Source organism: Phasianus colchicus, chromosome 22 (genome assembly GCF_987193195.1).
Source record: "Phasianus colchicus chromosome 22, bPhaCol1.hap1.1, whole genome shotgun sequence".
Lineage (NCBI taxonomy): Eukaryota > Metazoa > Chordata > Aves > Galliformes > Phasianidae > Phasianus > Phasianus colchicus.
Genome location: NC_143457.1, coordinates 1615018 through 1883683, shown reverse-complemented (window position 1 = coordinate 1883683; position 268666 = coordinate 1615018). Strand labels below are relative to the sequence as shown.

General features: G+C 46.6%; 8 protein-coding genes across 31 annotated transcripts; 1 reads left to right on the top strand and 7 right to left on the bottom strand.

Moving 5' to 3' along the window:
* Positions 1-42636: 42636 nt before the first annotated feature.
* DISP3 (dispatched RND transporter family member 3) lies at positions 42637-157543 on the bottom strand. Of its 15 annotated transcripts, none has more exons than XM_090122840.1 (30): positions 157448-157543; positions 156037-156089; positions 144467-144581; positions 139299-139421; positions 137262-138266; positions 134791-134928; positions 134378-134487; positions 134206-134276; positions 133619-133764; positions 129053-129169; positions 60341-61277; positions 59248-59467; positions 57824-57960; positions 57575-57709; positions 57194-57354; positions 56848-56987; positions 55992-56137; positions 54412-54573; positions 53855-54016; positions 53223-53345; positions 52480-52616; positions 51638-51819; positions 51055-51185; positions 50772-50947; positions 49836-49962; positions 49096-49241; positions 48604-48763; positions 48197-48310; positions 47055-47221; positions 42637-46360 (listed from the first exon to the last, which is right to left on the bottom strand). In XM_090122840.1, exons 10-30 carry the CDS (start codon positions 129089-129091, stop codon positions 45998-46000), a joined length of 4065 nt encoding a protein of 1354 aa, XP_089978966.1. In that variant the 5' UTR covers positions 129092-129169; positions 133619-133764; positions 134206-134276; positions 134378-134487; positions 134791-134928; positions 137262-138266; positions 139299-139421; positions 144467-144581; positions 156037-156089; positions 157448-157543; the 3' UTR covers positions 42637-45997. The 15 variants fall into 15 exon arrangements, with proteins under 15 accessions (XP_089978966.1, XP_089978967.1, XP_089978968.1 ...); XM_090122841.1 differs by having other exon boundaries at positions 137262-137343; XM_090122842.1 differs by having other exon boundaries at positions 157498-157515.
* LOC116242552 (guanylin-like) lies at positions 157291-163244 on the top strand. 2 transcript variants are annotated; one of them, XM_090122859.1, is made up of 4 exons: positions 157291-157570; positions 158429-158508; positions 161255-161444; positions 162190-163244. In XM_090122859.1, the coding sequence occupies exons 2-4, from the start codon at positions 158434-158436 to the stop codon at positions 162255-162257; spliced, it is 333 nt and encodes a 110-aa protein (XP_089978985.1). In that variant the 5' UTR covers positions 157291-157570; positions 158429-158433; the 3' UTR covers positions 162258-163244. The 2 variants fall into 2 exon arrangements, with proteins under 2 accessions (XP_089978985.1, XP_031469218.1); XM_031613358.2 differs by lacking the exon at positions 157291-157570 and having other exon boundaries at positions 157577-158508.
* Positions 163245-191869: 28625 nt separating this feature from the next.
* On the bottom strand, positions 191870-203097 carry LACTBL1 (lactamase beta like 1). The gene is made up of 6 exons (XM_031613269.2): positions 202863-203097; positions 200534-200643; positions 198882-199039; positions 197311-197558; positions 195457-195562; positions 191870-193157 (listed from the first exon to the last, which is right to left on the bottom strand). The coding sequence occupies exons 1-6, from the start codon at positions 202966-202968 to the stop codon at positions 192179-192181; spliced, it is 1707 nt and encodes a 568-aa protein (XP_031469129.2). The 5' UTR covers positions 202969-203097; the 3' UTR covers positions 191870-192178.
* Positions 203098-210811: 7714 nt separating this feature from the next.
* On the bottom strand, positions 210812-216121 carry LOC149915250 (uncharacterized). Of its 3 annotated transcripts, none has more exons than XM_090123044.1 (8): positions 214147-216121; positions 213898-213983; positions 213300-213358; positions 212831-212930; positions 212598-212706; positions 212019-212209; positions 211682-211807; positions 210812-211223 (listed from the first exon to the last, which is right to left on the bottom strand). In XM_090123044.1, the coding sequence occupies exons 2-8, from the start codon at positions 213927-213929 to the stop codon at positions 211169-211171; spliced, it is 672 nt and encodes a 223-aa protein (XP_089979170.1). In that variant the 5' UTR covers positions 213930-213983; positions 214147-216121; the 3' UTR covers positions 210812-211168. The 3 variants fall into 3 exon arrangements, with proteins under 3 accessions (XP_089979170.1, XP_089979171.1, XP_089979169.1); XM_090123045.1 differs by having other exon boundaries at positions 214251-216121; XM_090123043.1 differs by lacking the exon at positions 214147-216121 and having other exon boundaries at positions 212831-213358; positions 213898-213935.
* A 1389-nt stretch (positions 216122-217510) lies between these two features.
* On the bottom strand, positions 217511-221054 carry LOC149915249 (uncharacterized). Of its 3 annotated transcripts, none has more exons than XM_090122974.1 (8): positions 220981-221054; positions 220628-220713; positions 220030-220088; positions 219561-219660; positions 219328-219436; positions 218749-218939; positions 218412-218537; positions 217511-217953 (listed from the first exon to the last, which is right to left on the bottom strand). In XM_090122974.1, exons 2-8 carry the CDS (start codon positions 220657-220659, stop codon positions 217899-217901), a joined length of 672 nt encoding a protein of 223 aa, XP_089979100.1. In that variant the 5' UTR covers positions 220660-220713; positions 220981-221054; the 3' UTR covers positions 217511-217898. The 3 variants fall into 3 exon arrangements, with proteins under 3 accessions (XP_089979100.1, XP_089979099.1, XP_089979098.1); XM_090122973.1 differs by lacking the exon at positions 220981-221054 and adding an exon at positions 220877-220951; XM_090122972.1 differs by lacking the exon at positions 220981-221054 and having other exon boundaries at positions 217512-217953; positions 219561-220088; positions 220628-220665.
* A 6103-nt stretch (positions 221055-227157) lies between these two features.
* LOC149915248 (uncharacterized) lies at positions 227158-232047 on the bottom strand. 3 transcript variants are annotated; one of them, XM_090122976.1, is made up of 8 exons: positions 230276-232047; positions 229923-230008; positions 229325-229383; positions 228856-228955; positions 228623-228731; positions 228044-228234; positions 227707-227832; positions 227158-227248 (listed from the first exon to the last, which is right to left on the bottom strand). In XM_090122976.1, the coding sequence occupies exons 2-8, from the start codon at positions 229952-229954 to the stop codon at positions 227194-227196; spliced, it is 672 nt and encodes a 223-aa protein (XP_089979102.1). In that variant the 5' UTR covers positions 229955-230008; positions 230276-232047; the 3' UTR covers positions 227158-227193. The 3 variants fall into 3 exon arrangements, with proteins under 3 accessions (XP_089979102.1, XP_089979103.1, XP_089979101.1); XM_090122977.1 differs by lacking the exon at positions 230276-232047 and adding an exon at positions 230172-230189; XM_090122975.1 differs by lacking the exon at positions 230276-232047 and having other exon boundaries at positions 228856-229383; positions 229923-229960.
* Positions 232048-234415: 2368 nt separating this feature from the next.
* On the bottom strand, positions 234416-240648 carry LOC149915247 (uncharacterized). Its single transcript, XM_090123041.1, has 8 exons — positions 239471-240648; positions 239222-239307; positions 238624-238682; positions 238155-238254; positions 237922-238030; positions 237343-237533; positions 237006-237131; positions 234416-236546 (listed from the first exon to the last, which is right to left on the bottom strand). The coding sequence occupies exons 2-8, from the start codon at positions 239251-239253 to the stop codon at positions 236492-236494; spliced, it is 672 nt and encodes a 223-aa protein (XP_089979167.1). The 5' UTR covers positions 239254-239307; positions 239471-240648; the 3' UTR covers positions 234416-236491.
* Positions 240649-241458: 810 nt separating this feature from the next.
* Positions 241459-252239, bottom strand: LOC149915246 (uncharacterized). Of its 3 annotated transcripts, none has more exons than XM_090123025.1 (8): positions 248768-252239; positions 248415-248500; positions 247824-247882; positions 247229-247328; positions 246985-247093; positions 246641-246831; positions 246304-246429; positions 241459-245845 (listed from the first exon to the last, which is right to left on the bottom strand). In XM_090123025.1, the coding sequence occupies exons 2-8, from the start codon at positions 248444-248446 to the stop codon at positions 245791-245793; spliced, it is 672 nt and encodes a 223-aa protein (XP_089979151.1). In that variant the 5' UTR covers positions 248447-248500; positions 248768-252239; the 3' UTR covers positions 241459-245790. The 3 variants fall into 3 exon arrangements, with proteins under 3 accessions (XP_089979151.1, XP_089979150.1, XP_089979149.1); XM_090123024.1 differs by having other exon boundaries at positions 248664-252238; XM_090123023.1 differs by lacking the exons at positions 247824-247882; positions 248415-248500; positions 248768-252239 and having other exon boundaries at positions 247229-247782.
* Positions 252240-268666: the final 16427 nt, after the last annotated feature.

The window sequence follows — 268666 nt, the reverse complement described above, 5'->3', positions numbered from 1 at the left end:
TGGGCATGGTGTTGATGGCTGGACTTAGTGAACTTGGAGGTCTATTCCAGTTCTATGATTCTATGAGCAGAGACTGGCAGGGGGTTGGAACTGGATGGTCTTTGAGGTCCCTTCCAACTCAAGCCATTCTTTGATCACAAAAACAGTTGGCAGTGAAAAGCAAATCCTAGTTCAAGTTGGGACAGGATGGGTAGGAGCAGAAACCCACACCAGCACTCCTGTAAAGGGGAAATGGCAGTGTTCAACTTGGAGCTCAGCTCACCACCACCCATCCCCACCAGTCCATGGCAACAAGGAGGAGTTCCCCCCCATCCTGCCAGGGAGGGAACTCATAACAACAAGAGATAAAAGCCATGGGGTGAATCTGTGGATGATTTACTCGGAGAAGATACTTCTTATTTTCATAGCAAGTTAAAAAAAAAATAATAAAATAAAATTAAACTCTGTCAAAGCCTGCAGCAATGGCACTGACAGACAAAAATGACTTACAGAAAAAAATGCACAGGGAAAGCGATTTTCTTTGCCTGCATTGCCAGGGGAATTAAATCTTGTTTTTTTTCCCCGTCACCACCAAGTGGAATAATCCAATATATTAAAGCTAATGTGCTCCTTGTATTTATTGCTGTGTATTTGACCTAACAGAGTTTTATTTCTACATTAAGAATAAAACCATTCTGGAAGGCAAGCTGCAAAGCTCTAGATCAATTACTACCTTCTCCAACAGCTGAAAAATGAGTTATTTCTTGTAAAAGGAAAAAAGTAGAAAATAATAATAAAAATAAAAAACCTCCTCTCCCTTGTGCAATGAGTTCTGCACTGCAGATCTGGTGGAGTTAGGTAATATTGAGTTTGGTTTCTAAGTAACATTAAAAAAAAAATAAATAAATCCATGAAGCAGCAGCAAGGCTACGGTGTGTGCTCCATCCTGTGCAGTGCAGAGCCGCAGACAGCCCTCAGTGAAGGCTCTGCAGCACGCACAGCTCCAGCCCAGTGCTTGCCCTAGGGGACCGTGTCCAATTCAAGCATGTCCAGCAGTAACAGGATGTGTAATAACTGTACAAAGCAGCTCTTGTTGGTAAACAAACAAAACCGCAGGCACAAAGCCAAGAAACTGCGCTGAAGTGTGAGAACAGCAGGTGGAAGCTGACAGTGGGAGGGGGAATACCATGCATCCAAAACCACAGCAATAAATAGGAAAGCACTCCTCCTAGCACGCGGGCTTTGCACAAAGCTCTCATTTACACCAGGCCCAGGGTGCTGTCTTGCCTGGAAGGACCTCAGAACAGTAAAATCATAGAGCCATATAGGTTGGAAAAGACCTCTAAGATCATCCAGTCCAACCCAACCCAACCCAACCCACTGTGGCCACTGCCCACCTCCCTCAGTGCCACATCTCCACACTGAACACCTCCAGGGACCCTGACCCCATCACTCCCTGTGCAGCTGTGCCAGCACATCACTGCTCTGAGAAGAAATCTTCCTTAACATCCAACCTGCACCTCTCCTGGCACAACTTGAGGCCATTCCCTCTCATCCTATCACTCAAACAGAAGTAACTTTGAATTCTTATATATGCAGGTGTTTGAGTTACATTTAACTTCAACCTTCAGCTCAAGTGCAATCACTAAATCTGAACAAACAGTTTTTTAACAGCTCCTTGGAAGGTTTTTCTGTTTGTTTGTTTTGCTTGCTTCTGGCTTTTTTTTTTTTGAAGCCTCAAATAACTGCTTCCAACATTCCGCCCTAACTCTCACTTGGGAATTTTTTAAATTATTGATCAGGACAAGAGCTCTCCCTTCATGCATACTCCATCTAATCCTTTCATTTACTGTGCTTTTTGCCTGCATGCAAAATGAATGACATTTCATTTCCAAGCTCCATCAGCATCAAGTCTACTTCCCTCGGTAACAGCACCCCATCAGCGTCAGATGGAAACCCACACAAGGGGGTAGTTACACCCAGCAGCCTGAAAAAGTCAGTAAGAAACACAGGGGATCTGGAGGGTGTAGTGCTGAATATTTAGCACCCCTAAACCAAGAGTTGTTGCCTGGCTGCAACAATCTGCCCTCGGTCTTCTCCCTTACCTTACCTTACCTTACACTCATCAGCAATGCTACCACCTTCTTCTGCACATACATGAGCAGCAGCTGCCTTCAGAGACCTTTTGAACTGCCTGAATAATTTAATCACACCTATTTTCCTCTCTCTCACACTGCAGACTGGCCAGACAGCTGACCTGCGTCTCCAGAGATCATTACAGCTAACTAAAATGCAGAAGTGCTGCTGTTTTCCTAATGACTTGCATACTATGACCCCAGCCAAGTTTTTCTAGGCTGCTTGCAAATCCTTTTCGTTACTTTCTTATTTCGTAAACCTAATGAGCTCGGATAGGACAAGGTGGGAATAGCAGAAGTGGGAGCAATTCCTGTCTGGATGAACAATTTCTTTGGACTGTGACTTCAACTGTATGCAGAATCACTACAGATGGAAAAGACCTCTAAGATCATCAAGTCCAACTGCCAACCCATGACCACTGTGCCACTCATAGAACCATAGAATCGTTAAGGTTGGAAAAGACCTCTAAGATCATGATGTCCAACTACCAGTCTGTGGCCACCATGCCAACTCACAGAACCATTAAGGTTGGAAAAGACCTCTAAGATCAAGTCCAGCCATCAACCCATGACCAACATGCTCACCTGCAGAGTCATTAAGGTTGGAGAAGACCTCTAAGATCACTAAGTCCAACCACTGACCCATCCCTACCATTCCCACTCAACCACTTCTTGCTTCATTTAATTCACTTAATTCCTCTGGCTTTTCAAACATCTTCAGCAGGCTTTCCTGGCATCTAGAGTCCTGCTGAGCTGCATGCCTTACAAAAAGGCAGGCGAGTCTTGGTCATCCAGAGCAAACAAAAGCAGACATGGGAAAACAGCCAGAGCACACCAGTAGAATCCCATACAAAGACCCACAGTGCTCTCTCTGCCCACTGTGTCCCTCTGGCTCTTACCTTCAGTTCTGCTCATCACTCCCAGAGCCCAACAGGTTCCCACAGAAACTTGTCTTCATCAACATGCACAGCAGCAGTTGCCTGGCTCATCCGCAGGTAGCAAGGAGTCTGATGCTAGCCTCAGATATCACACAGCCTAATTAACTACTTGACACTATCACAGTCCCTCCTAGAAACAGACCCAGAGACATTACCCTACATGTATCTGGAAATCACTAGATAAGGGTGAATATGCCTCTGGAAAGCAGTGAGTGCCCCATGAATGCAATACCTAAAGCTTGTAATGTATGCATTTGTACAAGGGGCTAGGGCTGAGGGGAAAAAAAAAAACAAACAAAAAACAACGAGAAGAGAACCCAGCATGCCTCCTGGCATATACAGGCATGCATGTGAATCAGAGAATCGTTAAGGTTGGAAAAGACCACTAAGATCACCTAGTCCAACTGTCAAACCAAGAATGCCATCATCTGTGAGGCTGTATGTAGAGATATGTTACTGACCTGCTCACCCCAGGACAAACAGGACGTGCCGGCACAGACTAACTTCCATCACAGACACCAAGATGGAAAGGCAAAAAATGTGACCCATACTCTGGTGAACAAGGAATGACATCACTGCACAGCACAGATCCACAGCCTTGACCAGGGAAATTCAATGATATTAACACCACTATCCTTAGTGTTAGAGGACCGGCAACCTCAAGAGACCCAGTCCCAGGCCGTCAATCTGAGCTCCAGTTCTTCTGTTGGACTCCCTCCCAGTTTCTTTACACTGCCTTTCTTAGGAATTAATTCCAACAGCTTCATTATAAAGAATAAATAGCAAAAGCACATAGCAAAGGACTCCTCAAAAATCCAAGGGGAGAAACTTCTGCTCCTTATGAGATCCCAGGAGAAAAAGGTGTAACGCTTCTGGAGAAATCATTGAATAATGAACTGGAAATGCCTTCCCCAGCACTAGGGCATATGAGTTCAATGAATAATCCACAGCTGCTAAGGTGAAAAAAATCAACAGAAATGCTCTCCTGTCTCCTGGGCTCTCTTTCCAGGACCAGCACAGCTGAGCTCAGAGGTTCTCTCCTAGGAAAGAAAACTCCAGAGTATCCCAAACCCCTCTGTGCTCCTGGGTTTGGTGTTGCTTTGCACAGCCTCCCTGCATGACTCTTGAACACAATACTTTATTTTCAAGGTCTCATATGCCCACTTACAGACCTTGAGACAGCTCTACTGCCTGATCATGTCTAGATGAAGCACTGGTGGAATAAATCTGAAGAGATGCTAGATGAAGGAGAGCAGCAAGGGAATGAGGGCAGATGGCTGGCTGCTGACATTCCCCACCACGTGCCATCTCCTCTCTCCAGCTCAGCCAGCCAGGTCATTTCAGTGAGCTCCCACCCCATCAGATGGGCCCTGAAAGGACACCAGAGATGCAGTTTCTATTTGGCTGAGTCACATCACTCTGGGGTTCATTTCTAATGAACAGCAAAGCACCGTCCTCTACAGCCCCTTTCATTCCCACAGCTCAGAATACTTTAAGCTTCCAAACGAGCATAAATGAGGTAATTAAACAGCAGTGTTCCTCTGAGGTAAGAAAAGGGTATTAAGAGATTCCCTCAGTCCCCACTGAAATGCATCTTCTTCTAGATGGGATTAGAAAATGAGATAAAGCAGAAATACAAATGCTGTTTGCTTCTGAGGCCTTCTCTAAGATTTGACCCAGCCAGATCAATGCTCTGGACACAGAACAGTTCACCATTCTCTGCTTTTTCCTAGAATGACTGCAGGCAAACGCAGCTCATCCTTAAGCACAAAGCAGAGCACCGAAACCCAGAGCAGCCAGCAGGCAACTGGGATCTCCTGCAGAACCCCCGTAAGGTCAGACCAGCCCCTGTGCGCAGGAGAGCATCAGGCTCTCAACACAAATGATTGACCACGCAAAGCAGCTTCCATAAGGGAGGGGGGAAATAAACTCTTCCCTGATCCCCCCTCCAGAGCTCAGCTTATCCCTCAAGCATGAGATTCAATTACCCTTATCATTATTGTAGCTTGCCTCGCTAGAAATGTTATTAGCAGTGATGAAATTATCCAGCCCTGTTTTACACTGGAGAGAAACAGAAGAGACTCCTCCCGCCAGCTGCTGGGAAGCAGACACCCTCCTTGGCAGAAGAATAAATGGCTCCAAGTCCCACAGCAGCTCCCAAAAAGGAATGCCCAGGGCAGCACCTTCATTTACACAATGTTTTGCAGCATCACTCACTGGTTGAGGACCAGTTACCATAAGCACTCGCGTGGGCTGAGCTGTCCTAAGCTACACCCTCAAGTGAGCTACAACTCTATGACAGCACAGCAGCCAATGCCAGCTATTGGCACAGCAATTCCCAGCCCTGTGTCCTTTCTGTGCTATCACCCAAGCAGGATTTTCCCAAATGGTACTACTTGAGATAAGTTTCCTTGGTCAGAATCACAAATGATCCTTGGTGGAAGGGACAGATGTAGGCTTGAAGGTGAATGCAGCTGTGCGTGGGCAGATCTGTCAGGCACTTGAGGGGCATCCCAGGCACAAGTCTATGCTGAGGGATTTGAACATCCTATCTCCTCAGTTTCTGGCTTCCCTTTGCACACACAGCATCCTCTGGGGCTTCCCCTTCTCCAGCCAGCTCCAATCCCGTCTCATCTCCTCCTCCCTTTGGAGCAAGATTTGAATTCATCACCATTTTTAAGAAAGCACTTAAAGAACAGAGCAGAACTGATAGCTAAATTAAACCTGCTGAGAGCGCCTGTTTAATTGAAAATGCCATCTGTAATTTAAATGTCAGAGCTGGGATGGTTATTAAAACCCTCCTTGATTACTGCGCCTCATTTCACAGTTTCAAAACAGACAAGAAAAAGCTGCAAATGGGCCATGTAACCCAGCACCACCAAGCAATTAATAAACCTCCTCCTTGCCTCCACACCAGCCTCCCAGCCACACAGCACTGGGCCAGGCCAGCAGGTCCTGCTTCTCCTGGAGACATTACCAGTAAAGCCATAACAAGCAGCCAGAGCATCTCCTCCAGGCCCATCTGCAGCTGTGTGCCCCCCACCTTTACCAGGGTGAATGGGAGAGGAGGTGGCTGGTGGAGCAGAAGGAAAAGGAACAAAAATATATTCATGTAAGTGTCAGAGGGGGAGGATGAGGGGAAAAAAATAAAATAAAGAAAGACCCCTATCCTCCTGATCCCAGTCAGGTTCCTAACAACTTCAATGCAGGAGGGAAGAGAACAAATCAGCGTCTGCTGAAGAAGCAGCACCAGAGGCAGGTTTGAATTAAACAAGACCATCCATCATTCTAAGACCACAGTTAATAAACCACGGGCCTCAGCAAATTACAGCAAGAGCACGCAGGGCACCACAAGTGTGTGCTGCAAATCATCTCCCCTTCTCTGGGGGCAGGGCAGCAGGCAGCATCCTGCTGCTGACCCCTCACAGCAGAGTTGGCTTTGGGAATGCTCAGATCCACAAACATGTTTGTACCACCCTTGGGTACAAGAGCATCCCCGCCTCACTGCCTATCCATGCAGGGGCTGCCCCAGAGCCAGCAGGGCATCAGTCTGCCAAACAAACCCCACTTTTCAGTATTATGGGCACTGTGTGCAGTGGAGAAGACTATTAAATTAATCAGGGCTGCAGTGGAGACACTGGGAGCACAACCAATTAGCCATTAATGGCTGCTGTGAGATTTGGATGCTTTAATGAGTACCTGGCAACAGCACATTGCCAGCTGCCTCTGTCCATTGCCTCTACTTGCTCACTTTCCATTAGATTTAGCCTTCATGGCAGAGTGGAGGTGGTGGATGGGGGGAAATCCATCACTCCTCCAATATGAGGAGCAGAAAGAGCACAGGGAGGAGGCAACAGCAGAGAGCTGTGCCCAATTGGAATTCCTGACACAGCCCACCACATCCCAGCATGGCAGCAGAGGTCAGCAGTGCATGAAAGCAGGTGATGATGTTCTGCATGCAATCTTCCCCAACCCAAATCTTGACCTTCCTCGTTGTTTTTTAATTCTATTCCTTAGCACCGCAATGCAAAGAACATAAGAAATAATTAGAAAATTAGACAATGCATCAAGAGATGAACTGAGGCAAGGGGTAATTAATACTGCCCCACAGCTAACTCTATCAAGTTTACTGTAATTAGATGCTAAGGCACTTTGCTTTACTTTTAAAAAAATGAAAAAAACGGGGAGCTAATGGCTTCATACTACTGAAAGCAAGCCCACATTAAAAAAAAAAGTGGTAATTAAAACCATAACAAGCTTCAACAATTAATGAAACATTTCAACAACATCTTCAGGCTGTAATGTTAGAAATGACAAATTCTAAAGATAAACTTAACAGAGTGCTATAAAAGGAGAGAAAGATCAGTGGAGAAGGATCTTCTGGCACTCACTGCCAGGAGCTGCTCTTGTCCACCATGATGTGCCCATCACTGGTGACGAAGTCCAACCTCTTTGCAGCCTCTCCAGCAACACAAGGGATCCTCCAGGATGGTCAGCACACCAGAGCAGACAGACACAGCTTCCCAAAAAAGCCACGTCTGAACTGTTCCACACTGGCAGAGCCCCAGATTTAGCATCCCAAAAACACAGTCCTGCAATTGCTTACAACACAAATGCTCAGGGTTTACAAAGACACTCAGAAGTCATTTATCTGCATCACAGCTCAGCGTGGGAATCCTTGAGAGCCCCAGTAAGAACTGCAGACACGACCAACCTTGCTCAGAACAGAGACATGTGCTTTACTATTCAGGACACGAAGGGCTGCCATGAAGAGGAGGTACATCCCCCAGTGCTTATTCTGCCTAGCTCACTTAGTTGTACACAGATTTGATGAAAGTAGGGTTCACATGAGCACAGTCTGATCTACAGAGGGGCAAAGTTAGGCTGAGAGTACCTTGCACTTCCTGCTCCAGCATCTCCAGGTTTATTGCAAATGGCACCAAAGCAGAGAGGTAGCTCAGAGGACAAAGGCACAGCGTTCACCTGCACTAACTGGGCTGAGGAAGCAATATGGAGGTGGTGGAGTCACCATTCCCGAGGTGGTACTGAAGGATGTGGTTTAGTGGGCACAGTGGGGATGGGATGACTTGGTGATCTGAGTGGTCTTTTCCAAGCTTAATGATTCTACTCCTGCTGCCTTCTGGAGAACACCAGAGTCAAAATGAGGGAAGCAACTTCAGTAATTAATGCATCTGCAGAAGCATAGGCATAGGAGAAAATTTGTTTTTCCATTTTAATATGGATACCTGGACATGTTGCTTTACAAAATATATTCTGCTCTGGGTAGAAAAGCCCATTCCTTTGGAACAGGCAGATTCTGGAGAGTTGTAGCCATTGAATCCTGGGTTTGCTTCCACATCAGCCATTCCATGCAACATTAAATTAGGATACTAAAACACCAGCATAAATGTCTCCTTCCTAAGAAGTTAAGTAATGGCACACAATGAAAACAGAATGGATTCTATTAATTAGGGAAACATCTGAATTTCTATTCTGACCTTAACTTGGCTCAGAGATGAAGAGCTCTCTTACAGCTGTAACACTGAATACTTCCCCCCCTGCCCCACACACAGTAATCTGGAGAAACTGTATTCTTCTCTCCAGCAGAAGGAGGGTTTTAGAGGCAAGTTTGATTTTGAGCATGATTTTGAGTGGCCTGGCATCAATCCAATTAAGCACTTACAGCCCTGATTAACTGTAATCAAAAGGTATGTCCCAGAGACATACTCTAGAGCTATTTTAAGATACATCATTCATGTCTGCCAGTAGGATAAAGGTGAAACACTAGGAAATGCTACCTTCCAGGATCTGCAGTGTGAAAGCACAAAGACAAACCAGAATGGATTGACTGCAACCAGCTCAGCCCCTTCAAAAAGCCTTTACTCCATATTCTGTAGTGAAACTAGATGTGCAAAAGTGGTTAAACCTTACCAGAGCAGAAAAGAGACCAGATTACAGAAATTTCAGATTCAGTCAAACAATTCCTTCCTTCAGTAACTGAACTTTTTGGTTTTGTGTTTAGAAGATGCACTCTCCAGGGTTTGATCTGTATGCCAGAAGGGTATCAGTACGCTTTTGATAAAGAAGAAACATCCAGTAAATGATCTGTGCATTGCATATAGTTAAATCACATTTATTACTACTTTTGAGAAAAACCAACCTACTTGAGGAACAGCCCTCTAATCATCCTAAAGCGCACCCTGAGGATGTTTTCATTCTGCACCTGAGCATGTATTTACATGATGAATTCATGGCACCTCACTGAGTGAAGGATGGTGCATTTTTAAGAACACTTATAAATATGTATTCACCTGATAGACTGGAAGAACTAATCTAGGTTTGAAAAGGTTCACAATTATGAACTTATAATCTCTTCCTTAATTGTCCCTAAGGGGTGGGGTAGGGATAATAAAAAAAAAAAAAGCAAGCATCTAGAGCTATAGAAGGTCTGTACATGTATCAGAGATGCTTCTGCTTCTGACAGAGCAGCTCAGTGGGAACACCAGGTTTTAAAACAATGAAGAAAAAGTAATGCTGGAAACAGGTTGGGCAAGGAGGCGCTCTTGCATGGACACAAACAAAACAAGGTTTTAAGCCTCTTCCCTCCCTGTCTCTCCCCAGCATCTCTGAGCAATGGCACCTTTGCTTAGAAAAGAGCCTAACAAAACCGCAGCCCAGCTCTTCCGAGGAGCAAACCACATAATTAGCACAGCATTTCTATAACACTAGGTCTTCTTTCTCTAATTTGCTTTAATTAGAGATTTTGCTGCCGGCAGGGATAGCAGATTGACAGTCCTAGAGTAAGAAAAAAATTAAAGTCAATCACACAAAGCACTGCAGGCTTCTCCCCATATCCAAAGGTGGAGGGGAGATTTGAGCTTACTATTAGCTCTGCATCTCCAAGGGGATTTCCAGTTCTAGCTTTAAGACTTTCCTGTACTCACAGGACTCCAGGAACTTGGCCCTTTAAAGAAAACATGAATTATTCAATAATTTGGAGAGTTCAACACTGAGAAGATAAGAGACCTCACTGTTGGTAGAAGGCCCTATGATGCCCACAGCCAAACACGTAACAGTCAGCAACTTCCAGGATCACTTAATGCTCTTCAAAGGGTTGACAAACTCCTCTGCTACTTGAGCATCCCTCACAGTTCCCCCTGCCCGGAAGTTCTCACACTAGTGGCATGTTGCAGCAGAAGGCCTCGTTATAAGCAGCTCTATGTTTGTTTCAAACCACAGAATTGTTGAGGTTGGAAAAGGCCATTCAGATCATCCAGTTCAACTCCAACCCATCCCCACCATGCCCAATAACCATCTCCACAGTTCTTGGACACCCCCAGGGATGGTGATCCCACCACCTTCAAGGGCAACCTGTGCCAGTGCTTCACTGCTCTTTCTGAGGAGTTTTCCCTAATATCAAAGCTGAACCTTTCCTGGCTCAGCTGAAAACCAGTGCCTCTCATCACATCATTTAGTTCACCTTCAAGAGTTGTCTACCCAAGGCTAAAGTCAACCTAACCCTACTAACAACTATTATCCTCATTACAACAGAAGTTTGGTTCTTCTACAGTTCCACTAGCTAGTGGGGATCATTGTCACTCAGCTCTGGGAGGCACAGACTCCTGCTTCATCCCAAGCCTCTCTGGAAGCTCTCCAAACACAGACAAAGCAGGTGAGTGCAGGCAGAAAGCTGCAGAGTTTTATGGCATGACCCTGAAAAAGGGACTCACACTTTCACATCAGGAGCTGTCACACCGTTTCCTCTCCCATTCTCCTTTTTGGAGTACATCTATCTTTTCCTTCTGAAATGCAGCAGTCAGGATGTGGGGAACACCCTGGTTCTGCTGCATCTGGTATCTCCTGGCATGCTCCACAATAGCTGCTGCAGTGAGACCACTGCCCTGCACCAGAGAGCTGAGCCCTTAGGACCAAGAACTTTGAAATATCTCCAGAAATTACATTACCTTTCCTTTTGATTTGTGCTTTATGTTTGTTTACTTCCATCAAGCTCAGATTTTCATCCCTTCCAAATTTCCCTGAGATGCTCAAGTTTCTAATTAACCGGAAAGGCTTTTTATTCCTTACAACTCTCCAGTTATGAATAATGATACTAGCTCATAAATGAAAATTGTCTTTCTATTTAAATTTTGTAATTTTGGGAGGGTAAATTGGGGGGGAGAGAAGGGGGGAAGCAAGCATGAAGCAGTGGCCCTTGGGTCATTTGCAACTTATTAATTTCAAGCAGAGCTCTTAGCTCGCTTATTAACATTGAGTACACTACAGTAAAATTTAATGGCTAGGATATTAATTACCTTACAGGCTTTCATATCTAGACAATGGTTTATTTTTGTGTTATGAAGCAGTAGTAGCAAGGGTATCATTCACCAATCTCAGAAGATCCTACGTCACTCAGCCCTGGTCCCTCCCTGCTAGACAGGATTTGCTCTGAGCCTTCATTCTGGCACTGTACCATGGCACAGGTCTGTGCCCATCCCAGGACACAAGCTGTGCACTAGCAGGGAGCTCCAGGACACACAGCCACTGCTGTGCCTTCCACTCCCATCACGCAGCCCCAGAGGGGCACGAGGTGCTTGTACAAGTACACACTGACAGCCACAGGAGCAGCTGCAGAGCAATTTTAAATGCCAGCGTACTTTGGGTGTTATATACTCCCATCAATTTTAACATAATTCATAAGACACATAAACGGGCCTTTCACCCACACTTACAGGAGCCACCTGTCTCTGTCCCACATGCCATTGACTCATTAAGCTCAAATCACATGGCTGTCTATGCAAACTGCAGGTCAGTCAATTGACTAAATGGGAACGAATAAAACACGACAGCACTTAACAGGCGCTGCTCAGTGCTCTGCAGTAATTGCAAGGCTATGATGTTCTTGTCCTGGTGTTTTTTTCTCGAGGAAGGACTTCATCTGTTTTGGGATTCAACACAAGAACAACAGCAATTTGCATGTGTGTTAGAGCAATCTGACCCCTTGCAAAGCACTCTGCTATAAAATCCAGCTCCCTCCTACACAGTCATTAAAAGTCCCAATAAAAAAACAAAAGTAGAACTATCCCACAGATCTCAGCGGATCAAACCAGACTATTAGATCATTTATACATTGGGAAAAAAAAAAAAAAGAGTACAACACTCTGTACAAACAATTACCATCATCAGTACAGAGGTCCAAAGGTGCTCACAAATCTGAATGCAGTTGCCCCTCAACTCACTGAAAGCCACGGCCATTTGCTTGGCAATCTACTGAGTATTTCCACCTGCCATATTTATTTGCTAAAGGAGGCCATTCCAAAACCTTAGGTGCGACACAGCCGAGCGCCACCAGGAAGGAAGCACCATGTGGAAACTGCAAAACGAGTTGTTCCAAACAGCAGCTACAGGTTTGTGCTGGCACAAGCCAGAAATTATATTTCTCTCCCCCAACCCCAACCCTCTCCTTTACTTTCTTGAATTTTTAAATCCTGCAAATTTCCCTCCCTTTTCAAATAAAAAAATTCTCTTATGTGCTCAGCTCTTCAAAGAAGGTAAACGATCCAGTACTTTCTCTCGCCTTTGTACCTTCTAAAGATGCATCTACTGAATATGGAGGAGCGTTCCTTTTATATCCCCAGCTCAAAAGGATTAAAACAATGATCTGGGCATTGGAGTCTGGGTTGTAACTAGGGCAGAAACCCAAAAGCATTCATACCGATCCTACAATAGATCTGCTCTCTCCCTGGTCTGGTAGTTGGCGACCCTGCACATAGCAGGGGGCTGAATCATTGTAGTCCTTTTCAACCCAGGCCATTCTATGATTCTATGACTCAGATCCCCTTCAGCCCTTGTGTGTGTGTGCTCATCCCACCACTAATTCATTCAGAGTGTGTGTGCCAGGGTGGGAAACTACAACCAAGGTAGTTGGGTAGATATTTCTTCCTCTCCACCACTATGGCATTTCAGCTAAGTTAAAGTCTCAGAGGTGGGGGAGAAACAGAGGGGATTTGGGTAAAAATTGAAGTGATTTTGATAAAAAACAAAACAGAACGTATTTTGTTTGTTATCAGTTCCAAAGAAATCAAAGTTTCTCAACCCACCTTAGTCTGGCATCTCTGCCTGTAGCCAGGTCCCCATAAACTAATTGCCACATTTTGCCCTGGGTGACACAGGGGAGCAGGTCCCATGGCTTTGCACTTGGCCTTGCCTTTGTCCACCAGCTTTTCAGCGCAGGAAGGTGGGACAGTTTTGTGGCCAAGGGAAAGCCACAGGAATGCAGAATATCACAGCAGCGCCCTTCGCTCTCCTCCCACAGTCAGCTGGGAATTGAGGTGACAATTATCTCAGCTTAATGAGAGGTCATTAATTCCTCTAGGCAGAGATTCCCTGAAGAACGACAAGGCCAGGGTCAGAGTACTTCTTGCAGTGAAAACAATCAAAGCAAGACCATGTGGCTGAGCCATCCCCAGCTCTAATGGCTGTTCAGAGGGCATTTCAGGAGCTCCTCGTTTTGCGACAGCTGGAATTATGGGCAGTTCTGCTAAAAGGGCCTTTTTATGCTGCACGTAGATGCTCTAATCTGTTTTAATGGGTTTTCCAGCAAAGCCTTTGACACATTCTCATTACAGTAACGCTTTAATGCAGAAACATTCATACGATTAGAATAAAGTCTTCAAAAATCTCCTCTTTATGGAGATTTTTATTTTATTACAACACTGGTTTTCAACATGCACAGCAGTACCTGCATTAAAAAGCTGCTTTGTACAGACCAAATCGGGCCAATTTCAGCCTTTAACAACAAAAAAAACCCCAACAAATTCCAAGTTACAGGGTCAGCACTACAGCTGGTATAAACCACCCTCCTCCACAATCCAGGCCGAGTCAGGGAAGGAGGTTCTGCACCCAAACAGTGCCAGCTTAGGATATTATCCAGTTTCTAGGGTGAAAAGAACTATACAGCCTATATATCAGTGAGCAGTTAATTCACAGTCTCAGGAAACTGGATTAGAGGGAGAATGGAGTGCAGAGAGGACAGCTCCCTCTGCCTGCACGCTGCCCACCAGTCAGCCCAAGAGGGACTGCGTTTCACGGGGTGAGACAAGAGTTAGAACTGCATGGGTCAGCCCACAACACCTCTGTGCCTTGATCTGAGGAAGGCCACATGGCATCACCCCGTCTTCATTCAGGCCCTCTGAGCTAGGAGTCAGTGATCACATCCTTAGCTGTGAAGAAACCCCGCAGCTGAGTCCCACTCCTCACCATTAGGCTAAAAACAAAGGTCTTGCTGTGAAACTGAGCAACACACAGAGAGATATAATTACTTTTCTGGTTCTATTACTCTTCCTTCACCTATGAAATAGACTCAGCGAGCAGCAACAAGCAGCTCCTCATTTAGAGACCAGGAAGATACTTTCATCTCATTGCCATGGCAAGCTAAAAATAACCCAAAGGAATAAAGTACCTTAACTAAATGCTGAAGTTCTGAAGTTCCTTTTAAAATGCACAAACAAAAAACCAACACAAGGGCAGCTGCACACCAGGACAATCCTTGTGATAAATTAACCCATCCCTTCATCTGTCCCCATTTCCAACACACTGATTTACGGAATCAAACTCTATAACCCAGAGTTAGGTTATAAAGCAGGTATGTTTTTATTCAGCATTTGGCACCAAGCTGGGTGCAAGGGGGACAGCTCCTCCAAACTTGCACACCGTAAGACAAAAGCTTGGTACAGATATAGGCCGAACTAATACATAATCAGTGTTTTTCCCAGAATTCATATCCATATTCATTACATTTCCGAGAACCCATCAGCATACGGTCCCTCCCTCTTGCACATGTGCTGTGGGTAGTGGGGGTCTCCTTCTGGTGGTCGTGGGATGAAGGCTCATTGTCTTCAACCAAAGTAATCCAATCCCAACCTGTTCTTTGTGTGATGTTTTCTTCAAGTTTACAATATAGTTTCAAGACATTCTTTTCTTATTTGGCTTCACATTCTACTTACCAACATTTCTATATAATAGTTAACTCTTATCTACTGCACATCCTGCTCGTCTTAGCTTCATTTACAGCCAGCCCATGTTTACCCTTCATCCCCTATCTCAACACCACAAACCACAGAATCCTAGAATGGCCTAGGTTGAAAAGGACCACAATGCTCATCTGGTTCCAACCCCCTGCTATGTGCAGGTCACCAACCAGCAGCCCAGGCTGCCCAGAGCCACATCCAGCCTGGCCTTGAATGCCTGCAGGGATGGGGCATCCACAACTTCCTTGGGCAACCTGTTCCTGTGCCTCACCACCCTCAAACCACGCTCCTGCAAACCTTGTCTTTGCAGCACTACCTTTTATTTAGCCCCTCTCTCTAGACTCAAGCCCTCAGCAGCACCCTGCCCCTCCAGCTCTTTAGACAGCTGATCTGTCACAGCACTGAATGCCAAACAAGCAGTCTGTCCCAGTGTTAGCAGCACAGTCCCCAGAGTGTCTCAGAAGCCCAGCAAAGGTGACCTGGGAGCATTTCCTACTCCTTGTAGGAGGAATAGAAAGACAAGAGGTTGCTCAGCAAGCGTGGCTCATCCTGCAGAGCTGGATCCCGCTTCAGACAGCAGAGGCTCATTAGGGGATGTAAACAGGCTGTCTCAGAGGGGAAGATTTGTTCTTAATGGGAAAAGCAAGGCAAGCCCTTGCCTCCTCATCTCACACGGATGCCGATGTGAATGTACTTACATTGGCCTGAAATAACATTTCAGCTGGAGATAGCTGCCAGCAGAGGGGGTCATGCATTTTCTCTTTGCCCTGCTGAGAAGCAAGAGCTTTGAGGCAAGGCAGAGAGGCAGCACCCCACATTGCCTGCTTTGGGGCCAGGAGCAGCAGGCAGCATCTCTGCTCCACTGGAGCAAGACGTTGTTACTTTGGAAACAAGGACCAGCTCTCTGCCCAGATGATGTATAGAAGACAGCACACACATCTGAGGTGCTGCATCTTTGCAGGAGTGGCTCAACACTTCATGTCCAGCTCTGATGTGCAAGGGGTGGGAACTGTTGTTTCCTGAGCACCCTTGTAGCTCTAGGGCTAAAGTCTCAAGGCTTCCAACTACTTTGGTAGCTTTGTAGGAGACCCACCAGCACAACACTGAAGCTATTGACCCAGGTTCTGCATCCGCACCTGAAAGGCATCTCCACCAATAAAGGACAAGTCAGAGACCCCAGGCTCCCGCAGTAGGGCAGAGCAGCCAGATCTGCAGGGTCTGCACAGCTTCTCAGCACAAAGCAGTTGTTGGTGTGTTAATTAGCTGCCACCAAGTGTTATTAAACATCAGCATGACAGTGCGATGTCATCAGAGCCAGCAGGAAGATGCTGCTCTGGAGTTTCACTCTTCCCCATTATGGCACAGCTCCCCAGTCCCGCAGTCACAAACAGCAGTGCTGGTGGGGGGATTCCCATCCCAAACAGTAGCTGGGCCGAGGGCACCTCGGGAGCAAGTCAAACAGGGTTCCCCAGGTTAATGGAAAATCTGTCACTTGAAATGTCACCTAGTGATGCTGCAATGATTAAATCCCAGTCTGGAGTCCCCAGCTCATTTCTTATTGACTGAATCAAGTGGCTTATATTGACAGGGCTTCTGTAGAATACACGAAGGCAAGGAAAAATCAATTCATTATTAGACTAGCCAGGCCATGGAGGTAAGTTTGAAAGGTTCACTGATAAAAGCCAAAGAATCTGGTGTTCTTCCAGCCATAACCCAACCCTCCCCTTCTTCCACTTGGAACACTTCCCCTCAGGGTTCTGATGAAGGATACTGTCTGACAGGCACGGGAAGGAGAGGAGATGCATTCACAGTCCAGCTCCATCCCTGCTGTCCCCATCATGTGCCACTCCTGGTAGTCAGTGCCCACTTGGGCAGAAGGGACCAGCTAACCCATGGCCCAGTTGTCCAATGCTCCAAGTCCCTGCATCCTCTTTGCAGACCTCATGGGAATCCTTGGCCTTGCCATTGTCATTTCCACGCTACCCCCCCATTCCTAGCAGTGGGATCATCCAGAATTAAATGGACATTTTTGCAGGTCTAACTGGCCAGGCATTTCTTACACAAAACAGAAAGCAAACCTAAACCTATCGAGGATAAAAAGGCACAGCAAGGTCTCCTTCAGACAGGCCACAGAAAATACTGAGGCAAAAAGCTATACAACAATGCATAATACCAGACTGCAGCATTCCCTCTCTCCCTCCCACCTCCTTTTTCTATTTTTTGTAATTTTAAAGAAACTAGTTTTATCCAACATTATTGTGATAGAAAAAAAGAAAATCAATTCCTTTGCACCAAATTACCTCTGTTTAAATAGATTTATTTTACTCCAATTGCTAGAGAAATGTATCTTCTATTGGCAGTAAAGCAAAGCTCTTTGCTTCTTTTAAAAGGAAGTAAAGCTTTTCACAATGTGTTACCAGCAGGGAGGATGTTGGGGGGCTCTATTTTCTACTTAGTGTTCTTGGTAATGTGACTGCTTACGTAGCTTCAGAAGAAGCATGTATTTTTACAGCTAAGAGACACATGGAGCTTTGCTACATCAAACAGCTGCTCCCACCAGCACACGGCCTGCTGAATCAAGCACAGGTTGCTCCTGGCTTTCCCAATCTGGAAACAGTGAGGTTTGGGGAAAAATCAGCCTAAAGCAATTGCTCGCCTGCAGCACTGTGAGTGATTTTGAGCCCTGTGTTCCTTGGCTGTCAGAGGGCCACCAGCTGTGTCTGTGACCACACTCACCTTACAGAGGCAGAGCAAGGAGCTTAAACCTCTGATTCATTCAGCTCTCCATCCCGACTACTCACAGCCACAGGAGGTTGCAGGAGATGCTGCTTGGCAGGGACACTGCCACACAACCCCCAGTCTGAAGGATTATTATTGGATCTCTGCACCATTAACGGCTTGTTAATGGGTGAAAGGAGCATTTGCAGGAATAACCTCTATTTGTCATCTCTTGCTCAGCTGAAAGCAGAGCCAGGAGCTCTCAGAAGGGCTCCACAGCAGTTCTTCCAGCGGGATCCAACCAGGCAGTACATTAATTCCTGCTGGTGGTCTGAAAACCCTTATCATGGCACTGCAGAGGTGCATGAGAGAGCCTGCTCAGTCCAGCATGCATCCCATTGTGGCCACCCTGCTCAAGGAGAGGTGCTGCTTAAGTGGCACAGCACCCCTCCATAGCATAAGGAGAGCAGCAGAAAGGGAAGCGGAAGAGGCAGTGATCTTTGAGAATGGAGGACAAAGCCAGAATGTAAGTAGGCTCATCCCTGGAGCCTACAAGATGCATGCAGATGGATCCACATCCTCCAAGCAGGATGTATAGCACTGTTTTCCCCCCAATTACTCTTCAACTAAACGCTGACAGAGGAATCAGAGAGAATAATTAAGAAAAATGCTGGGACACAAATTCAGTTACAGCCAAGTTAAGGGTATTTAAATACGCAGAAATAAACATGCCTGACAGCCAGTTGGAAAGTTGTGCTCTATTCCTCCCTGCACTGAAGAACAGCAGAAACCAGCATATTCCATCCACCAACATGGGAAGTTTCAAAGAGAGAGCAGGAGCTCATCCCAGACCCAAAGGCACTGCAGGGGCTCCCAGGCTGTTTGCTCATTTTTAAGCTGCTCGTACCACAGCAATTTCTAAAGACTTTGCTTCAATCCATGCTCCTCTCTGCACACAATGCCTTGATGTCAGTAAATCTGATGGCAGACTGACCAGTGCAGTCAGTCACTCTGTGTCCCCAGGTCTACGCTCACACTCTGAGCTGCTAACAGCACCCAGGATTACAGAGCAGGGCTACATCTGGCCAGGACTAACTTTTGCAGAGATGGTGAGGCAGAGTCAAGAGAGCTTTATGTAGTCCTGCAAAGCTGTGACTTCCAGACATGCCCTGGATCACCCAGGTTGAGGAGAGTGGGAAGATACAATGCCCAGAAATGGCATTTCATGGGGAAAACAAAACAAAACAAGCAAACAAACTAGATCTACCCCTCTGCATCTGCCAGAGAGCTTCACTGGAAGCAGCAGGCAATAACTCAGCCTAGCAAACAGCAGCAATCTCATCCTGCTGATCTCAGACTGGGCAAAACAGAAAATCAATGAGGTGCTTTGGATTTGTGCCAACATCAGAGAAAGCATCACAAAGACAAACCCAGTGGATTTTTACTCTTGGCTGAGAACTGAGAGGATGCTTAGCTTATTTTCCACCAAGAAATGAGCCTGAAGATTGAAATCCCTCTTTGTATCCTCCAGATTCTTCCTCTTGCTCCTTCTAGCGCCTGCTGATGTCTTTTGCCTTTTGTGAATTTCCTTAACAAGCCTTCTCTCCAGCACAGAAGAGCTGATCTTCAACTGGATAATAACAGGGCAACGAGCAGGGCCCGTGGGTCCCAGCAGCTCACAGGGTAACACAGATAGCACAGAGAGCTCAATTGGCAGATAAAGAACTAATCCAGACAGAAAATTGGTTTTCCGTAATATGTTGTTCTGCAAAAGGAAGGAGAAAGATTGGATGAGGCAGGGGCAGGATGGGGCTCAGATGGCACGGCAGCTATCCAGCAGCCAGACAAGCGTGCAAGCATGACAACCTGTTTGCAAGGAACTCATCTGTGAGCACATGGACCCACAGGAGACAGCAAGGCCTAATCCAGGCAAGGGAGAACCACAGGAGCCTGGGAGCTTGTGAGCTGCAGCAGGTTTGTTTTCTCCAGCATCAGGAGAAGAAAGAAACAAAAAATAAAAGCCGAGAGCAAAGAAAAGTGAAGTAGAGCTGGAAATAATAGGCAATCTAAGGACAGTTCGTCACCAGGGACTATTTCATCCTAACCTGTAAAACAGAAGGCTGATTTATATGCTGAAACAGTTTATTCTCCAACATTTGTGTTTTACAGCCTGTGCTCCCAGAACTATCTGCACATCCACACCCATGCCCACACACCACAAGGGATGTTGCAGACCTCCGAACTGCAGTGATGTATTTCAGCAGCAAGTTGCACAGGGTAATTTGTCCTTTGACATTAACCTGAAAGGTGAGGGAGTGAGGAAAGAAAAAGTATATCTTTGTCACATTTGAATCGGCAAGAGCAGCTGTGGGATTACACCGTCTGGTTTCCTTCCCTCCCTGAATGCTGGGTCAGGTCCCTTGGTCCTGCAAGCAAACAGTTGAACCACAGCCCTGACGATTAACATGCGAGACAGAGGAGAACCAGGGCTCATTTTCAACTTGTCAGGGCCCGCAAAATAAATTACAGAATAAAATCCCAGAATGACAGAATAATGAGCAATTCATTTGAAATGTAAAATAAATAGGTAAATCTCCAGTGAGCTGGCAGAATAAATGGGATTGAGCTGACATTTGGTGATTAAATTAAACAGTAATGACCTCATGAATAATGGGCTACAGGATTGAATCTGGAGGGCAATATTTTCTTAAGTGGGGGGCAGAGCGCTGTGGGATAACATACCCAAGTAAGAGGCAAGCTTGACTTCCTATATTACATTCAACTCTGCAGAAGCTCCCCACACCTTGAGGCCACCATCCCTCCAAATATCTTAGACAGCAGGAGGGACTCCAGGCAGCCAAGAGGCAACCAAAGGGGATTCCTCCTCCTAGCAGGCAGCCACGGCATTAGTGTGGGGCATGAGCAGGAGCACACATCCTTTGGAACTGGGGAAATCATTAGGGTGTGCAGCAGAGCATCGTTCCTAGCAAAGCCACCTCTGATGCTCAGATGCACTCCCACATTCTGCTCCACACCTCTATGTCCCACCCATCCAGGCACTCAGCCTTCTCTCCTCTCCTATGCCACTCCACACCAAATTCAGGGCCAGGTTTTCTGATTTTCCCTGCCCACAGCTGCTGGTATTATGTTGGTATTATTAAAGGATTATGTTATCGGTGCTTCTAGGGTAATGACAACTGCTGTTTCTTGACCTGCAGTTCTGAGCTGGTTCTCTTACTTATCAGCCACAGACAGAGCTGTCACTGACCCCTGCTGTTAATACCAGCTAAATCTACTGGTGTCCCAAGATGCCTTCCCCTTCTCTAACAAGCACAATCCCTAAAGATATGGGGTCCATCTCTCATTTCTCAGCCAGAACTGTGCTCGTTGGCAGCCCATTGATGCAGTTGATGCAGGCAGTGAGTTTGTTTTAACTCAGTCATTGAGCAAATGAAAAATGACATTTTCATCTTGGCTCAAGTCCAGGAAATTCTGTTTTGTATTAAACAGAACAAAGGAAAACAAGCAAAGATTCTGTTTCAAAACACACTTCAGCATTTCAGAACAGCACAAATACCAAAACTTTAGATATTTTATCTCCCTGTCTCGCTGTGCCACTCCCATCCATCCATCTGCTCTCAATCAAAACTTCATTTTGCAGTTCCACTGGAAAAGATCATCTCCAAACCCTAGTGCCTTAAGTAACAACTAATACCCCATATGCAGCACTTGGCCACAACAAAGCCATAGTGCCCTTCCCAAGCACACCTCCACACCGCTCACAGCAGCAGAGAGGTGAATACACATAAGGCAGCAGGAAACTGCAGACCCAGGGCCGTTTTTGCCATCCCAGGTTGATAAAGGGGAACAATTAACTCATCAAAACAACATCCACTGTAGTAAATATTGCCAAAGCAATGTTTCATTTGAAGTCTGCAGCACAAAACATAGATGAGCTGATTAGGAACTGTTCCATTTGCTAAATGCAGAACTAGCTCACTGGCCTAATAACTTTTCCCCCCTGCAAATCAAAGCTAAGCAGAAGTGTTGCCACAGGCCAATAGATTGAGAGCTGGGAAATAAATCTCAAGATCTACAGAGATATAAAACCTAATAATTCTATTAAGATCAAGTTAAGACAATTAAATACTGGTGAGACATCAAAAAGCTAAGTAGCCTGGAGAAGTTGATTTTATAAATGAACCAATTCGTTTAAGTCTGTGCCTCAATAAATTGCAGTTCCTTCCTGCTATGCATCTCCTCTTGCTGAGTTGGATAGTCCCATGCCATGCTAAGGGTGACACCTGGAAGTGGGGCTCCTCTCGCTTTCTCTTCACCTCGTATCAGCAAGGAGAGAGCTGCACTGGTGGCCAGGAAGGTTTGTAAAGGCACAGGTAATTCAGCATTTTGGGTTCTCCTTGAGAATCATGAGGAATTTAAGCATCAAAATGCTTTGCTGGTCCGTATTACCATTCTCCACACATCTCTCCTCTTGACCTTAGCCTCTCTGTGCCTCGAAGCGCCTATCTCTAAATTGAGGAAGTGTATTACCCCACAAGGATGTGATGAAAAAAGGCAGATAATGAAGACTCATAAGGGCTCTGGTACTTCAACACAGAAGATGTTACACAGACACAAAGAACATCAGCAGAAATAGTAAGTTTGATTGGAGCAAGGTACTACCCTGAAGGTACAGATGCCCCACTTGCCCTTAACACCAGCAGGAGTCCAATCAGCTGCTGGGTAACAACATGCAGGAGAGAGAAGTGAGCCTTGTCTTGCTTGGTTGATACTACTGGAGCAGCTGCACCAGCCCAAACGTGTAGCCCATCACTGCTGGTGCAAGAGGCTCCAAGCTCACTTCCTCCTGCTTCCCAAAAGCCTTCAAAGTAAGCAAGGAAGCTGCATTAGCTATAGCAAAGGGCATTCTTTTCTCCTAACACACTAGGACCAGAGCTATCCCTAGCAGAATAAAGTAACGTACATGAACAGCACCAGTCAAATAAGCTGAAAGGGATTTAACTACACAGCTCCCTACAAAGTGAAATCCCTGCAACAATTCATTGTAAAGCTGGAACAGCCATGCAGCTGATCCGCACGCATCTCCTGCTCACTCAGAGTAATGCTACACTCTTAGCCTTGCTGTCTCCAAGCAAAACCCCCACCCCAGTGCGATGGAAAAGAGTCGCAGGGCTAAATCCTTGTGCATCATCTCCCGATTCTTCTGCTAGGAGCCCTAATCTCTCACTCTCCTTCACTCTCCTGCTCTGTGCCTGACCAGCTGCATCCTCCTTCTCTCTGTCCTTCCAGGTCTGTAGGCTTATCAGGACAGCCTCAGAGATTAAGAGCCCTGACAGGGAACATCCTTCATCACAAAGACAGAAAACCATCCAGCCAGCAGAATGAAACAGATGAAAAGTAAAGCTCAGGAAATATCTGGGCTCAGCTCTGTACCTCTCTGAAAGGCACTTCCAGGAGTGAGTCTGGGCTTTCCCTGGGCATCTTTCCCTGAGGCCCCACTATCTTCCACCAGGGAAAAGACCCTACAAGTCATGGCCTGTGGGTGAGCAGTTAAAGAGCCCCATAGACTTCCAGAGCTTACTGGGGTTGCAGGTCCCACCAGAGGCAGAGGTTTGAAGACATCCATGGCAAAATCCTTGCAATCCCAAAGGTTAGGAGCAGGCGGTGCTTTCGAAGACCCTTCTGACAAAACGTCAGCAAATCCTGCATTGCTAGCAGCCTCAACAACAGATAATAATAGCCCTAATAAAATAAAGTAGTAATACACCTGAAAAAACATCTAGTAGAGGGAAAAAAAAAAAAGGAAATTTAATTGGAAACATTGTCTGCAATTTAAATGTCAAAGGAGAAACTGTTTCTGAACTTCCTGCTGCTCACTGTCATAAACCAGCAGTTTCTGTGGGTGATGAGGAAAATGTCACCGAGATGCTTTGTGTTCCAGCTCCCTGTCCCTGCCCACGGGTCCCTGTTCTGCAGACAGTCCCTGCTCTGCTGGTTCCATTCAAGTTTGCTTTCCCACGTACTCAGCCAAAAGCTTTCTCTGCAGGGTGACCAGAGTGCTGTCAAGGTTGAAAGCAGGCTGGGGGCTCCCAGCTCATGGTTTGCAGTGCTCCAACTTTGTCCCTGAGCAGAGGCCTTGCTCCTATCACACTGATGGGCTCCTCCACTCCAAACATGGTTTCACCCACAGTTCTTCCTCTGCGGATGTGTCCTGGGTACAGGAGCAGAGCTGTGCACTTCAAGTTGCATCCAATGCCACAACACAGAATCACAGAATCACTTTTAGAAGGGACCCTAAAGCCATCTGGCCCAACAGTGAACACCCACAGCTCCGTAAGTGCTCAGAGCCCCCTCCAGCCTGACTTTGAGCGCCTGCACCACCTCTCTGGGCAATCTGGGCCCCCCTTTAGCTACTGAAAGGTTGCTACACTTTCTAAAATCTGCAAAAACCAAAGTAGACAGGAAGATGTGTGAGCATGGAGAGAGCCATGCAGACAGAGCCAGCCCTACAGTGACACAAACAACAGATCCTCACCACCCACCCTCCAGCCATCCCTTTCTGCAGGGAGCAGTGTTCTGCTCATAGGAACACACTGCAGCCAGCAAAGTTCACAACTGGGGCAGCCCCACTTGTATCTGCATTCTGCTCTTTGGTAAAAGCCCCTCAAAGAAATATCACACCTGGAGTGGTTTTTGTGTGCTACCAGTTGTTCAAGCATACATCCAACTTCATTTGTTTACAGAGATCCAAACAGAGGCAATATTTCTTTCTTTCTTTTTTTTTTTTTTTTTTTGCATTGATAACTTAAGCTAAACCTCTTATTTCTTGGGCTCCTTTGTGTAAATAAAATAAGACTTGCTACATTAATACAGAAAATGTACTCAGATTTGTGATCACAAAGCAGCCAACCTATTCCCCCATCCTCCCCCCCCACACTGTAACACTCCCACGCACCAACCACAAAAAACCAGTGTCTTAATAAGGGCCTTTTGTTCCCGCAGATAAACTTCACAAAGGGTTTATACACTGGGATTCAGACAGCAGCCAAACCATGTGCCTGAATGTATTAATTAGAAAGTAACACAAGATGGAGATGAAAGCAGGTAGAAAGGTTGGCTGCAAGATGACCAAGGTCACAGCAGTGCATTTGTTCTTAAAGTTTTGACTCACATTCACGCCTGTCGATGAAGGAAACAGGAGTGAATTATGCATCAACCATAACTTTTCAACTCCTCTGCTGAATAATCACATATTTTTTCAAGTTAAAAAATGTGCTCAGATCGCATCAGTTTGGAACACTTCCAACCGAATCCAGTGAAGATAAATGTTTTGATTAAACTGGAGGCTTCAGTGATGATTTCAAGAGTAGCAGGGATGCATTTTGTAGATTCAGTTCTAGAAAACCTGAATTTCAAGGAAAAAATATTTTTTCTCCTCCATTTGACATAAAAATCTCTTAAGTACATGTATTGGTGTTTCCTATGAAATCCAGGTTCTCACTTCTGACCTACTTGAGCTTGAACACCTTGCTGGCTTTTCTCATACTCACCCACACACTGCCTGCAAAGCCCTCTGCTCTGCTTGAAAACTGCCAGGAAGACTAAATAGGTTATGGTCCAGAGGTTTCAGCTACAGGATACAGCAGTGGAAGTCTGAGGGGCTCACTACAGCAGCAAGGGGGACCACACACAAACATAACTGAGTGTCCTCAAAATAACACTCACCACTCAGCATGCGCTCCCATTCAGAACTAAAATAAAAATGATAGTCATAGAACTGAGCTCCAGCTTCCTGCCATGCACTGGTGGCCACCCATCAACTCAGGCTGCCCAGGGCCCCATCCAGCATGGCTTTGGGCATGTCCAAGGATGGGGCATCCACAGCTTTCGGGCAGCTCCTTGAAAACAGATCTGGGATGGAATGGACGATGATTTTTCCCCCTTCAGAATATTCTGATGGATTGCCAAGAGCCAGCTTGAGAATCCCAGCTCCCCCCTGCCTCTCCATACACTGAATTTCCCAAGTAATATGCTTAAGCCTGAAGTCTACAGCAGATTGAAGCCCTTGCCTAGTTCTTCCCATAACAGAGCAACACTTGGCTTAGTGGCAGAGACGAGGTTTGCTGGCTCAGCTCAGCAGACAGGAGGTCAGGCCCCAGGTCTTTCAGCAGTGGGGTTGCCTGCCATGTCCACATCAGAGTCAGCCCCTTTTGTGCCCTGAGATTGTTCTCACTCCGTTTTTGTGCAGGAACAGACTCCAATAACAGCACTACACCTCCTGTGAAGACCTTTCCTCTCCCTCTCCCAGAAAGGTCACTGGTAGCTGCCAGCTGAGAGCATACGCTGCACAAAGCTCCACACCAGCAAAGGGAGAGGTTGCATTATTTACATGAAAGCGTGGCTTGACTTTACATTTGAAGTATTCCCGTTAGAAAGGCTACAGAGCTTTTCCCCTTTAAAGAACAGCTGTGACAACAGGAGTCACTACAGCCAGGCACAGAACCCCAGCTGACACCCAGCCAAATAAAGCAGGCTGCATGCTTCAAGGTCTGATTCCCATCAGCCTCCATTTCGGATGGTGTCAATCCTCAGAACAACTGCCCAGCACCAATCTCTACAGCAATACACAAGATTTGCCAATCTTGGCATTTGCACCAAAGCTCCTTGCAGCATCTAAGTCCTTTGCAGAAGCTGGACTTGGCCAGGAGGCAGTGCTTTCAGTAGATCTCCCACAGTGCACTGAAGGCAAAAGCCACAGGAACTGTACTGTCATTAACTGCTTCCCTTCAGCATTACTAGGAAGAGCTGAGAGCATTTTCATTATGCGCAGTGCTTGCAAAGCTCAAAGCAATATTACTACCTATAATTCAAGTGTCCCACTCAGCCAGCAAGGGCACTGCTTTATGTGCTAACCAATGGAAGCATGTTTTCAGAGGTGTCTCTTACCTCACTAGACAAGGACCTTTTGAAACTGTTATTTGCTGAATGCTCAATTAGCTCACCATTCCCTTCCAAAGCCTCACCAGATAGTCCTGAAGCAAAGCAAAGCCCAATCCAAACAGTATATCAAGATCTACCATAAACAACCTTCCTAGCTATTATCATGCAGGTTTACATTCTGCACATTCAGCAGAAACTGTGCTAGCTATGAAGGTTACAATTATTAAAATGCACATACATTGCCTGTTTAGTGTCCTGAAAGCTACAGCCTCAACAATTTGCAGGCAGCCAGATTCTCATCTCTGCTACTCCAGCCCCACACTGGAGTAATGAATAGCAGACCCTGGGCAGAAAGAAGCAGCTATTTTATTTATAAAACCTCCCACACTGCTTCCCCCTGCAAATCTCATATCCTGCCAAGTGAAAACCTGAACACTGAAACCAGAATTAGAATACAATAAATCATTGTAAGAAAAGAAAAAAAAGCCGAAAACTTCATCTGACAACATTTCCACAGATCAAGACAATTGAGTACGGAGGATCCAATTAGGAATGAAGCGAGAAAGGCTCAGAAGAATGATGGCACCACAGAAGCAAAGTGCTGTTTTAAAGGACTGTCTTTGTAAGCAGAGCTCAACACTGGGAGAAATGGAGCAGCAGTATCTGAAGGTGCAGTTGCCATCATGAGAAGTGATGGGCTTTGGGAGATCACGGGGCTAGAAGAGAGGAGCTCAAAACTAACTGAGGCCCAGCAGTGAGAGCCTGACACCCCCTAAGCAAACCGGTGCTCCTCCACCGATTGCCCTGAGTGCAGGATGAGGTGGCTCTGGGCTGAGACTCATTCCTGGGTGTTCCATTAATCCTGAGGATGGCTTTGAGGCAGGTGAAGGGCAGAAGCCTTCTTAAGGAACAGCATCCTTGCAAATTAACAGAGTAGCCTGCCCAGCGTCTCACTTTCCCTGCACAATGTCGTTTACATCTTTCCCCTGCCTCAGCTGGTCACATCCACTTTGACTGTAATTCTTCAAAACCTATTGCATCCCTCCTCTTTGCAAGGGCAGAGGGCGGCACAGGGGAACGGTCATCTCAGCCAGGCCAGAGGGGTTCCCAGAACAAGCAATAACACTGTAATCACAAGGCATGCCACTTTAGTGGCAACTGAAATCCTACAGTAAAACAGTAACCACAAAACTCAGTCACAGATCCTGGCATCCATCAAAAGAGGGGTGGCCAACAGGGACAGGGAGGCGATTGTCCCCCTCTACTCTGCTCTTGTGAGGCCCCATCTGCAGCACTGCATCCAGGTCTGGAGCAGAGAGCTGTTGGAGAGGGTCCAGAGGAGAGCCACAAAGATGATCAGGGGGCTGCAGCACCTCCCCTACGAAGACAGGCTGAGGGAGCTGGGCTTGTTCAGCCTGGAGAAAAGAAGGCTGTGGGGTGAGCTCATTGCAGCCTTCCAGTACCTAAACGGAGCCTGCAAACAGGAAGGGAATCAACTCTTTGAAAGGGTAGATAACAGCAGGACAAGTGGAAATGGTTTTAAGTTGAAGGAAGGGAGATTTAGGTTGGATGTCAGGGGGAAATTCTTTATAGAGAGAGTGGTGAGGTGCTGGAACAGCTGCCCAGAGAGATTGTGGATGCCCTGTCCATCCCTAGAGATGGCCAGGTTGGATGGGGCCCTGGGCAGCCTGGTCTGGTATTAAATGTGGAGGTTGGCGGCCCTGTATGTGGCTGGGGGGCTGGAGCTTCATGGTCCTTGAGGTCCCTTCCAACCTGGGTCATTCTGTGATCCCACTCATTCAGAACCACACTGGGGGAATGCAAGTACCCTTGAGAAGTTTGTGACCCAGCTTGCATTCGCATTGCCCTGGAAGGCTATTCCTCACCCAAGATGAATAGTTCTTTGCTCAGCAAGGCATTGGAGTGTTTACAGATTAATTTTCTTTTTTCCCATTAAAGTACATCTACTCCTTAAAACAACAATTAGCCTCACTGTGAATTTATGAGTGTAATTTGCAGTGCTGTTAAAGCATGGGCAGTGGTGGCTTTCATGCATCAGTAATTGTTTGCTGTGCTCTGAAGGACCCCAAACAAAACACACTGCTGACCTTTAGGGGGCTGATGAAAAAGGAGCGTTGTCCTTCACTGAAGAAAGCTTCCTCCACCTTCACAGGGGTGGTACTGGCACTATTATCACCTGCAATGATGCAGTGATCCCAAAACCACATGATTTCATCTCCATCACAGCAGTGAGAAGGACTGTGTTGCAGGTTTCCGTGACCCCATTACTCTGCTTGGGTTACATTGATGAGAACCACGTGAGGGAAGGAGGAGAGGTAGGCACTAAACATTTCAGAGGAGCAATAATAATTAAAAGACTTCACATCATTTAGAAATGGAGGAAAAAATATTAGGAGTGACATCTCAAGCAACTTCCTTAAGTAAAAGTCACCAGAGTCTGCTAAGAAATCATTAGCCTAGAAACTTAGATGTGTCCAAGGGGAGCACAGGTATTAAAAGAGATGAGCCTTGATGGAGTTAATGGTGTTTTCTTACAGCTGAGATCTCTAATGAAAGTGAACTCATTTACATACCCAGTCATTCCGTGCCAGCCAGCAGCCTCCTGCAAGAGGTAAAAGGGCAGAAGCACCTTTCCATTTTAACCCCTCCTGGCCATCACAGCAGTGAGCATCTGCCCACAACCCAGCGTGGCGCAGGCAAGTTGCCATCAGCTCAGGGTGAGCTCTGTGATACCAGCAACGCAGCTGCAGTGCTGGAAGATGAAAAGATGTGGTTTTAACATCATCCAGAGGTTGTGAAACCAAGAGGCCAAGGAAAGGAAGAAAGGCTTTCTAGTTCATAGCTGCTAGGTATTTACCTTAATGTTAAATGACAATTGCTTGCAAAACAATATTGCAGAAACTCCCAGGAGACATTAATCAGAGGTTGTATCTCCCACTCTCTGCTCTTGCTAAATATGGAGAGTGACAGATACTTGCAGATAGCACTGTGGGGCTGAGCCTTTCATTCACAGGCTGCTATCAGCCAAAGCATTAAGCTGCCACTTAGGCTCCTGAAGTGAGAGCCTTCAGCAGCTTCGTGGGTTTAGACCTGAAGCCTTTCTGTGGGTTTCTGAAGATGGTAACCAATGGTCCGACCACCAGCAATCTCAGAAATCTGTTACCAAATAAAACCCTTCTGAAAGTCAGTGTTCCCAGGTTTGTCCCCAAAGTTCCCAACCTCTCCATCTGCAGGGAGAAAACAGCCTGACTCCATTTCAGCTGCCAGAGAAATAATAGAACAGCAATAATCCTATTTTTCTTTAAGTGCTCAGACAGTGAGGAGACATGGGGAACAGCAGCACCACAGGACCTGAAGCCTTCTTTCACGACCTCCTCCCGCCTCCTGCCTGCCAGCAGGTTGCATCCAGAGAAACAGATGGTCCCTTCAGGTCACGGCTCCTCCAGACTCAGAGCGTGCAGCCCCAGCCAAAAAAGCAGAAATAAATAGCCTGCAATTTAATGGGACAAAGGAATTTCATACAGAGATGCTGAGCTGCCACCTGGCCACGGAAAACACATGCATCAGGAAAAGCCAAGTCGTGCAGCACCTCCATTGACAGCCAGCACCAACAACATGCCTTTCTGCAGGGAGGGCTGGGGGTCCCTCCGTGCTGTGCAGGCACTGCCATTACTCCTTGCTCACAGCCATCTCCTCCAGCAGCAGCACTAAGCACAGGCCCTACAGGCCTGAATCCCACCTTCCCTCCCCACACAATGCTCACAGTGGATGCATCAGAAAGATCATGTTGTCATGATGCTGAAGACCTCACCCCACAGGTCTTCCCATCCTTCTCCTCTCTTGCCACCCTCGCCCTACTTTGGGTCCCTACCTCAAGCTGCTGCTCCGCACCTCCACTGTCACCATCGCTGCTTTCCCTTTCAGTCCCCACCTCTTCATTCCACTTCTCCCCTCAGACTTCTCATAATTGACTCACTGTAAGACGAGCTGCTCTATTTGCTTTTCTGCAACACTATATACAAAATAAACTGTATTCTACCAACACTGTGCTATAAATCCTTATCTCCCTCATTGTACGCATCTTATGGCATCATTTTTAAATGGTAGAAGCATGTCTACAGATATATGTGCATCTTTAAGGTCTAATTTACATAAAAAACAAGTGCAGAGTGCTTCTTATGCCCCAGGGCACAGCAGATACAAGAACACCTAATGAATTAAAAATGTTTGGATAAAACTTATATAAACTCTTACATATGCTAATAAGATGAAAGGCTATAATTACCAGCTGAATTGTGTACTGACACAAGTAGCTCTGTGCAGTAAGTGATAGAATTTCAGTGTCCTTGAAGCCAAAATAACATATTGTGAGAAAGCACCTTCCCATAAATCTCTCTCTAAAGCCTTTTCAACACCTCTGGAGCACAGGAGATGCGAGGGATGCAGTAACAACTTCTCAGTATGAATTTCATCTTTAGAGGGATTGCCCCCTATTTAAGGGCACCTTTCTGCTTCTTATAGAAGGTAATTATAAACCTTATCTCACATGATATGGATCATCAGCTGGTATTCATGGCAGAGGTACATCTAAATGAGGTGTATATGTGCACAGAGGGGGACGTTCTCACCAAGTTTCAATACACTGATCTTTTCATCCAACATAAATTTTTAATGCAGGAGGAATTTAATTTTGTAATACAAAGCTTGGAAGCAATAGAGTTTGTGTAAACAGCCAGCCACAGAGACACTGCACTCCACAAATATGTACTGCCAACAAAATCCATTTCCACAGCCATTTAATTCATGAGTTACTGTCCGTCGTGCTCAAAATGTAATCCTCCACAGCACTCAGCCTCCCCATGCGTGGCAGTGAGTAACAGTGCCCATAGCACTGCTCAGAATGTTGCCAATTTAGACCACAGTCATCGTGCAGAGCTGTCGCGCATCACACTGTGGAACACACCCGTGTGAAGCAGGGCTCACAGAAGGCAGCACTACATCAACAGGAGAGAAGTGCCCTTCCTCGCTGTGCTAACATTTCATCTCATGACCTTGTGCAGGCATCTTTCCCTGCTTCAGCCACAGGGTTGGGACAATAAGTCTTCATCTCCCAGAGGAGGAATTCATTAGTATTTTTTATGCCTCCAGTATTAAGGTGATTATCTGAGCTTCTTGTGTCTCATCAATTTATTAATGCTGGCATAGGCCTATAGAAATCACAGAATGGTTGAAGTTAGCAGGGACCCTAAAGGCCATCAGGTCCAGCCCCTGCACGGAGCAGGGACACCCACAGCTCCATCAGTGCTCAGAGCCCCATTCCCCGACCTTGGGTGTCTGCACCACCTCTCTGGGCAGTCTGTGCAGTGCCTCAGCACCCATTATAAAAAGTTTCTTCCTCCTATCCAGTCTGAATCTCCCCTCATTTAGTTTTTAAAACCATTTCTCCTTGCCCTATCACAACAGCTCCTGCTAAAGAGTCTGTTCCCTTCTGTCTTACAGCCCCCCTTCATACACCGAAAGGCTGCTAAACACGCCACTAGAGCTGCTCCTAGAGTGACAAGGAAGGAGCCTGTAGCTTCTGGCAACTAATGGTCAAACAAGATGAGATATAAATGGCTTACCTCCCACTAGGACACCAACTGTAGCTTCCTGTGTTGATAGGACAAGAGGAAATGGTTTTAAACTAGAAGAGGGAAGATCTAGATTAGATGTTAGGAAGAAATGTTATACTCAAAGGATGGTGAGGCACTGGTACTGCTGCCAGAGAAGTCTGTAGGTGCCCCATCCCTGGAGGCATTCATAGCCAGGTTGAATGGGCCCTGGGATCTGGTGGGAGGTAACCAGCCCAGGGGAGCAGGTTGGAAATAGACGGTCTTTAAGGTCCCCTCCAATCAAAAGCCATTCTATGGTATACTTGAGCCAGTCAGCCTATCCCCCAAAGCATGTACAACATTTGCAGACAGATCAAAATGGAAAAAAAAAAAACAAGGGGAAAACCACACAAGGCTGGAAGCTAACACTGGAGAAGTGACAACACTTGAGCTGGTCTCTGTTTTGGGTAGGCCTCAGACTCAACAGCACAGAAGCTATGTAATCATCACCCTATTTTTAATCAATTTGGGCACACGTTGTTCCCTCACAGCTATAATTAGAACTCAGCTGCATAATTATTCCCATCCTATAAACAAGGTTATTCAACAATACCATATCAATTGGCTACCTCAGTGCACCAGCTGGAGTTAATATGTACCAAAAAAAGTTATTATACAAGAAATGTGCGAAGTCTGCAGTCTTTCCCAGAATCCTTTCCCACCCCCTCTTTGCCACAGTGATGGAGAAAGTCAGCACTTTTTTGCAGATCAATACTGCATTTGAATGTGACCACCACTCCAATTATTGCCTCAATTACTAAGGCAGTGGTTTTCTTCCACACCTACCCCTCTACTGAAAAGCCACTACGAATGCTGCCCATGGTAACACTACCTGCAGGAAATCATTAACCCACTAATTTGAAATCAATTTAAAGTCCATTTGCCTAATGACACGAGCACAGTAAATTATCTATAAATTGTTAATTTATGAGAAAGTGACATCAGAATTTTTGTTTTATTAATTGGCTTTTCCAGATGCAAGTTATTTCTAAAGCTTTATAATCCACATCCCTTGGTGAGAAAACATTAAAACCTGCTTAATACAATGCTTCTTATGCCAAGAAAGAGTAAAATGAGTAAACTCACTCCTGTGAACAACACTTCAGCATGAGGGTTTACACATACATCCCAGTAATTAGAGAAGGAAAAGTCACGGTAAGAGGGGAAAAAAGGGCCCTCTGAGTGCTTGTTCACGTTCTTGAACAAAATTGGTTCCAAGTCCATTTGCATTTTTCTGAGGTGAAATTCCTCAGAGCGCAGCAACAAACATCAGTTCGGGTCACCTCCCCATCTTCCCTGTTCCTCCTTGGCGAGGACTCTGGCAGGCACAGACTCATCCCCTCAGCAGATATTTGAGTGACAGACTCGCTGGCCAAAGCATCAGCAGGAAACGACTGTCAGTGTCTCTGTCTGGGGAGAACACTATGATTTCTTTGCTGATGTGGAGTTATTAGAGGCCAGCTTTTCCTCTCAACTCCAGTACTGCTAGTGTGGGTATGCACAAATCAGATTGCCATCTAGGTCCACAGAAGCTGTATCTAGTCAGCTAATTCCTAATTTGGTTTCCAGTTTACTTGGATCTGTAGCCTTGACCTCTCATGCAGTGCTCCAGGTCTTGAATTTCCCTCCTACACCATGGAAACTGCTAGCACACCCCTCTGCAGCCACCCCCAGAAACCAAGATCATGCTACTTCACCTCACAGTAACCAGGCAACATAACGTGATTTTCCAATATTGATATCTATCAACAAAAATACAAGTATGAAGAGCTCATGGCTTGCTTGCCCATGGAGCAAATACACCAGGGATAACCAAAGCCTGCTCTTGCAGAGCCACTGGGCACTGATCTATTGCAGGTGGGGTTCCCAGCACCAGTATGCACCTGCAGTGAGCAGTCAGGAAAGTGTCCAAGCGCACCATGATCTTGACAGAAAGAAAAGAAGAGCGCAGTGATTTTGGCTGTTTGATATTTAGCAAATCTTTCAACATTCAACTCTCCAACTGCTGGTACAATTTGAAGTGAAAAAGATGCTACACAAATGAAGGACCAAGACCTCAGCCTATCCAGCCCAGGAGACAAGCAGGCAGCGGGGACAGGCACTGCTTAGCAATGCTTCAGAGCCCAAATCCCCACTCAGTGACAAAGGAAAAACCACAAGCTACCTTCCAGATCACAGCACAGGGTCTGACTGCTTTTTGCCCCCAAACCAACCACAGTGCTGCTTGTTTTATCTTGACACATACATGAGGCATGCAGTAAGCTCTGCTCCCTCTTTTTCCAATTTTTAATAGGACTTGCCCCCAAAGTACCAAAATGACAGGAAGATTCTCAGACATGCTTGTGCACTGCAGGCAAATACACAAGTAACAGCTCCTCCACGCATTGACCAACAATCCCTGCACGTGAGCAGCAAACGGCACACACAGAAAGCTCCATTTTCACCAAAATAGAAGACTGCAATCTTCAACCCCTCAGTCCATTAATGCTCTATTTAAGGCTGCCTTTGAATCTGTCTGGATTACAAACCCACTTTCTCCCAGCAAACTACTCTCCCAGACAGCCCTCCCCTCTTCACTGCTAAATAGACACTAAATATAAATATATACCGGGGAGAACTTGACAGGGAAAAGCAGGGATTATTTTTTTTTTAAAGCTTTCTCCCTCCTTCATCCAGTCCACAAACACATTGGCACAAAACCAGAGCTGCTTCGTTGTTTGCTTTCATGGCTCCCAAGTGGGAACTCATCCCTGAACTGCCATTCACTGGTGCAGCTGCTGCAGCAGGGGTGCAGTGCTAGGAATACCCTTCGCAGTGACACAGCCTCCTCCAGCAGTGCCCTGGCAGGTCAGGTGATGAATGCAATCGTGTTGAAAAGAATGATTGCCAGCTGAACACTGGCCATATTCCCTGATCCCCTAGTGAAACCAATCCAGTCGGAAGAATTCCTGCCTGCTGATATGCTAATATTTTAAATAAGCTTTAATTGGCTTCCAGACACAACCAGTGTCACTCACATACTCCATGCCAGTCTCCATTGCTGTCAGGCCCATTGTGCTTCATCTCATACCCTGCACCTCTGCTTATAGAGCCCCAGAAGAGGAAGCAAGCAGCTCCAACTGATCTGTTTTGCTTGCCCCATTTGTGGCCTGAATATATTTATTTACACTGTTGGGAAATCACAGCACCACCTGTTCCAATCATTTCACAGCTTTTTTTAAAAAAAGAAAACACAGTTGGGGTGGAGGAGAGCAGAAAATCCAGCAGTCCTCGTGCTTGGAAACAGCATGAAGGGAAGGGCATGTGGGTGAAAGTGTGCGTAGGAGACCTGTGAGTCATACGCACAGTTTCCAGGCAGCTAATACTCCTCTGCAGCTCCTGTAGAGCTCAGTCCAAGAGCCCATCAGTATCTCTGCAATGAGTCCAAGTTGTAGATAACCCACCTGCACAGTCCTGAGCTTTGCTGCTGTAGGTACTTAGAAGCAGAGGAGGGCAGGCAATCAGAATAGCTCAGCATTAAAACAGCATTTGTTCAATTTTGCACTGGCATTAAGTGAGCATTTAACCTGTTCCAGCTCCCTGCCCAGAGAAGCTATGGCTTACAGCCTTCCACACAAGTCACTTGAAGCAGCAGAATCACACGCACGGCCTTCAGGAGGACCCTGTCACCCTACATAACCATAATTACCTCCTGTAGCAACTGGACAGATCAATACGGGAAAAGGTGTTTCACCACAGATGAAACAAAGGAAGGATTGACACAATGGAAAGGTGCTGTAAGGGAAGAAGATTGCTTACCCATATCAGAAGATCCCAGGTTTGCAGAGAAAAGCTCCACCAAGGTGGGATCTCCAGAAAGAGATCCTTCCCCAGTGGCAGTCAGCCCTTAAATGAGGTCTAAGAGAGGTGCAGCCAGGCTCCACTCCTTCCGGTCACACAGCTGAATTGCCTTCACCTGTGCTGCCAGGTCTGACCCAGTCCTTTCCCCAGGTACTCAGTCAGTGGTTCAGGCTGTGACTCAGCAGTTCCCATACACCTCCACAGCTCTCTGGAGGACACGGAGGCATTTCCACCCTCAGTCCAGCAGCAATGCAGCCCTACTTCAGGCTGGATCAAAATGACACAGTTTGACTCATATGCCCGGTAATCAGACAGCATAACCACGAACAAGACCTCTGTATTATTCCCAGGGAAGTGGCCAACTATCCTCAGCTCTTGCTACACACCATGTTTTTGACAAGCACATCCTTCTCTCTCCTGGAATTTCACTCCTTGACCCCCAAATCCCTCCCAGCTAATCCACTGCGGAGAGAAGGCAGCAAAACCAGCAACCTACTGCAAAGGCTCTTGCAACTGAGGCACCAGGGAACCTCAAAGCTGTCTCTAACAAAACACAATGCAAAGCCTTGCCTAGATCCCTGGGAACATCTTAGGTTTTATGTTTATTTTTCAGTGCGATCATCAAGCAAGACAGCAAAGAGCCTCGTCACCATCCATCACGAACTTCATTGTTTAGTAACAAGATGTATTACCCCCTTGCAGCAAAATAACACTCCAGCCAAAGCTCCCATTTGTTATGATCTAGCTGACTGGGACAGCTGTTTGTGTCAATGCTGTAAACACTCCATTTGGGGCAGAGACAGCAAGTTTTAAGTGCTAATAAATGGGACTGCAGGCCACTGAGCATGCACAAGGTTAGTGGCTAGTCACCAGCAGCCCTCTCTGGCTGGGTCCCTTGAGCAGCCCCAGCCCACTGCTGCACGCCCAGCTCCGGGCACCGATCCCATTGCAATGGCCCTACCAGCTCAGCTGCAGCTCCATCATGCATTTCCCCACAACCCAACAGCCCCACTGCCAGGGCACGGCAATCGACCACAGAGTGCCAGAAAGCCAGCAGCTGCGTGGGCAGGAAGCATTTGGTACCGAGCCAGCTGCTCTCAGCCCAACAGGAATGAGGTCAGTGCTGAAGGAGGAACTTAAGTGTCTCCGTGCATCTGGAAGGAGCTGTATCTGCTTTTCTGCAGTCACCTTTATCAGAAACAGCCTCAGATGATCAGACAGCAGAGAGAAAGCTTTCCAGACAGCACTGGCAGACTTTTCCAGGAACTTACGATGGTAACCTTGGGTAGAACAGAATGAAATGCTTAGCTAGGTCTTTGATCTTGTGCCTGCCATGCTTTCCAGAGTTGGAGGCATGCTCCTATCTTTAGTTTATTACCCACTGCACAATCAGCTTTAAAGCTCCAAAAAAGCAAAGGCCATTGAAGCTGGTAGTTGGTAACAACATACCGGGGGGCCAGAGATGACCTATCACCACGCCAGATTCCCAAGCACACATCGGGGCAGCTCAGAGCATGCTTTCTCTTGCCATGCAAGCTCAACTGCAGCCAGCCTAACCTATACCCCAAAGAGCCAGCAGCCTTCCAGAATCCCCAGACAGAGGCAGGCTGCCTGCTCACATGGTGCCCTCGCTCTGGCTGCATGACATCTGGTACAGCAAAGACAGTGTCTTTGCAGAGCAGCTTTAGGTGATGCAGAGTACATTGTGGCAGCAGCCATCAGGGGATTTCACTGAGGTCACAGCCTCGACACGTTAGACACAGATGTCACTTCCATTTCTGAGGCAGAAAAAAAAAAAAGCTTAAAGATGTACAGACAAAGCACTGGCAAGATACCATAATTTATCATCACTGTCATCGGAAGCACTCACAATAGCCTGAGTATACCCTTCAACTCCTCTGTAACAACTCCTTTGAGAGGTACATGAATGCTAGAAGCAGGGACAGGCCTCCTGTACATTTACACCTCTGACTCTGAGGAACTAAATCCTTCAGGAAGGCTGCAAGGATTAAAAAAAAAAAGAAATAAAAATCACCAGCCCTCCAATCTCTGCAGCCAGCCTGACAAACTGTCCTCAGGAGCACCCATAGAGCATACAGAGGGAGCACTGTGGTCCATCAGTAGTATCAGAGCTAGCTTAATAACACCTACAGAAGAGAAAAAGCCACTGCTATTTTCACACTGCTTGATCAGACCTCTATTTCAACTGCAGCAGCACAGTGTCACCCCATCCTAGGACCTAAAGGTAGAAGTAGGTAAAGGCACAAAACATGATAAAAGCACCACCATATCATTACCTTCTCCTGTACAGCCTTGCAGCTTAGTAAGGACTTTATCTGGCCAGGAACTTTTCACTCTGCAAATCAAGAGCTGGAAATAAAAACCCACAGGCAGCAGATCCTTCGGCAGACTCAGGCTGCATCACGTTCAGGAGATTACCACAAACCCAGGTGACACTCAGGGAGATGAACCACAGCTTCTCACCCTCTCATGACAAGGCTGTATTGACCATCAAACAAACTCCTTGAAGCAAAGCAGAGCAGCAGTGAACTCACTATACTCCTGTACACCAACAAGGGGCACTCAAAGAATTTCATCAATCCCATAGCATGGAACATTTTGTACAAGATGTGCTTAATGCAGACAACAAACTTGGGTCCAGGCTCAGGCATTATCTTGTACACTGCTTTATCACTTACCTGGATTTTTCTTCATTTTCCTTTATTGGTCTGCAAATAGCTCAAGGGAAGCCCAGGCCATGTCACACTGGGAAAGGCTCCCAGGACTCAGCCAATAGGCTGGGAGTAGGTTCACAAGGAAGGACCCATATCCTCACTGCCTCTTCACATCCACCGTGGCACAGTCCCAGGAAAATCAGTGGGATATAAGCCACCAGCTAGAAATGCTTAAAAGTCCTAAAGCAAGACATAGAACATTCCCTTGCAGTCCCCCTGTACTTCTCACTCAGCACTAAGAGATTCAGTTGAAAGGGTCATTTCAAGTTTAAGAAAGAACACTTTCACACAGCTGCTTTGAAAGCTCACCTCTTCTGCACTTCCCAGGGTCAGGCAAATAGCCCCTTGCCACCTTGTTGGGGTGTGGAGGAAACTTATTAATCACCTACCAGCCATCACGTGCAGTGCTCTGGCAAAGCCGCAGAGCTCTTTGGTGGTTATCAGCACCCACACCTGTAGCTAACAGGAATCTAACACTGAACACGAGCTAACAAGTGTTAAAATTGAGCAGTGAGAGCTGCCTTTCTGCAAAAAAGAACTGAGCCATGATGCTCAGCACCAGTTTTCAGCTCACCCCTGCTGCGATGGGATGCTCTCACATCTACTTCTACTCTGGGTGCTTTGAGGCTGCCAGACAGGTGTAGAAGAGGATTTGACTCAGCTCCCTGCCCATGTGCTATAGGGCCATTACAGGCACCACAACCTTCACAACCACTATATCCCCTCTTGGCTACTGAAAATCACAGATGTGGTGGTACCCGTACCTCCTCCCAGGCCTTCTTTACCACTTAGCAGCCCTTATTGTTACTTCATGACCACATCTTTCAGAATCAGAGCCTTTCACATAGAAGGCAGAGGCCATTTCCAATGTCTGCCCAAACCATTTGTAGTTTAACCCATGCCATTGTGAGCAGCTGTTCATGGTGCAGTTTCCATCCACATCCAGCGCACACACCTCCACCTCGCAGAGGGGCTTCTGTGCTTCAGATTTGGGTTTGAAACCCAAACCTTTGGCAGCCTTCTCCAACCCAACCCTAAGATTTTGCTTTTCTCCTCCCAAAAAGCCTACAGAGGGGCTGCCAAGCCCTCTGGCCTTTCATTTCCTTGCTGCATGCAGTGCTATGAGGCGTGCTTTCATGCTGAGCTCTTGGGGCAACGTTTGCTCTGACTTGAGGGGAAAAAAATATACATAAGAAACAGGGTGGGCCAGCTCTTAGAAACACAATATACAGCACACCTGCTGCTCCGGGTTCGCTTCACCTCCTGCAACAAACGGGAGCCTGGCACTGCCTCACCTCACGCTCAGGACTTGAGGGGAAGCAGATCAAAACTGAATACACAGAGGAGCACCGCGGGCCGCAGCTCTGCTGACGCCACAGAGACGCTCTTGTGACAAAACGCTGGGGAAGGGCCGAGCGTCGCCAGCCGCGTCAGGCGGGAGCGGAGCCGCCTCAGTCCCGCCCCGCCTCCCCTCAGCGCTGCGCCCGCGCTTTTCCCGCCCTCTGAGGGGAGTAACGGCCGCCCCTCAGTAGCACGTCTCTAAGCGCTACAGCACGACCAGGGACGGTGAGCTCACCACCTTCCTGAGCAGCCTGCTCTGCTGCACCACCATTCTTTCTGAGAACGAATTGTTCCTACTGTCCTGAACCTGAACCTCCTCCCTAGTGCAACTTGGAGCCATTAGCTCTGGACCTATCGCTGGGAGTGGAGACCGACTGCACTTCACCACATCTTTTCCGGAGTTTTAGTGTTGAGGTCTCTCCTGAGCCTCCTCCAGACTGACCATCCCCATAGGACTGTGCTCTAGACCCCTCACAGTCCATGCCAGGCACTGGGGAACTGCAGTGCTACAGGAGCTGCTGAATCCCATTCTCCCGGGGGAACAGCTCCATGTGCTGGCATGGATTAGAGGAGAAAAAGAGCCCCAGAAAACATGGATGAAGCCCTCACCTGAGCCAGTTCTCCTCCAGCCCTGTGTGGAGCTGGAGCATTGGCTTGCCTGACCTGTAACATGGTGCGGAGTGAGGGAGCCAAACGAGCCAGTGTCAAAATCTTTTATTTACAACAGTCTCCAAAAATCAAGGAACATTGAAAATAGTGAGAGTAGGAGACGACTTACAAAAAGTAACACGCATACGTTACATTGCGAATTGTGCTACATCACTCTGAGAACCGATGCAGGTCTGCAGGCACGTGGCGAAGCGGCAGCACCTCGAGGTGCTCGTGCCCCCTCTCCCCCCATCATCCCTCTTCTTTGCTCTCTTCCCTGCAAACCTTCCTGCCTGCTGCTCTGCCTCCAGTCCTCCTATCACCCCCCCCTGCTGTCCCCAAGGAGGAGCGGGGGGAGGACACATCCCACACCTCCATTCTGATGAACGGATGCTGTGAGAGTTTCCAACTCCAGGACCTGGGTGTGAAGCTGAGGAAGAGGAGTTAGCAAAGGGCTTTGAAACAGGATAACCTGTGAGCTGTGACTTGCATGCTATCCGGGGTGAGGAGTGATTTTGGTAATTACTAAGAGACTTGCCCTGCATAGCTGCAAATCAATCAACGCAGTTTTCCTGCTGGACAGTGTGCACACATTCATGTGTATTTTGCATTTAAACAGGCCTTTTATAATTTTCCAAGAGGGCAAGCCACTCTGGTAAGAAAATTCAGTGCAGCACAAGCCAAAATGAGGTGCTGTGACATAAAAGCAACATCCCAGTCTGTTCCAGTGGAGACAAAATCAGGAGTCTCAGGAGACCCCTGCAGCCAGATTGCCAAAACAGTGTCCGAACAGCTCTGTAAGCATGCCATCTATCCATCTCCTTGGGGATAATTTCCAGGCTGGCTTTGCTTGGGACAGAGATCACAGCCCAGCGCAGTCACTGATCCCTTTCCAGTATCTGCAGCCTTTGAAACTGCCAAGATTGGTGGCCAACCCTGATGTCCCCATTGCCTGTACAGGTCCTGCATGAACCCAGCACCTCAAGAGCCACTGCAACAAAAGCAAAGAAATAGAGTGAGGAGACCTGGATCTATTTCTTCCTCTGACACTGATCTTTGCAAAGCACATCAGCTCTGTTCCTCTTTGCTCCAAAGCTGTTTTGAGTCCTACTCTCACCAGTGTCTGTGGGGAACCTTGAACTCAAGCAGCAGCAATTCTAAAGGCAAGGAGCAGCAGCTCTGTACATATCTCTGCTTTAGCGAACTGGGATCAATGCCCTTCTGTGACTGCTGAGGGCTTCTTGTCAGGACAGGATCAGCTCTGTTTTATAGGAAACTACACAGTTTCCATCCTGAAACATTAACTTCTCAGAAGGTATCCTTCAAAACAGAATTTACAAAAAAAAAAAAAAAAAAAAAAAAGGAGTGGGCAGATAACAAATATTTCATTGCAGTGTGCTGTAACTGAGAACCTGTCTATGTTTCTTTTTAATTGCAGCAATAAGATTGTTTTGAAATGGAAAAACAGTGCGTTCTCTTCCAAGTAAAGCCAGGATGAAATATTTCCATGACAATGGGCTGCTGTGTTCAACTATTTAAAAACACTGAAACTGGCAGCTTTATATGAAGAATTTTAGCACCTTGGCTTCCTCTGCCTGAGAAATTCTCTCTGAGAAAGTCTCCAGCATGCCTTAGTTGAGCATCTGAAAGCATCTTAGGCAAAGGAGGTACCACTGAGAAGGCGGAACCTTGCACAGCAAGGCGACAAGGCCCAAGAGATGCTCTGGGCAACAGAGGAGTCATCAGAGAAAGAAGATGGGTAGAGATGTGGGAGGAATTAATTTAGGGCAAGCATCTGCTCCTGGAACGGCACTAGACAGGTGAGCCTTTGCTTTTTATTGCTACAAGCATCTGCCTCAGAGCACGGATTCCCAGCAGGGCTGTCAGCCCCACCTTCATGCTTGCTCAGATAAACCCATCCATTTTCTTACCCCTATAATTTTATGAATATTTTCTAATGCCAGGGAGATGGATGTATGCATCTGCCACTGATTTACTGTCTCCACCGAGACAGTGTTGCAAGTATGCTGGGGAAGGCTGGGCTCCACTTTGTGTCTCCTTCACTCTGCAACGGTCTATGGGATATTCTGTGATTCTAGATCTAAAACCCAAGTGTTGTGACCATCAAATTTTCAGCTTATCAATGTCCAGTGAGTCCTTGCACTGGAAAGCATAATCTGGGATCATCTCCTGGCTCTTCTACTACAACTTGGAGTGAGTTCCAAATCCTAACTCTGCCTTAGCTTCCTGCTGGAGGGACACCATCTCCTCAGTATGCCTTTGCAAGTCATCAGCTTAATCATATACTTAACTCAGTCTTCTCTTTTCCTTCCTGAATCACTCCAGCCATTCCTTTGCTAGTGTGTTCCCAGAGCCACCTTGGGCAAACAAGGACAAGGTGATGCTCCTGTTCATATCAGCCTGCCCTACTGCTCTAACTAGCCAGGGAGGATGAGGAGGATTGGCAGTTTGTCCTTCCCCCTTCCTGCTCCAGAAAATGGGACAGAACCTTTTGGCTGCTAAGAATGCTGTTATTTTTGTCTAAGATCAGACACTGCTAAATCAGAACCCAGAGGCACAAAAGGTTTTCCACTACTTTGAAAATAATCTTTGCTTTCTGAGAATGGCTGAGGGACTGGTCCCAGCATGGTGTGCCCAGCATCACTCTGGAAGTGAGGGGCTTATATTAGCCTCTTTATAGTGAGTAAAACTGTGGGATACCTGGGGCATGAATGCACTTTAAGTTTTGCAGGATTAAAGCAGATCTCTGCCTTGCCTTAAAGATCTTTCAGTGCTTCTCCGTGCTCACAGGAGGGACATGCTGAAAGGCTTAACTCAGCACCTTCCTCTCTTGTCTGGTGACCTGGAAATAACCATCAGCTTTAATCACTCCAAGAAAGGTTGAAGCAATAGGTGAGTATGGGTCAAGCTGCCAGTCAGAGCATCCTTGGCAGTAGCACCAGGGCTCCCACACTCTGCCCCCACAACCCCCATGTAGATCGCTGTATGTCATCAGCACGCTGCCCTCTGTGCTTGCTGCCATTTACAAGTGCTCAGGGCACCACTAGTAATTAAATCTGGAGATCAGACATCAGGGAAAGAAGGGCTTGCAGATCAGCGTGGCTGAGCCTTGCACAGCAGCTCTCAAAGAAGCACAGGTTTAAGAAAGTTAAAAATCCTTCCCAGAACCATTTATTCATCAGGGTTCATCCTATAGGAGCTGGGCAGAGCAGAGACAGGGGTCAAGGAACAGTTAATCCTGCAGAAAAGGGTAACTCAGCTGTGCCATGGGATGGTGAGGAAGAAACCGGGTTCGGTTTGCTCATCCTTTCACCACCCTCATGGACTGCTCTAGATTTCTCCTGGCATCAACAAAGCCCAAGGAGACCCCTGTCCTCAAACCCTTCTTTCCAGCTGATGCCTTGGGGAACCTAGTTTAGGAACAAATGTTTGATCCTGTTTCAAAGGAACAACACGGTGTGAAGATGTAAGAGACTGGCAGGGATGAAACCAGGGATATAGTGAACCAAGCAGCAGCAGCTGCTGGTCTGTCTCAGCAGCACAGTCCCCAGAACGTGGCTGGCACCAGGGACCAGCTTCCTGGCATTTCCATTTTAAAAAGGGGGTCAATCCAGACAGAGAATGCAAAGCCACCGGGGACATGGTATCTGCAAACAAATGAGGAGTCGGGCTGCTTTCCAGCCACCTCTTTCTGTTGGCATCCCTGTAAATAATGTTTAATGCATCTCCCAGTGGGCCTGACCCCTCCCCTTCTGCCAAGGACCAGATGTGCTGCATATCAATGCACACACTTAGTTATTTCAATTTTAAGAATATGATGGAATCAGTGATGCTTAAAATGTACTTGTTAATGGCACCAGTTTGCAATTTCATTTTACTTTAATATAAACCATCTGCTTTGAGCAGGCAGCAGCCTCAGGCTGAAGCTCTGCTGCCTTCATGTCTGCACAGCAGGGTCTCTGAGCTGCCACAGAGAATGCCCCACTGTTTATCCATGCATGCTGCCAGCTATGGGCTCTACCTTGCTACAGGGGTTAGCTTATCCTCAGGCTAAGTGCTGGATGCCAGGTCCTGGAGCAAAAGTCTTTGTACAGAGCTGAAGGCCTTCACTTCTCTCTCTGCCATGAAGAGCAGAGGTAGATTGGTGAAGTCACAAACAGAGCAGGAGCTGGGACTGGACACCACTGCTACCTTGGCAAGAAGGAGAGGAGGAGAGGGCCCTGTAGGCACCAATAGTGTTCTGATGACTGTTCAGAGACACAAGGGATCCCAGTGAGAGATCCAGCATCCTTTATGAAAGAAAGAGCCACATGTCCTGCCATTCCCCGCTAACAATGAAAGCAGGTCCCAGCAGGTGGTGCTGCCCCAAAATCTCTCTTCTTAATCTCACAACCACTCCAGTAAGAGCTAGCTGGGAAATGCATCCTGTGCAATGAGTTTGCTGCTGAGCACAGGGCATAGCAGAGCAATGCTATTCCCCAGGCCTGTCCAGCTCACTGCAGTTTGCAAGGCTCAGGAGTTGACGCACAGCCCTGGTATGGGGACATGACATCACCTCTAGAGCCATCGTCACAATGCTGACCCTGGCCATAGCAAGGACAGAAAGGAAGCAGTTTGAAAGGGATCAGACGGCCTACCTGATTTCTTTACCTATGTGGTTCCAGAAAGATCTGTTCATTTAAAAAAAGAAAAGCAGAAAGAAAATTGAGAGAAGGGCACCTTCTCCCCTCCTACTCATGGGCTGAGGAATTCCCTGGGCAGCCCTCACTGTCCGTCATCCATCCATCACTTCTGAAATAAATACAAGTTTAGAGCAAAACCCATTAGAAAATAAAGTGCATCTGGAGTTGAAAAACTTCTGGAAAAAACGGGATTTTTTTTCCTCTTTTTTTTTCTTACAAAAAATATCCTTTAAAAAAAAAAAAAGAAAGAAAAAAAGAAAAGGGAGCAAGAGGACAGATCGTGTGGCTCTTGGTGTAGGGTCTACAGGGCTGTCCCATTAGGGAGAGGGATCTTAAATCCACCCTTTAGCAGGGCAAGGCAGATGCATAGACCCAGCAAGCCGGCGAGAAGCACTCCTGCCACAGCCTTGAGGCAGGAAGTCCTGCTCCGGGTGAAGGTGCCAGGCCCCATGATGCTCAGCAGGGCTGTGCTCACAGTCAGCGTGTATAGAATGGAAACTCCCGTGTTGAGAGCCACAATCTTCCCAAACTTGGCGAAAGGGGCAATGATGCAGAAGAAGAGCGGGACAGTGGCAATCACGGTGGTGACAGCACTCGAGACAATTGCTACGCCCACATGACGGATAGCTTCAATCGTCCTCCACTGGCGGCAGGCTGTGGGGTCCTGGCAGAAGGGACAGCAGTGTTACGGGGAGCAGGGACAAGCACACAGGGCTACAGAAATGCTTTACACTCTGAGAGGGTGGATTAGCTCACAGAGTCCTGGTCTGGGACACAGGCACTGTGTGAGTGTACTTCTCGCTGTTTATGCAATCTCTGAGCACACCAGGCAAATAGCCATGTGGTTAAAATCCAGCAGAGACTAAGTGCTGGATTTTGCACCTCCACCAGTGCCTTCTTTCAGCCACATCAGGCGGGTGTATTGCAAACAGACACTATACCAGGGAACATAGGTCCCCAAGCTTTTGTGGTGCCCATCCTCCCGAAGAGGGAAAGATGTTAGCAAGGCCAGAGGGGACAAGTCGCAAGCCAGTGTGATTTTCAGAAGTTACAGGATGAGTTTAAGGCTACTGTAGGGCAGGACTGTCCTTACTGTGGCGTGAAAAAACATTGCTTTGGACACAGATGTGTCCAGTGGCCATTGAGAGAGGAACAAGAATGTGAGTTGGATGCTCAGCTGGGTTTAATGACTCCAGGTACACCAGCTCATATCAGCTGGAAAAGTTACCCAGGCATGTTGTGAGGATGGCAGGAGGCACTCCCTTTTGCCCAGCACACCTTACGTTCTGCATCACAGCTGGGTGGTACAAAAGGCACAAGGGGAGTGTGCGCAAAGCTTTAGGAGGAAAAGAGCTCACCTCTGCATGGTGCAGCGGCAGGTTTTCCCCTGCCAGCAGGTAGCCCTCCACCAAGTGCACGCAGTAATCGACAGAAGAGCCAACGAGGATGGACAGAGAAATGGCTTCCACAGCACCCATTTCCCAGCCAGACCAGTACATGATGGTCACCACCAGGCAGACCACCCCTGCATGAAGAAGCTCATGTTAGGCAAGTTTAGAGGACTCAGGGAGTGCTGCCCAGCCTTACAGGTTAGTCACAGGCGATTTTGAGATCATGCCCCTGAGCTCTGCATGCCAGCCAAGCTGAGTGCTTTATGTCCTTCCTCCTGCCCACAAAGGTGAATGCTTCCCTCACCTTCCAGCCATCAATGCTGGAATGTATCCCCAGTCCTGCTGGGGACAGCAAAGCACCTCACTGAAATATCAGGCAAAATGACAGGCTGATGCCAACCAGACTAATGAATCCAACACAAGCAAGCGTGCATATGTGCACTAGATGGAAGAGGGCCCTATGTTTTGCTTGCTGGAGTTTACTCACAGCCTGAGCACATGCACAAGGTTTTCTTAAAGGCATGAGTGCTGTTTGTTTGTGAGTCATGTGTGGGAGAGTAAGTGGTTTTAAAATGATAGATTTGATTTTGAAACCGGGAAGTTTAGCAACACACTTAGTCCATAATATCGTCAAATCACCAGCCAGGGAGAGGGAGCTATTTAGAAATTTGCTTCAAATACTAACAAAAACACTCAAATATTCAGCTTTTAAAATCTCCCACTGCTTGGAAACAGCAGCCATGGTGCTGATCCTTGGGAAGCAGTGCAATTGCTATTCAGAGCATGTGGGACTTAATCACATTATTATACATAACAGGCAGGGATGGCATTTGTGTAGCTAAACCCCTTATTTAAACAAATAGAAGGGATTGTGTAGATAAAGCACACTGGGAATTAGATACACAAATCTGTTTCCCCAGTGAGGTTCCTGTGCAGTTGTTGAGAGTTTCTCCCGTTCACCTGAGTATAGCAGGACTGAGTCCAGGAAACCAAAAAGATTTACACAGAGTAATAACAACTCAGTTCGAATCATCAGAGACTAAGCAGTGCCACAATCCGCCAATCTCAGAGAAAGGGAAGGCCTGGCACACCAAGGTCAGCAATTTTACCTAAAATGCTGAGCAGCACTGGCAGCAGAAGGAGGATGTGAGTGGTGAACACTGCCACTGCAGCCACACAAATAACCAGCGAAAGGATGAGACCATACAGAGCACTCTGCACTCCTGGAAGAGAAACAGCCAGTTAATTGGAGCCTGGGATGGTGACAACTGGGGTGAGGAGGCACTGCATCCCTGGACTCCCCACCAGCAAAGCAAATTTCCTCGCTTTCTCTATTTCCCTGAACTCTATCTAGGGATTTTGACAGTATGTGCTGCTTGGAGTGGAAGATCTTAGGACTGGGCACAGTCCTAAAGGGACTGAAGATATAACACGGCATAAAATGGAGCAAAGGGTGTTGTGAAGGTACATCAGAGCTCTTGGGTTCCTCAGGGAGAGAAACAGGGCAGTCACTTGCCTATAATCTCCATGAAGATCTGCTTCCAGTGCTCACAGGTCTGGAAACCATGACGGAGAGCAGAACCCTCTGGGAAGAGCTGGAGTTGTTGCTGCAGGAATGTCTCCCATTTCAGATAATCAGCGTACGTCTGGAAGGAAGATTTCCCTTTGTAGGTTGTCTGTAAGAAGATGAACATGTTACACTTGTGTCCTGCTCTCTGATGCAGTGCATGCAAGGTAAAGGTAGAACAAGCAGCTGGAGTTGCAGGCAGAACTTAAAGGGACACAAAGCCACCATCTCTTTGCCTGAACACATGGTAAGAGGAAAGGGTGGCATAAGCAGCTATTTCTTAGCAACATGTGAGTGCAGGCATCTGTCTGCAACCAGGCACAAACACTAGCAACCACTAATTTATGGCTGCAAATGAAAGTAGCTAGTGCAGAAAGAACAGAGCTAAGCCTCTAGAAGTCACAAGAAGATGATGTCCCAAGGATAGATGGTGATGCTCACTGATTCAAATGCCATGGAGATCCACTGCACCTTCCCATCCTTCACTCCCACTGCCCCATGAGAGAGCTGTCCAGGCAGCAGGTTCGGCTCAGGGATGTTCTTGCACTCAGGGTGCAACATCTGCAGAAAGGAGGAGATGCTATAACCTGGAGAGAAAGAAAGAGCAAGGAGTGGAGGACAGGACAGGGAAAGGGAGCACATGGGAACAAAGGGGAAGAAAATAAGGAAGCTGCAGGCTGCATTTGTCAGCAGCTGCTTCCTCTTGCAACTCTGACTTGTAAAAGCACTAGAGATCTCAGGATCAAAATTCTCAGCTTGAGAGGGCACAGTCAGTGCTGTCAGCACTGAACAGGACATGATCGCAACTCAAGCAGCACTGTTGCTAACAGAGATGCAGAACAGACATCTGCTGCTGCTGTCCTACTTGCTGGGTATTTCTCATCCTTGAAGAAATTGGCACAACAAATGGAAGCATAGGGTGAGTGGCTCGTGGAGGTGGGAGCTGTGACGTGGGCCAAGTGGAGACAAAGCTGTGCTGCAGCCAGCTCAAAGAGCTGACTGCTGAGAAACACCTCTCCTCTCTGCACTGCCTGCATTTATCACCGACTGGTATGTTTGCTTTCTTGCCTCGCTTCATCAAGCTGGGACCTGAAAGTTTAGAAGTCCTTAGGAGCTATGATCCTCAGACTGGAAGGTGAGAAGCAGTGTCCACACAGGGTCTCCCCAAGGACGCTACGTACCCGAGGGCAGGCACTGAGCCCCTCCTGGCTTCACAAGCTCGGTGTTGCTGGCGATGGCTTTGCAGAGGCGGCACAGATTGCCAATCTCTTTGAAGAGGTCGAAGCTGTCATCGTAGATAACGCTGCCCTTTCACAAGGAGACACAACAACAAGAGCACCACACATGAGACATGCACACAGCAACTGGCACAAGAACGCAGAACTTGGGCACAGAGCTTGCAATCTGCTTATTCAGACCATAGGTTCTACAGTAAATAAACCTCACATCTTTGCCTCACCAGACAACCCAGGAAGAAACTACATTAAAAAATTATATATATATATATCAGACAGTGTGACAGAAGTACTGATGGCTACCAGGCCATGCCCATAACCACTGTGGTCTAAGTAAGGAGACTGCACAATTCCAGCTTTCTGTTCACTCTTGTCTGCGGTGCTGTTCCCTCCAGAGAAAAGAAGGACAGGTTCTGCAGACAGCCAACAAATCAGAAAGCTGAAATGCATCTGCAACTGCCACAGCTAAGCATAATTCTGCTGGGGAAAGGCTGTGAATATTTCAAAGTACCTGACCTGGGGGATAAACTGGTCCTGAAAACGTCACTTTTAGGAAACTTTCTCTAGAGTGCTTTGTATTTTTTCCATTTTTTCCAGTTCTCAGGCAAGCCAGATTTAGACTCAAAATTAGATGGTTAGGTACTGCACTCAGAAAGGGAATTTCTGAAAAGTCTGAAGCGATTTCAGGAAAGGGCTTCTTCATCCCCATTATTTGGGAATGTTCTATACAGAGCGTGCTTCTGGCTCATCACAGTGCTGCCACATCCACCTGTCCAGACTGCTGGACTGTGCTACCTGGGCTGCAGGGAATAACTAAATACCATCCAGGAAGACCTTTCCTTCACTCATCAGTCCCAGGCTGGCTGTTCAGCATTCGTGTACCATGTCTCCAATGACGTGGTTGTCTGAGTGCTTGGTACGATTCACCCCTCGGATGCCAAAGACGACGAACACCATGGCTCCTGTGTCCACGAGTGGTCGCACTGCTGGCTTCCCACAGCCCGTGTTCATGCAAGGATTAAACCCAGAAGTCGCCGAGAGCCTTGCTTTTGGTGCTGCTATCAAATGCAGAAGAAAGGAAGGTTACACCTGAAGGCAAAAACCCAGCTGACTCTCAAGCATCGCCAGCAATAAGGCATGGCTGAACAAGTCCTCACCAGCTCACCTTTCTCACTGGGAACATAAAGGATGCCTTTGGTGGGTCCATCTGGGCTGGAGCTGAGAAGACAACCAGGAGGTGCCACACACACTCGGCCATGGTAAGGAGGCTTGTGTGATTGGGCAAAATACAGCTTCCTGTGCAGGAAAGAGAGTTTGTTATCGGTAGGGCACAGGTAGATGGATGATGTCTCCACAGCACTACATGGAAACAGACATTCTCAAAGACAGATGGAAGGGGAAAGCTGCACAGCTCCAGACTCGGATCCCTAGTCATTGTGTTCTGTGTGCTGCCTTGTTCAGCCCAAGGCTTCAGCTGGGTAAGGGCAGCACAAAAATCAGCAATTTCTTTTTGACACATGAGACCCACAGTGACAATCCTGCATCTGGCAAGCACCTATGACCAATATTAGTGGTGTTGCGGGTCTGCAAAATAACCTGGCAAAGTGGGGCATATATGCAGCAAAGAGGCCTAAGGCCAGGGATGTTCAGCTGAGAGCAGGACTGGCACTGGACACGAGGCATCGTGTTTCAACCATGCAGATGCATGGTGCTTGCTGCCTGGCCATGAGTGGGCTTTGGAGGATTACCGTGTTCGCTGCTGCTCCTTGGCGGCCACGTAGAAACTGAAGTCGAACTTCCAGCCTCTCTTGCTATCACAGGACAAGGTAGTCATCATCCACTTCCTGGGGCTCGTCTGCTTAAGCAGCCCTACTGTGGACACACAAGCTGTCAGCTTCCTGGTGAAGTTACCGAAAGGCACTCTATACACCTAAGCAATGGATTAATGAAAACAGACACTTAACTCCACAAGGTTGCAGCCTGTCATATGTTAGCATCACACACTCCCCTCCTCCCAGGGCACTGGCACAACCATACAGAATGAGCACCGTAGGAACAAACCCAGCCAGTCCCCAGCCTGCCTCCTTCCCAGGGTGTGTGTGATGGAACCCCTCTGTCACCCCAATTCTTTGTGCCCAAGCTGGATGGTGGCTGCTCTATTCAGGATGAGGGAGAAATGAAAGAGAATTCTGCTGTGGGTGTCCGTGTCCAACACATGCACAAGCAGTGTTGCCTGCTCACCAGCTGTCTGTGCACGGACAGAAGGAGGCAGTGGGTAATAGAGGGAATGCAGCTGTCTCAGTTACAGTTTCTACTAAACTGAGCTCAGCTGATGATGCCAGGACTCATCTGATCTCCACAGACACCCACATTTCTGCTCTCATGGCTGACAATCACATTGCAACTGCAACAGACAAATACTGGGGCAGTGCAAGTCATCCCCTCTAGCAGTGCCCTCTGTGCTAGCTCCCTTACTGCAATCCCCTTCACTCTGAGCTACCCAGGGCCCCGTGGAGTGACAGGAGGCTCTTGTGCTCACCTGAGTGTTGCACTCTTGATAGAGGGGTCCACCATCCCTGGACTGACTCACCTGGAATGAAGGCACCTCTCCATCTCCCGGTGACACCATCTGCCAGGGGGCAGGGATACTGGCATTGAGAGAGAATCTGTAGATGGCTGGCCTTCCTTTGCTTCTGGACTTGGAGATATACACAGTCCCCTGCAGATCTGCAGAAAACAGAGGGAGGGCATGAGGGCTTGTGGTACTGCTCATTCAGCAAATCTTACAGACGTGTGGCAGCAGTGGAAGAGGTTTTCTTCTGGTCCGTTGTCTCCTCTGGGGCAGCAGGCACAGCCTCTGCCTCCTAGCAGCACAGCACACCTTTCAAAGGCTTTCACAAATATATCCTGAGCTGCAGTAATTCCTGATGGCTTATTGATTCATGTCAACTCAGGACCTGGCCCAATAACTCTTTTATCCTCAAAATCCCCTGCAAAGCAAGCTGAATTTACTCCCTTCATGGCCTGCCAACAAGGATGTGACACAGGACAGGGATGCAAAAGGTCTGAGCTCCCAGCCCTGTGCTCATACTAGGCAGACCACAGGGATTTGTCACTAGGCTGTTCTGCTACCTGGATTGTAGGACCTGGTACTGAAGAACAGTAGGTACTGAGGGGAAGGGGCATGGTAATGATGCCCTATACATCCAGCACCAAGCCAGGGCTCAGCAGAGATGTGTCAGAAGAAAATTATTCCATATCAGTTATTCAGAGGTTGTATAATTTTTTTCTTTTTTTAAAAACAAATGTGGCCAAAAAATCTGTCCTGCTTACCTTGCTGCCCTGTATCAGTTATGCTCCCTTTGCTTCCCCAGGGTGATCCAGAGCCTCTCTTCTTTTTCTCCAAGGATGTTCGGAAGTTGTTCTGCAAACTGTGGGGCTTTTCCTGAAACAAACCTGTCCCACAAGGTTACTCAGGGAGGAAACAGTGAATGACACAGCAAGATACCTACCATGGTAGGCATGGTGACAACAGGTTGATGGTTGGACTAGATTATCTTAGTAGTCTTTTCCAACCTTAATGATTCTATGATCACTGTGCATGCTACTCAGTCGAATAGGTAACACATCAGATACTTTACTACTGAATATCAAATCCCAAGTAGGGAAAACAGAGCCACAGACCTCAGACTGGTCACTGGCACAGTCCCTTATGAGTAAAAGTAGTTGCTTTTGCTAGACTTCAACGCTATTTGCTCTAGCAGAAAAACTCAGGCAGATCTAGGCTAAAGCAGCTTTTCAGTATACTCAACTCCTACAGGCAACATCACCATCCTACTCAGAGTATGCACCTCCCTTCAACAGGATCCATTCAGTATCCAATGAGCCATGAAAAACATAGCTCTCTCTTTCGTGTTCCAGCTCCCCTAGCCTAGGGTCTGCAGCTTGAAGATCAGCACTCTCACCTGAGCAGGTAATGCAGGAGATGCCTTCAGCACTCAAGTTGTATTTCAGGTCTAGTAGCACCTGGATGTTGGTGTCTGGCCGGAACAGAACTGGAGCACGGCTAGCTGGGCGGAGGCGGCTGGCAAAGAATATGGACAGGAGCAAAACAAGGAGAAAGAGCCCTGCAAAGAAAAGCCCAGATAAGTGCATGGGAGACCCTGCACAAATCTTCCTCTGATGATGTCGATAGCAGGGACATGGAGGAAGGAGGAGAAAGGAACAGCACTGCTGACATCAGCAGCTGAGATTTCTTGTATTGAGCCCTGTGCTTGGATAACCCCATAGGGATTTGCCATTTCAGATCTGAGTGAAAGGAGAGGGATGGAGAAGTCTCCAAGTTCCTCATGCAGTTCCCTTAGGGAAAGTTCTGGCAATACTCATCAACCGTGTTAGAAACTATCCATTATGCCTTCTTTCTCAATCTCTTGTCACTAATAATCACAACTTAGATACTGCCTGTGATGCTGTCAAGCCCTCCAAAACCCAGGAGGATGGAATAACTTCCTTTCCTCCTTACCCACAATCACCCATCTGCTCTTCACTGCAGACCACAGCACCCAGTGCTCCAGAAGCTCCTGGAGATGAGCTATCAGATGACCTCGGTTGCTCTTCTCCACAGGCAGCTGCAGATTTTCTGGCATCACAGATACCAAGGGAACATCCCCCATTTCCAGAGAGCCTAGAAAGAGAGAGAAATTAAAGGCATGTGTCAGTGCCATGAGTGTTTCTCATCGCTTCCTGCTCACTTTCACAAAATCTCCTTCTGTGATGTGCTGTATGACCCAGTGCTAAGGTGAAGGGATGAGACACAGGCAGAGACTCGCCCAGGACGTCATTGGAAACATCTTTGGCAAGTCATTGCCACGTGACAGCTACACTACTAAATCCATAGCTCATTTCAAAGCCACACTTCAGGCTGTTCTTCCTCTGTCAGATCCCACTAACACTATGCATATGGCCACAGGGATACTGTGAGCTTCTTGGGCCAAGCAGAGTTTGTCTCTGTGTTCTACTGCATATGTCTTGGAGCTGATTACAAACAGCTCACCTCTCCCTGACTGCAGAGCCAAGCTCCTGCACGATCCCTCCACTCCAGCTCAGGGATGCCTGAGGAACTGCCCCTTCCCTGCAGGTGGGAAACACTCATTTGCTGTAAGGGGATCAAGGACTGCCTGCTGTGCTGCACAGCTGACACACAAAGCATACCTGGTCACCATCCAGAATGAGCTGCTTTGTTACTTCATGAGTAACCTGATGCCCAGGGGCCCTCGGAGAGAAGCATTCTGCTGTTTGTTCAGAAGGGAAGGAGTGATTTCCACACATTACCACTGCATGTGTCCCTGGCATACTAAGGAGACAGCTCTTGCAATGTATAGCCAGAGCACAGTTGTCTGCAGATCTACAGGGAGAGGGTCTGTTCACTGCCATAGAACTGATGGGATCCAGTTCCAGCTTGCTGCTGGGTGTGAAAGTTACTCACTGCCCACACCACTTCCATCACGGGTTTTAAAAGGAAGAGATCCTAACAAGTTTTAAGAGAGCATGATCCTATAAGCACCTTTATCTTCAATCAGAGCTAGAAGGAACATCTCCTGCTAACAAGTGATATGGCATTTCTAGGCCCTTTTTTTCAGATTGCCTGTGTTGTCCAGGCAAGTCATTGCCCTTTCCTTGCCATAGGGAGAAGGTGCCCTGAGGAGGTGATGCCTGAGAATAGCATTCTTCGCCTGCTTCTCAATGCAATGCTCTGGGCAGTAGGGAAGAGAGGAAAATATCCTTTACTTGAAGGTGAGCTGTCCTGGTGCTAGAGATTAGCTGTTTCATGGCTATATCCATTTGGCAATTAGTGATTCCAGACAGAAAATACAATTCAAGTTAGACCCAAGAGGTTTAGCAAAGCAGTGAGCAAGCCATGCGTCCAGAACTGCTGCAGATCTCAAGGTAGCTTGCAGTCACAAGAGAATGCAGACCCCTACAGCCTTCTGTGACAGCACTACTCCTGCTTAAAAGTAAGGAAACTGAGGAACAACCCAGAAAAGCTCCAGGACAAAACGGTCAGCACGATCACCCTGATGGCACTACGCAACAGGCACATACCAGGTTCCTCCTCCACGCTGAGCAGTGGGATGTCATCATCGAGGTAGGGCAGTGTCTCTTGGCCTGCTCTGGAGGTGCCCTCTGAGGCAACAAAGAGATCCTCAGCCAGGTGCAAAGCACTCTTCTTGGTGCACTTCTCACTGCAGCTGGGTTGGGAAAGGGAAGGACACAAAGGCATGAGCTTTGAGTCAGGTACCCTGCAAAACAGTTACCACTAGTCTCCTTTAGCAAGAAGGAAAACAGCAGCAGCCTGCTCCAATTACTTGAAAAGGCAACAAGAGGCAGTGCTGTGTTCTATTTCCATTGCTAAGTGCTGAGAGGTCAGGGGCTGAGCTGCTATGGCAAAGCAGCAGTCTGGGCTGAATAAACAGAGCTGAGCCACACACGCTGGGCACTGAGTGACGGAAATTTCAGCAGTTCATCTCCCTGCTAATGAATTAAATCAGGCCAGGTCATCTGCACTGCTAAAGAGCAAGGGAAGGGAAACGTGCTGACTTCCAAACAGGAATCTACAAGCACTGCTTGTGCTTGCAGGCAAGAGCAACTCTGGTCTGCCTGCCGTGCTGGACTTGTGCGTCCACAGCTCAGGGATGAGGCTCTGCTCTGAGGACAAAGATGTCTCCCGTACTCCATGAGATTAAACAAAGAGAAATGACTGATGATGCTGAGTCTGCCCCTGAAGTGGCATGTGCTTTTTTTGCTCTCCTCTTTAAGGGTTGAATTTCTTTTATGTTAGAGACTATCAGTGAATGGGGAAGTCAAGGAGGATGAGAATGACAGGTTTGGGTAAGGATTTGCATGCTGTCTTGATCATGTGCTCCATGACAACTTCTCACTCACAAAACTCAGGGCTCACCTGGTTTGGCAGGAGCTCTCTAGTGGGGATACATAAAGAGTCCATATTCCAAGAGCAGCTGGCATGGTGAAGAGCACAGCCACCCAGCAGCAGGACACAATCAACGACATGAAAAGTCCAAAGTCATGCACAGCTGGGATCTACATGAAGACAAAAGAGAATTGGGATCAGGGAGGGAGATGCAGAGAGACAAAAAGATATCTGGAGGAACCTGAAAATAGCTCATGCTGATCTTAGTCATAGTCAGCAAACTTGGTACGAAGCTGAGTCAGAGCCTGACAGCTTCCCTCTCTTTTAGGGCCTGTGACAGGAATAGAACGCCCCCAGTCCCACAACTGCAGCATACCTGAGAGAAGATGTTGGCAGCATAAGCTGCAGCCGTGGTCAGGGAAGTGAAGAAGGTGGCCTTCCCTGCTGTCTGGATAGTGTGGATCATGCGCAGCCGCAGGTCTTTGAGGTGGGTGGCTTGGCGGTAGGTGTTGATGAACACAAAGACATCATCAACCCCTAGGGAAAAGAAAGGAGGGAGAGTTTGGTACTTTGCTCACGCTATAGGGACATGTGATGAGATTCTCATTTCCCCTGAGCTTCTGATCCCCCACTTACAGATAATAGAGGCAACAAGCTTGAAAATGTGATCTACATTTGTCTCCAACACCTTCCTCTCTCCTGCATGCGGGAGTTATGGCAAGGCAGCACAGGTAGATCTGAACAAGAACGTGCTTACCAATCCCCACAATGACAAAGGCAGCCACACCATTGAGTATGCCCAAGTACTGGATCCCAAAAACGACGTGGTACAGGAACAGAGCCACCAGACAGCTCAGTCCAATACTGGCGATGCCAAAGAATGACAGGAACACTGCAGGAGAAAAGCAAGATGGAAAAAACACCAGTGAAGGCCACCCCCAGGGAGAACAGTCACCTCCCACCTGCTGCTGGGGCACTGACGGGGCACACTGGGCTCTGAGCCTACCTGAGCAGGAGGTAAGGATGTAAACCAGGACAGCTATGCAGCTACTGCTGATAAAGGCCAGCAACATGTCATTGTTGAATGTCCTCCTCACTTCATAGTCAAACAAATCCGTCCCTCCATACAGCACCTGGACTTTGCTAGGGTGGGAAGGTAGAAAGAAAGAAGATTAGGCAGAGTTGAGTGCAAAGGGAGCAGAGTGAGGGGATTTAACAAAGCACATCATCTCCCACCGGGCCCAAAGGATGTCACTGCTCCCATGACCTCTATGAATTGCTCAGAGCAGCGAGAGCAGGTTGGACTAGATTGCTTCTGGAGGTGAAATTCACACAAGAAAAAGCAAGTCCAATATTTTAGAATTCTTCCAGTGTATGGTGGGTCTGTGGCACTAATAGACTTCCCGCTGTCAGCAAACAGCTTCTGAAGCTTCCAAAGCTGATTCCATCTAGAATCCTAATCATTGCTTTTTATGTTAAGCACAAAGGTAATAACCAGCGGATGCAGGCAGAGTTAGAGCTCATCATGATTTAGCAGCCTCTGCTTCTGGAAGCAGATTCTGAGCGGAAGTAATCCAAGACAATTTAAACAGGAGTACCACAGCACTGCATCATAGGAGACAACTGGGAATCCGAGCTTCGGAACTAAGCCTCAGCCCCAATTCCATTTTGGCTTCTACTGGCTGCAGCCCACAGTGCCAGCCCATTGCTGAGAACACTGCGGATGCTTTCAGGGCTAACAAGAGCTGGCTGCATTCCACTCTGCTTTTGAAGATCAGTGTCCCTTCATTCTGGGAACTATTGAGATTCAGAGCAGTAGAGAGCTGGAGACTGAGAAGTTGCAGTGCCTTCCCCCAGCTCTCCGGATAGTGGTCTACCCTTTTTCTTTGACCTCTGTTTTACTCTTTCTCTTCCACAAGCACAGAGCAAAGTTCTCTTCAACAAGAGACCTGCAGACAAGGTGGTGAAATATGTCTGCATTTCCTGAAACAGATTTTGCCCACAGGTTGATGCCTTGACTAAGGGCTGTTTCACTCCCTGCATCAGGCTAGATGAGGCCAAATTTAGAGCAGGAACACAGAGCAGAAGCTCTGCTGGAGTCGGTGGAATTGAATTTGTGAGATGGAAGCAAACAGACCTCACATCAGACAGAGGCTGAGCAGAAAGGCAGAAACTAGATTCAATCTTTGCCTTGCTGTCACCATCTCTGATGTCCCTGACATGCTGCTGCAGTAGGAAGTGGCACTGAAGGAAAGTGTGTAAATGGTTTTCTGCTCCCCACTTCCACTCACAGCACAGTACCAGAGCCCAACTTTGAAGATATTTTTACTCCTTCCTCCAACCACCCCTTTAGTGCCATAGCAAGCATTCTCTTCTTCAGCCTCTGTCCTTCCCTGCCCTTGCCTCCTCCCTGCCTGCACACACCCTCACCTCGTGGACTGCTTGGCCAGCATGGCCACGTAGGTGACGACAAAGTTCTGGAACTTGTGGCGCTGCTCCTCCCAGCGATCCTCCACTGAGTAGTAGTTGGGCAGTGGTGCCCCAAAGAGGATCTCGCTCCGTAGCAGGGAGCTCTTCTTGTTCTCAGCAGACAAACCCTCATCTACATACCAGTAGAACTCGGGGTGGGTCATGGCCAGCTCCAAGGACCCTGCAGGAGAAAAGCACGACTCACGTTAGGTCCTGCTGAGCTTTGCAAGGCACAGGGGCTAACAAAGGAGAGCTGGGACTGTAGTCACTGACTATGGTAATACAATTAACAGCACATGAAAGAAAAGATCAGGGAGTTAAGACATAAGGAGCAAACTCCATTTCTTTAAGCATATCATGAAGGCCAGAACAAGCCAGTTCTGCCTCCAGAACCCAAGTTCCCTTGAGCTCATGCCAGAAAAACTCAGAACCAGGCTCTTTCCTGTTTTGGTAACAGAACTATTACTCACGCTGGAGCAGATGGAGCTCAGCCTTTGCCTGCTCCCAGCATGGCTCCTGGAAAGTTACCAGCTACATCCTGTGCTGGGGAGACAGATGGATGCTCCATCCCACAGCCGCATCACACCCACGGCCTTCTTATGATTCACCTCCTCACCACCTCTGCTCTGCTGGAGGGGCATCCTGCAGGGCATGGATTTGGGAGGTGGAGGTAGGGCCTTCCTCCTCTTCTCCTTACAGGCAGCTGGTGACTCACAAGCTGCCTTTCATGCTGCAAAGCAGCCCACAGACCTCTTTCTTCTGTTCTGCAGTGCAGGGAAGCTCATCCCTATTGTCTGTCCAAAGCCTGATATGCTTCCAATTTTTCTCTTTCACGTGAGAGAAGGACTGGAAGGCAACTGTACAATGCATGATTCCCCTTCACTTGGCCTTGTTGCTTGCTTACTGGGGTCTGTGTGGCATGGTTTAGTGGGCCTGGTGTGGGTGGGTTGATGGTTGTACTGGCTGATCTTAGTGGTCTTTTTCAACCTTTATGATTTCATGACTCTACGTATGCCCTGACCTCACCAGCCCTGGCCCAGAGCACCCAGCTCACCTTGGATATCAGCAAGGTCTTGTCCCATACCATCGTAGTAAATCTTCCCTCCTCTCTCCGTGGGAAAGAAGTAAGTCATGAGGGAGCTGGGAGGGGAACAGTAGGAATAGGAGCCCAAGGGCAGGTCCTTCAGGACCTCGTGGGGCTTCCAGCAGAACTCCCGGAAGCGAGGGTGATCCATGATCTTACGTTCAACCTCATGGATGGTAACCAGGCGCTCTGTGGTGAAGATGTTATTCTCAGAGTCCCCCCGGGCCAGAAAGATGAGCTCAATGCGCCAATGCGCGTGCGTCTGCGTGTTGGCACTGATGTAAGTGTTGGAGTAGTCCCAGCGTGGGGCTCCCCTCGTGACACGGGATGTCTCATTTCCTGGGTGTGGGTGGGCAGGGGGCTCAAGGGAGCGAGTCCTGCCCTGCGGGGCGCTGCGCTTGGCCCGCGTGCTGACCTGCAGGTGGGAAGCGTTGAGGTGCAGCTGTTGGAGCTGCTCAAAGATGAGCCTCTGCAGGGTTTCGGAGGTGAAGTCAGCCAGGTCACGGCGGTTCCTCCCCCACGACCCAAACTGGGACTTGAGGGCCAAGGCGAGCGCGTCAAAGCGCTGCGAGGACTCGTGGTTACGGATCTCAAAGGCGTTGTAGGAGATATCAATGTCCAGTGCTGGGTAGTGGAGGAACATGATAACAGCAAGCACAGCAGGGATGGTGCAGCCCAGGAAAAGGATGAAGCCAGCGCAGTATGGGTTGGTAAATATCCAGCCTACGATATTCCAGAAGCCACTGACTGGCAGCGTGACACGCAGAGGCCTGACCCTGCAGGAGCTTTTGCCACACAACAGAGCACCCTCCCGCCTCTTCCTTGAGCTGAAGGCAACCTCTTCGTCCTCCTCATCCAGCCAGGCGTCCTGCAACAAGGGGTCATCTTCTGTGTCCATGTCCAGCGCCTGCAAGGAGGGGAGAGAAGTGGTCAGCAGTGCTCCTGCAATGGGGTCACCAGGCCCAGCTGTGGGTGCAGAGGATCACCAAAGGGTCTCAGCAACAGAGCTGGGGCTCTCCCAACCCTGCACCCTCGACAATAACACACGAGTCCTTTTGGATCATGCAGATTCATCATAACCATTAAAAGAGCAGCTGCTCACAGAGCACCCCATGGCTCATTTAACAGAGGAACCGGAGCAGGAGAGGAGTTCAAACAACAGTCACAGGGCCCTGTGGGGCTCTGTATGGCTCCAGGGACACCAGCACAGCAATGCCAGGGGCTTCACAGTGTGTTAATTAATTAAAGAACCTGGTTCATTAATTAATTAAAGAACCTGGTTCTCATGCTCAGGAACAGCTCAAGCTACTAGATGAAAACACAAGAGACTCTATCCTCTTCTCATTAAAACAGACAATAGATTTTCCCCCAGGTATTCATAGCTGCATTTCCCACAAAGCATGCACTGTACACACATAGAAAGCTCACGCTCACGCATTTGCAGACTGATCCCACAGAGCTGTCTGTGACCCTACAGGAGCCCCATTCAGCAGAGCAGGAAGGGAAAGGCTAAATGACCCTGGGCTCAGGCAAGGATCTCCAAGAGAAACCTCCTCAGCCCTGCTACTGTTTATAGCTGTTGCTAATGAAGTGGTACAGAACATCTAGATTGCAAAAGCAGACACAGCCCCCAGGGAGCGAGCAAGAAACTCCTTCCCGGATCAGCTCACACTTGGACAGGATAGAAAAGGACTCAAACTGGAAAGTGCTTTCTTTGCTGAACTCTCAGTCTTCCCTCATGCCTTTCATTGCTCTAGAAAGGTTAGAAGGAAGCTGGCTGGTTCCGGGTTCCATTATAAAATCATACAATCATTAAGACTGGAAAAGAGCTCTAAGATCACCAAGTCTGACCCCAACCCACCCCCACCACATCCCTCAGTGCCATATCTCCATGTTCCCATATCTCCAGGGAGCAGCGGTGGTCCCCAAGAACAACACCCAGCACAGTGCCATGCCTTCCTGCGAAGCCTCACACCCCTCTCCCTGCATGAACACATTCAATTCGTTGCTCCACTCTGAGCGCTGCGAGCAATTTACACACAGGCCAGAAGCAATTTAAGAGCTTTACTCCTAGCCAGTGTTTCTATTAAACAGGATTTCTATCTTCAGGCAGATGAATTGCCAGCTCCCCTTAACTCCGGGTCCTCAGAAAAAACAAGGCAACAGAAATCGTCCCTGGCAGAAGAGGGATGTGCAAAGAAGCAAGAGTCACAGCAATCCCTGACTCAGGGCAGCCTGGAGGAAGCCTATGGCTTTGCAGAATGGCTGCAGGATTTATTCTGCTCTGGATAGCACCTGCAGGACAGCACTGCCAGCCCATGGAGAACCTTCGAGCTCAGTATCCATGCTCCTGCCCGCACTGAGGGAAGCACCAATGTCTACCAGTGGCTTTAATCTGCAGCTGGAATCGCCTCACAACACAGTGACTTCCACTGCACCCAGCTGCCCTTCCTCTTACAACCCTGGGCTCCCCGTCAAGGGAAGGGAGTCACTGCCAGACCTGATTAAGCATATTTAGTCTCTTTTTAGAAAGAAAGAGAGGTAAAGGGCCATAATAATTTCCCATTTATTGAGCTAGGGAGGAGAAGGAGGGAGAAGATTGTTATCCTGAAACAGAAGAGCCTGCATGTGACAAGAAAGAGAAGCAAGAGAGACTGAGGTAGTAATGAGCCACCAGAAGCAGTATCATGCCATCGTTTTTTTTTAACCAAATTCTAAATTTTCAATTAAAGGGAGAGGATCAGACCTCAGGTGTCTCTTCTGGCTCTCCCCACTCACTCTCAAGGCAGCTGCAAAATCCCACTTCAACCGGTAGTCACCCCCAACATACGAAGGCCACAGCATGCTATCCCTATCTAAAATCTTTGTACAAATTCTGATGCAAACCCCAGTGCATCAGATGCTGGAAAAGCCCCAGGATTGTCTGCACTCACATCAGATCTGAGTCAGGGCTGTAGAGGGCTCATGCCGTGCTCCTGGCAGAAGAAGGCTGTGCTACCCTGAAGGGGACAGCCTCACTCCGTGTGCATCTGTGTGCATCCTGCCCTGGTTCCAGCACAGCTCTGAACTCCCTTCAAAAGAGTTTACCGCATGATTTGGCTGCAAAGCCAGACACAGCCCACTTAGCATTGCCCCTGGGACTCGTCTGGTTCTACCGCCTTCGTCAGATCCTGCCTGGGTCAGGATGAAAGCTTCTGCAACCCAACACACAGCAAATGGAATCGGCAGGGGAGATAAACCCTGAAATCGGCCAGAAGGAGTGAAATGCATTTTCTCTGCTCGAATTTTACTTGGGGCTGGCCTCATTTCCCTCCCCCACCTCCCATACTACCCAGGGATGGCCAACGCTGAAGCACGGCCCAATTACTTTTTCACGTTCAGGATTTGTGCACCTAATCCTGCAGCTCCAACCAAAGCTCTGATTTACTTTTGGGCTGGAAGGAAAAGAGGCTAAGAATGCTCCCAGAAGCTCTTTCTTCAGGGAAGAGGCCCTGACAGCCTCTTGGGGTAGACACTGAGATTTGCTGCACTTCCCCCTGCCCATTCCTAAGCAAAGGGTCTCATGACTGCTCCAAAAGCAGGCAGGACTCTGCAGAACAAGCAGCAAAACCTCCTGTAAATGTTAAATGGAGACCTCCCACTGCCCCTCTGTGGCATGTTCAGCTTCCCAAGTCCATGCCATTGAAGGCAGATGGGGCAGAATCCCACAAAGCTGTGTAAGGGACAGCTCCATTGTAACCTGGGGTACTCCACTAGTGTACGGCCAAGTCTGATGTAGCTCCATTTACTACAGCCCTCTGGGCCCAACCCATCAGCCAACTGCTCATCCTTCACATTGCATTTTTGTTTGGCTGTATGCTGGACATTTTGTCCAGACGATATTATGAGAAACAGTATTGGAAAGCTTTACTGAAATCCAAAATGATAACATGACTGCCGTTCACATTGAGCCCTCTGGGTTGGGACTGACAGGCAGTGTCAGCATGCAGCACAGATGCCACAAAGCCTGATCTGAAGATGTGGCCCAGAAAAGCCATTGCAGAAAAGAGACATGTGGCCATGAAGAAACTCACACCTTCCACTGGCACACCCACAGCTTTATAGAAGGGGCCAGCAATGCCAGGATCCAGCTGATAACTTGCTCTGCCTCTTCATAGCCATGGCAGCACTGTGGACCAGAAAGAAAATAATGAAGGCCTCCTTGTCAGAGCTATTTTTTTCAGTAGCAATGGGCTCTGCTGCCCAAAGGAGCACAGAGGCCACCTCACACCAGATCTGAGCTCCACCCTCAGCCTGAACACCAGACATCAGCACTGCACAGCCCTGGGGATGACTGTCATGGATGAACCAAGGATGAGAGGGATGTGGTTAGCAGGCAGCACTGGTTGCAGGTGGACGGCTGGACTGGATGATCTTAGAGGTCTTTTCCAACATTGATGACTCTATGATCCTAACACCTCCATTTCTGCACTCCCTGTTCAGCAATTTAACCAAGGCATCCCTCATGCCTTGCTGCAACCTCCCAGTCTGACTGGAGTAATGAATGAAGCTTTAAAACACTGCAGGGCTACAGAGCGCAGGGTTGAAATAACGACATCTCCTGCAAGCCTGGCACACAGCAAGACAGAAGGGACAAACCCAAACCTGGGAGGGATAATATTAGCAAGAGTTTGGCCCTGTCTGCAGATGGGGGAATCCAGCTCAAACTCCATCAGCCCTGAGGGTGTTGTCACTCGCTTGCACCCCAACCAGGCAAACCACCCATGATAATTCTTTCTTTCTGATGAATTCCAGGATAGAAGAAAGTCATTGACAAGCCAGGGAGAGGCAGTGACAGATGAGCAAGCTAATTACATCCGACCTGACTAATTAATGCCAACTTTCAGATTAAAAAATCCTCACCAGTGTTCCATTTCAATTACTCAGTTGTTCCTTCTTAGAGGAAAAAAGAAGCCCTGTGCATCAGCGAGAAAGAGAGAAAAAAGGAAAGAAAGCACAAGGCTAGAAGGGGAGGGAAGACAATTTCTGTAATATGGGAGATTCCTATCGACAAAATAATTAAACTTCACATTTGTTTCTCCCTTGGGCAAAGCTTTCACAGCACAGCCAGCAGCTCTGTGATCCTATTTGTATTCCTGAAAACTCACAGAGTTCCTACCAAAGGCAGCTTTCGGCCCCTTTATGAGCTATGTAAAGTTCCTCTAAGAGGGAGAGAAATGGGCTTTGTGCTTGCAAAATCATCCTAAGAGCATCCAGCTGCTGGAAAAAAGCCGCATCTCTAATGATGTGCATTCGATAGCAGGGATGGACAAAGAGCCTCCCAGGCCCTGTCATGCTGAAGGATGCAGTACTGAGCTCTAGCCACGCAAAGTGGCTGCAGGGCATCATTAATGTATATCCACTCCAAAGCAGTGCTCTGCAGCAACGCTGAGACTCAGGACCCAGAGTTTTCCACTGTGCTTATGTCAACAAGACTGCTGGGGAAGTACTGGTTACACAAACAACAAAGAAGGGCTGTCTCGGGTCCCTGCTCTCCCTTTATCAACACAGCTGTGACCGAGTGCTGCAATGCCCTCTGCCAACACACACAAGTCTCACTGCCTTTCATGAGCGCAAAAAATGAGGCAGCAGGAGGTAAGAGGTGCAACTTCTGGCCCCCTAATTGGAGGTCTGACTTATAGAGGTGCTGCATTCCCAGAAAAGCAAAGCAGGCTCAGGACATCTCACACTGGGCTCCTGACCCTGAATCTCCTGGAACTCTCCTGCAAACAGCAGCTTAATTCAGCCCGAGGACACAGCTCAGAGCTTGTCTCAGTGTGATACAAGCCTGGAGATGCACACGATATTAAAAGATATTGGTTCAACTGCTGGCTGGACTGCCTCCTCCATTATTAACCAAACAGATCTTTTCCAGCTGCACAGCACAATGCAGTGACAAGGTTTTTATCTCTTTTCTTTCTGGGCCCTTTGCGTTTTCCCTTCCCTCCTTTAGAAGATGCACAAAACCACTGCCTGACCCCAGCACTTTGCAGATCAGAACGACATCAGGACCCAACAGTGCTGTTGGGATTGCAGTAATTCCCCGTAATGGTGGGGAAGAAAAAATAAGTTCAACAACATGATTTTATATATCTACATATAGCTCTATTCTCTGCAATTTCAAGTGCCCATAGGAGACAAGACAATAGATGGGGCTGTATGGAGGGTGGAGGACTGGCAGAGCCCCCCAGCTTTGTGCAGGAAATCAGCACTAACTCACACAGTGCCCCTTTCTGGCTGCTGACTATCTGTCCCCTCTCAGAGGCTCTCACTGTGGCTCAGAAAAGCACTTGGCAGAGGAAGGAAGCAGTGGGTTCCATTGACCTGTGCCACCAAGCTCTCCTGACAGCACCTGCCTGCTGCTCCAGGTGCCTGGCAATCACTGATTAGGCCTACTCATAATTACAAGCCAAAAACAGTGAGGAAAGATTAGCTGCAAAGTCAAGCACTCACCAGTCAGGAAATGCCAAAATCAGGGCTGACACAGCATCCTTAATCTGCTCCCCTTCTGCAAATGCTTTGCAGTGCAGTTTTTCTTCCAAGCCCAGCACCCAAACACGGGGGCTCTGACCTCTGCCAGTGCATGCAATGGATGATGCTTCCCCAGCCCAGCAGCCATTCGCTGCCTTGTTCTCTCCTCATTGTGCAGCGTGAGGTCTCATGCCTCATTTCCTGCACGCTGCTCCAGCCTGGTAGCTCAGAGGCACAATTATTAATTTCCTCATGAGCTTTTTCAGCGCTGCCTCTCCCGACAGTAGCTGAAGGCTGAACACACAGAGCTGAACCCAATCGTCTCTGAGGAGGGGAGTGGTGCAGCACCCATCTGGCAGGTGCAGGTGCTCAGGAGATCAGAAGGATAAAACAAAAAAAAGAAGAGACGTTTGTATGTTTGAAACAACAAGATACCCAATTTCTTAGAGAGCGCAGAACGGCACAGATGTGCAACAAACTGCAAACTCCACACTTTGTTCTGCAAGCATAATTTGAGTGGAAGCATCGAGCGTAACCGTGCAACATAACCTCAGTGCTGGATAAAGACATCCAACCTCTGCAACGAGCCCATTTCATGAAGCTGTGTTAACCTGCCCTGCCAGCCTGCACTTGGGACACCCTGGGAATGCCCAGCAGTGACAGAGATGGCACAGACATCAGCTCCCCAGCTCCTTCTACCTCCAGAACAGCCACATAAGCAAAGGATGGGCTGGAGAAAGGGAATGCAATGTCAGCATATGGATTAAAAGGAGAGGGATTGGTTGAAGAGGTGTGATCCACACAGCAGCATGCAGCAGAAGCAACATCTTTGTTGCTTTCTGAGATTGTAGGAATCATTACAGTCAGAAAACACTTCTCAGACCCCCAAATCCAACCCCAGCCTACCCCCACCATACCCACCGACCACATCCCTCAGTGACATTTCCAAAGAACTCCAAAAAAGGACACACACAGCTCCCCAAAATGCTCGCTCCAAAGCACTGCCACGCTGGCACTATTTCAAGAAAGAGGTCACTGGGGTTTGCTTGCATTTGTTGCCCCAGAGGTAAACCAACACAAGACCTTGACTAACACACGCAAAGAAAATTCATTTCCTGAGAAAATAATTTGCTCGTGCCTATTGCAACTAACGACTGCGGGTGCTGGCAGACAGCTCCTTGCTTACAACCTCAAGAAACACACCTTGCAGCCCTGTGTTGTGTTTACCACCCGAGCTCCTTGCCTGTGTTAACAATACGGCCCTGCTGCCACCAGGCACGTGGCACACACAGGCACCGAGCAAGCTGAGACCAATGCAATTCAGCAGTGACTTCCCTACCTGGAGCAGAAATGACTTAGATGCTGTCAGAGCCCCAGCCACCTGCTGCTGCTGAGTGAAGGGCTGCTTTTTGGCCAGCTGTGTACCTTTGGGTGTCCTGACACAGACTTCAAAGCACCCTGGATCGGGTTGAGAAGCAGCCCATGTTCAGCACCTCGTTAAAGGTGTATGGATTCCCACGCTCCTGTGTCTAACACTGAACACCTGTGCTGGTAACAAAGCCTCTACAGATCATTAAATACAGATGGCTGCCACAAGCAGAGCCTTGTGTGCTTGTCAGGGAGCATCACTCAGTCTTTGGCACTGAGGAACATGGATAGTGAGCATGGTGGGGATGGGTTGGTGGCTGGACTGGATGATCTTAGTGGTCTTTTCCAACCTTAATGCTTCCATGATTCCTAGGCCCCAGAGAGCATCTACAAGGTCCCAATCCTCTGGAATAAACTGCCACCTCCAAAGCCTGCATGCTGCTCTTCTCAAGCTTCCCACACTGCTGTCCTGCTGCCAGCCCCTGTCAAGCACTCATTATTCCAGCCCATGCTCAGGCTCCCCAGCTTACATCACCGTGGACACTGGCACTGCTCTGTGCTCAGCTGCACGGCCCCCAGCTCCAACCCTACCCCCTGCAGCTGCTCCCTGCAGCAGGAGGAAGCACAAAGACAAGGGCTGGCTGTGTGCTCCGCTCCATCTGCAGCCCCCAGCAATAGTGTGCTCACTGTGCTCCTGGACTAACCCCAGTGCTCCCTCCTAAATGCCCCTCTCCAGAACCTCCCATAAGCTCCCATAAGCTGCTAGTCCATTCCTGAGGAGGAGGAGGGCAGTTTCCTTCTCACTGTGTGTGCTGAGTGGACCTGGTTGTGTGAACAGCAGAACAAAAGGTAACTTGGAAATGCAAACCTATGGCATGTTGGTCTCTTCTCTTGGGTAACACTGATAGGACAAGAGGTGATGGCCTTAAGTTCAAGTTGGCTATTAGGAACTCTTTCTTCTCAGAGGAAGTGGTGACACACTGGCACAGCTGCCCAGGGAGGTGGTGGGGTCACTGTCCCTGGAGGTGCTAAAGAACCATGAAGACGTGGCACTGAGGGATGTGGTCAGTGGGCATGGTGGGTTGGGTTGTGACCTCAGTGGTCTCTTCCAGATTTAATGATTCTGCACTGCCAGTCCTTCTTGCCAACCACAGAACAGCCAATTCACTTCCACTTCTTTCACTCCAACATAAATAGCACAATTAAGGTTAAAAGAAGATATTGCAAGGAATGTTCCCCTCCATGCTCTGGTCTTCTAGAAAAAGGTTCAGGCTGAAGGTCCCACTGCACATGTGCACCACCCAGATGGGTTGTAACGCCTCACAATGATGGATCTCAAGGTCTTGTGTTTTCAGTCCCATAATTATTGACCTCAAGAACTTCCAGAATCACACCAGGGAGGCTGTAAGGACTACCATCTGTGGTGGGAACACAGCACCCATGGCTTTTCAGTCACATTTGGTTCTTCAGCACAGCCTTCCACATACCAGCAAGAAAGAAGGATGAGCAATCGTAGAATCACAGATTGGCTGGGGTTGGAAGGAACCTTAAAGATCACCCGATTCCAACCCTGTGGGCTGGCTGCCCCCCAACAGCTCAGACTGCCCAAGGTCCTCCAGGGCAGCCCATGGGCACCTCCAGGGATGGGGCACCCACAGTTCTCTGAGCAGCACTGCCAGGGCCTCATTGCTTTCTGAGTGAAGGAATAAAGACATTCCATTGCCATACAAATACCATTGCAGCTCTGTGCACTGAGTTGAGCTGAGACACAGCCCCTTACTGCTGCCAACGTGTGGGGCTGGGTTTTTGGTGACACTTCATCCTGACAAGCTGGGTGGAAGTAACTGCAGCAAACCCTGCTCTACAGTCACCCATGGAAATGTCAGTCCTGCATAGGAGGGGCTCACCAAGTTGCTGTAGGGGGCTCTCAGCAGCCCAGAGGTTGGATCTGAGCAGGCATACATCTTTCTTACTCCCTCTTCTTCTTTCTCCCTGAAGCATGTGCAGTTTGCTGCTCTCCTCCCATGGAAACCCACTGCTTCTGGAATTAGATTAATTAGTACCACTTTTGCATCTTCTCAGGATCATTGGAATCTGGAAGTGGAAATGTAAAACCCACAGACTGGAAAGGCTTTGAGTGCTGCAGCTGCTGGCTCCTGGGCAGGACCTGGGTGAACACAAGGTTTTCAGAACAGTGGGAAAACTTCCTGAGGGGAGATGAGAGGGGATGCCTCTGTGCCTGAGCAGCACAGCAGCAGATCCCCTGCCGGTACAAGGGCTTAAAGCTTGCTGCCAGCTGCAGCATCCATGCAGAAACTCACATTAAATGCTACCACAGCTCAGTGAGCACAGTCCTGCAGACTGTTAGCAGAGGAAGGGGCCAGCTCTCGGAATAAGCAAACAGGCTTTAATGACACATTAATCTCAGGGAGAATCCAGGATGCTTCCTAACGCAGGCAGGAGCCACAACAAAGAGCCGTTAGTCCCTGAGCAATGGAGGGAAACACTGCTGCCAGCAAAGCCATGCCTACAGGATGCAGATGGAGGCCACTGCCACAGACCTGAGAGCAGCACTGCCCCTTCTCCCTTCCAGCTCAGACCCACAGAAATGTCATTATTTCTAGCACAGTTCAGCAAGAGGCAGACCCAATCCACACCCCTATTCCCTCCCTGCCATCAGGAGCTGAGGGGATACCAGCCATGTGAGCTGCAGGAGCTCAGGACTCTGTAAGGAAACCATGCAGCCCAAAGGCTACCAGGAAATTGCCACCCAGCAAATGATTTGGGTGTTTCAGGTGATGGCTCCCCATTCCTGAGTGCATCCCACACCTCTCATCCACAAGCTGAGATGTTACTTGTGCTAATTGCAGGACCAACTCCTGCAGTTCCAGCACTGAAACAAAAACACAGGGGGGATTTATGGCTTGACAACAGATTTTTCTAGCTTTCCTGCTGCAAGTCACACCACCTGCTTCTGAAGGGCTTGTATACTGTGAGCTGAAACCCAGCCTTCCACCCCTTTGTGATACGCCTTGTCCCAAAGCCTTCTGGCACCCACAAGCAACCACAGCCTGCTCTTGTGATCTTCAGGGACTCAGCTCTGCTGCCCCATGCTGGAGTGGAACTGCATGTGGCCCTTTGGAAAGCAGACCCAGTTGGCTGAGGAAGGGAGCAAACTCACTGCAGCCGTTTCCCAGATGAGTCAGAGGGATGGAAACGCAGAGCAGAGCTGGTGTAGGCAGGTGGTGCACACACAGAATGGTTTGGCCTCATGTGTGCAAGATTTGGATCCAGAAGGAATGATCTCCCCTACAGTGCATCGTTATATGAGAGAAGAGAGAATGCAAGAAATAGCAAGAGGTCTGTAAAGGAAATGTCATCACAGTCTTAATCTGTCTCTGCCACTTGCAGAGCAGCTCCTTGTTACTGGAATCTAAATAAGGTCAATATCACATCCACAGAAATGTGTGCTACGAACCCTGCATCACTGCTGGGTAACCCCCCCAACCAGTTGGTTCTGTGCTGCAGACTTACAGGAATGAAGCTTATTTTCAATTTAAGCAGTGCCACAGGGGATGAAACATTCACTTGCAGATGGATCTTGCTCCTCGTTGTCACAGGACGGTGTTTTACAGCTCCCTGTGATGTTGCTGCGTTTCCACCCATGCTCTGTGCACAATTATCAGCCACACAGTAGAGTTCAAGGCACTGAGAAGTGCTCAGTGGGTCCCTGCAAAGCCACAGTTTGCAATGCTTGGGCCTTCAGTTTGGAACCTGTAAGTGCTGGCTGCGTGCACCGGAACGAGCAGCTCCCTGCACGCCCCGAGAAGCAGCCCAAGCTTTCCAGCAAAAGAGATTTAGCTTTCAAAACAAGCTGTTGTCTGTATTGTCCAGACTCACCACCCTCCGTTTAAATGGAGCCCACTGTTTTATTGAGTCACTTTCACGCTCTCGTGGGCCTGTCTGCCTCTCCATTTCAACTCAGCCATAAAAATTGGCCAGGCTTGGTGCCTGAGCTGTTGGTTGGAGTGCAGACGGGAGGGTGCAGGGCAAGGTGGAGGGGAAATGTGGGGACAGTGTTTGCCCAATTTGATTTACAAGCAGGAAGCAGGGCTGTGCTGGGCTTATGGTGCAACTTTGGGCCATATTCCATCTGAGTTTACAGCCCCGTCTTCTGCAGGAATTCATTTGCCTTGTTAAAAAGGGGAACAAAAAGACAAACGATTCAATTCAAGGAATCAAGCATGCTGCATGTTCAGCAGTACCCAAGCAGCAGAGAGGATTAGGATTTCTTTAAATTTTTTTTTTTATTATTTATAAATGGTTTCCACAGACCTTAATACAGCACTCAGAAGCAATTCATTCCCGGCTCCTGGGTACAAAACAGAGCCAAGAAACAAGTCGACATATAGCACATCCCCCGAGGAGCAAAGAGCGCCTTGCATTTGTGCATCATACCAGCTTTCATCAGAGACTGCATAAACCCTTTGCAAACACCTATCAGATCCAATCTCCTCATTCCTCTGGGGAAATAGGGCAGATTAGATGCAAGTTTACCAACGAATTAAGCAAGGCTGCACCGTCGAGCTCCAGTTCTGCTGGAATTGAGCCATAAGTTTTGCTGACTCGAACAGAAGCTAAATACAGACCAGGCAAGTCACAACCAATGTTGCTGAATGGCTCCTTGTTTAACTGCCACTGGGGGAGCAGCAGTGGTGCCCACAGCTCCAGCAAGCACTCACAGACCAGTGCCCAGAAATGAAGCGTCCAAAACTCAGAGCCATTTTCACTGCTGTGACCTTCCAGATCTGCTCAAAATCATTTCTGGCTGAGTGAAAACAGGACCCAATTCCTCCCAGACCACTGCTAGAACAACCAGATTCCCCAGTGCCTCCCACATTCTGTATTATCATGCATAAAGGGCTTCACACCCAGCAGAGGTCAGTTATGCTGACACACAAACTTCCTTCTCTGCTACTGGGTCCAACCCCAACCCACCCCACAATGCCCGCTGACTACATCCCTCAGTACCTCATCTCTATGGGATCTCCAGGGGTCAGTGACTCCCCCACCTCCCTGGGCAGCTGTGCCAGTGCCCAACCACAGGGCAGGATGCCACTGGTCCTCCTGGCTACCTGGGCATACTGCTGGCTCATGTTCAGCTGCCTGTCAGCAATCACCACCCCCAGATCCTTTTCTTCCATGCATCTTTCCAGCTCACCCACATGGTCATCCCAGCAGGCAGATCCCGGGATCACACGCAGACAGGGGGAGTGAGATCACAGCCACTGAAGCACTAACATCCCCAGCCTGAAGTCCAGGCACGAAGTAAATGATGCTCACCTCTTATTCTCCCATATATAGAAGCCAATAGTCAAGATCAGCGGCAGATAAAAAACCAGACGACTGCCAGTATGTCTTTCACCCCCCACAAACACATTGGCCTCTCCCCCTCCTCTGCTATTTATGTAACAAGAACTGCCTTCTATTCAGGAGGAGCCGTTCTCTATTAACAGAGCTTGGCAAAGATGGGGAATTAACTGTGCCAGCTTGCAGCCTGCTGCCTTGAGGCAGATGGCAGGGAAAGCATCCCAGCCTTGTTCCCCAAACTGCTTCTCCCAGCAAGCAGAGAGAACTCAAAACAGGAAAAAAGGGTCAGGTGCTGAAGGCTGCAGCCATCTGGGCAGGCAGTCCAACCCCCCCGCGGAGGCAGCTTGCAGCAGCCATGGCAGAGCAGGGACAAAGAGACCCAAAGAGAAGCGTGAAGATCCAGCTGTAGCAAAACCCAAGTTCTTGGAAAAGGACAGCATCACAGAACCACAGAATGGCTGGAAGTTGGGAGGGACCCTAAAGGCCATCAGGTCCAAGCCCTGCACGGAGCAGGGACACCCACAGCTCCATCAGTGCTCAGAGCCCCATTCCCTGACCTTGGGTGTCTGCACCACCTCTCTGGGCAGTCTGTGCAGTGCCTCACCACTCATTATAAAAAACTTCTTCCTTCAATCCAGTCTAAACCTCCCCTCGTTTAGTTTGAAACCATTTCTCCTTGTCCTGTTCCATTTCTCCGTGCCCTATCACCCCAGCCCTACCCAACATCTATTACGTCTTTGCAACATGCCTTGCCAAACTTTTTTTCAGTACCTATGTTTTTAATGCTCCAATGATGAATCTTTCCTGTTTTTCAATACTATAGAAGCACAACTCAGAGGCAGCACTGAGATCTCAGAAAACATCTGTCCTGGGGCTGCAGAGGACAGCTATGGCATCGTGATGGGCAGCAGCATCCCAAGTGATGTCCTGCTGGGTGCTGAACCAGGCTGGGGTTGGACTGGTTAAAGCCAGCTAACCACAAACTGAGATGTATTATGGGCTGGGGTCAGCAGGGAGCTGACTTCACCTACAGCTGGATGAAGCTCTTAACTCTTACGCCGTCCCTGAATTATTCATTAAGGGCCAGACACGGCAATCCATACTCACACTGCGCTTCATCTGTCCTTTAAATTGACTTACATTAGTCTGAGTCACAGGCACCACAGCACTCCTTAACAGCCTCCCTGAATGCAGTGCAGCTATTCATGAGATCAGGTGCTCTGCAAGGAATGAGGCAGGATCCAGCCCTTAGAAAAGACATCAGTAAGGCCACAACTCAGAGAGAATTCACCCTGCTAGAGCTGCATCAAGATGAATGAACTTGAGTAAATCTGTGCGAAATCCATCACTTAAAGAGATGGCCTGTTCTGTGGCATCACAGGGGAGACGTGAGGGAGAGCTGAAAACTCATCTTTCATCGTTGGGCTTCATCACGAGGTCTGGAAGCTGAATCCCCTGCCCCTGGCCATGCACTCACAGAGATGCACACATCTCAGGGCTGTGCTGCCCTGCAGACAGAGCGGTGAGCGAAGGGAGGCACAGGGCACATCCAGGTCTCTGTGACAATGCAAGGAATGAGCAGGCTGCTTGTCACCAAGGGGTAACAGCACTGCGGTGCCGTGCCAGCCCTGGGACACCCACTGCCCCAAGCCCCAGCCCACCCTGCTGCTCTCACCCCAGCCAACAGAAGGTAAACTTGCACCACTGAGCCTATGGAGAATCACGAAGGTTGGAAAAGCCCTCTAACATCATCCAGCCCAACCCCAGCCCACCTCAGCGTGCTCAATGCCCACCTCCCTCAGTGCCACATCTCCACACTGAACACCTCCATGGACGGTGACCCCACACCTCCTGGAAATGCAGCGGCACAGAGAAATAAGCCGCCTCTCCACGCAGTGCCATGGAGAGAGACAACGGGGCCTGATTTTTTCGAATGAATTAATCCGTTCAGCCCTCGTTTATGTCAGTGCTGGGTAAGATTAGAGGATTAAACCAACTGTATGCTAAATACTCTGTGCTAAAGAGAGCTGTGCCGGGATTTGGTATGCAGAGATGGCGGTGACATCGCCCAGAGCCCGTGCAGCAGGACCTGCTCAAACTTCAGAATTCACAATCACAGCTTATCCAGATTTTCCATACGCCGTCGAGGTACGAACTCCGATCCCTCTCCAGCTTCAGTCAAGCTTACTCACTAAGCACTTGAACCCAACAGGCAAACCCTGCACAAGCAGCACTTATCCCAGAGCGCCGGCATCACGAGAGGTGCTCAGACCTGCTGTGCTTTGTGGGGACACAGAGTGGCCATCGTACCCTCCTGCAGTGCCACGCCAGATCTCACTGCACTCCACACAGTTCCACACACACACATCTCAGCTGCCCCTGACCAGCAGCACGTTCAAACACTTCTTGTTGACAGTGCAGAAATGACAGACACGGAACTCTCAAAGTTGTCTTGGAGCAGAAGCACTTTTTCTTTTGGCCTGACAAAGGTGTCTGTGATGTTTAATTCATTAACGTGTAACAGCCACAAGACCTTGGGAGGAGCAGCATGGGAACAGTATTTAGAGAAATGCTGGCACCTAGCAAAGGTTTGCTCCCCAAACATTTGAAAACTACGAGACTTCACCAGCGTGAAATCCCTCACTTCCATCTCCTGCTTATCATTAAGCTTGGAAAAGACCACTGGGATCCCCAAGGCCAACCCCACATTGCCCCCACTGACCACATCCCTCAGTGCCACATCTCCATGCTCCCTGAGCACCTTGAAGGATGGTGACCTCCCACCTTTCTGGGCTGCCTGTGCCAATGCATCACTGCCCCTTTGGAGAAGAAACCTTTCCTACTTCCCAAGCTGATGGCACAGGGCAGCCAGGTGCTGTCACTCCAGCTCTCTGTGATGGTGCCTCACTCCAACGTTGCACGGAGGCAGCTGGCACAACAAGGGCATCTGTCAGCATAGCTGACAACACCATAATGCTGCCAGAGAGCTAAATGGAGAGGCAGGGACTTTCAGCTTTTTAACCCAAGGATGAATTTGGCCCTGTACGTTACAAACACTGAGTCATAATCTTCCCCACAGCGGGTGGTTGGAACAAGGCTGCTTCCCAAAGGCCAGCCTGGTTCTCACACACTGCACTGTGCTGCACATTGCTCCGGGCTGCCTGTCCTTTAGATTCCCCCACGTGTATTGAGGTGAAGTGGCTGCAAATACAACGGCTGCTTTCTCCTTGAGAATCCCTCTGCTGTGACATGGGTACCCTCCCTTCCCAGCAGAGTGCTTCCCATGAGAACACAGCAGGTGCTCACAGGGGCAGCGGGAAGAAAAGGGGGATGGATGTTTTATTATATTACGCATTTCTATTCCACCTTTGTTGTCTCTTTCAGTAGCTCACGTCTGTTTTATTCCAGGCTCGGGGCCCCATCAAACTCTCAGGCTCCAAAGGGGTAAAGAAACTGACCGGATGACGCCAACCTCTGAAGATGCACCCAATGTGATAAAAGAAGTGCAGCTATTGAAACGTCTCCCTTCAATACGGTTATTGTGTTGCTAGGTTTCCATCCAGACACACAGCTGAAAAGAGCAATCAAAGGAAGCTGATGCTGCGGATAATATCTTTATCAACACTTCACAAGGTGGCTGGGCAGGGAGAAGGGTCCCCTGAGCAAAGTTCTACTGGTGAGGATAGAGAACTCATTTCAAGAGCTCACCCACGTTTTCCTTTGAAATTGTTTAAGAAAACAAAAACAACAACAATGATAAAAACAAAAAACAAAAAACCCAGAGCTTTTCTGGCAGCAGCTCCGTGTGTGCACGTGTGGCTGTGTGGCACCACGGCTGTTTATTCTGCCATTGGAATCGCAGCAGCCCTCCCTCCCCAAGCCACAGCTCCTCATCCCACCTACCCAGAGTCTCTCCTCACACCACCACGAGGGCACTCAGCCCATTTGAGGAACCTGCCCGCACATCACATGAAACCCAACAGGGGATGCGATCCCCACAGCTGCACGAGCTGCTAAGCAGCACACTGCTGTGTCTGTGCACAGGAGCACGAGCAGCTCGGGATGCTGAGGATGTGCCCGAGGGGCCGCAGCCCCCACCTCATCCTCCTCCCATCTCTGAGCATTTCGGCAGCACCCACAGCCCAGCAGCTCCCACCCTTTCCAAGCACTCAAAGCACTTTCCCATATCTCAGTGCTCTGCCCCGCAGTCCTGCTCATTTCGGGGATGTGGTGAGCGATGAGGGTCAGCAAGGGCTGCCCATCAGATCACCAGACACACAACACCATGGCTGGGTTTTCTCCAGGTTCCCTGTTTTCTTTCTCTTCTTTATGCTGGGTGACTTTGGAGTGCTGGAACAAAAAGGGCCCCAGAGCAGGCTGTACATCGGGACAGTCCCTGAGCAATGCGGGGCTCCTACAAAACGACCCGGGCTTTCCAGGTAGGAAAAGCCCAATCAGTACAAAATAGAAAGGCCACCCTGCACCAGGGTGCACCACACATCTTCTGGACATTGGACAACAGCTGTTGGGGAAGGTGGGGTAAAAGAGGACCCACCGACACCCCCGAGCTCACAGGGACACAGGGACGGGGCAGCTCAGTGCTGGCATCCAACTTTTCCCCCCCCCATAGAGAAGCACGGCGCTGCGGGCGCAGCTCAATGGGCGCATTGTGGAAACAGCCTCCGGGGAAACGCTCTCTTTTGTGCATATTCATCAACTCCCGTGCTCGCAGGGAGAAAGAGTTGGCCGAACACACACAGCCGAGGGATTTAATTGGAAACAAAGAAAGAAAAGGAGGAGGGGGGAGAGGAGGGTTGGAGGGGGCTAGGGGAAAAAAAAAGTGAACTGAGGAAGAGGAGGAAAAGGGAAGAGGAGGAAAAGGGGCTGCGAGAAGCACCGCCCGCCCCGCGGCCTGGGGAGCACAGCGGACCCCCGAGGACCCCCCCGCAGAGCCGCGCCGCGCTCCCCCCGCCCCGCACTCACCTCCGCAGCCGCGGAGCCGCTCTCCCCTGCAGCGCTCCCTCCCGCAGCCCGCACCCCGCCGCCGTCTCTCCTCCGTTCCTCTCCTTTCCTCTCCTCTCCGCTCCTCCGGGCTCCGAACGCGGCCCTCCGGGGGGAGGTGGGGCGGTTGGCCGTCAGCCCCCGGCGCTGCGCTGCGGTACCGCGCGGAGCTGCGCGGAGCTCACCGAGCGCTGCCGCCCCTCCGGGCTGCGGGCGGCGCTGCGGCCGCGCTATAAAGCCTGCCCCGTGCGCGGCCCCCCCACCCCCATCACCCCCCGCAACCGGCGCCGAGGAGGGCGAACCCCGACGGAGCGATGCCCGGAGGGTGAGGTGATGTCGGGAGGAGGGAACGCGGTGCGATGCGGCCGTAGGGGCAGCACCCCGAAGTGTCGAGAAGTTGTGCGGGCAGCGCTGCGGGTCCCGTTCCGCCTCCCGAGGTGTGCGATGTACCGCGGCTCCCCGGTACCCTACCGGAGAGATAAACGCGTTCCCAGGCTGAGCTGTGGGCAACAAGCCCGGTATTCGATAGGATTCGATGGGAATCTGCACAGCCGGAGGAGACTGACTGCAGACCTCTGCCTTGGCTTTCGGGAGCGCAGTCATAGAACCACAGAATGGTTGGAAGGGACCCTAAAGGCCATCAGGTCCAGCCCCTGCACTGAGCTGGGAGACCCACAGCTCCATCAGTGCTCAGAGCCCCATTCCCTGACCTTGGGTGTCTGCACCACCTCTCTGTGCAGGCTGTGCAGTGCCTCACCTCCCTTCTTCCTTACATCCAACCTGAGTCTCCCCTCTGTTAGCAGGAATCCGTTTCCCTGTCCCATCACCACACACCCTGCTGCAGTCTGTCCCTTTTTCTTACAGCCCTTCAGACACACAGGCCGCTCTCCGCTCTCCCTGCAGCCTTCTCTGCTCCGTGCTGCACAGCCCCAGCTCTCACCCTGTCCTCACGTTCCATCCATCAGAGCAGTTCTGTGGCCCTTCTCTGGATGCCCTCCAACAGGTCCACGTCTCTCCTGTACTGAGGAGTCCTTGATAAAGACATCCCCGACTACAGGGGCTTTGCTCTGTGCTGACAGGAGGTCTCTAATGACTGCTGCAGACCCCGCTCTTGCATTTTTTTATTGGTTTTGGAGAGAGGGGGAGAAGAGCTGAGTCTCAGTTCCCCCATCCTTGCCCTGTTCCAGAGTGGCCATAGACAGCGTGGGTACCATTATGTGGGCAAATTGCTCAACAGCTGCCTGATGGGAACGGCTCCGAATCAGGCTGTATTACAGAGCTGACCTGAGGGTGTTCAGCCCAATATTTGTGCTTATTTGACTGTGCTGAGGATATCTGCCACCCCACTTTTTAGGCAGATTTGTCCATTAAATAACAAACAGGGTACAGCACAGTACAAAGTGTCCATCACTGAGTGTCTGCTGGTGTCATCGTGTTCCTTCTGATGCATCACCCAATGTGAACAGGAAGCCAGGCAGACAAAGCCAGACCATCATCTTCCTTGTAGGCTCCAAGGAATACAAATTTAATGAGGCTCCTGGAGTAAAATTGCATTCCACCAGCTTAGTGCATTTCTGCCAGTGATGGAGGTTTCTGCAGAGGAGGTGATGCTGATGGGTTAGCAGTTTTGTTGCAAACTGCCAGCGTACAGTAAGGGGAAAAATCACTTTTCTAACTCTGGCAGCGATATGAGGGACAGGAATCAATCAATCACACAGCAGAGCCAACAAAGAGCAGGGAGGGAGCAGCCTGGTCACACAGACAGTCACACAGCCCCTGCTCCCCTCATAGAAACATAGAACCACTAAGGTTGGAAAAGACCTCTAAGATCATCCAGCCCAACCCCAACCATCCCCACCATGCTCACTGACCACACCTCCATGGATCCTGACCACCTCCAGGGATGGGGATGGGGACTCCACCACCTCCCTGTGCCAATGCATTACCTAAGAGTGCAGCTCTGCATGCCTGCCTTCACACTTCCTTCTCCTCCCCTCAGTGCTCAGAGCATCGGTCCCCAGCCACGACCATTTCCTTGTTGATGTGCTCAGCAAAACAACTCGTGTTGCTAATATGAATAAATAGTTCATTACCAGCTTACATCAGCCACGCTGAGTGTTTTACTCAGACACACGTAAGAACTGCACATGAGCAGCAGTATCTGCACACAAACACAAACTGTACCAAACTGTAGGTACGCTTCTCGCTCATTTCTCACCCATTGGGGTTGGGAAATGGAAAGCAAACATCTTCCCCTGTATTTGCACTTTCTGACCTTCTCATTCCTTCAGTGCTGCCTTCCACACCAACATCAGCCACCGTCACCATCCCATGTGCTTATATTTATGACCCCTCTTTGAAATTCTGACTGCTCATCTATGCAGAATAAAACTACCTAGGCAATCTTTCCAGCTCAGGTACTCATTACTAAAGCATTAAATAATGCCAGGCAGGCTCTCTCAGGCCTTATAAATTTTATCTGGGGGCTTTCAGCTTCCACAAGGTCTATCAGTGCCTGATTGCATGAAGGCTCTCCACTTTGGGCCTGAGTGCAACCATACAGTGTGCAGGACTGGGCAGTAACTCAGCTCCAAACCCCTATTAGAGGAACAACCACGTGCACCAGTACAGGTGAAGGGCTAAGCTGCTGGAAAGGAGCTCTGCAGAAAAGGACCTGCGTGTCCTGGTGGCCAACAGGGTGACCACAAGCCAGCAGTGTGCCTTGGTGCCCAAGAGGCCAATGGGACCCTGGGGTGCACGGCACAGAGCATGGCCTGCAGAACGAGGGAGGTTCTCCTCCCCTCTGCTCTGCACTGGGGAGGCCACATCTGGAACACTGAGCCCAGTGCTGGGCTGCTCAGATCAAGGCAGGCAGGGAGCTGCTGGGGAGAGCCCAGGAGGGCTACAGAGAGATCGGGGCCTGGAGCATCTCCTGTGTGAGGAAAGGCTGAGAGCCCTGGGGCTGTTCAGTGTGGGGGGAAGAAGGCTGAGAGGGATCTGAGCAACACTTAGAAATGTCTGCAGGGTGGGAGGCAAGCGGATGGGGCCAGGCTCCTTCCTGTCCTATTTGAATTTGTGTTACTTGTTTCCTGGTGCCTTCCTGCCAGAGAGCTGGGACCCTTCTTCCCCACCTTTCCTAACCCACACATCCTGCTGGACGGACCATTAGGGGAAGTGCATTTCCTGTCCATGCACAGAACTAACAGAGCCACACCACGTGTTTACAAACCTCAGCTCCGAACCCAACAACAAAACAACTCCTGGCTGCTCCTGGGCAGGACCTGCATCGAGCTGCCAGCCGAATATTTCGTACACGAGCGCTCAAAAATTATGTTCAATATCTCCCAGATGCAGAAACAATCCCTTCCCCTCTGAGCACAGCGGTGAGGGCACACAGCCAGCCAGCCCCCTCTGTTATTGGACAACGCTTCCTGTATATTTCACGAGAGCCAGATGGCACCATCTGAACAGCAGTGAGCCCGGAGCCTGCAGCCACAGCAGCCAAAGGGAAGCGTGCCCTGGTCATGCACAGCACTGCTGGGGCTGGGGGCTCAGCTGCAGGATGGAAGTTGCTCTGTTTAATGGAGTTTAAGGCTTGCAGGCTGCATTGGTACCCCACAGCTTGCACCCGAACCAAGCGAGCATCCTCACCCCAACGTCTCTGCACTCCATGCACAGAGTGTGGGAGCCCAAAGTGCTGTGCCTCCTGTGCTCGCCTTCTGCCAGAGCTTCGAAGCCCCAGGAAGCCAGGAATATTCACAACACAAACATTAGCAATAAGCACTGCACAATTTGGACAAAAATATATTGTAGGCAGATGAGAATAAGAGAGAGAATCTTTACTCTTGAGCTCTGGGAACTACTGAATAGCATTTTCCTGTGCTGGAAGTGGTGGTTTGAAAATGCAAATCAGCCTTGGGTTTTTGAGAGACATTGAGAAAAAAGACCCATGCAGCAAAGCTTTATTGTCTTGTAATGAATGCAGGATTTGCAGAGCTGCTTCGTGCCCATGAATGCACAGTGGGTGCAGGCCAGGGGCTGGAGAAGACCCAAAGCCTGTCCCCAGCTAGCTCTGCCACTGACTGTGACCTGCCCTGAAGATGACATCCTTTCTTTCAGCTCAGAGCCCTCATCAGAGGATGCAGGAAGGGAAAGGGATGAGGCCAAATCTATGCTCCTGGTGCTGTTACACATTACAGGTTATTCCGAGGTAGGAGCCAGCAGAATAAATGTAGCAGGTGTCTCCCTCCAGGGACCAATGAACTGAGATTGTGCTGCCCTGTTCTAAATGGTGTTTCTCTGGTGGATGCTGTTCAAAATTAGGTATTGCTATTGCTATTCCTATTGCTGTTTCTATTGCTATTCCTATTGCTCTTTCTATTCCTATTACTATTTCTGTTCCCATTCCTATTCCTATTTCTATTCCTATTCCCATTCCTAATCCTATTCCCATTCCTAATCCTATTCCTAATCCCATTCCTAATCCTATTCCCATTTTCTATTCCTATTTCAGCCCATCCTTGGCATTTAGGTCACTCTTATTTTGCTATAGAGCTGATTTCCTCCTTGAGCCCCAGAATATGTAGAATCCCTCCTCAACTGCTCAACTTTTCTTCTTCACCTTTGGAGCATCAAAAGAAGATGACAAAATCAAAGTAAACCATTCACACACTGAATTGAGGGTGCACACCCACGATCACTTTGGAAACACCACGAGATGCTACAATCTCTTCAGCTACTGGAGAACCAAGGGAGCTTACAGAAGTGGGTGAAGCAAAAATTTCCATAAAAGAGAAAGGATTCCCAGGGAAGAAACAAATAAAGGCAAAGTGCTCGAAAAATTCCTAGAGAACAAAAACATTCCCAGGAAGGCTGCAGGTCAGAAATGATTCTTGGAAAGCAAAAGCTTTCTCTCCTGGTGTAAATCACCATGGGCAGTATGTGGGAAATGTTCCAGCAAACGAACCCAGCACACATTCTGGTCTAATGATTAATGCAGGAGAAGATGTCACTCCAATTCCGCACATTGGAATCAGGTATTTTTCCTGTTAATGTTAATGTCACTCCTCAGGAATAAAAAAATTAAGTGCTGGGGGAAATACAAGCCAACTTCATAGGTGCTATAAATCAACGCCATTCAGTCCCAGGAGTTGGACTCAATGATCCTCACGGGTCCCTTCCAACTCAGGATATTCTGTGACAAAGGAAGATATGCGCCCTCTGGGAGGTGCGGCTGCAGCAACACCTCTGGTGATTGCATTTGGTGCCATGCCCCTATTTACAAACACAAACAGCCAAAACGCAGCGATAGGGAAAAGCTGAACCGTAGATAAACCCAGACGGGTGGATTGAACAGAAACAGACAGCGTGGAAAACAAGAAGATGGAGAGAGAGATTTAGGACTGAACTTAATACTTCTGTGATTTATTTGCATTTAGCTCAGGCGACGTGTGTGGCTTGGGTTTTACTTGTTTGTTTTGCTTCCCAGACTGCCTTTGGTACTGGCAGAGAATTATTTTATTGACGTTTCAGTCCATGGGAGGTTTTGGAAATTTATTGTCCCTGGGGAAAAACGAGGAGAGTTTCATTCAATCCTGTCAAAGTTTTGCAAATCCTGAAACTCTAAAGACAAAGAAGACGTGAAGTCGCCTGGATCTCCTCCCTAGAGCAAAACCCAGCTTTGCCTCCTCACAGCCAGAAGACCAAAAGCTACCAGCATCCTCTGACTGTGCTTTGCATGAGGACATTCTGCAAATTATGGCAATGCTGCCCATCCAGCCTTCCTGCAACAGATGGCAAAGCAGTGAGAACGGCCACAGCCGGTGGGTGGTGTGGATGTGTTTACTTTAATAAAGCCCAGAGATTAAAGGTCCACCAGTGCCCATCAGCAGTCTGTTACATTCATTCATTTATAATTATTTCCCATTTTTCCCTGCAGTTACATTTTAGAAATGTTGTTACTTGGATCCCTAAAACCATCCAATGTAACTGATGTGATTGCCTCAAAAGAGGGTATCCAGGATCTCTCCCACTGCCCCCTTTGCAATCCAAGCCCTGGCATCAATCCGTGGGACACTCAGCCCCTTTCAGCCCTCAGAGGCAAAACTGTCAGGAGCAAAGCAGCTGAGGGTATCAAAAATGGTAGAACAGAAGAGGACAGATGGAGGATAGCACTGGTACCCATAATCTCTGCTGAAGGTTTTGTGCAAGACGGATAGAAACGTTGCAGGGTGAGAACTTTCTTATGTCTAGCATGAAACTCAAGGGAAAAAATTGGGAAGGAAAAGAAGAAAATTGGAGTAGGAGCAAGCAGGGAGAAGCAAGAGGCTGAGGGATGGAGCTCTCCATCACCATGACTCCAAAACTGGGTGACAGACAGAGTGTCACTGCCTGCTGCTGTGGCTGTGTTTTACGACCACTCTTTGCTGCTGTTTGAGCCAAGAGTGCTGCCAACCCACCTCTGACCTCTGCTTCTGAGCCTGGCTCCCCAAATACTCCCTATTTCCAAGCAGCTTCTGCAGAGATTCTCACTCTCTGCTTCCGTAATGAGTTGCACAGCACGATACGGAATTAGCAGAATCTAAGTTATTAATTGTCTACAACAATTAGCCAGGACACCTGGGCCTTGAGGCACCTTGGTTACGTGTGGGAGCCAATTACAGCCTCATACATATTCATGCCACTTCATCCACAAACAGTGCGAGCTGCTTCCCCAACTCTTCGCTTCTCCTTTCCTCCAACGCACATCCAGCCCACCCTGAGCCATGAAGGAACAACAGCTTCCTTTTCTTTCACGTTTCACTGAAATCAAATATTTGCTGTGGATGTAATTGATGCAATTGAAATGAAGAACTAGCACATTTGACAAGCAAGATCAGAAGCGGCCCTGGCCAAGCCTTACAAGAGGAGATGGGGAGATGCTGCTGGACTTTGCTTGCTGCACTCACCTGCTGTCGATGTACCACAGTATATAGAATCATAAGGGTTGGAAAAATCCACTAAGATCACCCAGTCCAAACATCAACCCATCCCCACCATGCCTAGCAACTGTGTCATAGAATCATAAAATGATTGAAGTTGAAGAAGACCTCTAAGATCATCAAGTCCAACCATCATCCCAGCACCACCATGCCCACTATCATGCCTTACATCATCCAACTGAGTCTGATGAGAGATGTGTCTCACATTCAACCATCTTAACTATATCCAAGACCACAGCTTCCAAAATATCAGCCCCCATGGTGTAGGTCAGCATATTGCCACTGAATGTCATGGTGTTACACCAGTTTGTACTCACTGAGGAACTCAAAAGCAAATGCTTTGTGAGACATTGGGGTCCTTATCCAATGAATTATAGAATGGTTGGAGTTGGAAGGGACCCTAAAGGACATCAGGTCCAAGCCCTGCACTGAGCAGGGACACCCACAGCTCCATCAGTGCTCAGAGCCCCATTTCCTGACCTTGGGTGTCTGCACGGATGGGGCACCACCACCTTTCTGAGCAACCTGTTCCAATGGTTTCTGTCTTTTTGAGTTTCTTCATAATTCATCTGTGATTTTATGTTTCATGAAGGGGAAGCTCTAGAAACATCACCTTCAACACCTCTGCAGCACCAGGTAAGTCACAATGCCTGCATGTGTCTGGTTCTTCACTGCTACTCAGAATTTGCTCTGAGGTTACATCTATAAATATCCATCTGCTTTCCTCCTAGGGCCATACCTTCTAGGACCATACCACTGATGTGGTATTCTTGGGCATACAGTCTGCTTTTTGGGTGTTACTGCGTGGAGTCAGGAGTTGGACTTGATGATCCTTATGGATCCCTTCCAACTTGGGATATTCAGTGATTCCATGCCTTCCCCAGCGTGGTGTCAGAGCCCAGCCAAGCAGGGCCACGTGGCCCCTGAGAGCCCACTGATCCATCAGAGTGCTCCTTTAATATCTCTTTTGCAGTAGCTATCCAGGAGCTAAAATATTAAATCTACAACCTGCTCTCTGGATTTATCGTTTTGAAGGCTGTTATGACTTTTGTGGGTTTTAGAGTGCAAAATAACGTTAGGAACACGTTATTTATCTGACACACTGGAGTGACTTCTCCTCAGCCACCACTGTCTGCTGGAGAAATAAATCCCTGCTCTGTGTTTAGGAAACAAAGCTATTTCTGTCAAACAGAAGCCCAGCTGAAGCTTTTGAAAGAATCTGATTTTAATATTGCTAATGTTTGCTTTTTATTTTTGTGCACCCAAACAGCTTTCTGAAGGGGTCTGATTGATTTTGTTCTTCCAATCAGTTTTAATCATATTCTTCATGAGCTGGGATGAGGCTGGCCACAATTTTCAGGAGTGACTTATGAGTTAGGCTGCTTTGCTTCCATTATGGACAGCACCTCAGTAAAAATCAATAGCAAATTAAACCACTGTCGGCAGCGGCCAGTGAAAGAGTGACTGTGGGCTGGGAGAGGGATGGAGTTTGTATATTTCAAAATTAAAGAGAAATTGAAAAAAAAAAAGCAGTGGCCATGTTGCGAAGGTACTGGTTTGGTTTATACAGAATGCACTTCAGCATCCTGCATCACACTTAGCTTGTGACTGGGACACAGCATTGGCAACTTCTGGGAAGTGAGCACCAATGTAGTACACTGCACTGCCTGGCTCTCCCCCATTACTCCTGCTTTATGCCACCTGACACCAACCCAAAGGATATTAAGGTTGGAAAGACCACTGAGATCACCAATTCCAACCCCAACCCATCCCCACCATGCCCACTAACCGTGTTCCACAGCACATCATCTCCATGGTTCTTGAACACCACCACTGGAGGTGACTCCACCACCCCCAGGCTGCTCGTCCTACAGATTTTAGGTTTGTCCAGGTGCTCTTTAACGCCTGCTTTGTTTCCCTACAAACCCCTATTGGACAACAGAGTGATTCAAACAGCCCACAGCAATGCCTGTCAATCTGAGTATCTCAAATTATGGGCTAGGTTTATACAGAGCTCCCTGTACAATGTGATCTGTGGCTGGTAAAGGCATGCATTTTAACTCCCAACAACTCAATTTAACCTCTCAGCTCTCTGCTGCTGTCTTTCTTCCCCCTTGTCTGCTTCCTAGTTTGTAATTTTCCCCTTCCTATTGCGGGGATTCTGCCTGCTAGGAAAACTTCACAGAAGGGAAAATAAACAGATCAGTATATTCGATGTTATGCTTTCTGTTTAGAAGTTTGTTTCTCTTTCTTCCTCCATTGCATCAATATTAACATTTTGATTCATAAGCAAAATAAATAAAGACTATAAATACACTTTTTCTTCTTTTTAAATCATAAAGCTCAAAGTTAGGGTTCCCACAGCAACTGTAACTCAACCTTTATGTGCACATACATTAAAAGCAAGGAAATTACCACCCAAGGCAGCAATTGAATATGCGTGAGGGGATTACATTACTGACAGCAGAAGGACTGCGAAAGGTTGAAATCCCAGTGATGTGAAACATTTCAGCTCTTCCGTGACAAGATGTCAAAAAAAAAAGAAAAAGAAAAGATATCAGAGATCTTGATCTCCATCGACATAAATGGGATTCAATTCGCAGCAAGCAGAACTGTTTGAGAGAGGTGATGTTACCTTGATTTGTGAATTCCACTGGACTCAAAGATGCTAAGGCACTCCAGAGCCAAGGATGGTGCCAATGAGCCTGCAGTGACAGAGACACTGTATGGAGCTGATGGGTGACCCAGAGCCACGTGTGGTCGGAGGGTCTGACAAAAAGGCACCAGAACAGAGCATGAGCCCACAGAGCTGGGAGGCTCCTTGGGGGAGCTACTGCACTCACACACAACATCCAGCATCCTTCTGTCCATTCCAAGCCTATATAGAATCAGAATGGTTGGGTTGGAAAGGGTCTTACAGATCATCCAGTTTCAAGCCCTGCTGTGGGTTGGTGCCCATCAGTTCGGGTTGCCCAGGGCCCATGCACAGCCTGGGCACCTCAGGGATGGGGCACCCACAGCTCTGGGCAGTGCCAGGGCTTCACTGCTCTTTGAGTGAAGAATTTCCTCCTAATATCTAACCAGAGTCCCGGGGGCACAGATGAAAGATTGGCAGCCTCTATGGACAGGAGATCTCAGCCTCTCCAGCTCTCTTGTGCCCTGCCTGCCACAGCAGCCAGTCACTAAAGGGAAGTGTTTTAAGCACAAACTGCATCCTAGGGGACTCTGGCTAAGTTATTCTAATTATTTGTACAATAAGATGAAAGAGGGATGTGTTCCCACTTCAAAAAGGCTTTAGCCTGTGCTGATGCTCCTTTGTGAGGCCTGAGAGCTGAGAACTAATTAGTCCTAAATAATACTCCCAACAAAGGCACAGCAAGGAAGCAGAAAAGACACACACATGCCAAAACAAACAACCTCCTTTCAAATGGAAGATCAAACAGGCACCACCACTTCAGAAGGCTACAGATGCCCCAAGCAACTGGTTGGTATTTACCTTAAACAGAAACAAACATAAAAAGGGCTGCAGGGCCGTATCTCCCGAATCCTCCCCGAGCCTTTCCCATAGGGAAGGGGTTTCCCTTACATTCAGCACAGATGCTCTCATCACCATTTGCTGTCATTATCCATTGGATGTATTTTTAACAGGCTTCACAGCCAGCTCTTTTAAATAAACATGAAGGCAGTGGCTTAGCAGAATACAGCTGGAGCTTGCAGAGCATGCCATTTGATGCGTCGCGTGATGCAGGAGATGGTGTGTGATCTTACAATTAAAGGATGTATCACAGCCTGGCCCAGAAGGATTAATATAACTTCTGCTTTCATGTTTTCTGGCTGTGCAGGGCAGTGCTGGGTGCTTCGTTCACTCCTGCGCAGCTCTTCCTACCACCAGTGCTGCAAAGAAGACTCTTCCACTGCCCTCTCCCAACTCTTCAGAAGGGAAGGAGTTACCAATAACCCACTGCATGGTTTTATCAGCCAGTCAGAGGTAGTGCCAATCAAAGAAATGCCTGAGAGGACACACAACCACACCGCTTTCACCAAAGTGACTTCACACTGAGAGGTTCCTGCAAACAGACCTCAGTTCTCTGCTTGCATGCCTTGTTTTGTATGAATGCTGTGCAGTTTGATGTTTCTCTCTGAAGTCTGTATAATTGTCCTTTTCCAGGGGCACAGTCCGGGATTAGACATCTCATCACTCTGTTATGATCTGGTAATCCCACAGCTGGACTCAGCTAAATGAGTATGCATCCAATGTAAGTCATTACTGACCTCATCTTCAGCTCACAAAAGTGTCGACAGCCTGCAAAGACATCCTAAAGCTTCATCTAAGGCACCAAGAAGCCTAAACTCAACCCCTAGTCCCACTGATTTCATTCTGCCATGAGGAGCTCACCAGGAAAGACAGAAGCTGTGCCACACCTGGGTTGTTTTGGCTGCTGGAACCCCTTAGCAGTCCTGGACCAGCACCCAGCTCCACTTCTCTCCTCATTTTATATTTTGCCTTTCCTTTCTTCCCCTTTCTTCCCCCTCCCCCTCTCCTCTCTTCTCCTCTCTTCTCCTCTCTTCTTCTCACACCTGTGATTCATTAATCATGGCACAATCTGCTGCTTACACCTGGACAGTTTTGTAAGAGAGAAGATTCAGATGCTCAGAATAGCGTGTTAATAGCATCCAGGTCTTTGCTTACCCTTTTCAGAGCTGCCTGGGACAGCATACATTCAGGGAAATGGTTTGCTGTGTGTTTCTAACTCAGAAGCAGAAGTGAGGTGCTCGGTGGAGGCAGGCTCACAGGGCAAGCATATGGAGGCAGCAGACCTGGCTCCTGCATCCAGCAGCAAAAGCTAACACAGGACATCAGAGGGTCTCTGGGCTGTTGGCACCTGAAGATGCAAACAGGCACAGAATCATAGAATCACAGAATATCCTGAGTTGGAAGGGATCACTGAGTCCAACCCTTGGCTCTGCACAGCACCACCCAAAATCCAAACCGTGCATCTGAGAGCAGTGTCCCAAAGCTCCCTAAGCTCTGGCAGCTCGGGGCCGTGCCCACTGCTCTGGGGAACCTGTTCCATGGCCACAGCACTTCCAGCCAGCACCTCATCCCTGGGAACAGCAAGGTAAATGCAAGTTGCTAAATCCCCCACAGTCCTGCTTCGTCCTTGCCATTCCCCTGCTGTAAAGCAAAGCCCCCAAGGCTGAATGCCACCGTGGCACGAATTATGTTTATCATAACAAGAAACAAAGGAGGAAGAGAACAAAAGGAAAAGGAAAGAGGAGAGAAGACAAGGAAGGAAAATACAAACAGAAGAGTGAAAAGGGAGGGATATAGATAGACCCATTAATTTCCCTCTGTTTGCTCTGGGATTTAAACAACAAGCTGCTATGTCTCTGGTTTATCTTAGTTCTTCAGCTGTGAAACGTGCTGTGCTCCAGCGTCTTCTGAGCTTTAGAGATTTGCCAGGGAGCTGGGAATGAAGCAAGAGGCTCAGCAAACAGAGATAGCAGAGGCGGCTTCATACATCACACTCAGAGGAAATTCATTCCTTTCAGCGCTGCCCATGGGTGAAATTACATTATATTCTGTTTGGATAATTGGATGTCATATACCACCCGACTTCTTATAGGTTGGCATTTCCATCCCTGCAGAGGCTGTTAGCAGCATCCCAGGACAGAGGAGACAAGGGAAAGGTCCCATGAAGGGTGGAGAACACAGCAGAGGCACAGAGATGTTGGCACTGGTCTTCCAATCACAGCCATGGAGAACAGCCTCCAAGAGGAAAGGGAGGACTGACGTACTGGAGGATTCTGCTAGCACAAACACAAAGCTTTTCCTTCTTTTTTGTTAAATTTGGGTATGCAAAGCTCTTTTAATAGAAATTCAAGCCTGAATATGGGGACAGGTCGTGTTGTGGCTCCCTGTTAATCCCATAGAAATACAGCGCTTTTTCTTTTCTTTCTGTCCCTGAACATCACAGGGGAATGTGGAGTCTCCCAGCCATGCATCTCCACGTTTCACATCCACCACTCACCCTCATTTTGTTCGAAATGCCCTCAATTTCCCCCTCATTGTCTTCTCTCTCACTGCTCCTCACTCCAGTTCGTTGATGGCTGGTTGATGGCTTTTTAATAGCACAGTTAGAGTTGTCAACACAAGCCAGAGGACAATCTCATGTATCATACCATCCTGGTGCATCTCGGGAACTCCATCTGGCTCGAGCAAACTTATATTATTGAAATAATCTCTCCTCCCTGCTAGTTATTGAATCGTCTTGGCTCAATGGCCTCGCTCAATATCAACTTTTCATGCTTAATAATTAGTGCTGGAGAAAAGAGTTTCATTGAATAAGTGTTTAATGTCACACATGATTAGGAGATGCAGAGATGACCCAACTAGGCAATTCAATTTGAGGCTGCAACTGCTTAGATGAGGGACAATTAGGAACATGTTCTAGGCTGTGGATACATGCTAATGGGTGCCTGCAGGGATATTTATGGAACTACACCCCTCTCTTCCATCCCATGTATTCTTATCTGACTTCAAGGCTCAGAAACAGATGTCAGCCCTGATTTTTTCCATCTCAGTTGCACTATGCCCTCATGCAATGTACTTCTTCAGAAACCTGTGTTGCTCTCAGCAACAACTGCTGCAATACTCAGCTTGATAGAGGCACCAAGATGGGAAGCAACTTCCAACCAAGCATATTCAAATACCTCACAGCACTGAAGGCTCCAAATGTCAGCATCCCTACAGCCCCTAATAACCCCTATTACGTGCATGAAAAAATGAGATGCAGATTAAAAAAGATACAGACCAACAAATACTTTTAGGAATGAGAAAGGTGTCTAATTATTCTGAAGGATCTGGAAGTGATGGCACGGCACTCCTACAGTGTTTTTCTCCCAGTTCTGGGATTGCTGCCCTTCCTCTGCAGAATTGCCCTTTACAGGTGCTGTGCAAAAAGGGTGCTCTCCATGCCTGCAGTGCTTGAAATCCTGCCTTGCGGTATTTCCTACAAAAGTGAATTTTCTCACTTGAACTCACTGACACACCAATACACCACGTCCTCACACGTTATCACACTGCTCTTAGGAGTGAAAATAAAACAACTTTCTCAACTAAATCTACGTTCCTTCCTATCTCTGACTACCTCAGCCCTTTCCTTACAGATCCCTCTTCCTTCCAAACTCTTCAGTAAAGCACACTTAATGGGATTTGGAAAGCACCTGATAGCAGCTGTCACTCCTCTGCACCAAGTCTTCACTCTGCTCTTCCCCATAAATGAGCCCATCGATCTGTGCTCCGCAAGACGTATTGCATTCCTCTGAAACTTCTGATCTGCCTCTTTGTCCCAGAAGAGAGAATGACGAGATGAGATATGTGATCCCTGTTTACAGTGATATTTTATGTGCAGGAGATTGATTTGCTGTGATAGCCAACGACTTCCCTAGCTGGAAACCCAGCAGAGCCCTGAACAAAAAAAGACACCTGTTGGACTTCTGTAGAAAGAAATACTTTGAATTCTCAGCTACTCCAGGATCCCCAGCCAGAACTTCAGCTAAGAAGAGCCTGCAGCTTGAATAGGATCATTTCAGGAAGACCTGTTTATTCCCCACTTCTCTCATTCTGTATATTATTCATGCTAAGATGTGTCCAGTAAAGCAAGATGGCTTCTTCTGATTGCATCTTTCCAACCTGATATTCATAGACAGGTACTGAGAATAATTATCACATGCAGGCACTAAAAAGAAAAATCATTGGATGAATTAGGGACTTTATCTCACTGTTTACTTGTAGGGGTGAGAAACCCTGAATCAGACCACATTGCACATGGTAATGGAATGCAATTACCCATTCTTCTCCATTTCCAAGGTGAACAAAGTAACTTGAAAGTCCTTGGAAGGTGAAGGAGAGGGAATTAAAATCAGATTCAGAGCAAAGGGAGAAAAAGACCTTTTGAAAGAAGCAGCACTTGGTGCTTATTTTACTTGTGAAATTCCTTTAAATTCAGACATTATTTCAGAGCTTTCCAGACCCAGCAGATAATTAATGAAATTAAGGTGAGGAGTTGTCGCTAAATATTTGCTCGCACCACAGGGAGAAGAAATAGTGCTAAAAGCATCTGGACTTTTACAGGCAAATAAATCAAGAAAGAGCAGTGTCTCAATTACACAGATTCCAGAGGGGAAAAGTAACTCTCTTTATGATACAGCTTTCAGGAATTACAAAAACTCACAATTTTTCAAAAAATCCCACTGACAGCACCCAGCTTTGCGATGTTAAAAATGCTGGAATGGTCTCTAAAGCATGCTGATATCCATGACCTTGTGCTGCACTTTGCTACTGGGGCTACAGGACAGAGTAAGGCCACCCTTAGGAGCTCTGACGCTTCGCCACAGTGGGAAATGCCCTTCAGCACTGAACTATTTGTGCTGTGAGCAGCTGCTAAACCACTTGCCTGGCAGAGATCACAGTACCACAAAATGGTTGGGTTGGATGAGACCTTAAAGCCCATCCAGCTCCAATCCCGGCCATGGGCTGGTTGCCCCCTGCCAGCTCAGGTTGCCCAGGATCCCATCCAGCCAGGCTTTGGGCACCTCCAGGGTTGAGGCACTCACAGTTCTCTGGGCAGCTCCTTCTGTTCCTTCAGTCTGACCATCAGGTCTATGCCCAGCCATGATGGTTTCCTGCCTCCTCTTCTTGATTTCTTTTGCTGGGGGATGAAGAGCTCTTTTCCTCTCTGAAAGATGCCAAGGAGCTTCTCCTGAAGCTCAGGGTTCTGACTGTGCTCTTTTCCAGGCCTATACATACCTCCTGAGATCATGAACTCAACCAGAGCATAGTCACTACAGCCCAGACTGCCTCCAGTCTTAACCCCTTTAATGAGCTCCTCTGCAATGGCCCCAGGGCCCAACACAGCTGCAGGCTGGAAATGCCATCTGCTGGAATGGCACATGCAATTAGGCTAACTAAGCTGCAGACAAAACAGGAGGGTGATCAGCTCCATCCTTCAGGTCATACACTATCATCAATTGGGACCTGGGAGGAACATCCCTCGGGCCACTCTCCCTCATGCCACCAGATTTACAGTGCAGTTAGTTAGGTTCAGTACAGCTTTTCTTCTGATGTGCTTATCGTCAGGCTCAGCAAAGACAAATTAGACTTCCAATCTAGTTCTTCCATGGCAGTTCCCAGGTACATTGGGATGAATGACACGCGGTCATCCCATCTGCACTGACAGTGCTAAAAAATGGGGTCAGCTGAGAACCCAGAGGTTTTCCAGGGGTCTCGCACTCAGCCAGCAATTGCAGGTTAGTGTGTGATAGACTGAGAGGCCACATCGAGGAGACAGTTAATAAAAGCAGGACTAGAAGAATCAATGCGTTCTGACACACTGGTGACAGATTGGCGAGAGGGACAGATTTAATATCCCAGCGTTATCCTTTTCCAGCCTAAGGGCCCTGAAATTGATTGAATAAATTAAAGCACTGCTGTGGATGACACTAGAGTTAAGGTCGTATCAGCACTTCCATCTTAACTCCCTATATTCTTTCCTCTGGGGTTTTCTATTTCATGCTTTGGCACAGAAAGCTTACTCCTGTGTTACAACTTGGCCACAAACATCTCAGCTACAGCACAACTTTACTGTTATAATTGTCAAGAAGAGGTGAAAGGAAGCAAGAAAAGGAGGGAATTATAGAAGGAGAAATAGAAGTAGTCCTATCTGGTGTGCCTTTGAAATCAAAGGATAAAGAGCCACGTCAGGCTACTTCTAAAAGTACTGTGTGCTCATTCTGTGTTATGGTCAATCTCTCTTTGCAAACAGTGAGAAGAAAAATAGATTTTGAAGAGAAAAATGTACAGAGACTTCACAAAAAATTAAAGCAATTAAAGTTGTAGGCCAAATTCATCTCTGTGTAACTCGACTTGCATGCAAAATTACTCATTGTTCTGTTACTGAAAGCAGTGAAGGTAATTGCTGATGAACATTCTTCAAGTTTTATTCTTTATTATCTCCTGGTTGTCTCTCACAGTTGTCAGTAGGATTTTATGTCAAAACAAACAGATAGAGTCAGGTGCTGTGACAGAACTGGGCCCTCACTGAGTTGGTCTGATCATCAGTATTCCCAGGGCACCTCTCAGCTGGGGATGGAAGATGGGCTCTGAGAAAATACGCTCAATATTTTCTGTAAAGCACTAAACACCTTCATCTGAGGTAAAAAGCCTAACCTCTGTCCTTCAGAAATGGTGCCACGTCTCTTCCAAAACGAGATTTAAACTGTGCTTTATCATCTTCATCTTTATAAGCTCTGTCACTTTCCACAACTCCTATCTACCAACCAGCACCGGGTCACTATCATCTCCAACATCACCCAACTGCTATGCAGACATCTGCCTAGGCACAGCTGGTTAACAAATGATGGGCAGTAGACCACGCTCTGGAAGTTGTGCATTGCACACCTTTCCCCAACTGGCAATTGCCAAAAAAAGGCAGAATGGCTCCCAATAGCTGCATCCCAGCAAGCCCTATGCTGAAAAACACAGTCCGTGACTGCTGTTTTCCTTCGTGGCTTAAACTCCAAAGAGACACTTGGAAAATGTCAAGGCTTGGTGTTTAACAGCAAGGAAACAAATGCCCATTATACAGTTCAGACTGGCATTCAGCGGAGATAGAAGGCAAAACAAGCAGTGACATTCAGAGCAGGACATCATTCTGTACCCCACCCCTACGCCAGCCGAACAACGTGGGTTAAAGTCAAAGAATCTGAGTCACCCCTGCATTAATCTGGATGTTAGCCATCAGTTGATGGGGGTAAGCACGCAGTGATTCAGGCTCTCAGTGTCAGCCTGCATGGGGACTTCAATGACTCTCAGCTTGTATCTCAATCCACAGGCAGTTTGCCCATGAATTTAAACACAGAATGAACGTCAGTGCCTTCTTCTACAAATCAAAGCTTCTCATCTAAAACACTGCACTTGCATGTTAAATAGAGAATAATTACACACTCAAAGGGAGGACAAATCTAATTTGACTAGGAGGATACAGAGAAAATTAATGCAGGGCTCTGGCCGTATGGAAGAAAGCTTTTCAAAGTGGTTGAAGTAGAAGCAGGATGGGACCAGTGACTTCAGCTCTGCTCTTGAGACTCACTTCCTTGTGTGAGTCCTTGATGATCTCCTGATTCCGCTGCTCCTTTGGACATCAACACACAGCCACGCTGGTGCTCCAGCATCCTACGCACTGTGCACTCATGCAGGGGCACACAGACCTCATATTCACTGTCTCTGTGTTTATTATTTTTCAAATCCTCTGCCAGAGTGGTAGGAGTGAGCTTGCTAGCCTTGCTTACTGAGCAATGTAAATGATGGATTTAATCTACTGTAACACAGCTATCACCCCCAGAAATTCGCATGCATTTTTGTGAGTAATGGGAGCTTTCTGATGGGTTTCAGTCCATAAAATGGGGCACAGTTGGCTAAGCAATCTTTGGAGGCTACTCTTTAAACATCAACAGCTCATAGTGTCCTCAGGCAGTGGAAGTTTATGAATCTCTCTTTGGAAGTTAATGCACTCATTAGTTTTAGGCTGAGGGAGCAGATGGCAGCAGACTTTCCTTGGACCCAGGTGGTAGCGTCTGCACTGCCCTTCATTAAAGGCTTTGAGACTGTTAAAAAAATAGCAATTAATTCAAAGATGCACGTCAAAGGATTTCTCTCCTTCCACTAGGTTTGGGGCTCCCACCACACACAGTACCACCACTATGTAACCAGCACATAGAGAGAAGCCAGGAGAGAAGGGGAAGGAGGGAGGAGTGAAAAAAAACACTCAAATTCCTGGTTGACTTTTACAAGAATTGTGCAAAATGTAAATAATGACATCTCAAAATAGGGAAGCTCGCTTGCTTTGGGGTGCAGCCTCAGGGCTGAAATTCATGCAAGGCTGAGGTAGGGGACTGCCAAGAACTGCAAAGGTTTTGAGCAAACTTGGGTCCAATGCAATCTCATCCATTTCCAAACAGAGAGTGGCAAATGTTAACCCGGCTTCAGTTCTGATCAGACCTCTAGAAATTCATGTTATCCCTCCACAAGTACGAGACATGAGACAGCCAGAGAAGAACTGAGAAGACCCATTTTTGCCTGCGGATCAGCTCAGTGGTGTCAAGCCAAATTCCCCTCCCAGCCTGCTCTCTTGATGCCTGTAGAGTTACACCGTTGGAAAATCTAACTTTTTTACTGGTGTTTCTACAACAAATTGCCCTATTGTATTGCAAACAATAAAGTGTGATTCAGAATGCCAAAAAGCATCTAAAACAGCAGGCTGGATCTTCGTATTTTGGGAACCGAGCTGCAGCTGCAAAAACTGATTTGAAAATGTATGATCCCAGGGTTCTTTAGTATAAAAGGTCCATAAAGAGGTTACACTGGAGAGGTATCTTGAAGAATAGTTAAGTGGCAAGGTTCAAACATCAGACACTTGCTGCTATCACCAGTTCAGACTCTTTTTCCAGAGGGGAAGGCAAAGACTGCAGGGTCCTGATGCTGTCTTGGGTCAGGCCCTTAAAAAACAGCTGTTTCCCCATCTGTACAACAGGGGTAATGACATGTAAGTTCTGCAAAGCCACAGCATCTGAACGCTGAGATCTCAGTAAAAGTGTAAGTACAAAGAAATCTCAAGAGCTGTTAAAAACCAGGCTTTAGGATTTAAAAACTCACCCAATTTCAGTAGCAATGTAAGTGTTACACCACAGCCAACGTTCTTTCCACACTCTGTGCCCAAATCCTGTAGCTCTAATAATCAAGGGAATGCTTAGTCTTCCATTCGTAATATTTCTTACCTTTTAGGATTCATTCCTGACAATAATTAAGTCCCATAAGGATGAAACTTAAATGAGCAGTAGCCTATGGGGATGGTATTAGTGTGTTAACTGTGTTTGTGGTTTAAATATTAATGTCAAAGTGTAATTACTATCTGCTAAGTTCCAGGCTAGTGTTTGAAAATACATTTAGCTAAGCAGGAAGAATGAGCTGTACCAGTTGGAAGCTTCTGTATGGAAAGGATTAAAACTTAAGGATGGAACAGTTTCTCAACCAGCAAAGAGCACGAGGAGACATGCTTGGTGGGTGTTCTCCATGCAGAACCAGCATGCAATGGCTTCCTGCTGCAGGCTGGCTCCAGGCAGAATCCCCACCTTCTACAAACAGCACAGCAGAAGTCTCAATATCTCATCCCAGGGGGGGCAGTGGATGTTGTATGCCTACCTCACAATTGCAGTGCAAACTACACCTGTGTCCTGGGGAAAAAAAAAAAGCCTCATCAAATTGAATGCCACTGTTATTTTCTCCTTTAGAGTTATATTCTCTAGAATTTGTGCAAGATTTCCTTTGAGTTCCCACTGACACTTTCCTGTGCAGCCTACTGTAGGGAACCTGCTTTAGCAGGGGTGGTTGGACTTGGTGTTCCCCAGAGGTCCCTTCCAACCCTGGTTTTGTGCTTCTGTGATCAAGTTCCCTCTGAGCGAGGATGTATGTGCTAGTTCACTTATCACAGCTGGACTCCTGGTGTGGACCTGTGCCCTGCTGGAATTCATAGGGAACACTGAACATCTCAGAGAGGAAAAGCATACAGCACAGGGACAGTAGGAGCAGAAAGGAGAGAGATTCTGCATGCAAAGCAGGTTTTGAATGGGAGAGAAGGATTCTGCACCAGCATTTGCTAGAGAAAGGCTGTCTTGCAGCAGTCACAAACTGTGAGCCAGCAACAGTGACACTTAACTCTCCCTCTAGGTCTCCAGCTTGAAACAAGAGAGGTTGTAATTCACTTCACTTCATCTCTGTTTGTTTCAGACATACAAAGCAGAAGAGTCAAGCCAGAGAAAGTGGAAAGAGGGCATGGGGAATGGAGCTGGCTTTGTGATGGCTCAGTTAGACTGACACATATCAGCTATTTCCATTGCTCCCAAACTTTAAAAGTGAAGGTGGGAGAAGAAAGCAAGACGGCTGAAAGCTAATGCAAACAAACCTTGCAAAGGCCACACTGCTACCCTGCCTCTCAGGGCTGGGTTTCACACACCCAGATCTCTCCTCTCCAGGTGAGGTCAGAGCATCCCTGCCCAGAACCTCCTTTCTTGTGCCCTGGGTGGGATCAAGTAGGGATCCCTCCAGTTTCTCAAGCCTTCACACAATGGATGAAGGATTAGAGATGATCCCTCAATGCTGCCCTGTGCCTCTGGGGACAGCAGAGGTTTGGGTGGCCTTGCAGGCCTAGTGGGCCACAGGGAAATCTTGCATTCAACATCTGTTGTAAATCCCAAGGAATCTAACGGGATTTGGCAATTTAATCCAGCCAGGGTTTAGGTAATCAAAAGAATTTCTTCAAGACAGCAACTCTTACGATGAAAGCCAGCCAAACCCTCAAAATACAGCCCCTCAGCAGGATGAAGCCATTATTCTTTCTTCTTGGGTTTATATATCTTTATTTTTATCATCTCTCTGAAAGGAGGGTGAGAAAGAAAGGAAAACATAGTTTAACAGCACAGATAAACTCTTGCCTTGCTCAGCTTCTGCCCTGAGACACAGATATCTCCAACCTCCCAGTGACACCTCAGCCTTCAGAGAGACTGATCGATGGTTGGGTTGCTGGGGAAGACTCATTGCCAATGCCCTAATGACCAGAGAAACCTGCCAGAGGAACTGCAAAATTAATTCTGCCTCTAAATAATTAAAGGTTAGGGGAATATTTTCTTCCATTAACTATTTTTGCCTGTACCCCAGCTGCACATCCCCTCCTGCCTTTGATGTAGGGATTATACCTCCAGCTGCTTTGGGATCTGACCCTGCACTCCCAGGTCAGGCAGCCTGCTCTCCTGGGTTCTCTTTCTGGTTTTCTTCTGACAACATCCAGGATCTCAGTCAGACAAAACTGGGGCATGTTTTATGAAGAAACAGAGACATCCAAAATTGAGTCCTCTTTGAAAAACGGACTGCTGCTACCTTCTGCCTCTGTTTCCCCGACTGTAAAATGACTTCCTGCTCTTGGAGGATGCAAGAGATCTTCACTGATGTTTGCCAAAGGGCCATGGAGCAGGAATGTTAAATATCAGCAGATTTCCTTCCTCTCTCCAGTCCCTGCCTCCTTCATAACCCTTTCACCAGGGGTCAGTTCCTGCAAAGTACTGAGTATTTCCTGTCCTCATCCTGATCCTGTGGAGTGAGAATAACAACAAAGTTAAATAAATACTGATCAAAAAACACCTTTACTGCAGTAAAGCAGAGATATAAATACACTTTTTGAATTAGCAGCTAGCATGGTTCAATTTTTTCTCAGCTCCATGGAGCAGAATGGGGAAGGAGAAAACATAACACATGATTCAAACTGGTCGGAAACACTAATTAGAGGCTATGCAACAGTATCTTATCCAGGTTATCTGCTCATCCCCTGGCCCTGAATGCATTTGTGACCATAGAATCCTTCTATATCTACTCAGAGAGAACCAACTCCAGCAATATCAATGGAACTACAGCTAATCATGCATCTGATGAGATGTACAAGGCTTTTCAATTTCAATGGAAATCACTAACAGCATCTAGCAGAGATCAGAATATAAACCAACTCTCTGGAAAATAGAAAAAAAAAAAAACCTGCAGTGCATCATTAAAACAAAATATTCCACAATAAGCAGAGTTCGTTTCTCTGTCAATGCAGATGACAATTCATCAGGATGACACCTGCCTTGACAGCCATCATCTCTTTGTCAGACTGACACATTTGGAGCATACAGTGTTTCCTATGCTGCTCCTTTGTGCTGCTCTCCCATGCTCATGTCCTAGTCACCACACTCACAGCTTTTTTCCAGCTCTCACTTGCACTTGGTATTTGCATCTACCCATCCAGGTCTTCTGACTGCGCCCTACAACATGCTACAATATTCACCTGAAGTTGATTTGCTTGATGGACAATTTGTTCATGCAACAGTCACTGGCAGAGAGAAAGGAGGGTGGGTGTTTGGGGGCAGGACTCCTTACAATGTGGTGTGGAAGAACTCCATCTGCCTATCTGCATCACCTAATGTCCCACCACTCTCACTTCAGTTTACTGCTTCACCTCTCCTCTCCCTGCTTCTTCCATCCATGCTGAAACTCCCTGCACACTTTAACTTGTTTATTCATTTTACCATTTCTCCCTTTCAAATGCCAATGCTTACTACTGTATTGCTCTCAGATAATGGGGGTACCAGGCACAAAGACGTTGCCTCCATGATGTCACATGATGGAGTAACTCCTACATACACAAAATCAAGATTTCCAGTCTCTGTAGGGAAAGCCAGAGCATTTACCACTGGGCCAAGAAATGAGACCTTCAAGCCCTATACTAAAGAAAAGGATGGAATCCTTAAGCCTGTAAGAAGGAAGCTGCAGTACAGGGCTGTTTTAATCATTACAGCAAAGAAGGCTCTTGGCATAAATCAGACAGATTTTACTTACTTTGATATTGGTATAAAACCAGGATAAACGCCATGATTTCACTAGGATTACTTCACATTCATGCAGATGCAAATATTATTAAAATTTGGCTTCTTACCATTACAATGAGTACTCTGTAGCAGAACACACACTGTGCACTCGCTGCTGCTGTAGTTCCCAATTGGAAGCAAGCGTACTGACCAAAGATCAGGATGGCATTTTATCAATTTGTGCTCCTTGTTCTCTATGTTCCTCTCTCCAGATCTCATCTGCAGCCAAGAGAAAGGGAGAAAACAGCACCAGCAACTTCTGTCTGCAATGAAATACCTCTTCTTCCCAAGCTTCTTTGTGAAGCAAACCTTGGCTAACTGGCTGTTTTCTCCCCATTTCATGAGGATGATAAAGATCTTCCTGACCAGTACATCAGACAGAGATACAAGCTCTTCACTGCAGCTGATGAGCTGGCGCATCATTTTGGTGCTCTGTGATTGTGACAGACACTCACTGGCTGTCAATGTGGACTTTGGAGTGAGTCCAGGGCTAGCTTTGCAGTGGAGCACTTTCCAGCTTCCAGTAAAAACAAATCTAAGTCCTGCATACTACAGATAATTACTGCAAAAATCATGGAGAACAAAACCCAGCATCCCACGCCTTTTTTTTCCCCAAGAATATAAACCAGCTTAAGCTAAAGCACAGTTTCTTCATCTAACTGCCACATATTTCCCTTTGCCTCGCCTAGTTTGTTAGGGACAGATGGATGGACACAGACATAGATACGCACGCACCATTTTTCAGGTTTCTGCATATGACTCTGAGCATCACTATTGCTTTAGTGGATGTATCAGAGGGAGGACACACAATTTCCTTAATTATCAGTTTCATATTATCACTATCATTATTATTTTCTCCTGTGTTAGATCATTTGACACTCCTTCCCTCTCTGTGGGATTCCCTGATATAATCTACTAAGAACAAACAGCTACAGTTACAACATTAATTGGTATTTATGCTGCCAACACTGTGTAACTACATGGTCATTTGCAAGTTCCCTTAGATCAGTCATTAATGATATTTAACATTGTTGAGCTATTATATTCATAATTGCTACACAATTCAGAGTATTCAGGTCCCCTGACAAAGAAGCAACCCAGAATATTCAAACAGTCCTGCCTATGCCTTGAAGTTATTCCAATTGGATGTGATCACTGTAGAATTCTGCATTCACTGTAAAAACGAGCACTAGCAACTGGTTTATCCAGCTGCCTTCACCTGCAGTACTACTGGAGACTGCCTGCAGGGTGAGTCCCTGAGCTAGCTTCAGATAAACACACAGCAGGATTAGCAGCAAGCTCAGCATGTGCTGCACACACCTTCCAGGTGTAATTTGTGTATATGGCTTATGTCCAACCCACTGCCTTTTTCTGCAATTATATTTGCATTGCTGTTGTTATCTAGAACAGCTAAATGAAAGGTGCAAATACTAGTTCACTGTGAGTTAATATCAGTCCAAGATTTCAGCTTAGGCAAATCTGTTATCTTACATAAAATCCTTTGGATGAACAGCACTTTTGGCAACACAATTAGTTTAGTTCTATCTAGATTCTAATGCAATAAATTACTAGGACAAGACTAGGATTAGAACTTGTCAATAGGGCAAGAGTTAATGGCATTAAGTTGCACCAGGGAGGTTCAGGTTGGATATTAGGAAAAACTCAGAAAGAGTGGCAATGCTGCCCAAGGAGGTGCTGGAGTCACTGTTCCTGGAGGTTTTCAAGAGAACAGTAGATGAGGCACTGAATGACATGGTTTAGAGAGATCACAGGCATGGACTGATGGTCAGTTTAGAGTATCTTAGTGATCTTTCCAACCTTAATGATACTGTGATTCTATGGCTACACTTTACAGACTGCTGTAATAGCAAAAATGGGAAGAGAGAATTTTCATGCCTGCCTCCTGCCATGGACAGTAGTATAACACTACTTCAGTTCCTAGCCTACAAGATACTTAGCTGCTAGGATGCTTTTCACAGGATTATTTAATTACCTCCCTAATTGCATCTTGGAAGCATCTTCTAAAGATGTGTCTTGAAGCTGCAGCAATTGGGGATGGCAGCATTGCATCTTCCCTGCCAACTCCCCCCTGCCTCCTCTCTCTGCACTTGTCTCATCTGTAAGAATAAATGAGTATCTGCCTATGCATCCAGTCCCTTTGTGCCTGTGACTGCTCCCATCAGTTTAGTGATAATGAGAATACCAGATCCCCAGAGATCAGGGAATGGCAAAACTTTGTTAGAACAAGGCAGAACCTGTTTTCTTTTGTTGCTTCTGACTCTGCTGTATTTCTGGGTTAGGAAAACGTCTTGAGGGAGTCATTTCTCCATTTTTTCAGGCCCGCAGGGAATTTATACAGTCACACCAGAGACCTGAATGCCATCGTCAGTAACCAAGAGACGCGAATTAATCCCTCAGAGAGCCCAGCACTGAGCATGGAACCTCTCTGGCTGCTGGCCATGCTGCTGAAAGAATAATAATAAAAAAAAAAAGTGCTTGCTACAGGACTGCAGACCTAAGGAAATCAAAATGCTATTGATTCCAGCTCATCCTGTTCTCATAGCAATCTGCTCTCCTAGTGGCATCTGGAGTTCAGATGAAATCCATCATTACCAGCAGCGTAAATATTTCTTTAGGTGGTGTAAGCCAGCAGCACTTGCTATGCCAATTTCTGCTAAGGGTGAATACAGACCACTCTGGTATTTGTTACGTGCACATAAGTAGTATGCAGGGTCAATATACAAAGCTCCAGTGTGGCTTAGTCTTGTGGAACATTTGTTTAACTAATCAGCTACACCATGCAATCAGTGTCTGTTTTTCCTCACATAAACAGGCACTGCACGAGGACAAAAATGAGTGTTAAATACTCATATGCAGTGCGCCTTATCAAACTACAGATTTGAGAAGAAAAACACATTTAAAAAATAAAGAATCCCAGCTGCTTGTGATTATTTTTTCTTCTGGTTAAATAAATAATCACCTTTGGTAAATTCTGTAAATACAGAAGTTTGTAGACGTGACAACAAAGAAGCCCAGCACTTTCATAAGGAAGAATTCCCTGACAGACATCTTAGAGATGAGAGAACAGCACATGTGCAGGAGACAGTGAATTAAATATCTCTCTCAGTTTGTCTGGATGGGAGAAACAAGAAAAAATCTGAAATTATGAAATAAAAAAATATTTAATTAATAGAAAGAACGAAAAGATAAGAGCATGGCAGAGGGAATGATTTCTAGATGCTTCCCCCTGGCGTCCTAAATAAAAGATAAACAACTGCAAGACATTACCCAATCATCTCCAAGTAGTTCAAGTTTTAAAGCAGATCTGCATGCTATGGATGTACCAAAGTAAACTGAATAAAATACTAGAAACACCTTGGAGGGGGGATTAACACAAAGAGAAGGGAAAGGCAAAATGACATCATTTTTTTTTTTTTCACACACAGTGAAACAAGCACACATAAAGACACTGCGTGGTTTGAAGCCACAGAGTTGAGCTGTTGGCAATGTTGGCAGCTGGTGCACCCACCATTAAACCACAATGCCTTCTATCTCCACCTCTATTACTTGTGCTTCTTAGGAACATCAAGCTTAAAACCACTGCCAGACTGGGAGCTGAGGTTATGCATCAAAGAAAGGACGTAGTGGTATACGCTTCTTCAACCTGTCTTCTTGTAGGGTAGTTTCTATTGGTTTAACATCTCTCCATGGTCTTTATTAGCAAACAAAATGTGAAGTACTTCACATGCTCCATGTGAATTCTTATGAAGGAGGAGAACAGCAGTATAAGATAGATGTGTCAGCTGGGAGGCCTAGGAGATTGGCTGTAAGAATTTTAAGGAGCTAATTTCAAGAAAACAGTAATCAAGGGAAGATGAAGGGGTAGGAGAAGCTCATAAAAAGAAGCAAGCTGATTCTCTCAGCTGAAGGAACTGAGATGAGATGATTCTCCGAGGGTCCTACATTCGCTTGCACCAATTCTATAAGCTTTAGATATTATAGCAAGCCAGCTACAGGAAGCTGCTTTTTTGAGATTGTGATTAGCTCCAGATTAAGCATCTACATAAATCCTGTCAGCTGCAAAATGGTTTGTTTGTTTTAAAAGAAAATTATGTAATCAAGAAAATTCAATCTTTCAGTTTCTCTCTCTCTTTTTTTTTTTTCCTCAGCTACAATATATTAACAATGAAGCTGAGTGTTACAGTGAGTAACAGGTCAAAACGAACAAGTTCTTCTAACATTAAAGCTGTAAAGGGATTGAACTATCCCCAAAGATCTGCTTTTCCATTACAGCAAAATCCAATGAGTGTTTTGTACCTCCATCATTCCAGGATAGCAGAGCTCTAGGATAACACCTGGCACTCACATGAGCTCTCTGAAGACTTGTCTCCACAGCAAAGTTCCTTTTGTTATAGCTTTAGTGTACTCATTAATCTGGCTCCTGTATGGGCTGAAAGCCCCACTGTTTCTGTATTATGGTGTCAACAGTTCAAACTGATTAACTAAGAAAACGAGCACAGCTTGTCTTACATCAAGATAAGGAAGCTGAACAATACCATTCAGTTCTTTGAGCCTACCTGAAAGAGGAAGGAAAATGTGAGGTTGTGGACAGGAAAGATGAGGTCCTCAGTACGTTCAGGGTTTCAGCCATAGAAAGAGTTAAAATAGACAGGGGTGGTGAGCTAGGAAAGGAAATGAATTGCAGGGCTGATCTGAGGGTGCAAAGCAACTCACATCTCACGTTCAAGTCCACTGGCACGGACACTGGTAAATAATGAGGCTGTCTTTTGATAAAAGGAAGAAGCTATGGTCCTTTGGACTACTTTGAGATGCTATCAGCAATAAAAGTCCTGCAGTCATCTAGTTAGTACAGGACAGTGTATGGCACTTCAGCCAGATGTTGCTGCACAGAATACAAGAGCCTGTGGTTGAACTGCAGTGTTTCAGAAAGTTTAAGATAAAAACTCAGATTCTGTTGAATGTAGTGCTAGCCTGGTCTAATGGTTGGCAACCCTGCACGTAGCAGGGGGGTTGAAACTAGATGATCACTGTGGTCCTTTTCAACCCAGGCCATTCTATGATTCTGCTGCAATCTTAACTTACCGACTCAAAGCAACAGAGTTCTCCCCAGGTCTCAACTCTGCCATCCCTAGGATTGTATTCTGCACACTGAGATCAGTAAGGAGAGCTCACCAGGGTGAGCACTGGGCAGATCAGTGCTTCAGTTTTCCTCATATCCCTGGCAAAAAGAATCCTTAGAAAAAGACATGTCTCACTGTGCTCTGTTGAAGAAGTGCAAAGGTGGAACAAAGCTCACTCTTGTCATTTTCCTGTCTGCCTGCAAAAATTGGTAGTTCTCTCATCAGACATTTGTGGGAGTCCCATAAGCTCCCCTTAGGCGCCAGCAAAATGCTGAAGGGCCATAGTGTTCACATCTGCATTGCTCTGAATTGTGAAGGTGCCCTTAGAAGAAGCAACACAACGTCTGATGGTATAGAATTGAAACCACAGGAAGTGATTTCTTTCACCACTTTATTTTCTGTGTGTCCTCCCCTCTCTCCTCCTGTTCATTCATCAATCTCTGCATTTCTCTCTTCTCTTCTGTCCTTTTTGGTGCACAAAAGCTCTGTGCAGATTACAAAAACCTACGGTCCTCTTCCAGTCTCTGGAATGAAAATCAATATTAAACAGTTTCTTACCTCCAGCTTTGGATTTTTGTACATTCAGGGGTATTTACTTTATTCCAGAAACAAATTTTAACTGACAATTACAGCCACTGACATGAATGCTAGGTGCTTGAAGCCTGACTTACCACTACATTAATCTAGGCAGGGACTGCAAGCTGCCAAATAAGGAACCTGCCAATGCATTCGTTCAAAGGAGGGGGCTGGGGAGACCATGCACATTAGTTAGTAGCCATCCCGTGCAAAACTCTTGGCCTTTTTCTTCCTGTTCTCCCTTTATCAGAGCTGCAGAATTTCACAGACACAGGTTAAAAAAAATACATACAGGATTTGGAGCACAGAAGGGCAGCTGCAGAGGTTAAACCTGTCACAACAGTGATGTGAAGTGGTGCTGGCTTTACAAAGAAAGAATTTACAAATAGCAAACCTTCTCAGTCAGACTAAAACCCAAACTGATTTCCTACCCATCTATTTGAAAGCAGATGCTTATGATGGCAAAAGGAGGATTTAAGCTTACTCTATAAAGTAGGGAAAATTTTGCTGTTTGGAAATGTAGATGAAGGCCTTTATTTTGTTTTGTGACATGGATGTTAACAACAGTAGCAAGGACTGCTGAATGCAAATTCCTCAAGGGGGAAGAATCACTTAGCTCCAAATACGTTCTGCTCAGCATCCTCTGGCAATAGGGATCTTTGGAGCAATGTCAAGAGAATCAGGGCAAGAGCAATGAAGGCAAAGCCTTTCTCTTTCAGGTAACAGGTGTAGTCAGCCAGCAGTGATCAATGGCTCAAGGTTTACTGACAGTTTCAGGTCACAGGAATTGGTGGTCTCAGTCCTGTTACATTGCACAAAGCTATGGAAAACCATGGAAACAGATGCATGTCAGTAAATCCAAAACTGTCCTTTTATAGAACTGTAGAATCGTTAAGGTTGGAAAGAACTCAGGTCGTTGAGTCCTATCACCAACCCATCCCCATCATGCCCACTGACCACATCCCTCAGTGCCACATCTCCACAGCTTTTGCATACCTCCAGGGATGGTGACCCCACCACTGCTCAGGGCAGCTTGTGCCAGTGCATCACCACTTGTTCTGAGATATGCACCCTGAATTTCCCCTGGCACAACTTAAAGCCATTACCTCTCATCCTATCTTCTAAAAGCACTTTTAGAGTTTTCATTCAAAAGAAACTTGTGACAGAGACCTACACTGCTCCAATCCCAACTGAACCACCACTGCATTACTACAGCCCAGCACTGAGGTACATGGGTGCAAATACTGACATAGAGGCTCCACTGTTCTCAGAAGATGAAAATGTTGACTGATGGTAAAAGACAGCCCGTATTCAGCCCAAGCACATCTGGTGTGCCATCCACCATGCACACCTTCTTCTTATAGTCCAACATAAATGTTCAGGAGCCATGGGACATTGATACCCCAAAAATATAGGCAAATTTTTAGCACCCTATAGGATGTCAAGGAGCACTGACCAGTAGGTGTGACCCCACATGGCTGCAGTGGCACCTAAAGGCCATCCATGCTCTCCATTCATGCTCTCCAGCCATCAGACTGAGTCACCACTTGCTAACTCTAACATCCTGAGGTTGAATTAGACACATGCTGGCACTGTAACTCGAATTGTTTTCAAACACATGTAATAGAAGTCTAATTAGCACACATCTCTAAATGGGAGCTGATGGCACGTAGGATGGTTTTGCATTGGTGACACAAGCAATAAAGGATTACATACATTCACCTGCTGCCCCTGGGACACCTTTCTTCATATCACGTTTTGTTACTTCTGTGGTAGAAGTTTTAAACAAACACAGGAAAACAAGAAGAGAAAAGCAAGATGACAAACTGCATGATCTGTAACACCTTGATCAGACTCCTGGGAATGTAATCCAGCATTTAAATAACACATGACTACAAAACTCTGAATCAAATCTGATCCCTGTGTGCTAAGAGGTGTGCAATCATGTATCTGAACACCAGTATGTCTGAAAATCTCCAGGAACACAAAGCCATTTGCAGACAAGCACACGGGGTTTGTTTGCATAGCACAGCAATGAACACACTCATCTGATGACCTACACCTCTAAACTGCATGCAGCAATCTAATGACATGCAGACACCCCAAACCTCACCACGCATCATCACTGAAATACACATACGTGTGCTTGAACACTGCATCAGATGTCATGTCTGCATTGCAGGCTCTTCTCAAGCCAGCTGTATGGGTCAGTGGTGTGACTGACACAATATCCAGTATCCAGTCTTCTCCCAGCACAAAGAGTACTGCCCCAGCAAAGGTAGAACATCAGCATGCTGAAGGATGTCTGGAACTGAGGATATGCTACTCCTCCTTCCAGTCCTACTGCATACAAGATAGAGCAAGCCCCTGAACTACTGAGCTTCAGTGGTGACCTCTACAATTTGCAGCAGCTGCTGTGTACATTATTAATGCCTCTGGCTGTGCCAAGAACTGACCCTGCTCCCAGCCAGGGTCAAGGTGCATTAATTAAGCACTGTGAATTAGCCCAAACTGGGTGAACAGAGAAACTGAATAATTTGCAGTTGATCTGGCCAATGATCAGATGCCCTGAAGTGGAGTAACTGGAAGAAACATGAGCATCTAATATCCTCATCACATACAGCCCACAAACAAATGGTAAAGCACTCCTCAGCACAGCCATCTCCATTTCACCCTGGAATCTGATTCATTACCACAAAAGCAAACACAGTAAAAGCACAGTGTATGAAGCATAGCCCCTTCCCAAACCTACCTGCCATTCCATTGCCACATTTGCCTGAGCCAAACAAAACTATGTAAACAGAAGGGAGCCAATTAGCAGCCAATGCAAATGGTTCAGTGGAAAGTTATTACTTAAAAGCTAGTTAAGATAATTAGGGGGCAGTTTAATTAAAACATCAACTTAAACACGAAATGAATGCAATAGCTTTCAAGCCCAGCAGGATGCACAGCTAGCAGATTCCCCTGGGAAGTTGCTAATTAGTGTAGTGACTGCAAATAATAAATAAAAATAATAGTATTCCCATAAGCCTTGGAAATATTAGGAGCTTTGTTCCTTTCTGTTCAGTGTAAGCCCACTGCTCAGTCCCTAGGGCATGCCTAGGGAGCTCGAATGAGAGCCTCTGCAAGACACTGCAGCATGTTGGAAAGCTGCAAGAACTCAGTCCAAGCTTTGGAAGATCTTTGTTTCTCTTTGGTCTCACTGTCTCTGGCAGCAGAGAGAATATCAGCAAGACCTATACTATCCTGCTGACCACACTGCAGACTCAATGGTTTTTGCAGCTTAACAGTCCTCACATAAGGACCTCTGCCATTTCTTTATGATTACGAATTGAAGAAAAGCCTTGCCTACACTTACTCTGAAGTAGAGGTGAAATAGGTTAGGAAAAGTTGTTCCCAGGTACACAGCTGCAGAGTTGGCACTTTGCAAAGAGATAAAGAAACCTGCAAAGAACTCAACCCCCAACCCTAATCCTGTGCCCCAGAGCCTCTGCAGATGGATGTTCCAGGCTTTGCAGCTACAGAAGGCGATGCTGCAGTTCATGCAGGAGATAACTGCCAGGTTCTCAACGGGAGAAGGGAAAGTCTCTGCAGCAGGAGAGATGGTGCTCACAGTGAGGGCCTTGAGGAATATAAGTGCCAATGTTTTCTCAGCCAAACAGAGTTGAACTGCGTTATCTAATTCCTGAGCTATAGATCCAGCGTTGCCCAGAGGGAAGGGAATGCATTAATTACTTATGAATCAATTGATCTGCTGCTATTTCAGGAACATCTACTTAATGCCTCTGTAATAGAGACAATTCCCAAACAGCAGCTCCCTTACTTACACAAGTCACCCTCTGATAAAGAGCCAGGGCCTGCAGTACTGGGAACTTCCAGCCCAAACTCCCACCAGGCATTGGCCTTGTCTATTTTCCACCTTGCATCCCAATTTACACGGTCAGCATTGGGAGGGAACCCACCACTCATAGGATACATTCCAGAGCAACATCAACAAAACATCAGGGAAGAAATTTAGTTTCCCCCTCTCTTTCTGTTCATATACATCGAAAACACCCATCTGAGGTACGGCCGAAAGAAGGGACACACACTTTCATGAGCCCATGTTTGATGTGAGTAGCCTTACCGTGTTGAACTGCTGCTTTGCGTACGGCGTGTTGCACTGGAAATGCACTGCTGGCTTCTTGGTTTGAAGGAACTCATTTTGGCATGGGAATCCATCAGTTAAAGTGAAGAAAAATAAAGAAGGGAGCAAGTGGGCTGAGACTGATTCTACCTTGCCAGAAGCCTTTGGCACTGTAGAAGTGAGTGCTGCAGGAGTGCCTTGGCGTACACTAACTGCATGGCAATGATTGCTGGGGCTGTAACCATCAAGTAAACAGCTCTGCACATCCTGAGCCTGCTGCTCTTCCCACCCGTAACAACAGAAGGACATAATTCCCTGGATGCTTTAAATTGAAGAGGCCCACTTGTTACGATAGCGGAGGATCAGCCCCACTGAGACAAGCAGGTTGGTTTTCACAGAATCCTTAAAGTTGGAAGGAACCTCTGAAGGCCATCTGGTATTCTTTTGGTAACTGGCAGCTGAAGCTAGCCAATCCTAGATGGACTAGATGACCTTCAAGGGTTCCTTTCAACTCAAATGGTTCTATGATTCTATATGGCAACCAGCATACATTTGAAAAGGAGACCTCAGGGGTTCCCCACACAGCGGTTGGCCAACAGTTGTAGGGCTGAGGAAAGAAATATGGGCATTATAACCTTTTCTTGGCCCCGGAGTGATCTTATGCTTTTGGGCAGACCCTGCAGTTGGCCCCTTGCAATTTACATTGGCAATAGTTTTCTACTTTGAAATGCATGAGCCAGTTGGTTTCACATCAGAGTTCCCTGTGGCATCCTCCCAGTTTCATCTCCTATGTGACTTGTAAGTGCATTAAAGTGTTGAGATTAAAATTTCTAAAAAAGGATGTAGGTACACAAACAAGATACTTGGCATGCAGCAGATGACACTCTGCTCATTAATGAGCCTGGACTGCTATTACAGGGTATGAAATCACTCCTACAGTTTTGTATCGACTCTCCCAAAAGTCACAGTTCAATCTGGGCAGTTGCCACGTTTTCCTATAAATACAGAGTGTCTCATAAAAGATAAAAGCATGTATTTTTTCTAGTTTATCACCACATCCACAGCAGCTGTAAGTCTGCTCATGGTGAAGATGGATGGCGTATTGCCACCATAGCCTGTGCACAACATATCTGGTGGATCCTGGTGCTGGACTCACTCTGTCCATTTATGTAGGAAGCACACACAGATTTCTTTCAGAACCATTACAGCTGTAACATTCTGGCTCTATATGTGACCTTTTCCATCCCTGCACTGTAATCAAAACTTACTTCCATAAAGAGCTAGCTCCTGCTCTACTGAAGCCAATGATAAACTCATATTCAGCTCCTTTGGGCTGAGATTCATGCCTAAAACAGCACGAGGAGCTGAGAAATGCTCGACATGTACTTTGGGACCACCTTACCTTGCGTCTGCAAGATGCCAGGAGTTAATTAAAAGCTGTGTGAATGCAGCCTGGAGACTCTGGTCTGAATATTTAAGGCAGAATTTTACATTTTACTTTTTACTTCCCTAAAAGATGTTGAAATCTTTCTGTCCTTTTATGAATGTACATCTCTGCTTTGCAGTAAGGTAGGAGACAGTCTAGTTTCACAGGAGAAGCTGCCTTTTGTAGATGCATATAAGACAACTAGGAACTCATCAACAGGACAACTCATCAAAGCCTTTCAATTACTCTGTGTAACTGAAACAGTTCCCTATCAGCATACCATCTCTATCTTCAGCTTTTCTGCTAATTAATTAAATTATTTGTCAGTCATCAATTCTATCGTTGTAAGCAGGGTCCAAAGGTGATCTGCACTCAAGGAAGATTTCAGGGGTACGTTTATAGGAAAGAATTTGCCTGTGATGGTCTACACCAGCCAGGAATGGTTTCCAGTTGCTTTCTGGTTAATAACAATCTGTCAACACTTATCAAATTTGTATCTAATCTTCTCATCTGTGGTGTCTTTTATTTTAGCAAAACATCAAACTAGAGGATATTAAAGAAAACATCTAGTCTTGCACAGCTCTATTCAGTAAAAGATATTTAGGCTTTTCATGCAGCAAGTATCTATCATTATGGCCATTTTATAAACAGGAAAATGAAAGCACAGAGAAATTGAATGACATGCTCAAGGTAGTGGAGCAGCTCACTGGCTGAGCCAGAAACACACTCAAGTGCCTCAAGTGTTGTTCCAGTGCTCTGGATGACACGAGGTAAGGATCAGCTCATTCAGCACTGAGCACAACCATTCCTCAGCTGAACTTCATGTTGTGAGAACTGCATACCAATGTAACACGGCAATTTAGGACAACTGCCACCTAGACACTCTCTCTAATTTGTGTAATCCAATTCCAGTCTCCATCCCATGGTAATCAACTGATAAGCACGTGAGTTCAGATTTCATCAGGACAAAAGCACTATCTGCTCGCTAGCAAAGCCTGCTCCCAGCAACACAACAGCTCCCAAGCAGAAATTGCATTAATCCAGCCTGGAGCAGCTGCAGTGAGGGCTGGTAGTGTCAGGGCAGGCAGTGAGCACACATACAGCAGCTGCAGCTTCAGCCTGAGGAAGTGCTATAGCTGCACACCAGCTCAGTGCTGAGAAGTGGCAAAGCACTGATTAGAGGGTTTAGGACAGAGCCTGACAGTAGCCACAGCTTATGGCAAAGACAGAAGCTACAAAGCTGGTGGCATAGAGTGAAAAGAAAGGGCTGGCCTTGATCTTTGTGCTGTCTGAAGTGCCCCTTTAGGGAAGCATCGGGATTAGAGGGTTAATAAAGCACTGTGCCTTGTGGCCTACAGCTGCTGACTGCATTGATCCAGGCTTTGCCCACAGTGACTTGCTGTGCAAGCACAAGGCGGGCATGAAACACTGGTTCAACGCTGACCCAGAAGGCAGCATGCCAATTACAGCAACAGCCACAGCAGCAGCTCTCGTTCAAGGGGAGCAACGGCTGAAGGGGACTCACAGGAACTCATCGCTGAGGATCTAAATGAATCCAAATCGCATCTGCATTTCATTTAGATTTAATAGGGTAGTTATTGTTTGTTAATTATGTGCCAATTGATTACTGCAGCAACATACTTATGGAAGAGGAGTAATTCAGCTGAAAATGCATATCCGACTCCTCTAAATTGAATTAAGCAGATTCAAAGCAATGCAGTGTCATGGAGCATACAGCTCCTGTCTGCTGCATGATGGCTACATTCTGTAGAGTGTACACTCTGCATTAATTTCCATCCCTCTGTGCTCAAGGAAGCAGTGGGGTCATCATCCCTGGAGGTTTTCAAGAAAAGAGTAGATGTGGCATTGAGGGATTTGGTTTCGTGGGCATGGTGGGGATGGGTTGAGGTTGGACTGGATGATCTTAGCAGTCTTTTCCAACCTAAATGATTCTGTGATTCTGTTCTATGATTCTATGAAAAGTTGCTCTGATCCACAACGACCTGTGCCCAGGAAGAAGTGCAAGCCATGGAGAATGTGTATGTAAGATGCTGGAAACAAACGTGATCCTCCACATCTTGAAAGCCACAAAGCTGAGCTCTGTTAGGATTCCATGGGTTCAGGAGTTGGACTTGATCCTTTCTAACTTGGGATATTCTGTGATTCTATGACTCCTTGCAGCGTCAGTTCAGCAACTTTTGTCAAGAAAAGATGTACACACCAACACTAGCCTGCAAACATACAAATAAATGGAAAGTACACAGAAACTCCCTTCCAAACCTGGAAGCTGAACTCATGAGAGCCGTTGTTCCCATCTCATCCACCTTTTCAGTAAAAGCAAGTTCTCACTCCTGCAAGGCTCCATGGAGAGCTGAGAAAGAAGTCTGGCAGAGGTCACCCCTACCAAAGGTGAAGCAGTGGCAGCCAATTTGCATCTCTGAAAAGGAGATCTGGAGTACGTGGGGATGGGGGGAAATTAAATCCCATTTGATGGATATGAGAAACTAAATGATCCTCTTCATGATGGTCTTTGCACACAAGGAGCTGCAAATCAGAGGATTGCTCCAGCCAGGAAATGTCAATTGTATGGAAATGTCATCTTCATTGCAGAGCTCTCCTGGGGCTGCTGGAAACTGCAATTCAACTGCATTAATTTCCATTCTTCTTTCTCTATCTCACTTTCTCTTTTACTTTTCAATCTTCTAACCTTTATTAAAATAAAAAAATTAAAAACACTCATCTTTTCTGCATTCAATATCGTTTTGTAGCTATAATTGCACAGAAAGGTTCGAGTTTCAATTAGAAAGGTCACTCCAGGATCATTGTGCATTGGATCCACACGTTGCCTTTGGTTTAGAAAGCTGAAGATGGCACTGAAGAGCTTCCTGTGCTGGGGCTGGCACCTCCAGCTTCTTCAGTTCCACCAAAAATAAACACTTCGCTGTTATTTTGCAAATAGCCCAAAGGCTCCCAGATCTCAGGGGATTTTCAGCAGGGAAATTTGTAACTTGAATTCGAACTGAAGATCAGATCAAGAGGAAGAACATATGCATACAGCCAAAGGCATTCCCCAAATGGAGGCAACTACATTTTTGGAGGCAAGCGTCTCCAAACCGAGGGAACTGTCAACTGAGAGCCCACGATAGCTCCAAAGCAGTAAATTTCACACTTCCTACTATGTGTATCTCCACTTCCTTTGCCCCTACCCTAGCCAAAACTGAACTTGTTTCATAGAAAAACAGGCTAATGCATTCCCCAGTGTTGAACTGAAGAGGAACAACAAGGTGCACAGAGGGGGACAAGTGTATGGCTGGGCAGGAGAGAGGGATTATGTGTGTTACAATTGATTTTCCATCATTAATGAACCATGAAGTGCTTGTGATTGCATCTTGAAGAGATTTATAATTATTCATCGAATCTCAGAAGATAATTAAACTTCATTAAACACAGACATGACAAGCTTGCATAGTAAGAAGAAACCCTGGGGCAGGTTCCTGATAAAGGAGGGAGATAAGGTGTTGGGAGATGTTAAAGAGAAGCAAGGAAAAGAAGCAAGGAAAATAAGCTAAAACCAATTTTTGTCTGAATGAGAAACTTCTCTCCTCTATGTGTTTTTTTCCCACCTCTTTTCTCTTCGGTTTTAAGGGAACTTTGCTCTTTCACACCTCACAATCACACCGCTGCTTCTGCCTGACATGAAGAGTGCTTGCATAACACACTTACCTATTCTGCAGCAGTTGCTGTGTGAACACGTTCTAGTGTTTTAGAGACAGTGGGGACTGTCTTACTGCATGTTTGCTGAAGTGGCTGTGAGGTACGAAGCCCAGGTTGTGGAAGGAGCTAGAGAGAAGCAGGGGGAGGCAGTAACAGGGACACGCAGCTCTTCATCACATGGATCAGAATTTCCCACTGTTTTAACATTGGATATATAAAGGGAGTGTATGGCTCTTCCAATTAGGCCTGCCTTAGCCTGAGACCGAGTGAAAATTCAGTCTGCATTCTGGTGATTTATTGAGATATATCACATACTACAGGTTACGGGTTATGTTCAATACTAGAGTAAGTTATGCCCTACAAAACACTTGATGAAAGGTAAGCAGCATCTAAGAATATCTAAGAAACCCACTGGAGAAAGAAAAATCTAACAATAATGTGCACTGCCTACAAACAAAGAAGTACTGTCCAGTTGGTAGTAGTAACCAAAGTCATTAATCAAGTATAGCATTTATTCAACAAATTGTTGTTGTGTTACCAGGAGCTGGCACTGGTTACAGCACTCCAACTCAGGTAAAGATCTGCATCCCTAAGTGCAGACAAAGCAGTCACCTACTGGTATACTTCATCTTCTGCTCATAGAAAGTATGCTACTGATAAGCCAAAAAACCCCACCCTGCTTTCCTGGCTTAAGGTGATTTCACTGCCTGTTGTGCACTGAATTTCCTGAGATGCTGAGAACGAGCTTTGGTCCCCTTCGTTTTCTCCAGCCCCCTTTATACATAATCTGCCTGATCTAACAAGGGTTGGCCAGCATCAGGCTCAGCCAACTTCCAGCCCACTGGGTTACCACAACCACTGCAGAGGCTATATTTCTAGAAGTCAGCCTAGAGAAAAAGACAGAAACCTCTGAGTTTCCCAGGCTTGCCTTTCCTCTCAAAGGATTTTCATTATAGCCCTCCTAAAACTGAATATCAGGAATTTTCAGTCCTGAGTTTATTAAGAACTGGAAATGTTGACATGAAATAAGCAAGACCCAGTGAAGATGCTGCTTCCACCAGGCTGACATAACTTTGCTGAGCACAGAGCTTTGCAGAGCACAGTGCATAGAGGATGAGAAAAATGCAGTCTGTGCTGTATTTCTGGCATGAACATCTCTTTCCTGTGCACACCCAGGGGAACAATGGAGCCCAACAGCTACATCTCTCTCATTTCTCCTTCATTTTCTATTTCTGCCTGACACAACACCTCGTCCTTCCCTCGTTTCAGACAGACTTTAGGAATATAGGCCTTCCCTGGCACAGTATAAGTGGTATTCAGGTCTATCAGGCCTGACTTCATAGAATCACAGCCTCATTTGAGTTGGAAGGGAACGTTAAAGGTCATCCAGTCCAACTCCCAGTTTCAAACTGGTATGGTTCAACCAGTTAAAACGCCTTTCATTTGTTTAATCATTCTGTGAGCCAATTAAACTGAGCTGATATAATCAAGGTAGAATCCAGACTTGCTGTGCATACCCAGAGCACTTGCTCCAATTTAACTGATTGAATTTAAAATCAGTTTCAGGAAATCTGTGCAAAGCCTGTAGAGGGATTTCCAATCTTTGCAGAGAAGAGAAAGGCTGAAGGGAGACAGACTCCACCCCAGAATCTTCCTATCCTGCTTTGCAATGAATTCACACATCCCAGCTCTGCCGTGAATGAGGTTCCTGAAGGCAGCGTTTACTCTGGCTCTCACCCTCATGCTGTAGCACCATGTGTTTTACAGCATTGTCAAACATAATGATTCCTGCCCTGGAGAGAAATTGGGTCCCGTTTTATATTTTATTGCCTCAGAAAGGACATTTTTTACTTTCCACAGTCCACAGTTGGCAGCAACAACCCCATAAATCTTGCCAAATGCTTTTTGTTGATATATTGTCCAGCAAGAAGTCTGTGAAGCTGTGGCTAGCATGGAGTAAACAAGTTAATGGACCCCAATCCATGTCCAAAGAGGGTGAGCAGCAGGGATAAGGAGTGCTGCAAAGTCACTGCAAACAAAGTCCAGCAGCTGGTAGGTAAGGTAAGAGACCCCTGGGAGCTTTTATCCTATGCTTCATTCAGGATAATATGCAGATTGGTGGATGGAGCTGCATTGGGTGTGGTTGCAAGCAGTTCATCTATAAAGCAGATGAACACATCTGTAGTTGCAAAAGCATGCTGTGGTACCTGATTTTCCTAACTTAAATGCACACTGATGGAAGATGTTTGTTCTTGCATTTTGGGGAGTATCCAAGGTATGCACTGTATGTGTGCTAGCTGCTGCAGGAGGAGGAGTGCATGTAGGTGACCTGGTCTACTTGTGTATTAGCACGTGTATTACAGCTGTAACTGTCCTTGAGCCAAGCCCTAATTTCTAATAGACTTGTACTTTGCAGGTGGTGACAGAGCCTCGGCCTAAGAAAAAGAGATGTTGAGCTTGATTCCTGTGGGCAGCTAACGAACCGCTTCCCTCCTCTCCATCTTTGTCCCTGTGCTCCTCCCTGAGCTCCAGCAGCACTTTGTGTGTAATGAAGAGATAATGCCATAATGACTTGATATGTTACACTCAGCCTAGTCGTAATGCCTTGGAACAACTGCCACTCTGCAAGTGCTCTAGCAAATCAGCTGGTCGTGTCCAGTTCATGCAAAGCCCTGTGTGCCTTTCTAGGCAGAGGACCTGCTCAGTGGAGATTCATGGCACAAACCAGAACCAGACCTCACAGCATCAGACGTCCCAAGATTTACTGTCCCCCCAGTAAATGTCCTCCAGATATGGGACAGGAATCAGCATCACCTCTCCACAGTCCTCGACCACCTTCAGGGACGGTGATTCTACCACCTCCATGGGCAGCCTGCTTCAATATCTCACCATACATTCTAAGAAGAAATTTTTCTTAATACCCAACCTGAACCTCCCCTGGTGCAACTTAAAGCCATTACCTCTTGTCCTGTCACTGTCATCTGGGAAAAGAGGCCCAAAACTGAACCCAGGTGCAGCCTGACCAGTGTAAATGCAGTCGTATAAACACAGCCTGTGCCACTCACTGTGGTTGGCTTTGGTTCCTTATGAACTGAAAATTCTCCTGAGGCCTCAAGAACAAAAATACTGCTAACCCTGCCTGGAAGCATAATGAACAGGGAGAAAGATTGATTGCTGTGGCTCTAATTAAGTGAGAGGCCTTGATAGCCTCATAAGCTACAAGAGCAGAACCAGAGACCTGATGGGGAATTACAGTAGCACAGCCTCCCCTGCTGCACCCTGCCACCTTCTCCTTTTAGGACCAGCACCTTAGGATTCTGAGCACGCAGTCACCCTGTTCCAGGCTTTATAGGCTACAAGTCATTTTAAGGGGAAATAGAAGAAATGTGCTTTCCATAGCTGAGCGTGATAGGAAGCTCAGGGACTGACTACAGGTGGGAAGGAGCAGCAGTTGGCGAGCTGCCTTCCATCCTCTGCCTCACTTGATTTTAAGGTGTCTCTCCACATTAAGCACATAGCATTGCATCCATTTATAGTCTGTAAACAGTGTCTCATATCCTGGCCGGGAGGGTATGGGGAGTGCAGGAGGAAGTAGGAGCGAATAATTATCCACCAAGGACTCGAATTCTAAGAGATTTACATCCTTCCTCAGCCATAAACATTCCTGAGAGCTCTGGAGACAAATACTTGCTCTCTGCACAGGAAAATGCTGCCTGCCAGCCTACAGCTGCTCAGCCTCCCCTACATGCCATTTCCCTAAGGATAACCCAGCTCTCAAAGGGAATGCAGCTCTCTCCATCCCTACAGAAGTGATGTCTTCATTGGATATCTCTCTTGCAGTACAGCTCTAGGAAAATACATGGGTCATGGGAAACAACACTTGTGCCAGCTCTTGATTTTGTACTGAACTCGTGATGAACTCGAGGCAGACAGAGCACTTCCCATCTTCCTGACTTTGCACTCAGCCTCACAGAATCATATAATCATTTACGTTGGAAAAGAACACTAAGTTCATCTAGTCAAACCATCTTGCCATCATACTACCATTAATACACCTCACTCTCCTCCTACACTTCAGTCCTACCCAAAACCAGAAAACTCCTCAGCCCATCCCTCCCTTAGCTCTAAGCACACCATTCCCTTTCCACATATTTGTCCATGGCTACTGTCCTCTAGCACACTATAACATTTTTACCTACTCCTTTGTATGTGCATGTTAAATGTTTTTTCTTGATAAAAGTGATTCAAATTCCCTGAACCAGGAATATCCCTCACACTTCACTATTTCCATGAGATGTGAGAGATCCCTGCAATATGCAAAGGAAACACAACTTCTTGATCCTGGCCATGATGCTAGTTTTTTCTGTATGTTATTTGCTTGGGCTGCCTCAGTTTCACCACTGTGACTGCCTTCCAGAGACACTGTGAGACTGAGTCATCATATAATCATGGAATCATAATTGTTGGAAAAGACTATTAAGTTCACTAAGTCCAACCATCAACCCATCCCCACTAATCATGACCCTCAGTGCCACATCTCCACAGCTCCTGAACACCCCTAGGGACAGTGACTCCACATTCCTGGGCAGCCTGTGCCAATGCATTTACCACCCTTTCACAGAAGGAATTTTTCCTAATATTGAACCTAAGCCTCCCCTGGTGCAACTTAAAGCCATCACCTCTCATCTTATCACCACAAGTTAGGAGAAGAGGCCAATCCCACCTTGATACAACCTCCCTTCAGGGAACTGTAGAGAGTGATCATGGTGTATTTGATCTTCCTAGTAACCAGGCTCAACTAGCAAGATCCCATTGTAACTGATAGCCAAGAATTCAGCAGTTATCATCTTCACTTTGCAGTATCTTTCCCCAAACATGTTCGCAGTGCATTCCCTTGACCCCAGCACAACTTCACTTCAATCTCTGTCCATCACACATTGTTGGCCTTGGAACTCAGAGCACCAGGGGGTGACAGACACATCCAGAGAGTGACAGACCGCCAGAGTCAGCAGAATGCAGCTTGTTGCCATGGAAATCCAAGCCCCCTTTTCAAGCATCTGTGCTGCTCAGGGGAATGTGGCCAGCTCCCACTGTGAAAAATCTTTGTAAAGAGTTCCATGGAGAGTTGGTTTTGTATCCCACAATTGCTCTTTGCTCCCCAGCTCAATTATGTGTTCTAGCAGGAAGCGATGGACCACAGCTTGGCTCAGGATGTGTGACGTCAAGGAGCATTGTCTAACAGATGAGCCTGCAACCAACGACACAATTTTCTAATACAAAGGCTCTGCAGGAAAATTTCAGATTTTTTTTTAATAATGGAAAATCATAGAATCACTAAAGTTGGAAAAGATCACTAAGATCATCTAGTCCAATCATCAAAAAACGTCAAAAGATTCATTTTAATTGCTATGCCATAGGACATCACCATTGTGATACCATTCAAAAGCATGTTTTAGGGAAGATCTGCTTATTTGAATGTGCAGAAGTTATATCTTGAAGGCTTGTTTATTAGTCCACTACTTTGACAGGTTTCTTTTGGATGACAAAGGCATTGTAATAGGCGTGATACAAATAAAGCAGTAAAATAAAACCAAGCACTAGGACAGAGGGGTGTTGGAAAATTCCAGCAGCAAACCAACATTTTTGGCTGTAGTATACCTTGTAATTGCAGAAAATGCAGGCAGAAAATAGGAGTTATTAACTACTTCTCTAACACTTCCAAGCTTCTATCACATCACCACTCACATACTTATAGGCAGTATTATGAGGGTGGTGAGGCACTGGAGCAGGTTGCCCAGGGAACTTGTGGGTGCCCCATCCCTGGAGATGCCCATGGAGGTTGGATGAGATCCTGGGCAGCTTGATCTGGTGGGGGGGCACCCAGCCCATGGCAGGGGGTTGGAACTGGATGATCTTTAAGGTCTCTGCCAACCAAAGCCTTTCTATGATTCTATGATCATGGAGTATTATGACCATTTTTCTACCTGTGTAAGTTAATGATATTCCATGCCAGCTGTGTACACTGCATACACACTGGCACATGCTCAATGACAAACATGCTCATATGCCTACCACTGCACCTATAAGTACAAAAATGTGGTCACCATTTTTGGCACAATGGTATAGGCACAATGTCAAAGATGTGCAAGTTCATTTCACTCATCAAAAAATTTTCTCAAGGCTAATGACATGCCCTGTTTTCCCCATAAAATGATTTTGCATTTCCAAGCTTACTTTCTTAGTTACATTAACCCTCTTGGCTCTTCGGAAATATCAGGTATTTAAGTGTGGCTGCTGCTGGTAGAGGCTCCTGCTGTAAGTGCCAAGTTAGGAGTGCTAGGAGCAGCTTGGGTTTTCAAAGCTTCAGACAGCTTCATTAGCCACACAAAGGCCACATGTCCAGAGCAGTACAAAGAGTCAAGGGTGTGATGTAGAAGAGCTCTAGCCTGAGAATGAAGGCAACAGTTCTTCATTACATTATTCTACGTGTGACCATGTTGGAATGGGCAGTTGTTCAAGGAGATGTGATAATAAGCTCTCCAAGGATGCTGGCTCTGTGATGTCCAAAACATAGATATTTGTGATTCTCCTCAAGACTCTCCCTTTCAGGCTTTATTCAGGAAGCTCTGATAGACACTTAGAAGACCGAAAACACCAGATTTCTCATACAGTTTCTTACACCACAGTTATTCAATCATTAGATGCTGCTATAAGGCACAACTGATGCCTTTTCATCCTCAGTGGCCCAAAGCTGTGCCCCAGAGGGCTCTTCACCCAAGAGATTTGCCATTATTTGTTAAGGATACTCCCTGAATTCCATGGTTTATGCCATACAATTCCACTGCTGAGTAGTTAGAAAAGTTTTTTCTGAACTTAGCCACTGAAATTTCTCCCCACACAAACAGCCTCCCCACAGAAGAAAGATTTATCTCCTGCCTGTCCCACTTGGAATCTTTTTCCAATGAACTTCAATGATAATAACTCTAAAACCCAGCAAGTGAGCTATTTCTGTTCCTCTTCCCACCACTACCAGTATAAATATCACCCTGAGTCCTGGGGGCTGAATGCCTACTTAAAAGAATGCTCCCTTTGAACTAGAGAATTGGATTATCCAGAAATCACAAGAAATCTGGCAGTGGGTGAGAATTTCACATGCAAATCTCAGGCTGACGTACACAATGTTTTTCTATGTCCCAGGCTTGCTGTTGGGTGGGTGAACCGAGTTCCCAAGCTTCAGCTAAACAGGTGGAGGCTTTTCTGTGCCAACAAAGACTTCTGAGCTGAGCTGAACTGCATTGCAGCAGAGGGAGTGAGTTCATGCTGGACACCGAAGCTTTGGGCAGCCCAGACACAGTGCCAGCCTGCTGTTAGGACTAAGCAGTCCTAAAGGAACGTGTGGTGTTTCCTACCACAACAAAGAACCTCCACATAAACAGTTGCTCTCTTGTGACCTTCCAGTTAGCATCCCTGACTCCAATCCAAACACCTGCATCTCCATTAAATTGCTTCCAGATTACCATTAACTCATCTCTAGCCTCATTTTCCTTTTCCTCTTTTTCTCCTCGATTGTGAGGCCTTACCCACTTGGCTGCTTCATTACAGGTGACCTTCAGCACAGGCTTTGTTTGGAAAGTGATTTAGAACCAAATTACCCATCTATTTCTTTCACCTCCTCCCTCTTACTGAATGCAGCAATAGCAGCACCGGAGAGGACGTCTGAAATAGCACATTTTGAACACATTATAGAAAGGGAGATAGAACAGAATGCCATCCTCCACCACAGTTCAAAATGAAGGGGCTAAACTGCTCTTGGAGAAATGACAAAACAATTGCACAATTTATTCTAAGGATACAGGTGAGTCTGATTTAGATCAGATGGAAATCTCTCTTAAGGAACTGGGGATTGTGCTAAGAACAGAGACTGCAGGACAACATGGGGGTAGGGGGCAAAGCAGAAGGGGATGGCAAAAAAAACTTTGTTGCTCTGGTTAAATCTCACTGGAGCCAGCAGCAGAGCAGGTTCCTCTGATTCACACTAAATCAAAGAACAGTTATATGTCTGCTTGGTACAAACTGAAGCAACACAGGTTACCACTCAAATCACAAAGACAAGGGTAGAGTATGAGCTACAACACAAAGCTGTGAGCTATACTATAGGCTCATGGCTAGAGGGGGCATTTCTGTACATGTGTGAAAGAGAAAGGAGAAGATGAAGAAATAACTAGAGCTGGAACAGATCACCAGGAACAGATCACCATGAACAGTCAGAACAAACAAGGGAAATCTAAAAAAAGTCAAAAAGATAGAAAAGATGCTGGTAAAAAGTGTGATTATAGAGTCCTCCATGTCCTAAGTGGCACTAAGAGCTAAAGAGAGTTAAAAGCAAAGTAAGTGGGGAAGCAGCAGTGGTGGAGTCCCTGATTTTGTGGAGGAAGGATTGTTTAACCATTACAGCATAATGTGTAGAGGGTATGTAAGCAGCAGACACTTATCAAATACCTGGAAAACTGTACCCACTCATGAGATTCTCTTTCTTTTTCTGGTGGTGGCATATGCATCAGCCAACATTTTCTGAGCACTTACAAAGGAGCACAGCCGAGGTGCTGGTGCCCAAGCTGCAGAATTCCTAGATTCTCTTGGATTCCAGTGACATCGGCCAGTGAACTTAGAAACAGCTTAGAGCTCTGCAGAACTGAATTCTCAGCCTGGGGACTTAAAGTGATCTGTAAGTCAGACATATGACCTGCTGTATGACGAAGGGAATCTATGTGATTCTTAATCCATATAGGAAGGGAAGGTATAGACACGCTGAACTACTTTGGAGAATTAAATCAGTAGCAAACTGTTGTGCACAACCATTTCAGCACAGTGACTTACCAGCTGATAAGAATTTAATTTACTAACAGAAGACATAAGAGGAAAGTCAAGACTAAGCAAAGCAGTAACAGAAAAGCCCAGTAATGAGATGCTCACGTAGGAGGTGATTGGCTGATCCATGTGTTAAAAAGCAGCACAAAGTGGCTACAGGAAAACAGCGGGAAGAGATTAAGTGCTGACACTGAAATGCTATTTCCAGCTGACATTTATCTCTGCCTTGGAATTCCCAGTCGGAGGGGAGGTGACAACAAACAGGAGAAATTTACACTGGCCACTTTATGCAAATCTAACCTTTCTGCACCTGCCAGGTGGGAAGCATTTATTTACTCTCTGGCTGTCTGGCTAAATTGGCAGAAGCTCCAAATCTGAACAGAATATAGAGAAGGTCAAAGGAATGTGGCTCACGACTGTAATTTCAGGACCTGCTACAGACAGTACAGTTTTAATGTGGCAGCTGAGAGATATACACTCTAGGCAAATGAACTGGCAGAAGACAAATGCATGTGCCAGTGTATTCTTTCACATGAGGATTTCATTGCCCTCTGATGGGTACACTCAGATGCTACCTGTGTTGCAGTTCTTTCCTGTGTCTTGCTCATTAAGGACCTCAGCAAACCCCGCTAGCTCAAGTATGAAGAGTGATTAATTCTGGACCAGGCAGATCTGAGTTCAATCTCCTTGGTCACAAGGATTTTCCAGGATGCAAAAATCTAAAAATGAGCAATAACTGTGAGATGTCCCAGTCTAGGGGTGAATTAGTCACAGTCTTAAATAGAAAGATAACATTTAAATGTACACTATCAAAATAACATGTTTATATTGCAGACAAGCAAGTGAAAACGTAAATTCGTGACATTCCTGAATAAGACTGTCTCGTTTTTTGGCATGTTAAATATTATCCCTTTGTAATATATAGCCACATTCAGCTTTTTACATTAGAAAGTCTATTTTTGTCCATGTAAATAAAATGCAGCCATTTCTTGGGTAGGAAGCAGCACAAGTGCCCTGGTTCCTGGTATAGAAGATCAGGGAAATAGTAAAGACCAATTTGTCTGGCTAAAAGTACAGAGGAAGACTTCAGATAGGCTGCAGGTGCCTTTGTACAACACTGAAACACAGTCATGACACGGGAAATTAAAGCTGATGCCCTAAAAGTAAAACTACTGGAAGACAGGAATTGACTTCTCAACAAAACAAAGCATCTCGTGTCATCTTGTTCCTCTAGGATCTCCAGGGTTTATAGAAGAAGATGAAATAATGCTAAGTTCACAGTAAATACCACTGAAATGGTTGATTCCTCAGCTGATACACCTGTCACTGTGCAACGTTAGGACGAAAGCACATGGCATCACATTTGAGGGTCTCATGCAGACAAAATGGACACATTTCCAACACTGTGTCCTGCAGACTTTAGGTTTATTTCAGCATATCATCCAGCCCAGTTTTGCTTAGCATGCAAGAACTGAAAACAGCCTGAGGTTGTCTGGTTGCAGGGCACGCCAGGGGCTTACTTCTGAACTGGGCATGCCCCCACGTTGCCCCTGCCCTACATCTCCATCTGGCTGCTTTTGTGCAAGAAAAGGGAAAAAGAAAAAGATTTATGAAGGGTCAGGAAAGAAAAAAAAAAAAAAGGCAAAGAAAGAAAAATCCCATAGGATAAAAAAGATGAGAAATTCAAGGCAGTTTTAAAGCAGTTAGTGAAGGCAGGAGCCGAAGCTGACCTCAAGTCAGAGCAGTGAGAAAGTAAATGGACTTTTAAGGACTTCAGCTGAGATTTTCAAAGTCTTTTCGACAACTTGGATGTTCATTTCCACTCATTTCATTGGACACCCGCCAACAAAATCCTGTGGGCTGCTCTCATTCCGGAGGTCTGAATTCTGACAAAGAGCACCTAGACTACGCTTTATTTTGTACCCTTCTTATATGGATCTGTATAAAGAATCAGGGAAAATAGCAACCCTTTCCTTCAACAACAAAGATTCTGAACGGCCCAGAGATACAGGTTACAGAAGAATCACTGCAGGTTAAAAAAGAGTTACAAAGAGACTCCAGAACAGCAGAATGGCTCCTGACATTCACAGCCATGTGGCTCTTTTGCTTTCCCCTGCTTTTTACTATAATGGATGCTTGAATAACAGCCACATGGGTTGTTTCCCTTCCCTGAAAGAAACAGCAATAGTAGAAATCAGCTTTTTCTGCTTTACAATCCTCATGAGCTCCACGTTAAGATGACTTGGGGCTTCAGTTCTGTGAGACTATCGACTGCCCAGCAGGTAAAGAAAGCAATAAGTGGAAACCAGTTGATAGCAGCAGGTAGCTCCAATAAGTTTTGTAATCAATACAAAGTATACCTGAGACAGCTCCAAACACTAGGGCAAGGAAGCCCAACTTAATGTGTTTATAACCTTTCTCATTTCCTTTGCTCATTTTTTAATTCCCCACTCCTTCCAGTAACGTTCAAGAACTAATTTCTCCATGGACATAAAAAGCTTGAGTTTCATTCACCACTATCTTATGACTGCCTTGTAAATTGATTTACCTGCATGGCAAAGGGGAACTGCCCTGGATCACCAGGACAGAGCTCAGCAGAAAGTAATTTAATTTGGTTGTTGTTGTTATTGGGTCTAAAGTGAGCATAAATGAGTGAAAAGGAAATGAAAAAGATCAGGCACTTACGGCTTTCTGACAATGGCCAAAGACTGAATCAAAGAAGATGCAAGACCTTTCCAAGTGCTCCTACTGGATCCAGGTTTCATTTTCTGCTCTCCTGAGGGTGCCAAGGACCCTTCAGACATTCTGCCAGTGCTGTTGTTGCATGGACACAAACTCAAAGTTCTGAGTTCTGAGCTCTGTCACAATGTTTGTGTTTGAGCTCCGAGGAACATGGTAAGAGGAGTCTCAAGGAGACAGGTGTGAAGGACAGGCAAGCAATGGTATATCTAGATGTTATAAAGACTTTGTAGCATTCTTGCATAGACAAAATAGAATGCTGCAAGGATCAACTGGCATTTTTCCCACAGCACAGCATAAAAATTACCATGCAATTACAGAAAGACATGTGTTGTGTGCTCCATTTCCTACCTGAAATCCACTGGGATATCTGCAGGTTCTTTTGCACATTGTTCTCCCCCTTTTCCAGTGAGTCAGCTGCAGAACCTTTCACCTCTACAGCAACTTCTGCTTCCCAGTGCGATTCCTCTGGAAGAAAAATCAGGATCAAATTAATTCTCTGGAGAAAGTGGAAACAGAATTTTTCTGCATCAGGAGTATTTTCCTTTTTCTTTGTTAGCTGGGATGGGAAATAGAAGAAATGCTTGTTAGTTCTTTCAAAACTTTTCATAGGATTTTGTTCAATCTTTTCCAATGCTTTGATAAATGAAAAAACATTTCAACCTGAAAAATGTCAAATATGAAAAGCTAGTAATTATTTTGGATGACCAGACAGAGAACACTCATACTAGAGAATCAGGGAAAGTCCATATTTGTCAATTACCAACAATTCCCAGGAAATTTTTCATTAAAGGCCATTTTGCAACAACAAATAAATACACACTTTTCAAAAAAATGCTAAAAATACTGAGAAAAGGGTCTCAGGTGAATGAGAAAACCTTGATAGAAGGCCAATTTCATGGGAGATATGTAATAGTGCTTCACCGATTCAGCAGCCCCAGATATTCTTCCAAAGTAATAAATGTCCTCCAGAACTATTACATAAATGTTACCTTCTTCAGTATATATATTTTTAATATATCAGACGGATTAGAGAAAAATAATAGCCAGCTTCAGGCAGTTCCAACTGAGGAATCCAAAACAAGGATGCTAGAAGTCAAGTATTCCATTAGAAACTAATCACTTGTCCACGCTAGGAAACAGCAAGAAGGCAAGCTAAATAAAACAGACTCCCTACTGCTGCAGGACAGGTGTACAGCTGTGCTGAGATGACCACATCTGAAGCTCTTTCAGGATTCACCTCAGCCATTCTACTCTGAGAGCCATGGACTCCTTGGGCTTCACGATCAGAATCATCCATGCTTCATGATCAGCATCAGAATAGGACTCCTCCAGCAATCCCCAACCACAGCAGTGCCAGGAAGAGATGCTGCATCGGAAAGGCAATTTCCCTTTCTTTTTAACACATTTTAAATGTATGAATAATTCATCCCAAATGGCTTGAAGCCGAGTCGACTCTCCATGTTACCACCTGATTATATGTTCCATAAAAAGAGATGACAGCAATTTACCTCTCTCCTCTTGTAGGGTGGGCTCGTGGGGGGATAAATACGCTGCCACCAAACCAGAGTGATGAATTGTTCCTCGGAGCAACCAGTGATGCTTTTAGTGATTTGGCATTTAGTGCTTCCCAGTGGGAGTGGTAAAGAGAGGGACACCAGCATCAACCTTCAGGAAAGGAGGGAAAACTACGGGCAATGTTTTGTTCTCTTTGTTTATCTCCATTGGATTAATTCACTGCAGAATACCCAGCGAAGGCATCTGGGCAGAGGAGCATTCCTCCTAAAAGCAGTGCAGCCTGCAAAGCTCAGGTGCTCACACTGCTGCCTGGTGTTCAGGAAAGCAGCCATTAAATCCGATCCTGTTTTATTATTGATTAAACAGTGGAGTTAGGCTGGAGGACAGGAGCTGCATTACACATTCCCTAAAATGATGCTTCTTTTCCCTGGGCTACTCGTATAACAAGCTGCATATCACGCACCCGTCTTTCAGTTGGAAAATGAGAGCGAGAGAGATTTGCACTGGGCATTAAAGCACACTTAGAGGCAAGAGGGGAATTAAAGCAGGTGCTATTCTTGCTAGAATCAGCCTGCTCTATTCCTTTATCCACACCAACTTAGGACAACCCAAGCTTCTCACAGGAGGGGACCATTAGTTTGGCTGGCATAGGACTTTTTGGATAATTTGAAGCTACCAAGCACAGATTTTGTTAAGGCAGCTTGAGAATTGAGGGCTTCATTTCTCAACCAACTTAAGCCTGATACCACTGCAGTCTGTTATGGGACACTGTAACACAATGGAAAGCAATGACAGCAGAGTAACAAAATCCTGTGCCCAACAACTATGGGCACAGAAATAAAGGAAAGATTCTGCTAACTGTCCAAAAGCCTCAAGGTACACAGGGTTCTCCAGCAAAATACCTTTTCTACCCTGCCAGCCCTTAAATGAGGTCTGGGAAGGGGTGGATCATGGCTCCAGCCCTTCTGGTCATCCACTGCATGCAGCTGACCTCTCCTGGGCTGGCCCTGCCTTCCCACCAGGTGCTCAATCACTGCTTCAAGCTGTGACTTAGCATTTCTGCTACAGACATCCCTTATGTTTATGGGATGATAAAGAGCTACACGAAGCCAATGCAGCCAAGTTTGGAGACATCAAAGGGCTGGATGGAGCTCTGAGCACCTGACGGAGCTGCAGGTGTTTCTGTTCAGTGAATGGCAGTTGGACTGCATGACCTTTAAGGGTCCTTTCCAAATCTAAGGTCAACCTAAGCTCAATCTCCTTTCTCACAAACACATCCTGGCTATGAGTTTTTTCCCAGTGCTGTGATCCCTCCCACTCAAAACCACACATGGTTCACACAATGCAAGAAGCCCTTTGCAGCCAGATGCACCCACTGACACAGAAGCCCATGAGACATTTCCTTGTGCACACATTGTGCTCTGCACATCCACACCTCCACTGCCTTCACCTGCACACTTTGTTCTGCTGCCTCTGTCCTCCCCTCTGCTCCCAGACCGCAAGGGGCTGATACAGCATGTAAATGTGCTACAAAGACACATCCTCTCTGCCTCCCTGCTGGCTATGGGGAACATAAAACACAGTGGAGATTGCTGCTATTTTATTATTTATGAAGCTTTGGTTATTTCGTGTATAAATAATCCATGACTGCAAAGTGTTGCTGGCGCTGCAATTGAATATTCATGAGGTATTTTTGTTGAGAATTTTCACCATCATTTCAAACCCGGGCGCAAAAATAAAAATCATCATGATAAAAATTTCATCTGTCACTTCGCAGTTTTAATCTTCGAGAAACAAAACCTCTCTCTCTTCCACCCCGAGGATTTTCTGAGGTGGAGGGAACAAAACAGTGGGGTTAATCTGGAAGGCAGGTTCATGCTGCATTGGAAAGAAATAGGTGCATCCTGCATACAGCTCTTCCTGCCTGCTGTCTCTAAGTATTGTCAGGATGCTTCATTTGTGGATGCTTTGCTGTCTGCAAGGAGCAAATGCAGATTTCCCCCTCTCCTTCCAAGAAACCTCTCTCTTTTCAGGTTTAATCCCAGCCAGAACCTTGAGTGGGGAGCACCCAAGTGGGATCACCCAGCAAACAGCATAATGGAAGCATGCTGCTGCCACCCTGTGGAAAACGGTGGCCCCCAACTGCTGGGGGCCACTCCAGAGATTCACAAAGCTACAGCTGGTATGGTGGTTACAGAGATAGGTGAGACAGTCATCGTCCTGATGAGACAAATGGTGAACGAACTGGGGAATTTCCTTGAAGCAATTGCAGGATTTGCAAGGAAGGTAGCTGCATGCTTTGCAGGTATGATTGATGTGTTTGTGCTGTGCCCATGGTGGACAGGGGTCACGTGCATTGAGAGGATGGAAGAGAAACATAGAATCATTAAGGTTGGAAAAGACCTCCAAAATCACCAACTCATCCTCGCTATGCTCACTGACCACATCCCTCAGGGCCACATCTCTATGGCTCTTGAACACCCCAGGGATGGTGACCCACCACCTCCCTGGGCAGTTGTGCCAATGCATCACCACTCTCTCAGAGAAGAAATCTCTCCTAACATCCAACCTGATCCTCCCCTGATGCAGCCTGAGGCCATCATCTCTTGTCCTGTTGCTGTTACGTGGGAGAACAGGTTCACCCCCACCTCGCCACAACCTCCTTTCTGGGAGTTGTCAGGACTGATGAGGTCTCCCTTGAACCTCCCCTTCTTCAGGCTGACCCACCCCAGCTCCAGCTCCCTCAGCTGTTCCCCCTTCCAGACCCTTCACAGATTTCTTGCCCTTCTCTGAACACACCCCAGAGCTTCAGTATCTTTCTTGCAATGAGGGGCTGAGTACCACTGCACAGGTTCTCAAGGACAATTTTGGCAAATTGTTGGACACCTGCAAAGAACAAGCATCTCTTGCATCCCAGAATAGTATAACGTGAAGCTTTACCTGCTTGCCTTGCTGAGATTCCCCTTTTTTTCTCTGTGTTCACTGTGCCCTTCAGCTCCTTCATTTCTACCCCAAAAATGGCTAGAGGGGACTAACAAAAAATACAGCCCTATTGAAACTCTTTCCCCCCTTTGTACGTATGTCTTCTGGTGAGGAGTCTCTGCAGTCACCCCCATGGTACAAGACCAATGCTCAATTCTCATTTCTCCCCTACAAGTTCTTCAGGTCATAGCTCCTTCCTTTTCCAATTCTGTGAAGCACTGCATATGTAGGGAAAGGAAACAGCAATGGGAGAAACAAAATGTTCCCAGCCTCCTCAACCCCAAAGCAGGGCATGTAAGGACCTGGCAGTCAGATCTGAGATCTGAAATTCTGCCACCATCCACACGCATGTGGTATTGCAAGGCTGTGTCCCATCAGCACATCACAGATGGGGACAGAGCTCTCAGAGCGCTTTACCTTCCAGAGTGATTTATGGGCTCTGTCAATCCAGCAGACTGAACCATGGAGACAGCTGGAGCGTGCAGCAGCACAGAGCAGCAATCCATCACCACCATGTGGGACTCACCCAGGAATCCATCAAGGGCTTCATCATGGTGACATCTCTGCAGAGGCAGAAAGAGAAACAAAGGAAAAAGGAGATGGAGAGAGTGAGCCAAGAATGGAAAATCCACACTGGATTTCTCAAAACTTGAGAGTCAATGAAGTAAAACAAGATTATAGACACCAAAACATGTTTTTGGTGTTCTTAGTGCCTCAGGTGGATCTGCTTTAAAGCCACAAATTGCAATGCCTCACACAGCTGTGTTGAATGCTCTGGTGCTCTGAGAACAGCAAGGATATACGCACGTATGAAATCACAATAATGTAACACATACCTATACAAGGCCCTGTATACAGCTTGGCACATGCAATGGACAGGGGAGCATACAGAATGCAGAGTCCATAAGCATGTCAAGAAAGTAGAAAGTAAACTCAATGATGCACAGAGATGCACGCTCCCCAGTGCAGTGACATGATCAGTACAAGAGTGTGCATTGTCTTACTTTGAGGTACAACTCCACTATGAGAGATACGTCAAGTTATCCAGAATGGAGTTTCTCTCCATCTCCAAAATCTGTAAGAAAACAAGGAAACATGATTTCTCCTAAATCTGCTAGACACCAGAGAGAGAGGTAAATAAAATATCTGCTCGTGGAGAAAACCAAAGCAATTTACCTTTGAATAGGAAGCAGCAGAACAAAGCACATTATTTCTTTTCACTCCAGAGACAAACACTGATGTTGTTTTGAGTCATCCTGATACAGGTTAAGTAAGTGCTTCCAAAACTGACAAAAGATAGAATAGAAGATGTGTTAGGACCTCTCAGAACACTAAATCAGCTGAAAAACTGGCAAAAAATAAAAATAAAATAAAATGAACAAAAGGATTCAGGAGTTGAGATTAAAGGTAACAAATGCATTTGGGCATCACGAGGTGGATAAGGCTCAGGCAGGAGCAGGTGCAAGAGAGATGGGGGTGTGGGTCAGGGAGAGCCTTGGTGGGAGAAAAGCAGAGGTAGGCATCAAGTAGGGGAAAGAATGCACAGGAGGCTGAGGGTAGGAAAGCTTGGACTGGAGAAGAGCAAGTACCTGGGATGATGAAGGAGGCATTTCAGATGTTCTGACACAGTTTTTTCCCAATGCTTGTCTCCTCTAGGGTCCTTTATGTGCTTCTAGAAGACCCTCTCTCCATTTAGACATCCATGGAACAGCATGTATCCAAATGCCCTGAGGAGATAGGAAAGTGTGGAGACAATATGATTTGCAGTGCCACAGGAGCTGCTTTTACAGCACAAGGCAGGCTGGCTTGTATCTAGCTTACCTCCAGCAGATTCTCTGATGCTGTCTGACTCACATGGACTATATGGAGCCATTTGAGTTTATGATTCTTTTATCTTTCTGACCAAGGGATCATAAGCTGCTTCCCCCAAGAAGAATAATGAAGCCTCATACATTACACATCCCCCAAAGGACTTAATTCTCCTTAATCTAAGGGGAGGATTTGTCTTCAGTCTCCAGCCCTTTTATTATCCATTTGTTGCTCCATCTGTAGCACAGATCATAAAGGAATCTTTTATTTTTTGAGTCAACCTTTTCTTGGACCTCATTTAGGCCTCACATAACGTCCCAGGCTGCTCACAACTCATAGAAATAAAATGAGACGGAGACATTGGAGCCTGGATGGCCTTGTCCTTCCTCATAGCAGTGCATGGTAAGGACAGGGAGATGTCTGCCTCCTAATCAGAAAAAAGAAATCATGAGTCAAGAGAAACACAGCATTGACACTTATGTTTCACTCAGATCCATGCTTGCCCTGAATAGTGATGCTCTGACAAATAAAAATGGTTCTGATTTGGTGAATTATGGCTTTCAAGGCAAGGCTGGATATGGCTCTGGGCAGCTTTGTCTGGTGGTTGGCGATCCTGCGCATAGCAGGGGGGTTGAAAGCAGATGATCACTGTGGTCCTTTTCAACCCAGGCCATTCTATGACTCTGTGATTCTATTAACACTCTGGTGAACCAAGACTCCTCTCTACTATGCAAGGTGCAAAGACTTTCAAAAGAGTTTGGTCTTGTACCAGAGAGCACATTCAACATTCTCAGCTTGTTTTTGAAGATATGAAGCACATGCAGCCTAGTGCTGTGGTGGGCTGTGGATATTGAGTTCCGTTCCCACATCTTTCACTGATCCACAGCCTGGCTTTTAACATATTTCATAGATTCATAGAATGGTTGGAGTTGGAAGGGACCCTAAAGGCCGTCAGGTCCAACCCCTGCGCTGAGCAGGGACACCCACAGCTCCATCAGTGCTCAGAGCCCCTCCACCTTGGGTGTTTGCAGGGATGGGGCTAAGTGCCACAACAGTACAACTTAGCATGTACTGATGGTTCTAAAGGGTTAAACAAGACAGTGCTTTCTCTGCCTCCATAACATCTCTGCACTAGCCAGAGAGGATACCTGTCCAGCTAGCATGCACTCCTTCATACAGTCACCCTGACTCCTATACCTACTGTATGCATATACTTGTATATGAGAATTCTGTCATCCTCTGAAGTGCTGGTGCTTTATTTTCTCCCCTTGCTGTTCTCACTGGGCTAGAAATTGGCACTGAACTGAAAGTAATTTCCTTTCATTTTAAATAAATAATAATTTAACAATGCATGCTGCTGAATTCATTCTTGCATCAAAGGGGAGATGATTGCACTTCCCAGTCCGGAAAGACAGAGAAGGGAGGAAGATATGGCTTTATAATTAAATTTGCTTTTCCTCCTTCCTTTGTGCATCTCATTAAAAGAAAGAATAAAAAAAAAAAAAAGAGAGAGAGAAAGAAAAGCACACAAAGAACATTGTTTCTCAGCCCCAGGAGAAAGGAAAAACTCTCTCGTTTGTCTTTTGCTGCTACTTCCATGCAACCTCATGGATAACACAGGCAAGGGGATCCTTTCAGGTCTACAAACAAAACAAAGGACACTGCAATGTGCTTGGACACTGGCTGACTGTGCTGATATGCAGCTGCTGTCCCAGCCTGCTCAGGTCTGTGGATTACTCACCTTCAGAGAGACTCACTGCATCAGGGAACAGCACAAAACACACTTTCAATCAGTGTAAACAAGTGCACTGCAACTTTCTCCATAATGACCCTACACTCAGAGTCATCTTTCTCAGTGGAAAAATAAATGATTCAGTATTAAAGAGGCTTTGCCAAGTGGAGTTTATGAGAACAGCAAAAATACATGCCTTAATAAAAGGGAAGCTATTGAAGCTTATGTACTTAAATATCGTCCAGGTCTCCTTCAGAACAACCTCTGATCTCTGCTTGGGTGATCTCTTTGTCACTGCCAGAGTGCTGCACTGGGGCTTACATTCTCAGCACAGCATCCACTCTTGCTTTAATCCCATGGATGGATAGCCCTTGAACTTGAAAGTAGCTCACATTCAGCAGGGACTCTGGTCCAGTAACTTGCTGTAAATCTCTCTGCCTCTGCCCCTTCCTCCTTTGTATACAGCAGGTTCTTCTCTGCACATTTACCATTTAGTATGGCAGAACAGGAGGAAATTACCTTCAGCTTTCCTTGCCATCTGCATCCCAATTGCTCCACTGGGATTTAGGCTGCATTCCAAATGGTTCCATTTGCAGCAGATCTGGGGCAGAGGGAGAACAAGCTGACTGTGGCACGTCTCAGTGGATAAGACCACAGAGCAGTTGGCTTCTGGAGCTGTTCTGTTCTGACTCCTCTAGTTGTGGCTGGGTAGGGCTGCTGAGCATTCCCTTTCATATCACCCCACCTGCCAATCTGCAGCACCAAATATTAGCAACAGACAGCCCCCCTGCAGACAAAACTTAAACGCAGGGAAATAATAAAAAACACAAAAGTGACATTACAGTGCATTATAAAATAATGAAACTGTTTTTTCAATTTGTTTCTGCCCCAGATAGTGGCAGTGATCAGCACTTTACTAAAGATGCCTCTTCCACATCCTGGCATATGTTATTACTGTTATTAATAGCAAGCCATAGCCGGGGGCAGCACTCTGTGCAGGTACATTTATTTCCTTCACAGACCTGTCACCCCTTGCTGGTGCTCCAGCTCCCTGCAGCACACCCTGCTACGAGGTAAGGGAGGCACATGGAACATCAGGCACTGCTCTGCCATGCTCCAGCCTCATTCTGTCACTCAGGATGTGGCTGTTGTTGGCTTTATATCACCATAATTGCATTACTTGTGCCTTATACCACTGCAATTTCCTGTTCCTTACTCTTAAATCAAGACTGCCCTTAGGAAGGATAAATACTTGGACACTACCTCCTTTCCTCTGAGTCAGTAGGAAGGGGAGCTTTCAGAACCTGCTGCTCAGCAATCAGGCAAACTTTCTCCCAGTTTCCTTTTCTGTTTCCAAGTGCTAACTTCTGCCCTCTGAGCAGGACTTGACACCTCTTCTATGAAGAAAGGTTGCTGCAGCTGGCCTTGTTCAGCTTGGAGAAGAGCAAGCTCCAGGAAGACCTCATTGTGACCTCTCAGTACTTGGAAGTTTATAAACAAGAGGGGGATTGACTTTTACGTGGTCTGATAATGACAGAACAAGGGTGAATGGCTTTAAACAAAAAGAGGAGAAATTTAGTTTAGATATTAGGAAGGTATCCTTTACCCACAGGGCAGTGAGGTCCTGGATCTGCTGCCCAGAGAGCTGTGGGTGCCCTATCACTGGCAGTGCTCAAGGCCATCACTGGGCAGTCTGAGCTGGTGGATTTGCTCCCTTTGGCCTAAAGAGGCTCTGGATAGTCACTAATACACTAACTCCATCAGCATTGCAATCTAGAATTTCTGAGCACTGAAGAAATCAATACAATTGGGCAGCTTATCTCCTCTGCCCGTGGGCCACGTTCATCACCAGCACAAGGGAACAGTGTAGAGCCATTTAATAACACAGCTCATTAGGCTTCTGACAACAGGGGATGATGGAACTAAGGCCTCAAACACTGAGTCTCTTGAGTTTATTTGTATGCATAGTTTCAGGCTGGGGATGTTACACTACCCAGCATGTGAGGAACACATGTTTGGCACAACATTCAGAGAAAAATTCCCCAGGGAGATTGTGTAGAAATCCCCCAGAGGGAGCAGAATGGAACACTCAGAAAAATGCTTGGAAAACAGATTAAATGAAGCAGGTCAAGATCACCTGGAAGATACAATTTCCTTGGCTTCCTAACAGCAAAGAAACAGAGCTCCGTTCCATTAGGATAACTCCAGAACCACCACTTCTGGCTGGTATACTCTTCTCTCTCCTTGCCCCAAAATCTAAGCTACTCTGTTCCTTCAAATAATAACATTCATTGAGAAACAGCTGTAATTCCTACTATACGCCCGGCTAACTAAGCTATTGTATGCTTTTTGGAAGACACCCAGCCCTGATTCAAAAACTTTTAGTAACAGATCCTCCACTATAATCCTAGGTAAGCTTCTCCAGTACTTAATGTATTGTTTAAATTGTATTTCCAGTCAAAGTCTAGATATCCTAGCTATTTAGCTTTCAGGCACTGGATCTCACTGGCCACTGACTAGTAGATTAATGAGCATTCTGTTATCAGAAATCTTTACCTTGTACTTGAAGGCAGTGATCAAGTCACCTCTTTAGCTTCCTTGGTATAAACCAGATGCAACTTCTTGGCATTGTCACATTCCACAGAGTTGTATAAGGACAAAAATGTACAAGCTGTGATTCTGCAATGACAGAAAACAGCATTGTCAGAAGTGTAGTCATTATTCAGAGCTTTCACTGAGTTTATCTGCACTGGATAGAAAATTCTGATAAAAAGCCATTGGCTGGAGCTATTCCACTACAGTTGGTCAACTATGTCAGATAGGTCAGTTCCAATTGAAGGGCACGGAGGTGTGTAAATGTTCTTACTGACTCCTCTAAGAGTTGAGCATGCAAGTTCAGATTACTTTCAAAAACTCTGTATCATCAAAATGCACCTGCTTCAGTATTTGGAGAAAGAAGTATCAGGAACTTTTTCCCTGTTTTTCCTTGACTTTCATGTGCTTCTAACAGAAGGGGAATTACAATTTTGGCAGAAGATGCACACAGACTCAGTGCCCATATCAGGCTCTGTATTTTCAAAAGAGCTGAGCACCAGGATCATAAAAGGGACCTCTTGAGTCCAACCTCCCTGCTAAGGCAGGTTCCCCAGAGCACATTGCACAGGAAAGAGTCCAGGTGGGTTTTCAGTATCTCGAGATGAGACTCCACCACCTCTCTGGGCAGCCTGTCCCAGGGCTCTGTAACTTTGACATTAAAGAAGTTATTTTGTATATTTGTACAGAACTTTTCTATTCCAGTTTGTGCCCACTGTCCTTTACCCTGTTGCTGCACACCACTGAAAAGAGCCTGGACCCATCCATCTGATTCTTACATTTTAGATATTTATACACATTGCTCAGATCCCCTCTCAGCCGTCTCCCCCCCACACTGAACAGCCCCAGGGCTCTCAGCCTTTCCTCACACAGGAGATGCTCCAGGCCCTGATCTCTCTGTAGCCCTCCTGGGCTCTCCCCAGCAGTTCCCTGCCTGCCTTGAACCGGGCAGCCCAGCACTGGGCCCAGTGTTCCAGATGTGGCCTCCCTAGACAGAGCAGAGGGATGGAGAACCCCCCTCGTTCTGCAGGCCATGCTCTGTGCCATGCACCCCAGGGTCCCATTGGCCTCTTGGGCACCAGGGTGCACTGCTGGCTTGTGGTCACTCTGTTGGCCACCAGGACACCCAGGTCCTTCTCCACGTGGGCTCCAATGTTTTACAGTCATGCTCCAAAAGCTTTAAACTCTTTTTTGATTCATATTCCTCCTTCCAGCATCATTTGTGCCCTAGTGAAAGACCATCGGGAGACAGACAACACCTCATGCTTCAGAAGAGCTGAGGCAACCCCCAGCCATGTCCTTGATGTTGTTAGCCACCACTGCAGTGAGGCAGGATAACAGCAGCAGCAGATCCTCGTGACAGGGGATTCCCCTGCCCTGCTGAGGCGATTCCTTACTTCAGTACAGAATGCAATGGATGAATCGCCCGGCTGCTCTTTTGAAAAACAGGCATTATTAGTGAGTTAGGTGAAATCACGCAGCTTAAACATAGTGATGACTTACAAAATGCAGCTTTCTATTCCATTCTCATTCCAGCTCTACAGCTGCTGCCAAAGCTTTTATTATTTACGCTTTCCCCTTGACTTTCTTCAGAAGTGTGGCTGCTTATTTCTCTTCTCCTTCCACCTCATGAGAGCTCCTAAAGCAGCATGACGGGCAAAAGATCTGAACTACATTAAAAAACATAGCAATGCAATTGAACCAGAAGAATGTCACCCCTCAGGCAGCCCGTTGCTGCTGCAGCTGATCTAGATGTGTGAACCTATCTGCAGCAATCCCACAGGGCAGAGCTGCTGGGCCATGGCACCAGCTTGTGGGCACCTCTGTGCTTGCTGCCATGATTTGGCCTGGCCTTGCTGTGCCCTCGGGAAGGGCTGGGGTTGCCCTGTCCCATCCTGCATCACTGCAACATGTCTCAATTGCTTTGCAGTGTAGAGGAAGCCTGCAGAGCTGATGGAGTCTGTCACAGAACAAGCAGAGATGAACAAGGTTTTGAGGATGGGAGGGAGGGAACGGAGAGAATTGTATTTATGGGGGGAAGGCCACTCTGAGCAGCACTGAGCGGGCTGTTGACTGGACTTGCTTCTCCAGGCAGTGAGGAGATCAAAGACCTCCAAAAAGCACACTGCCACAAAGATGAGGGCCCAGCCCTGGCTCAGACCTGAGGCAGAGGGCAGGCACGATCCAAGCAGCCTACAGGAGCTCAGGAAGATCGCAGCACATCAAGGCCAACACGGCCCCTGATGGCATCCTCTTCTGGGGGCACTGATCTACTCACTGCCATGCCACTGTTTCCCATGAGGTTTCTGCTGTTCTCAGGACTACTGCAACTTGTCTCCTTCATCCTGGTCCTGCTGCAGAGGGACATTCTGCACTGTGTCCTGCCTCCAGAGCTGGCATCTGCCTTTGGCATTTGTCCACCCAAACCTGTTTTTTTCTGATTCCAGCACGGACTGTGGCCTTTCATCACGGCACCTTTCATGCACAGGTACTATGTGTACCCACCCTGTTAGTGAAAATGTGAATAAAATGCATCCCAGCTCAGAGGTTGTGCATGTCAAGAGTGGGACCCCATCAACAAATGTCTGCTGAATCATGTGAGGGAGGTAGTGGAATTTTAGAGCTTCTAAAAGGGAAGGAGACTGATTTTTAACATGGGAAGATAGCAATAGGACAAGGGGGAATGGTTTTAAAGTAAAAAGAAGGCGAAATTTAGGTCAGATCAAGCACGTCCAACCCACAGCCTGGCACTCCCTGCCCGGTGCCATCATGGCAGGAGCTCCTCCACACCAAGTGTCAGAGCTAGATATTGGCGGTATGGCAGGAAAGCCAAAAGCTTGGACACTCGTGGGTTAGATAATGGGTGGAAATTCTTTACTCAGAGGGCAGTGAGGTCCTGGCACTGCTGCCCAGAGAGCTATGAGTGCCCCATCCCAGGTTGGATGATATACGATATATATTAAGGTATATTTAATACATATTATACTTTTTCTCACTTCTAAGATGATAAAACCTAGAAGTACTAATTGACTCTTCACCTGAAACTACAGAGATTAGCATGTCAAAGACCATGGAAAAAGAAGAACATATTTTAGTTGTAGAAGCACACTTGTGCAGGAGAAATCTGTGTAAGTTTTGTAAGATCTGTATGTCCACATTCTTCACATTAGAAGAAGAACCATTAGATCTGGAGCAGAATAAAAAGTGCCTTTCAGCTGCACATCTGTCAAGGACACAGGACAACAGTGGGCAGGAGTTTGAAAGCACTCAGCTGCAAAATGGGAAAGGGGCTGGTTTTAGGCATTAATTTAATCTGTATCTGTGACAGAACTGGGACAGAATTGGGTCAGACTCCTGGGAAGATGTACACACAGCACTGGCCAGGGAGGAGGGATAGTCCTTGTCTTACCTGCTTACCAGTATTTACACTTCCAGCAGTAAAAAGGCTTTGCTCATGATCTGTAATGCACCAAGTCCCTCCAGGCAACACCCATCAGGTTTAAGTGTGTTTTTTGCATTGTCTCTGGATTGTATTTGTTCCACAAGGAGCAAAGAGATTTTGGCATTTTAGTTTGGGGAAAGGTTTTGACAGATAAAAGAAAGATAGTTGTACATGGAACACTTTTGGGAAGCTAGGGACTAGGACGGGGGCATGTTTCAGGCTGAATATGCACATATTAGGGCCTGGGGACTGCTGGCAGAATACTGTGGTGGCAATGAGATAGTCTGCATAGTAGGAAAGCCCAGCTGGCACCTCCATCACCAAGGGAACAGCAGGATGGCCCCTGTGGGACGTACAGTGCTTGAATCATGTGTATCTTTCTCAGATCACTGATATTTTCCAAAGGAGAGAAAAGGTGGGGGAACGCTTTGATTCACACCTCTGCACTGCAGGAAGTATGCAGAGTTCCAGCACACTGCAGAAAGGGAAAGGACCATCGTGCCTGGCCTCAACCTGGTTCCACCTCCTTCCCCAAAACCACAGCTCATATATCTGGCTGGCAAGTCTTTCCCTTCTTCCTCTCCTCCTTCTAGCTACCTGCTTGCCAGGGATGGCATAATGGGGTCAGAGAATAAATCAGGTGCTATATCAGAGTATTCTATCCCTGACTGTGTAAAGAGCAGCTTTTGTGACTTCCTGATGTGATTTACCATACAATGACAACCTTTAATGTCCGCCACTGTTATAATCTACTTTATCTTAATACAATCTTCCCCTGCTGAACCCTCCAGAGTCTTAACAGCTATTTTCAATGGAATTTTTTTTATTATTATGACTTGATACTGTGATTACTGTCGCACTCCCGCTCTTTGTGGAAGGGGAAATTAATAAGTTTTTTCTTAAGCACTTTGCACCAGAGCTGAATACCAATCAGCTCCCAAGCTGGGTCCTGCACCTACTGGATTCAATTATGAACCTTTGCTCTGACTTTCCAAGACACAGCCATTTCCAGATCAATGGTATGTCAGCACATCAGGCCCTGTTCCACTTTGCATAGGTCCTCACTGTGGGGAGGACAGGTGACAGGCACTGAGTGGGGGACATGTGGCTTTTCCTCCACTGTCCTATGGCTGTCCCATTCATAAAGATTTCCACTCACATGCACCCTTATCAGGGCATTTGGACTCATCAAGCTTTAGAGAGAAAGGTTAAAGCAATGCTACATACAGAGTTTATCCTGCTCCTCTGCCATCCTTGCTCAGTCCTCTCACCTCCTTTTAGAGCTCACTATACCTTCCTTTCTCTCCAGGGATTCACTGCACTGGGCTATACCACACCTCACTTCTTCAACAGTGACTACCCTGCATGCTACCTCCACTGCCTACACTCACTTGATGAGGGTCAGGCCACATAATCCTCCCACATTACAGAGCCCTGCCAGTTAAATTCTAACACAGACAGAAGAGCTTCTGTCTCTGTGAACACATAAGCTTCTTCTGTTCAGGATAGAAATCATCTAGTTTAATGTCTGATCCTGTCTTTTTCTTTCTGCTCCCATCAGAAGAGGAATCAGAACATCCCGTCATTGTTCAGCTTCTATTTTCTTCTGCCTTACCTGTTCTCCAAAGGCTAGCAGTGACCAACCTAGAATGCAGCATTTGTATAAACAAGCAGTGGAAGTAAGGCTTACCCACAAAATGCTGCTTCTTCCATGACGATGTTTGGAGAGAACATTTGGATTGTCTCTGAAGTACTTCATGGCTGATGACGGCTGGCTGTCACAATTTGGCAATACACTGCAATAACTGAAAGGCAGAGACAGTGACATTGTGAGAATGACATACTCTGCCATTATTTCCATACCTTGGGTTAGGCTGTTCCCATTTTGCACTTTACCATGTTGCTAGCTACAGTGCAAAATGATCTCCTTCTCCTAGGTAGCATTTCATGCCTTACTTGGACAAGTGTAATTGAGCACACAAGGGTGAGGATATGAAAGAGAATATACCTGAGCTGTCATATTTTTCTTTTTTTTCTTCTAAACATAGTCCTGAAAGGCAGGAGCTGGGTCAATAACACAACCCCCTGTCCTAGGCTCTTGGGGACAATGCTGCAGCATTCATCTGTCTCTTTCCAGTTCTTTCAGGACTATCAGGTGCCACCATCTCCCAGGCAGCTAAGGCAGCAGGGCAGGTAAAGGCTGGGCAAGCAGACTGAGCCCAGGCTGCACATCTAGTGCCAATATTGACCAGGAAAACTGAAAAAAGAGAAAGGAAAAAAAAAAAAAGGAAACAAACTGTCTGTAATTAGTCAACCTGATGGATGTCAGCAGGTTTGTTTGCTTCCTGCAAAGATGCCAATAGTCTAATGGAGCAAACATTGCCATTATGTAATAAAACCATACAGGTAATTAAAAAACCCCTTGGCAGGACTACAAACAAGAGCATTATCTATTAACTGTTTCAGTGGAGCAAGAGGGAATGAGTACTGAAAATTCCTCTTCATTTGGAGGAAAACAGATTCAAAGGAGACTTGACTTGGAGACTTGACTAAGAGCTGGGTCAGTAAGGAATCCCATGCACTTCAACATCAGCCTCTCTTCTGCTATAAAATACTCCCTTGGCTACTGCAGCATTCCTAAAGATGCCAAATAAAATAAAGAGGAAAGATGGCATGTCCTATTTTGCAAATGAGAAAGGGAAACACAGGAGCTGTGCTCTGTCTCATGGGTTACTCCCTGAGTGCACAGATATCTGCTCTCCCACTGTCTACTCCAGCACTCTGCCCCCCCCATTCCTTTACAAGGAGTGAAGGCTACAGCTGGGCTCTGGGATGTATAAACTCTAAGAAAGAAAGCAGAGGATATAATCTGTGGCAGGCTTTGCTGGCTATGTCTGATTTATCTGACTTGGATTTTTGAGAGAAAGAAAGAGGCAGCAGTAGGATAAACTGTCTAAAACTGTGGATTTAGCACAAGGGTCAGTGAGGATTTTGCACCTTGCCTCCTCCACTGCATGCACTAGTAGCAAACAGCTCACTGAAAAGCCATGATAGAAAATAGAGGAAAAAATGGGAAAGTGAATAAGCACTGAGATTTCAACAGAGTTCCTTGTCGCAATGGCCTGTGGGTGGTTTCAAGTTCCCTTTTTATGGCTAGAGCAAGCAGCTGAAGAGGCAGCTGGAGAATTAAACAAGCTCGCTGGCAAATTGACAGCTCATTAGGTATGTAAGCTCAGCAGTATGCAGTGCAGGCTGATGCAGAAGAGGGCACACAGCAGAGACAGTGTTTTTGCAGGGTACCCCAGCAGCAAAACAGTGCAGGCTGCCCAGGTCACAGTTCTTAGGACATTCATGGCTGGAGTAACATCCTTGCCTTCTACGAGGGCTTTTCTCCTAAAGAACTGACACTCCAGGTGCCTTGCAGAAAGAATACATCAGGAACCTTTGAGCTCATTACTGACAAGCAGCCTCTACCTCACGAAGCCTATGATTCTAGTCTACTGGCAAGGGCAAGAAGCAGAGAGCAATGCATCTTATTTAAATGCACTCAGCAGCTCAGCACACCAGTGGCTGGCAATGTAATAGCTTCATACAACCCCTGCTGAAACCTGGAAAATCTAAGTATGGGCTTCAATGAGAGTGGGGTTTGGCTGGAAAAAAAAAAACAACAAAAACAGATTTATAAGAACTCCTTGCCAAATACTGTAAATCACTCCAATTTCCTCCCTTTAGTTTACCTGAGAAATATCACCTTCCTATCAAGGATCACAAGAACCATGACCTTAATGTGCATCAATATTAAAGGGCAGCTGCCCTGGACAGCAGCTTAATAGGAGATTTATGGAAGAAAGGCTGAACACCTATGCTAAGGGGACACAGCTACATCCTGCTATTCCCATCTACCAGCAGTCAGTTGGGGGGCCTTGGGTGACAGCTCCCTGCCTCAACTTCCTCTCATTTGCAGAACAATGAATTCGTGAAAGCTTCTGCAGAACTAAGGATGAACAGACAGTGCTATGGGCATGTGAGTTTATTTCTTTGCCAGACACAGACTCCCAGGCAAAGCGTTGACATGAGCAGAGATCACAACAAAATGTGATACTGGATACGTAACAGGAAGAGGCAGAGATACACAGATTAAAGCTGTGTCAATTGGGTGACTCACTAGAATCATAATAGTCTCTAGGGCTTAAGTATGGTTTATTTATAGCTGCTGTGAGCATCGGGTCGCTAGATCTCAGAATGCCAGCTGCGAGAGGAAACGTTTTTTTCTCTTATTATTTTACCCCTGTGCAATGTTTCCAGCTCACAGGAAGAGCTAATTAAATCAACAATTAAAGCCGTAAAGACTCCTGAATCACTGACAACAGTGCACTGTATCTGACCTCTCCTGCCTTGCTTACGAAGCTCAGCAGTGATCTTGCTGATCTAAGAAACATTAACTGTCTGGTACAGGAAAGTCCCAGCCAGGCAGACTTGGGAAGTGGAAAGAGACTGGAGAAGCAGCCAGGCTGCCCTGGAGAGATACAGGATGCACGAGGACTATGCTACTTTTGCATCAGCTCAGAGCCCATCTTTTTGGAGGCTTTGACACTACAGATAATTGTAATGATTTTTTCAAACTTCACGCTGATAAGAATAGCATGGAACTATCCTGAGATAAGCAATTTCTTCCAACACTGCTCCTTCAGGTCTAGGAGACAGGCAGTACCAGTCAGCCTAGGAGCTGGGAAATGGCACTACTCAGCCTGTCCAACCTGCAGCCCCAAATGAAATAATGCCATTTGTATTCTTTACCACCATGAGCTCTCTCTCTCCAACCACTACAAAAACACAACCTCCACACAGGGGGTAATAAATATTTATTGTTTACAAAAGCATCATTAAAGAAAAATTTAAGCCTGTGAAAGAAAAAGTAAGGCAGAATTTCTGCTTTTTTTTTTTTTTTTTGGTGGCAACATTGCCTTATTAGTGGATAGAGAAATTCCCAAAGCAGCTTGTGTTCAGAAACATGTGGGAAGAAACATCTCACAGTGACTTTCCTCCAACACAAAAGGATTTGTAACAACAATGCTGACAGGATCCAAAGCTGGAACTCCAGATTTTCAGTTTTGACAATAGAATTATTGCACATTATTCTTTCTAAGTAAATTAAACCCATTAATCATCATAATTAGTAATGCTCTGTGTCAGTGATATGCTAACAGAGCTAGTCATTATACTGCGCTGTTAAGAAACTGAAGGATGATACCACAGCCTTTACATGCTGCTGCTGTCACTGGCTGGCTGCGGAGGAGGATGTTAATACCCAAGCCTTAAGGACTCTAACATCAAAGAGATATGAGGGCAGTAAGAGATACTATCTTTCCCTTGCTAGATTTAAAGCCCCCGGGAGTGCTGAGAAATAGCAAAAAAGAACAATAGGAGAAGTGAACAAATCTATCCTCGGTGCGGTTCTGCTTGAGCTGGTTCAACCACGGCAGAAATGATTTTGGCCCAGCAGTTCTCACTCTTGATTTGTACCCTGAAAAGCAAAGGACTGAAGTGTGAAGGCAATTCTAGCCCTTAGCCCCAGGGATGCATGCAGAGTCCATCAGGATGCCAAGCTTTGGCACAATTGCCCTAGTGCTGCTCTCATCAACATTTCATCACTATGTATACTACACTAATAATGTGGCTATCAAACCTTACATATCTACCCACCAGTAAATGACCAACAGATCTATTTATCACGATGCAATTGCCTTGTACCAACCTATAAAAAGTAATACTCAGATACAAGACTCCTGTTGAGCCCTTACAATCTATGCATGAAATATATTTCAATCTGATTGTTGTCCATTTTTAGGTGTTTGAATTTAGTTATATTCATAGATTGCTGGTGTCAGAGGGCAGCCCATGTGTCGTGTGCAGTATAACCATAAAAAAACCTTGATGATCCCTGCCCCAAGGAGGGCTGACTTACTAACTGACTTACTTACTTACTAACCAAGTAAATTACATCAAACACAACAAATAAACTTCAACAAGTCTGAGTTCCTTCTTTTGCAAAATATATCTGGAGAGTGGAGATTTTTGTATCTAACAGATCTGTTATCTGAAATCAGTTACCAAAACGTTTCACTAATTTCATTTTCTATACCCCTCACTAGACAGACTAAGTTGCTTAGTTACAACTGTCACTTTGCATTATTTCTGCTCCATTTGTCTGATATGACAAACAATGAGTTCCTTGATTGATTCTAATGCTGATGCTGACAGAAACTGAATTTAAAATTTCCTTCCTGTCTGCCTTGTAAGATTGGGTAGTATGAACGTTATGGAGAGTGAACACAGAGGAATCAATCTCATACAGAGACAATGCACCCACATACACCTGTGCTTGCTAAGATGCCACTGTCCAGCAGTGATTGTCTTTATCAGTCACACCTTCCCAACATGCTCCTAGGACAGGTGCCCAAATCCAGAATATGGCAGGTCCTCACATGTGCATCACTGAATCACAGTTAAAATCTTCAGCCCAACAGCTTTGAGCTTCATGCCCAGGGAGGTGGTGGGGTCACTGCCCCTGGAAGTGTTCAAGAACTCTGAGATGTGGCACTGAGGGACGTGGCCAGTGGGCATGGTGGGGGATAGGCTGGGATTGGACTTGATGATATTAGTGGTCTCTTCCAATCTTAGTGATTGTACCATCCCATTCATTACCATCCCCCTTTCTTTAACAAATGCTCTGCTCCATTCTCTTCACATTGCATCTTTCCCCCACATATTACTTTGCCTCTTCTCCCACACCATGATCTAAAACTGCTTATTCAATAATGCATTTACTGCTCAAGCTTTTCTTATATAGTGAGCTCCATCTAGTGACATAACCAAAGCCTTATCTCCAACCAATCTTCACACTGTGTGCTGGACAAAAAGGATGTGAGACTAAACAACAATGGGACGAAAAGCCTTTCTGTCTGTCCAATGTCTTCTCTGAAAAGGCCAATAAAAAGATGTTAGGAAGATGTGCTTGTTTGCCTTCATGTCAATATGTAACACTGATGGGCAACATAGGAGAGAAGACGATCCCAGTGATAACAGGATTTCAGGGAAGCTCTCAGGCTGTTGTGGGCTCCACATCCCATTTCTCTGCAGGGTCAGTGCAGCACCTAATTACATGCCTGCACAGAAGTAGAGAAAGCCATAACCCTCTCACTCAAACACAAGTTTCTTCAGCACTGAGCTTCTGAGAGGTTCCATCAAGAGTACTGCAAAGTATCTTCATTCTTCTAGTAGATCTGCTGCGAAAGAGAAGGATACTGAGTGTTTTCTTAGCCTCCAGTGCTCTCAGTGCAGTCTGCTCACAGTACTCTGTACAGCAACTGGAGAACCTGAGACTCCAAGCACAGAGGATAAGGGAGCCTACAGCAGAAATGGGAGTAGGATATTAGAATCCTGCTGAGCTTCACTGTATTTTAGAGACAAAGAAGATGAATGGGTCTGGAGGTACTATTTATGGAGGGAACAGACACTAAAATGGTATGCTAAACTGAAGGCTAGGAAAGGGAACAAGGATCATTTGAAAGGATCCTCAGATCTTTCCAATTCCAGGCACAGTATCTTCAGACACAAAGGCAAAGGACATCTCTGGCATATTTTTCTCTCATTCCCTGCTCAGAAAGCATTTGCTGCCATATCATATTTCATTCTGGTTTTTGACCTCTTGCCCCCATACACTGCTAACGAGCTGGCATTGAGGCTGACACACTTTTGGAATCACGGGCAAAGCTTTGAAAATAAAAGAGGATTAGATTCCCAGCAGGGGAAGAAATACAGCTACTTGGAATAAGACATGACAACTTTCTTGTAAGCCTGCAAAATCTCAAAATTACCTCCTTTCCTCAACGTACCTTGTCCACTAAATCTGCAGCCTGCTGTTGCCATTAAGTTATCCTCAGTTGCCTCTCTTTTCTTTCTGAACCTTCCAGGTGAACTTTTTGAGGAGAGTGGGGTTTATCTACTGTCTCTGCTGGCATGGCAGAGTATAGGTTATGAGACATAAAATGATTTGTGTCACTGGAAGCGGACACTGGAAGGAATATTCCTGGGGACAGTGTGGCTGCACAAGGCTATGGATCCCAAATCATCAGCACTATTGAGCTCTGAGGAAAGACTGCAGTGAGATCTGACTCAGACCCCATTACAATGAGAACAGTGGAAGAAAAATGGAGATACAAAGAAATGCACATTACATATCCTCCAGCTGCTCTCCCCTGCTCTCTCCCTCATTGGGAGACTGGCAAATTTGGTTTCCTGGAGACATTTTACTGAGAAGTCGGCAGGGAATAAGGAGCACAAATCAAATTATTTATTGCAGGCTGAAATCACAGAGGTTCCAAAATAAATTGGAGTGCAATCTCGTTTACCTGCTTTATTCTATTCCTGCTTTGGAGTTACAATTTCACAGTCAAATGTTTTGTTTAATATTTAAAAATTTCTTCCTTCTCATTCCTTCTATTGAGAGAGATCACAATACTGTGAGACAAAATGTTCAATAGATTCTCAGACTGCAGAAAAATAATATAAACCATATCCACATCGTTCCTTAATTTCAAGTGATAATAATTTACCGAGACATTCTCAGGCAAAAGAATTGTATTTCTATCCGTCTCTATAAATACATCTACAGCATCAAGGATTTCATCCCTCATTTTTGTAAAATTCATGAAAGATTTATGAGTTATTCAGCTACTTTCCTGGGATATTGCTAATAAACTTTTCCCTTATTCCTTACATCTCATCAGTCCCACAGCCATTTCAGGCTTTTGAAGCACAGAGAGATTCTGTTTTGTTGAAGTATGTAAATATCTGCTTCACTAAGATGAACACCAAGTTTTGTTACTTGGTGAAATCCATCATTTTCCACTCACCCAACATAATTTAAAAGCCAGGGCAACAACACATTAATCCCTTGTTAAGACAGGAGTTTAGTTAGATGAGAAGAACCTCTGAAACCAGATAATGAATCTCTACAAAAGCTCCAGCTAGAATTAAGCAAAGGTAACTTTCCTGAAAGTCAATTCAGGACTATTACCATCCCAAAGGATGGGCTGATAGACATCACCTCCACCAAAGAAAAGTCTTTAAATGCCTTTGATGGAGGTAACATCAAAGTTTAAGTCTTGTTCAGTAAAAGCCATGCTGAGATTTCAGTGTTGTTGACTATTCCCCAAGAGATGGTTCTTTTGCCAGACCCATTCCCATGCCTTCCTTTCCCCTTGCCACCACTCATTCTCAGTTCTTGAGCAATTCATGTCATTAATTTCAAGAAAATCTAAGAATGCTCGTGGATAAGTCACAAAGTGCATCCTTAGGTTCTCTTTTACAGACTCAGAGCTGAGAGGTAGACCTCACTTCTGAAAGATGAGCTGGCATAAGAAGGATGTAGCTGTTTACATTCAGCCACAACTGCTCAATGTTTGTGATCAGACCACAATGCCTAGGATATTTTCAAAAGAAACCAAACAAATCAAAGAAACTCTTGTCATCGTTTCTCCAGGAAATAAAATGAAGTTAACTCAATCAGTCAACTGCTATTATGTAGGACTTGTTTTTCAGTTCAAGCTTCTGTCTCTTCATGCCTTATCTTCAAAGGTATATTCCCTCCAGGCAACAGCTTGAAGAAGCTGATGCCTGAGTGCTCTTCAAGGTCCAGGAACATGGCTGCTCAGCCTTGTCACACAGACACAGTTCCTGTCAGCACAAAATAGAGCTGGAATCAATGAATCATAGAATCATTAAGGTTGGAAAAGACCTCTTGGATCATCTAATCCAACCATCCACTGACAGACACAAAAACCACTACTGAGCACAGAATTTGCTGTGAGCCCTGCAAGTTGCAGACAAATGCAGAGCATCAATGAAGCAAACAACGCATCATTATGGACTGCCTCCCTTGGACCCAAATGATTCAGTTTGGAACCAGCCAAACGTGTATTTATTCTCTATGAGACCAGTAAGTGAGGGCATGTAGGCAGTGCATGATCTGCTCATTGATCTTCCTGTCTGATTTACATGTGACACAGGCATAGCAGGAGTTCAACAGTGCAGAGGGATCTAAGCAGAACTGCCTGGGGATTAAGGAGCCAGCTTTCCACAAAGTTGTCAGAAATCAAGAGAATTAAGAACTCCTGGGGTTTCACTTTCGCTTTACTCAGAGAGCTTTCTGTTCTTAATTACATTTGGCAGGCACAGCAACCACTTCATTTGGCTTTGTCAGTGCTGAATTCGATTACATTCAGAAGGGAAAACAATATGCTGTCCTTAAGAACAAGCCACCCTGGACATGTGTCCAAAGCAGCTATGAACAGGTGCTTTCTTTGAGAGGAGTTTCAAGGAATAGTTATAGTGCAGGGAAGGTGCAGTGCTGTGAAACTCCTTTGGGCACTGAGATTTCTCAGTGCACATCAGCGAACGATCCTTTATTGCCCTCTCTATCTCTAAACACATCTTCCCTCTGCCATGAAATGAACAGCAAAACAGGAGAAGTAAAGGACAAGCAAATGGTTTACCTCCTGGTCTTACATATGCTACAACATCAGCTCATTGCTTGGCCTTGAGCAGGCTGCTTCAACGCGCTGCTCCTGAATGCCCCACTGGCTGAGCAGAGATGCACTGCAGGAAACCTGCGAGGCTGCAGGCAAACCACTACCCTCTGCTGGAGAGAATAGAGCGAGACAACACGTCTTACAAATATATTTATACTGGCATTTAACAGAGAATCTCACAAAGTGTCATAGAATCACAGAATGGCCTGGATTGAAAAGGACCTTAAAGATCATCTCGTTTCAACCCCCCTTGCAGGGCTGCCAACCAGCAGATCAGGCTGCCCAGAGCCACATCCAGCCTGGCCTTGAATGTCTCCAGGGACGAGGTATTCACAACCTCCTTGGGCAACCTGTTCCAGTGCGTCAGCATCCTGTGACCCACATTGGTACTCACACTGTTCCATTCTGGAAGTAGTTTTTTTAATCTTATAGCAGATCATGCACAGTAAAGCTTTGGAACGTCTGTCCCCACTCACTGCCCACCAGCACAGTGGAGGACTCCTACCATTCAGGTCAGACCAGTCTCCTACTGCACCCAGCCCAGCTTTCAAAGCCTACAAATAGAAAGAATAACTTGGGAAACATTGCTAAAGCAGCTTGAAAACTGAAAAATCTGTGTCTCTTTGCAAAGCAGACTGTAGCAGAAAGAGGCTCCTTACAACTCTTGCTCATGGTAGCATCTGGCTAACACAAAGAAAGGCAATGAAACTATGAGAAGGGCCCTTGTAGAAAGCCTCAGGATAATTCAACATAAAGGAGATAACCAATGCCTTGTAGAAATTCTCCGAAGTTTCAAGCACGGAGAAAAATAATAAAAAAAAGCATATTTACAAACTGGGACCTCAAGGCTATAAAATATAGCTCAAGATACAGCAGAGCTCAGCTCTAGGAGCAGCTGAGGTCTGGTACATTTCTGTGACTCTTGTTTCTGTAGCTCTCTGCCTGTCAGAAGTGAGAACTTTTTATCATTCTCTTGCAAAATTTTCCACTGCAACCAAGACCTTGACACATTAAGACAGAAGAAAAAAGCCTGAAGAAAATCTCCAGAGAGAAAACACTGAAGAGATTTAGAGCTGCTTTCTATCTAGCATCTCCCTTTACTCCCCTTTCAGCAGCTGGGATTTTAAACACTCAGCATACTTACATGCAGACTGGAGGACAGGAGGGTACATGAAGCACAACAGCAAGGAGATGAGGGCTGACAAGAAAAGCATGAGGGATGCAGGTGTTCTGAGCACAGAGGGCTTACAGATGACTTTTACAACAGTACACCATCAATTATACTGATGCTGTCTCGGCTGGATTAACTCCTGGCGGACAGGAGGCAGCTGGGGAGACGGATTTGCTTTTCTGTCACTCCTGATCAAGACCTGTGTTCCCCTTTTGTTCAAACACGTTTGCACGGTCTCTGTGCTGCAGAGTTACTGAGAGCTTCAGAGATCTCTGCTGGAGTCTGACAGCCTTCCCTGCTTTTCTGGTTTTTTCTTCAGCCCTCCTCATTGGTCAGTGTCATCACTTGTTTGTGGTTTGTGAAGGAGTTTTGTGCTTGTAGATTTCTGTTCCTGCCTCTACAATAATCCTGTAATTGTGATGCCAAGTAGCACCTGAGGACAATTTTATCACATTCTGTATTATATGTAAATACCATTACGTTAGATGGATTTTCTCATTAATTCTCCGTCCTGGTGACAAGCCAGGAATTAACACAATTGATTTTCCAGTCTCTGCTCATTATCAATCATCCAAGAACTTAGTCACATCTCATCTGTTCCACCTGGGTCGTAGCATTTATTTGTAGATTTCAACATACATTTAACTAATAAAAACCAACAGGTGTAGCAACCTATGTGCCCCAAATCTGGACAAGAACAAACTACATGTCTTCCTAATTCCTTTGATGGTAAAATTCTCACCACAGACCAGTATCCTACAGAGAACAAGCAGTGGGCAGGTTAAGGAACAGCCTGTTGTATACTGCGGCCATCAAAATCAATGTACACCTCCATGCTGCTCTTCAAAAACTTATGGAAAACAACAGTTCATAGGTGCCTGGAGGTTTCCTGGAGGTGCTCCATTCAGAAGTAGTAGAAGTATCCAAGGGACATCCACGATTCAACCCAAACTCTCCCCATTACTACTTCTTTGCAAAATACCAAGGGCCAAAATGAAAAAGCAGTAAATACACTACAGAGTTCATTTCAGCTCTAGAACAGGTTTTGTGAGGATGAAAATGGAGAATAACAACAAGCAGTGGTACAGAAGAGTATAATCTCAGTATATCACACTGCTTCTCCTGTTCCTGTGGTTCCCATCACCTCTGTCCTGCTGTCAGACCAAATAAGCAAAAGGAAACATTCCCACAACATGCATTAATTGTGCACTGTATCTTTCCTGACTTCCTTCATTACTATCTCCTGGCTCAGGAGTGGAATTCTGGCACAAACAGATTTTTCTGCAGAAAGCTACAGGTAAGGCACACCCTAAAATAGTAGTCTGGCAAATGCAAGTGCTCTGTTATGAAGCAGATGTGTTTTCAGCCCACCCAGCTCTTCACTAGGCCTTTGTATAAAGCAGGCATTCTTTTGGATCATATCTTCCACCTCTCAGATGTTCTCCTGCTTGTTCCCTACCATACTGCTCCTGGGGATTCCATACTGTGTAAACTTACCTATTCATCTGTAGCTCCAAGAAACAGGGAACCCAGAGAGCCACACGCTCTTTCTGTAAGCAGAAACAAATAGACTGCTGTAGACAATAAATAGTTCAGAATGCTCCTTACTGAGAGCATCTGTTCTTCTGGCACATAAAGGCAAAAGGGGATTCACAGACCAAAACTATCGTGCTCTCTCATCCATCCACTGTGGACAAGACGCTTGCTCAGGCCATTACAGGTTAGTAGTGATGAATGACTGAATGATCATTTAACTCTTGCTAGGCATGTGTTTATTTGGATCGTTGCTATTATTATAACAAAGCACCCGTCTTTTATCTACATCTGCAAACCAGCCTTTGGTTTTGTTCCTGTAGGTAGTTCCCAGCTCTAAGTTCCATAAATTGATCAAACATGATATTGTGGAGCAGGAAGAATAAAGTCTGTTCCCAGATACTGGGAGAGCACAGCTTAATGCACCATCCCTGGCACTGAGGAGAGGTTCTGTAAATAACCATACCCTTAAAACATCAACTCTATTTGGCTCACTAAGATCCAGACAGCATTCAAAACCAGCTCAGGAATGGAATTATCACCAGCTAATAATAATCTGTATGGAAGCTACCGAAGGCAAATTCTAATCTTAATTATTAGGTGACTTTTGAAACTTCCAGTGCAGGGAGATGGCACGAATCTGGAATATTAAGCAGTAAGGAGTTAGAAGGACTCTTTCACCCTGGTGGATGTTTCTGCAGATAACCTAATCCTGTAGGGTTATGATTTCAAATTCACTCTGTGGGGACAGAGGAGCCCAATCCTCCTGATCCTACACAGCCCAGTACAGCTCCAGCACTGCGTGCAGGAGACAGAAAACAGTTTGGAAGTCATCAGGAGGGAAAACATGAGGATACTGCAGCAACTGGGGGGTCAGGCTCTGACAAATGTGTCTCTGTGCTGAGTTCCTCGCGGGTGCTGACACTGGGTGTGCCCTATCCCACCTGCTGTAGGACAGCACTGCCAGCACAAAGGATGGTAAGGTCGATTCTCCACAAGGAGTTGCCCTGAGGCACACTGAGGAGCTCTGAAAGCACTCTGGGGAGCCTCAGAGTGCACTGGGAGTCCTCCAAGGCACACTGCAGCACAGATCACACACACAGCCCAAGCACCACTGCAGCCCTCTGCTGCCGCCCTCTGAGCAAAAAGCGGCACTGCAGGCAAAGCTGCGCATGCGTGTCAGCGCGTCCTAAACGGGCATGCGCAGTGCTCCTTTCTCAGAGCAACATGGCTGCGCCCAGTGCGCGTTCCCGCCTAGTGGCGGCAACGAAATGAAATAGACGAGGCCTCCCTCCCTTCAGCTCTCGCTGTTTCTCTCCCACCTATCTGTCACTCTTTCCCCTCTGGCACTCCCTACCGAGCCGCGGGAACGCACCGGTTGGGATCTCCCAGCGGCCTTGCGACTGGCGCAGCGCTGTGTGATACCTGTGTGCCCCACCGCATCGCCCGGAAGTCGAGTCTCACCTCTTTGAGCCGCTCTGCGCTGTCAGGCTCTATGGTATTAGGTCCTCCATGCGATACCACGCATGCGCGCGGAAACGCGGAAGTAGCGCTTTGTACTGTGTTCAGCTGGCAGAGAGCTCGGCGCTATCGCGCATGCGCACACCTGTACTGTGGGGCTGTGTAAGGATTGACTTTGAGGCTTGCAGGCTGCATGTGTCTAAAGGAGCTGAAATGCATGAAGAGGCAAATAGGCAGTCAGAGGTCCAAGTGAAATATTCCTGCACGAAGGCACGCATAATGAGTAACAAATGGGAGGAGCTGGCAGCCATTGGAACTTGGTGGGATGAACCACGTTGTTGGGATGCTGAAATTGATGGCTGTAAACCATCAGGCTAGGGATAAAGGGTGGGAGTTGGATATCGGGGCCTGCTCTTGATGGGCAGAGTGAGATGTGTTGATTCTTTGCCATCCTCATGTTACTGCTATATTTCTGGGTAAGACTGAAAGCCACAGAGAAGTAGGTAGAAAGCAGAGTACATTCCCTACATGGAGGCTTGGTTTCAGGTGTTGTGTTTGAGCTATTTATTGGTTGTAGGTAAATGTTTTGCATACCTTCATGGTCAATTTCTGAAAGTTGGAGAGTGTTGTAAAGAGGGGTGTGACTGGCATCCTCAGCCAAGGAGCTGATAACTGTATTCCACTGAGGGTTTATTGTATGTCAATAAGGAGTTTAGATTAATGAATTACCAAGGAAATGCTGTGTAAAAGCTTTATAAAGCTTCTCGTGCACTGTAGAGATAGATAACAAGACAGTCTGGGTACTAAGAGAAAATCTGAGAGACACGAAAGAAAGACAGTGTAATACCAAAACAGGAGAAAAGATATTCAGGTTAGAAGAGGCTGCTCTTTGCAGGTGCTATGAGAGGCTCACTGTCCTTCACACTCCTTGCACTCCTTTTACTGGTGCACAGCTCCCAGGCAGTCTATGTCCAGGTGAGTTTTCTGCTGGTTATCTTGTTGGTATTGCAAGCTTAGTGCTGCACTGATGTGAAGAGATGTAAGTAAGATAGGAGTCTTGATCTGAATTGATAAAGCTGGATTTTTGCCTTGCTCTGACATCATCTCCCTGTGGTTCAGTTTGTCTCTCTGTAAAATGGTTCAGGTGTTTCTAACATAAAACTTTTCCAGCCCTATCACTGCTCTGAAATTCCTATCAGAGTATTTCCAAAGCTTTGTTTTCTAGAGAACTCCATAAGTGAAGTTACCTGAACTGGGGAGAAAGTGTTGTGCTTGTTTCTAAGCATGAAGTTCTTTATGAAAATGACCTGCAAACTTATGTGATAGAGCCTACAAATGTGTCACATATAAAAATAAGGTGAAATAAATGAGTGTTTTCATCCAAAGGAATATTGATGGGTAGTGATGATATTAAAGGAATATTAGTGGACTAATGGTGGGATGAGTTGATGGTTGGACTGGATGTTCTTATTGGTATTTTCTAACACTAATGACTCTATGATTGTGTGATAGATATTAGAGGAAACTAATACCAAATTCTCCAAAGTACACAGAACCTATGATTGGCATTACATGCACTGTGGAAGCTGGTAGGAAGGTGTCAGCACTTCTGTCTGTACACGAGAGTACGTTAGATTTGTCTGCACCGATCCCTAGAAATAGTTTGGGAGATTTCATTTTGATTACAGTGCAAATAATTTCCCTGGTGTTCCAAGAGGGCAAATGTTTCTTAAACAATAATTGACTCTTTTCATGTGTGCTTAGTAGGTTTCCAAGGAGTGAAAAGGTCCCATCCTTGTGCAGGTTTCACCTCCTCTTTTCTTCCCAACCATTCATTAACACCAAGAGTCTCCATACAGAACATATAGTGTAGTATTTAATGGGGGAAGGGGAGGAAGCAACAATTTTCCACTTGGGACTACAGAAAATAGCTGAGAACAACTGCTTCTGGATGCAAAGTATTCAGCTCTGAAGTATTAGTTCCTACTTGTAGTTGGAATCCTTATCTCATTAATCACTAAATTCATATTTTCTCTGCCTTTGATAAGACCTTAAAAACATGCAGTGTGCTGTGTGTGCATCATTCCTTTGACTTGGATTGCTCGATTTCCCTTAGGATCTCAGGTTGCTTTATAAACTTGTTTTCTGAAATTCTTCCCAAGATTTTTCTTCCCTCTTCTGTAATAAGTCACAGGGGTTATTAATTTAACAAAATGTTCTTAGAGCTGCAAGGGAAGTTTGTTTCACTTTGTAGAGTGTTCCTAAAGGCTGAATATCAGTATGTGGACACTCTCTTAGTCTGCAAAGTGTGTAAAACTGGAAAAAACTAGAGAGGGATTGTGTTAAAATCTGTCAGTTCAGTAGAATAGCGTGCATTTTCACCTTGGAGAGAAGATGCTGCTCATGTTGTGTTCTCTCTAGTACATCTTTCTTGTCTGAGATGGTGGTGGTATTGTTGTTTTTTTGGGTGCTTTGTTGGTCTGATTTGTCACCAAGACATAAACATGTCTCAGGGTTCATGAAGTGAACTACTATGAAGTGATAATAAGAAGGAGAAATCCAATGTGCAAATGACCAAATGAAGCTCACTTCAGTTGTTTCTGATTTCTTTGGAACTGTACTGCTGAAAATCCTGTTTCTGTTTCATGCCTTTAGAGTCTCCAACCAGTAGATGAATTTAGAACTGTGTCTTTGGAGGAATAGTTAATTTTTCACAGGCATCCAAACTGATAAATTATTCTAAGAAAAGTTACAAATTGATCAAAAGTAGAAAAAGTTTAACTTTGTTAAATAAATGCATGTACATAGTAGCTTATTTATTATTCTTCTTTAAACAACACCACCGCCCAAAGACACCCACACAATTCAACATCAAGCTAATGAGACTTTGAGATTAATGGCAGTATTTGCTCTCATGCCATAGCAGACTCAACTCACTTTATTTCTATGACTGTTTAGGTGTTACTTGATCATCCTTCTGACTATTTCATTCTCTTCAGACTTCTGTGGGCATTTATGTACTTACCTTAAACAACTGCAAGACCTGCAGGTTAAGTTTATTGTCTCAACATTGTGATTCACTTGAAACTGGAGGAAATTGACATTAATAGATGCATAGGGTCTAACTATCTCAAGCATGGAGTAAACCTTTCCAGGATAATCTTCTGGTCTCCCAAAGCCTTGGTGTGATCTTTCAGTTAGAAGTGCCACATTTAGCAGTTCTCAGTCATTTGTGCTCCATTGTGTTGTCAAATTGTAAATTCATGCTTGCCACATCTTGTGGGGATGGGATTTATCCTCTTCTGTGTTTGAGCATTGCATTTCACAGCCAAGATTCAAAGTTCTGTGCTGGTATATTACAAGAAAGAGTGAACAAAATAAATCCCCGTTCACATCCATTTAACTCATGGTGTTGTCAATCTTTACCACATATTGTCCAGTCATTTCTTTTCTAGACTGAAGAGTCCCAGCCCTTATCTTCCTACATTAGATGTTATGAGTCTTCCTCACAGGAGTGAAAAATGTGCTAATTCTGCCTCCATTCACTGTGATGCTTAAACAAAATCCTGACTATGCAGGCTCACCATTATAGTATAGTTTTTCCCTATAGTACAGTTTTTTGGGGAAGGGTCACAGTTTAGCAGACTTCAGTCAAAGGGGAATGCATTTGCCTGAAACCTGACTTTCTGATGTCTGTTTTTTTCCTTTTCTGTCTACTTAGGATGGCAACTTGAAATTCTCCCTTGAATCTGTGAAGAAGCTAAAGGAGCTTATGGATGAGAACAAAGTCATTAACCCTCGCATGGTGGTTTCAAAGGCTGGGTATTCTCCATGTCAAGATAAAGATCTCCCTGAGGAATTCCAAGCTGTGTGTAAAAGAGAAGATGCACCTGCAATTTTCGAGAGGCTGTGTATGTAGTTCATGTTGCATAGTTTCCTTTTTATCACACTTTTCAACCTCAAACATTGAAATAGTAGCAGCCAAAGAAGTGTAATTACTGTTGTGTCACTTCTGAGGCAGCTGGAAGTCCATGCTACCACCCCTTCTGCAAGGATACGATAGCTGTGGGCCCACCAGAAAACTCCTATAGTGCTTAGTTGTAGCCTAAGTACAGTAACAGATCAGTCTGTCATAGACATGAAGAAGCTTCCTCCCATTGGAGATGTATTTCCAGGTTCCTTAAAAGAGGTGTGAGATGTAGATGAAGTGAATCAACCTTTGGCGTTACCTCCAAGGCACGTATAGTGATTCTTGAACAGGCTCCTACAGTATCTGCTTTTTATTTATTTAGTACGTTGTGTTTATCAATACCATGGAAAACTTAGGAAGAAGTAGCACCAATATAACTGAGGTTGTGGTTCTGCAAGCCACCTCAGAGGATCTAAGGCCATATCCTTGTCACCCTCTCATAATGTCCTGTTGTTCTCTTGCCTCCACATGTTCCCCTTGTTTCCCCAGTGAGTTCAGATTTTCTTTAATTCCTTAAGCAAAGTTTTCTCAAAAACTAGTTTTTCTTGTGTCAGTAATAACTTCAGTGTATGCAGAAATTTGTGGAACAGTAACAGAAAGGAGTCTTTCACCACGTGGTTTAAGGCTCTGCTCTCCAATGAATTCCTTTGCCTTGTCACTAAAACAGTCTCTTTTCTCTCTAACAGACTTGGTTGCTGGTGACGTTGATTTGTGTGAAATCTGTGCCAATGCTGCCTGCTCTGGTTGTTTCTGAATAAGGATGAGACACTCCAAAGACAGTGTGCCAAGCTAGGAAGTTTGTGCATTTGTATTGCAAGATCACATACCCTCACAAATCACTATTTAGGTATCATCTTCACTACAGTCAAACTGAAGCTGTTAGCTCATGTAGACATACTAAGGGTAATTTTGAAGCAGTGAGATCAGGTAATACCAGCAATGCAGTTCTGGCAACAGGAAGACCAAACTTCATTTGAGAAGCTGAAGAACCATGAAGAAAGAGGCTCACACTGAGCGTTGTCTTACCTTGAGCCACGCCTGAGTTGTGCATCTGTCTATGTGAGCTGTGTCATGGTTGACTGGAGTGAAAATATCCTGGACTCACTGTTTCAATTTCCAGTATTCTATCTGGATTGGAACACAATGGGTCAAACTGAGTAGTCTCCTCTAGCCTTTTAATATCTAAATCTCCCTGTGATCTGTCTTCCACTACACATATACACCTAAGCAGCATAGGGTTGTAATCTTTTCCAACTCAAGCTCTCCAGTTGGTTGGATGAATGTCTGTGCATGTAGGTCTGGACATGGTATGTGTTTGATTGTAACAGAGCTGTAGCATATAACTTGGGGACAAGTCATAAGTGTTTAGCAACACTTTAATAGCTAGGAAATTCTCCATCTGTTACTTGTACTAATATTTAATGCCAATTCTACAGATGTAGAAGAGCACAGGAGCTAGTAATCTTTTGCTCCCTTCTTTTGGCAGATGTTTGTTAAGCTCTGTTTAGGAAAAAGGAAGTCCCAGCTGCAATGCTGGAATCACTTTGAAAGGAAAACATTGCCTTGTTTTTATTTTTGAGTGCCTATTTGTGAAGAAAGGGTCTACCAATGTTTGAATGCTACTGTACGTGAAATAAAGATTAGAGACAATTTTGTAGTTTTGCTTGGTTTTGTTTTCTTTCTTTTTCTTTGATGGTCTACCTACTTCCTTATCTCCTATATAAGTTCTTCCATGTCTGAATGTCCACTGGAGTAAAATATAACTTGTTAACCTTAAAATAATTTGCTATTCCATTTGTGGTCCTTATAGTAATAGTAATATATAACTACTTTGGAGTTTTAAAATTATTCCCTTTCAATTGTTAAGCCTCCATTTCTTATATTTTGGGACCTCAACTCAGCCACTAGGTTCTCAGAAGAATGTCAGTGCTGTGCATCCATTTCAAGACTGTTGAGTACTCCAGAACAGAAATATCCAAGACTGAATGCCAAAAAGAGTCCCACACTAAGCATCTTACTGCTGCCTTGAAATTGGCACCTCTGGAAAACTGCATTTCCTGACTCAAAACAGTTCTTGGGCTTATTTTGAACTTGAAGTTACATCTTTGGATATAGAAAAGCAACTTTGCATTTTCTCTTAGAATTAATTTGACGAATCATTAAGTCTTAGTACAGCAGCTTAGTATGGCTCAGGCAGAGAGGGCAGATTATGCATTTTGAAATGAAAACTCATTGGCAAAAAGAACAGAACCAAGATGACCCTACTGATACTCTCCTAGTGTTCACACTGGGTGAGAGGGCTGGACTGGGGACCTTAAAAAAGTTCTCCCAGTGACTCACAAACCTCACGTCCCTTTATAACCCCATGCTGACTTGCTAACCTGATAATCACAGAGTAGTTGAGGTTAGAAAGGACCTCTGGAAGTCATGTGGTTCAAGAGCTGTGCTCATGTTGGACAGTGTAGAATAAGTTGCCCAAGACCATATCCAGACATCTCCTGAAGATCTCCAAGGAGGAAGACTCTACCACTTAATTGAGCAACATGTTCTACTGCTCCATTGCCTGCACAGTGGAGAAGTGTTTCTTGATGCTCCTGTGTTTCAGTTTTTGCCCATTGCCTTTTAGCCTGTCACTGGGCACCAAGGAAAAGAATCTGGCTCCATCTTCTTTTGTCCTCTCATCAGGTATTTAGATGACCTACCGACCTTCCTCTTCTCCAGGCTGAACAGTCGCAGCTCTCTTAACCTCTCCTCACAGGAGAAATGCTCCAGTCTTTTGATCCCTTTGGTGGCCAGACATTTCCAGCGTGTCCATGTCTCTCATGTACTGGGGAGCTCAGAATTGGACCCAGCACTCCAGATGTGGACTTGCCAACAATGAGTAGTGTGGAAGGAACACTCCTCTTGACCTGCTAGTGAAAGTTAGCCGAATTCAGCCAATTCTTAGCACTAAGGATTACACAAGCGAGTGTCTCAAGAAAATTAGATCAGACTTTGACTTTTAGTTATCAAACTACTGAAAACTCTTCAAGGCCAAGGACGCACAATACTACATTGCAAACTGGAGAGCTGGTGCACATCAGCAGTTTAAAGTTACTTAGATGGCTCACAGGGATTCATAAAAGTCTTAATTTGTTTGGCTGGTTCCTGTGTATCCACTGTCACCATGTCATGTATATTCCTATCATTTCCTTCTCAGAAGGTCGTTCCTGCAGCTATTTACTTTGGCTATATTAAAGAGTTCAGAAGAGAACCGTGTGACACGTAGCAGGCTCTGATTGTTACAGTGAGTCAGAAACACCTCTGAGCTCTTGTAAATTCTTCCTTTTCTTCTGATAAATGGTCCTCTGTTTTCCCAAGAGGCAAGATAAACTGAGCTTTATAATGCATCATTTTCTTTGGCGGTCAGGATTGCCACCTGCTATCATTTATGGACTACACTGTCCTTTCATTTCCTGCCTCCTATTTACAATGTGATAAAAATTACAAATAATCATCATGTTCCATTGACTGAGTTTTCTTCTGAATGAATAATAAACAGATGTTCTTTATCTGACGTTAAAAATAATGATTTACATTGTCATGACACAGTCAGTTTTCTGTCAGATTACTTCTGTCTTTCATTTGGCTGTGAGAAGTGGAGTATTTTTGTTTCCAATTAGTGCTTTTCAAACGGAACCTCACAGGTTAAGATGTAATTCACCATATGCTTCCTCTGGTATTGTAAATACTTATTGTGTGTTCATTATTTCAAGTAGTCATCCAGGCTTGGGGTTATGGAACCACGTTTAATGCTGAAAGGAGTTGCAGTCCAAATACTTTTGGAGCCCATTGCTGAAAATGGGAACCTACTGAATCAGGAGGGCTGTAACATAGGTCATCTGCTGAGCCATACGCTTTCTGAACAGCCTCTGAGGGCAGTTTTTGTTGTTTAACCCAGCAGGCAGCTAAGCACCACACAGTCATTAGTTCACTCCCCTCTTTGACTGGGATGAGGAAGATAATTGAACAAAGGAATGGTAAAAATTGTAGGCTGAAATAATGCCAATTTACTAAGATAGAAAATGAAGGGAGAATAATTATAATGATAAATATATATACACACACATATATATTTAAAAACAAGTGGTGCACAATGCAGTTACTCACCACCTGCTCACCTATGTTCCTTGTCCATCTCTTCCCAGTTTTGCAGTTCTGCATGATCTCTTATGGTATGGAAAATCGTAGAATCATAGAATGCCCTGGGTTGAAAAGGACCACAGTGATCATCGAATTTCAACCCCCTGCTATTCTGTCCCCTCCCAGCTTCTTGTGTCCCCCCCAGCCTCCTCACTGGCAGGACAATACAAGAAGCTGAAATGTCCTTGATTCTGTTGTTCTGCAACAATTAAGACATTGGTGTCTTATCAACACTGCTTTTCTCCTAAATCTGAGGCACAACATCACACCATCCACTACAAAGAAAGCTAACTTTATCCCAGCTTAAGCCAGGAAGTTAAGTTAGAAGGGGAGAACAGTGGTATTATGCAGTTTGAATGTCCTTCCCAAGAAAACATTTTTGGCTCCATTATGTAAGATCCTGAAGCTGGGAACCCAAATGAGGAGTCAAACCAAAGGTTCGTAACCACAATCAGCAATGTGCAAGGATATAATGCAGGAGTTTTGCATGATGGACACTGTGTTCTGCATATGGCAACAAATCTGCAATGAAGTACCTAAGAGACAGTAAAAACATAGAATATAAAATTGCCCATTGCTGCTGACCTGGGCAGCATAGGAGATCCCCTAGAACTGCAGTTGAGCTTGGTGATCCTAGAGATTTTTTTCAACCTTGATGACTCTGTGATTCTGTGAACTTCCCAAGTCATAACCTCCAAGCACTGGGGAGGACAGATGTGATCTTGGAGGAATTCATTCTTAACAATTGTAGTTAAGTTTGTGATTGTAATGATTTAAATTATTTAATGATTTGCTTCTATCTAGCCTAGAGCAACAGGTGAGTGAATTAAACACATGTAGTCATGTGGAAGCTGTCTCAATCTAAAATCCCTTCACAGTGAGAACTGAGAACTACCTTCATCTCCTTTTTTTTTTTTTTTCCAGTTGAATGAGTGACTCACTGAAATATTCCTTATTAGAATGCTCAAATTACAGCAATAAATATCATCTCCTCAGGGAAGGGAATATGACACATGAAAGAAACCTTTTTCTGGCATTAAATTGTACTAAGGGAGGCTCAGGTTGGATATAGAGACAATTTCTTCTCAGAAAGAATGGTGATGCTTTGGGGCATGCTGCCCAGAGACGTGGTGGAGTCACCATTCCTGGAGGTGTTCAAGAACTGTAGAGATGTGGCTCATGGAGGGACGTGGTCATGGTGGTGGTGGGTTGGGATTGAGCTTGTAAATCCCAACCTTAATGATTTTGTGATTCTGTAATCTAGTAAAGTCAGCTGAATAGAAGCATTTTGAAATTCAATAAGCAATTATGCTTTTATTACCTAAGCATAATAAGAGTGTGAGATTGTATGTTAACTTTTGTACAGGCTTTTTCTTCAAGGCCAGAAGGTCACAGGAGACTAAGGAGTGGATTTCAAAGTCTGCAGCTGATAAATACAGCTTGGATTTGTTCCCGCAGATTTCTTCCCCACGCATGCATACTGCTAAGATAATAGGAATGTGCGCCCTTCTCCATCTTCCTCTCTTTGTTCAGTAACAGCTATCATTCTGGACAAATTGTGGAGATCAGCCTATTCCTTACAGGGCCATTTAATCACCCCTTGCAGCTGAGGAATCAAGTTGTCGGAATGTATCTCCTCAGTGCAGTCCAGTGTGACTACCTCTGACATCTCCAGGCTCTTCTGTTTGAAAGAATGGATCGTCTGCAGGCGTTTTCTATTAATGTTTAATCACTAATGATAGCGTAGATGTCAGCCTGATGTTGATATCTTTCTCCCCTTATCTTCAATCAACTCTTGGCTCGGGGCTTTTGTTAAAGAAAAGCATCATATTTATACATTGCTGTAATAAGTATGCACAACGTACTGCAGGCTGGACTTATAGAAGAACATAACATGAATATTGATGCAGTGCTATTTTAATAATTGTCACTGAACACAGAAATTCTTTGTCCTTTATCCTTTTTGGGCACATTCTTTTATTTAATATGCATTCCAGCGTGTTGTTGATGACAAATAGATGTCATGCTGCTGAAATACACCACCAGCAGGAATTCTGGACAGGGTAGGACTGCAGCAATCTCCAGATTTTGCTAGCTGTCATCATTGGATTTCCATGCAAGCCAAATCAAAGTGAATGCCACAAAGTTTTGGAATTTTTTTGCATCAGAATTTTCCTGTGCCTCAGACAGGAAATAGGCAATGCTATAAAACATTTTTTGTGACATCTTTTTTTGTACTATTTGGGATAATCTATAGGTATTTGTGGTAAGCATAACTAACAGATAGTGTCCACATCAAGCAATGCAAATATACATCCTTTTCATTAGAACATGTTCCCCCCAACTGTGTTTGTGCTATTTGAACAACCCAGTGTAGTGATGCAAATTTCACAGTTAAAAAAAAAAAGTAAACAGGAACTTTCTGCTCTTCTGCTGATTACTGAAAGTTTCCTATTGCTTATTATATTAATAAGAGCTTGAGACAAATTCAGGCTATGGGCAATTAAAAGGAGGCTAATTGAAAGGATCAAAACCCATAGGAAGAACATGGGATGAATATTTCAAGGGTTTCAGTGACTGTAGTGACTTCATTTCTCACCAAAGTCCAGACACCAAAGCCCTCTGTTTTTCATTTGAAGACAGCCTGGACACACCTTTCTTGGTTCTTGGATTGGAGATTCTTCCATAAATGTAAGATTTGGGAACTTTCTTTTAGCTCTTGTATAGCTCCTAGCAAAAGGAAAGAGTAAGAGGCAGCAGGGTCCATCCTCATCTGCTGGGTTGTCAAGATCTCCAAAAAGTGGTCATCCAGAACTTCTGAGATCTGCTGGATAGGGATGGCTTCTCTATTGCAATGAGGTCTTCTAAACTTCATATAGAGACACACAGAGAAATTGTACTTCACACAGAGATTTGGCCTTAGATACGTTTGAAGATTCTGCCATCAAATTGTCTTAAATTACCAAAAAGAAAGTTGGTGAAGGTCACATGTAGTCAAAGTACAGGCTAGCTACCAAAAGGAATGGCCTGTAGAACAGGAGGCAATTTGGAATCAGAAAAAGGGATTAATACACAATACATGTGTTTTCTGATTCTCTGTTTTTCTCATTCATGACAGAGATGTGATTAGAGAGAATGGAATGGAATGGAATGGAATGGAATGGGATAGGGATAGGGATAGGGATAGGGATAGGGATAGGGATAGGGATAGGGATAGGGATAGGGATTGGGATAGGGATAGGGATAGGATAAGGATAGGGATTGGGATAGGGATTGGGATAGGAATTGGGATAGGGATTGGGATAGGGATTGGGATAAGGATGGAAGAGAAAAAGAAGAGGAGAGGAGAGGAGAGGAGAGGAGAGGAGAGGAGAGGAGAGGAGAGGAGAGGAGAGGAGAGGAGAGGAGAGGAGAGGAGAGGAGAGGAGAGGAGAGGAGAGGAGAGGAGAGGAGAGGAGAGGAGAGGAGAGGAGAGGAGAGGAGAGGAGAGGAGAGGAGAGGAGAGGAGAGGTGGGGAGAATAGGGGAGAATAGGGGAGGGGAGGGGAGGGGAGGGGAGGGGAGGGGAGGGGAGGGGAGGGGAGAAGAGAAGTAGAATAATACAGTTCAGTTGGAAGGGACCTACAAAATCATGTAGTCCAACTGCCCAAGTACTTTAAGGCCAACCAAAATAGTTTATCTGATTCTGCTTGTAAAGCACTTGTATTCATTGGTATTCAGTCTACAAACTGACATGAGTGTGCTAACATGTGTGACTAGTTATGTGCTAGCTAAGCAAGAACTAAATACCTGGGGTCATGACTTGACTGGTCAGTGGGGAGCTGGCAATCTGCAGCCATGTAAAATGTTGCCAGGTTGTTGTCTTGGTTCTACTTTTGATGCAGTGCAAATTAAAATGTAGTGTTCTCTAAATTTCACACTGGAACAGGTTGCCCAAGGAGGCTGTGGATGCCCCATCCCTGCAGGCATTCAAGGCCAGGCTGGATGTGGCTCTGGGCAGCCTGGGCTGCTGGTTGGTGACCTGCACACAGCAGGGTGTTGGAACTGGATGAGCATTGTGCTCCTTTTCAACCCAGGCCATTCTATGATTCTGTAATGCTATGAAGTTTATGCAGTGGTACAATTACGTTCTTTCTGAGTCCTCCACTCCTTCACTAGTAACTTCTATCACACTAATTTTTTTTCCCAGCCATTGAGCACTGAGATGACATATTCAGTAAACGACGTAATTCCAAAGTCTTGTCTTAAAGCACTGATTGGTTCAGAGACTTGCTGTATGATTGCTCTTCCCTATGTTCATCACTTTATACTTACTGGCTCTGACGTCCTCTGTCATTTTATTACTCTGTAATTCAGCATTATGATGTCCACCTGTGACCCTGCAATAGTCAGGAATCTTTATTACCCTGGGATTTTCCCTTTTCTCACTGTTATGGTATGCAAAGACTTTAGTGTTGGTTTTCCCAAAACACAACCTCCTCTTTTCCCCCAGTTTTCTAATACCTTCCTCATCACTTTGCTTGACACTTCCTATTTTCTGCATCATTCTCCAGACACTCAGTCTCCATTCTGTTTTTCTCCATTCCTAATATTCACTCGTTATTCATTTTGTTTTCCCCTATATCCTTCCCTTCTGATTCAGCAATGTGCTCATCTCAGCTTTCTTTACTCATATCCTTTAATTTCTGCCCATAGACTCTCTTAGTGCTAATGTGATTTGCTTACTCACAATTGTGAGAATAGGTTGTTTCCCTTCCCTTCCCTTCCCTTCCCTTCCCTTCCCTTCCCTTCCCTTCCCTTCCCTTCCCTTCCCTTCCCTTCCCTTCCCTTCCCTTCCCTTCCCTTCCCTTCCCTTCCCTTCCCTTCCCTTCCCTTCCCTTCCCTTCCCTTCCCTTCCCTTCCCTTCCCTTCCCTTCCCTTCCCTTCCCTTCCCTTCCCTTCCCTTCCCTTCCCTTCCCTTCCCTTCCCTTCCCTTCCCTTCCCTTCCCTTCCCTATTATCTCCTCCTAGCTTGGACTTTCTTCATATTTTCCATTGTTTTTGTCTTTCTTCTAGTTCTAACTGCCAGTGTTCTTATCTGAACATCTTAGATCCTATTCAAAATATAATCCCATCATCCGTTTCCCGTTCCCAAACACTTTAGCCTCAAGTCTCATTCCTGTATCCCTTCTCCTGTGACATTTTGTGGCTGTCTGTTCCCTTTTTCATCATCTTCCCACCAAGGACACTATCTTGTCCATGTTTGCACTTGTTCTTCCTACATTTCAGAAAGTCTTTGACTTTTTCCCCTGAAGTCTTTATTTTTGTCAAATCCAGGCAAAATTTGAGGGAAATGAAAGAGAAAATGTTATCTTCCTGGTTAAAGCATTTCCTTAATTCCAAATTACTCAAAAATTTGAAGGCAGAAAAGAATTTCTTAAATCTTTTTGTTTAATACGGGTGAATTTGTGACTTGTCTCCTTCTATTTTTTTTTTTTTTCTGTTTCAAAATGAAATTTTTGCTGAGTAAAGGACATTTCAATGTCAAGTATTTATGCTTGGCAAGATGTGAAACAATTTCAAGCAATTTTGGTGGTATTGGCCTAGGGATAATCTAGGCTGTGTTCTCACTCCTAGCAATCACGTGAATGAAAGACCCAAAATGAATGTTCAGCAAAAACTGAACACACAAAGGTGTGGCTGTCCTTTGGGTAATATTTTAACAAAGGTGAAATAGAGCACCAGCGATGACGTGATTTAGTTTATGGGCAATAAAAAGTCTATAAAACCAATTACATACATAGAGAAAGAGAATTTACATTAAATGTTTTGTATGCCATGAATTCTGAGGGAAAAAAAAATACCACTACAGTCTGAGATCTTGATAGAAATAGTCTTAGCTCTTTTCTGTAGTTTATCTAGTTTTTTTGGTGTGATTTTTTAGTTCAGAAATCTGAGAAACACATTCAGCACGCTTGTCTTCTTGCTGGGATATTTTATTTCCAGACACTGGAATCAGATTTGATGATCCAAACAATTTTTTGTTTGTTCATTTGTTTTCTATCTTTATAGAGATATATCCACCTCTATTGAGATATAATTTGATCAGCTCAGCATCTTTTCATCTTCTCTGTCCCTGTGGATGAGGAGATGGACTGATTCCAGGCACTCCTTTTGGCATTCATCTGCTTTAAATAATAGCCCAGACTGCAGCTTGGTGTATCTTAGTGTGTAGGCACCATGTTTGACTTTGATTCAGTTCCTTTAGCCCAGGCAATTGATATCTGTAGATGTCTAATGATGGACGTCCAACTCCAACCCAGGTAATGCATGGGTTGATCTCAAGGTCAACTCATTCATACTCCATCTGGACTTATCCTCTGACATCTGGACCAGGCCGTTCAAGCACTTTTCATCCTCTTCCAGTCCATACACCAACAGTTCCTAAAGGAGGATCTTCTGGAGAACAGAATACATCTTATTGAAATCCAAGAAGAAAATGTACTTCATCCAGCAAGGTGGACATTTCATTACAGAAGCTCATCAAGATGGACAAACTTGTTCTCCTCTAGGTTCATCCATGCTGTCTACTCTTGATGATTTTCTTGTCCTTCCTGTGCCTGGAAAAGATAAATCCATGCTTTTTCGTTTAGTTTTGAGGGTATTTATGTAGGGAGTGCTTACCATCTGGGGAAGTCTGGAAGGAGCCAATGGAGTGCTGCAGTTTGACACTTCAGTCAACCACGTACATAGGTGTTACCCCTCCCTTAACAAATAGAAGTATGCAGGCACGTACCTTCAGATCAAGTAAAACATTTGACACTGCAGAAGGGAATAAATATCGAGGAAAGAGACTCAAAAGAGCTTGGTAGTTTTAATAAAATGCCATCTTGTTGGCCTCACTTCCTAAAGTCACGTTCTTACTGTCTCTCATTGTCCATTTATACACATCAGTCACTTTTTAAACTTAGGGTCCCATTTGTAATTCCAGAAAAAGTTGACCCAACTGAAGATTTAGAGGGATGAAATTTCTGCACATTTAGGTAGACAAGGAACTTTGTAGAGGAGATGATGTCAGTGTTAAACAATGGCAGCTAATTGATTTCCTCATTCACTGCACCTGCATGCAAGTTGGTATGTAATGTAACTGTAAATGATTATCTCAAGCAGAATACATGGCTGATATTCACTGAGGTGGCTGCAGACCCAGTTTCCTCTAGTTTTAATTATCCCTCCAGCCCTGAATAGGGTTCATCCCATGTTTTTTCTGCTGTTTAGTCATGATAGGGCTGGTTTTGCTCAAGAAACAATTTATGTACTGTCTTGCCTTGTCAGGGATTCAGCTTTGAATTGTATCCTTCATGGACTTGTCTGTCAATCTGTTTGCAACCACAAAAACTGAGTGAGAATACTGAATGTGACTTTTCATATAGAAGCTTTATAGAATTATGACCTTGACTTTCAAATAACATTTTGTTGAAACTCTGTGTGCGCCACACCTTCCAGGCTGCATTCCTTGATTTTTTCAGTCTTTGCATATGACAGGATGTTGGTTTTACCTCGTCCAAGAATGCTTATTTTGAAGACTGCAAATGTACCCCCAACTCACTGTAAAGGTGAAATGACTGGCAGACCAACCCAAACTCTGCAGAAAGCCATTCATTTATTTTTTCACACATTTGACTCAACGTGGTAACATTTTGCAGCAGGCATAGGAAAAATGGAACAACAGTGTAAGAAAGTTGATTTTATAAAAATGTGAGATGAACACATTATGACTTTAAGAGATGATGCTTCATTGTATGCATCTCCTCTACAACTGGTGATTTGGTAAAGAGAATGAGCTAATGACTACCTTGAGAGAGAGAAAGTAACTACTGAGTAAAATTTCCCCTTCTTTTTCTAATTATGGTATGGGACTCATTATGGGATGCAAAGGAAGAGAATATCAGGATCTCATTAAACTTACTGTAGGATGTTTGGTGGTTTGGAGAGGAATAAACGTGGGGGAAAAAGATGGATAAGAGGATAAGAGGGGATGATCTTACATAAACAGCAGTTAAATCAGTTAGGGACCAGGGTTTCATTAAGGAAGCATCTGGCATGTGATATTTGTGGGTACAGGATGTCAGAAGATAGCTGGATTTGAAGAGAAACTGGACAGATTAGTGCTTAAACACAGCGAAGCCAGTCTCTGTTTGTTAAGCATCAGCATTCTTGGGATTAAATAAAATCCAAGAGATACAAGCCCTACCTCAAAGAATTTATGGCACGAATAATGTTTTCTCAGTGTAAAGTAGAGGTAATTACAGATCCTGTTTCCTGAGGCTGGCTGATCACTCAAAGCTCAAAACTGGCAAGCAGCCACACAGAGCCGCGTAGCAACATATTCTCATTTACTGTGAAGCTTTATGGGGTGATGTGGGCAAAGGCTGCTTGCTGCACCCAGTCAGGCAATATCATAGGATCATAGAATGGTTGGAGTGGGAAGAGACCTTTAAAAGCCATCTAAAGCTTCCTAAAGCTTAAGGGAGGGATGTTTATGGGGAGGTTAAACATCAGCATGGAACCGGATAACCAGACACATAAATCCATTGGTATGACTTTGGAGATCTCTTTAGAAATGTGCAGTTCTATCACTGTATCCTATTACTTGATCTACTGCATTAGGAATGAAAGGGGAGAAATAGAGAAATGCAAGGGTTACCAGGATGCATGCTGTCTTCAAGAAGGATATGCCCATAGGAAACCAGAATAGTTCACCCAACTATTGATCTGCACAGATTCACAGTGAGCAACATCTCCACATTTGTCTTCCAAAGCAGAAGCAACAATTTTTCTCATTTGTGACAAGTACATGTCTAACTTATTCTTAAACCCCTACAAGAAAGGGAGGTCCACAACTTTCTCAGAAAACCCAGAGGTTCACTATGTCTGCTATGTAAAAGCTTTTCTCATTGGTTCATCATTAATGATGATGGTGGGTTGATGGCTGGACTGGATGATCTTGGAGATCTTTTCAATCTTAATGATTCCGTAAGTGGGCATGGTTTGTGTGGGTTGACTGTTGGACTTGACAATCTATTCCAGCCTTCATGATTTTATGATTCTGCCCCTTGGCTGCAGTTCACACCCACTAATTCCAGTTCTGTTCAGTACAGAAACAGAGATCAGGCCAGCTTCTTTTTATTAACATCCTACAAATGCAAGAGCTGCTTTCATCCTCACTCTCGTGTCTTCATTTCTCCAAGGACATGTGATTCTTGCTGAAGTCTTTCTAGCTGGATCACATCTCCTAATGAATGTAAAGGTTAATCCATGTGCTCTGCAGGCCATTGTTCTTCATATCCCCAGCTGTGACTGCCATTTGTACCACGCACTGACCTTTCTGACTCATGTCCATCTGGTGTCCCAGTTGAACATGTTGGTCCTCGTTGTCCACATGCTGTGAACATGAGCAATTAGAGACGATCTGAAGGCTCAAATCCACAGTTCACAAAATACGATGGTAAAGTGTGTTAAAAGTTATAGGAGTGCTGGGCAAGTACAAATGCAGGGCTAAAGAGTGAGAACATCCTTCAGATGGAGCTGCTTTTATGTTGATTTTTTTTATTATTTATTTCAGGGGGGACAAGAAGATGAAGGAAAACGCAATGGCTATAATAAGGTCAGCAGTAAACTTTACAGACTTGTATTATTTTATTTTTTTCCAGCCTACCTTTCTCTCATTTAGCCACAAGAGGGAAATCTTATCCTCTCCTTTGTGGGAAATCTGCTCGAAATTCTTTGTTAAGGAGATTCTAAGTAGCTATTTGCTACTGGAGACTAGAAGGGGAATCATTCCTCCTTGACTGAAGTTATATCAAAAGACAGAGACTAAAGTTGGAAAGTAAACAAAAGCTGCAAATGTGCTTGTTACACTTTTGCATGCATTAAAATTGTGCCATTATAACAAGGACTGTCCTGTCTTTAGCAGTGAGCTCGTGTCAGGTCTTATACCAAAGGGAGTTTAGTTAATGTAATAAATATAACAGGAAAAAAACACTTGAGAGAGCTGATGAGTGTGGGAAGGCTGACAATCACAGGCCTAGAAGTTGGTCTAATTTTTCTATTTCTGTACCTCAAAAGTTGATATTTTGGCACAAAATCCTGAGACCAGATATCTTTGCATGTAACAGATTCAAATCACTCAATATTAGCACTTGTCACTTCTCCACTAATGTAGTAACTTCACAGATAATGATACATGAGATCACAACAAAATTGTGTAGGCTAAAGACCACAAATAGTCCCTTGTCTACTCCAATCTCCTGGCCAAAGCAGGACCAGACCTTCTCCAGTTGAGTATGAGTTGAAGGGTGGAAATCCTTTTGGGTCCTTGTTCCAGTATTTGACTATTTTTGTGGCAAAAAAAAGCATGTTTCTTTAATTGAGTTGAAATTTTGATCTTCCAGTTTGTGCCTATTGCCTCTTAACCTACTGCTGGCTGAGTAGAGTCTGGCTCTGTCTTCTCCCCATCAGGCCAGCTGGTATTTTCAGATAGCAGTGACAGTCTTCTCTTCCCCAGGCTGAATAAATCCAGTTCCCTTAACCTCTCCCCATTGTGCTTCAATTCCCACTGGTCTTGGTAGTCCTTAGCTGGACTTGCTCCAGTGTATTAATACCTTCCCTATACTAAGAAGTCTGCAGCTGGACATAATATTCAGGTACCCTTTCACAAGAGACAAATGGAGAGGATCTTCACCTTCCCAGAAGCACCACTGCTCTAACTCCAGTTTATTGACTGCTCTCCCTGACCAATTTGATATAACCTACAAATTAACTGTGAGTGCATTCTGTCCCATTATCCAGATTATTACAGCAGACGTTGCATGGCGTTGCCCTCAGTATTGGACGCAGAGTCTTCGATGACTGGCCATCAGTTGGACTTTGTTCCACTTATCTTCTTAATTGGACAACCAAGTGAATTTTCCACCTGCTTTTTAGATCTTCCGTGCAGTCCATATATCATCACTGTAGGTCTAAAGACATTAAGGGTCACCACACCAGAGGCCTTGCTAAACTTAGAGTGTAAAATGTCCACAGCTCTTCCCTTGTCCATAGAACCAGTCATCATAGAAGGCAATTGCATTGACCTGCCCTTAATAAATCACTGCTAGTTGTTCCATTCTTTTCCTCTGTGTGGTTAGGAACAGATTCCATGGGGATTTGCTCAGTAAACTTTCCAGAGAGTGAGGTAAAGCTGACTGGCTTGTAGCTTTCTGAACTTTGCAAGGTTCCAAACAACATGCCTTGCTACTGCTATTGCATCCCCTTGATAAGAGTTAAAAGGAGAAGGACATCACCACCACCACCATTCACCTCAGCACAATGGGTGTAGGGTCAGCCCTCACTGATGGCAAATGGACTGCCATTGTCCTCAGGTTGCTTGATGGATGGTGGAAAAAGGATACTTAACAGAGTGAGGTTCTCAATGCTTTATGGATGAAGGCTGATGGAAGAGAGAGCATGTCAATGTTTGCATTAAGCAAAGAAGAATAGTTACCATGAAGGTGGAGGAGCTGTGCCTGGAAGAGTCTTTCCAGACAAGCGAGGCTGCTGGGAATCTGTCAAATAATAATAATTAAAAAAAAGATGCTAAAAAATAAGAGCTGGGATTCAGCTGTGGGTGCTGGTCTCTAAGGATGGTCCTTCTGCCCTGTCTTGGGGAGAAGGGCTGAGCAGAAAGGCTGGGGGATCGCTGCTGAGCCTGGCAGTGTTCCTGCTATGGGCTGTCCTCATGGGTTTCACCTGTCCTTTCACTGTTTTTACCTTACACTAACCACGCTAAGTAATAAAACTCTGTTTGTTGTTCAAGACAATCTCCTTATCTGTGTCCAGGTTAAAGATTTTCCTAGCACATGACAGAATAATAACAGGCAACCTCTGAAATGTTAAATTGTCCCGTTCTAAATAATATTAGCACAAACAGTCATGCAAATAAGTTTCCATGACCTTGGTCAAAGCATCCCGTCCAGCCACAGACAGTGCCTGGAGCTTTGGATCATTTTTTTCTCCTCCTCCCCGTACTTAGACTTGATTTTCTGGTTCTCTTCAATGCAACTATAGTGTAAATGGCTTTTTACATACAGCTCTACCAGTGCCTGTTCATTCACCTCCTCCTGCTGTCTCAGATTCATTAAGGGAGCCTCTGGCATTCAATAATACTTAGCAATAGAGCTTTAGAAGGTGTTTTGTGATTAATGGTATTGGAAAAATGTTTTACATCCTGTCTATTCACATACCATCAAAACAAGATTTTCATTGAGATAATGTCTCATATTGAGACCAATGGATGAAGAGAGAAATTTTAAAAAAAGAGTGAAATACTTGGAGTATTCAACATCATCTTCAAGTCTTAGCCAGAAACTGCAAATTTCTAGCTAAGTGCTGGCTGAGAATAACTGTGATAAGTTTCATTTCACTTTTGAAACCTGTTCAATAACAGAAGGATGGCTGGTGAAAATGTGAAGTGTGTTGTCTACTATGGGGTAACAGTGCTAGAGATGAGAACACACAGACATCTATGAACAAAGGCCAAGAAAGTTGAAACAGCCTAGAGAAGAGAAGGCTCAAGGGAGAACTTAAAGAGACCTTCCACTATTTAAAGGGGGCCTACAGAAAAGATAGGAAAGTTTGTCAGAGTGTTGCTATAGGGTAATGATCTATGATTTTATGATTGTATGGTCCTGTGATTCTGTGGTTCTATCGTTCTATGGTGCTGTGATGCTCTGATTTTATGAAATAGCTGCATGGTGACTGGAAGGTGCTGATTGCCCATTCATGGATCCAATGAATAGTTCAGAATTCGAATCCATGTGCCTCCAGTTCTGAGATGAAGATGTGTTGTGGGACCATGCCAAAGGCCTTACATAAGTCCAGGTAGATGACAACAGTTGCTCTTCCTTTGTCTACTGATGCTATCACGAGATGTTTTATTGTACAAATTCTGAGGAAAGACAGAATTAGATACGAGATATTTTAATGTTCTGTTACCATATGTAATGGGCAGTGGGTTATATGTTGTGTTCCACGAATCTTCAACATTTTTAGTAAGGATTGACTGGAGTGGTTAAAAGTAGCTGTGAAAAAAAAAAAAAAAAAAAAGTGGTTCAAAATAACCATTAAACTGCCCAGTCCCTGTTTGAAAGTTGGATTCACCTAAATTCATCAGGCTTGTGAAATCTAGGGATAACGAACCTAGCATGATAATCATGCAGATCACTGAAACAAGCATTATGCAGTAATAAATTGTGATAATGCATGTTGGTATCTAGATGATACAAATCATACCCACACAGATCACAGTAACGCCAGACTGGTGTACAAATACAGCTGGTTGGTGTATCAGCTGGTCAAATAAATAAAGCAATTACAATCTACAGCTGTTAATAATTAACAGTGATCTCCTGTGCTTGGGAACAAGCATTTCATTCCTCTCTGTATCTGTATATCCCTACTATCTCAGGAACAGTTGAGCTTCTGTTTGCTTCTGAGTCTGTTTAGGGTTTGTGATATGAGTTTTCTTTGCCATGGTTACCACTGAACTTAGAGACTCACTGCCTGAGATATCTCTGATCGTAACTTCAGCAACTTCAGCTTCTATCAGCCTTTACATTTCCCAGGTGCATTCACTCTTAAGCCATTTATTAAGATTTCTATGAGACATACCTGGGCTATACTGGGAAGAGATGTGCTTTGGATACCAGAGCATGGGTTACATCACAAGCACAGATGCCCAACTGGGGAACACATTTATCAAAGTGCACATCAGTGTTGACCAAGTAAGAACTGAAGGAATTGGCCAACAACAGCACTCAAAGTCACTCTAAACATTTTCCAAACCTTACTAGTGTGTTAACACAAGCAAGGATATGCCAGGCTGAGAGCTAGGAGGTGGAAATTCCCCTACACAGTCGTATTTTGGTCCAGATTGATTAAATTGGTTTGTAAGCAGTTCAGGGTTTTTTCTTATTAATCATCATGCCTGGTGCTGGGAATGCTGACATTGGAGTTAAAGAGGAAAATACACCACTTCCAATATTTCCATCAGAACTCACTTATACTGATGGGTTGGTGCCATATTTGGACCAGACTATATGCACATTATGTTTGGTTGAAAACTCTGTAAAACTAGCTGAGCCATTAATAGCATAACTTGCTTTGTCCTTGAGCCCAAGCACTACTAATGGAAACATGATTTCAGAACTCTTTGTATAAAGGCAATAATAGAACCACAGAATCATTAAGGTTGGAGAAGACCTCTAAGGTCATCCAGCCCAACCCCAACCCATCCCACCATGCCCACTGTGTCCATCACTGCCACATCTCCATGGTTCTTGAACACCTTCAGGGACTTTACCACCTCCCTGCTGTGCCAGTGCCTCACCACTCTTTTTCAGAGCAATTTTTCCTAATATCCAACCTGCACCTCCCCTGCCACAACTTGAGGCCATTCCCTCTCTTCCTATGTAGCAGATTCCTTACTCCTTTGCTGTTGGTTTTGTTGTTGTTTATTTGTTTTCTTTACAACAGGGCAGAAATGAACATTCAAATCCCATCTGTAACTTCCTGAGTTAACTAAATCGTTCTCCTGTAAAAGGAGCTTTGTGCCTCTTGCCCAGGAGATGGCAGAAGAGCCCTGATAAAAGGAGCAATCCTACTGTCATTTTGCTGGGTAACAGCTGCTCAAACAGAGAGAAAAAATTAAGGATTTGATGATGTATGGTACAGATTTATTTATAGCTTTTCAACCTCACTGCTCTCTATAACTCCTGAAAGGAGGTTGATGCAAAGTGAGGGTTGGCCTCTGCTCCCAGGTAACAGCAATAGGGCGAGAGGCAATGCTCTTAAGTTGTACGAGGGGAGGTGCAGGTTGGATATTAAGGAAGATTTGTCCTTACAAAGAGCTGCAATGAACCCAGGGAGGTGGTGAGGTCACCATCCTGTGTGTTCAGTGTGGAGATGTGGCACTGAAGGAGGTGGGCAATGGATGTGGTGGGATGGGTTGGGGTTGGGCTGGATGGTCTTACAGCTCTTTACCAACCTTAAAGAGTCTGTGATTGTAACAGTAAGCTAAACTGATATTACTGATATTTCAGATCTTTGAATGATGAGATAAGGAGCACACACTCATACCCACACACAGTAAAACTCGGAGGAAATAAGCAAACTGACCACTAGTGGCAAGTTTTAAAAAGATACAGACTTTGTAAGGCAACAAAAACCTGAACTCTGCCCTCTAATGACAGCAGAATGGAGGAAGAATAAAACCGACCGCCTGTACGTTTCACAAAAAGAATTTATCAGAAATTATAGCAGCAATTATTCTGTCGTGTCTTTGTGCAAAAGAGTTCAGATTTAATGGGTTAGTTTATCATGCTGCTTTGTAAGTGCTGTTTGTTTGGCTTTTGCCTGTGTGAGGTGTTTGCATGCACTGTTGCACACCTTACCATCCCTGTACTCTAAACTTGATCAATTCAAGACTTTTCCAGAACATCAGAGGCAAAAGGCACATACAGAACGATGCAAAAAATCTTTTCCTTCCAGGCATATAAATTGCTTTCCTTTCATTCCAACAAAGGCCTTCTATCTCCTTTTTCATAGATAAGTATTACCACTATTGCAAATAAAGAGCATGTGTGAAAAAAAAGTCTCACGTACCGGATCGAGAATCCAAACTATTTCAGTGTTTCCAAAATTGCTGTGAAAGCTGTATTAGTATGAACTGAGGGCATTAATCTGTCTATGACCCTGAATTCCTGCCTGAAGGACTTTTATTGTCACATATTAGCTCAGCCCAGGAATTTCTTAAAGCATTTAGGAATTCGCCATTACTTGCCTCTGATCCTGCATAAGCCGTTGAGTTGCCTCCACAACCCCTCCTGCATTTGGTATTTGCAAGCTGAAATTTGCATGATTCAGGTACTGCTGAAGCTGGCTTTTGCTTGGGAGTATTTCTGATGGAAACTGGTGGGAACAAGCTCTGAAATGCATGCAGATTGCTCTGAAAGTAATGCCTCCCATTTATCTCCATGGGAGCTACAACTGATAGAAAGAGCACAATGACACTATTTGGTAGAGTAAATTCTCAGCTACAAAATCCTATTTTTCAACACAGTCACCATCATGAGCTATGAAATGTACACCCATCCCTCGCTGTGCTTACATTCACTATTTGGTCTCCAAAAATGTTCAGCAAGCATCAATGAATGTCAGTGGGTGCCATTTTTCCTGCATGGAGGAATTCAGTGACACCCTTTTGATTTGTGTACAATCCCACATCAGACACCACTCTGTCAGACTGTCCCTCTGCTTCCACCTGTCACACAGCAACAAAATGTAATGGGATATTGGTGGAAATGTTCAACCTCTGATGTCATAGCCCCAACATCTGCTCCTGACATTATGGGTCATCATCATAAAATAGGAGGCATTATTTTCAGAGCAGCCATTGGATTTTCTGATTAGGAAGATGCTTTCTATATTTTATTTGAACCGAAAATTTTTGTCTTATTTTAGTTGAAAAACTTTCCCTTCTCATCTCAGAGATGCCTGGAGTAAAAGATGTTCTGAGTATCCACGTAATTCATCCTGCAGCAGAGGAGAGGTCTCCCTTCACAGGGAGATAAAAGTTTGCATGCACATTAGCACTTGGAGGTGTCAGATGATGATGTTATGCAAGGGAAATATGAGAAGAAGGGTCAGAAAAAAGGTTGAACAGCATTAAACAATTAGTAGGCTGGAATGGCATTTGCCTTCCCTCTTTCTTCTCCAGAAATTGGTCTCTGCTGGAAATGAGGTTAATGGCCTTCTCCCCACAGCAGGGAGCTCAGACACAACTGCCTTCCCCACGTTCTGGGATCACAGTAATACAGCAATCTGCAATTGTAAACAGTCTTGTTTATCTCTTTATGCTGGAAGTGGACTTTTACAGCTGTGATACAGCTTAATTATAAAGTCACTAGTTTTTAAAGGAACGATGAGTGCATGTGTAATACTCCCTCAGATCTTTGCCCTACTACACTTGAGATTGTTGTTCTGAAAACCCTTAGAGTGACCATGTGTTAGCACATCCACCAGTCCAACAGTGATGTTCCCTCTATGGGATAAAATCTGTAAGTTATCAAATGCCTGGAAAGGGTACATGGTTCTCCTACTGCCTCCATAACTATGAGTGTTCCACAGTCCTATGAGAAGCCAGGAGTTGGACATGATGATCCCTTGGGGTCCCCTCCAAATCAAGATGTTGTGATTCTGTGATTCCATGCTTCCATGATTCTATGATTCTGTGATTCTTTGACTCTTTGATTCTATGGAAATTGTTTTCAGAAATTTCATACTTGATTGTCTGAGCACTTTGGGACTCAAAATATGAATATACTTTCAAGATGTACGACGAGATCCATGGAATGGTTTTGATTATCCATTGGTTATTGACTGTTCATTATTTTCATTAGACAACTCTCAGGTAAAATAAAGATAGAGACAAAGTAAAAAGATAACCGATCGTGTTTGCTACCCAGCTTTTTCTGTAGTATGCAAAAAGGAAAAGCAAAATAAGGAATTCGTTCACAACTTCCCATCTGCAGACAGATGTTGAACAGTTTCCAGGAAAGCACAAATACAAAACACAAAACCATTTGAGCTATTACAAAGAAAATTATCCCAGCTAAACCCAGAGCAGATCCAATCCTCTTTCCTTCTGTGGTTTTGCACCATTGCTCCAGGCTCTCTTTGCTCATGGTACAGTTTTGCACGGATAAGAGACTCATCCATCATGTGAAGCTATGCAAAAAGTGATTTATTCTGAAGCAGTCAATCAGTGCTCACTTCCACATATACGTATATGGTGGTAGACCTATCATCTCTTCCAGTCTGTGAGATTATCCAGGCTGGGAGTTGGCAATCCAAGTACCGACACAGAGTCACACCTGTTACAAACCAGTGACTTCTCCTCTAAACTTACAAACTGAAATTTCTCCTCTGCCTCTATCCAGTTAAATAAGAAGCATTTCATTCTCCCCACAGATCGCTGAGGTGACCTCCTGGAGGAGGATGGACTTGCACAAAAAGAAAAAGCCCAGGAAAATTAGAAATTTAATTGTTTCCATTCTTTGTACTTCAGTTGACTTGGAAAATCAAAGATCAACCCAGGGAGCTGTGATAAGCCTTGAAAATTGTTCTGGGTGGCAGAATTATTACTTACATTCTTATTTCAATCTCTGCGGTAGCGCTGTTGAAATAGTGCAGCTATAAAACCAGCTACAAAGTAGAAGGAGGTGAAAGAATCTGCATTTTTTTGTGAGAAGGGATGGCTTGAGGTGGAGATTGGAAAGGAAACCATCATGAACCCGTGGTTCAAGATCACAGTGCTTCTTGCAGGGCCTTGAGCCCTTCTGAAAGAGGTCTCTTAAATAGCTGACATCTGGAATTTGCTCACTGGTAGACCTGTAAAGAATGAGTTACCTTCCTCTTTGGCGTTCTTACTGGCTGGCATTTTATTTGTATACCAGACTGCAGTGTTTGTCAGTTGATATCCTAGGTGTAGACTGAATTTTCTAGCAAAAGCCTTCATTAAAGCCTTATTAAAGCAGAGTTGGGCTGAAGGAGCAGGGAGCGATTGGAGAGGGTTCAAACCAACCACGAGATGTTGTTACATGTGCAGTAAATAAAAAAAAAATATTCAAAGTGAATACAATACATCCAAACAATCCACCCAGCACCAGAGAAGAGAAGATGTTAAAACACTTCAAATTGCCTCAAATCTTGCCAAAAGTAATGAGAAGCATTTTTGCAACTCTACTGCCAACTTATGCTACCTTTAAAAACAACTCACATGTTCTGCAGTGTTTTATGCCTGAGAAAATAGTGTAGCTCTGAAAACAAACAGCTTATCTAGCTGTGTAGTTTTCAGACTTCCCACTTTGAAGTGGGAAGACAGTTTGAATGTCTGTGTCTATGACTATTCAAATGACAATGAAAGACATATTTTAATATATATATATGATATATTCTTTCAAATGTAACCTCAACTGAACAACTTGGTTTTATTGTACTTGTTCTGAGACAATTATCTCATCATGGAATAATTACAGCATCCTTATAAGACTGATTCGAGAAAAGCACACTCAAAGTGTTATGAAAGATTCGCTCTCAAACAAAGGTGTTGTATCAAGTGTGATTTAGAAGGAGTCTGTGTATTGAATAATATATATTGTACAATATTGAATAGAGCACATTTGCAGATGAAACCAAATTATGAGCATATGCCCAAGCAATGTTGGGTCTCCCCAGAAGTGTAATGCAGTATTACATCCAGGCCTGGGGAGCCTTGCACAGGGAAGATGTGAACCTGTTAGAGCGGGTCCAGGGAGGCAGTGAGGATGCTCAGAGGACTGGAACACCTCTCCTATGGAGAAAGGTTGAGGGAGCTGGATTTGCTCAGCCTGGAGAATAAAAGGCTCCAAGGAGACCTCATTGCATCCTTTCAATACTTAGCAGAACTTACAGGAAAGATGGAGAGAGACTTTTTAGAATGTATGTAGTGATAGAACAAGATGTAATGGTTTCAAACTGTCAGAACATAGATTGAGAATAGATATTAGAAAGAAATTCTTTATTCAGAGGGTGGTGAAGCACTGGAAGAGGTTACCCAAAGAGTTTGTTGGTTGGATGGTCCTCATCCCAGGTTGGATGGTCCTTCCAACTCAAGCTGTTCTTTGATCTTGTGATTAGTCATATGGATGCCAGAGGATGGTGAGATGCCTTTCCTTGGCATTTCCCATTCTTTATGCTGGCAGTTCTGGACCTCATCTTGACTGTCCTCTCTCATGGAGCAAGTAGATGATGTGTTCTCTCACAGACTCACATGGCAGGATTGCTACCTGTTGTGAGGCTTTGGTCATTTACACAATGTAGTTCAAAATCTCTTCCATCCTTCTTGTAGACAAAACTGGAGGTCCTCAAGGACCTCATAGACACGGGCTGGTGGAGTGTGAATAAGATGGTTGGGCCTGGGGCACAGAGCCTATGAAGAAAAATGAGGTGAGATGGGCTTTGTCAGCGACGCAAAGAGGAGGGTGACAGGGGTCATATAGTCAGTACAGCCTATAGCAGTCAAATATGGGAATGGATCTCAGTGGTTTTCAGTGGTGCCAGAAAACACAAAGGGCAAAAAAGCCACAAAGTGTGTTTGAGGCAGTCAGGATGGTCACTGGGACAAACTGTTATCTGAAGAGGTTGGAGTAGCATTGGTACAGGTTACCAGAGAGCACAATTCCTTCCTTATAGGGATCAAGATTTCATTGCATATAATCCTGACCTTGTGTGTTCTTTGAGGTCATGAGATTTCCAGGGCTATGTCACAGAGTCACAAAAACACAGAATCACTGAGGTTGGAAGTTGAGTTCAACATTTAGGACTGGGACAGCTAGAAGCAAGCTGTCCAGATCCATTGTACGAGAATGGTCTTAATTTTGGTCTTATTTTTCAGTGCAGACTGTAGGAGAAGAGTGAATTGTCTGATACAAAACACGCATTTGAACAACGAAGAAATTGTACAAAAATGTGGAGTACAAAGGGCTGAATGATATATAACCTCTTCCTTTTGTATGGTGATAAGACAACAGTTTGGAAACCAGGAGGATTCTTAGAAACTTTCAGGGTTGCTCTACAGATCAAAGATGGGATGGGATTCTGTGACTGAATTCAAATTTACAGCTGCACAAAACCGAAACAACTCAATACACTTCATGGAACTTTATTGCTTTGAATACTGAAGTACCCAAATAGTGTAGAGCCTCATTCGTGGCAATGAAAAGCACCTTATAACCCTGGGGACCACTTTTTGATTGCACCCACAGAATAATCGTGGTCACACAGTGGATTTCCATCTTTATCTTTGCTGTACACCATTGAATTTCTTTAGTGCATATCACCCCTTACTGGAGCAGCACAACTGTTTGCAAGCCTACAGCTTTTACTGGAATTGTCTGTGCACAATCCCAGTCGTGCTGTGCTGCAGGGATTAGTGGGACAGCACTCCAGATCCAGCTCTCTGCATAATGATTTGCATCACCTATCACCCTGTTTGGAAGCTCTGGTAATTCCCAGAGAAATCTGGATCTGAAGCAAATATAATCCTCAAAAAGAGAAGTTCATGATTCCCCTCCCCTTCCACAATTCCCAACCTTGTAAGTTGAAATTCATTGACACTGTACATCACGATCCCCGTGATACTGAGCCTGTGGAGTGGAATAGCAGTCTCTCAGTAGGCTGGCATTTCACACATTTATTTTATGTTTTACCCAAAAAATGAAGCTGTGAGTCACAGTAGTGATGATTCATTCCATAACCAGGCTTCGTAAAACTCTTGCTCAGTGGAGGTTTGGCTACAATTTTAGTTTCATCTACACAAGGCTACACAATCACACAGCACTGGAACACTCCATCTAGGACTATTAACCTTAATTTGGGGGTTAGCAGTAATGTGAGGAACAAGTGTCATGCTGGTGCATGACTCTACTGTACAACAGAAGGTCAGAAAAGTTATTTTTCCTTAGGAGAATGCCCATAGGCCACTGGGGAGCTCATCACTTTAAGCATCAGTTTTAGAGCTGAAACAGGGTTGGGTCACTGCACATGTTGAAGAATGCATTAGAATCATAGAGTCATTAAGGTTGGAAAAGACCTGAAGGAAAGGGTAGATGTAGCACTTAGGGATGTGGTTTAGTGGGCAATATTGATGGTAGTGGATAGTTGGACTGGATGACTTGGTCTTTTCCAACCTTACCGATTCTATGATTCTGTGACCTCCAAGATCATCCAGTCCAACCTCAACCCACCTCCACCACGTCCCTCAGTACCACATCTCTCTGTTTCTTGAGCACCTCCAGGGATGGTGACTCCACCACCTCCCTGGGCAGCCTGTGCCAATGTATCACCACTCCTTCTGAGAAGAAATTGTTCCTAATATCCAACCAGGACCTCTCCTGATGCAGTGTGAAGCCATTACCTTTTTTCCTGATGCTGTTACCTGGGAGCAGAGGCTGACCCCACCTTGCCACAACCTCCTTTCTGGACTTGTAGAGAGTGATGAGGTCTCCTGAGCCTCTTCTGCTCCAGACTGAACCACCCCAGTTCCCTCAACTTCTCCCCAAAAGACTGTGCTCCAGACCCTTCATAGCTTCACAGTGTCCTTCTCTGGACACTAGTATATTAGATATATCAGCATCTCTGATATCTCCAAAACTTCTCTGTCAGGTGTTCTCAAGATTAATTGAGTATAACGTCAGAAACCTCTGCATCCAACCTCAAAAACCTCTCTGCCAGACAGAAATCATACTTCACTGACTTAATTTTGCAAGCAGGAGGAAATGGGACAAGTTATGTTGAAAAGTTTGTGTGTAAAACACAATGATGATTTAGGGTAGAACCACAGAGCAGGTTACTGTAAGGAAGAGAAGGCCAGTTGGAATCTATTCTTCAAATCCAGAAGATCCTGGTGTTGGACACCAACAGTTCCTCAGTAATCCTTTGGGACACACACCTTTGCTACATGCAGAGGAACACTTCTTCGTGGCCTCTAGCCAGAAGATAGTTGATAAATGAGTACTCTTTGCATACCTTTCCTCCTTCACTGACCTTGAGTTTTATGGCTGGAGTTTATGGAGTTGACACACGCTAACGTTCTGACAAAGATTTCCAAGCATTATCTTTCCCTCTAAGCATATGTCAGATCTCCTTGACAGAGATAAAGTCTTCAAGATATACATTTACATCTATTTATGTGAATTTCCAGATTTACATCCATACGCAAAATATTTTTTTCAATTATGCTTACTACATTATCTCACACCGTAAGAAAAATTTGGATTTGTTTTCAGCTTCCGAAATAAGGGCCACTGATTCATGAGGAAAAGCTCCTTAATAATTTAAAGAAGATACAGCCTAAAGGAGAAAAATAAAAGAGGAAAGAAAATGATAACTTTAAGCATTGTTGGTTTCATTCCCTCCGTTCATTGCCTATTTTCCAAAATCAGTAAAAAGTCAGCACAAAAGCAACATGAGTTTCTGTTGCTTTATACAAATCGGAAACAAATTGCTACAAAACTTTCCCTTGCACATGAAAAATATGGAAGTTGAGTCTTACAAGAACATATAAGGAAGAGTCCTCACAATAAAGCTGGATCCTGTGATTTGTTTGGGGTTGCAAGGGGAAAACACACAGATCTTTCTCTCTTCTCCTCTTCCTCACTTCTCTCCCATAGGATCTTGAATCTGACCATGAAATACTGTGGGAATCTGGGAGTAGGAAGGGAGTTTCACAAGCAAGATGTCCCAAAATGGGAGGATTCATGCATAAAATTGCTATATTTACTGTCAGCTATATTGCCAGAAATCCAAACTGTAGAAATTACTCTGTCAGCAATTCAGGATTAGTCATAAATCTGTGATATTATGCAGGAATCTTGTATTTTTACTGCTCTTTTTTTTTTTTTTTTTAATTAGGAAATTAATGACTTCTTTTTATCAACATTTATCCTACATCCAAATGGATAGAAAAAACAAATAGTCATGAACCAGCAAAAGAGCCTTAGATACAATCAAAATAGTTTATTGTTGAACTTGTTATAAAATTCATCTAATAAAAATTACTATTGCAGCTCCCCTCCTGCAAATGCCTGAATGGCATTTCAAGAGCATGACACGAATCATAAAGAGAAAAGGATGTGGAAAAAGGTACTGAGAAAGCATAAACCTGTCTGTCAGGGAAGAAGCTGCAGTTTTTTGTTCCAGTTTGCACTGATGACCTTGAATCCCGGTGTAAAGACATGAACATAGAATCTTATCATAGAATCACAGAATGGCTGAGGATGGAGGATGGCTCCAACCTCTACCATGGGCTGGTTGCTCCCCACCAGCTCAGGCTGCCCAGGGCCCCATCCAGCCTGGCCTTTAGCACCTCCAGGCATGGGGCATGCACATGGTGGATATTTCTCAGTGTTTCCTTCAATTCTGAGAACTGGGTGGATCTAAAGTCTCTAATTCTTAGTCCCCAACTTGAAAAGAACATCCAAGAGTGGGGAAGCAGTCATGAAGAGCTTCCAAGGGCAGGGTGGAAAGGGGCATTTGACTTCAGCTCACTGTTAGATAGAGAGTTTGTGAGCTGTTGTGGTTTAACCCAGCAGGCAGCCAAGTATCACACAGACGTTCCCTCAATCCCCCACAGTGGGACAGGGGAGAGGACTGGAAAAAAATAAAGAAGATAAAGCTCACGGGTTTAGACAAAGGTTGTTTAATAGGACAGAAAAAGAAGGGAAAGTAATTATAATAATGATGTTAAAATAATATACAAAACAAGTGATGCACAACACAATTATGTCTATGAGGCTGTTTCAGAAGCGAGTCTCGTTGTCGGACTCCATTCCTTCTGGGTGCCATGTCACCATGAGTCTTGCTTGCCAAGGCCCAGGACGCTGCTTTGGGAAGTGTTGTGGGATGTGGGATATGCTTCCAGCACTGTAAGCACATGGCACTTGCCTTGGTGGGTTTGTGGGAGCGTGATATAATCACTCAGAGGCATTTAATGGTAGCTGATATATAAGTTCCGAAGCAAGAAGAACAGTCTCTGTTACATCAGGCATGCCAAGACATAGTTTATGCATCTCTACAGGAAATACAACAGCAGAGCATCATGTCTGCAACCTTATCTCTGGGCGTAAGCACATCACTGGCCTATAGAGAGAATTTGCATTGAGTGTATTGTTTCTATAGCCCAGATTAAATACGTGAACATATGAGGGTGTTAAACATACGAGGAAACCCATACAGCAGCAACCATGACTGATTGTAAGGCAAGGCTTATGTTATTCCATATGTTTGCCAAGGAACTGAAATTGTCTGAAAAAAGGCAGGGAACCATATTTGCCAGTTAGGTTTCTAGACATTTAGTGATGGTATCTCTACTTGAAATCAGAGTTGAGGAACTATACACAGAATAAAATCAGGGAGAGACAACAAGAGGGACAAGATGCAGGGAGATTTACTTTCCAATCCTCAAAGAGACATCCACTTTCAAGACTGTTTGAGCAAAGGAGGTCACTTTGCAAGAGGACCCAGCTCCATACCAGTGATGGTATGGAAGAATAAACACTTTGAAAAGTCTCTGATTGTGCTAGTATGCCTAACTTTTGCACTTCCTGCAGGATTGCCATGCTGTACAGCCATTACCACACTTTGCAGTGAGGCTACTTAAATTAAGGTTGCTTTGCTCTGACTCACTGCTTGTTTTTTTTTCAGGCTCCAATTACAACACTCTCCTGAACCTGAAGGTGTATTGCAAGATCCAAGACTTCTCAATCAGTGGTAGTCGCCCTGCCTTGCTTGCATGGTGTCTGACTCCATTGCCATCACTGTGATATGATATTGGCTACTACTGATATGATAATTGGCTGTTAATATACACCACCCATCCTGATTACCTTGGCACGGAGTGGTCACAAGAAGGGAGAAGAGAATGAATTTGTTGCTTTGCAGAATTCTTAGAGGTGCATCTATCCTAAATGTGCATCTATCCCACTCCCCAGGGGAATGCATTTTCAGTTCCCATCCTCACTCAAATGCATAAACAGAACAGGTATTTATCTGCACAGATACTGTGCCCCAAATATACATATTTCCACACGTTCCTGTACTTAAATACCACACTCACACACCTAAATATCACACTCAAATATCACACACTATGCACTGAGACAGTAACAAGCTTGATTCCACCTGGAATGTAGCAGCATGTGTTCATATGACTCTGCTCACAGCAGCATGCTTCATCTTTTACAGTTAAGTGCTACAAAATCCATAGTGTGACCACAGCTTTTGAAGAAATCCATGGAGCCAAGACAAAACCATATTGTTTTAAGCTCTTTTCACAGTTTACTTGATGTGAACCTGGAAAGAAATGGAATCCCACTACTCAGGTATCACAAGCAGAGCCTGGTATCATGTTGGTGCCATTTTTGAGCAAATCCATTGAAAAAATCTTGGTCATGGGAGGTGGGGTCACCAACAGCCCTGAAAGAGACACAGGAATTTCCCAGCCCTTTGATAGTTCCAGTATAATGGCCACAATGGCCATTTTAATTGTGAAGACATAAAACCTGTTTTTTTTTTTTTTTTTTTTTAATGGCATCCAAACAGCATTCATTCACCTCATTTCTACCTGTTTTGTTTTTTTGTTTTTTTTTGTTTTTTTCTGTAGGCATCCCCATTGCTAGCCAATCTGCCATGCAGGAACAGGGATGGCAAGCCGTTGCAGTCATTTCAGAAGTGAGACATGATATGTCTGTTGGAAGTAACAGTCATTTGCCAGTATATTTCCCAATTAATGGCATCCAAAAAGCCACATAGAAGGAGAGTCTGGAAAGATGCAGATTTGGAGTCACCCCCAGGAATAGTCAGAAAAGAAGAGGGGACATTTAGCTATAGAAGACAGGTTTACGAAGTACGCGCACCACGTTGTATGTGTTCAGCCCTGGTGCATCAAAGCCAGGAGACAAACCCTTGCGATCAAATGGATAAAAATTAAAGAGCTGCCCATTCTGGGTCTCCAGTGAGATGGAGGCAGAGCCCAGGTGCAGAACACATGGAAACTCCTTGTCAAAAACAACTTGGAAGACACGATCTTCCAGATGATGGAGCTTGATTGTCCGATATTTCTCAGGAATCAGCTCTTCAGCATGAGGCCCAAACTGCTGCATGACCAGCACCCCACCGCGTCCAACTTTGATCTCATAGAAAGTCAGATTGGAATAGGTATAATAGCCAACAAAAGGGACTGGGCTTGGGGGAGGAGTCAATGTTTTCTCTGCCTCTCTGAACGCAGTCTCCATGGCAGTGATGAGATACTCATATGTCTGGGTCACAAGATCTCCACCCTGAGGCCTGGGCCCAGCCATCAGTACAATGAAGCTCAGGCGGAGCTTGGGGATCAGTGAGAAAGTAGCTGAATAGCCATCAAGGTCTCCATCCTTCCTGATGACATCATATCCCAATTGCTCGTTAATCTCCCAGGGCGTTCCAGTCTTGTTGGCAAAGTATTCAGTGGAGCACTTAAACAGAGGTGTCAGCATTGTCTTCACTGTGTCAGGCTCTAGGAGACGACGGTGATAGGTGCCTAAAAAGACCATTGCCAGCTTGGCAAGGTCAGCAGCTGTAGAGTACATCTGTCCAGAAGGTCTGTACCAGCCGAGGTCATAGAGAGGGGCTGGCTGCTGGCTGCTATAGAAACCCACCGCCATCTGGGAGCGGATGGGTGGTGTGATGTCAAAGCCAGTGTCCTCCATGCCCAAGCGGTCCAGGATGTTCTCCGAGATCCATCGCTGGTATTGTCCATCAGCTGCATGGTCAGCTAGCACGTGTGCCATCAGAGAGAAGGCCAAATTGCTGTAGTGGCATCTGGAAAGAAAGAAAGACAGAAGCATAGAATAATTTGAGTTGGAAGGGACCCTAGAAGGTCATGTAGTCCTGCATCAGCCTTACTTTAGTTACACTGTGTGGATATGATTTTGCAAATAACAATGGCTGGGTCTCTCTCCTCTGGGGAAAGATGCTACTTTTATCAGATCACATGCTAAAGGGAGAGCAGTGATGAGGCTGTGACAAAGTGTTAATGTCTTGATTTCTTCTTAAGACAGAAATTTCTTTTGTGCACATCAGCTGAGCTGTTTAACTGCTACATACAGAAAGAAGGCCAAAGACAGAAAACTTCAGGTGAAAACTTATATTTGCATATTCTGACTTATTGTTCATCACTTTTCACCAAAAGAATGTGTTCATTCTTTTCAAGAGCAGAGTCAAGAGGTACAGGTGCTTACTTTAAAGGTCTCAAAATCCCAGACGAGTCTCTGGAGATTTAACATGGTGCAATAACTTCAGGACCTAAGCTATCTTAAGATGGTAAAAGCACTTAAAAAGCACTTATAAGTCTCAAAAGCAGAATCCAGTAATGTTGAGTGATTAAAGACATCAAAGTGTAAGTCTTTAATATCCATAACGGGCACTGAGTCTTTGCACTTGAATTAAGTTTAATGACATAAAGATATGAATGGGTAATTTTCTTTCAAACACTTTTTCAAAAATCATGTTTTTAACATATTTGATATGTTAAATATCTCCTCTTACTGAGGCCTACTGAGGTCATAAATTTGGTACCACTTTAGCCAGTTCCAGCAAATTTCTCATGACATATAATTTGCCACAGGAATAAATCCATGTTGGACTAAAAATTTATGTCTAAAACTGACTGACGTTCACCTTTCCAAGAAAAATATATTATAGTAGAATCAGAATATGCTGAAATTAAAGGGACCCACAAGGATCACTGACTCCAACTGCTGGCTCCACACAGGGCCACCAAAAATCCAAACTCTGTGTCTGACAGTGGTGTCCAAACCCTCACATTTGAAGGAGATCCCTCCTTCCTTGAAGCAGTCAGCAGTTCCTCCTAATTTAGAATCATCCACAAACTTTCTTAGTTTGCATTTGAGTTTTGCATCCAGATCATTTATAAAAATATTAAAGAGAACTGGCCCCAAAATGAAGCCCTAGGGAAACCCCCTGTAGTGACTGACTGCCAGCCTGATGTAACCTCATTTACTACAACCCTTTGAACCCAACCCATAAGCCAATTTTCTAAGATTACATACTTTGTGTCATCATGAGTCTTCAGAAGCTCTAAGCAAATTATTTGAGAATATAATTTTTAAAAAACTGAACATTTTTGAAGAACTTTTCCCAGTTAGTCTAAATCTTTTCCCTCACTCACTGTCCAGTGGATCTTGTTGGTGTTTGATGATCCTTCAGGTCCCTTCCAACCCAGGCCATTCTATGATCTTATGATTCTATGATTGTTCATATGTTTTAGTGTTTGATTGCAGTTCAAGTAACAGACTTAACACTACACAAATTGCAGCCAGTATCTGATTTAGAGACATGTAGATTTCTACAGATATAGGGTAAATTTCAGTAGGACTTTTTGACGGGACAAGGGGGAATGGCTTTAAACTAAAGGAGGGAAGATTTAGATTAGATGTCAGGGGGAAGAGTGGTGAGGTGTTGGTGTAGGCTGCCCAAAGAACTGGATGCCCCATCCCTGGAGGTGTTCAAGGCCAGGCTAGATGGGGCCTTGGGAAGCCTGATCTGGTGCCTGATGTAGTGGGTGGCTGGCAACCCTGTCCATAGCAGGGGGTTGGAACTTGGTTATCTTTGAGGTCCCTTCCAATCCAAGGCATTCTACAATTCTGTGAAAATAAATGATGGTTTAAATTGACTAGGCCTGATCACTGTTGTAAATCTGCAGATTGACAGCTGAAGGATCATTGGACCTAAGTACAACAATCTATTTGCCCCATCTAGGGACACTTCCAAAAGTAACTCTTTCCAACCTAAAACAGATGTATTTAGAAACATAGACTCATAGAATGGTTTGAGTTGGAAGGGACTCTTAAAGACCATCAGGTCCAACCCCCTGCAATGAGCAGGGACACCCACAGCTCCATCAGTGCTCAGAGCCCTGTCAGCCTGACCTTGTATGTCTCAGGGATGGGGCACTCAGCACCTCTCTGTGCAACCTGTCCCAGTGCCTCACAAATATATCTATTTGTAGATGGATGATCTGAAGCTCCCTCTAGGAATAGCAGTCTTTTTCCATTGGTCATGGACTCAACCCAAAAGCTCTTAAGTGAAAATATCTGACCTGGTTCCAGGATCAGCCACCAAGACATCATCCTTCAGGAGAGCTAGAGCTTCTTGTGTGTTGCCTTTCCACAGCAGGCTGGTAGATCGCAGTCTCCTGGGGAGACCTGTACATAGAGGAAAAAACATTCAACAATGTGGCACAAGCTGTGGTCCAATGTCCTGGTCTGGCTGGGAGGGAGTTAATTTTCTTCACTGTAGGTAGTGTAGTGCCATGTTCTGGAATTTGCATGAAAATTCTCTAAAAATGAATTCCCCAAATATGTTTTGCCAGGACTTTCTAAAATGCCACAGTTCCTTTGCATGGAGTCTATTGGCTCACCAATCCCAGAACCTGGATTACATCTAGAATTAGATAATTCTTGCAGTTTACAGCTGATTTTCACTCAGAAGCTAGGAGAAAATCAGGAAGGGTACAAGACATAAACGTGACTTGCAAACATCTGCTCCATGAGCTTGTGCTTAATTATGGAAAAGTTGAATGAGGCCCTTTTCTTTTGTGGCAGCAGGACTTGCTTTTCTGAATTGGCCTGACTTTGGGATTTGAACTGGAAGAAAAGCTCTTTTTCTGCTTCTATTCCAGGGTTATTTGTGCATCATAATGACTAGATAAGAGATGCACTTAGCATATCTCAGCAGATAATGGGCTTTCTACTGGAGGAACTGATGTGCAAAAACACTTCACAATATCTTAGTCACAGAATCATTAAGGTTGGAAAAGACCACTGAGATCACCTAGTCCAACCATCACTACCATGCCTACTAAGCCATGTCCCTCAGTGTCACATGGTGGCTTTTATATTGCAGAACCTTCTCCTTCTTGTTATGTTTTATTTTCGCAGCCAGGAAATATAACAGGTGACCTCAACGTTCATTTAATTTTCAGTTGAGCTTTTGAAATTGGGCTTCTGCAGCATTAGATTGTCAGTGTCCAAGTTGGTTGCTGTGCCCTGATGGTGTGCTATACATGTGTGCTATAAACATGTTGGGGAAGTTGCAGATAAAAACCAACACGGTGAGAAGCAACATCTATACTTTATAAACAATTATGCTACAACCAGGTATGCTTCCTATGAGTATTTTTAGGACATATCCTACTATGGGATGGCTTCAGGTAGTGCTCTGCTCTATACTATTGCAATTTGCCTACAGGTTATTTTAATCAAAGATTCTAATTTGGGTTATTTTATTCTCAACTGGAATAATGCAAAGTGTGATCTCAGTGCTGCAGGAAATCTCAGCACGGTCTTTTTGGCAGTAAATTCTGGAATCCCCACGTTGAGTATTAACAGCTCTATTTCAAAGAGGTTAAAGATCTCCTGAGTCCTGTGAGCTCCTTCTACCACAACATAAGAGTTACACAAGTATGAAAGTAGCAGCAGATTAATAGTCTTCTGCCAGCAAGTACAAAGCTATTAATAGCTCAGGAATCCCAGATCAGGAAGCACGCTGACAGCTATATTTAGGTCCACAATCAAGGTCTATCTATTCAAAGCAAAGAGGTTTGGTGCCACTTTGACCCTCACCTCTACTTCTTAGAAAAATGAGAGCACTCTGGGCTGGAGTGCAAAAACAGTTATGCAATTTGAAAGTGGTTTCAGGTCAAGCTACTGTGTTGAAAGACACATATATTCACCTTGCATGGGGAAAGCAATTCCCCAGCCCACAGTGCTGCCTGGCCCCTTTCCGAGCAGGTGGCCTGGAGAAGACTCCATTTATCACTGGGAAGTGCAGAGGTGCAGAGCCCATGCTGGTAAATGGCGTCAAGAGCAGACTTTCTTATTCCTGGCATCTGATCTGTTCTCCCAGTGGCCTCTTTCAGATGGTAGGCAGGGAGTGAGCAGCGTTGTCTCACCTGAGAGCTGGCTGGCCATCCTGCGCAAGGTAACAGGTGATGGCTTAAGTGGTATCGAACCTTTTTCCACAAAGATCAGCCCATCTGCTGTATATCTCTGTTCTGATTCCCTGAACCTTCCCAAAGGGTTTTTAATAGCAAAGTTCTGGGCGTAACGTTCCAAAGGGTCATCCAGAGATGTGACTTTCCCTTCCTCCCACATCTTGTACAGCATAAGGGTGGGAAAGATCTTGGAGACACTGGCGATTCTGTGCAGGAATAAATGTTTATAGAAAGTAAGTATTAAGAAACCCATGAATCAAAGTTAGATGTTCACTACATAAGATCACCAAATTGACCCACTACCTGCAGCTTTGCATACAATACCTCTGGTTAATTCATAACAGAATGGCTAACATGCAGGAAAGTAGACTGGGTTAATATCCTTAACTCTGGCCTTCATGGACTGCTACACAGTGTTCAGTATTCTGCACTGAGTAATGAGTCTTTCAAATGTGTTTTGGCAAAAGAATGTATTTTAAATGATGTTTAAATGATTAAAAGCAACACCAATAGTGCAGCTGAGTACAGAACTTTGTTCACTTAGTATTTATAAGATGACATATTTTGTAAATTATTCCTTACTGAACATCATAATAAATTGCAAGTCATTTCTTGGAATTTTAAGATTTAAATGCCACAAAATTTTGCATTTCATAGTCAGATTTGCTATTTAGGTGGCTTCCGAACAGTTAAATTTGAAGAAGGTCTTCTGGAAGAAGGAGTGCAAGGTCCTCTCTGCAGGTATGCTGTGGTGATGGGGGCAGGGGGGGTAAGTTAATCACAGCTGCTGAAACTTTTCAGAACTGTTTACTCTAAGGATAACATTTGATAGCATGCAGACCATGTGTTTCATGTACAGCACAGTTATTAATCACTGAAAATAGGTCTTTAAAGAAAGCAAATACTTCTTGTTTTCTTTCTGTTATGGTTTTTACCACACACTAAGAGCTTTATTCTGTTTTCATCTAAAATACAATAGCCCATATGGCCTTGGCTTCATTAGTATGCAGACCTACTTTATACACTCAGAATATAGTCTTCCAAAATCCTATTGTTTTTTTTATACATATATATATATGGCACTCTGTTCTTACTGTTCACAAAATATGTGCTAGCTCTCAGTGTTCAGATTTATGCCCTAGACCTCCTCAAAGAACAGAGACTTTCTTATGTGAGGAGCAGAACCTTTTGTAGGTCTCCAAGAAGTTCACAGTAACTCCACTCAAAGTCAGATCCAGCTAAAACCAAACCAGATCAACAGAAAATAACAGCAACAAAAATTAAAAGAGAGGAAAAAAAGGAAAACAATTCAGTGAGTTACAAGCATGTAATGTAGTGACTAGTGATAGCATTGTCTCTCAAAGATTCAGTGTGACCCATAAGTTTCTTCAGAATACACTGGGCCTGGGGCAAGAAAAGTCATGGTTTGTGACAGTGGTTCTGCTCCCAAAGATGTGACTCCCCCTTACTTTCCTTTATGTGTAATCGTTCTCCTTTTAGCCCTCATGCCTTCAGTACATCTGTCTCACCTGTAAATAGTGTACTCATTGGGCACCACTGAGAAGGGATCTGAAGCATTCTTCTTTCCAAAGTTGCCCGTCCAGAGCACAGTGTCATTGTAGATAACGATGGCAGACATGGCAGGAAGACCAGAGTTATGAATCTTTTGGCGCAGCATCAAGTCTACCTGGAGAACGACAGGAAACGATGAATTACCAAATCAGGAGTCTTGTAATGAATAGAGCATGCAAAAGGCAGTACTAGATGCAGTCCTGTTTAAACTGCACTCATAGAAACAGTACTGAATACATTGAGGGCTGTGATTTCTCTTCCCTTCCTGTTTTTCCAGGTCTGTATGGACCCAATTAGCCATTGTGGTCCCCCCACAAGCAGAATGTATTGCTTTTTTGACTTTTTCAAAGCTATACTTACGTTGGATATTAGGAAAAATTTATTCTCAGGAAGAGTGGTGAGGTATTGGAAGGGGCTGCCCTGAGAAAGTGTTGTTGAAACATGGAGATGTGGCACTGAGAGACATGGTTAGTGGGCATGGTGGGGGTGGGTTGATGTTGGATTTGGTGTTCTTAGTGGTCTTTTCCAACCTTAATGATTCAATGATTTCATCATTACATGTAAGTTATCTTTTGCATAAAATTATCAAGACAAAAGAAATGGCCTTCCAAGATTAGTGTTTGAGACAAGAATGGCCAAGCCAAGTATTGTCCTCTCTGGATGAGTGGGTAAGGTGGCCAGATAGCCAGCAATGGAAATAACCACCTTGCTCCAAGACCTCATATACCATCACGGATATGGTAGCCAAGTAAAGTATCACACCCACTCGAGCTGCAGATGGAGGTAGAAAAGCCAGAACATCCCAGGGAAGGTCTGGAGCTCAGACAGACTTCAGAGCTGAGACCAGTCCCAAACAATACTCTGTGGTTACCCTCCAACATGACTCTGAACATCAGCACTGAGAATGGGGCTTGTGTTCCTCCCTACCTTGGTTTTCAAAGTAATGTTTGCATTAATAAATGTACAACCCTCGTTCCAATGGGAGTTCTGGGCATTTTCCATATACTGGTTATCAGGGGGTAGATGCTGAGAGACAGAACCAAGGATCTCACATTCCATTAAGAAGAGATCTCAGCTAAGGCAAGATCTTGAATGGGAGTCCAAGTGTCCACAGACCTAGGCAGAACCTGAGAGCATCTGAAGATACAGTCTTTAGGTAATGGTGCCTAAGACCCCTTCCAATACCTGTGTCTTTCTATGTGTATAGTGTTCAGGTTCTCCATGCTTTATATAATTTGTGAAACAGAAGAGTTTCTTGCAATCTGAATGCTGTCTAGATTCTCTGCATCTCCACAAATATGCTAGAATAGGATAATGTTCAAATAAAAGCAAAAATAGTGCTCACAGCTGTGAGACAGCTTCTGTATTATGATTACTTGAGCAAGGACTCTGCAGCCTGGGAAGAGACAAAGGAAAGTTTGTATAATATGATTGAGGTGCATAAAATCCAGGGTGTCTTGTCAGAATGTGGCTCATTTGTACATTCAGATGATCTCCACCTCCTCTGTGCCCTATGTTCTTGCTCTAAGATGCTCAGGGTCAAAATGCACATTGGCTCCTTCAGAACAGCAGTCATGAACTACATCTCTCCAGTTCCCTTCTCACAGACCTTCTCCAATGCTTCCTTCAAAATGGGGATTGGGTGGTCCAGTGGTACTGGTTCAGGGTAGCGTGGGCACATCTGCACAGATTCTGATCTTACTTCCATCACAGGTGGGTCTGGAAAACATTTCACAGACAATTTACATGATTTGAAAAGATATACTGACAAACTTTAACCTCTTCCAGCAGTCAGCACTAGCTTTATTCATTGTATCGTCCAAAACTGAAAGACACTTCAGCATAGACAGAGAGAGAATCATGAATTGTTTCTATCTCAGATAATGTAGGACTTGAAGGGAGCACTGTGCTCTTCTATTGTTCATTCCAATGTGATACAGCACATGGGACAAGTAGAAGCTGCAACAGAATCATAGAATCATTAAGTTTGGAAAAGACCTCTAAGATCATCCAGTCCAACTGTCCACCAGTCCAACTGTCCATCAGTCACCAATACTGCCCACTAATAGGCTCCAACTGACTGCAAGCTGGAATGAGAGACTAAGAGGCTGGGACTACAGAAGACTATGGAGCATACTTGTCAGTGGATGGAGACCTGGTGAAAGTGCACTGCCAACATACAGGGAAAGATCTGTGCTTGGTTTCAAAAGGAAAACAGTCCCATGCATGTTGTAACCTCAGAATATGGATGTAGCAGTGAATTGTGAGTGCCACCTGAAACCTAATGCTTTAACAATGGGTGATGGAATACATGCATTGCTGTCACAGTTTTATGACCATGGTACATGTGAACTGTTGACAATGGCACGAACAAGTTTATCAGCTGTCCTCTGAATTAGCAGTATCCTGCACATTCCAGAGGTATGTCTTAAATTTGGAGGGCAAGCAAAGATTCAGTGTGAAATGGTAACCCTTCCTAGATGATCCCAAGGGTCTCAGAAACATAGCTCCTTTGCTCGTTAAGTTCTTCATGCTTCTCTGAGCATGAAGCATTAGAAATACAGATGAGAAGATGAATAGCAGTACAGGAGCTTTGAGCTCACTGGAAGCCTACAGGCAGCCTTAGATATTCTGCAAAAAAAAAAAAAAATACAACCCTCATGTTTGAAATCTTTCTATGCTATACTCTATATTATTAGTCTATGAAGTACATCTGTCACCCTCACTGTGGATTTCATGCCACCTTTGGGCTACTTAAAACTGTGATCCAGCTACACTGTGTATATTACATCTTTGCACACACAGTGTCTTGAGTCTGTCCATTGAGTTTACAATAAATCAAGAAAATCTCAGTGTGAACTGGGAACTCATGCTAGTTCACAGATCTATTCTTACAGGAATAGGAAAGGAAGCAAACCCATAGGGAATGTGAAATAAAGTGCCTTTTCCCTTAATATGCCGAATAATCTATGTTAAAGATGGGCCAGAACGAGGACCTGAAAAACTACATGCCTATCAGTTTGACTTTGGTACTGGGGAATGTTATGGAATAGATCACCCTGAGTGCCATCATCAGCCCATACAGGACAAACAGGTAATCAGGACGTTTGCCATGGGTTTATGGAAGGCATGTCCCCCTTGACCAACTTGATCTCCTTTCATGAGAAAGTGACCTGCTTAGTGGATGAGTGAAAGGCTACCAAGATTTTAAGTAAATCTTTTGTCAGTTTCCCACAGCTTTCTCATGGAGAAACTGGCTGCTCATGGCATGGATAAGTATACACTTCACTGGGTAAAGAACTGGCTGGATGGCTGGGCCCAAAGAGTTGTGGTGAATGAAGTTAGCCTAGAGAAAAGATGGCTCAAGGGAGACATTATTGCTCTTTATAACTGCTTCAAAGAATGTTGTAGAGAGATGGGGATGGTCAGTCTCTTCTCCCAAGCAACAAGTGACAGAACACAAGGAAATGGACTTTGTTTTGCTGGGTAGGTTTAGATTGGATATCAGGAAAAAATTATTCACTGAAAGGGTTGTGAAGCATTGGAACATGTTGCCCAGTGAAGTAGTTGAGTCACCATTCCTGGAAGCATTTAAGAGATGTGTGGATGTGTCACTAAGGGACTTGGTTTAGTGGCAGACTTGGCAGTGCTAGGTTAGTGGCTGGACTTGATGATCTTAGAGGATTTTTCCAACACAAATGATTCTGAGATTCTATGAAGGTCAGAACTATTGGCAAATCCATCAGGAACTGAAGACGTTCCTCCCCACCTCAATTTTCTTTTGTGTGTGAGCTCCTTTGGAAGAATTAGACAGTTCCCCATCAACCCAATTTTCTGTGTTCTTGCACCAGCTAATGTGGTAAATTTGAGTGCAGTCAGCTCTATGGGGAAAGATGTCCACAAGGAGAGAAAGATCAAGCTTAAGGCTGTCTACTCACTGGGCTCCGCCTTGGGGAGGCTGTACTGCCACAGAAAGCAGCCTGTCATAGCAACAGACAGCAGGAAGAAGAAGATGACCAACACATGAATCCACTTCACTTCCATAACAGAGAGCTTGAGGAGGCCTCGACTGCTGGATGCTTGCTGAAGGCACAAAAGAGATGATCTCAGAGGGAGTAAAAGAAAGGGAAAAACAGTCTTGCATGGATAATAAATAGGTGAAAAAGGCACATGCAGACAATACAGCTGCTGTAGGGACACTGACTAAATCCAGCTGTGACCCAGCTGGCCATAGACACTGCAATAATTAGAACCAGAGATGGTTTCTTGTCTTTCACTGCAAGACATACACTCCTCACTTTGTTGGTCTTATTGGTTCTCATGGAATTACATCACTTGTACACTGAGAGCTTGCCTTTTAACCTTACTGGAGATGAATCTCACCACGCAGGCTGAAAGGATTCTTCTATAGCTCTCATTTCATCACTTCTCAACCACCACAACTTATTCCTGGATATATTTTCCAACCCCAGAGTCCAGCATCTGTTCATGGCAGCCACCAGTCTGAGAAGATCCAGCTTTTCTAAATGAATGATGGAACTTTTCACCATGTACTGCCCTTCTGATTTGCACCTGCAAGTCTCATTATATCATGTACCATCTGCAAGCTTGACATTTACAGAGGCGACGCTTCAGAAAACCAGCTAATGTTTTGGGTTGATGCAGATCTCTCAGCACTGGAGGCCATCCAGGTTGGTAATACAACTATATAAATGTTATACAAAAATAAGGAACAGATGACAAATGATTAGGTCTGTAAGCATGAGCTCTGCTCTTTCACTGACTATAAGAAGTAAACAGAGTGCTTCAGAAAGTTTGGCAATTAATGTTCTGTAACATACAGCCTGCAGTTTGCATCCAGTATGGCCTACACTACAAAGCTGTTTCAGGTTGTCTAAAATAATTCCTATAGATTTCCACATGGCCCTTTTTCCTTTATTTTTTTTTTCCTTTTCCTCCTTTTTTTTGATTTACTAGACAGTCTATAACATGACTTGGGCTAGAAGAGACCTTTAAATCTTATTCCAACCCCTTGCCATGTGCTGGTTGCCCCCCACCAGATCAGGTTTCACAGGGCTCCATCGAACCTGGCCTTGAGCACCTCCAGGAATCCAAGAACTTCTGAAGTCATCTACGTCTTGTTACAACAAGATAACCTGCATAGCCCCTTCCATCCTTCCACATGGCTTTGTGGCTCTGTAGGGATGCGTTTGGGGCATCTCATCCCTGCTGAGACTCTAGGCTGCAATTCTGGGTTGCAAATCTGACGCCACTTAGTCACATAGATTTCTGAAGGTGAAACATGCTCCAGATTGTTCCATAACATCATTAAGACTTCCAGGATGGCCTCACATACAGCTTCCTGCAGACCCATTCTCGAGGCTAAACACAAAAAACGTGCAGCCCATATTCTGCCTGTTAGATTAAGTCCCATGTTCCTAGAGATGGGAATGGTGTTGGGACACCGTTTATTTCTATACAACCACTCTCATCTCGTGTCCTTGTAGGCACTGAGGAAAAGCCCATATATTGAGTTCTCATTAATCATCCCCACAATGGCAGGCTTCGGTTTCTACTGACAGACATTTTGTGGAGCTACGATGAGATTATAGAATCATAGAATAGCTTAGGTTGGAGGGGGCCTTAAAGCTCATCCAGTTCCAACCCCCTGCTGTGGGCTGGCTGCCTCCTGCTCCCATCAGGATTGCCCAGGCCACGCTCAACCTGGCCTTGCACTAAGTTGTGGTAGAAGGCTGCCTTTGCCCTTGATTTTTCTTGAATTTAACTCCATTACAATAAGGTGACTTAACCATGAGGCCACAGTTTCTCAGACCACTTTCCTTGGTTCCCTGGGAAGCTGATTCCTGCATCTCTAGGAACTCGGTGAAAGAAAAAGATTTTCTGATACATATGTTGGACACATCTCACAAACCCCAAATTCCCCAGACCACTGGGGACCCAAAGATGCTGATGGTGAATTCTAGTCCTCCAGTCTGAGGAGGTTTCTGCACCTCACATGACAGAATAACCTACACTGGTAGTAGCACAGGCACAGCAAGGCAGGGTGAGGGAGGCTACTAAGCACTTAGGCACATAGGAATGAATGCAAACACACATGGGAACGAGTGCACACAGCTTCTGCATGCTACATCTTCTCACTGAGCTCATGATGGAGGGGAAGGAGTGGGAGTTTCACATAGACACCGAGGTACACCATTCTGCCCTCTCCCCACACTCATCCAAACCCAGAACATACCATCACCAGAAGCTGCCTCAGTCCCAGAGGACACTGTCAGGCATCTGTGCATGCCACAACAAATCCAGGCTGTCTGATCTCAGCCCCATTAAGGGCGGAGCAGTGTTCCTTGCCATGCTCCTAAATGTAGCTGCTTGTCACAGGAAGGTGCTTCTCAGTTACTCCAGCTGAATGGTCTTTCCTCCCTGATGGTTCTGCTGCAAGTTTCCCTGTCCATTTTACCCATGCAGGCCCTCCAGAAAGTGCTGCTGATCTCCCCTGGGCAAGGAGATTAAGAGATAGGGACAGAATGGAATTTGCTCTCAGGAAAGTGCCTGAGAGACTGAATGTTAATTCTCCCTAATGCTTCTCTGCCACGTGTGTGAATCACAGCTGAAAGCATGAGGGCTTCACTACCTATTTATAGCAGCTTCATCTCCTTCTGACATCTGAACAGGAGGCGATTAACTCATGAGATGGGCAGCCCCTGTGTGCCTCCAGCCAGCCATCCTTGCACAGGTTTGGGAGGGGGTGGAGAGGGCTGTTTGCAGGAAGGGGAGGTGGAGAAGCTTAAAGCATGCTCTGTGCTTAATCCTGCGCAGCCTTCTGGATTTCCCCTGCACTGATAGCCAAGAGTCATTCCCAGCTAACAGGATCGCTATATACGGATGTGGCTGGTGTTTTCCTCCCTGCTTGCTGCTGGAGGCTGTGAAGGAAAGTGAGAGGTTGTGATTTGCATGAAGCGAAGCCTTACCCGCAGCTGTAACCCCTCCATGGCTGCTGAGAATTCTCTTCTCATCCCTTGTGCTGTCTGTCTCCATAAACAAAAGGCTCACAAAACTCTCTGATAAAGGGAAAAAATAATCTTAAAAAATGACATTAGTGCAGGAAATTAATATATACATACATATATATATATATAAAGAGTAGGAGCCAGGAGAGAAGTCAAGACACGGAATGCTCTTCTGCTAACACAGAGTAACAAAGCTCAGACCAGCAGAGCAGCTGCTGATTATTTATAGGCAGAGAAACCAATGTCCCAACGTCTAGCCCACAGTAATGCCTGCCCTCCCTCTAGTAACCATTTATCAGGGTTGTGTATTCAAAGCAAGAGCTGGACTCAAGCTCTGGGACTTGTCAGCTCCCACAAGCACCTTCATCCCACCTCCTAAATGCACAGAATTCATAGAATCACAGAATCATTAAGATTGGAAAAGATCACTAAGATCATCCAGTCCTGTCCAACCCACCCTCACCATGCCCACTGTGTCCCTCAGTGCCACATCTCCTCAGTTCTTGAACACCTCCAGGGACAGTGACTCCCCCGAGTCCCTGGACAGCTGTGCCAGTGCCTGAACACTCTTTCTGAGAGGAATTTTTTCCTAATATCAAACCTGCACTTCCCCTGGCACAACTTGAGGCCATCACCTCTCGACCTATATCTGTTACCTGGGAGAAGCAGCCAACCCTCACCTTGCCACAACCTCATTTTCACATATATTTGGAAGTACTCATAATAGTAGCATGGGAGGAAAAATCCCTTTTGCATTCCCAACTATCCACAGCAAATAAACCCATAGTGAGAGCTCTTACCAGCCTTGCTGCTGCTTTCCAGGTTCCAGTGCTGATGAATTTGGGACTGTCCTGGAGTTGCAGATGTTAAGAACATCTGAAGCACTAATCCCAACAATCACCCTCTCTGAGCACAGATTATTTATTGGCTGTGCCTCACCCCTCCTCAAGCAATGCAGCATCTGTCCAGAGCTGCAGCCAAAAGGGAGTATTACTGGTGATTTCAGGGCTCACACAGCACAGCAGAGTGCAAAACAGGGCTGGAAAGATGAGGTAGAGAGGTGGGGGGAAGTAGTTACACTCTGTAAGCAATGCGCTGGTGTTATCATGTAAAAGTGCATTATAAATGCTTTCTGAAGAGGAAGGAATAGTCATGCTCCATTTATGTGCTAAATCCATGTTGGAAGTAACCGCACGGCACCTGGCATCCTGTTGTTTTCTTCCGATGTTGATAGGTTACAAGGATATTCTCTTCATTACCATCGCTTCACGAGGAGTTGGACATGATCGATCTGGGTGAAACACTGTCTGGATGGCTGGGCCCAAAGAATTGTGGTCAGTGGAATTAAATCCAGTTGGCGGCCAGTCACAAGTGATGTCCCCTAGGGCTCAGTGCTGGGGCCGCTTCTATTTAACATCTTTATTAATGATCTTGATGAGAAGATTGAGCGCACCCACAGTAAGTTTGCAGACAACACCAAGTTGGGAGGGAGTGTTGATTTGCCTGAGGGGAGAAAGGCAATACAGAGAGACCTGGATAGACTGGATGGATGGGCCAAGGTTAACTGTATGAGTTTCAATAGGGCCAAGTGTAGGGTCCTGCATTTTGGTCACAAAACAACCCCAGGCAACCCTACAGGCTTGGGGAGGAGTGGCTGGAAAGCTGCCTGATGGAAAGGGACCTTGGTGTGCTGATGGACAGTCGGCTGAATATGAGCCAGCAGTGTGCCCAGGTGGCCAAGAAGGCCAGTGGCATCCTGGCTTGGATCAGGAATGGTGAGCAGGACCAGGGAAGTGATCCTGCCCTGTACTCAGCACTGGTGAGGCCTCACCTCGAGTGCTGTGTTCAGTTTGGGGCACCTCAGTACAGAAAGGACATGGAGGTGCTGGAGCAGGTCCAAAGAAGGGCGACAAGGCTGGGGAAAGGCTTGGGGAATGTGTGCTATGAGGAGAGACTGAAGGAACTGGGGATATTCAGTCTGGGTAAAAGGAGGCTGGGGGGAGACTTTATTGCTTTCTTCAAATACCTGAAAGGTGCTTACAGCGAGAGCGGGGTTGGTCTCTTCTCACTGGTGACAGCATGAGGGGAAATGAATCATAAAATCATAGCCTTAATGGCCTTAAGCTGCACCAGGGTAAGTTAAGTTGGATATCAGGAAAAAACTTCCTTACAGAAAGGGCTGTTAAGCACTGGAATAGGCTGGCCAGGGGGCTGGTTGAGTCAGCATCCCTGGATGTGTTTAAAATCCATTTGGATGTGGTGCTCACGGACATGATTTAGCAGAGGGATGGTGGAACTAGGGCAGTATGGTTAGGTCATGGTTGGACTTGATGACCCTAGAGGTCTTTTCAAACCTCAGCAATTTCATGATTCTATGATTCTATGATGATTCCAAAGGGTCTCTTCCAACTCGGGTTATTCTGAGATACGTTGCAGAATCTCTGGTAATTGCCCAGACACTTGATGGTGCCCAAAATATCAGGTGGAACATATAGAGCTCAGTGCCTGTGGCTGAGAATTTTGCACAAGTATTGCTGATCAGGGCTGCAAACAACCCTCCCCACTAATTGCAGTGGGTGAAACTAAACTCATCACAGTTTTGTTCGTTGCTGTTTGTGGGACCTCCTGTTTCTATCTCTCCCTTCTATCAACCTCCTCACAATTTCCTTCCCAGTATGTGCAGAAATGGAAGCATCAAAGCCCAAGAAAACTGCACATGTAGGTAACTCATGGTCTTTACATGTTACACACTGGAACTAGATGATCAGTGACGCCCCTTCCAACCCCAGCCATCTATGATTCTATGACTCTCAAATTTTCCTCCAGAGATCATTAAAATAAATACTTCTGCAATCTCCATCTCAGTGTGATTTGTAGTAAAATTCACTCACTGTTCCATATTTCTTGAGAACCATCTCTCTGAGAACCATCGGTGCTGTGCTTCTGCCCAACACATAAATGGACCTGCGTGCCTTCAGCCATGACAAGGCAGCAGAGTTTCCTCCATAACGTCATTAAGACGTCCAGGATGGCCTCACATACAGCTTCCTGCAGACCCATTCTTGAGGCTAAACACAAAAAATGTGCAGCCCATATTCTGCCTGTTAGATTAAGTCCCATGTTCCTAGAGATGGGAATGGTGTTGGGACACCGTTTATTTCTATACAACCACTCTCATCTCGTGTCCCGGTAGGCACTGAGGAAAAGCCCATATTTTGGGTTTTTCACTCACTGTTCCCTATTTCTTGAGAACCATCTCTCTGAGAACCATCGGTGCTGTGCTTCTGCCCAACACGTAAATGGACCTGCGTGCCTTCAGCCATGACAAGGCAGCAGAGTTTCCTGACGCAGAAATATTTCCTACGTTTGTCTTTCAAGCTGTTTCAGTCCCTACTAGCAACCGGGTGGCCTACCAGTGGCTGAGAGAAGGATCTCACCTTAAGGAAACCTTAGAAGGAGGAAGAATGGAAGTAACCAAGGCTTGTACCTACTCTATCCTTGCTGAAAGTCCTGTCTTTCAGATTTGCCCTCAGTCCAGCTAACCACTGGGCCTCTGGGCCGTGGAAGGCTGTGTGCGGTAGCTGCATGTTCCTGGAGTATGGTTTTCCTTTCACACCTCAAAAACCTTGTTGCCCGTTTACCTCATCCCCTTCTCATCAGTCTCACCCTCTGCCGGCCTTCTGGATCCTCCATTTTCTGGCTTTTTTCAGCAGTCTCTGCCATGGGCTGCTCTCTCAGAGCATCCTTCTGACCCAGAGAACAACAACTAGAATGGCAAAGAGCAATTTTCCTTCCTGCAGCCTCTCAAATGTGCACTGCACATAACTGACTGCTCACAGAAGATTTTGTCTTTCAGAATACCTGTTACAACACAGTGACACGGCCCCAGGCTTTGAAGGCCTGTCCATGAATAGCTTTGACCTGGAAGCACCCAGGAGAGCAGTTGGATCTTAGGGAGGGACGTACATCAAACTGCTGTCCCAAGGCTTTTTAGGCCTCTCCAGCCCCTGAACTGCAGTACAGATCCATGCAAAGAATCTGCACGGTCAGCGCCATGATAAAGCACATCCCCCATAGCTCCTTCCCATCCGCAGCATCCTGCTGGACCCTCATGCATTTCTTTCTTCCAGAATCTCAATCTTCTCCTTTTTGAGTCCCTCTCTCAAACTCATTTCCCTGCCTAAAAGCGGGGAATGTCATTGGCCATGTTCTAATGGAAACAAGATTTGGTTGTGAGGGGGGACTACCAAGCGCGTTTCTGTAGTGCGTAGGGCTAGTGCTGTGCTGGTTCCACATTGGACAGCCCAAGCCAAAGCTGAACCTGCCTGTGAAGCTGGCAATACCTCTGTGAAAACATATTAGGGCAGAAAATGCCACATGGAGAGAGGAGGACAGAAATCAGATGAGGAGGAAGTGATGGATGGCAGTGCAGATATCCCCAATAGCCCATGGAAGATCTGTGCCAGATAGGCGGACCTTCTTGAAGAGAGTACAACACATGAAACACCCACATTAGTGCAGATTTGCCTAAAGCACTGCTCAGCTCTGCCCCTGTGCTGTCCTGGGTGGGAGCTGCAGGCCACCATGATGGAGCTGCAGGCCACCATGATGGAGCTGCAGGCTGCCATAGGGCCTTCCCTCCATCCCCTCTGACCTGGGCTCTACAACCCAAGGGACTTGCCGTCAGCCAGAGCCCCCACATCTGTTCCTGGGGTGATGCTCTCCAGCCGCTTGTCCCCCAGTCTGTACACAGAGCCTGGGTTGCACCGTCCCAGGGAAAGAATTCAGCACTTACATTTGTTAAAGTCCACGTGATTGGAGATGGCCAGGCTCTGCGAATTGTAAAGATTTCTCTGCAAGGCCCAGCTTCCCTCCCAGGAGACAGTCAGTAGTTCTCCCAATTTAGTACTATCCTCCCAGGAGCTAGCAGACCGCCCTTTCCAAAGCCCTGCAGGTGAACGTGCCGCAAGACAAACGATGATGACTCCCCAGATTTAAAGAAGTTCCAATGATTTTATTTGGTACTTCTTGTGGTGGGAATGTCTCTGCTTTGCTGTTGTAGCAGAGAATGCTGGTAACAAGGGAGGCAGCTGCTGTATCTACATGCCTCCTCTCAGCCCCGCTGTTGCCAATTGGGGGGCTTCGTTGTTCTTTGCCATGGTGGCATGGAATGGGCGTGGAATGAATTGGCTGCACTGCGCCAGCCTGATGTTCTCTCACAGGCTCTTGCGTTTATCTTTGGTCTCCTGCAGCTCCAACTTCTTCACAAAGCTGTAAGGGGAGAAGCAAAGATGTGCACTGGGAATCACAGAGAAGGCAGAAATATCCTGCACATCCTCAGCCATGTCTGTGGGTCCGGCTGCACTGCCATGACACACACATGCAGCTCATCATCCCAGAGCTGGGATGTGGGACCAGGCAGGGACGGGCCCTCCAGATGAGATGCCTAGGTGTCCATAGTCTGCCAGGGGAGGGATGGTCTGTATGAAGTGGAAAGGCAGAGCCAAATCCCAGCAGCACCCACCCATCCACCCTCTGCCCCCCGTTCTTCTTTCTCACATCTCCTGGGCTGGAAAGAAGCTCTGCCACAAGGGCATGGCCTCAGGAGCACTGCTCTCCACGGCACCGTGATCCCAGGGAAAGGCAGTCCCTGGGATCACTGCTCTGCGGGCAGGGTGAGGGACGCACTGGCCCTGCAGGAAAATCCACGCACTGCTGCTGCTATTTACTTGAGGTACTCCTTGGGTCTGGCTGGAGGGAGCCTGTTTTGCTCCACCTTCTTCCTCCATCCTTCCCGGCACACCTTGTACGACTCCAAGGTTCCCAGGACCTGTTTTGCCCGTAGTGACTGGACACTGCAACAGCAGAGGGAAATGCCTGCTCACATGCTGGTTGAGATGCTGCCTGCCCCAGCGCCTGCCTTCCCCCACCCCTGCATCCCATGCTGCCTTTGAGCCCCAGCACCCCGTCATGTTGGGATGGGCTTCAGGCTCCTCTGACCTGACAGTTGGTCACTCACAGCTGCTTGCCTCTGCCAGGCCTTGCAGGGAGCTGCTGCGCACTTACCTGGGCTCTGCCATTTCTGCTTGAGGGGCCACTGTCCTCTTCTTCTCTATTGGAGGAAAGCGGCAGGGAATCTCCTCGCTTTTCTTCTTGCTGGAGATCTTTTCTTTTTGCACTTTCTCCCCCTCCTGTCTCGTGGTCCTCAGAGGGGGGAAGCGCTGCTGGACTTGAGGTGCTCTGAAGTGCTTCCTCGCCTGTGTGGGAAGTAGAGGCAGATGTGAGCCCACGTTGCCGTGCAAGTGGTGCCCACCCAGCAATGGGGCCCCGGCTGGAAGAGTCCGACTCAAGCTCCAGGGGGAGCGGTGCAGACCAGGGTTGTGTGAGGCACACCAGGGAGTCCCATCTGTGCCCTCCCCACAGCACAGCCCGTCGTCTGCCCTTTGATATACTTGGACTACTTCACCTTCCCATGCCATGGGCTGAAGCATGAAGTGCAAGTGCTGTGGGTACAGAGGGAGTCCCTCACCAGAAGGAAAGGAAGAGCCTCAAAAGAAGACAGGGGATGAACTCCTCTGGAGGGCTCTCCTAGGATTCCCTCTCCATAGTTCTGTGTTTCTTGACCCATCTCACCATTGCACATACCAGTGATGTTCCCAGCTGGCTGCACAGAGGAGGGAACCTGACTTCTCCCTCCCTCTCCTTCATCTCCAGGCGCCTCTCTGACCGGCTCTTTCCAACAGGCGGCTGCACACTGCAAGCAACACAGGGAGGTTGTTAGAAAGCAGCAGGAGCCTGGAGGGAGCTCAACATGCCTGGGCCCAGTGATGACAAATGGGAGCTCAGGGCGTCATGCTGTTGGTTCCCAGAGCTCTCACCTCACAGTCTCCCTTGTAGTCCGCTCTTCTGCCAGCAGGTCGAGGTCACTTGTCCGGATGGGTGGAAAGCGGCCACGAAGGAACTGGCGTTCTCGAGCCTCTGGAAGCACAAAACAAGGAAGCTGTTCACAGCTGCATCTCTGGGACGCTGACCACAAGACAGCCATGCCAGACGCACGTGCATCTGCTGCTGCCGTCTGGCCTGGTCCCCTCATCCTTTGGGGTCAGGCTTCCTAGGGGGGTCACCGCTCTCTCCAACTACCACTCATTCCCAGCCCTCCGTTTCACACAGCCCTGCTGATCCCTCAGCAGTTCCGGAACCCATTGCTTCCATGGGTCCCCACTGGGAATAGAGGTGATCTGGGACATGCTGTCATGTTGGAGAATCTCTGGTATGAGCACTGTGGAGTCACAGGCGTGGTGACACGCTCTTGCTTCTCTCCGTTATGTCTACATGGTAGCAAGGTACCTTTTTGCTCAGCGAGATCTGCCAGTATAAATTCCGGCACCTCATCCTTGGGCAAAAAGCTGCAAATAAAGAAGAGGCAGTGGTTACCAGAAGGGCCAAGTGTAGTCCTCTGCAGCCTCTGGGACTAAGCTGCTCACACAGCTGCTCCAGACCGCAGCTACTGTCCCTTGTCTTCAGTTTTGTGAAGCAGAAAATACAACCAGGTAGTTTTTGGAAACAAAACTGATGGAAAATGCTAACATCTTGGCTATGGTTAGTTGCCTGTTCATGCTTTTCAGCCTCACCCAAAGGAAAGGGAGAGAGCAGAAGCAGCTTTATGGAAAATGGTCTTTCCTCACAGCCACTGTTCGTCCCACATAGGTGGGAATGGAAAGAGAGCCCTCATCCCGGGGACCTCCCCTGCAGACCCCCGCTCCCCAGAGCAGCTGCAGTGGCCATGGGCTTCATGGAGAAGCGCTGCTTGGACTCTGTGTGCGCGCACCAGGCCAGGAGACCGGGCCTGGCAACGACAGCCTGGGGACCTCTGGGCAGCTCGACCAGAGGGGCTGAGAAATGTCTCGTATGGTCAATTTGGGGCTACTGAAGCAGAGATGCTCACCTTGGGGGCACATAGTTCCTCTTCCGAGGCATTCTGCCAACAGCTGGCCCTTTGCGGGCTTAGATCAAGAGCGTCGGGCTTGTGATCTGCAAGGAGGACACAGAAGTGAGAGGGGATCCCCAGCAAGAAAGCCATGGCTGCTCGCAAGGGCAGCCGGCCTCCGCAGCACCCACAGCCCGGGCACCCTCCCCACATCCGCCTGTGCCTCCACGTCCTGCCCAGAGGCACTGCCCAGAGCCAAAAGTCCACCTGAGGGGGGCGTCCAAATGTGCTTAGCACCGAGCTCCTGCACTCCTCCTGTGCACGTCTCCAAACAGACCCAGCACTATCGCACTGCCTGCCTTTGCCTTCACCTCCTCGCTGCAGAGCAGCTGTCGAGAGAAGAGCGCTGGCGAGAGCAGCCACTCGCGTCTGGGCTCACCTCCACCTCTCGGGGAAGTGTGAGCTGGGAGCTGTGGGACGGGGCAGGGATCAGGGTGAGGTGCGGTGCCCCATTGTGACTCCAGCCCATGTCACAAAGGGGCTGCAGGGCCCCACCCTGCCCACGTCACCCCCTGCCAGGCTTCTCGCTCCCAGGCTGGGGGGCTGTGCTGGCCGTGGTGGGGGCTGCCCCCATCCGTCCAGTGCCTGCTGTGCTAGGAAAGCCAAAGCATGGCGCACATCCACCGTGGGACCTCACCTCAGCCGTGCAGGCACAGGAAATGTGCTTGCCAGACTTGCAGGGCAGATGAACAGCGGTTGAAAATCTTCCTGCGGCCCCATCTGCAGTTCTACATCCAGCCTGGCGCGAAGCACCGGAGGGATGTGGGGCTGTTGCAGTGGGCCTGTGGGGGAGCCCACAGAGAAGCTCGGAGGGCTGGAGCACCTCTGCTACAAAGAAGGGCTGAGAGAGCCGGGCTTGTTCAGCGTGGAGAAAGAAGGCTCCAGGGAGAGCTCGTGGCAACCTGTCTGTATATAAAGGGAGCTCTACACAAGAACAAGAGTGACTTTTTGCATGGTCTAACGGTGACGGGACAAGGGGGAATGGCTTTAAACCAAAAGAGGGGTAGTGTAGGTTAGATGTTGGAGGTAATTCTCTACTCAGAGGGCAGCGAGGCCCTGGCAGTGCTGCCCATTGCCAAGCGCAGGCCGTGGGCAGCTGATCTGGTGAGGGGCAGCCGGCCCAGGGCAGGGGGTTGGAACGGGATGATCCCTCCGGTCTCCTCCAACCAAAGGCGCTGAACGATTCTGAGACGCTGTGGCTTGCAGGGAAGGCTGCAACCAGCTCCTCCTTGCCGCTTCCCAAGCCGAGGTGAGGGCTGGATTTGGGCAGGCCCTGCGGAGCGCCGTGCCCGCACTGCGGGGCCGTGCTGCCAGCTGTCGGCTCGGCCTGCATCTCCAGAGCGGGGCCCAGCATTGGGATGGGCCGCAGGGAGAGCTGTGTGAGGCCTCTGCCAGGCAGCCCACGCACACAGAGCCTTTTCCTGGCTCTGACAAGGCGGTGTGGGCACGCTGGGCCCCACCCGGGCGAGGTGGCCCTGGGCTGGGCTCCCTTCCCAGGCTGCTGGAGGCTGAGGCGGCTGAGGCCTCCGCTGCCCTCCCTCTGGGTACCTTAAACAGCTCAGCAGTCTTGTCACAACAAGATAACCTGCATAGCCCCTTCCATCCTTCCACATGGCTTTGTGGCTCTGTAGGGATGCGTTCGGGGCATCTCATCCCTGCTGAGACTCTAGGCTGCAATTCTGGGTTGCAAATCTGACGCCACTTAGTCACATAGATTTCTGAAGGTGAAACATGCTCCAGATTCCTCCATAACGTCATTAAGACGTCCAGGATGGCCTCACATACAGCTTCCTGCAGACCCATTCTCGAGGCTAAACACAAAAAACGTGCAGCCCATATTCTGCCTGTTAGATTAAGTCCCATGTTCCTAGAGATGGGAATGGTGTTGGGACACCGTTTATTTCTATACAGCCACTCTCATCTCGTGTCCTGGTAGGCACTGAGGAAAAGCCCATATTTTGGGTTTTTCACTCACTGTTCCCTATTTCTTGAGAACCATCTCTCTGAGAACCATCGGTGCTGTGCTTCTGCCCAACACGTAAATGGACCTGCGTGCCTTCAGCCATGACAAGGCAGCAGAGTTTCCTGACGCAGAAATATTTCCTACGTTTGTCTTTCAAGCTGTTTCAGTCCCTACTAGCAACTGGGTGGCCTACCAGTGGCTGAGAGAAGGATCTCACCTTAAGGAAACCTTGGAAGGAGGAAGAATGGATGTAACCAAGGCTTGTACCTATTCTATCCTTGCTGAAATTCCTGTCTTTCAGATTTGCCCTCAGTCCAGCTAACCACTGGGCCTCTGGGCCGTGGAAGGCTGTGTGCGGTAGCTGCATGTTCCTGGAGTATGGTTTTCCTTTCACACCTCAAAAACCTTGTTGCCCGTTTACCTCATCCCCTTCTCATCAGTCTCACCCTCTGCCGGCCTTCTGGATCCTCCATTTTCTGGCTTTTTTCAGCAGTCTCTGCCATGGGCTGCTCTCTCAGAGCATCCTTCTGACCCAGAGAGCAACAACTAGAATGGCAAAGAGCAATTTTCCTTCCTGCAGCCTCTCAAATGTACACTGCACATAACTGACTGCTCACAGAAGATTTTGTCTTTCAGAATACCTGTTACAACACAGTGACACGGCCCCAGGCTTTGAAGGCCTGTCCATGAATAGCTTTGACCTGGAAGCACCCAGGAGAGCAGTTGGATCTTAGGGAGGGACGTACATCAAACTGCTGTCCCAAGGCTTTTTAGGCCTCTCCAGCCCCTGAACTGCAGTACAGATCCATGCAAAGAATCTGCACGGTCAGCGCCATGATAAAGCACATCCCCCATAGCTCCTTCCCATCCGCAGCATCCTGCTGGACCCTCATGCATTTCTTTCTTCCAGAATCTCAATCTTCTCCTTTTTGAGTCCCTCTCTCAAACTCATTTCCCTGCCTAAAAGCGGGGAATGTCATTGGCCATGTTCTAATGGGAACAAGATTTGGTTGTGAGGGGGGACTACCAAGCGCGTTTCTGTAGTGCGTAGGGCTAGTGCTGTGCTGGTTCCACATTGGACAGCCCAAGCCAAAGCTGAACCAGCCTGTGAAGCTGGCAATACCTCTGTGAAAACATATTAGGGCAGAAAATGCCACATGGAGAGAGGAGGACAGAAATCAGATGAGGAGGAAGTGATGGATGGCAGTGCAGATATCCCCAATAGCCCATGGAAGATCTGTGCCAGATAGGCGGACCTTCTTGAAGAGAGTGCAACACATGAAACACCCACATTAGTGCAGATTTGCCTAAAGCACTGCTCAGCTCTGCCCCTGTGCTGTCCTGGGTGGGAGCTGCAGGCCACCATGATGGAGCTGCAGGCCACCATGATGGAGCTGCAGGCTGCCATAGGGCCTTCCCTCCATCCCCTCTGACCTGGGCTCTACAACCCAAGGGACTTGCCGTCAGCCAGAGCCCCCACATCTGTTCCTGGCGTGATGCTCTCCAGCCGCTTGTCCCCCAGTCTGTACACAGAGCCTGGGTTGCACTGTCCCAGGGAAAGAATTCAGCACTTACATTTGTTAAAGTCCATGTGATTGGAGATGGCCAGGCTCTGCGAATTGTAAAGATTTCTCTGCAAGGCCCAGCTTCCCTCCCAGGAGACAGTCAGTAGTTCTCCCAATTTAGTACTATCCTCCCAGGAGCTAGCAGACCGCCCTTTCCAAAGCCCTGCAGGTGAACGTGCCGCAAGACAAACGATGATGACTCCCCAGATTTAAAGAAGTTCCAATGATTTTATTTGGTACTTCTTGTGGTGGGAATGTCTCTGCTTTGCTGTTGTAGCAGAGAATGCTGGTAACAAGGGAGGCAGCTGCTGTATCTACATGCCTCCTCTCAGCCCCGCTGTTGCCAATTGGGGGGCTTCGTTGTTCTTTGCCATGGTGGCATGGAATGGGCGTGGAATGAATTGGCTGCACTGCGCCAGCCTGATGTTCTCTCACAGGCTCTTGCGTTTATCTTTGGTCTCCTGCAGCTCCAACTTCTTCACAAAGCTGTAAGGGGAGAAGCAAAGATGTGCACTGGGAATCACAGAGAAGGCAGAAATATCCTGCACATCCTCAGCCATGTCTGTGGGTCCGGCTGCACTGCCATGACACACACATGCAGCTCATCATCCCAGAGCTGGGATGTGGGACCAGGCAGGGACGGGCCCTCCAGATGAGATGCCTAGGTGTCCATAGTCTGCCAGGGGAGGGATGGTCTGTATGAAGTGGAAAGGCAGAGCCAAATCCCAGCAGCACCCACCCATCCACCCTCTGCCCCCCGTTCTTCTTTCTCACATCTCCTGGGCTGGAAAGAAGCTCTGCCACAAGGGCATGGCCTCAGGAGCACTGCTCTCCACGGCACCGTGATCCCAGGGAAAGGCAGTCCCTGGGATCACTGCTCTGCGGGCAGGGTGAGGGACGCACTGGCCCTGCAGGAAAATCCACGCACTGCTGCTGCTATTTACTTGAGGTACTCCTTGGGTCTGGCTGGAGGGAGCCTGTTTTGCTCCACCTTCTTCCTCCATCCTTCCCGGCACACCTTGTACGACTCCAAGGTTCCCAGGACCTGTTTTGCCCGTAGTGACTGGACACTGCAACAGCAGAGGGAAATGCCTGCTCACATGCTGGTTGAGATGCTGCCTGCCCCAGCGCCTGCCTTCCCCCACCCCTGCATCCCATGCTGCCTTTGAGCCCCAGCACCCCGTCATGTTGGGATGGGCTTCAGGCTCCTCTGACCTGACAGTTGGTCACTCACAGCTGCTTGCCTCTGCCAGGCCTTGCAGGGAGCTGCTGCGCACTTACCTGGGCTCTGCCATTTCTGCTTGAGGGGCCACTGTCCTCTTCTTCTCTATTGGAGGAAAGCGGCAGGGAATCTCCTCGCTTTTCTTCTTGCTGGAGATCTTTTCTTTTTGCACTTTCTCCCCCTCCTGTCTCGTGGTCCTCAGAGGGGGGAAGCGCTGCTGGACTTGAGGTGCTCTGAAGTGCTTCCTCGCCTGTGTGGGAAGTAGAGGCAGATGTGAGCCCACGTTGCCGTGCAAGTGGTGCCCACCCAGCAATGGGGCCCCGGCTGGAAGAGTCCGACTCAAGCTCCAGGGTGAGCGGTGCAGACCAGGGTTGTGTGAGGCACACCAGGGAGTCCCATCTGTGCCCTCCCCACAGCACAGCCCGTCGTCTGCCCTTTGATATACTTGGACTACTTCACCTTCCCATGCCATGGGCTGAAGCATGAAGTGCAAGTGCTGTGGGTACAGAGGGAGTCCCTCACCAGAAGGAAAGGAAGAGCCTCAAAAGAAGACAGGGGATGAACTCCTCTGGAGGGCTCTCCTAGGATTCCCTCTCCATAGTTCTGTGTTTCTTGACCCATCTCACCATTGCACATACCAGTGATGTTCCCAGCTGGCTGCACAGAGGAGGGAACCTGACTTCTCCCTCCCTCTCCTTCATCTCCAGGCGCCTCTCTGACCGGCTCTTTCCAACAGGCGGCTGCACACTGCAAGCAACACAGGGAGGTTGTTAGAAAGCAGCAGGAGCCTGGAGGGAGCTCAACATGCCTGGGCCCAGTGATGACAAATGGGAGCTCAGGGCGTCATGCTGTTGGTTCCCAGAGCTCTCACCTCACAGTCTCCCTTGTAGTCCGCTCTTCTGCCAGCAGGTCGAGGTCACTTGTCCGGATGGGTGGAAAGCGGCCACGAAGGAACTGGCGTTCTCGAGCCTCTGGAAGCACAAAACAAGGAAGCTGTTCACAGCTGCATCTCTGGGACGCTGACCACAAGACAGCCATGCCAGACGCACGTGCATCTGCTGCTGCCGTCTGGCCTGGTCCCCTCATCCTTTGGGGTCAGGCTTCCTAGGGGGGTCACCGCTCTCTCCAACTACCACTCATTCCCAGCCCTCCGTTTCACACAGCCCTGCTGATCCCTCAGCAGTTCCGGAACCCATTGCTTCCATGGGTCCCCACTGGGAATAGAGGTGATCTGGGACATGCTGTCATGTTGGAGAATCTCTGGTATGAGCACTGTGGAGTCACAGGCGTGGTGACACGCTCTTGCTTCTCTCCGTTATGTCTACATGGTAGCAAGGTACCTTTTTGCTCAGCGAGATCTGCCAGTATAAATTCCGGCACCTCATCCTTGGGCAAAAAGCTGCAAATAAAGAAGAGGCAGTGGTTACCAGAAGGGCCAAGTGTAGTCCTCTGCAGCCTCTGGGACTAAGCTGCTCACACAGCTGCTCCAGACCGCAGCTACTGTCCCTTGTCTTCAGTTTTGTGAAGCAGAAAATACAACCAGGTAGTTTTTGGAAACAAAACTGATGGAAAATGCTAACATCTTGGCTATGGTTAGTTGCCTGTTCATGCTTTTCAGCCTCACCCAAAGGAAAGGGAGAGAGCAGAAGCAGCTTTATGGAAAATGGTCTTTCCTCACAGCCACTGTTCGTCCCACACAGGTGGGAATGGAAAGAGAGCCCTCATCCCGGGGACCTCCCCTGCAGACCCCCGCTCCCCAGAGCAGCTGCAGTGGCCATGGGCTTCATGGAGAAGCGCTGCTTGGACTCTGTGTGCGCGCACCAGGCCAGGAGACCGGGCCTGGCAACGACAGCCTGGGGACCTCTGGGCAGCTCGACCAGAGGGGCTGAGAAATGTCTCGTATGGTCAATTTGGGGCTACTGAAGCAGAGATGCTCACCTTGGGGGCACATAGTTCCTCTTCCGAGGCATTCTGCCAACAGCTGGCCCTTTGCGGGCTTAGATCAAGAGCGTCGGGCTTGTGATCTGCAAGGAGGACACAGAAGTGAGAGGGGATCCCCAGCAAGAAAGCCATGGCTGCTCGCAAGGGCAGCCGGCCTCCGCAGCACCCACAGCCCGGGCACCCTCCCCACATCCGCCTGTGCCTCCACGTCCTGCCCAGAGGCACTGCCCAGAGCCAAAAGTCCACCTGAGGGGGGCGTCCAAATGTGCTTAGCACCGAGCTCCTGCACTCCTCCTGTGCACGTCTCCAAACAGACCCAGCACTATCGCACTGCCTGCCTTTGCCTTCACCTCCTCGCTGCAGAGCAGCTGTCGAGAGAAGAGCGCTGGCGAGAGCAGCCACTCGCGTCTGGGCTCACCTCCACCTCTCGGGGAAGTGTGAGCTGGGAGCTGTGGGACGGGGCAGGGATCAGGGTGAGGTGCGGTGCCCCATTGTGACTCCAGCCCATGTCACAAAGGGGCTGCAGGGCCCCACCCTGCCCACGTCACCCCCTGCCAGGCTTCTCGCTCCCAGGCTGGGGGGCTGTGCTGGCCGTGGTGGGGGCTGCCCCCATCCGTCCAGTGCCTGCTGTGCTAGGAAAGCCAAAGCATGGCGCACATCCACCGTGGGACCTCACCTCAGCCGTGCAGGCACAGGAAATGTGCTTGCCAGACTTGCAGGGCAGATGAACAGCGGTTGAAAATCTTCCTGCGGCCCCATCTGCAGTTCTACATCCAGCCTGGCGCGAAGCACCGGAGGGATGTGGGGCTGTTGCAGTGGGCCTGTGGGGGAGCCCACAGAGAAGCTCGGAGGGCTGGAGCACCTCTGCTACAAAGAAGGGCTGAGAGAGCCGGGCTTGTTCAGCGTGGAGAAAGAAGGCTCCAGGGAGAGCTCGTGGCAACCTGTCTGTATATAAAGGGAGCTCTACACAAGAACAAGAGTGACTTTTTGCATGGTCTAACGGTGACGGGACAAGGGGGAATGGCTTTAAACCAAAAGAGGGGTAGTGTAGGTTAGATGTTGGAGGTAATTCTCTACTCAGAGGGCAGCGAGGCCCTGGCAGTGCTGCCCATTGCCAAGCGCAGGCCGTGGGCAGCTGATCTGGTGAGGGGCAGCCGGCCCAGGGCAGGGGGTTGGAACGGGATGATCCCTCCGGTCTCCTCCAACCAAAGGCGCTGAACGATTTTGAGACGCTGTGGCTTGCAGGGAAGGCTGCAACCAGCTCCTCCTTGCCGCTTCCCAAGCCGAGGTGAGGGCTGGATTTGGGCAGGCCCTGCGGAGCGCCGTGCCCGCACTGCGGGGCCGTGCTGCCAGCTGTCGGCTCGGCCTGCATCTCCAGAGCGGGGCCCAGCATTGGGATGGGCCGCAGGGAGAGCTGTGTGAGGCCTCTGCCAGGCAGCCCACGCACACAGAGCCTTTTCCTGGCTCTGACAAGGCGGTGTGGGCACGCTGGGCCCCACCCGGGCGAGGTGGCCCTGGGCTGGGCTCCCTTCCCAGGCTGCTGGAGGCTGAGGCGGCTGAGGCCTCCGCTGCCCTCCCTCTGGGTACCTTAAACAGCTCAGCAGTCTTGTCACAACAAGATAACCTGCATAGCCCCTTCCATCCTTCCACATGGCTTTGTGGCTCTGTAGGGATGCGTTCGGGGCATCTCATCCCTGCTGAGACTCTAGGCTGCAATTCTGGGTTGCAAATCTGACGCCACTTAGTCACATAGATTTCTGAAGGTGAAACATGCTCCAGATTCCTCCATAACGTCATTAAGACGTCCAGGATGGCCTCACATACAGCTTCCTGCAGACCCATTCTCGAGGCTAAACACAAAAAACGTGCAGCCCATATTCTGCCTGTTAGATTAAGTCCCATGTTCCTAGAGATGGGAATGGTGTTGGGACACCGTTTATTTCTATACAACCACTCTCATCTCGTGCCCTTGTAGGCACTGAGGAAAAGCCCATATATTGAGTTCTCATTAATCATCCCCACAATGGCAGGCTTCGGTTTCTACTGACAGACATTTTGTGGAGCTACGATGAGATTATAGAATCATAGAATAGCTTAGGTTGGAGGGGGCCTTAAAGCTCATCCAGTTCCAACCCCCTGCTGTGGGCTGGCTGCCTCCTGCTCCAGTCAGGATTGCCCAGGCCACGCTCAACCTGGCCTTGCACTAAGTTGTGGTAGAAGGCTGCCTTTGCCCTTGATTTTTCTTGAATTTAACTCCATTACAATAAGGTGACTTAACCATGAGGCCACAGTTTCTCAGACCACTTTCCTTGGTTCCCTGGGAAGCTGATTCCTGCATCTCTAGGAACTCGGTGAAAGAAAAAGATTTTCTGATACATATGTTGGACACATCTCACAAACCCCAAATTCCCCAGACCACTGGGGACCCAAAGATGCTGATGGTGAATTCCAGTCCTCGAGTCTGAGGAGGTTTCTGCACCTCACATGACTGAATAACCTACATTGGTAGTAGCACATCGCTAGGCACATCAAGTCAGGGTGAGAGAGGATAACAGCATTGGAGGAAAAATCCCTTTTACATTCCTTGCCATCTACAGCAAAAAAACCCGTAGTGAGAGTTCTTACCATCCTTGCTGCTGCCTTCCAGGTTCCAGTGCTGATGAATTTGGGACTGTCCTGGAGTGGCAGATATTAAGAACATCTGAATCACTAATGCCAACATCATCAGCCTCTCGGAGCACAGGTCATTTATTGGCCATGCCTCACCCCTTGTCTTGCTCCAATTTTAGGAGGGAGAGGAGGTTCTTTGATATCTGTATACCTGTCGTGAGATTAAGAACCAACTGTTCAATTGTTGGTCCGACCAGTTTATTATAAATCCTAAACAAGGAGACAGAGAAGGAAAGGACAGTGACTGTTATGAATTAGGATGTATGGGAAAGGAAGGAGGGCGATGGAAAAGACAGGAAGTAAGCAAGAATTGCTTAAAGTGGGGACTGTCACCACCAGGATCCAGCAGCGATCTCGTTTCATGCCATCCCGATGGTCCAAGGCAAAAGCGCAGGGGGAGAGCAGCAGCAGCGTGGCCAGCCTTGGGCAGCAAGCAGGTAGCAGGAATACACTGCAGGGTAAATCAGGGAGGAGGCAGCAGGACTCAGGAAGCAGGCCCAGGAGAGTCTGTCAGCATGCAGGAATTCCGTAGTGAGGAATCTGATGGCAGACACGTTTCAGGGGAGAGCAGCAGCAGCATGGGCGGCTTTAGGCAGCAAGCAGGTAGCAGGAAGAAGTCGCTGAGGCAGTCCAGAAGGGAGAGGGGCACATTGTGAGGCTACTCATGTCAGAAACCTCTTCTTCTTCATGAGGAATCGGTTGCCAGAAAACCTTTCTTCTTCTTTGTGAGGGATCTGTTGTCAGAAAACCTAGGTCCCCTTTTTATCTTTTTTCTTCTGCCATCGTGGCATTGCTGGGTGCTTGGATAAGAGTCATGTGCAACACCTCCTGGCATGGCCATCTTCCTCGAGATAAGCCCACACAAAGGACTGTTTCCTGGCCATTAATCTGGGTTTCTCTCTCTCTCCTTGCACCTGGCCTTGTCCATCTGTGTCCCTCAGACAAAGGATTTCTCAACCCTTGCCCGGACTTGTCCATCAGTGTTCTCCAGACAAAGGATTTCTCAGCCCTTGCCCATGACTTGCTCGGATTTGTTCATCTGTGTCCCCAGCAAGCTTTGAGATAATGATGTAAAGGAATAATCTTTTACACCCCTCCTCAAGCAGTGGCAGCATCTGCCCAGATCTACAGCCAAAAGGGAGTATTACTGGTGATTTCAGGGCTCACACAGCACAGCAGAGTGCAAAATGGGGCTGGAAAGATGAGGTGGAGGGGTGGGAAGAAGTAGTTACACTCTGTAAGCAATGCGCTGCTGTTATCATGTAAAAGTGCATTATAAATGCTTTCTGAAGAGGAAGGAATAGTCATGCTCCATTTATGCACTAAATCCATGTTGGAAATAACCGCATGGGTCCTGGCATCCTGTTGTTTTCTTCCGATGTTCATAGATGAGATATTCTCTGCATTACCATTGCTTCACGAGGAGTTGGACTCGATGATCCTTAAGGATCTCTTCCAACCTGGGATATTCTATGACTTGTTGTAATATATCTGGTAGCTACCCAGACACTTGATGGTGCCCAAACTTTTCAGCTGGAACCTATATGGCCCAAGTTCTGCTGATCAGGGCTGCAAACAACCCTCCTCACTAATTGCAGTGGGTGAAACCCATCACAGTTTTGTTCACTGCCATTTGTGGGACCTCCTTTTCTATCTCTCCCTTCTATCAGCCTCCTCACAATTTCCTTCCCAGTATCTGCAGAGATCTTCAATCAAAGCCCCAAAAAAGTGCACATGTAGGTAACTCATGGTCTTTACATGTTACACACTGGAACTAGAAGATCTTTGGCGTCCCTTCCAACCCCAGCCATCTATGATTCTATGACTCTCATTTTTCCTACAGAGATCATTAAAATAAATACTTTTGCAATCTCTGTCTCAATGTGATTTGCAGTAAAATTCACTCACTGTTCCTGTATTTCTTGAGAACCATCTCTCTGAGAACCATCGGTGCTGTGCTTCTGCCCAACACGTAAATGGACCTGCGTGCCTTCAGCCATGACAAGGCAGCAGAGTTTCCTGACGCAGAAATATTTCCTACGTTTGTCTTTCAAGCTGTTTCAGTCCCTACTAGCAACTGGGTGGCCTACCAGTGGCTGAGAGAAGGATCTCACCTTAAGGAAACCTTGGAAGGAGGAAGAATGGAAGTAACCAAGGCTTGTACCTACTCTATCCTTGCTGAAAGTCCTGTCTTTCAGATTTGCCCTCAGTCCAGCTAACCACTGGGCCTCTGGGCCGTGGAAGGCTGTGTGCGGTAGCTGCATGTTCCTGGAGTATGGTTTTCCTTTCACACCTCAAAAACCTTGTTGCCCGTTTACCTCATCCCCTTCTCATCAGTCTCACCCTCTGCCGGCCTTCTGGATCCTCCATTTTCTGGCTTTTTTCAGCAGTCTCTGCCATGGGCTGCTCTCTCAGAGCATCCTTCTGACCCAGAGAGCAACAACTAGAATGGCAAAGAGCAATTTTCCTTCCTGCAGCCTCTCAAATGTACACTGCACATAACTGACTGCTCACAGAAGATTTTGTCTTTCAGAATACCTGTTACAACACAGTGACACGGCCCCAGGCTTTGAAGGCCTGTCCATGAATAGCTTTGACCTGGAAGCACCCAGGAGAGCAGTTGGATCTTAGGGAGGGACGTACATCAAACTGCTGTCCCAAGGCTTTTTAGGCCTCTCCAGCCCCTGAACTGCAGTACAGATCCATGCAAAGAATCTGCACGGTCAGCGCCATGATAAAGCACATCCCCCATAGCTCCTTCCCATCCGCAGCATCCTGCTGGACCCTCATGCATTTCTTTCTTCCAGAATCTCAATCTTCTCCTTTTTGAGTCCCTCTCTCAAACTCATTTCCCTGCCTAAAAGCGGGGAATGTCATTGGCCATGTTCTAATGGGAACAAGATTTGGTTGTGAGGGGGGACTACCAAGCGCGTTTCTGTAGTGCGTAGGGCTAGTGCTGTGCTGGTTCCACATTGGACAGCCCAAGCCAAAGCTGAACCAGCCTGTGAAGCTGGCAATACCTCTGTGAAAACATATTAGGGCAGAAAATGCCACATGGAGAGAGGAGGACAGAAATCAGATGAGGAGGAAGTGATGGATGGCAGTGCAGACATCCCCAATAGCCCATGGAAGATCTGTGCCAGATAGGCGGACCTTCTTGAAGAGAGTACAACACATGAAACACCCACATTAGTGCAGATTTGCCTAAAGCACTGCTCAGCTCTGCCCCTGTGCTGTCCTGGGTGGGAGCTGCAGGCCACCATGATGGACCTGCAGGCCACCATGATGGAGCTGCAGGCTGCCATAGGGCCTTCCCTCCATCCCCTCTGACCTGGGCTCTACAACCCAAGGGACTTGCCGTCAGCCAGAGCCCCCACATCCGTTCCTGGGGTGATGCTCTCCAGCCGCTTGTCCCCCAGTCTGTACACAGAGCCTGGGTTGCACCGTCCCAGGGAAAGAATTCAGCACTTACATTTGTTAAAGTCCATGTGGTGGGAGATAGCCAGGCTCTGCGAATTGTAAAGATTTCTCTGCAAGGCCCAGCTTCCCTCCCAGGAGACAGTCAGTAGTTCTCCCAATTTAGTACTATCCTCCCAGGAGCTAGCAGACCGCCCTTTCCAAAGCCCTGCAGGTGAACGTGCCGCAAGACAAACGATGATGACTCCCCAGATTTAAAGAAGTTCCAATGATTTTATTTGGTACTTCTTGTGGTGGGAATGTCTCTGCTTTGCTGTTGTAGCAGAGAATGCTGGTAACAAGGGAGGCAGCTGCTGTATCTACATGCCTCCTCTCAGCCCCGCTGTTGCCAATTGGGGGGCTTCGTTGTTCTTTGCCATGGTGGCATGGAATGGGCGTGGAATGAATTGGCTGCACTGCGCCAGCCTGATGTTCTCTCACAGGCTCTTGCGTTTATCTTTGGTCTCCTGCAGCTCCAACTTCTTCACAAAGCTGTAAGGGGAGAAGCAAAGATGTGCACTGGGAATCACAGAGAAGGCAGAAATATCCTGCACATCCTCAGCCATGTCTGTGGGTCCGGCTGCACTGCCATGACACACACATGCAGCTCATCATCCCAGAGCTGGGATGTGGGACCAGGCAGGGACGGGCCCTCCAGATGAGATGCCTAGGTGTCCATAGTCTGCCAGGGGAGGGATGGTCTGTATGAAGTGGAAAGGCAGAGCCAAATCCCAGCAGCACCCACCCATCCACCCTCTGCCCCCCGTTCTTCTTTCTCACATCTCCTGGGCTGGAAAGAAGCTCTGCCACAAGGGCATGGCCTCAGGAGCACTGCTCTCCACGGCACCGTGATCCCAGGGAAAGGCAGTCCCTGGGATCACTGCTCTGCGGGCAGGGTGAGGGACGCACTGGCCCTGCAGGAAAATCCACGCACTGCTGCTGCTATTTACTTGAGGTACTCCTTGGGTCTGGCTGGAGGGAGCCTGTTTTGCTCCACCTTCTTCCTCCATCCTTCCCGGCACACCTTGTACGACTCCAAGGTTCCCAGGACCTGTTTTGCCCGTAGTGACTGGACACTGCAACAGCAGAGGGAAATGCCTGCTCACATGCTGGTTGAGATGTTGCCTGCCCCAGCGCCTGCCTTCCCCCACCCCTGCATCCCATGCTGCCTTTGAGCCCCAGCACCCCGTCATGTTGGGATGGGCTTCAGGCTCCTCTGACCTGACAGTTGGTCACTCACAGCTGCTTGCCTCTGCCAGGCCTTGCAGGGAGCTGCTGCGCACTTACCTGGGCTCTGCCATTTCTGCTTGAGGGGCCACTGTCCTCTTCTTCTCTATTGGAGGAAAGCGGCAGGGAATCTCCTCGCTTTTCTTCTTGCTGGAGATCTTTTCTTTTTGCACTTTCTCCCCCTCCTGTCTCGTGGTCCTCAGAGGGGGGAAGCGCTGCTGGACTTGAGGTGCTCTGAAGTGCTTCCTCGCCTGTGTGGGAAGTAGAGGCAGATGTGAGCCCACGTTGCCGTGCAAGTGGTGCCCACCCAGCAATGGGGCCCCGGCTGGAAGAGTCCGACTCAAGCTCCAGGGTGAGCGGTGCAGACCAGGGTTGTGTGAGGCACACCAGGGAGTCCCATCTGTGCCCTCCCCACAGCACAGCCCGTCGTCTGCCCTTTGATATACTTGGACTACTTCACCTTCCCATGCCATGGGCTGAAGCATGAAGTGCAAGTGCTGTGGGTACAGAGGGAGTCCCTCACCAGAAGGAAAGGAAGAGCCTCAAAAGAAGACAGGGGATGAACTCCTCTGGAGGGCTCTCCTAGGATTCCCTCTCCATAGTTCTGTGTTTCTTGACCCATCTCACCATTGCACATACCAGTGATGTTCCCAGCTGGCTGCACAGAGGAGGGAACCTGACTTCTCCCTCCCTCTCCTTCATCTCCAGGCGCCTCTCTGACCGACTCTTTCCAACAGGCGGCTGCACACTGCAAGCAACACAGGGAGGTTGTTAGAAAGCAGCAGGAGCCTGGAGGGAGCTCAACATGCCTGGGCCCAGTGATGACAAATGGGAGCTCAGGGCGTCATGCTGTTGGTTCCCAGAGCTCTCACCTCACAGACTCCCTTGTAGTCCGCTCTTCTGCCAGCAGGTCGAGGTCACTTGTCCGGATGGGTGGAAAGCGGCCACGAAGGAACTGGCGTTCTCGAGCCTCTGGAAGCACAAAACAAGGAAGCTGTTCACAGCTGCATCTCTGGGACGCTGACCACAAGACAGCCATGCCAGACGCACGTGCATCTGCTGCTGCCGTCTGGCCTGGTCCCCTCATCCTTTGGGGTCAGGCTTCCTAGGGGGGTCACCGCTCTCTCCAACTACCACTCATTCCCAGCCCTCCGTTTCACACAGCCCTGCTGATCCCTCAGCAGTTCCGGAACCCATTGCTTCCATGGGTCCCCACTGGGAATAGAGGTGATCTGGGACATGCTGTCATGTTGGAGAATCTCTGGTATGAGCACTGTGGAGTCACAGGCGTGGTGACACGCTCTTGCTTCTCTCCGTTATGTCTACATGGTAGCAAGGTACCTTTTTGCTCAGCGAGATCTGCCAGTATAAATTCCGGCACCTCATCCTTGGGCAAAAAGCTGCAAATAAAGAAGAGGCAGTGGTTACCAGAAGGGCCAAGTGTAGTCCTCTGCAGCCTCTGGGACTAAGCTGCTCACACAGCTGCTCCAGACCGCAGCTACTGTCCCTTGTCTTCAGTTTTGTGAAGCAGAAAATACAACCAGGTAGTTTTTGGAAACAAAACTGATGGAAAATGCTAACATCTTGGCTATGGTTAGTTGCCTGTTCATGCTTTTCAGCCTCACCCAAAGGAAAGGGAGAGAGCAGAAGCAGCTTTATGGAAAATGGTCTTTCCTCACAGCCACTGTTCGTCCCACACAGGTGGGAATGGAAAGAGAGCCCTCATCCCGGGGACCTCCCCTGCAGACCCCCGCTCCCCAGAGCAGCTGCAGTGGCCATGGGCTTCATGGAGAAGCGCTGCTTGGACTCTGTGTGCGCGCACCAGGCCAGGAGACCGGGCCTGGCAACGACAGCCTGGGGACCTCTGGGCAGCTCGACCAGAGGGGCTGAGAAATGTCTCGTATGGTCAATTTGGGGCTACTGAAGCAGAGATGCTCACCTTGGGGGCACATAGTTCCTCTTCCGAGGCATTCTGCCAACAGCTGGCCCTTTGCGGGCTTAGATCAAGAGCGTCGGGCTTGTGATCTGCAAGGAGGACACAGAAGTGAGAGGGGATCCCCAGCAAGAAAGCCATGGCTGCTCGCAAGGGCAGCCGGCCTCCGCAGCACCCACAGCCCGGGCACCCTCCCCACATCCGCCTGTGCCTCCACGTCCTGCCCAGAGGCACTGCCCAGAGCCAAAAGTCCACCTGAGGGGGGCGTCCAAATGTGCTTAGCACCGAGCTCCTGCACTCCTCCTGTGCACGTCTCCAAACAGACCCAGCACTATCGCACTGCCTGCCTTTGCCTTCACCTCCTCGCTGCAGAGCAGCTGTCGAGAGAAGAGCGCTGGCGAGAGCAGCCACTCGCGTCTGGGCTCACCTCCACCTCTCGGGGAAGTGTGAGCTGGGAGCTGTGGGACGGGGCAGGGATCAGGGTGAGGTGCGGTGCCCCATTGTGACTCCAGCCCATGTCACAAAGGGGCTGCAGGGCCCCACCCTGCCCACGTCACCCCCTGCCAGGCTTCTCGCTCCCAGGCTGGGGGGCTGTGCTGGCCGTGGTGGGGGCTGCCCCCATCCGTCCAGTGCCTGCTGTGCTAGGAAAGCCAAAGCATGGCGCACATCCACCGTGGGACCTCACCTCAGCCGTGCAGGCACAGGAAATGTGCTTGCCAGACTTGCAGGGCAGATGAACAGCGGTTGAAAATCTTCCTGCGGCCCCATCTGCAGTTCTACATCCAGCCTGGCGCGAAGCACCGGAGGGATGTGGGGCTGTTGCAGTGGGCCTGTGGGGGAGCCCACAGAGAAGCTCGGAGGGCTGGAGCACCTCTGCTACAAAGAAGGGCTGAGAGAGCCGGGCTTGTTCAGCGTGGAGAAAGAAGGCTCCAGGGAGAGCTCGTGGCAACCTGTCTGTATATAAAGGGAGCTCTACACAAGAACAAGAGTGACTTTTTGCATGGTCTAACGGTGACGGGACAAGGGGGAATGGCTTTAAACCAAAAGAAGGGTAGTGTAGGTTAGATGTTGGAGGTAATTCTCTACTCAGAGGGCAGCGAGGCCCTGGCAGTGCTGCCCATTGCCAAGCGCAGGCCGTGGGCAGCTGATCTGGTGAGGGGCAGCCGGCCCAGGGCAGGGGGTTGGAACGGGATGATCCCTCCGGTCTCCTCCAACCAAAGGCGCTGAACGATTTTGAGACGCTGTGGCTTGCAGGGAAGGCTGCAACCAGCTCCTCCTTGCCGCTTCCCAAGCCGAGGTGAGGGCTGGATTTGGGCAGGCCCTGCGGAGCGCCGTGCCCGCACTGCGGGGCCGTGCTGCCAGCTGTCGGCTCGGCCTGCATCTCCAGAGCGGGGCCCAGCATTGGGATGGGCCGCAGGGAGAGCTGTGTGAGGCCTCTGCCAGGCAGCCCACGCACACAGAGCCTTTTCCTGGCTCTGACAAGGCGGTGTGGGCACGCTGGGCCCCACCCGGGCGAGGTGGCCCTGGGCTGGGCTCCCTTCCCAGGCTGCTGGAGGCTGAGGCGGCTGAGGCCTCCGCTGCCCTCCCTCTGGGTACCTTAAACAGCTCAGCAGTCTTGTCACAACAAGATAACCTGCATAGCCCCTTCCATCCTTCCACATGGCTTTGTGGCTCTGTAGGGATGCGTTCGGGGCATCTCATCCCTGCTGAGACTCTAGGCTGCAATTCTGGGTTGCAAATCTGACGCCACTTAGTCACATAGATTTCTGAAGGTGAAACATGCTCCAGATTCCTCCATAACGTCATTAAGACGTCCAGGATGGCCTCACATACAGCTTCCTGCAGACCCATTCTTGAGGCTAAACACAAAAAACGTGCAGCCCATATTCTGCCTGTTAGATTAAGTCCCATGTTCCTAGAGATGGGAATGGTGTTGGGACACCGTTTATTTCTATACAACCACTCTCATCTCATGTCCTGGTAGGCACTGAGGAAAAGCCCATATATTGAGTTCTCATTAATCATCCCCACAATGGCAGGCTTCGGTTTCTACTGACAGACATTTTGTGGAGCTACGATGAGATTATAGAATCATAGAATAGCTTAGGTTGGAGGGGGCCTTAAAGCCCCCTCCAGTTCCAAAACCCCCTGCTGTGGGCTGGCTGCCTCCTGCTCCAGTCAGGATTGCCCAGGCCACGCTCAACCTGGCCTTGCACTAAGTTGTGGTAGAAGGCTGCCTTTGCCCTTGATTTTTCTTGAATTTAACTCCATTACAATAAGGTGACTTAACCGTGAGGCCACAGTTTCTCAGACCACTTTCCTTGGTTCCCTGGGAAGCTGATTCCTGCATCTCTAGGAACTCGGTGAAAGAAAAAGATTTTCTGATACATATGTTGGACACATCTCACAAACCCCAAATTCCCCAGACCACTGGGGACCCAAAGATGCTGATGGTGAATTCCAGTCCTCGAGTCTGAGGAGGTTTCTGCACCTCACATGACTGAATAACCTACATTGGTAGTAGCACATCGCTAGGCACATCAAGTCAGGGTGAGAGAGGATAACAGCATTGGAGGAAAAATCCCTTTTACATTCCTTGCCATCTACAGCAAAAAAACCCGTAGTGAGAGTTCTTACCATCCTTGCTGCTGCCTTCCAGGTTCCAGTGCTGATGAATTTGGGACTGTCCTGGAGTGGCAGATATTAAGAACATCTGAATCACTAATGCCAACATCATCAGCCTCTCGGAGCACAGGTCATTTATTGGCCATGCCTCACCCCTTGTCTTGCTCCAATTTTAGGAGGGAGAGGAGGTTCTTTGATATCTGTATACCTGTCGTGAGATTAAGAACCAACTGTTCAATTGTTGGTCCGACCAGTTTATTATAAATCCTAAACAAGGAGACAGAGAAGGAAAGGACAGTGACTGTTATGAATTAGGATGTATGGGAAAGGAAGGAGGGCGATGGAAAAGACAGGAAGTAAGCAAGAATTGCTTAAAGTGGGGACTGTCACCACCAGGATCCAGCAGCGATCTCGTTTCATGCCATCCCGATGGTCCAAGGCAAAAGCGCAGGGGGAGAGCAGCAGCAGCGTGGCCAGCCTTGGGCAGCAAGCAGGTAGCAGGAATACACTGCAGGGTAAATCAGGGAGGAGGCAGCAGGACTCAGGAAGCAGGCCCAGGAGAGTCTGTCAGCATGCAGGAATTCCGTAGTGAGGAATCTGATGGCAGACACGTTTCAGGGGAGAGCAGCAGCAGCATGGGCGGCTTTAGGCAGCAAGCAGGTAGCAGGAAGAAGTCGCTGAGGCAGTCCAGAAGGGAGAGGGGCACATTGTGAGGCTACTCATGTCAGAAACCTCTTCTTCTTCATGAGGAATCGGTTGCCAGAAAACCTTTCTTCTTCTTTGTGAGGGATCTGTTGTCAGAAAACCTAGGTCCCCTTTTTATCTTTTTTCTTCTGCCATCGTGGCATTGCTGGGTGCTTGGATAAGAGTCATGTGCAACACCTCCTGGCATGGCCATCTTCCTCGAGATAAGCCCACACAAAGGACTGTTTCCTGGCCATTAATCTGGGTTTCTCTCTCTCTCCTTGCACCTGGCCTTGTCCATCTGTGTCCCTCAGACAAAGGATTTCTCAACCCTTGCCCGGACTTGTCCATCAGTGTTCTCCAGACAAAGGATTTCTCAGCCCTTGCCCATGACTTGCTCGGATTTGTTCATCTGTGTCCCCAGCAAGCTTTGAGATAATGATGTAAAGGAATAATCTTTTACACCCCTCCTCAAGCAGTGGCAGCATCTGCCCAGATCTACAGCCAAAAGGGAGTATTACTGGTGATTTCAGGGCTCACACAGCACAGCAGAGTGCAAAATGGGGCTGGAAAGATGAGGTAGAGAGGTGGGAAGAAGTAGTTACACTCTGTAAGCAATGCGCTGCTGTTATCATGTAAAAGTGCATTATAAATGCTTTCTGAAGAGGAAGGAATAGTCATGCTCCATTTATGCACTAAATCCATGTTGGAGATAACCGCATGGGTCCTGGCATCCTGTTGTTTTCTTCCGATGTTCATAGATGAGATATTCTCTGCATTACCATTGCTTCACGAGGAGTTGGACTCGATGATCCTTAAGGATCTCTTCCAACCTGGGATATTCTATGACTTGTTGTAATATATCTGGTAGCTACCCAGACACTTGATGGTGCCCAAACTTTTCAGCTGGAACCTATATGGCCCAAGTTCTGCTGATCAGGGCTGCAAACAACCCTCCTCACTAATTGCAGTGGGTGAAACCCATCACAGTTTTGTTCACTGCCATTTGTGGGACCTCCTTTTCTATCTCTCCCTTCTATCAGTCTCCTCACAATTTCCTTCCCAGTATCTACAGAGATCTTCAATCAAAGCCCCAAAAAAGTGCACATGTAGGTAATTCATGGTCTTTACATGTTACACACTGGAACTAGATGATCTTTGGCGTCCCTTCCAACACCAGCCATCTATGATTCTATGACTCTCATTTTTCCTACAGAGATCATTAAAATAAATACTTTTGCAATCTCTGTCTCAATGTGATTTGCAGTAAAATTCACTCACTGTTCCTGTATTTCTTGAGAACCATCTCTCTGAGAACCATCGGTGCTGTGCTTCTGCCCAACACGTAAATGGACCTGCGTGCCTTCAGCCATGACAAGGCAGCAGAGTTTCCTGACGCAGAAATATTTCCTACGTTTGTCTTTCAAGCTGTTTCAGTCCCTACTAGCAACTGGGTGGCCTACCAGTGGCTGAGAGAAGGATCTCACCTTAAGGAAACCTTAGAAGGAGGAAGAATGGAAGTAACCAAGGCTTGTACCTACTCTATCCTTGCTGAAAGTCCTGTCTTTCAGATTTGCCCTCAGTCCAGCTAACCACTGGGCCTCTGGGCCGTGGAAGGCTGTGTGCGGTAGCTGCATGTTCCTGGAGTATGGTTTTCCTTTCACACCTCAAAAACCTTGTTGCCCGTTTACCTCATCCCCTTCTCATCAGTCTCACCCTCTGCCGGCCTTCTGGATCCTCCATTTTCTGGCTTTTTTCAGCAGTCTCTGCCATGGGCTGCTCTCTCAGAGCATCCTTCTGACCCAGAGAACAACAACTAGAATGGCAAAGAGCAATTTTCCTTCCTGCAGCCTCTCAAATGTACACTGCACATAACTGACTGCTCACAGAAGATTTTGTCTTTCAGAATACCTGTTACAACACAGTGACACGGCCCCAGGCTTTGAAGGCCTGTCCATGAATAGCTTTGACCTGGAAGCACCCAGGAGAGCAGTTGGATCTTAGGGAGGGACGTACATCAAACTGCTGTCCCAAGGCTTTTTAGGCCTCTCCAGCCCCTGAACTGCAGTACAGATCCATGCAAAGAATCTGCACGGTCAGCGCCATGATAAAGCACATCCCCCATAGCTCCTTCCCATCCGCAGCATCCTGCTGGACCCTCATGCATTTCTTTCTTCCAGAATCTCAATCTTCTCCTTTTTGAGTCCCTCTCTCAAACTCATTTCCCTGCCTAAAAGCGGGGAATGTCATTGGCCATGTTCTAATGGGAACAAGATTTGGTTGTGAGGGGGGACTACCAAGCGCGTTTCTGTAGTGCGTAGGGCTAGTGCTGTGCTGGTTCCACATTGGACAGCCCAAGCCAAAGCTGAACCAGCCTGTGAAGCTGGCAATACCTCTGTGAAAACATATTAGGGCAGAAAATGCCACATGGAGAGAGGAGGACAGAAATCAGATGAGGAGGAAGTGATGGATGGCAGTGCAGACATCCCCAATAGCCCATGGAAGATCTGTGCCAGATAGGCGGACCTTCTTGAAGAGAGTACAACACATGAAACACCCACATTAGTGCAGATTTGCCTAAAGCACTGCTCAGCTCTGCCCCTGTGCTGTCCTGGGTGGGAGCTGCAGGCCACCATGATGGACCTGCAGGCCACCATGATGGAGCTGCAGGCTGCCATAGGGCCTTCCCTCCATCCCCTCTGACCTGGGCTCTACAACCCAAGGGACTTGCCGTCAGCCAGAGCCCCCACATCTGTTCCTGGGGTGATGCTCTCCAGCCGCTTGTCCCCCAGTCTGTACACAGAGCCTGGGTTGCACCGTCCCAGGGAAAGAATTCAGCACTTACATTTGTTAAAGTCCATGTGATTGGAGATGGCCAGGCTCTGCGAATTGTAAAGATTTCTCTGCAAGGCCCAGCTTCCCTCCCAGGAGACAGTCAGTAGTTCTCCCAATTTAGTACTATCCTCCCAGGAGCTAGCAGACCGCCCTTTCCAAAGCCCTGCAGGTGAACGTGCCGCAAGACAAACGATGATGACTCCCCAGATTTAAAGAAGTTCCAATGATTTTATTTGGTACTTCTTGTGGTGGGAATGTCTCTGCTTTGCTGTTGTAGCAGAGAATGCTGGTAACAAGGGAGGCAGCTGCTGTATCTACATGCCTCCTCTCAGCCCCGCTGTTGCCAATTGGGGGGCTTCGTTGTTCTTTGCCATGGTGGCATGGAATGGGCGTGGAATGAATTGGCTGCACTGCGCCAGCCTGATGTTCTCTCACAGGCTCTTGCGTTTATCTTTGGTCTCCTGCAGCTCCAACTTCTTCACAAAGCTGTAAGGGGAGAAGCAAAGATGTGCACTGGGAATCACAGAGAAGGCAGAAATATCCTGCACATCCTCAGCCATGTCTGTGGGTCCGGCTGCACTGCCATGACACACACATGCAGCTCATCATCCCAGAGCTGGGATGTGGGACCAGGCAGGGACGGGCCCTCCAGATGAGATGCCTAGGTGTCCATAGTCTGCCAGGGGAGGGATGGTCTGTATGAAGTGGAAAGGCAGAGCCAAATCCCAGCAGCACCCACCCATCCACCCTCTGCCCCCCGTTCTTCTTTCTCACATCTCCTGGGCTGGAAAGAAGCTCTGCCACAAGGGCATGGCCTCAGGAGCACTGCTCTCCACGGCACCGTGATCCCAGGGAAAGGCAGTCCCTTGGGATCACTGCTCTGCGGGCAGGGTGAGGGACGCACTGGCCCTGCAGGAAAATCCACGCACTGCTGCTGCTATTTACTTGAGGTACTCCTTGGGTCTGGCTGGAGGGAGCCTGTTTTGCTCCACCTTCTTCCTCCATCCTTCCCGGCACACCTTGTACGACTCCAAGGTTCCCAGGACCTGTTTTGCCCGTAGTGACTGGACACTGCAACAGCAGAGGGAAATGCCTGCTCACATGCTGGTTGAGATGCTGCCTGCCCCAGCGCCTGCCTTCCCCCACCCCTGCATCCCATGCTGCCTTTGAGCCCCAGCACCCCGTCATGTTGGGATGGGCTTCAGGCTCCTCTGACCTGACAGTTGGTCACTCACAGCTGCTTGCCTCTGCCAGGCCTTGCAGGGAGCTGCTGCGCACTTACCTGGGCCCTGCCATTTCTGCTTGAGGGGCCACTGTCCTCTTCTTCTCTATTGGAGGAAAGCGGCAGGGAATCTCCTCGCTTTTCTTCTTGCTGGAGATCTTTTCTTTTTGCACTTTCTCCCCCTCCTGTCTCGTGGTCCTCAGAGGGGGGAAGCGCTGCTGGACTTGAGGTGCTCTGAAGTGCTTCCTCGCCTGTGTGGGAAGTAGAGGCAGATGTGAGCCCACGTTGCCGTGCAAGTGGTGCCCACCCAGCAATGGGGCCCCGGCTGGAAGAGTCCGACTCAAGCTCCAGGGTGAGCGGTGCAGACCAGGGTTGTGTGAGGCACACCAGGGAGTCCCATCTGTGCCCTCCCCACAGCACAGCCCGTCGTCTGCCCTTTGATATACTTGGACTACTTCACCTTCCCATGCCATGGGCTGAAGCATGAAGTGCAAGTGCTGTGGGTACAGAGGGAGTCCCTCACCAGAAGGAAAGGAAGAGCCTCAAAAGAAGACAGGGGATGAACTCCTCTGGAGGGCTCTCCTAGGATTCCCTCTCCATAGTTCTGTGTTTCTTGACCCATCTCACCATTGCACATACCAGTGATGTTCCCAGCTGGCTGCACAGAGGAGGGAACCTGACTTCTCCCTCCCTCTCCTTCATCTCCAGGCGCCTCTCTGACCGACTCTTTCCAACAGGCGGCTGCACACTGCAAGCAACACAGGGAGGTTGTTAGAAAGCAGCAGGAGCCTGGAGGGAGCTCAACATGCCTGGGCCCAGTGATGACAAATGGGAGCTCAGGGCGTCATGCTGTTGGTTCCCAGAGCTCTCACCTCACAGACTCCCTTGTAGTCCGCTCTTCTGCCAGCAGGTCGAGGTCACTTGTCCGGATGGGTGGAAAGCGGCCACGAAGGAACTGGCGTTCTCGAGCCTCTGGAAGCACAAAACAAGGAAGCTGTTCACAGCTGCATCTCTGGGACGCTGACCACAAGACAGCCATGCCAGACGCACGTGCATCTGCTGCTGCCGTCTGGCCTGGTCCCCTCATCCTTTGGGGTCAGGCTTCCTAGGGGGGTCACCGCTCTCTCCAACTACCACTCATTCCCAGCCCTCCGTTTCACACAGCCCTGCTGATCCCTCAGCAGTTCCGGAACCCATTGCTTCCATGGGTCCCCACTGGGAATAGAGGTGATCTGGGACATGCTGTCATGTTGGAGAATCTCTGGTATGAGCACTGTGGAGTCACAGGCGTGGTGACACGCTCTTGCTTCTCTCCGTTATGTCTACATGGTAGCAAGGTACCTTTTTGCTCAGCGAGATCTGCCAGTATAAATTCCGGCACCTCATCCTTGGGCAAAAAGCTGCAAATAAAGAAGAGGCAGTGGTTACCAGAAGGGCCAAGTGTAGTCCTCTGCAGCCTCTGGGACTAAGCTGCTCACACAGCTGCTCCAGACCGCAGCTACTGTCCCTTGTCTTCAGTTTTGTGAAGCAGAAAATACAACCAGGTAGTTTTTGGAAACAAAACTGATGGAAAATGCTAACATCTTGGCTATGGTTAGTTGCCTGTTCATGCTTTTCAGCCTCACCCAAAGGAAAGGGAGAGAGCAGAAGCAGCTTTATGGAAAATGGTCTTTCCTCACAGCCACTGTTCGTCCCACACAGGTGGGAATGGAAAGAGAGCCCTCATCCCGGGGACCTCCCCTGCAGACCCCCGCTCCCCAGAGCAGCTGCAGTGGCCATGGGCTTCATGGAGAAGCGCTGCTTGGACTCTGTGTGCGCGCACCAGGCCAGGAGACCGGGCCTGGCAACGACAGCCTGGGGACCTCTGGGCAGCTCGACCAGAGGGGCTGAGAAATGTCTCGTATGGTCAATTTGGGGCTACTGAAGCAGAGATGCTCACCTTGGGGGCACATAGTTCCTCTTCCGAGGCATTCTGCCAACAGCTGGCCCTTTGCGGGCTTAGATCAAGAGCGTCGGGCTTGTGATCTGCAAGGAGGACACAGAAGTGAGAGGGGATCCCCAGCAAGAAAGCCATGGCTGCTCGCAAGGGCAGCCGGCCTCCGCAGCACCCACAGCCCGGGCACCCTCCCCACATCCGCCTGTGCCTCCACGTCCTGCCCAGAGGCACTGCCCAGAGCCAAAAGTCCACCTGAGGGGGGCGTCCAAAGGTGCTTAGCACCGAGCTCCTGCACTCCTCCTGTGCACGTCTCCAAACAGACCCAGCACTATCGCACTGCCTGCCTTTGCCTTCACCTCCTCGCTGCAGAGCAGCTGTCGAGAGAAGAGCGCTGGCGAGAGCAGCCACTCGCGTCTGGGCTCACCTCCACCTCTCGGGGAAGTGTGAGCTGGGAGCTGTGGGACGGGGCAGGGATCAGGGTGAGGTGCGGTGCCCCATTGTGACTCCAGCCCATGTCACAAAGGGGCTGCAGGGCCCCACCCTGCCCACGTCACCCCCTGCCAGGCTTCTCGCTCCCAGGCTGGGGGGCTGTGCTGGCCGTGGTGGGGGCTGCCCCCATCCGTCCAGTGCCTGCTGTGCTAGGAAAGCCAAAGCATGGCGCACATCCACCGTGGGACCTCACCTCAGCCGTGCAGGCACAGGAAATGTGCTTGCCAGACTTGCAGGGCAGATGAACAGCGGTTGAAAATCTTCCTGCGGCCCCATCTGCAGTTCTACATCCAGCCTGGCGCGAAGCACCGGAGGGATGTGGGGCTGTTGCAGTGGGCCTGTGGGGGAGCCCACAGAGAAGCTCGGAGGGCTGGAGCACCTCTGCTACAAAGAAGGGCTGAGAGAGCCGGGCTTGTTCAGCGTGGAGAAAGAAGGCTCCAGGGAGAGCTCGTGGCAACCTGTCTGTATATAAAGGGAGCTCTACACAAGAACAAGAGTGACTTTTTGCATGGTCTAACGGTGACGGGACAAGGGGGAATGGCTTTAAACCAAAAGAGGGGTAGTGTAGGTTAGATGTTGGAGGTAATTCTCTACTCAGAGGGCAGCGAGGCCCTGGCAGTGCTGCCCATTGCCAAGCGCAGGCCGTGGGCAGCTGATCTGGTGAGGGGCAGCCGGCCCAGGGCAGGGGGTTGGAACGGGATGATCCCTCCGGTCTCCTCCAACCAAAGGCGCTGAACGATTTTGAGACGCTGTGGCTTGCAGGGAAGGCTGCAACCAGCTCCTCCTTGCCGCTTCCCAAGCCGAGGTGAGGGCTGGATTTGGGCAGGCCCTGCGGAGCGCCGTGCCCGCACTGCGGGGCCGTGCTGCCAGCTGTCGGCTCGGCCTGCATCTCCAGAGCGGGGCCCAGCATTGGGATGGGCCGCAGGGAGAGCTGTGTGAGGCCTCTGCCAGGTAGCCCACGCACACAGAGCCTTTTCCTGGCTCTGACAAGGCGGTGTGGGCACGCTGGGCCCCACCCGGGCGAGGTGGCCCTGGGCTGGGCTCCCTTCCCAGGCTGCTGGAGGCTGAGGCGGCTGAGGCCTCCGCTGCCCTCCCTCTGGGTACCTTAAACAGCTCAGCAGTCTTGTCACAACAAGATAACCTGCATAGCCCCTTCCATCCTTCCACATGGCTTTGTGGCTCTGTAGGGATGCGTTCGGGGCATCTCATCCCTGCTGAGACTCTAGGCTGCAATTCTGGGTTGCAAATCTGACGCCACTTAGTCACATAGATTTCTGAAGGTGAAACATGCTCCAGATTCCTCCATAACGTCATTAAGACGTCCAGGATGGCCTCACATACAGCTTCCTGCAGACCCATTCTCGAGGCTAAACACAAAAAACGTGCAGCCCATATTCTGCCTGTTAGATTAAGTCCCATGTTCCTAGAGATGGGAATGGTGTTGGGACACCGTTTATTTCTATACAACCACTCTCATCTCATGTCCTGGTAGGCACTGAGGAAAAGCCCATATATTGAGTTCTCATTAATCATCCCCACAATGGCAGGCTTCGGTTTCTACTGACAGACATTTTGTGGAGCTACGATGAGATTATAGAATCATAGAATAGCTTAGGTTGGAGGGGGCCTTAAAGCCCCCTCCAGTTCCAAAACCCCCTGCTGTGGGCTGGCTGCCTCCTGCTCCAGTCAGGATTGCCCAGGCCACGCTCAACCTGGCCTTGCACTAAGGAGTGGTAGAAGGCTGCCTTTGCCCTTGATTTTTCTTGAATTTAACTCCATTACAATAAGGTGACTTAACCATGAGGCCACAGTTTCTCAGACCACTTTCCTTGGTTCCCTGGGAAGCTGATTCCTGCATCTCTAGGAACTCGGTGAAAGAAAAAGATTTTCTGATACATATGTTGGACACATCTCACAAACCCCAAATTCCCCAGACCACTGGGGACCCAAAGATGCTGATGGTGAATTCCAGTCCTCGAGTCTGAGGAGGTTTCTGCACCTCACATGACTGAATAACCTACATTGGTAGTAGCACATCGCTAGGCACATCAAGTCAGGGTGAGAGAGGATAACAGCATTGGAGGAAAAATCCCTTTTACATTCCTTGCCATCTACAGCAAAAAAACCCGTAGTGAGAGTTCTTACCATCCTTGCTGCTGCCTTCCAGGTTCCAGTGCTGATGAATTTGGGACTGTCCTGGAGTGGCAGATATTAAGAACATCTGAATCACTAATGCCAACATCATCAGCCTCTCGGAGCACAGGTCATTTATTGGCCATGCCTCACCCCTTGTCTTGCTCCAATTTTAGGAGGGAGAGGAGGTTCTTTGATATCTGTATACCTGTCGTGAGATTAAGAACCAACTGTTCAATTGTTGGTCCGACCAGTTTATTATAAATCCTAAACAAGGAGACAGAGAAGGAAAGGACAGTGACTGTTATGAATTAGGATGTATGGGAAAGGAAGGAGGGCGATGGAAAAGACAGGAAGTAAGCAAGAATTGCTTAAAGTGGGGACTGTCACCACCAGGATCCAGCAGCGATCTCGTTTCATGCCATCCCGATGGTCCAAGGCAAAAGCGCAGGGGGAGAGCAGCAGCAGCGTGGCCAGCCTTGGGCAGCAAGCAGGTAGCAGGAATACACTGCAGGGTAAATCAGGGAGGAGGCAGCAGGACTCAGGAAGCAGGCCCAGGAGAGTCTGTCAGCATGCAGGAATTCCGTAGTGAGGAATCTGATGGCAGACACGTTTCAGGGGAGAGCAGCAGCAGCATGGGCGGCTTTAGGCAGCAAGCAGGTAGCAGGAAGAAGTCGCTGAGGCAGTCCAGAAGGGAGAGGGGCACATTGTGAGGCTACTCATGTCAGAAACCTCTTCTTCTTCATGAGGAATCGGTTGCCAGAAAACCTTTCTTCTTCTTTGTGAGGGATCTGTTGTCAGAAAACCTAGGTCCCCTTTTTATCTTTTTTCTTCTGCCATCGTGGCATTGCTGGGTGCTTGGATAAGAGTCATGTGCAACACCTCCTGGCATGGCCATCTTCCTCGAGATAAGCCCACACAAAGGACTGTTTCCTGGCCATTAATCTGGGTTTCTCTCTCTCTCCTTGCACCTGGCCTTGTCCATCTGTGTCCCTCAGACAAAGGATTTCTCAACCCTTGCCCGGACTTGTCCATCAGTGTTCTCCAGACAAAGGATTTCTCAGCCCTTGCCCATGACTTGCTCGGATTTGTTCATCTGTGTCCCCAGCAAGCTTTGAGATAATGATGTAAAGGAATAATCTTTTACACCCCTCCTCAAGCAGTGGCAGCATCTGCCCAGATCTACAGCCAAAAGGGAGTATTACTGGTGATTTCAGGGCTCACACAGCACAGCAGAGTGCAAAATGGGGCTGGAAAGATGAGGTGGAGAGGTGGGAAGAAGTAGTTACACTCTGTAAGCAATGCGCTGCTGTTATCATGTAAAAGTGCATTATAAATGCTTTCTGAAGAGGAAGGAATAGTCATGCTCCATTTATGCACTAAATCCATGTTGGAAATAACCGCATGGGTCCTGGCATCCTGTTGTTTTCTTCCGATGTTCATAGATGAGATATTCTCTGCATTACCATTGCTTCACGAGGAGTTGGACTCGATGATCCTTAAGGATCTCTTCCAACCTGGGATATTCTATGACTTGTTGTAATATATCTGGTAGCTACCCAGACACTTGATGGTGCCCAAACTTTTCAGCTGGAACCTATATGGCCCAAGTTCTGCTGATCAGGGCTGCAAACAACCCTCCTCACTAATTGCAGTGGGTGAAACCCATCACAGTTTTGTTCACTGCCATTTGTGGGACCTCCTTTTCTATCTCTCCCTTCTATCAGCCTCCTCACAATTTCCTTCCCAGTATCTGCAGAGATCTTCAATCAAAGCCCCAAAAAAGTGCACATGTAGGTAACTCATGGTCTTTACATGTTACACACTGGAACTAGAAGATCTTTGGCGTCCCTTCCAACCCCAGCCATCTATGATTCTATGACTCTCATTTTTCCTACAGAGATCATTAAAATAAATACTTTTGCAATCTCTGTCTCAATGTGATTTGCAGTAAAATTCACTCACTGTTCCTGTATTTCTTGAGAACCATCTCTCTGAGAACCATCGGTGCTGTGCTTCTGCCCAACACGTAAATGGACCTGCGTGCCTTCAGCCATGACAAGGCAGCAGAGTTTCCTGACGCAGAAATATTTCCTACGTTTGTCTTTCAAGCTGTTTCAGTCCCTACTAGCAACTGGGTGGCCTACCAGTGGCTGAGAGAAGGATCTCACCTTAAGGAAACCTTAGAAGGAGGAAGAATGGAAGTAACCAAGGCTTGTACCTACTCTATCCTTGCTGAAAGTCCTGTCTTTCAGATTTGCCCTCAGTCCAGCTAACCACTGGGCCTCTGGGCCGTGGAAGGCTGTGTGCGGTAGCTGCATGTTCCTGGAGTATGGTTTTCCTTTCACACCTCAAAAACCTTGTTGCCCGTTTACCTCATCCCCTTCTCATCAGTCTCACCCTCTGCCGGCCTTCTGGATCCTCCATTTTCTGGCTTTTTTCAGCAGTCTCTGCCATGGGCTGCTCTCTCAGAGCATCCTTCTGACCCAGAGAACAACAACTAGAATGGCAAAGAGCAATTTTCCTTCCTGCAGCCTCTCAAATGTACACTGCACATAACTGACTGCTCACAGAAGATTTTGTCTTTCAGAATACCTGTTACAACACAGTGACACGGCCCCAGGCTTTGAAGGCCTGTCCATGAATAGCTTTGACCTGGAAGCACCCAGGAGAGCAGTTGGATCTTAGGGAGGGACGTACATCAAACTGCTGTCCCAAGGCTTTTTAGGCCTCTCCAGCCCCTGAACTGCAGTACAGATCCATGCAAAGAATCTGCACGGTCAGCGCCATGATAAAGCACATCCCCCATAGCTCCTTCCCATCCGCAGCATCCTGCTGGACCCTCATGCATTTCTTTCTTCCAGAATCTCAATCTTCTCCTTTTTGAGTCCCTCTCTCAAACTCATTTCCCTGCCTAAAAGCGGGGAATGTCATTGGCCATGTTCTAATGGGAACAAGATTTGGTTGTGAGGGGGGACTACCAAGCGCGTTTCTGTAGTGCGTAGGGCTAGTGCTGTGCTGGTTCCACATTGGACAGCCCAAGCCAAAGCTGAACCAGCCTGTGAAGCTGGCAATACCTCTGTGAAAACATATTAGGGCAGAAAATGCCACATGGAGAGAGGAGGACAGAAATCAGATGAGGAGGAAGTGATGGATGGCAGTGCAGACATCCCCAATAGCCCATGGAAGATCTGTGCCAGATAGGCGGACCTTCTTGAAGAGAGTACAACACATGAAACACCCACATTAGTGCAGATTTGCCTAAAGCACTGCTCAGCTCTGCCCCTGTGCTGTCCTGGGTGGGAGCTGCAGGCCACCATGATGGACCTGCAGGCCACCATGATGGAGCTGCAGGCTGCCATAGGGCCTTCCCTCCATCCCCTCTGACCTGGGCTCTACAACCCAAGGGACTTGCCGTCAGCCAGAGCCCCCACATCTGTTCCTGGGGTGATGCTCTCCAGCCGCTTGTCCCCCAGTCTGTACACAGAGCCTGGGTTGCACCGTCCCAGGGAAAGAATTCAGCACTTACATTTGTTAAAGTCCATGTGATTGGAGATGGCCAGGCTCTGCGAATTGTAAAGATTTCTCTGCAAGGCCCAGCTTCCCTCCCAGGAGACAGTCAGTAGTTCTCCCAATTTAGTACTATCCTCCCAGGAGCTAGCAGACCGCCCTTTCCAAAGCCCTGCAGGTGAACGTGCCGCAAGACAAACGATGATGACTCCCCAGATTTAAAGAAGTTCCAATGATTTTATTTGGTACTTCTTGTGGTGGGAATGTCTCTGCTTTGCTGTTGTAGCAGAGAATGCTGGTAACAAGGGAGGCAGCTGCTGTATCTACATGCCTCCTCTCAGCCCCGCTGTTGCCAATTGGGGGGCTTCGTTGTTCTTTGCCATGGTGGCATGGAATGGGCGTGGAATGAATTGGCTGCACTGCGCCAGCCTGATGTTCTCTCACAGGCTCTTGCGTTTATCTTTGGTCTCCTGCAGCTCCAACTTCTTCACAAAGCTGTAAGGGGAGAAGCAAAGATGTGCACTGGGAATCACAGAGAAGGCAGAAATATCCTGCACATCCTCAGCCATGTCTGTGGGTCCGGCTGCACTGCCATGACACACACATGCAGCTCATCATCCCAGAGCTGGGATGTGGGACCAGGCAGGGACGGGCCCTCCAGATGAGATGCCTAGGTGTCCATAGTCTGCCAGGGGAGGGATGGTCTGTATGAAGTGGAAAGGCAGAGCCAAATCCCAGCAGCACCCACCCATCCACCCTCTGCCCCCCGTTCTTCTTTCTCACATCTCCTGGGCTGGAAAGAAGCTCTGCCACAAGGGCATGGCCTCAGGAGCACTGCTCTCCACGGCACCGTGATCCCAGGGAAAGGCAGTCCCTGGGATCACTGCTCTGCGGGCAGGGTGAGGGACGCACTGGCCCTGCAGGAAAATCCACGCACTGCTGCTGCTATTTACTTGAGGTACTCCTTGGGTCTGGCTGGAAGGAGCCTGTTTTGCTCCGCCTTCTTCCTCCATCCTTCCCGGCACACCTTGTATGACTCCAAGGTTCCCAGGACCTGTTTTGCCCGTAGTGACTGGACACTGCAACAGCAGAGGGAAATGCCTGCTCACATGCTGGTTGAGATGTTGCCTGCCCCAGCGCCCGCCTTCCCCCACCCCTGCATCCCATGCTGCCTTTGAGCCCCAGCACCCCGTCATGTTGGGATGGGCTTCAGGCCCCTCTCACCCCACGGTTGGTCACTCACAGCTGCTTGCCTCTGCCAGGCCTTGCAGGGAGCTGCTGCGCACTTACCTGGGCTCTGTCATCTCTGCATGAGGGGCCACTGTCCTCCCCTTCGCTATTGGAGGAGGGCGGCAAGCAATCTCCTTGATTTGCTTCTCACAGGAGATCTCTGCTGGTTGTGCATTCTCCCTCTGCTGTGTGGTGGTCCTCAGCCATGGGAAGCGCTGCTGGACTTGAGGTGCGCTGAAGTGCTTCCTTGCCTGTGTGGGAAGTAGAGGCAGATGTGAGCCTGCACTTCCAGAAGGAAATGAAGAGGCCACAATAAACGTGGGGATGAACTCATCTGAACGGCTTTCCCAGGATTCTCTCTCTATAGTGCTGTGTTTCTTGACTCATCACACCATTGCACATACCTGTGATGTTCCCAGATGGCTGTGCAGAGGAGGGAGCCTGACTTCTCCCTCCCTCTCCTTCATCCCCAGGCGCCTCTCTGCCCAGCTCTTTCCAACAGGTGGCAGCACACTGCATGAACACAGGGAGTTTTTTAGAGAGCAGCTGGACCCTGGAGGGAGTGTAGCATGCCCGGGCCCAGGCAAGGGCTCCCTGCAGACAAATGGGGACTCAGGCTGTCACACAGCCAGATTCCAGAACTCTCACCTCACAGTCTCCCTTGAAGTCCCCACTTCTGCCAACAGGTTAAGGACACTTGGCCGGACAGTTGGAAAGTGTCCATGAAGGAATAGACGTTCTTGAGTCTCTGGAAGCACAAAACAAGGAAGCTCTTCACAGCTGCATCTGTGAGACGCTGACCACAAGACAGCCATGCCAGACGCACGTGCATCTGCTGCTGCAATCTGGAGGAGGTTCGTCAGGGCAGCGGCCATGGCACCAAACTGTTGGAGTTCAAGAGGTGTCTGGACAGTGCTCTCAGACATATGGTGTGGGTGATGCTGTGTGGGGCCCAGATCTGGACTCAGTGAGCCTTATGGGTCCCATTCAGCTGAGGGTATTCAATAATACAGTGATTTCCTAACTCTCCAACTACTACTCGTTCCCAGCCCTCCGTTTCACACGGCCCCGTTGATCCCTCAGCAGTTCCGGAACCCATTGCTTCCATGGGTCCCCATTGGGAATGGAGGTGATCTGGGACATGCTGTCATGTTGGATAATCTCTGGTAGGAGCACTGTGGAGTGACAGGCACGGTGACATGCTCTTGCTTCTCTCTGTTACGTCTACATGGTAGCAAAGTACCTTTTTGCTCAGCGAGATCTGCCAGTATACATTTTGGCACCTCATCCTTGGGCAAAAAGCTGCAAATAAAGAAGAGGCAGTGGTTACCAGAAGTGTAGTCCTCTGCAGCCTCTGGGACTAAGCTGCTCACACAGCTGCTCCAGACCGCAGCTACTGTCCCTTGTCTTCAGTTTTGTGAAGCAGAAAATACAACCAGGTAGTTTTTGGAAACAAAACTGATGGAAAACGCTAACATCTTGGCTATGGTTAGTTGCCTGTTCATGCTTTTCAGCCTCACCCAAAGGAAAGGGAGAGAGCAGAAGCAGCTTTATGGAAAATGGTCTTTCCTCACAGCCACTGTTCGTCCCACACAGGTGGGAATGGAAAGAGAGCCCTCATCCCGGGGACCTCCCCTGCAGACCCCCGCTCCCCAGAGCAGCTGCAGTGGCCATGGGCTTCATGGAGAAGCGCTGCTTGGACTCTGTGTGTGCGCACCAGGCCAGGAGACCGGGCCTGGCAACGACAGCCTGGGGACCTCTGGGCAGCTCGACCAGAGGGGCTGAGAAATGTCTCGTATGGTCAATTTGGGGCTACTGAAGCAGAGATGCTCACCTTGGGGGCACATAGTTCCTCTTCCGAGGCATTCTGCCAACAGCTGGCCCTTTGCGGGCTTAGATCAAGAGCGTCGGGCTTGTGATCTGCAAGGAGGACACAGAAGTGAGAGGGGATCCCCAGCAAGAAAGCCATCGCTGCTCGCAAGGGCAGCCGGCCTCCGCAGCACCCACAGCCCGGGCACCCTCCCCACATCCGCCTGTGCCTCCACATCCTGCCCAGAGGCACTGCCCAGAGCCAAAAGTCCACCTGAGGGGGGCGTCCAAAGGTGCTTAGCACCGAGCTCCTGCACTCCTCCTGTGCACGTCTCCAAACAGACCCAGCACTATCGCACTGCCTGCCTTTGCCTTCACCTCCTCGCTGCAGAGCAGCTGTCGAGAGAAGAGCGCTGGCGAGAGCAGCCACTCGCGTCTGGGCTCACCTCCACCTCTCGGGGAAGTGTGAGCTGGGAGCTGTGGGACGGGGCAGGGATCAGGGTGAGGTGCGGTGCCCCATTGTGACTCCAGCCCATGTCACAAAGGGGCTGCAGGGCCCCACCCTGCCCACGTCACCCCCTGCCAGGCTTCTCGCTCCCAGGCTGGGGGGCTGTGCTGGCCGTGGTGGGGGCTGCCCCCATCCGTCCAGTGCCTGCTGTGCTAGGAAAGCCAAAGCATGGCGCACATCCACCGTGGGACCTCACCTCAGCCGTGCAGGCACAGGAAATGTGCTTGCCAGACTTGCAGGGCAGATGAACAGCGGTTGAAAATCTTCCTGCGGCCCCATCTGCAGTTCTACATCCAGCCTGGCGCGAAGCACCGGAGGGATGTGGGGCTGTTGCAGTGGGCCTGTGGGGGAGCCCACAGAGAAGCTCGGAGGGCTGGAGCACCTCTGCTACAAAGAAGGGCTGAGAGAGCCGGGCTTGTTCAGCGTGGAGAAAGAAGGCTCCAGGGAGAGCTCGTGGCAACCTGTCTGTATATAAAGGGAGCTCTACACAAGAACAAGAGTGACTTTTTGCATGGTCTAACGGTGACGGGACAAGGGGGAATGGCTTTAAACCAAAAGAAGGGTAGTGTAGGTTAGATGTTGGAGGTAATTCTCTACTCAGAGGGCAGCGAGGCCCTGGCAGTGCTGCCCATTGCCAAGCGCAGGCCGTGGGCAGCTGATCTGGTGAGGGGCAGCCGGCCCAGGGCAGGGGGTTGGAACGGGATGATCCCTCCGGTCTCCTCCAACCAAAGGCGCTGAACGATTCTGAGACGCTGTGGCTTGCAGGGAAGGCTGCAACCAGCTCCTCCTTGCCGCTTCCCAAGCCGAGGTGAGGGCTGGATTTGGGCAGGCCCTGCGGAGCGCCGTGCCCGCACTGCGGGGCCGTGCTGCCAGCTGTCGGCTCGGCCTGCATCTCCAGAGCGGGGCCCAGCATTGGGATGGGCCGCAGGGAGAGCTGTGTGAGGCCTCTGCCAGGCAGCCCACGCACACAGAGCCTTTTCCTGGCTCTGACAAGGCGGTGTGGGCACGCTGGGCCCCACCCGGGCGAGGTGGCCCTGGGCTGGGCTCCCTTCCCAGGCTGCTGGAGGCTGAGGCGGCTGAGGCCTCCGCTGCCCTCCCTCTGGGTACTTTAAATAGGTCAGCAGCAGGTGACGGGATGAAATTGCCCTTCATTTTATTGTAAGGCAGCTGCAGACAACGTCCTTCCCCGTGGCTAACAGCGGGGTTTTTCGGTGGCAGTGTAATGATTTTAATCCTGCAGTTTTTATTAACTCAATCGTTGCCGTGTTCTTGCTCAGCCTCACTCCAGAGTACCATACCAGTTCCAGGAGGATTGTGAGCTACTCAGAAATTCCCAGGACATGTCTCAGAGACCAGAGGATGTTACACCTCCCTGTAAGGGCAGATTGAGAACTGGGGCTTTTCAGCCTGGAGCAGAGAAGGCTCTGGGGTGACCTGAGAGTGGTCAGTATTTAAATGATCCATAGGAAAGAATCATTATTCTTGGAAAGACCACTGAGATCTTCTGGTAGAACCGTTATCCCATTACTTTCAGAGTGGCCTACAGCCCAAGACAATTCCTCTTCACTCTACTGGATATCCATTCTCTATGTGGATTTTTCTATGTGGTATCAGTACCCACTTGTTTCTGCGTTCCCTGCTTAGCCAAAGCTCCTTTAGCAGCCAGCAAATATCAAATAAACAAATACCGGAAAGACTAGGGCACCATTCGCATATTTTAAGTTAGACATTCAAAGGAGCCATTTGTGTTGTACCCTTGGGCTGGCTATGCTAGTTAATGAGATGATCTCAGTGCTTAGAAGTTCGTCTTGGCAGCCTGTCTTGTCTTGGTCCTGAGATGAAATGGAAGTGGGATCTGTTGATTTACATGTCTCACAGTGTCCATTAAAGTTGGTAGGTACATCCAATGGCAACACTGATAGCGCTTTGAACTGTAAGTTCCAGCTTTCACTTTTGGATTTACCAGTCAAGAGCAACATAAGTGACATTTCCAAGTAGGGATTCCAGCCCCTCATACTGCCCATAGAGACTAGAATTTACACAACATTCACATATTTCTCCATTTTAGTAGTGACACAGTCTGTAAAAGTCAAACACTGAACATTTGGTCTCAGCAACTGCAATCAATAAATAACAAAGAGGCAGGTGATAGCCTCTGAGATAAGGAAGGAGAGTTAAGCCAAAAAATTGAGCTCACCATGTCAGAAGCTGTCTCACATGAGGTACTTGCCAATTCAATGTAGCTGTCTTTGGGTAGCTCACGGGAGACTGAACTGACTGAAAGGTGATCAAAAGGCTGTCATTGGTAAGGATAAAGCCAAACTAGTTTTCATGAAAAAATGGGAGGAGTACTCTGTCCTGACCAAGTCCGAGTCAGCTGGCCTGAAGACACAGGAAATTGTCTAAGGAACACAAGTGGAAATGAAAAGAGTTCACTGTTTGTCACCTTCCAACATACAGCGTTAAATTAGTCCCCTCTCGTTGGGCTGATGAGTTCTTTTACTTTCCAGAGAAGTATGGGAGTGCCATCAGCTGTATTTGTTTGAGATTCCTGTTGGTCTTCATCTTACCTCCCCTATTCTTGGCACCAATCAATATTTCTTCCCTTACAGTAACTCAGATGCTTGTCAGCCCTCCTGCAAGTTGTTTCAACTCACTAACATTCTGTAGGAGAGCCTAGACCCACAGAGGTGTCTGCTTAGCATCTGTGGAAGAATGGAAGGTAAAATAATACCTCCTGCTGGCACTGAGCAGCCACATCACTGCACCTTTTAAAACTGCAGCCTTGGATAAGTACTTCAGATGTGAAATTATTAAAGAAGTAGTCTTGCAGAATCTTGCAGAGAGAAGCCAAATGGTTTGGCATTAACATGTAGGATAAACTTACCTAGATCCTGTAACAGCACAAGGGAGACTGTGCTACTGGCTTCCTCTTCTCCAGAGCTGCAGTCAGCTTTTCCTTGCTTGTCACAGAGTGATAGGATCACTGAATCATTCACAGAATCACAGAATCATTGAAGTTGGAAGGAACTTCTGAAAATCCAGTCCAGCTCCTCTGCTAAAGCAGCTGCCCTAGAGTACATTGCACAGGAAGGTGTCCAGGTGGGTGCAGTTTGCATGTTTATCTGGAGTTGCTGTTGTGGAAATCTTGCCTGACACCAGAATTTCATGCAGCTCTGATATATGCCCATGACAGCACATGATAAAAATATTTATCACCTAGCAAACTGAGTACAGAAGAAATAGGAGCCCAGCATGGACTCAACGTCTGTTGCAAAATCACTTTAGCTCTTTTTCATCCACTGTGGTCAGCTCCTTGCAGACTTTCTGGCAGCTCTGAACAAATCTTATAGCTAGGACTTACTACAAGGTCTGGTCTGAGATCATATGTCACTTCAGAACTCTGGATTTATTCTCTTGGCAGGATCAGGAAAGTTAACTGAGATGTTTCTTTCAGATCAGAGAGATACTCAGTGGTTATAAAGTGAAAGAAACAGAGATTGAACATGGAATAGTTGAATTCTGTCATGAAAGGAAAGGAAAAGTTAAAGGAAAGAAAACAGAAAAGGAAACGGAGAGGAGAGGAGAGGAGAGGAGAGGAGAGGAGAGGAGAGGAGAGGAGAGGAGAGGAGAGGAGAGGAGAGGAGAGGAGAGGAGAGGAGAGGAGATGGGAGGAGATGGGAGGGGAGGGAAAGGAAAAAGGTAATGTCCAAGAATCTACCATAGGAAAGAAATTAACAAAGGGATTAAATGAAAGCTATGCAATTTTGAACAAAGCCAAAAATAAGTGTGAAAATAAATGATACTTGAGGAATTCTTTCTCCTCTTGAAATAGGTTTATTTGGGTAATATTTGCGGTGTTGCTGGCTCTGGTCTCCATTTCTATTTCCTGACTTCCAGTCACATGTAGGACTTGCACAGATTTTAAGTCAGGATAAGAATATGGTTCTTGATTTGGACACTTGCACGAATTTCCAAGAAGGGGCAGATGTAAAAATATTTTTTCTGAGCCATGAATGCATGGGCCACAAGGAGAGCCTGGCTTGCACCTTCACATTCTTGCCTACATTTGTAGCTGAGCAGCATCACGTGTTTGGTTACAAGACTGGGTCACGTATATGCTACCCTAAGCAGACGTGTGCATACCAGTGCCAATTGAAGGACAATGTGTCTGCAGAACTAGGGATGTTACAATTCACTGTCCTAAACCTGCTGAGGTTTGGGAGTGTCTGAGATTTTGGGGTTTTTCAGGCCTTTTTCTTATCATGCCTAGAAAACCTACAAGGACAAAGAATGCAAAACCTTTCTGGACAGCATCTTTCAACAGCTGATTGCTTACATTAAATGGATGTACATCACCTTTATCTGTGGAGCTTTTAAATGTATGCCTATCTATTTAACAGAAAATGAGCCAAGAAATTTGCTTACCATTTTATAAACGACAGTAAGTTATAGTTTCACCTTTGAATGGGTTTGGAGAAATAAAAATATAGAACATTTCTGTTCACATGGGGCAAAATTGTTAGGAGAAGGAGGAGCTGTAATGATCAGTATAGGAATTAGTCTCCCCAGTTGTTCTTCTCTCCTGTGTATCTGTTTTGTTCCATGCTGTCAGTAGACAAAGTGAGGCTACGCTTTTTGTTTTGGAGTGAGAAAAGAGGAGTAGAAATATAGAGACAACGTCTTTGGTATAAATTTAGTCTGTCAGTGCTGTCTGACACTTGACCCACTATCCACAGGAGCTCAACTCCTGCCTCAAAGCTGTGGATCCTTGCTGCAGTGTACTGTAACATTTACATCATGTCTCTCTTTTAATCCACTGCTTAGTAATATATGGTCACTAAGGCACAGAGAGGCACTGGGTAACTTGCCAAGAGATGGATGTAATGTACTAATATTGAATTTGCATACATTGCCTCTCAGTTTGCATTCCTTCCCTGTGATGCCTTACAAGAACAAGTAAAATATAGCTTAGTCAGAATGAGTAAGGTTTTCAATTTTTTTTACAATGCGTTATACTCATTTTTAAGCTACTAGTAGATTTATTTTCTTTCTTCCCTACTGCATGCTCCTTTCCATCCTTAGCCAACATTGATCTATTCCTGTTGTATAATCAAAACTGATTCTGTCACTTGTTCAGGAAACATGTAGTATCCCAAACTGTGGCATTGACTGTCCAATTTAAAACCACTGGTTGTTCTGACTAGTTTTAATACGCTACTTCCTTTTTTATTCCTTTCCTATACATACTTTCTTAAAACTCTTTGGTGAAAAAAAATCATGTAAGCTGAATTTCACAGATACTTATATTGGATGAAAATTATTCTAATAGGCATTTGCTGTGCTGTTAAGGGAATTGTATGCAAGATCATAGATGAGGAATGTCAGTTCTGCATGGAGCAGTGCGGGACTGAGAAAAATCAGACATTTTGGGAAATGTCTTAGAGGTCACTGTATGACCTGATCAGCTCCATCTACCTGTCTTTACAGTCCTGAAGACCTGTATCTGGGATCTCTGATATCTTAGTCACCTTCTACCAGACTTTGTTTATTCTTCATTTTTTATTGGAGGAAAAGGGTGTGGGGAATGGACCTATGTAACCAGAGTATCCAAAATCTGACAATAGAACCACTGGATAAATGGATATGGTAACTCTTCCCTGCTGGTTACAGTTGTAATGTTGCCCAGTTTGTGGTTTCACCTATTTGCCATCAGAGTGCACTGTTGACTCATGTTCAGTTTGTCATCTGCCACCTCCTGGTCCTTCCTAGCAGTGCTAACTAATTGTTTCCCAGCCCAGGGAACCCCTGATGTCCAGGGTTATCTTGTCCCAAGTACAGACTTGATCCTCCAATTGCAAAATTTCATGAGATTAATTCTGGGTCAGGCCTGAAGTTTGCTGTACCTTTTGACTTGAGCTCTGCTACTGATGTGCTGGCTATTTCCTTGTTATTTAGTGTTGTCTACAAATTTGGTGACAGCACATCCTAGTCATCATCCAGAAAGCATATGAAAGATATTGAACTATATGAGATCACTGCTTGGCCTATGATGTTGTTGATTATTACTCAGAGTCAATCAGATGTCAGCCCAATAATCACTGCTTTTTGAGGTGATCCATTACTACAGCCTTTAACTGAACATTTATCTCATTGCACTAGCTACATGGTACACAAGCGTCTATTCTACCATCTTCATGGTACCTCCAGTGCCTTCCATCCCATTCCCCCTGCTTAACCACTTCAGCTACCTCCTCAGTAGTAGCATGAATCCTTGGCTTGAGTCTGAATCCATTCTGAGATCACTGCCACATTGTGGCTCAGGGATCACTGCTTCTTCACATGTTTTGTGGTAGTTTATCATGATGCCTTCCCTCAGGTATACAGTTATGTTTCCATAAAGTATACAGCCAATGTTTGGAAGCCTGAATGCATTCCCACGTGGGTTTGTTTTCTCTGCCCAGGCAGTATCCCAGTTGCTTGCCATCCCGGAGCCAGGTACTAAGTACAAAGGTAGCACATGCTTTACAGTCTGACTGTATACTTATTCACATCCAGTCATGATCCATAGAATCATTAAGTTGGAAAAGTCCTCTAAGATCATCTAGTTCAACAATGAACTAACTCATCACCACCATGCCCAATAAACCATGTCCCTATTTGTGCATTAACTCACTATTAACCACAAAACACAAATCTAACCAAGTGCCCAAATCATAGAATCCAACCCTTAAGAGAAACCTAAAGATTATTCTAAGCTTGGCATTTAACTAGATGCCAACAGAAAGAGTGGTGCCCAAATGCGTGTCTTCCTTCTGTCGAAGGGGACTTTGCATAGGGTGTTCTGCAAAGGCTGTCATTTGGGAAACTCAGACTCCAGCAGAAGTCAAGTTGTTCCATTGCCTTAGAGTGAGAATGGACTGAGGAGACTCTGAAAGATGTGAAGTTGGAAGATCTCTTTAGCCACTCACTGTGGAAGGGAGTGAATAAGTACATTTTTGAACACGATAAGATCCAAACAAGGGAAACAGGAAACTTTAGCTGTTGGTACTTGTGTAATGTATGTTACAGCCAGGATATGATGTTCAGGAAGCCATAACACCAGCCACCTGTGTGATGGGGAAATATCTTTGACCTTAATTAAACCAACTGAGCAGCTAAAGAAGAGCAGAGAAATTTCTAAGAACAGATAAATATAGCTGTACTTTAGCTATGCAAGCTTAAGCTTAAAACGGTATTTAACAGATGCTGAGAATTAGTTTTTCAACCCAGATACCCGTTAATTATCTAGTTGTTCAGCTAACTGCTTTTAAAACTCTAAGAAGGCAAACTATAAATATGATGTCTAAGAAAAAAACATTTATAGCCACATTCACCACACAAAATTTCTTCTTCCTCCTGTTTGGAATCAGACATTTTTCTTTGCTTTATTCTAATTTATTGCTTTTCACCTGTTTCACTGGCAGAGTTATTCAGGCTATTAGCAAGCTGATGTCTTCCCTCCTAGTGTCTTCCCTGCATCTCATGGCAGACATTGTATCAAGAAGGGTTAAACAAGCCTGCATGTGTGCACGGCCTCAACTCTCATTACTGGTTATGGCATATAAGACATAGAACACAGCATGTCTTCTTTAAGGGAAAATTGTGTTCCTCTGTCTGCATTGACTGTGTCAGCAAACCAGTTGTGAAGGATGCAATTTACTTAGTCTTTCAAAAGCCTTTGTCAAAGTTCTTCACTACAGTCACTGAGAACCAAAGCCATGTCACGACACTGAGTCGTGCAGCAAGCTCTAGCACCCACAGGGACTTCTCTGCAGACTCGTATGTAAGCCTAGAAAATGAAGGATTGGTCTTCAGATTAAATACTTCCAAATGCTAACATTTATGGTATCTTTCTTGGCTTTACACAAAGAATAATTGTATGAGTTGTCTTCAGGTAAGTGCAGGCTGATTAAAAGAACATGGCAGACAACAGTAAAACATAAAGTGTTGCTTTGCACAAAGTCCATGGCTCAAATGGCTCTTCAGCAGAAGACCCAGTAGATCTTGCCATACACCAGAATTTATCCTCCTGTTACAACAGAAACTAGATCCACAAGAAGCCAGAAATTAAGAAAATAGAAAGCAGTCTTACTGAAGACTTACAGAGGGTGATGTAAGCAAAATTCTGCAGCAAAAGATCAAAATATTGACAGCTGGATGGGATAAAATGACTGTCCAAGAAGCCATTTCATCATCATCAAGAGGATATCACCACTCAGAGAGGCTGTGGATTCCCCACTCCTTTGAGGCCAGGCTGGATGGGGCTCTGGGCAACTTGATTTAGTACTTGATCTAGTGGTTAACAAGCCTGGCCATGGCAGGAGGTTGGAACCAGGTGACCTTTGAGATCCCTTCCAATCCAAGCCATTCTATGATTCTGTGACTCAATTGTTAAGGATACAGTAGCTGGCATCCTTCTTCTCCCATTTTACACATAAATGCTGTTGAGACTAGCTGGACATATCTTTCTTGTTTGTAAAGATGCATGCGGGAATGCAAGTGGGCAGACTCAAGTTACTTGGAAAGTTAAATTAAATCATGTCCTTTTCTGATTCCTTATAACTGGTACACCAATTCACTTTCAGCATACACTAAGCTCCTTCCCAGGCTTTGCATTAGATTGCAGAACGGAGCCTTTTGCATTCTTGCTAAGAGATGATGCTCCCCAGGGCAAGTTTGCATGAGTGAATAGACATATTTCCTCCACAAAAGGCTCTGTCTCTGTTCCCTGAACCACAGAGTGCTTGTTGCAGCTTGCATGCAAATATCAAGAAATATGTATTTCTGCAGATGTTTTCCATGAGAAGCAGAGGTGAGCAGGCCCAGGGCCTCCCAGGAGGTTAGAAAAAGGCCAAGCTGTCTGGTCTGAAGATACCTGACAGCACAGAATAAAGAACTGGGTCTGTATGAAAATCGCATTTCCCAGAGCATTTGCAATGCTTCTCTTTTTCAGAGAGCTTTGTCTACTCACCCCAAGTTAACAGGCACTAGGGGTTTGCCTTTAATCATTGAATCATAGTCATTAAGGTTGGAAAAGACTCACTTAGTCCAACCCCACCCCATCCCCAGTAACCATCTCCCTCACAATGTTAGCTGCATTCACAGTGTACTGTGAATTGCTGGAGAAGATTTGTTCCTGAGACCCTTCTTCCTGGACAATCCTACATGTTCTGCCTTTGTTTTAGTAATACAGAAAGGGTGTGGGACCTGTTGGATGGTAGGAAATGCCAGCAGCAACAATATGGTTAAATTACTGGTCAGATCAAGGTTTGGTTCCTGCTCTCCTCTACTTTTCTTCAGACCATCACATGCTTCAAGGCTAGATGAAATCCAGAAATGATTGTAGTTTAGTATTGTACTGGTGCAAACTATTGTGTTTTACCCAAATGTCATGCCTGAGCTTTAACTATGCCTTACATTCTTCAGAGTGCAAACTTTTGTGTGCAACAGACAGCAAAAACCAATCAGCATGCAGCAATATTCTCCTCATTAAGGCTAAGGAAAATAAGCTGATACCTGGTTGAACACAGTGGTCATCAGTCTCTGTGCTGCATGGCAAGAGCTATTCCTTCCATCCTGAGATCCTGGCAGGTGAAATACATTCATGAGATCATCACTGATTACACCCTTCACCACTGCTAGGAGCTGGAACAAGATACACAGTGCTCTGCTAATGAGAAAGAAGCTGAGTAGGATGTAGAACACACACCTCATGGAGCATGATAACTTTGTGAACAGCTGAGTCCTATAAAATCCATCAGACCTTTGCCTCTAAAACTTCCCACAAGCGTGAAAAGGATGAAGATCATTGAGAAGGCTGGCAGAGAGAGTTAATCAGAGATTGTCAATCATTTTAGTTCTAGCTGCATTTCTGTGCAGTGAATGTCTCCTTAAATGCCTCTCCTTCATGCTTCAGCACAAAAATACCTGTTTTTAAAATCCAGGGTAATATTGTATTTGGCATACAGTGATGTTGTCCATAGTCTGTCAGCAGATGCTACTCTACATTACAGGAGAGATACTGGTGACATTTGTCTTCATGCTAATCGCTACCCCTTATGGGAAAGCACCAGTTTTACCTGTCACTCAAAGATCTGTGCTGTCAGCTTGGCCTAAAGGAACTGGGAACTGCAGTCTTAGGACAGAATATGCTGATAAAGCAACCTGAGTACCTGATTGAGCTGTAGATGTCCCTGTTCACTGCAGGGGAGTTGAACTAGATGAACTTTAAGAACCTCCCAACTCAAATGATTCAATGATTCTATGAAATTCCACTTCCACCTTTCTCACTGACATATATACTCTGTAATTTGAAATACTTCACTCCGGAACAACACTGCAGAGCCAGCCAAGATAGTCCTGCAAGACCAGGGGAAACAAACAAAAGCTATATGGATGTAAATTCATTCATTTAAATGAATTCCCACCACAAAATCTTGATCCTTTGACTCAGAACCAGTGGAAAGAGAGGATACAGTTCCCTCCAGAGTGAAAATTAACATGGTGAGCTGCTGCAGCAGGAACCCCTTTAGGGTAGAAGGAGAATGGTCAATAGGTTAAATTCAGCAGTTATCATAGAGACTCAAAGCAATGACCTGAAGCAGAAAACAGGATAAAAATAATATCTATGTATTGCAGTAAAGCTTTGTCCTGAGAAAGGAACTGCATCCAACCTGTAGCTTAATTCAGATGTTCTATTTGGACCAACTGATTAGTCAAATGTAGGCTACTTTTCTTCTTGCTTCATTGCCAGCTTAGAGGAGCTGGTTGCAAGCATTTTGACATGATCAGAATTACCATGGGTTATTGAAGACCAGAGGTCAGCTTGAAACCTGTGTGAACCTTAACAGCTCCTGTAAAGACACCAGTGGATGTCACTGCAATTCTTTCTACCGGAGGACTCATAGAATCATTTAAGGTTGGGAAGACCATTGAGATCTCCTAGTCCAACCATCAGACTCTACTCAACTCATCCAAATTTCCACTGTTTCATGGTTCTTCTCCTCCTCCTGCTTCCTTTCTGGTTCATTGTAATTATACATTGTCTTTTCACAAGTACTCGTGAATAGTTTTAATTGTATACCCTTCCACTTGTATGGACCCTTTGTAATCTTCATTTAATTGCAAGTACTTTCCTAGGCCTGAATCTGCTCCTTGCATAGAGCCTGTCTCATCCTGGTTGTACACCTGTCCTGTGTGAGCACTAATATTCAGCACACAGCTTAGAAATGCTGCATGGTTTGACAAAGTCTGCCTCAGAGTGAAGTGAAAATATTTAGACAGGAGTCAGCTCATACAGCAAACCTTTCTTCTAAGCTAACAAATTCATCAGGCCATTTCTCATAGGAAACCTTTTACAAGTGCATGTTTGCAAGCAGTAGGCTAAAACAAAAGTAGAGCAAGTAGTTGGATAAGCAGCATGCTGAAGACAGTAGGATTACATAATTCTAGGATTTCTTCTTGTGACAGCAAATTTAATCCCATGTTGTCTTAGGTCATTTACAATTTTTTTTTTTTTAAGGAAATTCATTTTTATCCTGACCTATGTTAGCATGAGTGAGCCCTAAAGAGCAAAGAAAAGGGGAAGGATTCAGTGTCAGATGTCTCAAAGCTGTAAGGAGTTAACATATTTATAAGCATACTCTCTAAAAGGTACTCAGTAAGGATGTGTAAGGTACCTCATGAATAATTCAACGTGTATGTAGAGCCTGAAGCTGCCTAACACATCCATTCCCCCTGAGAAGCACTGAAGACAGAAAGGATGGAGGGGGTGAGGGAAGCTCTGGTCTCATGGGGAGCACAATGGAGATTTGCTGAGGTACAGAGATTTTTCTAGCACTGGACTTCAGCCTTTGGTAGTTTGTTAACTAGTAATCAAAATTAGTACTTACTGAAACACCGCTTCTTTCTGAGAATTGAGAGACCGGTGAACAGTCAGACCTCCCTGCGGACCTTTTCGTGGCACAACATGAAGCTCAGATCTCTGCATGTTTGGGGCAGAGATTGGAACTTCTCATAAGTGATTTATTTTTCATGGGTAAAGCTCAGGACAATATTATCTGAATATGCCAAAGATGAATTCCTGGTAAATGGAACTGACCTGGAACAAGCAGTTAGCAGAAGAATGACAAGAAGAGATGTGCAATAAATAATCCCATGGAAAGTGACTTTGTGACTTTCCTATTAATTACTTCACAAAGCCCTTTCGTTATAGAATCATAGAATCATTTGAGTTGGAAGGGACCATTACGGGCCATCTGGTCCATGCAATGAGCAGGGACAGCCACAGTTCCATCAGTGCTCCACGGTGTCTCCATGGATGGGGATCCACCATGGCTCCAGGCAACCTGTGCAGTGCCTCACTGCCCTCGATGTAAAATGAACCAATTCCGCAGGGTAACTCTGGTTGGTTGTGTTGGCTTCTTGACTTGGACGTACAATTCACAGTGTTAGTGTAATGAATGTCAGATTTAACTCCCAAATCATGTGCAAGAAATGAGTCAAACTTCTTATTAATGGTTCCAGCTCTGCTGGGCCTGAGATAATCTAACTGTAAGTTGAAGTCAGTGCTGGAGGTATCACTGAAGGTCTGCATAAGTGCTTGCAAATCAGGCAGCTATCTCAACAGATTTCCCTTGAGGATTCCTGTTCCTGATCTAACAATGAAATCTACCAGTGTGTGTTTCTCTGAAATACTTGCTTGTAGCGACCCTGCTACATGCTCTTCCTTTTGAAACAAAACTGTAGGTTCAGGGAGAGCTTCAGATCAGAATGAATGAATAGGGTTTTTACTTTTATTTTTATTTTTTTTTCTGCAGAGATGTTCAACACTGCATCTGGATTGTCAGCGCTCCTGCTTGCTTGCTTACTTGTTGCAAAGCCTGCTTGCAATCATCAGCACCAACCTCTGCTCAGTGTGATATTTTACCTACTAAATATAGTAGGGTTAGAAATGGCCACTGTAATTAAGGTCTTTACTTTTTAACACATTTCACTTTCAGGCATTCTCCTGAACTTCTTGAACTTCCCTGTCACTGGGCTGAGACTCCAGGGGATGTCTTTCTGTTACATTTTTACCCTGCTGTGATCTCCACTTATCTCCATCACCTTGGTGCTAACGGATACCCAAAGCTCATGACACTGAGCTGTGAGTTGGAAGCTCTGACCCTGATGTCATACACAGAGTCCTGGAGCTGACTGCTATTGGATTATTGTGCCTATGACTTCATGAGGGGCTGCTCTCAGCTGTAAGTACCTACACATTGAATCTAACACACTGTGCTTTGTCCATCACTTTAAATGCCCCACATCACAGATAGCAGTACATTTGACATTTCTATGTATAATTTTTCACTGCCAGCAATGAGGGCTTTGGATTTTTAACTGGAGACTGCGCAGGTTATCTAGAGAGGTTGTAAAGTGGAAGTACTCATACACTGTCTGGACATGATCCTGGGCAATTGCCTTTGGGTGTTCTGCTTGAGTAAGGTGTAGAGTTGGACAAGATTGCCTCCAGAGGCCCCTTCCAACTTCAACCACTTGGTGATTTGGTGATTATGATGCACCAGCTTTAAGTTATGCTATTCCCATAACGTCTGCGCACAGAGTCAGAGAAGATATAGAGTCTCTGAAATCTTCTCCAATGGGAGCCGGACCAGGAGACCTTTAAGGGTACCTTCCAACTCAAATGATTCTTTGCTCTGACACATCACAGCAGAAATTCATGACAGTTTCTCCTATAGAGAGGAGGGAGCATTTCCAGCAAGTACATTTAATCCTTCCAGAAAAGGGTTTGTGGTTAAATGTCTCAGGAGTTATTTGGGGAAACATTTTGCTTGACTTGACCTCACTCAGATTTTTTACAAGCTGTGCAAAGTAGACAAACCGTTGTCTGGTGTGTCTAAATTAAGACTGCTTCTGATAACTTTCCTCATATTAGCTGTGCATTTCCTGAAGGTTTTGTAGTGAAAAGTTGACTGGGCTTGATGCTAATCTTCATGAGAGGTAATGACGCCTTTATCAGTGCTTGCATTCTACTTCAGTTTCCTCTACTACAGTCAAATGCATTAGTTGTTTGTGGGCTTATTTGTAAAAATGAAATGCTTCAGTCAAAAATACCTGATGTATTCTGATGTTTTGATTAAACACTGGAATTTTCTGAAGAAATGTGGTATTTCCTTCAAACATCTATTTTTACTAAATATAGATATATAGATCATCTAATTTCTACGAGGAAATCTTTTTTTGAAGCTGAGGACATATCCCCTCAACTTTAAGGTGAAAACTTTGAAGCCCTGGGAGACGGGTCTGATAGAAACACTGCATTTTGGTCTCAGCTGATGTTTACCTTGGCCTCACACCTGGGTCACATCATGCTTTCAGCCCTACTCTCGCCATTACAGTGGCTGGAGAACCCACTAATACATGATGCACAAAATGCCCCTCAGTACTGTGTGTTCCACCAGACTACAAACAACCTTTTTTCTCTGACCTGGCATCAGGAGTATCTGAGGAGCACAGTGTATTTAGATGATCATGACATCTTGGCTGCAGTTTCTGAGCCACGTCCTGTCAATAGCAAGCCCATGGGCATGGACCAGCCCATGGTCAGGGGGTGTGCTCTCTGGATACCTTAGGGGAGACAAGAGATGAACTTTCATCACTTTGCTGCTGAAAAGAATAAACATCTTTGTTCCCATACATGTCCAACTTGCTCTTTTGGAGTTCTTTGCCTCTTACACACACCAAATAAACTCATCCTACTTTCTGGCCATGCTGTGGAGAGGTAGCTCATCCATCTCTCTGCTCCTCTCACAGCTTGGGGTCAGCAAGCAGAATCCTCCCCCAGCCTCTCTTTCTCACTTCTCAGCTCTGACATTCTGTTTGCCCCGGGACTCTGGTTGGATTAAATCAGGCCTTGCACACAGCCAATTCAACACCAAGTGTCAGCAAAACCATGTTTGAACAGGGCACCTTCACATGATTTTGACAGACAGAGACCTAAACCTGTCTTCGGTGTGACAAGTCATATTCTTCCCTTCACTGGGACATGTATGGGTCAGGGCTGTTTCTCACAGCTTTAGTTTTTCAAAGGCTCTACATCAAAGGTAGCCCTTGGTTTCTGCAGTTTCTTTAATATATTCCACAATGGCCTTGGCCTTGTTAAATCACAGAAACAGTTTCAGCTTTTTTTTACTTTCTTTCTTTCTTTCTTTCTTTCTTTCTTTCTTTCTTTCTTTCTTTCTTTCCTTTTTTTCTTTTTTTTTTTTTTTAATCTTTTCATTTTGGGGAAAATAGAAAAGGGAAAATGGTTACTGGGGGAGGGAAGGAAATTTCTTCCTTTCTTTCATGATATTTCTTTAGTGTCTTGCTTATCAAAGCAGTGGAAGGAACACACCAAGAGAAACACACGCACATGAATTGAATGCTTTTTTTTTTTTTTTTTTTTTTTTTTTTTTAATATAGCTTTGGAGATATTCCTTTAATTCTTTTACTCTCCTACTATTTCCCCTGACCTCTGATTTCCAAATCTGCAACTGGGAAACTGTCCAAAACTGCCCCAATCACCCATGAAATATCCTTTCCATTTTTCTAGCCATGGACTCGGAGGAAATTTCTAAAACCCCAAATCTCCTGAATTTGAGACAGACAGATTCTGAGCCCGCAGGAACCTGACACAGGTTTGGTCTATCCGGGGCCTCCTGGTCTGAAATGTGAGTAATCTGTCCCAAACCAGGTATGTCATTTTGTGTTAAGACATTGAGTATCTGTTAGTCATTCCTGTCAAATCCCACTTGTTCATGGCAACCCAAACAAGGACATCTTGTCCAGGGTGCCACACACTTCCAGGCAGGTATCTTATGAATTTCCCATCCTTATTCTTTCACTTTTCACTCTTCCTCTCAGCTTGAAACTGAAAGTTTTCCCCAGACTCCTACTTCCACTGTGTCTTATACCACCTCTGCTTTCCAGTCTAAACTTATTTATGGTCTGTTAATCCATCCTTAGCTTTTTTTGAGCCATCTGTAATTTTCTCCCTTGTACACCAACTCACACAGCATCCACAAATGGGGCTGTATTAGCAAGAGCTCATTACTCCCTTCTCTGCATTCTTGGAGTTGCATCTAGAGAACTGTGGACAGTTTGAGGGCACTCCAGTATAATGAAGATGTCAGCAAACTCTGCACAGTCCAGTGGATTGTTTCTAAAATATTGAGGGAACTGGGTTTGTTTGACATGACTAAGGAGGGTTGTATAGCAAAGGCTTGGTCAAAAACCTCAGCCCTAGGAGATTTAAAAACTTGATTGCACAAAGCCATGAGCAGTCTGAATTTACTTTGAATTTAGCCCTCCTTGGATCAGGAGGGTGGGCTAGAGGTCCCCAGAAGGCTTTTCCATCCTTCCACGACTGCAAAAATCTAAAATACAAGGAGTAAGGCAGATCACACTCATTAACTCATGCAGGTACCATCCTCACAGCTCTTCTTTCTGTTTCAGCTATATACCTCATGTGGAATATGTGTAACTGAAGGGTTTGGGTTCCTTGCATAGAATTGGATTCTTATATTGGTGGGAGTTGCTTCCTTTAGCACTGTAAGGATAACACAGGCCTTTCATAGTCATTTCTCGTACAAATACAGCCAAGTGAAAGTGCCAGTGATCAGCATATTTCCTGCAAAATGTAATGCTGCTTGTATTCCTCCCCTGAATGGTACCCAGGTGTTCCTGACACGGATTAGCTATATGGAGAGTGATGAGAACAGAAGAGTGTCTGGGAACTTGCAGAGAGTAGGGAAGGGGTTATTGCCTTTTCTGATCATCTTGCCATGACAAAATTCCCCCAGCATTTTGTTGTTCTTGTCTGTAGGTACACAGATTGTGGTTCTTCAAACCCAGTCCCAGAAGCTGGCCTGAATCCAGAACAGTTCTGTTTGCTCAAACATGCCCTTGAGCAATTGCTCAAAACTTTTCTTGGACTGAGATCAAGCACTGCGACAGTACATCCTAACCTTACATCTTATCACAGGTTAAACCAGTCCAGACAGGAAAGATATCTCAGTATTAACACTCTGCTTCCCTTCCCCATTCAATCTCTACCACAAAGCCTGACTACTTCTCTTGATAATCTTTAGGTATTAGAGAAGATTAAATGTTCTCAGATGTGCACAAATTCTTTCAAAATATCAAGACATTACAGCAGGAATTCCCCACCCCACCTAGGCCTTCCCTTCTTCATGTATGAAGCAGAGAAAAAACAGCTTTGCCAGTCTTGCCTTTGGTTCAAAAATTCATGTTTGCCTGGATTTAGACCCTTGCTTTATGGCATCTTTCTGTTGCTAGAGCTCAGAGCCATTTTGGGGCTTGTATTGACTGCTCATTTAAGTTTAGTTGGAGGAGGAGACAGCTTCAATGTCATCTCCATCCTGTAGAAAAGTCTAATAGGCAGAACATGCTCCTGTGAAAAGACACCAGAAAAGCTGTTTGGGATGCTCAGATCCAGAGCTAAAAGCTGCTCTAATGAGCAAGGGGAAGTACTCACACTATCAGGAATAGGACTTGATGGTTCAGGAGTTGGATGCAGTGATCCTTAAGGGTCCCTTCCAACTGGGGATGCTCCATGACTCTTTGATTCTAAGATTCTGCTGTAAAGGTTGCTGTGGCATTCCTGGAATGTAAAATACATAGCTACAAATAGAGAACAGGCAAGATGTGGCCAGACTGTGTGACCTTCTCACCACGGATCTCAGCTAGGAACTGAGGGAAAATGTGGCTCGTTTCTCTTTGTTGCCCATTGGTTGTAAATGCTGAGTGGAGGTAGAGACACAGGAACCAGAAGGCAGAACTGACCCCTGTGGGTCCTTGTCATGAGTCTGGCCCACCGAGTCCCCTTGTTACTGCTTTGGACTTGGGAATTTGCAGTTCACTGGTAAATGAACGAACTCTTGGGATGAGTGAAATACATCTGAAAACCAATCTAAACAATCTAAAAAAGTATTCCTATCTTCCAAGATGGAAAACAGGTTTGAACCTGGCCTTTCCCCCCCTGGTTGAGCAGACACAGCTACAGTGCAAAGGAGACTCTCCTGCCCGAAGACATATTCCTAATGAGAGCATGAAAGATTCAAATAGACTGCAAAATTTCCTGATAAAAAACAAACAAACAAAAACCCACCACCTTTCCAGGATTATTTCCTAGCTAGCTGAAAGCCTTTGCAGTAGCACAAATGTCACAGAAGGAGCATAAGACTATAAGGACAACACAGGACATCCCCAACTCCTAGGCACATAGCTTACGATTTTTCTCTCCCAGCATCCATTCTCTTGCTACAGAAGCTAGCAGGATCCCACTCCTGCTGTGACCTGCTATACGTTCTGTGCAGTTTGCTACCTTTCTTTGAAGGCCTCCCATCTAATTGAATATTGAGTGAGGGGTAAACAGGAGATCAGATGAAATCTTTTCAGGAAAAGATATTTCTTGCAGCACATACTCTTCTTCCTTCCAGAATAATTATACAATCTTAGAATCATTAAGGCTGGAAAAGATCTATAAGATCATCCAGTCCAATTTCAGCACATTCCCACCATGGCCACTAACCATGTCCCTCGGTGCCACATCTCTACAGTTCTTGAACCCCTCCAGGGGCAATGGCTCCACCACCTCCCTGGGCAGCCTGTGCCAGTACATCACCACTCTTTCTGAGAATAAATTTTTCCCAATATCCGACCTGAGCCACCTCTGACACACCTTAAAGCCATTACTTCTCATCCTATCACTGTTACCTGAGAGAAGAGGCCAACCCCCATCTCACCATGACCTCCTTTCAGGAGTTGTAGAGAGTGATGAGGTCTTCCCCGAGTCTCCTCTGTTCCAGTCCGAATGATCCTACTTCCATCAGCTGCTCCCTATGAGACCCCATTTATTCCAGACCCTTCTACAGCTCCTTCTCTGGACATGCCCCGTGTTCCTCAGTGTCTTTCTTGTTGTGAGGGTCCCAAAACTGAACACAGCACTCGAAGTGCAGCCTCACCAGTGCTGAGTACAGATGCTGCCTTCCAGAATGGCTCTGTGAATTTCTGCCCCCACTCACTTTGTGATAGGCTTTTGAACAGACCTATGGCAATCTCCAGTGGGGATACGTTCTTGAGCAAACCAAAATTGCCCACAGTGTGCTGGAGAGACAGCTGATGTGCTGGGATGGAGCAGAAGAACCCATAATGCAGTCAATGATAGTTTTCACAAAAGGCTGGGTAATGGCTGGAAACACATTTATTCACCATTATCACTACATCTTTTGAAAATTTGTCTGATTAGGCATCTCACCTTCCATTAAGGCTAATTCTTTGCCCTTATCAGATATCTTTATTCAGAACCCTGTTTTGGAGATGGTGCCATGTGCTCATCCACTGGGGAGGACTGACTTTGCCCAGTAGGTGCCAGGTGATCTCACACTTTGTGTGTTCCCCCAGGCTTTCACCAAAGGTGTCAAGGTGAATATCAAGCAGACCCGAGGAGCCCCAGGAAGCAGGCTAAGGAGGCAGTTGCTATGGTAACGGAGTGGCTTATGGTAGATGATATTGAATGATATGTCACATTCATAAACTCACAGCACCGAGGCAGTGTCTCAGAGGAGCGATTAAAGCAAAATCAAGGAACAGAGAGAGAGCTGAGCTGAGGGTTGACCTCCTGCTGGCGTCAGGGTGCGTGCATGGAAACGCACATTGCATCC

Coding starts and splice junctions, on each gene's coding strand:
- DISP3 (XM_090122839.1), bottom strand. CDS start 70,212: ATGTATGCCTGCTCAGATCCAACCTCTGGGCTGCTGAGAGCCCCCTAC. Junction 54,017..54,411: donor GAGCAGATGGGTGATTGTGG/GTAAGGAGGAAA, acceptor TTTTCTTTGCAG/GGCTCTTTCTCCTTGTTTTG. Junction 51,820..52,479: donor GAGAGGTGCCTTCATTCCAG/GTGAGTCAGTCC, acceptor TCCATTGCTTAG/GTGTATAGAGTGCCTTTCGG.
- LOC116242552 (XM_090122859.1), top strand. CDS start 158,434: ATGAGAGGCTCACTGTCCTTCACACTCCTTGCACTCCTTTTACTGGTG. Junction 158,509..161,254: donor CCCAGGCAGTCTATGTCCAG/GTGAGTTTTCTG, acceptor CTGTCTACTTAG/GATGGCAACTTGAAATTCTC. Junction 161,445..162,189: donor TGCAATTTTCGAGAGGCTGT/GTATGTAGTTCA, acceptor TCTCTCTAACAG/ACTTGGTTGCTGGTGACGTT.
- LACTBL1 (XM_031613269.2), bottom strand. CDS start 202,968: ATGGAAGTGAAGTGGATTCATGTGTTGGTCATCTTCTTCTTCCTGCTG. Junction 199,040..200,533: donor TGAAGGAAGCATTGGAGAAG/GTCTGTGAGAAG, acceptor GTCGTTCTCCAG/GTAGACTTGATGCTGCGCCA. Junction 197,559..198,881: donor AATGAGTACACTATTTACAG/GTGAGACAGATG, acceptor ATTCCTGCACAG/AATCGCCAGTGTCTCCAAGA.
- LOC149915250 (XM_090123043.1), bottom strand. CDS start 213,045: ATGAGGGGACCAGGCCAGACGGCAGCAGCAGATGCACGTGCGTCTGGC. Junction 212,707..212,830: donor ACTACAAGGGAGACTGTGAG/GTGAGAGCTCTG, acceptor TGTTGCTTGCAG/TGTGCAGCCGCCTGTTGGAA. Junction 211,224..211,681: donor AGACCCAAGGAGTACCTCAA/GTAAATAGCAGC, acceptor CTCCCCTTACAG/CTTTGTGAAGAAGTTGGAGC.
- LOC149915249 (XM_090122972.1), bottom strand. CDS start 219,775: ATGAGGGGACCAGGCCAGACGGCAGCAGCAGATGCACGTGCGTCTGGC. Junction 219,437..219,560: donor ACTACAAGGGAGACTGTGAG/GTGAGAGCTCTG, acceptor TGTTGCTTGCAG/TGTGCAGCCGCCTGTTGGAA. Junction 217,954..218,411: donor AGACCCAAGGAGTACCTCAA/GTAAATAGCAGC, acceptor CTCCCCTTACAG/CTTTGTGAAGAAGTTGGAGC.
- LOC149915248 (XM_090122975.1), bottom strand. CDS start 229,070: ATGAGGGGACCAGGCCAGACGGCAGCAGCAGATGCACGTGCGTCTGGC. Junction 228,732..228,855: donor ACTACAAGGGAGTCTGTGAG/GTGAGAGCTCTG, acceptor TGTTGCTTGCAG/TGTGCAGCCGCCTGTTGGAA. Junction 227,833..228,043: donor GCAGAAATGGCAGAGCCCAG/GTAAGTGCGCAG, acceptor CTGCTGTTGCAG/TGTCCAGTCACTACGGGCAA.
- LOC149915247 (XM_090123041.1), bottom strand. CDS start 239,253: ATGCCTCGGAAGAGGAACTATGTGCCCCCAAG. Junction 237,534..237,921: donor GCCAGCTGGGAACATCACTG/GTATGTGCAATG, acceptor CTTCCCACACAG/GCGAGGAAGCACTTCAGAGC. Junction 237,132..237,342: donor GCAGAAATGGCAGGGCCCAG/GTAAGTGCGCAG, acceptor CTGCTGTTGCAG/TGTCCAGTCACTACGGGCAA.
- LOC149915246 (XM_090123023.1), bottom strand. CDS start 247,506: ATGTCTGAGAGCACTGTCCAGACACCTCTTGAACTCCAACAGTTTGGT. Junction 247,094..247,228: donor ACTTCAAGGGAGACTGTGAG/GTGAGAGTTCTG, acceptor GTGTTCATGCAG/TGTGCTGCCACCTGTTGGAA. Junction 245,846..246,303: donor AGACCCAAGGAGTACCTCAA/GTAAATAGCAGC, acceptor CTCCCCTTACAG/CTTTGTGAAGAAGTTGGAGC.